The 230152-nt window shown below is 40.3% G+C and overlaps 4 protein-coding genes across 6 annotated transcripts in view; 2 read left to right on the plus strand and 2 right to left on the minus strand.

Moving 5' to 3' along the window:
• Nucleotides 1-3913: 3913 nt before the first annotated feature.
• On the minus strand, nt 3914-149311 carry CFAP91 (cilia and flagella associated protein 91). The gene is made up of 18 exons (XM_082655585.1): nt 149131-149311; nt 135930-136006; nt 135269-135426; nt 134206-134289; nt 133053-133109; nt 118713-118894; nt 100621-100798; nt 97022-97179; nt 94854-95036; nt 93807-93949; nt 53110-53226; nt 51585-51656; nt 50260-50406; nt 47737-47958; nt 43959-44107; nt 43308-43399; nt 23407-23559; nt 3914-4380 (listed from the first exon to the last, which is right to left on the minus strand). Exons 1-17 carry the CDS (start codon nt 149252-149254, stop codon nt 23408-23410), a joined length of 2295 nt encoding a protein of 764 aa, XP_082511711.1. The 5' UTR covers nt 149255-149311; the 3' UTR covers nt 3914-4380; nt 23407.
• A 9568-nt stretch (nt 149312-158879) lies between these two features.
• Nucleotides 158880-166440, plus strand: COX17 (cytochrome c oxidase copper chaperone COX17). The gene is made up of 3 exons (XM_082654571.1): nt 158880-159129; nt 161284-161372; nt 166308-166440. Exons 1-2 carry the CDS (start codon nt 159023-159025, stop codon nt 161366-161368), a joined length of 192 nt encoding a protein of 63 aa, XP_082510697.1. The 5' UTR covers nt 158880-159022; the 3' UTR covers nt 161369-161372; nt 166308-166440.
• Nucleotides 166441-175237: 8797 nt separating this feature from the next.
• Nucleotides 175238-195960, plus strand: POPDC2 (popeye domain cAMP effector 2). 3 transcript variants are annotated; one of them, XM_082654421.1, is made up of 4 exons: nt 175238-176122; nt 180216-180324; nt 185890-186443; nt 191328-195960. In XM_082654421.1, the coding sequence occupies exons 1-3, from the start codon at nt 175632-175634 to the stop codon at nt 186397-186399; spliced, it is 1110 nt and encodes a 369-aa protein (XP_082510547.1). In that variant the 5' UTR covers nt 175238-175631; the 3' UTR covers nt 186400-186443; nt 191328-195960. The 3 variants fall into 3 exon arrangements, with proteins under 3 accessions (XP_082510547.1, XP_082510546.1, XP_082510548.1); XM_082654420.1 differs by having other exon boundaries at nt 185890-186395; XM_082654422.1 differs by having other exon boundaries at nt 185890-186301.
• A 12640-nt stretch (nt 195961-208600) lies between these two features.
• Nucleotides 208601-230152, minus strand: part of PLA1A (phospholipase A1 member A) — a 33282-nt gene continuing 11730 nt past the window's right edge. The window contains exons 5-10 of the mRNA XM_082655192.1: nt 227844-227933; nt 218422-218589; nt 216953-217042; nt 213375-213483; nt 209812-209976; nt 208601-209134 (exon numbers count right to left, since the gene is read on the minus strand). Of these exons, the coding sequence (XP_082511318.1) occupies nt 209050-209134; nt 209812-209976; nt 213375-213483; nt 216953-217042; nt 218422-218589; nt 227844-227933 (707 nt within the window). The 3' untranslated portion in view covers nt 208601-209049. The remainder of the gene's footprint in view (nt 209135-209811; nt 209977-213374; nt 213484-216952; nt 217043-218421; nt 218590-227843; nt 227934-230152) is intronic.

Here is a 230152-nt window from a genome sequence, read left to right on the forward strand (position 1 = left end):
GTCCTGTTAACAGAAAAGCCAGATTCAAGATTTGCACCAGCTTTTAAAAATTCATTTACTCAGTTAAGTTTAATCTCAGCCTGACCATGCATAAAACTCCTTTTACTCAAAACATATTTTGCTCTTTCCTCCTGTATAATGAAATGTTTTATTATTTTCAGTAGCTTTAATTACATATTTAAATTAGAATCCCGACTCTCAAAAAGCTTAATTTCTGGTGAAAACCAAGAGGCAAGTAATAGTTACTAAAATCTGGAGAAGCTATTTTAGATAATTTTCAGAATGTAATTATTCCTATAGAGTTTACCTAGAAGCTCTTATTTACATTTACTTTAAAATTTCATCATGTCAAGTTATTTTTCATGCTGACAAGTTTGCAACAGATATAACAAGGTTTTATTTAACTTCTATTAAACCTAGGTGTAGTAAAAGTATTATACTTGGGGCTTCTCTGGTGGCACAGTGGTTGAGAGTCCGCCTGCCGATGCAGGGGACACGGGTTCGTGCCCTGGTCCGGGAAGATCCCACATGCCGCGGAGCGGCTAGGCCCGTGAGCCATGGCCGCTGAGACTGCGCGTCCCGAGCCTGTGCTCTGCAACGGGAGAGGCCACAACAGTGAGAGGCCCGCGTACCGCAAAAAAAAAAAAGTATTATACTTAATGTTGATGACTCTAAAGATATGTCTGTATTAATTAGATCAACAAACTTAAACATTAATACCAGGTATTAATTTTTTTTAAAGAAGATGTTGGGGGTAGGAGTTTATTAATTAATTAATTTATTTTTGCTGTGTTGGGTCTTCGTTTCTGTGCGAGGACTTTCTCTAGTTGTGGCAAGTGGGGGCCACTCTTCATCGCGGTGCGTGGGCCTCTCACTATCGCAGCCTCTCTTGTTGCGGAGCACAGGCTCCAGACGTGCAGGCTCAGTAGTTGTGGCTCACGGGCCTAGTTGCTCCATGGCATTTGGTATCCTCCCAGACCAGGGCTCGAACCCGTGTTCCCTGCATTAGCACTCAACCACTGCGCCACCAGGGAAGCCCCCGAGGTATTAATTTAATACTAAATATTTCCCAGTTCAAGAGAACCTGAAACTCATTTAGCTTAATTTCTCTTGTATTTAGAATTGTTTAGTTTGTAAGCGCATACTTTTCTTTAAGCCAATTAAATAGAGCTCATTTACAGATTAACCTCAGCAATGTTATCCAAAGACAAAGACATAAACACAAACAACCAGAGAGACCTCATAGTTCTCCTTTCAGAATTTCAGCCCTGAGTCAGGTACAGCAATGTAAAACCCATCAGTTTACAAAAGAGGTTGGATTAAAATTGGGTTTCTGGCAGATGGAACAAATCAAGCTCACTTGTCTAAATGGCTCAACCCTTTTTCCTTATAGTTAGGGAAAACAAGTCAAGTTCTAAATTACTTTACCCTCTTTTCAAAATTTGCATTTCAAAAAGATGGCAGAGATGAGAGTTCTTGAGAAAACCAGATAGGACATTTGAATCTCAAAGATACAGGCAAGTTTCTCCTAGGATGACTTTGTTTCCTTCTCTGGGGTTTCCATGAGTGCCATTTGTAGGCTTAAAGAGTGCTCTGGTGGGGCCCTGATGTCAAGCTGTTCTGGTGAAAAAGTTACTTGAGCATTTAATTTACAAAGAAGACTTGTCCCAAAAAAGGGGGGTTGGATACTCTGGCATATATAAGAAGCTGTGTTTCAGGGTGAGGTTCCCTAGTTGGCATTCTAAGAGGTTGTAAGAATGAATGGTTTTGTACTTCTCCAGAAATTCCTGTGACCGGGATAGACTGAGATGTTTTCTGTGCCACCTTGGTGTTTACCACATAATATGTGGCACTGTATCTATTAGAAAGTCAATCAACTTGTTCCCTACTGTCAGAGTTACCCAGGGCTCCTGTGGGGAAATTAGAATCAGATGCCTCAAGTCTAAAGGAGTCTCCTGGCCTCTTACAGGATATCAGTGCAAGGGAAATTGCCCTGCTGTGGAAGTGGCTCCCAGTCCAAATTGGGTGCCCTGTCGGGTCTTAGATGGTAATACTAAACTACGTCCCTATGCTCCAGGGGTTAATATAGAAACTTCTATTCGATCCCCATGGGTAGGAGAAACAGGAGATGGTGAAAGGAGTGAATATGTTGGTGGCATGGGGGGCAGTTGAAACAACTGCTGGTGCAGCCTGCTCGGCCAGTGGGGGAGCTGGATAGGCCGGAGGGGCTTTAGATTTTGAAGTAACATGTCCCCACTCTCATTTTCTCCCTCTTCTTGTAGAACAGGTTTCCCCTTGGGTTTCCTTTCAGACCACTACACCATAAGGTGGCAGCCCTCTGACTCCTTTTCCTCCTGATGCAGTAGCATAAATGCTCCTACATATGGAATCTCATCTCTTTTCTTTGCCCTTTTGCAAAACACTTCTAATTGTGAGATCGTGTAATAATTGAGTGAGTCATTCAGGGGCCATTGCTCTTCTGAACTTAAATACATTGGGTCCACACCCTATTACAATAGTATATCATGTCTCTCTTAGTCATAGGTTCACATCTATGTTTTGCCCATTTATTTAATATACACCCCCAAAGGGCTCTTCTTCAGGATAGTTGGAGTTATTTCCCATTTTCATAAGTTTGATGACACCAAAACACAAAAGATGCAAACAAATTCCAACACAAAAAGCACAAATTCCAACACTGACGCACACAAAACCAAAACCAATGAACCCGTTCCCAAATCAGGTAGAGTCCAACAATTCCCTTCTCCAACAGGGTACCCCAACCAAACAAATTAGCTTGTCTTATAAAGGAAAAGCCCAAATTGAGGGGGGAATATGGTCCCGGTGTGCACACCTGAGCAACTTACCCTCCAGAATTGAGTCTGTCGACTCATAGAAGTTTTTCAGTTCCTTGCACCAACTGCCAAGTGCTGGGGTAGCTGGTGCCACTTCAGGGAGTTCTGAAGGGAAGATCCACAGGACAAATGGTCCTGGCAGCTGCTAGGGCCTTGCTCCGCTAGCCACGATCAGCAAGGCTCCTGGCTGGCTAAGCCAAATTTGTTACCGAGTCCAAGCTCACTCTGCTCACTGCGCGACAGGCCAATAAATCAGGAGATGAGGTGTTGAGACAAGGAATAGTGACTTTATTCTGAAAGCCAGCAGGCCGAGAAGATAACAGACTAAAGACTCACCATAACCATCTTATCCACGTCTGGATGCCAGTTTCTTTTATAGAACAGAGAGGGGGAGGAGGTGAGGAAGTAAAGTAAAAAGGCCATTTATCTTGCAAAATATCTCCTTGCTTGGCCGCATTGAGGAGGGGATGTGTTAATTTCTTCTTTTCTGCAGCCATTCACAGGTGGACAGGGTCAGAATGTCTCTCTGTGAGCTGAACAAAGGCACTGTAGTTTAACAGGCAGAGGAGCAGGGTTCCCTGTGGCAGGCCATTAAGCTTACAGTTATAGACAGTGACTCTAGTAACAAAAGCAATGAAAAGCAAAGGTTAAAGTAAAAGAAACAGATCCAACATGGAGTCAGAACTAGCTCTTCCCTATTACAGTAAGATATTTCCTAAGATATGCTTTTATTGTTTTCCGATAACATACATTTTCTTTTATAAGTTCTTTACATGGGTCCTATGTTGATTTGTTGTGGATGCTTTTGCTTATTTATTGTTTTTCCTATTTACTGATCTTTAAATGAGGAGAGATCCATTCAGCCCTGACACTTGTCAACATGTAGGATGGGCAAATTGCTCTCCAGCAGCACCCTCTCCATGGGTGTTGCATGAATATACTTCTCAGAGCTAAAGCTCAGTGGTGACTTGATGTGCCATTGTATGGATATACCAAGGTTTACTTTTCTATTCCTATGTAGATAGACATTTGGGGCCAGCATGAATAGTACTGCTACAGCATTCTTGTCATGCCTGTTGGTGTACATAGTCATGCCTTTCTTCCGGAGAATGAAATGTTGTGAGAATAAAATGCTGGGTCATGGGGATTGCATATTTTCAGTCTTAACAGATAATGCCAATGCACTATGAATAGCAAACCAAAACCACTCAAATATCCAGTAACATTTTTTATTTGATTCAACGAGCTGGCATATCTTCATAGTTAACGAAATGTTGAAATGAGACATGAGAAAATTTTCTTTTGAAGTAGAGCCTCTGGGAAACACCAAAGAGAATAAGGCTCCTTCATTTGATTATTATTACTGAAAATCATTTTAAATTATTGGGAGTTTAAAGAAAATAAATCTGTTTTCTCATGCATCACATATTGACAAGCCCATAAGAGCTGCACATCTTAGGAGAAGCACAGAGGACTGGAATGCTCTATGATGATTTGTATAGCTTCTTTTTAAAAAGATCATAGTCTGTAAAAAACAACACAAATATTTATGATTATGTCATCTTTTTAGAAACAATCATTATCAGATCAATACATCCAAAAGATTACTGTGATACAATTACACAGAGTCCTGGTTTTGAAGTCACACAGCCCCAGACATATCCCAGCTCGGCCGCTTACAGGCCCCATGATCCAAACGTTTCCTAACTCACCTCAGTTAGTCTCAGTTTCCAAATTCTACAACTTGAAAAAAGACTTTACATTAACTAGTATAACTTAAAAATTAATATGTGTATATAGTAAAAAAAAATTCAAACTACAAAAGGACAGAAACATGTGGAAAGTAAGCCTCTTTCCCCCCAGTCTGACCTACAGTCCTCAGTTTCCATGCCAACAACTACTTACCAAGTTCACATTGATCTTTCTAGGATTATTCTGTGTATATTGCAAGCATAATGCATGTATGTACATGTTCATATATCTACATAGGTATTTCTAACTTTTAACTACAGAATATGACACACAAAGGAAAGTACAAAAAAAATCATTGTACAGCTTAATGAATTAATGTGTACTACTCATCTCTGTAAATACCACCCAGAGCAAAAAATCCCATAAGCTCTCACTTTGTTCCAATCACAACCCTCTTCTTACCCTCTAAAAGAAATCACTATTCTGATTTTTATTTGATTTTTACAGTAATCAGTTCCTTGCTTTTCTTTATATCATTACCTAAGTGTACATTCCTCAACACACAGTTTAGTGCTGATTTTGAATTTTATATAAATAGACTCATAGTAGATTTTTTTTTTTTTGGATTTGGCTTCTTTCAGTTCTTATTATATTTGTGAGATTCATCCATGTGTTTGTCTTTAGTTCTTTTTCACTCTTTTTATCTGCTGTAGAGTAGGAATTAACAAACTTTTTCTGCAAAGGGCCTGACAGTAAATATTTTAGACTTTGTGGGCCAAAAGACAAAATCAAGCATATTATATAGGTACTAAAATAACAAGAAAGAAAACAAATTTTCACAAATTTTTATTGATGAAATTCAGAAGACAGTAATAATAATTGCCCACAGTTTTTTGTAATACAGGTCTCCTGAAAAAAAGAATGAAACTCTTATTTAGGGGATAACATTTTGCTTAATTGGGGTTCAGGTAGTTTAAAGTGGTTGCAAATGTTCATCTGTTAATGGTGATGTGTAATGAGACTTCCCCCCATTGCAGTTTCGAAAATGTCTTTAAGACAAATATTATATGATATCACTTATATGTGGAATCTAAAAAATAGTACAGAACAGAAACAGACTCACAGACATAGAAAACAAACTTACGGTTACCAAAGGGGAAAGGGGCAGGGAGGGAAAAATTAGGAATATATGATTAATAGATACACACTACCATATATAAAATAGATAAACAATAAGGATTTGCTGTATAGCACAGGGAATTATATTCAATATCTTGTAATAACGTATAATGGAAAAGAATTTTAAAACTGAATCACTTTGCTGTATACCTGAAACCAACAAAATATGTAAATCAACTATACTTCAATTTAAAAAAATGTCTTTCACAGATAGGTGCTGGCAATACTGATCTGAATCCATAAGCATGTGCTTTTAATTGTGCATATTTATTGCTTGGAAGGCATTTATAGAATTCCATTAGATTCTTCTCGATATTTGCCTTTTAGCACATCATTATAATGCAGATTAATCACTTCCATGAAGGTTAGATGGACATGCCTCCGCTGCACAGTTAAATAACTTTGAAATATAGAAATTTCCTTTGCACTTGTTTCAAGGTCCAAAAAATGCTCCTGGAAGTATAGTTTAAGCTCAGAAAATACATTCACTGCAAATATGCATGGGAATGGACACCTTGTGTTTTTAGCTTTGGCAGCACGGGAAGTATATAAAGCAGCTTACTATTACTAGTGATTCAGACAATGTTAGTTGCCATTGAAATGACTTTATCATAATATAAATTCTACATACAGGTTCTGTTTTGCCTTGTAATTTTAGATTGGATTCATTATAAAAATATTACCAAGTCTGCAGCAAGAGCTAATTTCCAAAGTCATTCAGTGTTCCATGATGGTGGTTAAGGGTAGTTTTCTTAGAAAAATCTCAATCTTGTTCTAAGCTCAAAAAATCACACAAAAATGTTACCACTGCTAAGCCATCAAACATCACGGTGGTAGGGAAAGTCAGGATATTCTGCTATTTCTGATAAAAAAAAAAAATTCATGGAACAATGAATTAACAGTGGATAAATCCATGAGGCTGAGTGAGGATCACATTGACACAGCTGGCTAAAGAACACATGATAGATTCAAACATCTTTCTACTAGTAAAGGGGTTATCTACCAGAAACCTAAAGCTGACATTCTAGGGAAATTTGGCCTTACGTCTGGGGCTCCTCCAGATTCCAGTCCATCATGCTTGCTCACACAGTTTTTAGAAGTCTTGCTGGTTTCTGTTTCCCTTAGTAAAGTCTTATAACCAGATTTGGCCATTGCCTCAAGGGAAGAAAATGGCCAGTGATCTTAGATCACTTAGGAAGGACTCTTTCCTCTCTACCATTTTAGTTCATCAAGTTCCCCTTTATTGCCAGAGCTCTTCACTGTCTCTGAAAGGTTACATTTACAATATATCCATAACTTTCTCTATTTCTTGAAGCTACCTACTGTATCTACTTAGAATCAGAAGACATGTCTATTTTGTTTTATTAATTCCTGTTACTTTTGTTTCCTTCCTTTTACTTTTTTTGCATCTAATTTGCCATTCTTTTTCTAAATTCTGGAAAAGGATACTTAGTCTTACTTACACCTTTTCTCTTCTAATAAATGCCTTTAAGCCTACAAATTTCCATCTAAGCACCACATCAGTCCCATTTTACATGTTGGATACATATGTAGCATTTTGGTCATTTTTCAGTTCAAAATATTTTCAAGTTTCTATTCTGGTATTTTCTTTGATGAACAGATTATTTACACCTGAATTTCCTAATTTCCAAACAAATTAGAATTATCTTGTCATTGATTTCTAGTTTCATTACATTTTTATCAGAGAACACACTTTGCCATGATTTCAACTTTGAAATAGTTGACACTTGCTTTATGACACAGTATATAGTCAGTTTTTGCAAATGTTCTCTGTGTGCTTGAAAATAATTTGCATCCTGGAGTTGTTGGGTATAATATTCTATAAATGTCTATCAGGTGAAGTTTCTTAACTATATGTCTCAAATCTTCTATTTTTTAGTTTTTTTCCTCTGCTTGCCATATCAGTTCCTGATAGAGATTAAAATTCCCAGCATTATTACGGATTTTTCTATTTCTCCTTGCAGCTCTCTTAACCTTTGCTTCATATAGGTTGAGGCTATGTTATTAGATATATTCAAATTGTGACTCATTATACCTTCCCAATGAATTAAACCTTTATCTTTATGAAGTGTCCCTCTTTTGCTCTAGTAAGTGCTTTCTGGCTTAAAGTCTTCTTTGTTTGTCATTAATATAGTTAACATCAGCTTTCCTGTGGATGGTGTTTTCATGGTATCTTTTACTTTCCTTTAACTTGTAACCATTCTGCATATTTAGATCTTACACATAAAAGGCATACAATTGAGTTATTTTTTAAATTCAGTCTGACAAATTCTGACTTGACTTTGAGCAGTTAGTCTATTTACATTTAATGTAATTAAATGATGAATCAATGATAAACACCTACCATTTTATTCAGTGCTTTCTATTGGTTCTGTTTCCTTTTTCTCTCCTTCTGTCCTCCTTTTGTATTGAGTGTTTTTTATTTATTTCATTTTCTTTTATTAGTTTAGATGTCATACATCTTTTCACTATCCTTTAGGATTTACCCTAAGGGATACAAAATGTTTCCTGAGTTATCAACTGTAATGTTAGGTGATACTTTTATCCTCTTCCTAGACAATGCAAGTGCCTTGGAACAATTTAACCCATCTATGCCCTTTCTGACTTACATACTATTGTTGTTGTATAACTGTACTGCTGCTATTGTTGCTGTTTCTTCTGATTATGTTATATGCCATCAATAAATATTTATCCACATGTTGATCCTTCATTTATCTCCAACCTTCCAACTGGGATAATTTTCCTTCTGCTTGAAGAACACCCTTTAGTGATTTATTGTAGGGCAAATCTCCTAGTGACTAATTTTCTGTTTCATTTATCTGAAAATGTCTTTTATTGTCATTCTCAAGGATATTTTTGAAAGGTATAGAATCCTGTTTTATTATACTATTTAAGCATATTGAATATATCATTCCAGTATTTTCTGGCTTTGTTTCTGGTAAGAAGTCAACTCTCAGCTTAATTATTGCTCTTACAAAGGTAATTCATCTTTTCTCTCTCAACAGTTTTAAGATTTTTCTTTTCTTTTGTTTTCAGTAGTCATATTAAAATGCATCTAGGTATAGATTTCTTTTTATTTTGTCTACTTGGGGTTAAGAAGCCTTCTTAAACATTGACCCTTTCATTGGTTTTAGAAAATTCATATTTCATATGATTTCCCAACACATTTCTTCTCTTAGAAGTCAGATTTCTTGAATCAATTGTCCATGCCTACTATCCTTTTGTCGCTTCCTAAGGATTAAGTTATACTACATCTATCCTTTTCTTCTGTAGTTTCCAATTCTTTGTCTCTGTGATTCTTTCTAGATAAATTATTCTGATCTTTTAATTTATGAATTTTCTCTTCAGCTGTATATATCCTGTTCTTAAATCTATTCATTGAGTTTCTCATGTTGACTTCTGTATTTTTAAATTCTAGAATTTCTATTTTCTTCAAATCTGCTATATCATTTTTACCATTTCTAGTTCTCTTAAAAATTTCCATATTGACTTTCATTTCTTTGAACATAGTAAGTGTCTTAGCTCAGGATGCCATAACAAAATACCTTAGACTGGGTAGCTTAAGTAACAGAAACATATGACTCTCTATATGGTTATAATTTTATTTTTTCTTTTGTTTTTAGATTTCACATATAAGTGAAATCATACAGTATTTGTCTCTCTGTCTGATTTATTTCACTTAGAATGATATCCTGTAGATCCATTCATGTTATCACAAATGGCAAGGTTTCATTCTTTTTTATGGCTGAGTAATATTCCACTGTGTATACATGTACCACATCTTCTTTACCCATTCATCTACTGATGGGAACTTAGGTTGCTTCCATATCTTGGCAACTGTATATAATGCTGCTATGAACATAGGGGTGCACATATCTTTTTTAAATAGTGTTTTCATTTTCTTTGGATAAATACCCAGGAATGGAATTGCTGGATCACATGGTAGTTCTATTTTTAATTTTTTGAGGAATTTCCATACTGTTTTCCATAGTAGCTGCACCAATTGACATTCCCACCAACAGTGCACAAGGGTTCCCTTTTCTCCACAGCCTTGCCAACACTTGTTTTTTGTGGTCTTTTTGATAATAGTCATTCTGACAGGTGTGAGGTGATATCTTATTGTGGTTTTTTTGGGGGTTTTTTTGCGGTACGCGGGCCTCTCACTGTTGTGGCCTCTCCTGTTGCGGAGCACAGGCTCCAGATGCACAGGCTCAGTGGCCATGGCTCACAGGCCCAGCCACTCTGCGGCATGTGGGATCTTCCAGGACCGGGGCACAAACCCGTATTCCCTGCATTGGCAGGCGGACTCTCAACCACTGCGCCACCAGGGAAGCCCTCATTGTGGTTTTGATTTGCATTTCTCTGATGATTATTGATGTTGAGGATCTTTTCATGTGCCTGTTGGCCATCTGTATGTCTTCTTTGGAAAAAGTCTACTTGGATTCTCTGCCTATTTTTTTAAATTGTTATTATTTATTTGGCTGCATCGGGTCTTAGTTGTGGCATGCGGGATCTTCATTGCAGCATGTGGGATCTTTTATTGCAGTGTGCGGGCTTCTCTTTGGTTGTGGCATGCGGGCTCCAGAGCGCATGAGCTCAGGTGTTGCGGTGCACAGGCTCTCTAGTTGTGGTGCACAGTCTCAGTAGTTGTGGCGCACGTGCTCTAAAGCATGCAGGCTCAGTAATTGCGGCGCGTGGGCTTAGTTGCCCCGTGGCATGTGGGATTTTAGTTCCCTGATCAGGGATCAAACCCGTGTCCCCTGCATTGGAAGGCGGAGTCTCAACCACTGGACCACCAGGGAAGTCCCCCTCTGCCTATTTTTTAATTGAGTTTTTTTTGATGTTGAGTTTTATGAGTTCTTTGTATATTTTGGATATTAACCCCTTACTGTATATATCGTTTGCAAATGTTTTCTCCCATTCAGTATGTGGCCTTTTCATTTTGTTGATAGTTTCCTTAACTGTGCAAAAGTTTTTTAGTTTGATATAGTCCTATTTGTTTATTTCTGCTTTGTTTCCCTTGCCTAAGAAGACGTAGCAAGAAAAAATATACTACTATGGCCAATGTCCAAGAGCATCCTACCTGTGTTTTATTCTAGAAGTTTTATGGTTTCAGGTCTTATATTTAAGTCTTTAATTTACTTTGAATTTACTTTTGTGTGAGAAAGTAGTCCAGTTTGATTCTTTTCCATGTAGCTGTCTAGTTTCCCCAACACCATTTATTATAAAGGCTGCATATCCCCATTGTATATTCTTCCCTCCTTTGTCATAGATAACTGCCCATATAAGTGTGGGTTTATTACTGGGCTCTGTTCTGTTCCATTGATCAAGTTATCTGTTTTTGTGCCAGTATCATACTGTTTTGATTACTGCAGTTTGAAATCAGGGCGTATCGTACCTCCAGCGTTGTTCTTCTTTCTCAAGATTGTTTTGGCTATTAGAAATTTATTTTCTCACAGTTCTGGAGGCTAGAAGTCCAAGTTCAAGGTGCCATCATGGTTAGCTTCTGGGGAGGGCTCTCTTCCAGGCTTGTAGATGGCTGCCTTCTTGCTATGTCCTCACATGACAGGGAAAGAGAGAGAGAGCAAGCTCTCTGGTGTCTCTTCTTATAAGAGCACTATTCCCATCATGAGGGACCCACCCTCATGATATCATCTAATCCTAATTGTATCCCACAGTCCTCATTTCCAAATGCCATCATATTGGAGGTTAGGGCTTCAACATACGAATTTGAGGGGGGACACAGTTCAGAGCATTGCATTCCATCCTAGCCTCCCAAAATTCATGTCCTTCTCACATGCAGAATACATTCATTCCATGCCAACAGCCCCAAAATCTTAAGTCATTCAAGCATCAACTCTAAGGTCTGAAGTCCAAATTCTTATCTAAATCAGACGTGGGTGAGACTCAAGGTACGATTCGTCCTGAGGCAATATTCCTCTCCAGCGGTGAACCAGACACATTATGTACTTCTAAAATACAATGGTGGGACAGGCATAGGACAGATATTCCCATTCCAGAAGGGAGAAATCAGAAGGAAGAAAAGAGTAATCGGTCCCAAGCAAGTCCAAAGCCTAGCTAGACAAATTCTATTGGATCTTAAAGCTCAAGATTAATCCCCTTTGGCTCAGTGTCCTGCCTTCCAGGTCCACTGGGATGGCAGCATTACTCCAATGGCTCTGGGGATGGCCCCACCCCTCCAGCTTTGTTGTTCCCCATCCCCACAGCCTTGGTGGGGATCCTGTCGCTGCACCTCTGCCAGGGTAGGGTGCCATAGGTGGTCCCATCCTTAAGGTTCTGGGCAGAGGCCATCTGACCTGTTGAAACCGAGGAAGTGGTTGATAAGCCTTCAGGATTATTTTTCCCTCTTCTTAAAGAACTGTGCACATTTGAAGCATAATGGCTCTATCATGTCATCCTGTCAAATCCAAGAAGTCTGATGCCTTCCTTCATCTTGTGTCCATTCCTTCATTTCAAACTGGCAGAGTTCCTGCTCTTATAATTCCATAGACTCTTTATCAAATAGCTGTTCAGCCACACCCTTAGTGTTCTTTTTTAGAATGAATTTTCTCATCTTTTGAAATATGGATAGGCTGAGAATTTTCCAAATGTACAAGTTCTTGTTTGTTTTGCTTAACAATTCCTTCTTCAGTTCATCTCTCTCCTTTCAAACCTATAAAAGCAGTCATGAGGAACCAGGCTGCTCCTTCAACTTTGCTTAGAAATCTTCTCAGCTAAATATCCAATTTCATTGCTCAGAAGTTCTACATTCCACAGAACACTAGAACAAAGTTCAGCCAAGTTCTTTGCCACTTTATAATATGGATTGCCATTCCTCCAGTTTCCAGTAACACATTCCACATTTCCATCTGAGACCTTGTCAGAATTGCCCTTAACACCCATATCTCAAAACTCTTCCCACCTCTACACATTATCTAGTTCCAAAGTTGCTTCCACACATTTAGGTATTTGTTACAGCAGCGCTTCACTCTTGGTACCAAAATCTTAGATTGGGCTGCCATAACAAAATACCATAGACCTGGTGGCTTAAACAACAAAAATGTATTTTCTCACAATTCTGGAGGCTAGAAGTACATAGCAGTAAGCATAGTTATTCTAAAACCTGTGTCTAAATAATTCCAATAGCTTAGATCCCTTTAGGTCTGTTTCTATTATCTGTACTTCCTGCTGCTTGTTCAAATTGTCATGTCTCTTCATATACCGGATATCCTTGTTGTGTTCTGGAACTTGTTCATGAAAAATTGTGAAAATAAATTGAGGTCTAGGATGATGCCAACTTTCTCCAAAGGGAATTTAAGTGTTGTCCCTGACAATTTCCTTGAGGCAACAGGAATCAAGGATCTTTTTAAATTTGTTTTATGGGACTGAGGGTTTCTTGGATCATTCAGATGATTAGAAGCTAAACTGTAGCATATTTGAGGGGTGATTTACTTCCAGTGAACACTTTCTACTAGGGCATAACCTTATGGAGTCCCAGCCCAAATGGAGGAGGTTTACTAGGGACTCAACCTTGACGCCACAGTTTTTGTCCCTCTAGTTTTGCAAAGCTTGTGAAAGTATTGCTCAGTTTTTCAGCCACATTTACTAGAATTTGCATATTCCCTAAGGAAAAAAATGGCTCCAAATGCCAGACTCAGCTCAATGGATTTTTCTACTCATAAATTTTCCTCCAGAAATGCCTCACTATTTTATTACCTCTGTTGTCTTTAAGCTGATTTAAAAATTTTGTTTTTAATCAGTAGTCCATGCCTACTGACCCTCTCACTAAATATTATTAAATAACCTCACATCTGTCCTTCCCTCTGAGAGAAGGAAGAGGAAGTGATATATACTAGGGGGGCAACTAAGCATCATGTTCCAACCATTTAATAAAATATTAAGAAGATACTGTATTAATTTATTGGTTAACCTTCCTTGCTGAGTGTCTGTAGCTAGCCTGGAAACTAGGTTTTTTTTGAAACTATATTTTATAACCACAACATGCTTTACATAGTGAAAGTAAAATACATTTCATTAAAACCTAAGTATAGGGCTTCCCTGGTGGCGTGGTGGTTAAGAATCTGCCTGCCAATGCAGGGGACACGGGTTCAAGCCCTGGTCCAGGAAGATCCCACATGCCGTGGAGCAACCAAGCCTGTGTGCCACAACTACTGAGCCTGCGCTCTGGAGCCCGTGAGCCACAACTACTGAACCCACGTGCCACAACTACTGAAGCCCTATAGTGAGAAGCCTGTGCACTGTAATGAAGAGTAGCCCCCACTTGCCACAACTAGAGAAAGCCCACACACAGCAACAAAGACCCAATGCAGCCAAAAATAAATAAATTAAATAAATTTTTAAAAACAAAAAACCTAAGTATAAAAGAAAGAATCATTTTAAAACTCTTATGGCTTGATTTCAAAGATCACTGTAGATGTCATAGAACAGGTGTTATATACTCAGAAGTAAATGCAGATGTATTCAATATTTAATTTGCATGTAAGAAAAATGACTACCCAACATTAAAGATGATTTATTTTTAATTTATATTGGAGTATAGTTGATTAACAATGTTGTGTTAGTTTCAGGTGTACAGCAAAGTGATTGAGTTATACATATACATGTATCTATTCGTTTTCAAATTATTTTCCCATTTACATTATTACAGAGTATTGAGCAGAGTTCCCTGTGCTATACAGTAGATCCTTGTTGGCTATCTATTTTAAATATAGGAGTGTGTTACATGTCAATCCCAAACTCCCCCACACCGTTCCCCATTGGTAACCATAAGTTCATTCTCTAACTCTGTGAGTCTCTGTTTTGTAAATAAGTTCATTTGTATCATCTTTTAAAAAATTCCACATATAAGCAATGTCATATGATATTTGTCTATCTCTGTCTGACTGACTTCACTTAGTATGATAATCTCCAGGTCCATCCATGTTGCTGTAAATGGCATTATTCCGTTCTTTTTTATGGCTGAGTAGTATTCCCTTGTCTATATGAACCATATTTTCTTTATGCATTCATCTATCAATGGACATTTAGCTTGCTTCCATGTCTTGGCTATTGTAAACAGTGCTGCAATGAACATTGGGATGCATGTATCCTTTTGGAGCATGGTTTTCTGCAGATATATGCCCAGAAGTGGGATTGCTGGATCATATGGTAATTCTATTTTTAGTTTTTTAAGGAACCTCCATACTGTTTTCTATGTGGCTGTACCAATTTACATTCCCACCAACAGTGTAGGAGGGTCCCCTTTTCTCCACACCCTCTCCAGCATTTATTTTTTGCAGATTTTTTGATGATGGCCTTTGTGATTGGTATGAGGTGATATATCATTGTAGTTTTGATTTGCATCTCTCTAATTATTAGCATTGTTGAACATCTTTTCATGTGCCTCTTGGCCATCTGTATGTTTTCTTTGGAGAAATGTCTCCTAAGGTCTTCTGCCCATTTTTTGATTGGGTTGTTTGTTTTTTTGATATTGAGCTGCATGAGCTGTTTGTAAATTTTGGAAACTAATCCCTTGTCGGTCGTATCATTTGCAAATATTTTCCCCCAGTCTGTGGGTTGTATTTTCATTTTGTTTATGGTTTCTTTTGCTGTGCAAAAGCCTTTGAGTTTAATTAGGTCCCATTTGTTTACTTTTGTTTTTATTTCCATTACTCTGGAGATGGGTTGAAAAAGGTGTTGCTGCGATTTATGTCAGAGTGTTATATGTTTTTCTCTAAGAGTTTTATAGTATCTGGTCTTACATTTAGGTCTTTAATCCATTTTGAGTTTATTTTTGTGTATGGTGTTAGGGAGTGTTCTAATTTCATTCTTTTACATGCAGTCCAGTTTTCCCAGCACCACTTATTGAAGAGGCTGTCTTTTATCCATTGTAAACTCTTGCCTCCTTTATTGTTGATTAATTGACCATAGGTGCATTTATTTCTGGGCTTTCTATCCTGTTCCATTGATTTATAGTTCTGTTTTTGTGCCAGTACCATACTATCTTGATGACTGTAGCTTTGTAGTATAGTCTGAAGTTTGGGAACCTGATTCCTCCAGCTTCGTTTTTCTTTCTTAGGATTGCTTTGGCTATTTGGGGTCTTTTCTGTTAACATGCAAATTTTAAAATGTTTTATTCTAGTTCTGTGAAAAATGCCATTGGTAATTTGATACGGGTTGTATTGAATCTGTAGATTGCCTTGGGTAGTATAGTCATTTTGACGATATTGATTCTTCCAATCCAAGAACATGGTATAACTTTGCATCTGTTTGTGTCATCTTCGATTTGTTTCATCAGTATCATAATTTTCGGAGTACAGGTCTTTTGCCTCCGTAGGTAGGTTTATTCCTAGGTATTTTACTCTTTTTGATGTGATGGTAAGTGGGATTGTTTCTTTAATTTCTCTTTCTGATCTTTTGTTATTAATGTATAGAAATGCAATAGATTTCTGCATATTTATTTTGTATCCTGAAACTTTATCAAATTAACTGATGAGCTCTGGTAGTTTTCTGGTAGCATCTTTTTTTAAATATGTAAATTTATTTATTTTTGGCTGTTTTGGGTCTTCATTGCTGTGCACAGGCTTTCTCTAGTTGCAGCGAGTGGGGGCTACTCTTCATTGCGGTGTGTGGGTTTCTCATCACGGTGGCTTTTCTTGTTGTGGAGCATGGGCTCTAGGCACGCGGGCTTGTTGTGGCATGCGGGCTTAGTAGTTGTGGCTCGCGGGCTCTAGAGTGCATGCTCAGTAGTTGTGGCACATGGGCTTAGTTGCTTCGTGGCATGTGGGATCTTCCTGGACCAAGGTTCAAACCCGTGTCCCCTGCAGTGGCAGGAAGATTTTTAACCACTGCACCACCAGAGAAGTCCCTTCTGGTAGCATCTTAAAAAGAGCTTCTATGTATAGTATCATGTCGTCTGCAAAGAGTGAGTTTTTCTTCTCCAATTTGGATTCCTGTTATTTCTTTTTCTTCTCTGAATGCCATGGCTAGGACTTCCAAAACTATGTTGAATAAAAGTGGTGAGAGTGGACATCCTTGTTCCTCATCTTAGAGAAAATGCTTTCAGCTTTTCAATTTGTGAGTATGATGTTACCTGTAAATTTGTCTTACATGACCTTTATTCTGTTGAGGTAGGTTCCTCAACTTTCTGGGGAGTTTTTATCATAAATGGGTGTTGAAGTTTGTCAAAAGCTTTTTCTGCATCTATTGAGACGATCATATGGTTTTTATTCTTCAATTTCTTAATATGGTGTATCACATTGATTTGCAAATATTAAAGAATCCTTGATCCCTGGATAAATACCACTTGATCATGGTGTATGATCCTTTTAATGTGTTGTTGGATTCTGTCTGCTAGTATTTTGTTGAGGATTTTTGCATCTGTGTTCATCTGTGATATTGGCCTGTAAATTTATTTTCTTTCTTTCTTTCTTTTCTTGCTTTCTCTTTCTCTCTCTCTCTTTCCTTTCTTTTCTTGCTTTTTTTTTTTTTGGTGTTATCTTTGTTTGGTTTTGGTATTAGGTTGATGTTGGCCTCATAGAATGAGTTTGAGAGTCTTCCTCCCTCCGCTACATTTTGGAAGAGTTTGAAAAGGATAGGTGTTAGCTCTTCTCTAAATGAGAAGGGTAGGTGTTAGTTCTTCTCTAAATGGCTGATAGAATTCACCTGTGACCTGCCATCTAGTCCTGGACTTTTGTTTGTTGTAAGTTTTTAAATCACAGTTTCAATTTCAGTACTTGTGATTGGCCTGTTCATATTTTCTGTTTCTTCTTGGTTCAGTCTTGAGAGATTGTATCTTTCTAAGAATTCGTCCATTTCTACTAGGTTGTCCATTTATTGGCATATAGTTGCCTGTAGTAGTCGCTTATGTTCTTGTGTATTTCTGTGGTGTCCATTGTAACTACTCCCTTTTCATTTCTAATTTTATTGATTTGAGCCTTCTCCCTCTTGATGAGTCTGACTAAAGGCTTATCAATTTTATCTTTTCAAAGAACCAGCTTTTAGTTTCATTGATCTTTTCTATTGTTTTCTTCATTTCTATTTCATTTATTTCTGCTCTGATCTTTACGATTTCGCTCTTTCTACTAACTTTGGGTTTTGTTTGTTCTTCTTTCTCTAGTTGCTTTAGGTGTATGTTAGGTTGTTTATTTGAGATTTTTCTTGTTTCTTGAGGTATGATTGTATTGCTGTAAAATTCCCTCTTAGAACTGCTTTTGCTGCATCCCATAAGTTTTTTTTAATGTATGTGCATACATGTGTGGGTACAGAAGATGCTTTGAGTCAGAGACAAGAACCACTTACTACTCACAGAAAACCTTGTGAGAAATCAGTTCTCACAACGGTGATTTGGTGAGGGCTAGATGGCACATGCATATGTTTTGGGGTACAGTATGGATAAGGAACTCCACAGGGGGAAAGACAGACATTATATAGGGCTGCTGGATTCCTGTTCATATGAGAGAGAGAGAGAGTGACAGAGAGACAGAGAGACAGAGAGAGACAGAGAGAGAGAGAGAAACTTTGCTGTGGAGGTCAAGAGAGTAAATTCCATTCCAGAGAGGGGGACTGATATTTTACTTTCCTGGGAGACATCCTCTATCTGTGCTGTAAAAAAAGCTACCCTCTCTGGATTGAAGTGTTTCATAAGTTTTGGATTGTCATGCTTTTGTTTTGTCTCTAGGTATTTTTTATTTCCTCTTTGATTTCTTCAGTGATCCATTGGTTGTTTAATTGCATACTCTTTAGACTCCATGTGTTTTTTATAGTTTATTTTCTTGTAGTTGATTTTTAATCCCATAGCGTTGTGGTCAGAAAAGATGCTTGATATGATTTCAGTTTTCTTAAATTTACTGAGGCTCACTTTGTGGCCCAGCATGTGATCAATCCTGGAGAAGAATGTGCACTTGAGAAGAATGTGTATTCTGCTGCTTTTGAATGGCATGCTCTATAAATATCAATTAAGCCCACCTGGTCTAATGTGTCATATAAGGCCTGTGGTTCCTTACTGATTTTCTTTCTGGATGATCTGTGCATTGATGAAAGTGGGGTGTTAAAGTCCACCACTATTATTATGTGGGGGATTTCTCCTTTAATGGCTGTTACTATTTGCCTTATATATTGAGGTGCTCCTATGTTGGGTCCATACATATTTACAATTGTTGTATCTTCTTCTTGGATTAATCCCTTGATCATTATGTAGTGTCCTTTGTCTCTTGTAAATAGTCTTTATTTTAAAGTCTATTTTGTTTGATATGAATATTGCTACTCCAGCTTTCTTTTGATTTCCATTTACATGGAATCCCTTTTTCCATTCCCTCACTTTCAGTCTGTATGTGTCCCTATATCTGAAGTGGGTCTTTTGTAGACAGCATATATATGGGTCTTGTTTTCGTATCCATTCAGCCAGTCTGTGTTTTTTGGTTGTGGCATATACTCCATTTATTTTTAAGGTAAATATTGCTATGTATTTTCTTATTGCCATTTTGTTAATTGTTTTGGATTTGTTTTTGTAGGTCTTTTTAATTCCCTTCCTCTTTTGTTCCCTTCTCTTGTGATTTGATGACTGACTTCAGTGTTGTGTTTGGATTTCTTTTCTTTTTTGTGTGTTTATCTATTGTAGATTTTTGGTTTGCCATTCCCATGAGGTTTTGATATAGCTGTCTATATATAAACAAAATTGTTTTGAGTTGCTGGTCTTTTAATTTCAAATGCATTTCCAATAGCCTGCATTTGTGCTCTCCTTTTCTCATGATTGCTGGTTTTGATATACTATTTGTGTGTAGATGATTTCCTACCTTTACCATATGTTTGCCTTTACTGGTGAGTTTTTCCATTCATAATTTTCTTGTTTCTAATTGTGGCCTTTTCTTTTCCACCTAGAAAATTTCATTCAGCATTTGTTGCAAAGCTGGTCTGGTGGTACTAAATTCTCTTATTAGCTTTTGCTTGAGCTTTTGATTTCTCCATCGAATCTGAGAGCCTTGCTGGGTAGCTTATTCTTGGTTATTGGTTCTTCCTTATCATCACTTTAAATATATCATGTGACTCCCCTCCGGCTTGCAGAGAGTTTCTGCTGAGAAATCAGCTGATAACCTTGTGAGAATTGCCTTGTATGTTGCTTTTAAGGTTTTTTTGTTTGTCTTTAATTTTGGTCAATTTCATCACTGTGTGTCTTGGTGTATCCCTTCTTGGGTTTATTCTGCCTGGGACTCTCTGCACTTCCTGGATTTGGGTGACTGTTTCCTTTCCCATGTTAGGGAAGTTTTCAGCTATTATCTCTTCAAATATTTTCTCAGGTCCTTTCTCCTTCTGGGACCCTTATAAAGCAAGTGTTGGTATGTTTAATGTTGTCCCAGAGGTCTCTTATACTGTCCTCATTTCTTCTCGTTCTTTTTTCTTTATTCTGTTCCACAGCAGTGATTTCCACTATTCTGTCTTCCAGCTCACTTATCTGTTCTTCTGCCTCAGTTATTCCTTCTCATATATCTTTCATTTCAGTTATTGTATTGTTCATCTCTGTTTGTTCTTTAAAGCTTCTAGCTCTTTGTTAAACAAAGATCTTCTCAATCTGTGCCTCCATTCTTTTTCTGAGATCTTGGATCGTCTTTACTATCATTACTCTGAATTGTTTTTCAGGTAGACTGCCTGTCTCCCCTTCACTTAGTTGTTCTTCTGGAGTTTTATCTTGTTCCTTCATCTGGGACACATTCCTCTACTGTCTCATTTTGTCTAACTTTCTGTAATTGCAGTTTCTGTTCCGCAGGCTGCAGGGTTGTAGTTCTTCTTGCTTCTGCTGCCTGCCCCCTGGTGGATGAGGCTAAGAGGCTTGTGTAGGCTTCCTGGTGGGAGGGACTGGTTTCTGCCCAGTGGTGGGTGGAGCTGGCTCTTGTCCCTCTGATGGGCAGGGCCATGTCAAGGGGTATGTTTGTCAGGCAACTGTGTGCTCAGGAAGACTTTAAGCAGCCTGTCTGTTGATGGGTGGGGCTGTGTTCCCACCCTGTTGGTTGTTTGGCCTGAGGTGTCCCAGCAGTGGAGCCTACAGGCTGTTGGGTGGGGCCAGGTCTTGGTGAGAAAATGGTGGCCTCCAGGAGGGCTCACGCCAATGAGTACTCCCCAGAACTATTGCCACCAGTGTTCTTGTCCTTGCAGTGAGCCACAGGTGCATAACTCCACAGGAGACCCTCCAATACTAGCAGGTAAGACTACCCAGTCTCTTACGAGGTTACTGCTTTTCTCCCTGGTTCATGGTGCACATGAGATGCTGCGTGCACCCTCCAAGAGTGGAGTTTCCCCCAGTCCCGTGGAATTCCTGTGATCAAAACCTGATGGCCTTCAAAGCCAGACTCTCTGGGGGCTCCTCCTCCCATTGCCAGACCCCCAGGCTGGGGAGCCTGACATGGGGCTCAGAACCTTCATTCCTGTGGGTGAACTTCTGTGGTAAAATTGTTTTCAAGGTTGTGGGTCACCCACCTGGCGTGTATGGGATTTGATTTTATCATGCTCCTCCTACCATCTCGTTGTGGCTTTTTCTTTGTCTTTGGATGTAGGGTATCTTTTTTGGTAAGTTCCAGCATTTTTTTGTCAATTCTTGTTCAGCAGTTAGTTGTGACTTCAGTGTTTCCCTAAGAAGAGGTGAGCTCATGTCCTTCTACTCTGCCATCTTGTCTCAGCTGTGTGTCTAGGCTCATTGTTATTATTTTTATTATTGCCTTAAGTTAGCCCTCATCATCTCCTGTCTTCCACCAGAAAGCTGGGTCTGTTTGTTTATATGTCCAGAGAATGCTGTGATGATATGCTGTCCAGATCACTGTTTCAGGACCAAGGCACTCAATTCTTCATCTGCTTGGAGAATTGGCTAGCAATGGCTTGCACCTGAGCTCTTCCCAGTGCATGCTCTCAGCTTCCTTCCCTCACTCTCCAACATCAACCATATAGGGAGAGACCCAAGGGACCTGACAGAGGAAATGGATTTCTAAGGCTGATTTTTAACAATAATAAGATAGATAGGCAAAAGGCTTTGATCCTTGAGTTTATATTATATAGAATAGTATATAACATTATATGTAAATACATGGCTTATATCTTCAGTGATTTCAGAGGTTATTTCATTATTAATGAAAAACAAAGGATTTTCTGCTGTAATTTACAGCCATAGTTTGTTATTTAAGAATTATCAGTTTTCCCTCTGCTCTCTTTCTTAACTGCCCCCTCATCTGAAACTTCCTACCATGCGCCTCTCTGATACTTAAGGTCCCAGTAGATTTCCCTGCAGAAGGTCTCTTGGTCACATGTTCATGGGTAAACCTCAAGTGAAGCGAAATTATTTGTATAAGATTATATAGTTAGAGGTAGAGCTACCAACACCCAAACCTTCTCAATGCCAGATGCAAATTTCCCCCAAAGCCTTAGTACCTTCCCTAACCTGAGAGCACACCCTCAAGGCCAAAATAGCAGATGACGTGCCTCTACCGTGGGGATGTTAAGGGACAAGGTAGAGGCAAAAGGTTCACTCTGTTTCCCCTTCTCATGAGAATTTTACTTTGAACTGACCCTCTAGCTCTGTTTTCCAGTAATGTGATAAGGTGGTACGTGTCAACTGGGTTACTAAGCAACACTACTTAAGGTAAAAATGACCCCTGATTGGAACTAGCATCTGACTTGGAGGAATTATAAATAAGTTATTAATACCTAACAGGAAACTGTAACTTTCAGGTTTCCTAAGTGTGCTGACTTTTGTAACTGGGCAAATCCATTTGGGGGGGGGGGCGGCCCTGGAAACTATGCTGATGGAATTATTACAAGAGATACTGGTCCAGGAGCATGTAAACTCCTGCACCCACCCAATGCACCTGGTCTCTTTTCCTTGCACCTGAGCTTTGTAACCTGGGGGCTAAAGGAAACAGCTATGTGGTCTTCTGTGTGGATTCAGTGAGAGCTCCCACAGGAAGAGAAACACCTGGTGCTGCCCTGCTGGAAGCTGTGGGTCCTGTATTATATCTGTCTTTCTGAGTAGATTGATACTCAAATCATACCAAATATGGCCTATTAGTCTTGTGAGTATGAATGTTCAGTTGCACCTAAGACCAGGCCCCTGGTTGATACTGCAGAGGGCATCAGGGCTAGAATTGGGCAGGCTGTGCCTCATGCCATGTTTATAGCTAGAACAGTGCGATGTGGAGTTAGACAACGTAACCCCTAAGAACAAGCTTTTTTTTTTTTTTTAGTAACACTGACACATTTTGTAGCTTTATCTGTGATGGCATACAGTCATATGCTAAAAGAACCTATAAAAGTAACTTTGAGTCCTGTTTTCTGGTCACAAGAGTCTAGTTTCTGTCATATCAACTCTGTTCTCTAACAACTTTCAATAGCAGATTCCATAACCCAGATGAAATGCACTGATTTTTTCCCCTGTATTCCCCCATTCAATCTGGGCTGCCACAATCAGACAGAAAGAAAGCATGAGGACACTTTTTTCTTGACCCTGTAGTGGAAACCTTAGCAAACAGTAACTGCTTCAGGCCTGTCAAATAGATGCATGAAATGCACCAATTTAAGTGGGAATGCTTCATTTTCCACATTATGATTGTTAGAGAACAGCGCAAAGCTGAATGAGGCTGCTTGTCCTCCTCTCTACTTCCAGATGAAAAATCAAACTCACCTTAGCTGTTTTGCTCATTTTCAGTTTCTCCCTCAAGTAGCTCAGTGTCTGATGCTTGCTGTTGCTCAACACAATGCTTCTGGAGCATGTCTTCCGTGTGCCTGTGGATGACCTTATGGGCTGCGAGGATGTGCTTCTGCTGTGCGTTCCTCACTGTGCCAAAGGGACAGAAGACTTATTACTCTGGAAGTCGGAACATATCATTCCCAAAGATTCTCAAGAGAGTAGTGACAGAAATGATAACTTTGCAAACCACATATTCTCTTACTTAAGGCTGACTGGATTAAAGAAAAATTACCTGCTGTCTGTTTTGGAAGGATACATTCCAAGGGTAACTCAACCCAAATCTTATTATTGCTGCTCCCCCTGTTCCACTCTCTGCTCAGTCCGGTCATGCTCCTCCCCACCAGGTTTGCCTCCATTCTACTGCTTAGCAGCTTCCCTCACCTGGAGTGCCTGCATTCTAAATCCTGCCCTTCTGCAAAGCCCAGCGCAAGTCCCAGCTCCTCCAGGAAGTCTCCTTTGACTGAGTCAGCCCACATTTACCGTGACCACACTTGAGTTTGTACAGACCTGTTCAGCACTGAAGTACTTCATGTGAGTTACATTTTGTTTACCTAGATTGTAAATGACATAAAGGTAAAGACCTTGTTTCATACTTCTCTTTGAGCCTTAGTCCCTAATATGAAGAGTACTTGTTGAATGATGAGTTTCTGAGCTCACGGATTTAAAAGCTGGTCCTAGTTCCATATTCTAAGAATATTTATTACCAAGACTTAGTACATTAAGCATCCTGTTTGCCTTGGAAAGAGGTAATTGTGATGATGATGATGACAGCAGTTAGCATTTGTCCTTACTTTGTGCCAGGCACTGTTTTAAGCAGTTGGCATATACTTATTCATTTAAGCCACCCACAACCCTAAAAGAGAGTAGTATTAATATCCCCATTTTCAGATGTGGCAACTGAGACACAGAGAGATTAGGTAATTTGCCTAAAGTCATACAGCTAGTAAAGCATAATAAGCAGTACTGTGGATTCTATGCTATTGAGGTGTCAGCTAGTTTATATAGGGTAAATCACATAGCAACTTACAACACTTCAGAGCAGTATGGTTGAAAGAATGGGGACTTTGGAGCCACACAGACCATGGTACAATCTGCATACTGTATAATGTCTCTAAGCACCAACTTCCTTAACTGAACTATGAGAACACATCTATAGATGTTGTAAGAAATTAAAATAAGGTATTTCTAAAAATGCTTAGTACATTGTCTGGAACTTAGTATGCATTTACACCTTGGTAGTTACTATTATTTTCATCTGAATAAAGATCTTCAATGTCATTCCCCTCCATGAACTTTTAGAAAAATGAGAGTTGGTGGATTAGGAAGACTCTGAGCTCACCTCCTCTCACACCAAAATTACTATTTACAGAGAAACTACTGATGAGAAAGACCAAAACCTACCAGAAAAGACCTCTACAACTAAAGATACAAAGAAAGAACCACAATAAGATGGGTAGGATGAGTGGGGTTGTGGTATAGTCAAGAGCCGTACCCCTGGTAGGCAACCTACAAACAGCAAAATAACTAGAATTGAAGAGGTTCTCCCCAAGGAGGAGGGGTCTGAACCCCACATTGGGCTCCACAGCCCAGGGGTCCTGCACTGGAAAGATGAGTACCCACAATATTTGGCTTTGAAGGCTAGTGGGGCTTTCTTTCAGGAAACCCTGTGGGCTGTGGTATATAGAGACTCCACTCTTTTTTTTTTTTTTTGCGGTACGCAGGCCTCTCACTGTTGTGGCCTCTCCCATTGCAGAGCACAGGCTTCGGACACTCAGGCTCGGCGGCCATGGCTCACGGGCCCAGCCGCTCCATGGCATGTGGGATCTTCCTGGACCAGAGCACGAACCCATGTCCCCTGCATCGGCAGGCGGACTCTCAACCACTGCGCCACCAGAGAAGCCCAAGACTCCACTCTTAAAAGGTACACACAAAATCTTACACACTGTGGCACCCAGGGCAGAAGCAGTAATTTGAAAGGACCCTGGGTCAGACCCACCCACTGATCTTGGCGAGTTTCCTGGGGTGGTAGGAGGCAACTGGACCTCACCCTGGGGACACAGACACTCATGGTAACCATTTTGGGGAGCTTTTTCTACCACATGGACACAGGTGCTGGTGAGCACCATTTTGTAAATGGTGCTCTAGCTCATCAGCCTCAGGACCCAGTACCGCCCACACCCACCAGCCTGTAGGCACCGGTACTGGAATGCCTCAGGCCAAGCGACTAGCTGGGCAGGGACACAGCCCCACCCACCAGTGGGCAGGTTACCTTAAAACACCTTGAGCCCACAGCCACTCATGGACATGGCCCTGTCCACCAGAGCACACAAGCACTAGAACTGGGACCCCCCAGGGCCTGCAGCAAGAGACGTTGGGACCTGGCTCAACCTATCAGTAGGCTGGCACCAACCCCAGACCTGCTGGGCCCCAGCCCCACCCACCAGCAGGCCAATACCAGCTCTGAGACACTTTGGGCCCCTCAGCCAGCCTCCGCAGAATCTGGACCCACTCACCAGACATGGAATGGATAAACAAGGTCCTACTGTAAAGCATAGAGAACTTATATTCAATATCCTGTGATAAACCATAATGGAAAAGAATATAAAGAGAATGTATATATATGTATAACTGAATCACTTTGCTGTACAGCAGAAATTAACACAACACTGTAAATCAACTATTCTTCAATAAAAAAATAAGGCAGAACAACAAAAAAAGGAACTCTAGAGGACGGATGAACAGAGTGAGAAGTTAGAAGTTTTAACAGAGTTAGAAAATATAAAGAACCAAACAGATGAAAATATAACTGAAATGAAAAATACACTAGAAGGAATCAACAGTAGATTAAGTAATACAGAGGAATGGATCAGCAAGCTGTAAGGTTAGTGGAAATCATTCAAGCTGAATAGAAAAAAAGGATAGAAATGAGGACAGTTTTTTAAGAGACCTCTGGGAAAACATCACACATACTAACATTTACATTACAGGGGTCCCAGAAGGAGAAGACAGAGAAAGGGACGGAGAACATATTTGAAGCCAAAACAGCTGCAAACTTCCCTAACCTGTGAAATGAAACAAACATGCAAGTCTAGGAAGCACGGAGGGTCCCAAACATGATCAACCCAAAGAGGACCACACCAAAACACTCTGTAATTAAAATGGCAAAAATCAAAGATAAAGGGATATTATTAAAAGTAGCAAGGGAAAAGCAACAAGTTATGTACTAGGGAACTCCCATAAGGCTATCAGATGACTTTTCAGCAGAAACTCTGCAGGCCAGAAAAGAGTGGCAAGATATAGCTGAAGTGATGAAAGGGAAAACCCACAACCAAGAATACTCTACTTGGCAAGTCTTTCATTCAGATTTGATGAAGAGATCAAAAGTTTTACAGACAGGCAAAAGCTAAAAGAGTTCAGTACCACCAAATCAGCTTTACAAGAAATGTTAAAGGGACTTCTCTAAGTGAAAAAGAAAAGGCCACAACTAGAAACATGGAAATTATGAAAAGAAAAAGCTCATTGGTAAAGGTAAGTATAAGGTAGTAAAGTTAAGGTAGTAAATCAACCACATACAAAGCTAGTAGGAAGGTTAAAAGACAAAAGTAGTAAAATCACCTATATCCACAATAAGCCGTTAAGGGATACATAAAACTAGATATAAAATACGATGACAAAAACAGTAATTGCAAAAAGGGAGGGGAGTAAAAATGCAGAGTTGTTAAAATGTGTTTGAAATTAAGAGATGAGCACTTAAAATAATCATATATAGATACAGATAGACAGATACAGATAGACCTATCTATATATACATCTATGTATAAACCTAATGGTAACCATAAACCAAAAATCTATAATAGATACACACAAAAAAAGAGACAGGAAGCCAAACAACACTGAAAACAATCATCAAATCACAAGGGAAGAGGAGGAAAGAAGAAAGGAACAAAAAAGAGTTACAGAAAACAACCCCAAAGCAATTAAAAAATGGAAATACCTACCTGTCCATAATTACTTTAAATGTAAATGGAATAAATTCTCTAATCAAAAGACATAGTGACTGAATGTATACAAAAATAAAAGCCATATATATATACTGCCTACAAGAGACTCAGTTGAGATCTAAAGACACAGACTGAGAGAGAGAGGATGGAAAAAGGTATTACATGCAAAAAGAAATCAACAAGAAGCAGGGGTGCAATACTTAGATAAAATAGACCATTAAAACAAAGACTGTTAGGAGAGCCAAAGAAGGAGACATTACATAATAATCAAGGGATTAATCCAAGAAGAAAATGTAACAGTTGTAAATATATATGCACCCAACATAGGAACACTAAACATATATTAACAGACATAAAGGGCGAAAATCAACAGTAGCACGTAATACTAGGAACTTTGTGTGTGTGTGTGTGTGTGTGTGTGTTAAAGAATTTACTAATTTATTTAACAACAAGATCTATAATATGGGCCCCTCTGTCACAGGCAATGAAAACAGGCAATCCCTACTGAGGAATGAAATTATTCAGAAATTTATCTGCAACGAAATACAAACAGATTTTCTGTAAGAATAGTTTTCATCTAGAAATTTACATGTTTATAGAAAACCCACAGACATTTTAATCTTTGCTCTCTCTTTTGACTCCATCCAGGTTTCCAATACAGTCCCATACATGTGAACCTTCAAGTTGCAAACTTTCAAAGATGCGAAAATGCCCCGTGTGCCAATTGTTGTACTCCTCTACTGTACTTTTTTTTTTTTTTTTTTTGTGGTATGCAGGCCTCTCACTGTTGTGGCCTCTCCCGTTGCGGACCACAGGCTCCGGATGCACAGGCTCAGCGGCCATGGCTCACGGGCCCAGCAACTCCGCAGCACATGGGATCCCCCTGGACTGGGGCACGAACCCACGTCCCCTGCATCAGCAGGCGGACTCTCAACCACTGCGCTACCAGGGAAGCCCTTCTACTGTACTTTTTGAAGTACTGTACTGTAAGATTAAAAATGTTTTCTATATTTTTTGTGTTTTTAATGTATTATTTGTATGAAAAGCATTATAAACCTATTACAATACAGTACTATATACCTGATTGTGTTAGTTGGGTAACTAGGCTAACTTTGTTGGACTTAAGGAACAAATGGGACTTATGAACGTGCTCTCGGAAGGGAACTCGTTTGTATGTAGGAGACTTACTGTACTAGGGACTTTAACACCCCACTTACATCAATGGACAGGTCATCCACACAGAAAATTAATAAGGAAACAATGGCCTAAAGGACACACTAGACCAGATGGACTTAATAGATGTTTATATAGAACACGCATTCCAAAAGCAACAGAATACACATTCTTTGCAAGTGCACATGGAACATTCTCCAGGATAAATTACATGCTAGGCCACAAAACAAGTCTCAGTAAATTTAAGAAAATTGAAATCTTATCAAGCATCTTTTCTGATCACAGCTCTATGAGACTAGAAACCAAGTACAAGAAAGAGCAGCAAAAAAACATGTGGAGGCCAAACAATATGCCACTAAACAACCAATGGATCACTGAAGGGATCACTGAAGAAATCAAAGAAGAAATTTTTTAAAAATACATGGAGACAAATGAAATAAAAAATGCAGTGATCTGAAATCTCTGGGATGCAGCAAAAGCAGCTCTAAGCGGACAGTTTATAGTGTGATACAAGACTACTTCAGGAAAGAAAAGTCTCAAAGAATCTAACCTTAAACCTAAAGCAACTAGAAAAAGAAGAACAAACAAAAGTTAGCTGAAGGAAAGAAATTATAAACATCCATGCAGTAATAAATAAAATAGAGCCTATTTCTAAAAAAGTAGAAAAGATTAATGAAACTAAGAGCTGTTTCTTTGAAAAGATAAAATTGATAAATCCTTTATTCAACTCATCAAGAAAAAAAGAGAAGAGGTCCAAGTAAATAACATCAGAAATGAAAAAGGGAAGCAACTATATGCCAATAAAATGGACAACCTGGAAGAAATGGACAGATTCTTGGAAAGGGATAACCTTCCGAGACCGAACCAGGAAGAAATAGAAAATATAAACAGACCAATCACAAGTAATGAAATTGAAAATTAAGAAACAAAAGTCCAGGACCAGATGGCTTCACAGGTGAATTCTATCAAATATTTAGAGAAGAGATAACACCTATCCTTCTCAAACTCTTCCAAAAATTGCAGAGGGAGAAATACTCCCAAGATTATTCTACAAGGCCACCATCACCCTGATACCAAAACCAGACAAAGATGTCACACACACACACAAAAATTACAGACCAATGTCACTGATGAACAAAGATGCAAAAATTCTCAACAAAATACTAGGAAACAGAATCCAACAACACATTAAAAGGATCATACACAATGATCAAGTGGTATTTATCACAGGGAAACAAGGATTCTTCAATTTTATGAAAATCAGTGTGATATACCATATTAACAAATTAAAGAATAAAAACCGTATGATCATCTCAATAGATGTAGAAAAAGCTTTTGACAAAATCCAACACCATTTATGATAAAAACTCTCCAGAAAATGGGCATAGAGGGAACCTATCTCAACATAATAAAGGCCATATATGACAGACCCACAGCAAACATTCTCAATGGTGAAAAACTGAAAGCATTTCTTCTAAAATCAGGAACAAGGATGTCCACTCTCACCACTATTATTCAACATAGTTTTGGAAGTCCTAGCCATGGCCATCAGAGAAAAAAAATAAAAGCAATATATATTGGAAAAGAAAAAGTAAAACTGTCACTGTTTGCAGTTGACATGATAATATACCTAAAAAATCCTAAAGATGCCACCAGAAAACTGTGAGCTAATCAATGAATTTGGTAAAGTTACAGAATACAAAATTAATACACAGAAATCTCTTGCATTCCTATACATGAACAACGAATGATCAGAAAGAGAAATTAAGGAAACAATTGCATTTACCATTGCAACAAAAAGAATAAAATACCTAGGAATAAACCTACCTAAGGAGGCAAAAGACCTGTACACAGAAAACTATCAAACACTGATGAAAAAAAATCAAAAAGATGACACAAACAGATGGAGAGATATACCATGTTCTTGGATTGGAAGAATCAATACTGTGAAAATGACTGTACTATCGAAAGCAATCTACAGATTCAATGCAATCCTTGTCAAATTACCAATGGCATTTTTCACAGAATTAGAACAAAAAATTTTACAATTTGTATGGAAACACAGACCCTGAATAGCCAAGCAATCCTGAGAACGAAAAACAAAGCTGGAGGAATCAGGCTCCCCAACTTCAGACTATACTACAAAGCTACAGTAATCAAGACAATATGGTACTGGCACAAAAACAGAAATATAGATCAATGGAACAGGATAGAAAGCCCAGAGGTAAACCCAGGCACTCATGGTCAATTAATCAATGACACAGGAGGCAAGGATATACAATGGAGAAAAGGCAGTCTTCAATAAGTGGTGTTGTGAAAACTGGACCAACTACATGTAAAAGAATGAAATTAGAACATTCTCTAACACGATACACAAGAATAAACTCAAAATGGATTAAAGACCTAGAATGTAAGAGCGAATACTATAAAACTCTTAGAGAAAAACAAGCAGAACACTCTTTGACATAAATCACAGCAATATCTTTTTGGATCCACATCCTAGATTAATGAAAATAAAAACAAACATTAAAAAAATGGGACATAATTAAACAAAAGCATTTGCTTTTTGAGCAAAGGAAACCATAAAAAAAAAAAAAGACAACCCACAGACTGGGAGAAAGTATTTGCAAATGAAGCAAGTGACAAGGGATTAATCTCCAAAATATACAAACAGCTCATGCAGCTCAATATTAAAAAAAACAACCCAATCAAAAAATGGGCAGAAGATCTAAATAGACATTTCTCCAAAGAAGAGATATGGATGGCCAAAAGGTAGATTAAAATATGCTCAACATCACTAATTATTAGAGAAATGCAAATCAAACCAACAATGAGAGCTTGGGGAAGACTGCGGAAGAGTAAGATGTGGAGATCACCTTCCTCCCCACAGATACATCAGAAATACATCTACACGTGAAACACCTCCTACAGAACACCTACTGAACGCTGGCAGAAGACCTCAGACCTCCCAAAAGGGAAGAAACTCCCCACGTACCTGGGTAGGGCAAAAGAAAAAAGAAAAAAACAGAGACAAAAGAATAGGGACGGGACCTGCACCAGGGGGAGGGAGCTGTGAAGGCAGAAAGGTTTCCACACACTAGGAAGCCCCTTCGGGGGCGGAGACTGCGGGTGGCAGAGGGGGGAAGCTTTGGAGCCATGGAGGAGAGCGCAGCAACAGGGGTGCGGGGGGCAAAGCGGGGAGATTCCCGCACAGAGGATCGGTACCAACCAGCATTCACCAGCCCGAGAGGCTTGTCAGCTCACCCGCTGGGGCGGACGGGGGCTGGGAGCTGAGGGTCCAGCTTTGGAGCTTAGATCCCAGGGAGAGGACTGGGGTTGGCTGTGTGAACACAGCCTGAAGGGGTTAGTGCACCACAGCTAGCCAGGAGGGAGGCCGGGGAAAAGTCTGGACCTGCCGAAGAGGCAAGAGACTTTCTTCCCTCTTTGTTTCCTGGTGCGTGAGGAGAGGGATTAAGGGTGCTGCTTAAAGGAGCTCCAGAAACGGGCACGAGCTGCGGCGATCAGCTTGGACCCGAGACGGGCATGAGACGCGAAGGCTGCTGCTGCCACCACCAAGAAGCCTGTGTGCAAGCACAGGTCACTATCCACACCACCCCTCCAGGGAGCCTGTGCAGCCTGCCACTGCCAGGGTCCCGGGATCCAGGGACAACTTCCCCGGGAGAACACACGGCGCGCCTGAGCCTGGTGCAACACCACGCTGGCCTCTGCCGCCGCAGGCTCGCCCCACCTCCGTACCCCTCCCTCCCCCGGGCCTGAGTGAGCCAGAGCCCCCGAATCAGCGGCTCCTTTAACCCCATCCTGTCTGAGCGAAGAACAGACGCCCTCCGGCGACCTACACGCAGAGGCAGGGCCAAATCCAAAGCTGAGCCCCTGGGAGCTGTGAGAACAAACAAGAGAAAGGGAAATCTCTCCCAGCAGCCTCAGGAGCAGTGGATTAAATCTCCACAATCAACTTGATGTACCCTGCATCTGTGGAATACCTGAATAGACAATGAATCATCCCAAACTGAGGAGGTGGACTTTGAGAGCAAGATTTATTATTTTTTCCCCTTTTCCTCTTTTGTGAGTGTGTATGTGTACGCTTCTGTGTGAAACTTTGTATAGCTTTGCTTTTACCATTTGTCCTAGAGTTCTGTCCGTCCGTTTTTTTTGTTTTACTTTTTTTAAAAAATTTTTTTAATAATTATTTTTAATTTAATAACTTTATTTTATTTTACCTTACTTCATTTTATTTTATTTTATCCTCTTTCTTTCCACGTTTTCTCCCTCTTACTCTGGGCCGTGTGGATTAAAGGCTCTTGACACTGCAGCCAGGAGTCAGTGCTGTGCCTCTGAGGTGGGAGAGCCAACTTCAGGACACTGGTCCACAAGAGACCTCCCAGCCCCATGTAACATCAAACAGCAAAAATCTTCCAGAGATCTCCATCTCAACACCAACACCCAGCTTCACTCAACGACCAGCAAGCTACAGTGCTGAACAACCTATGCCAAACAACTAGCAAAACAGGAACACAACCTCACCCATTAGCAGAAAGGCTGCCTAAAATCATAATAAGGCCACAGACACCCCAAAACACACCACCAGACTTGGACCTGCCCACCAGAAAGACAAGATCCAGCCTCATCCACCAGAACACAGGCACTAGTCCCCTCCACCAGGAAGCCTACACAACGCACTGAACCAACCTTAGCCACTAGGGACAGACACCAAAAACAACGGGAACTACGAACCTGCAGCCTGCAAAAAGGAGACCCCAAACACAGTAAGATAAGCAAAATGAGAAGACAGAAAAACACACAGCAGATGAAGGAGCAAGATAAAAACCCACCAGACCTAACAAATGAGGAAATAGGCAGTCTACCTGAAAAAGAATTCAGAATAATGATAGTAAAGATGATCCAAAATCTTGGAAATAGAATAGACAAAATGCAAGAAACATTTAACAAGGACCTAGAAGAACTAAAGAGGAAACAAGCAATGATGAACAACACAATAAATGAAATTAAAAATACTCTAGAAGGGATCAATAGCAGAATAACTGAGGCAGAAGAACGGATAAGTGACCTGGAAGATAAAATAGTGGAAATAAATACTGCAGAGCAGAATAAAGAAAAAGAATGAAAAGAGCTGAGGACAGTCTCAGAGACCTCTGGGACAACATTAAACGCACCAACATTCAAATTATAGGGGTCCCAGAAGAAGAAGAGAAAAAGAAAGGGACTGAGAAAATATTTGAAGAGTTATAGTTGAAAACTTCCCTAATATGGGAAAGGAAACAGTCAAGTCCAGGAAGCACAGAGAGTCCCTTACAGGATAAAACCAAGGAGAAACATGCCAAGACACATTAGTCAAACTGTCAAAATTAAATACAAAGAAAACATATTAAAAGCAGCAAGGGAAAAACAACAAATAACACACAAGGGAATCCCCATAAGGTTAACAGCTGATCTTTCAGCAGAAACTCTGCAAGCCAGAGGGACTGGCAGGACATATTTAAAGTGATGAAGGAGAAAAACCTACAACCAAGATTACTCTACTCAGCAAGATTCTCATTCAGATTTGATGGAAAAATTAGAACCTTTACAGACAAGCAAAAGCTGAGAGAGTTCAGCACCACCAAACCAGCTTTACAACAAATGCTAAAGGAACTTCTCTAGGCAAGAAACACAAGAGAAGGAAAAGACCTACAATAAAAAACCGAAAACAACTTAGAAAATGGGAATAGGAACATACATATCGATAATTACCTTAAATGGAAATGGACTAAATGCTCCCACCAAAAGACACAGACTGGCTGAATGGATACAAAAACAACACCCATATATATGCTGTCTACAAGAGACCCACTTCAGACCTAGGGACACAAACAGACTGAAAATGAGGAGAAGGAAAAAGATATTCCATGGAAATAGAAACCAAAAGAAAGATGGAGTAGCAATTCTCATATCAGACAAAATAGACTTTAAAATAAAGAATATTACGAGACAAAGAAGGACACTACATAATGATCAAGGGATTAATCCAAGAAGAAGATACAACAATTGTAAATATTTATGCACCCAACATAGGAGCACCTCAATACATAAGGGAAATACTAACAGCCATAAAAGGGGAAATTGACAGTAACACAATTATAGTAGGGGATTTTATCACCCCACTTTCACCAATGAACAGATCATCCAAGATGAAAATAAATAAGGAAACACAAGCTTTAAATGATACATTAAGCAAGATGGACTTAATTGATATTTATAGAACATTCCATCCAAAAACAACAGAATACACATTTTTCTTAAGTGCTCATGGAACATTCTCCAGGATAGATCATATCTTGGGTCACAAATCAAGCCTTGGTAAATTTAAGAAAATTGAAATTGTATCAAGTATCTTTTCTGACCACAATGTTATGAGACTAGATATCAATTACAGGAAAAGATCTGTAAAAAATACAAACACATGGAGGCTAAACAATACACTATTTAATAACGAAGTGATCACTGAAGGAATCAAAGAGGAAATCAAAAAATACCTCGAAACAAATGACAAAGAAGACACGACAACCAAAAACCTACGGGTTGCAGCAAAAGCAGTTCTAAGAGGGAAGTTTATAGCAATACAATCCTACCTTAAGAAACAGGAAACATCTCGAATAAACAACCTAATCTTGCACCTAAAGCAATTAGAGAAAGAAGAACAAAAATACCCCAAAGTTAGCAGAAGGAAAGAAATCATAAAGATCAGATCAGAAATAAATGAAAAAGAAATGAAGCAAACAATGGCAAAGATCAATAAAACTAAAAGCTGGTTCTTTGAGAAGATAAAATAGATAACCCACTAGCCAGACTCATCAAGAAAAAAAGGGAGAAGACTCAAATCAGTAGAATTAGAAATGAAAAAAGAGAAGTAACAACTGACACTGCAGAAATACAAAAGATCATGAGAGATTACTACAAGCAACTCTATGCCAATAAAATGGACAACCTGAAAGAAATGGACAAATTCTTAGAAATGCACAACTGCCAAGACTGAATCAGGAAGAAATAGAAAATATGAACAGACCAGTCACAAGCACTGAAATTGAAACTGTGATTAAAAACCTTCCAACCAACAAAAGCCCAGGGTCAGATGGCTTCACAGGCAAATTCTATCAAACATTTAGAGAAGAGCTAACACCTATCCTCCTCAAACTCTTCCAAAATATAGCAGAGGGAGGAACACTCCCAAACTCATTCTACAAGGCCACCATCACCCTGATACCAAAACCAGACAAGGATGTCAAAAAGCAAGAAACCTACAGGCCAATGTCACTGATGAACATAGATGCAAAAATCCTCAACAAAATACTAGCAAAGAGAATCCAACAACACATTAAAAGGATCATACACCATGATCAAGTGGGGTTTATTCCAGGAATGCAAGGATTCTTCAATATACAGATATCAATCAATGTGATACACCATATTAACAAATTGAAGGAGAAAACCCATATGGTCATCTCAATAGATGCAGAGAAAGCTTTTGACAAAACTCAACACCCATTTATGATAAAAACCCTGCAGAAAGTAGGCATAGAGGGAACTTTCCTCAACATAATAAAGGCCATATATGACAAACCCACAGTCAACATCGTCCTCAATGGTGAAAACCTGAAAGCATTTCCACTAAGATCAGAAACAAGACAAGGTTGCCCCCTCTCACCACTCTTATTCAACATAGTTTTGGAACTGTTAGCCACAGCAATCAGAGAAGAGAAGGAAATAAAAGGAATCCAAATTGGAAAAGAAAAAATAAAGCTGTCACTGTTTGCAGATGACAAGATACTATACATAGAAAATCCTAAAAATGCTACCAGAAAACTATTAGAGCTAATCAATGAATTTGGTAAAGTTGCAGGATACAAAATTAATGCACAGAAATCTCTTGCATTCCTATACACTAATGATGAAAAATCTGAAAGTGAAATTAAGAAAACACTCCCATTTACCACTGCAACAAAAAGAATAAAATATCTAGGAATAAACCTACCTAGGGAGACAAAAGACCTGTATGCAGAAAAGTATAAGACACTGATGAAAGAAATTAAAGATGATACAAATCAATGGAGAGATATACCATGTTCTTGGATTGGAAGAATCAACATTGTGAAAATGACTCTACAACACAAAGCAATCTACAGATTCAATGCAATCCCTATCAAAGTACCACTGGCATTTTTCACAGAATTAGAACAAAAAACTTCACAATTTGTATGGAAACACAAAAGACCCCAAATAGCCAAAACAATCTTGAGAATGAAAAATGGAGCTGGAGGAATCTGGGTCCCTGACTGCAGACTATACTACAAAGCTACAGTAATCAAGACAGTATGGTACTGGCACAAAAACAGAAATATAGATCAATGGAACAGGATAGCAAGCCCAGAGATAAACCCACACATATATGGTCACCTTATCTTTGATAAAGGAGGCAGGAATGTACAGTGGAGAAAGGACAGCCTCTTCAATAAGTGGTGCTGGGAAAACTGGACAGGTACATATAAAAGTATGAGATTAGAACACTCCCTAACACCATACACAAAAATAAGCCCAAAATGGATTAAAGACCTAAATGTAAGGCCAGAAACTATCAAACTCTTAGAGGAAAACAGGCAGAACACTCTATGATATAAATCACAGCAAGATCTTTTTTGACCCACCTCCTGGAGAAATGGAAGTAAAAGTAAACAATTGGGGCCTAATGAAACTTCAAAGCTTTTGCACAACAAAGGAAACCATAAATAAGACCAAAAGACAACCCTCAGAATGGCAGAAAATATTTGAAAATGAAGTAACTGACAAAGGATTCATCTCCAACATTTATAAGCAGCTCATGCAGCTCAATAACAGAAAAACAACCCAATCCAAAAATGGGCAGAAGACCTAAATAGACATTTCTCCAAAGAAGGTATACAGACTGCCAACAAACACATGAAAGAATGCTCAACATCATTAATCATTAGGGAAATGCAAATCAAAACTACAATAAGATATCATCTCACACCAGTCAGAATGGCCATCATCAAAAATCTATAAACAATAAATGCTGGAGAGGGTGTGGAGAAAAGGGAACACTCTTGCACTGCTGGTGGGAATGTGAGTTGGTACAGGCACTATGGAGAACAGATTGGAGGTTCCTTAAAAAACTACAAATAGAACTACCATATGACCCAGCAATCCCACTACTGGGCATATATCCTGAGAAAACCATAATTCAAAACGAGTCATGTACCAAAATGTTCATTGCAGCTCTATTTACAACAGCCCGGAGATGGAAACAACCTAAGTGTCCATCATCGGATGAACGGATAAAGAAGATGTGGCACATATATACAATGGAATATTACTCAGCCATATAAAGAAACGAAACTGAGCTATTTGTAATGAGGTGGATAGACCTAGAGTCTGTCATACAGAGTGAAGTCAGAAAAAGAAAGACAAATACCGTATGCTAACACATATATATGGAATTTAAGGGGAAAAAATGTCATGAAGAACCTAGTGGTAAGAGGAATAAAGACACAGACCTACTAGAGAATGGACCTGAGGATATGGGGAGGGGGAAGGGTGAGCTGTGACAAAGTGAGAGAGAGGCATGGACATATATACACTACCAAACGTAAAATAGATAGCTAGTGGGAAGCAGCCACATAGCACAGGTAGATCAGCTCGGTGCTTTGTGACAACCTAGAGGGGTGGGATAGGGAGGGTTGGGAGGGAGGGAGACACAAGAGGGAAGAGATATGGGAATATATGTATATGTATAACTGATTCGCTTTGTTATAAAGCAGAAACTAACACACCATTGTAAAGCAATTATACTCCAATAAAGATGTAAAAAAAAAAAAAAAAAAACTACAATGACATACCATCTCACACCAGAATGTCTGTCATCAAAAAGTCTACAAACAGTAAATGCTGCAGAGGGTGTGGAGAAAAGGGAACCCTCCTACACTGTTGGTGGGAATTTAAATTGGTACAACCAGTATGGAGAACAGTATGGAGGTTCCTTAAAAAACTAAAAATAGCACTACCATATGACCCAGCCATCCCACTCCTGGGCATATATCTGGAGACAACCACAATTCAAGAAGATACATGCACCCCAAGTTCATTGCAACACTATTTACAACAGTGAAGACACCGAAGCAACCTAAATGTCCATCAACAGAGGAATGGATAAAGAACATGTGGTACATATATACAGTGGAATACTACTCAGCCGTTAAAAAATAATGCCATATTCAGAAACATGGCATTATCATACTAACTGAAGATTATCATACTAACTGAAGTCAGACAAAAGACAAATATCATATGATATCCCCTATATGTGGAATATAAAAAAAAATGATACAAATGAACTTCTTTACAAAACAGAAACAGGCTCAAACTTCAAAAACAAAGTTATGGTTACCAAAGGGTAAAGATGGTGTGGGGGGGATAAATTAGGAGTTTGGGATTAACACACTACTATGTATAAAACAGCTAACCAACAAGGACCTACTGTATAGCATGGGGAAATGTACTCAATATTCTGTAATAACCTATGTGGGGAAAGAATCTGAAAAAGAATGGGTATATGTATATGTATAACTAAATCACCTTGGTGTACACCTGAAACTAACACAACATTGTAAATCAACTATATTCTAATATAAAATAAAAATTAAATTTAAAAAACAAACAGAAGGATAAAAGCCATATGATCATCACAATAGATGCAGAAAAAGCTTTTGACAAAATTCAACATCCATTTATGATAAAACGTCTCCTCCACAAAGTGGGTGTAGAGGGAACATACATCAACATAAGAAAGGCCATATATGAATTAAATGAAAAATGAATTAAACACCTAAATGTAAGAGCAGAAAGCATAAAACTCCTAGAAGAAAACACAGGCAGAACACACTGACATAAATTGTAGCAATATTTTTTGGCTCTGTCTCCTAAGGCAAAGGAAAGAAAAGCAAAAATAAATAAATGGGACCTAATTGAACTTAAAAGCTTTTGCACAGCAAAGGAAATCATTGACAAAATGAAAAGACAACCTACTGAATGGGAGAAATATTTGCAAATAATAAGACCAGTAAAGGATTATTATCCAAAATATATAAATAGCTCACACAACTCAATATCAGAAAAACAAACCCAATTTAAAATGGGCAGACGACTTGAATAAACATTTTTTTTTGGCCGTGGCATGCGAGATCTTAGTTCACCTGCCAGGGATCAAACCCACACCCCCTGCAGTGGGAGTGCAGAGTCTTAATCACTGGACTGCCAGGGAAGTCCCTTGAATAAACATTTTTTTAAAAAGAAGACATACAGATGGCCAACAGGCACATGTAAAGATGCTCAACATTGCTAATCATCAGAGAAATGCAAATCAAACCCACAGTGAGATATCACCTCACACCTGTCAGAAGGGCTATCATCAAAAAGACCACAAATAACAAATGTTCGAGAGGGTGTGGAGAAAAGGGAACCCTCATGCAATGTCAGTGGGAATTTAAATTGATGCAACCACTTTGGAGAACAGTATGGAGGTTCCTCAAAAAAGTAAAAATAGAACTACCATATGATCCAGCAGTCCCACTCCTGGGTATGTATCTGAAGAAACAAAAATACTAATTGGAAAAGATACATGTACCCCAATGTTCATAGCAGCATTATTTACAATAGCCAAGAAATGGAAGCAACCTAAGTGTCCATTAATAGAGGAATGGATAAAAAGACATGGTGTGTGTGTGTGTGTGTAAACACACACACACACACACACACACACGCACACACACAATGGAATACTACCTAGCCATAAAAAGAATGAAATTTTGCCATTTACAACAACATGGATCAACCTGGAAGGTATTATGCTTCGTGAAGTAAGTCAGACAAATACTGTATGTTTTCACTACATGTGGAATCTAAAAAAATCAAACAAACAAATGAATTTAACAAAACAGAAACAGATCTTCAAATATAGAGAACAAACTAGTGGTTACCAGTGAGGAAAGGGGAAGTTGGGAGGGGCAAGATAGCGGTAGGAGATTAAGAAGTACAAACTACCACATATAAAATAAATAAGCTACAAGGATATATTGTAGAGCACAGGGAATATAGCCAATATTTTATGATAACTTTAAATGGAGTATAATCTATAAAATTTTAAATCGCTGTGTTGTACACCTGAAACTAATATAATGTTATAAATCAACTAGACCTCAATAAAAAATTTTTTTTTAATTCATCCAAATAAAAATTAATAATGAGATATCTCAAACGGTCTGTATGTAATATTACTTAATTTGGGGTAAAGAGTATAACACATGGATGTCTTATTTGGAACGAGAAACAAAAGGCCCTAGTGTGTGCTCCCTGTCCAGGTGGCTTTCTTCGTTTGGGCTACATCCACACAAAGGGAAGAAGTTAGGACTTGCCCAGCTTGCCCACAGACAAGTCCCACTGATTCCTTTACATCTCGTGCCCCCTCCAGCTCCTTCCCCTCAGAGCCAGGAGAATCTGGGGAGGGGGGTCACAAACTAGTAACTATTAAACAGAGGATTTCCCCCCTCCTTCAGTTCCCTCAGGTGGAATTGATCTGAAGCAGGTTGGCCTCACCTTGGACAGAGGAGAAGGAGCAAGGAGTTGCATATTTTCTTAAGGATCTAGAAAACATAAGATCCCTTTTATAACATAAGGTGATAGAAAAATATTATTTGATTTAATTTAACAAAATTAAATTTTGTTGGTAGAGGCACTATCATACACTGTTGATGGGAGTATGAATTAGAACAATCTTTTTGTGGGGGCAGTTTGGTGGTATCTATCAAAATATAAAACACACATACCTTATTTCCAGCACTGTACTGCTAGGAGTTTACTCTCAGAAGCATGACCAGGGTGTTCACTGCTATTTATAGGAAAACACACCGGGAACAAACTAGATGCTTATTGCTGGGGTGGGTACTGGTTTAAAAAAGTACAATCATGTAATGGGAAAACAAGATATTTCTTTGTTCTCCTCCAATGCATTAGAACTACCATTCCTTTCTCACTGGTTACGTGATCTTAAATATTAACACTTCTCTTAAACCTGTCTAGAATTCCCCTGCAAACTCTAAAGCCTCCCAAGCTCTTATTTCACTTAAATATTTTTTTAACATCTTTATTGGGGTATAATTGCTTTACAATGGTGTGTTAGTTTCTGCTTTATAACAAAGTGAATCAGTTATACATATACATATGTTCCCATATCTCTTCCCTCTTGCGTCTCCCTCCCTCCCTATCACTTAAATATTAATCTTCTGGTTGCATCCTTCCCTCTGGGATCAGGACTGTCACCAATAGTCTGAAAGCTCCGGAAGAACACTGTTTTTAAAAACACATATTTTTTCTCCTTCTCTGTCGACTAAAAGCATCAATCTTTAAAAACATGCCACTTTTGGCAAACGATAAGTGAGGATATTTATACTGAGATCAGTCCTGGCAGGAACAGGAGATATTGTGACTCACGCAGAGCTGCAGAGTCAATTTAGGTCTGTCAGGCTTCTCAGCTTTTCAACACCTGCCTTGCACATGCCCTGCCTGCAAAAGGCTACTACAGTTGGAAAACCCTGTATATTCTCAACATTTGCTTTACATTGAAAAGAAATCAAATTACAAAATACAAACTTATGGTTACCAAAGGGGAAAGAGGTGGGGGGGGGGATAAATTAGGAGTATGGGATTAACATATACACGCAAGTATATATAAAACAGATAAACAATTCACTGTATAGCCTGGGGAACAAAATTCAGTATCTTGTAATAACCTACAGTGGAAAAGAATTAGAAGATATATATATAAACTGAATCACTTTGCTGTACACCTGAAACTAACATAATATTGTAAATCAACTTATTTCAATAAAAACCAAACCAAAACAACAACAACCACCAAAATACACCTCTTCTGGGAATTTGGGAACTGCCTCTTTTTTTTTTTTTAATTGGAGTATAGTTGCTTTACAATGGTGTGTTAGTTTCTGCTGTAGACAAAGTGAATCAGCTGTATGTATACATACATCCCCTCCCTCTTGAGCCTCCCCCCCCCACCAACCCTCCATCCCACCCCTCGGGAATTGCCTCTTCAAGAAGGTTTGGATTTTGACGCTCCATCAAACTTAGAACTGCACCTATCCATACTAGAGGTGATTGTATTCTGCAGTCAGACAGCATCGAGGGAACCTGACCTCTGAAATAAGAAAATGCAGTGATACCTCTGCTCAGCTTTAAATCTCTGGAATATTGAAAATAGTTTCTACCTTTAAAAAGATCATCACGGGCTTCCCTGGTGGCGCAGTGGTTGAGAGTCCGCCTGCCGATGCAGGGGACACGGGTTCGTGCCCTAGTCTGGGAAGATCACACATGCCACGGAGCGGCTGGGCCTGTGAGCCATGGCCGCTGAGCCTGCATGTCCAGAGCCTGTGCTCCGCAACGGGAGAGGCCACAACAGTGAGAGGCCCGTGTACCGCAAAAAAAAAAAAAAAAAAAGAATGAATAAATAAATAAATAAAATAAAAAAAACCCAGATCATCACGTGGAACATTTGCATTGGCTTACCTTTTTCTTTGACAAAGTCCTTTTGCAACTCTGGGATCAGGAAACTATAAACCAACTCGGCAACGATCTCCTCTGACTGAAGCTGAGTTCGACTAAAAAGTAAAAAACAAATTAAACGAGTATTTCCTTTGTTGCCTTACTTGAGCTGCCAATTTATACCTGGATCCTCCTTGTTTGTGTAAGGAACTCCACTGCTCAAATCCCACCACTGCCTTTTCCTTAAGTGATCTGAAGTAGCACATTCCTGGTGAGTTTGGTTAACTCCATGGAAAATCCAAATTTGTCCTTTACTTAGCCTGCCTACCAGGACGGGAGTGTTAGAGATACAACTTACAAATGGAAGCCAGAAACCCTGCGGTGATGTCCAAGTAAAATTGGACATACTTAATCACATTGCTTTCATGCTTTGTGATATTCTAAAAGTAAGAAATATGAAAGTGCTCCAGACTGCAGAGGATAACTGAAAATTCTATTCCCAATGCTCTTACCATACAAAGGTACAGGCCTGCTGGCTGCTGCTAAAACAATGCATACTGAAGCATGAGTTATATATTTGTTTTTCCTTGGTGGTAAAATCTTAAGCTCCTGAAGAATACATATGAGTAACAGCAAAAGGCTGTCCATCCCACCATCTGTCCCCTTGGTACACACCGGCTTTCCATTTCATAAGCAATGTCATTGATTTCCTCAGCCATCTTCTCTATTTCTGCCCTGGCTTGTTCTTCTGCAGTATTCTCTTCAGTGTTCAGTATTATATCCTCCAGATAGGAAGTTATAGTACTTTGGTGAACTTTAATTACCTGCAAAACCCCAAAATACTCCAGTTACTCAGAATAGGAATGCTACTACTGTACACAAGAAAAATGCATGAATATTGGTTGACTTTTTTAGCACATCTACTTCATTCATCAGTAGTCCCCTCATTCATTATTCTTTTTTTTTTTAAACTACAGATAGTCTGTTTCTAATCCACCTATCTACCCACTCTGGCTCATTTTAGAATTATGGGGTGGGCGACACAACACTGCAGAAGGATCATGGGCTTGAGTCAATAACCCTGTTTTGGATCGTGGCTTTGTTCTTACCAGCTGTGTAATTTGGTCAAGCTACCTAACTGTGGCAGAGACTAAGATGTATTACACAATGCCCTTTCTTTATTCCTCTTAAAGGATTCTTACAGGGAAAGACATAGCTTTTTTTTTTTTCTCTCTCTTTTCATTTCTCATTTCATGGGGACAAAATGCAGGAGCACCAGTCATCTTAAACTGCCATGAGGGTCACACCCAAGAGACAGAAAAGCAGGAAGCTAGAAGGATCCTGGGTCTCTGGTGAATTTTTTTAACTATCTTCTCAGCCCTGGGCTGCTGCTTTTTAAAGCTTTCTTGGAAGGATATAGACTATACATTTAGAAAAGTGCAGAGCACATAAATGTACAGTGCAATGAATGAGGGTCAAGCCCCTGCTAGGATCCCAGAGGGCACTGTGAGTTCTACCTGACCACAGACCCTTCCCACGCTCATGAGTTTATGGTAAAGACTTCCTATTCTTTAGGGCTGTGCTCCCTAAGTCTGCAACCATAAATAATACAGTTTAGTTTTACCTGTTTTACAGATGGATACCAAGGAAGTATCACAAGCATCGAGGGTGTCATACTTAGTTTTGTATGCATTCTGTCTCAACAGATTTTGAGCTTTGGCGGAAGGGCACTTTTTATTTAATGTGTGTGTATTTCTTTGTGTCTGAGATAATGCTTGGGACTCAGTAACAACTCAGTACCTGCTTCTTGACTGGCACTGCAGCAGGACTCTGAATATGAAATGTTTACTGAATAGCTACCTGTAAAACACCAAGTCCATAACCTTGAATCCCTATGCCTTCCTTATGGGAGAGACCCAATGACCAGTTTAACACAGTTCAACCGAACAACCAACCAACCAACCAAAATATATTTTCTTAAAGTGTGTTATGTACAGAGGGCTATGCTGGTGCTGTGGAAGGCATGTGCCTGCTCCCATGGAGACCACAGACTTATTCAGGAAACAAGTCACACCTAGATGGAACGATTAGACAGTTGAGTCTTGTAATAGTTCAGAGGTGGAAAGTTTAATTTGGTTCACCTCTAGTAATACACGCACTTGTGTGTTTACATATATCTTTATAAATGTGTATGTTTCTGGACACATTTGTGCTTGTAGGTGCGTAAGTGAATAAGGAAACGTATGGGTGGCTATATGTGTGTACCTCCCATCTCTGCTAATATTGTGCATGTGGGCTTATGTTTGTGAGTGTATCTTAACTTATAGATGTGCAAAAGTGTGTATGTGTTTAAAATATGAGTCTATGACTTTCTGTATCTATGTTTCTCAGTATCTACATTTTTTTTCTGGAAATTTACTCGTGTACATTTCTTGGTTTTGGTATATTTATGTGCAAGCATATTTATCTTTAAGAGGGTCATATGATGGGAGATAGGGAATTTAAATGATGCTGGGGTCCAGAGATGGATACATTTTTTACATAAATGTTCCTTAAATCAGGCTGGAAGGGTCATCTTAACCCTTTCTTGCCCCTCCTAGACATGCTGACATTTCCTGGGATCATTCCCACTTAAGAGATACCTTCCTAGAAGCCTCTCACCAGCTTCTTCCTTTCCGTGTTTCTGAGTATAGTGGTTCCTCTGTCTCTTTCCTTTTATTCTCACTCCCAACTGGTTCTTCCCATCCCAGCTGGTTTTTCCTTAGTGATATTAGGTAGAGGATAGTAAATTCTGGTTTGCTAAAAATTTCTACATTTCAGCAACTTTTTTTTTTTGCAGTACGCAGGCCTCTCACTGTTGGGGCCTCTCCCGTTGCGAAGCACAGGCTCCGGACGCGCAGGCTCAGCAGCCATGGCTCACGGGCCTAGCCGCTCCGCGGCATGTGGGATCTTTCCCGACCGGGGCACGAACCCGTGTCCCCTGCATCGGCAGGCGGACTCTCAACCACTGGACCGCCAGGGAAGCCCTCAGTAACTCTTTTTAAGGAAAAATGTGTTAGGATGGTAGGAAGCTAGAATATGAATTATTATTATAGGCTGTATGACACTATAGTTAAAAAGCTTTAACCCAAACTTTTTAAAGCTGTATAGAGGATGGGAAGTCTGTTTAATTTTAATCAATTTCTTATCTGAAAAAACACATACCAAATACTATTCAGGGGTCAATCCTAATTCCATGGGAATTGGGTAAATCCTTTGAATCCCAGATCAAATAAGAAGACCCCAACTTGACATAACATTTTTTTTTTTTTTTTTTACTTGAGGAGCTCAAAACTATCCACATATATTAATACAATTCAGACAGCCTCTTAGATAGGAATTTTTTTAAGTTCCAGGTTGGCTCTTTCTGCCTTTCCCATGTGGCCCGCATCCGCACAAGGGAAACTCACACAGCCTTTGCCTTAGCATATTCTGGGTGTGCTGGCCGCCCATGCAGCCTCTTCTGTGCCCACCTCCCCTCAGCCTGCCCAGCTTCCTCCTCTCCATTCCGGGGGTGAGATGCCTTAACTGAAAGAATACACATCAAGCTCTCCAAGAAAGGGGAAGTACTCGTCGCCACCTCTGGGTGTGATTTTTGGGGGAATTAGTCACAGCACAGCTCCCTTTAAAGAAATCTTCCTCACAAATCCCCTCCCATTTTAACACTTGAGCTTTTGTATACTTGATGAGGGTGAGAGTGCTTTGAGGTATTACTGGTTCCTCAGATTTCCTCTGAGTTTGCATCTTGGTCACTTTGGAATTTCACATCTATTGGGTCTTGGTCAGAATTCGAATTTACCAGCCTGGCATTCCTAATTCCCAAGATTGTATCTTTAGTCAAAATCTCTCTTCGAAACTCTATCTTGTATATCCATCTGCTGAAATGCCACCTCCACTAAGATGTCTCAAACTTAATATAAATCATTCATTCCACTCCTGCCCCTAAACCTATTACACCCTCAGCTTTCCCGCCTCAGTAAATAGAACCGTCACCTCCCCACTCACTGACACCGGAAACTGGACATCATACTTGACTTTACCCCATTTCTCACTCTGGCCTGAGTTACTTCATCAGTCTCCTTCCAGGTCTCCTTGTTTCCACCCTGTCCTCCCCTACAACCTGTTCACACAGCAAAGCAGAGTGACTTCTTCAAAATATGTCACCGGGCCCCATTTGTTTCCTTCATGAAACTTAACACATTTTCTGATCCTACACTTATTCGCATGTTATATAGGATTTAAGCACCAGGAGAGAAGGGGCCACACCTGGTTTTTCCCTCCAAAGTAGCCCCAGTGCCTTTGCACAGTGCTGGGCATACCATAGGAACTCAATACATTATTTGTTGAAGACAATGAAAAACAAAAAACGAAAGTCATTTCATATCATGAGTTTCCTGGCAACGTCCCCACTTGCCTCCTTAAATATCTGGTCCTCCTCCTGCAGGCGCCTCTCTTCCACCTGGCGCCGGCCACTCTCTTCGGCTTCACGCATCCTGCGCTGCCTCTCGGCCAACATGACCAGGGCGTGGACCCTCCTCTCCTCCTGCAGTCTCACCAGCTCTTTGGACAGGAAGTCAAACATGTCTGCCAGCACCCATCCTTCCAGTCCAGCCAAATGGTTTTCAATCAGTGACACCTTAAAAATAATAATGTAACTATGAGGATACAAATTCCACTAAGAATGGTGATTTATGAGGAGGGATGCTGGATTATCCTTGACAGTCACTTCACTTTCAGAATGCACTTAGTTTTTATTAGGAATATTATCTCCAGACTGGCCGCATCCCAAGGGTTTTACTAGGAAAACTTATGATACAAACTTAGACTTGAGAAAGTAGATTGCTCAGTCAGTCACTGACGGATGATCGTCTTCAAATTATAAAGGGGATTTAGCAAAACATTTGTTAGTGTCCACACAGAATTTTTTTTTCCTTTCAATTTTATCCAGAAGGTAAAGTGCTTGGGTCTCCCCAGACGTGAAGGGAAATGTCAAGGTTTTTATTAAAAGATAATGTTGGAGTTCAAAAAAATAGAACCGCTTAAAAATTCACTCATGATACCTTTTAATTTTTCAATGCTTTGTCCTTTAACACAAGTTTGGGGAATTTTAAGATCTTCGGTAACATGAAAGTAGAAAACCTTAGTACTGTTTATTCATTTAAATAATTTCAAAGTCAGTAAGAACTATCTTTGAAACAGAGCAGGAAACAAGCCTACATGTCTGTGTAATCACTGAGGTAAAATAAGGGCTAGGGGCCTAGAGTTCTTGGCCAGGAGTAAGCCACAGTATCTATTTATGGATCTCTCTGTGCTGGCTTTGGCACCGGGGGAACAAAAGTGTTTGAGAAGATTGTACTGTGCTCCTGCTCCTATCCTCAGGGATAAGGGGAAAAGGCTCTTCTCCCAGGCACTTGCTGCTCTCACACTGACGGTTCTCCCTCAATATGAGAGAAGGAGAAAATGAGAGGATCGGCATTGCTGTAGGTACCCGTGGGGTGCCCACTCCACCAGATGCCTGCATCTTACTGGTGTATCCAGGAACAGCTGAAGGCAAGCAGGGTGAGTTTGTGGCTATGTGACAGTTCTTCCCATTAATTCCTCCCTTAGCTCTTAGCTGTCATGATGTCTATCAAGTATTTATCCACTAAATGAGGTAGATGGGTTGAAAATCCTGGATTGTCTTAGCTGTAGCTGCTAAAGTCTATAATCAGAAACCAGAAGGGGCCAAGGAGGGCATTTTTCCGTCCAGGTCCTGGGTATTCTTCTGCCAGGGCATTCTGCTCCCTATCTGAACAGAAGTGCAGCCCGTCTCCATCATTCCCAGGGCTCCAGGATGCCCAGATTTAGAGACTCCAGTGTCTGCATTCTCCTCTTCTTTCTCTGGTTCCTCTGCTGGGTCTCACAGTCTGTGGCTTTCTTCCTCCCTCCCTGCAAACCAGCTCCCATCACTCAGAGACCATCCCCAGTCCTGCTGTCATGTAAAAGGAATAAAGTGGTGCTCGTTTCCAGGCTGCTTAATGTTTGTGCCTAATTCACAGCACAAGAGTTACGTTTGTTACTAAAGGTAACAAACTTTACTGTTTGTTAACTTAACTGTTACTAAAGGTAACAGCTTCGCTGTAAGTTTACTTTCTTTTTGTTTGGCCGTACTGCGCGGCATGTGGGATCTTAGTTCCCCAACCAGGGATCGAACCCACGCCCCCCTGCATTGGAAGTGCGGAGTCTTAACCACTGCACCGCCAGGGAAGTCCCAAGTTTACTTTCTTGTAACACTAAACTCTGTGCAAATTGGTTCTTTTTCATTTTGACTCACAGATAAGTGGGACAGATGGTAAAAGTGTATCTACACTGTAGTCAACAACATTAAATACTATGTGTCTATAGACAAATGCCAGAAGAAAGTAGGAAACACATTTACAGTTGTCAGGTTAGAGCTGCAATTAGCAGCTATTGTCAGTCACACAGAGCTCAGACGACCCGGTGAAAGTCACAGAATATCATATTAACATATTTAATATGCAGTTTAAGGAGTATGAGCTATGTACAGCTCCAAAACTCATAAATGAGTGTGGATAGTTTTTAAAATCTCATTTCTCACTTTTTTCTTATTGCTTTAATTACTTATTCATTCTGCTAAGCTCCCGCTGAAATATATTAGAGTCACCAAATATTTAAGAAAGATAGGAAGAGAAAACCTTTCAAAATTGTGGGGGTTTTTTCTTTTCGTTTTGCAAATGAAAAACTAAGAGCAGACTCAATTCAGGGAGGGCACAGCCCACTCAAATTCTGGACTGCAGCACCATTGATGAAAAATGCTGGGCTTGTGGGGGGGTGTTTCTTTTTCATCACGTCATTTATTGTTACTATAATGTTGCTTGTATAATGATAAAAACCAAGGGCGAAAATGGGACAAGAAAAGGAAAGGAAAGGAAAGAACCTTGTGCTCGTGCAGGTTCCTCTGTCGCTGCAAGGCCAGGGTCACCTGCTTCTCGGCTTTCTTCACCAGCCTGTCCTCTTCTTGCAGTGCGTGGCTGGTGCGCAGCTCCTGGATCAACTCCAGTCGCTTCTCTTTTCCTTCAAACATCTGTGTCAAGTCAGATCAGAGAGCCTTTCAAATCAGCATCCGTTGTGCCAGGCACGAGGCCTCGCAGACAGTGACTTGTGAGGCACTTGTCAACAGAGGGTTCTGTTCTGCCTTTCAGGGCCACACAGCAGGTGTGTGCCACAGAGCTAGCGGTCAGCCCTCTTCTCTGCACCTTCAGCTGCTCAGGCAGAGAAGGAGCTTAGCTACAGGTTAGTTAGTTATCGACTCAGTTTCTTAAAATGCCTCTCAAAGACAAGGTGACAACTATAGGGTCATGTTAAGAAACTAGAGCCTTCTCCTCATTTCCTCTGCTCCTTCCCTAAGAAGCCTGGGGGTGGTATTTTTCATGGTCATATTTTCTTTTCCGAGAGATTTGCCCCTCATCTGGAATACAGGATCTGCTGTCTGAACTTAACTGCTGTGTTTCTCCCGGGGAAGTACTGGCAGGAGAATAGAGAATAATGCTGAACACAGGTTGCTCATCCAGCCTCCCTGAACTTACCATAACTGAGTCTCTTAAGAGTTACAGCTGTCTGGGGAGAAAAACTGTTTCAGCTGAGGCTTTATATCAGTCCATTTTTAAACTGAAGCGTGAGCTTGCTCTAGTGCCACAAATAATCTGGCTAAAGCTTTTAGTCAGGAAGACCGGAGTTGAATTTGGCAGTTAACATAATCCCCCTCAGACTCATATTACTCGCCTGTAAAATGGGTAATTGATACAAAAAAAGAAAAAGAGCTGATATATGTAGAGCAAAGAATATATAATGTGAGCATGTGGTAAGAATTCAAAACTGTAGTTATTACTTAGCTATTTCATTTATTATTCAGGTATTGATAGCTATATACAAACGCAGATAATTGTATTACAACTTTGTGGAAAATTAGAGAATCTGCTTGTGATGTTTAGGGTCAAAATTTAGGTATGAAAATTGCTGGATTTATCAATTCCAAGGAAGACATTAGCTTCACACTGCCTTGGGTACACTACAGCAAACAGCAGGTGGTCCTTTCTTGCCTTGTTACTGTGCCACTCGGGCAAACTATGGCAACTCAAGAGCACAGTACCATAGCACAGCAGGGTGCAAGAGGCAATTCACCCCAAGGAACCAAGCACATATGCGTTCTGTAAATCTATTCTCAAAGGAGAAGAACAGGGCCAGTGGTTGTACCCTACACACCATGTTCTGAACGACTCTGCCCCGGAGTAACTTTTGAAGGTAGATCACAGCCATTTCTATATCTTCTTCTTCCTAAAAGAACAAAGGGAGAACCAAGCAGCTTGAGGACAGTAGCAGTCAGCATCAAATACTTTTTTGAAGATTTATATCAAGCAAAAGATTTATATCGAGCAAAAAGCTAGATGCCAGAAGGATTTAAAGAGAATAAAACATCATCCCTCTTTGAATATATAGAACTTTAAATGTTACTTACTGTATTGTTAAAATGCATTGTTATTTTTCATTATAAATAAGTTATCATTAATAAATTACATCAGAAGCAAAAAATTCACCCACTGTCATGGTATCCTTACAAATTAAGCCATTTTCATTTTTTCTATATTCCTTTCCAGCAAAATCTTTCTTGAAGAAGTATTGCTAATAAATCCCTTTTGCAATAGTATTTTCATGTTTGATCATGCGTAGACAAAGAATACAGCTGGTCTATATCAGAGTCGAAAATGAGGTGCTTTTCACAAGAATTTAGCTAAATTGGTAAAATAAGAATATAATGGATAAGATCAGCTATCTATAAAAATCACCTTAAATAAGTGTATGTCAAAAGCAGAAAGATCAGAGTCTGCAAATTTACTTAAAGCCCCTCTGAATGCAAAAGTAATCAACAGTGGAATCGATGGCATTAACACTCGTGAATGACAACGTGTTAACCACAGGCAGTGGTCGGCACAAAGTCTAGAAAAGGGGACACTGCCCAGAAGCACATCGTGTCCAGTCAGCGGGAGCATTCCAGTCCCTCCAGAGACATCAGAGCCATCAGAGGTGCTAGTGAGATCTCCCATCAACTCCCCTCCCTCTGACAAAGCACAACAACCTTCTGTACAATTTGGCTTCTTGTGAGAACTGCCCTGTATTGGGAGATAACAAGCTGACCTCCCAAGAGCAATATCCTGATATACCAGGCAGTTATATTTCTCTCCGTAAAGTAACAAATTTGCGTTGTGGCATCTCCAGCAGTTTCTTGCAGGTTTAGTCTGAGTCAGTCCTTTAAATCCAAACCAACTATGGAATGTTGACCAAACTGAGTCTGGGGCCCTGCAAAGGTGAGGTACGGCCCTGGTCAGGGTGAACTCTCTGAGTCAGTCTTGATGTCACCTCTGGTATTGCATTCCTCTCTAATTCCAGCTGTCGTCAGCCACTTCCTCATGTGGGAAGACAGTTACAGTAAATGATCATAATTCGATCTTCTATTTTTTTAATTTGATGTACATCAGAATTACCTTCTGATGCCAGTTTTTCTTGGGAAGATTTTCTTCTTTGTGTTTTTATTCTTGAAAAGGATTGACTTTAGATTTCATTTCATTTTGCTTGTTTTTGTGTGTGCATTTGAAACATAAGGATAAAGGCAACGTAAGTCAGATCTTGGGAAATGAACACTTACATTAGGTTTGTTTTTAACCCAAACTATCTGAAGAATAAACAGCAATACTGAATTTAGCTTTTCACATAAAAGAACCTTCAAACTTACATTGGAATTCATCTCCAAAGTTGGAGTTGGAAGTCGAGGTTGAGGTATTGGCTTTCTTTGAAGAAAACGCAATGGTTTCTTTGCTTCGGGGCCCTTATTCTTCTTTTCCAACAGTGCCTGAAATAACACACCAGTGAGTGTCATTTCTTACCTTTGTATTTTTTTCCCACTACCAAATCTAGGCCACAGATCTGAATATCAGTCAGAAAGAATTTTCTCTATGGCCATGCTAGGACGGTTTGAGAAAGTCCAAACCAGGGTGCACCTATGATATTCCCATGCATAAGTTAACCACTGAACAAACATGAAACATATTCTAGGTGTATCCATTTTAATCAAAAGTTTTGGAGACTTTAAACATTTTTTTTTTTGAGTTTTTGAAAGGTTCTGTCATGTGTATATGCAAGCAAAACCCCCAACTCCTACTGTTCCACATGAGCTAATTTGCTGTTTTAAATGACTGCCTGGGCAATAGAAAATTGTCCTGTGTAGTAAACGACTGAAATATTTAGTATGTTTTGTTGTTATAGGGGAACTAAGGGGCATTAAATGGCAATTATCTCAAAGTGAAGAGAGCTTTACTTTGGGCTTGAAATCCTACACATCAAGATTTTTGAATATGGTTCCTTGTGGAAGAGTGTATGTGTTTCTGTTTAAACATGCACTGTATTTTCTTACTTTTGATCATCAAAAATCCTGCCAAAATTATACATAAGATTTTGTTCATCAGTTCCATTTTCAGATATAGCGGGATACTTTTTAACTTAAAAGTATCAAAAATTCTGATCTCTGTGATTTTAAAATCACACTTTCATTACTTTTTCATCACATAATTTTTATATTATTTTTTCCATAAAAACACAAATAAATGATAAAACGCTTAAATAAGTGATAAAGCACTAAGCCAAGACTTGAAATTAATAAAAATATGAAAATTATGAGTAAAATTTGGAACCACATCCAATTATTGTGGTTGTAACAGAGCATCCGAGTTTCCTGAAAATAAATCTGATGGCAAATATATATAATAGCTCTATGAAAATCCAAACTAATGAATCAACAGGAAGTAGCAGCAGTTTAAAAGTACAGTTTGCCCTTGAACAACATAGGTTTGAACTGCATGGATCCACTTATACATAGATTTTTTTTCAATAAATATATTAGAAAAATTTGGGGAGATTTTTGACAATTTTTAAAAACTTGCAGACAAACCACATAGCCCAGAAATATTGAAAAAGTTAGGTATGTCATGAATGCATAAAATATATGTAGATATTAGTCTATTTTATCATTTACTACCATAAAATACACAAAATCTATAAAAACTTAAAATTTATCAAAACTTATGCACATAAACACTTACAGACCAAACATGGTGTTATTCAAAGTCAAAAGAAATGTAAACAAACGTAAAGATCCAGTGTTAAATCATAACTGCATAAAAGTAACTGTAGTAGATACTATACTACTGTAATAATTTCATGACTACCTTTTATTGCTTCTGCTGTGAGCTCAAGTGTTGCTAGTATCCACTTAAAATGTAGGGTGACACTAATCATCTATGAGTTCATCTCTCCAGTAAATTGCATGTCATGGTAACAAGTGGTCTCTAGCAGTTCTTGTATATTCTTCGTTGTGTTTAGTGCAATACTGTAAACACTGAGTAACACTATGGGAGCCATACGAAGTGCCACTAGTGACGGTGGGAGTGCTCCCAAGAAGCAGAGAAAAGTTGTGACATTACAAGAAAAAGTTGAATTGCTTGATATGCACCGTAAATTGAGGTCTGCAGCTGCAGTTGCCCACCATTTCAAGATAAATGAATCCAGCGTAAGGACCATTGTGAAAAAAGACAAAGAAATTCATGAAGCCATCACTGTAGCTACACCAGCAGATGTGAAAACCTTGCAATCTTTGCAAAATACCTTTTTATCGCATGTTGAAAATGCAGCTTTCATGTGGGTGCAGGATGAAAGGCATACCTATAGACTGTAATATGATTCAAGAAAAAGTGAAGTCATTATAGGAGAACTTAAAGTAAAAGGATGGTGAAGGATCTAAAGCTGGAGAATTTAATGCCAGCAAAGGATGGTTTGATAGTTTTAGAAGGAGGTTTGGCTTAAAGCAAGATAACAGGAGAAGCAGCTTCTGCTGACCAAGAGGCAGAAGATACGTTCCCAGACACCACTAAGAAAATCATTGAGGAGAAAGGATATCTGCCTGAACAGGGTTTTTTGTTTTTTTTTTTTCTTTTTTTCAGTACGCGGGCCTCTCACTGTTGTGGCCTCTCCCGTTGCAGAGCACAGGCTCCGGACGCGCATGCTCAGTGGCCATGACTGACGGGCCCAGCCGCTCCACGGCATGTGGGATCCTCCCGGACCGGGGCACGAACCCGTATCACCTGCATCAGCAGGCGGATTCTCAACCACTGCGCCACCAGGGAAGCCCCTGAACAGGTTTTTAATGCAGATAAAAGTACTGTGTTCTGAAGACATGTGGAAGTGTTTCCAATGATCACCTGGGTGACTACAGTGGTTTTGGCTCCACTAGATACACCAGAAATACATCTACACGTGGAACAACTCCTATGGAACACCTACTGAACGCTGGCAGAAGACCTCAGACCTCCCAAAAGGCAAGAAACTCCCCACGTACCTGGATAGGGCAAAAGAAAAAAAGAAAAAACAGAGACAAAAGAATAGGGATGGGACCTGCACCAGGGGGAGGGAGCTGTGAAGGAGGAAAGGTTTCCACACACTAGGAAGCCCCTTCGTGGGTGGAGACTGCGGGTGGCGGAGTGGGGGAGCTTTGGAGCCGCGGAGGAGAGCACAGCAACAGGGGTATGGAGGGCAAAGCGGAGAGATTCCCGCACAGAGGATCGGTGCCGACCAGCACTCACCAGCCCGAGAGGCTTGTCTGCTCACCCGCCGGGGCGGGCGGGGCTGCGAGCTGAGGCTCGGGCTTTGGTCGGAGCGCAGGGAGAGGACTGGGGTTGGCAGCGTGAACACAGCCTGAAGGGGTTAGTGCACCGCGGCTACCCGGGAGGGAGTCCGGGGAAAAGTCTGGACCTGCCGAAGAGGCAAGAGACTTTTTCTTCCCTCTTTGTTTCCTGGTGCGCGAGGAGAGGGGATTAAGAGCCCTGCTTAAAGGAGCTCCAGAGACAGGCGCGAGCCACGGCTAAAAGCGCGGACCCCAGAGACGGGCAAGAGACACTGGGGCTGCTGCTGCCGCCACCAGGAAGCCTGTGTGCAAGCACAGGTCACTATCCACACCTCCCTTCCGGGGAGCCTGTGCAGCCCGCCACTGCCAGGTTCCTGGGATCCAGGGACAACTTCCCCAGGAGAGCGCACAGCGGGCCTCAGGCTGGTGCAACGTCACGCCGGCCTCTGCCGCCACAGGCCCGCCCCGCACTCCGTGGCCCGCCCTCCCCCCCGGCCTGAGTGAGCCAGAACCCCCGAATCAGCAGCTCCTTTAACCCCGTCCTGTCTGAGCGAAAAAACAGACGCCCTCCGGCGACCTACATGCAGAGGCGGGGCCAAAGCCAGAGCTGAGCCCCTGGGAGCTGTGAGGACAAAGAAGAGAAAGGGAAATCTCTCCCAGCAGCCTCAGAAGCAGCGGATTAAAGCTCCACAATCAACTTGATGTACCCTGCATCTGTGGAATACCTGAATAGACAACAAATCATCCCAAATTGAGGAGGTGGACTTTGAGAGCAAGATTTGGGATTTTTTCCCCCTTTTCCTCTTTTTCTGAGTGTGTATGTGTATGCTTCCGGGTGAGATTTTGTCTGTATAGCTTTGCTTCCACCATTTGTCATAGGGTTCTATCCGTCCGTCTTTTTTTTTTTCTTAATAGTTAATTTTAAAAACTTTATTTTATTTTACTTTATCTTCTTTCTTTCTTTCTTCCCCTCCTTTAGACAACGAATCATCCCAAATTGAGGAGGTGGACTTTGAGAGCAAGATTTATGATTTTTTTCCCCTTTTCCTCTTTTTGTGAGTGTGTATGTGTATGCTTCTGTATAAGATTTTGTCTGTATATCTTTGCTTCCACCATTTGTCCTAAGGTTCTATCCGTCCTTTTTTTTTTTTTAGTTTTTTAAAATTATTTTTTAATTTAATAACTATCTTCTTTCTTTCTTTTTTCCTTCCTTCCTTCCTTCCTCCCACCATCCCTCCCTCCCTCCTTTCTTTCCTTCTTTCTTTTTTCTTCCTTCCTTCCTTCCTTTCTTTCTTTCTTCCTACTTCTACTAATTCTTTCTCTCTACTTTTTCTCCCTTTTATTCTGAGCTGTGTGGATGAAAGGCTCTTGGTGCTGCAGCCAGGAGTCAGTGCCTCTGAGGTGGGAGACCCAACTTCAGGACACTGGTCCACAAGAGACCTCCCAGCTCCAAATATCAAATGGCAAAAATCTCCCAGAGATCTCCATCTCAACGCCAGCACCCAGCTTCACTCAACGACCAGCAAGCTACAGTCCTGGACACCCTATACCAAACAACTAGCAAAACAGGAGCACAACCCCACCCATTAGCAGAGAGGCTGCCTAAAATCATAATAAGTCCACAGACACCCCAAAACACACCAACAGACGTGGACCTGCCCACCAGACAGACAAGATATAGCCTCATCCACCAGAACACAGAAACAAGTCCCCTCCACCAGGAAGCCTACACAACCTACTAAACCAACCTTAGCCACTGGGGACAGACACCAAAAACAACAGGAACTACGAACCTGCAGCCTGCAAAAAGGAGACCCCAAACACAGTAAGATAAGCAAAATGAGAAGACAGAAGAACACACCGTAGATGAAGGAGCAAGATAAAAACCCACCAGACCTAACAAATGAAGAGGAAATAGGCAGTCTACCTGAAAAAGAATTCAGAATAATGATAGTAAAGATGATCCAAAATCTTGGAAATAGAATAGAAAAAATGCAAGAAACATTTAACAAGGACCTAGAAGAACTAAAGATGAAATAAACAACGATGAACAACACAATAAATGAAATGAAAAATACTCTAGATGGGATCAATAGCAGAATAACTGAGGCAGAAGAACGGATAAGTGACCTGGAAGATAAAATAGTGGAAATAACTACTACAGAGCAGAATAAAGAGAAAAGAATGCAAAGAACTGAGGACAGTCTCAGAGACCTCTGGGACAACATTAAACCCACCAACATTCAAATTATAGGAGTCCCAGAAGAAGAAGAGAAAAAGAAAGGGACTGAGAAAATATTTGAAGAGATTATAGTTGAAAACTTCCCTAATATGGGAAGGAAATAGTCAATCAAGTCCAGGAAGCACAGAGAGTCCCATACACGATAAATCCAAGGAGAAATACGCCAAGACACATATTAATCAAACTATCAAAAATTAAATACAAAGAAAGCATATTAAAAGCAGCAAGGGAAAAACAACAAATAACACACAAGGGAATCCCCATAAGGTTAACAGCTGATCTTTCAGCAGAAACTCTGCAAGCCAGAGGGACTGGCAGGACATATTTAAAGTGATGAAGGAGAAAAACCTGCAACCAAGATTACTCTACCCAGCAAGGATCTCATTCAGATTTGATGGAGAAATTAAAACCTTTACAGACAAGCAAAAGCTGAGAGAGTCAGCACCACCAAAGCAGCTTTACAACAAATGCTAAAGGAACTTCTCTAGGCAAGAAACACAAGAGAAGGAAAAGACCTACATTAACGACCCCAAAACAACTTAGAAAATGGGAATAGGAACATACGTATCGATAATTACCTTAAATGGAAATGGACTAAATGCTCCCACCAAAAGACACAAATTGGCTGAATGGATACAAAAACAAGACCCATATATATGCTGTCTACAAGAGACCCACTTCAGACCTAGGGACACATACACACTGAAAGTGAGGGGATGGAAAAAGATATTCCATGCAAATGGAAACCAAAAGAAAGCTGGAGTAGCAATTCTCATATCAGACAAAACAGACTTTAAAATAAAGACTATTAGAAGAGACAAAGAAGGACACTACATAATGATCAAGGGATCGATCCAAGAAGAAGATATAACAATTGTAAATATTTATGCACCCAACATAGGAGCACCTCAATACATAAGGCAAATACTAACAGCCATAAAAGGGGAAATCAACAGTAACACATTCATAGTAGGGGACTTTAACACCCCACTTTCACCAATGGACAGATTATCCAAAATGAAAATAAATAAGGAAACACAAGCTTTAAATGATATATTAAACAATATGGACTTAATTGATATTTATAGGACATTCCATCCAAAAACAACAGAATACACTTTTTTCTCAAGTGCTCATGGAACATTCTCCAGGATAGATCATATCTTGGGTCACAAATCAAGCCTTGGTAAATTTAAGAAAATTAAAATTGTATCAAGTATCTTTTCTGACCACAACGCTAGGAGACTAGATATCAATTACAGGAAAAGATCTGTAAAAAATACAAACACATGGAGGCTAAACAATACCCTACTTAATAACCAAGACATCACTGAAGAAATCAAAGAGGAAATAAAAAAATACCTAGAAACAAATGACAATGGAGACACAATGACCCAAAACCTATGGGATGCAGCAAAAGCAGTTCTAAGAGGGAAGTTTATAGCAATACAAGCCCACCTTAAGAAACAGGAAACATGTCGAATAAGCAACCTAACCTTGCACCTAAAGCAATAAAGAAAGAAGAATAAAAAAACCCAAAGTTAGCAGAAGGAAAGAAATCATAAAAATCATATCAGAAATAAATGAAAAAGAAATGAAGGAAACGATAGCAAAGATCAATAAAACTAAAAGCTGGTTCTTTGAGAAGATAAACAAAATAGATCACCCATTAGCCAGACTCATCAAGAAAAAAAGGGAGAAGACTCAAATCAATAGAATTAGAAATGAAAAAGGAGAAGTAACAACTGACACTGCAGAAATACAAAAGATCATGAGAGATTACTACAAGCAACTCTATGCCAATAAAATGGACAACCTGGAAGAAATGGACAAATTCTTAGAAATGCACAACCTGCCAAGACTGAATCAGGAAGAAACAGAAAATATGAACAGACCAATCACAAGCACTGAAATTGAAACTCTGATTAAAAACCTTCCAACAAACAAAAGCCCAGGGTCAGATGGCTTCACAGGCAAATTCTATCAAACATTTAGAGAAGAGCTAACACCTACCCTTCTCAAACACTTCCAAAATATAGCAGAGGGAGGAACACTCCCAAATTCATTCTACGAGGTCACCATCACCTTGATACCAAAACCAGACAAGGATGTCAAAAAGAAAGAAAACTACAGGGCCATATCACTGATGAACATAGATGCAAAAATCCTCAACAAAATACTAGCAAAGAGAATCCAACAACACATTAAAAGGATCATACACCATGATCAAGTGGGGTTTATTCCAGGAATGCAAGGATTCTTCAATATACGGATATCAATCAATGTGATACACCGTATTAACAAATTGAAGGAGAAAAACCATATGGTCATCTCAAAAGATGCAGAGAAAGCTTTTGACAAAACTCAACACCCATTTATGATAAAAACCCTGCAGAAAGTAGGCATAGAAGGAAATTTCCTCAACATAATAAAGGCCATATATGACAAACCCACAGTCAACATCGTCCTCAATGGTGAAAAACTGAAAGCATTTACACTAAGATCAGGAACAAGACAAGTTTGCCCACTCTTACCACTGTTATTCAACATAATTTTGGAAGTTTTAGCCACAGCAATCAGAGACAAAAAGGAAATAAAAGGAATCCAAATTGGAAAAGAAGAAGTAAAGCTGTCACTGTTTGCAGATGACATGATACTATACATAGAGAATCCTAAAGATGCTACCAGAAAACTACTAGAGCTAATCAATGAATTTTGTAAAGTAGCAGGGTACAAAATTAATGCACAGAAATCTCTTGCATTCTTATACACTAATGATGAAAAATCTGAAAGTGAAATCAAGAAAACACTCCCATTTACCATTTCAACAAGAAGAAGAAAATATCTAGGGATAAACCTACCTAAGTAGACAAAAGACCTGTATGCAGAAAATTATAAGACACTGATGAAAAAAATTAAAGATGATACAAATTGATGGAGAGATATACCATGTTCTTGGATTGGAAGAATCAACATCATGAAAATGACTCTACTACACAAAGCAATCTACAGATTCAATGCAATGCCTATGAAACTACCACTGGCATTTTTCACAGAACTAAAACAAAAAATTTCACAATTTGTATGGAAACAGAAAAGACTCCGAATACCCAAAGCAATCTTGAGAACGAAAAACGGAGCTGGAAAGATCAGGCTCCCTGACTTCAGACTATACTACAAAGCTACAGTAATCCAGACAGTATGGTACTGGCATAAAAACAGAAAGATCAATGGAACAGGATAGAAAGCCCAGAGATAAACCCACACACATATGGTCACCTTATCTTTGATAAAGGAGGCAGGAATGTACAGTGGAGAAAGGACAGCCTCTTCAATAAGCAGTGCTGGGAAAACTGGACAGGTACATGTAAAAATATGAGATTAGATCACTCCCTAACACCATACACAAAAATAAGCTCAATATGGATTAAAGACCTAAATTTAAGGCCAGAAACTATGAAACTCTTAGAGGAAACCATAGGCAGAACACTCTATAACATAAATCACAGCAAGATCCTTTATGACCCACCTCCTAGAGAAATGGAAATAAAAACAAAAATAAACAAATGGGACCTAATGAAACTTCAAAGCCTTTGCACAGCAAGGGAAACCATAAACAAGACCAAAAGACAACCCTGAGAATGGGAGAAAATGTTTGCCAATGAAGCAACTGACAAAGGATTCATCTCCAACATTTATAAGCAGCTCATGCAGCTCAATAACAGAAAAACAAACAACCCAATCCAAAAATGGGCAGAAGACCTAAATAGACATTTCTCCAAAGAAGATATACAGACTGCCAACAAACACATGAAAGAATGCTCAACACCGTTAATCATTAGAGAAATGCAAATCAAAACTACAATGAGATATCATCTCACACCAGTTAGAATGGCCATCATCAAAAAATCTAGAAACAATAAATGCTGGAGAGGGTGTGCAGAAAAGGGAACACTCTTGCACTGCTGGTGGGAATGTGAATTGGTACAGCCACTATGGAGAACAGTATGGAGGTTCCTTAAAAAACTACAAATAAAACTACCATATGACCCAACAATCCCACTACTGGGCATATACCCTGAGAAAACCATAATTCAAAACGAGTCATGTACCAAAATGTTCATTGCAGCTCTATTTACTATAGCCCGGAGATGGAAACAACCTAAGTGCCCATCATCGGATGAATGGATAAAGAAGATGTGGCACATATATACAATGGAATATTACTCAGCCATAAAAAGAAACGAAATTGAGCTATTTGTAATGAGGTGGATAGACCTAGAGTCTGTCATACAGAGTGAAGTGAGTCAGAAAGAGAAAGACAAATACCGTATGCTAACACATATATATGGAATCTAAGAAAAAAAAAGAAGTGTCATGAAGAACCTAGGGGTAAGACAGGAATAAAGACACAGACATACTAGAGAATGGACTTGAGGATATGGGGAGGGGGAAGGGTGAGCTGTGACAAAGCAAGAGAGAGGCATGGACATATATACAGTACCAAACGTAAGGTAGATAGCTAGTGGGATGCAGCTGCATAGCACAGGGAGATCAGCTTGGTGCTTTGTGACCGCCTGGAGGGGTGGGATAGGGAGGGTGGGAGGGAGGTAGACGCAAGAGGGAAGAGATATGGGAACGTGTATGTATGTATAGCTGATTCACTTTGTTGTGAGGCAGAAACTAACACACCATTGTAAAGCAATTATACCCCAATAAAGATGTTAAAATAAAAAGTATTCTGTTCTGGAAAACAATGCCACAAAAGGCATTTATTATTAAGGAGGAGAAGCGAGCACCAGGATTCAAGGCAGGAAGGGACAGGCTTACTCCACTGTTCTGTGCAAATGCAGTTGGGTTCTTATCAGAACTGCCCTTATCTACAAAGCTGCTAACCCTCCAGCCTTGAAGGGAAAAGATAATCACCAGCTGCCAATGTTTTGCTTGTAAAAGAAGGCCTGGATGTAAAAGAGGCCCTTTTTCTGGATTGGTTCCATTAATGCGTTGTCCCTGAAGTCAGGAAGTTCCTTGCTGGTAAGGGACTGCCTTTTAAAGTTCTTTTGCTATTGGACAACATCCCTGGCCACCCAGAACCCCGTGAGTTCAACACCAAAGGTGTCAAAGTGATCTACTTGCCCCAAACACAATGGCTGTAATTTAGCCTGTAGATCAGGGGGTGATAACGACCTTTATGGCTCATTACACATGGTACTCTGTGGAAAGGATTGTCAATGCTATGGAAGAGAACCCTGATAGAACACCACAAAAGTCCGGAAGGATTACACCATTGAAGATGCCATCATTGTTACAGAAAAAATCTGTGAGAGCCATTAAGCCCCAAACAATAAATTCCTGCTGGAGAAAACTGTGTCTAGATGTTATGCATGACTTTACAGGATTTATGACAATGTCAATCAAAGAAATCATGAAATAGATTCCGGGCATGACAGAAAAGGTGGTGGGGGGGGGTGAAGGGTTTCAAGACATGGATCTTGGAGAAATTCAAGAGCTAAAAGACAGCACACCAGAGGGATGAACAGAAGATGACTTGATGGAGGTGCATGCTCCCTAACCAGTGACACACACATGCGGATGAGGATGTCGAAGAAGCAGTGCCAGAATACAAGTGACATTAGAGGATCTGGGAGAACAATTTCAATTATTCAAGGCTGCTTTTGACTTCCTTTTATGAAACGGACCCTTCTATGATATGGGCACTGAAACTAAAGCAAATGATGGAAGAAGGACTGGTACCATACAGAAACATTTTTAGAGAAATGAAAAAGCAAAAAAAGTCAGACAGAAATTACAATGTATTTCTGTAAAGTGTGCCTGCCTCTCCTGCCTCCCCTTCCACCTCCTCTACCTCTTCCACCTCTGCCACCCCTGAGACAGCAAGACCAACCCCTCATCTTCCTCCTTCTCTTCAGTCTACTCAACGTGGAGACCACAAAGATGAAGACCATTATGGTGATCCACTTCCACCTAATGAATGGTAAATAATCATCATGCCATACAGTTAATAAACTACTTATCTGTTGTGTATGTGTGTGTCTTTGTATAAAAATCTGAAAACTATACAAGATGTTTTCATGTCATGATGATCATTATCGCCTAAGTATTCACTGTGTAGAACATTGTGTCCAAGACTTGTATTGAGTTCAGTGAAGTAAGATCAAACAAGAGAGCTGTGTTACAGATTTCAACTGAAGAAACTGTTTCAAGAAGGAGAGAGTAACCAGTCAAGTACTGAAGAGAGAAGAGAATTGACCACTGTGTGGTAGTTAGCAATGTGGAGGGCACTGTTGACGACAGCAGATTCATTGGAGAGTCTTTGTTTTATAGTCTGTTTTGTCTGGAGAAGATCAAGATGGTGGAGTAGAACACAGAATTCACCCCCCCACACACAAAGAGTACATCAAAAATACATCTACATGTAGAACAATTCTCATTAAAAACTAACTGGAGACTCACAGAAAGACTCTTGCACAACCAAGGCTGTAAGAAAGATCCACATGAAACTGGGTAAGTAGAGAAGAGAAATGATCAAGTCACAACCTCCCAGGGGATTCAGAAGAGGAGGGAGTTAAACACAGGCAGAGATCCTCCCTAGGGAGTGAGCAGTTTGAGTCACATATTGGGCACCACAGTCCTGGGGTCTGACACAGGGACGACAAATCCCCTTGGCTGGTTAGAGGGACAGCAGGAGTAACAGGAGGACTGTGGGAGCCTGTACTCTGCTTGTAAGGAGCATGTGCATGCTTGCTTGCTCACAAAGCAGGGCAAAGAGGGCAGACTGAAAATTGCATGGGTGGCTGGCTGGTTTCCCATGAATGCCTCAGCGTGTGCACCAGCCTGAGCTAAGAGAATGCTCCAGCCCCGCTTAAAAGCTTGGCTGTGCGACACAGAAGTGGTTCAGACATAAAGCAGCATCTGAGCAGGGTGGGGACAGCCATTGCTGGTGCTTATACAGGCAGGGCATCAGGGACAGTCCAGATCTCTGGCCTCAGCCAGACTACCATGATGTGTGCCAAGGCCCGTGCTCCAATCCATGCCAAGGACTCTATACCAGCCCCTCTTGCTGCAGCATTGCTCTCATCTGGGGTGAGGGTGCCAGTGCTGGGAATGGGGAGAGTGCACACTTGGAAGGAATGGAGCCAGCCCAGACCTGACCCTCAGGGCTTCTGCTACATCAACGTGGTATAGGAAACCACCCTCAATAGGGCGGTGATGGTCACTGAGCAGAGGGGAAGCCCTGCGTTACAACAGGCTTTGGCCCTAGCGCCTCCATCTCCAGCCCCACCTTCTACCAAGGTGAGAGTTGCCAACATGCCCTGAGAAAACGTGACTTGTGTTCATGTCAAATCCAGCTGTCCCACCAAAGCCACTGGGTACAGACAGACTGTATAGGGATGCTCCCCCATAAGATCAAGATCACTATAGGTAACTGTTTCATCTAATTTCATAGAAAGAAACAAAAGCAAAATAAGAAGGCAGAGGAATTTGTCTCAATTGAAAGAGCAAGACAAAACTCCTGAAAAAAACAACCAATTAAACAGAAATAAACAATTTACCAGGTAAAGAATTCAAAGCATTAGTAATAAGTATGATTTCTGAATTAGGAAAAAAGGATAGATGAATACAGAGAGAATTTTAACAAGGAACTAGAAAATATCAAAAAGGACAGGCCAGAACACTGAAGAAGACAATAGCTGAAATGAAAACACATTAGAAAGAATGAATAGGAGATTGGTGATAAGGAAGAACGCATAAGTGATCTGGAAGATAGAATAATGGAAACCACCCAATCAGAACAAGAAAAGAAAAACAAAAAATGAGAACAGTTTAATGGATCTATGGAACAACATCAAGGATATCAACATTTACATTATAAGGGTCCCAGAAGGAGAAAAGAGAGAGAAGGGTGTCAAAATGTATTTGATGAAATTATGGCTGAAACTTTCCGAACTTGAAGAAAGAAACATATCCAGGTACTATACAGGAAGCACAGAGTGTCCCAAACAAGGTGAACCCAAACAGACCCACACCAAGACATATCATAATTAAAATAGCACAAGTTAAAAATAAAGCATGGGGCTTCCCTGGTGGTGCAGTGGTTGAGTCCACCTGCAGATGCAGGGGATACAGGTTCATGCCCCGGTCTGGGAGGATCCTGCATGCCGCGGGGCAACTGGGCCCGTGGGCCATGGCTGCTGGGCCTGCGCGCCCGGATCCTGTGCTCCTCAACAGGAGAAGCCACAGCAGTGAGAGGCCCGCGTGCCGCAAAAAAAAAAAAAAAAAAAAAAAAAAAAAAGATAAAGCATGAATTCTAAAAGCATCAAGAGAAAAATAAAGAGTCATATACAAGGGAACCACCATAAAGCTATCAGCTGATTTTTCTGCAGAAACTTTGCAGGCCAGAGGGAGGGCCATGATATATCCGAAGTGTTCAAAGGGAAAAATCTGTAACCTAGCAAGATTATCATTTAGAATTGAAGGAGAGACAAAGAACTCAGACAAGCAAAAACTAAATAAGAGTTCATCAGTACTAAACCTACACTAAAAGAAATGTTAAAGGGTCTTCTCTGAGTTTAAAAAAAAGCCTATGACAAGGAGTAAGAAACTATGGTAAAGGAAAAATCCCACTAGGAAAGGAAAATATATAGTAAAGGCTGAGGATCAACCACTTAAATAAACGAGTACAAAGGTAAAAGACAAAACCTGTAAAGGCAAATATAACTACACATGTAGTGAAGGTATAAACATGAAGACATAAAATAGGACATCAAAACACAAAATGTGGAGGAAGGGAGCAAAAAAGGTAGATCTTTTACAATGTGTTTGAATTTAAATTACTACCAGTTTAAAAGAAGTAGATTTAGTTATAGATCAACATATATGAATCCCGTGGTAACCACAAATCAAAAACCTACAGTAGTTACACAAAAATGGAGAAGAAAGGAACATAAGCATACTACTAAAGAAAATCATCAAACTAAAAGAGAAGAAGCAAAAAGAAGAAATGAACAGAGAAAAACTACAAAAACCACCAGAAAACAAGTAATAATAATAAGTACAAACCTATCAATAATTACTTTAAATATCAGTGGACTAAATGGTCCAATCAAAAGACATGGGGTGGGTGACTGGATAAGAAAGACAAGACAAGAAAGCAGGGGTAAAGTGTTTTGTTTAGCTAATTGAAACTTTGGCTCTCATACGCCAATGCCCAAGCTCTTGAGCCTAATATTCCTTCCTCAACCAGTAGCCTTGATAAAACTTACAAAACTCTATTTGAAGAGTCTATACTTTATTGCTCCTTTTCTCAAACCAGGGAGAGGGTCCTAAGGTAAAAGGAAATGTCTTGTATCTGGATTGTGTGGAGCTGACTTAGGGATATGTATTTTTGAACTCATCCAACTCTATATGCAACTATGTGTATTTTCTTGTATGTAAATTATACCTCAGTCAAGCTGATTGAAAATATTCAGATAAATGTGTACACATACACACACACACACACACACACACACACACACAGCATGGTATTAAAATATTACCCCTTTAAAAAAAAAAAAAAAGCAGGGGTAGCAAAACTCATATCAGATAAAATAGACTTTAAAAAAGCCTATAACAAAAGATAAAGAAGAGCTTTATGTAATGATAAAGGGATCAATAAAGATGAGGATATTACACTCGTTAACATATACGCACCCATTACAGGAACACCTAAATATATAAATCAAATATTAACAGACATAAAGGGAGAAGTTGATAATAATACAATAATAGTAGGGGACTTTAAATCTGACTTATATCAATGGACAGATCATCCAGACAGAATATCAATTAGGCAACACTGGTCTTAAATGATACAATAAACTAGCTGGGCTTAATAGATATCTACAGGACAAAAACAGCAGAATATACTTTGTTTTCAAGTGCACATGGAACATTATCCAGGATGGATCACATGCTAGGCCACAAGTCTCAACAAATTTAAGAAAATAGAAATTGTGTCAAGCATTTTTTTTCTACCACAATTGTATGAAACTAAAAATCAGTTACAGAAAAAAAAGGGAAAAGCACAAACATGTGGAGACTAAACAACATGTTACTAAAAAAACCCAATAGGTCAGTGAAGATATCAAAGAGGAAATACCTCAAGACAAATGAAAATGGAAACACAACTTTCCAACATTGGTGGAATGCAGCAAAAGCAGTCCTAAGAGGAAAGTTTATAGTGATACAGGCCTACCTCAAGAAACAAACAAAAAATCTCAAACAACCTAATGTTGCATTGAAAGTAATTAGAAAAAGAAGACCAAACAAAGCCCAAAGTCAGTAGAAAACACGAAATAATAAAGATCAGAGAGGACATAAATAAAAAAGACCAAATAAATAATAAAAAAGATCAATGAAACTAAGGGCTGGTTTTTGAAAAGATAAACACAGTTGACAAAACTTTAGCCAGGTTCCTCAAGAGGAAAAGAGAGAGGACCTAAATCAACAAAATGAGAAATGAAAGAGGAGAAATAACAACCAATATCACAGAGATACAAAAAATAAGGAAATACTATGAATAGTTATATGACAACAAATTGGACAATCTAGAAGAAATGGACAAACTTCTAGAAACATATAACCTTCTAAGACTGAATCAGGAAGAAATAGACAATCTGAACAGACAGATCACTATTAGTGTCTTGTATCTGTAAAAAACAAAACAAACAAAAAAACCCTAAACAAAACACAACAAAAACAAACAAAAAACCCTCCCAGCAAACGGAAATCCAGAACAAGACAGCTTCATGAGGGAATTCTACCAAACTAGCCTTAATTTTTCCAAAAAATGGAAGAGGATGGAGCACTCCCAAAATAATTCTATGAGGCCACAATTACCCTGATACCAAAACTAGATAAAGACACTGCAAAAAAAGAAAATAACAGGCCAATATCTTTCATGAATATATATACAAAAATCCTCAACAAAATATCTGCAAACCCAATCTAACAATATATAAAAAGGATCATACACCATGATCAAGTGGGATTTATTTGAGGGATGTGAAGATGGTTCGCATCAATCAATATGATACACCACATTAACAAAAGGAAAGGCAAAAATCATATAATCATCTCAACATAGGCAGAAAAAGCATTTGACAAAATTCAACATCCATTCATGATAAAAATTCTCATCCAAGTGGATATAGAGGGAACATATCTCAACATAATAAAAACCGCTTATGACAGAGCCACAGCTAACATCATACTCAATGCTGAAAAGCTGAAAGCTTTTCCTCCAAAATGAGGAATAAGACAAGAATGCCCACTCTTGCCACGTCTATTTAACATAGAGTTCGAAGTCCTCATCACAGTAATCAGACAACAAAAAACAAAAAGCCACATCCAAATTGGAAGGGAAGAAGTAGAGCTGTCACTATTTGCAAATGACATGATACTATATATAGAAAACCCTAAAATTTCCACAAAAGAAACTATTAGAACCAATAAATTAATTCAGAAAGTTACAGGATATGTGCTTTTCTATATACTAATAATGAACTATTATAAAGTGAAAGCAAGGAAACAATCCCATTTAAAGTCACATCAAAAATAATAAAATACCTAAGGAATAAACTTACCAAGGAGGTCAAAGACCTCTACTCTGAAACTATAAAACATTGATGAAGGAATTTGAAAATGATACAAAGAAATGGAAATATATCCTGTGTTCTTGATTTGGAAGAATATTGTTAACATGTCCATACTACCCAAAGCAATCTACACATTTAATGCAATCCCTGTCAAAATATCCATGACATTTTCAACAGAACCAAAACAAATAACCCTAAAATTTATATGTACCACAAAAGACCCTGAATTACTAAAGCAATCTTAAGAAAAAAGAAAAAAGCTTGAGGTAACATGCTCCCTGGATTTGGACTATACTACAAAGCTACAGTAATCAAACCAGCATGGTACTGCCATAAAAACAGACACATAGATCAATTGAACAGAATAAAGAGCTCAGAAATAAACCCATGCACTTATTTTCAATTATTCTTTGTCAAAGGATGCAAGAATATACAGTGGAGATAAGACAGTCTCTTCAATAAGTGGTGCTGGGAATACTGGACAGCTACATGTAAAAGAATAATATTAGAAACTTTCCTCACACCGTATACAAAAATAAACTCAAATGGATTAAAGACCTACATGTAAGAATGGAGACCATAAAACTCCTAGTAAAGAACATAGGCAGAAAACTCTTGGACATAAATTGTAGCAATATTTTTTATGGATCTGTCTCCTAAGGCAAAAGAAACAAAAGTAAAAATGAACAAATAGGACCTAATTAAACTTGAGCTTTTGCACAGCAAAGGAAACCATCAACAAAATGAAAACACAACCTACTGAATGGAATAAAATATATGCATATAATATGACTGATAAAGGGTTATTATCCACAGTGTACAAACAACTCATACAACTCAGTATCAGAAAAACAAACCCGATTAAAAAATTAAAAACCCGATTAAAATGACCCGATTAAAAAATGGGCAGAAGACTTGAATAGACACTTTTCCAAAGAATACATACAGATGGCCAATAGGCACATGAAAAGATGTTTAAGATAGATAATCATCAGAGAATGCAAATCAAAACCACAATGAGAGAGTGGCTGTCACACTCACACCTGTCAGAGTGGCTATCATCAAAAAGACCACAAATTATAAATGTTGGTGAGTATGTGGAGAAAGGGGAACCCTTGTATGCTGTTGGTAGGAATGTAACTTGGTGCTGCTACTTTGGAAATCAGTATGGAAGTTCCTCAAAAAAAAAAAAAAAGAAAAAGAAAAAATGAAACTACCATGTGATCCAGAAATTCTACTCGTGGATATATATCCAAAGAAAACAAAAATACTAATTTGAAAAGATACGTGTACCTCCATGTTCAAAGGATCATTATTTACATTTGCTAAGACATGGAAGCAACCAAAGTGTCCATCAACAGAAAAATTCATAAAGGAGATGTGGTGTATATATACAATGGAATATTACTCAGCCATAAAAATGAATAAAGTTCTGCCATTTGCAACAACATGGATGGATCTAGAGAGTACTATGCTCAGTGAAGTAAGTCAGACTGCGAAAGACAAAGACTGATGTTATCACTTATATGTAGAATCTAAAAAATTAAACAAACAAATGTATATAACAAAACAGAAACAGATCCGCAGATACTGACAACAAACTAGTGGTAACCAGTGGGGAGAGGGGAGCGGAGAGGGGCAAGATAGGGATGGGGTGAGATTAAGAGATATAAACTACTGTGTATAAAATAGATAAGCAACAAGGATATATTGTATAGCACAGGGAAATATAGCCATTGCTTTGTAACAACTTTACAGTACAATCTATAAAAATCTTGAATCACTGTGTTGTACACTCGAAACTAATAAAATAATGTAAATCAACTGTACTTTAATAAGAAAAAAGATTGTATTGGAGTGGATAGTCTATCTTAACGTAGGTACAAGGTGAGTGATATTTAATATAAAATTAATAATGTGTTAGTTTTATTATTGGTTTATAACTTTGCTTTCAAAGAATTACATTACCATACCGAATGCCTCTCTCTCTCATAATTTGATATGCGTATCACCCTATTACCACAAGTAAGTGACTTTTTACAAAAGTGTAACAGTGTTTCCAAGTTTGTATTATCAATATGACTGTAATACTATATGCTATTAAAATTTTATAATTCATTCATTAGTGTATGGGCTAGGCTATGTGAAGAAACTGTATTGATTACAGTAGGCTACCATTAAGCAATCATATTGCCACTTCTTTGTTATCAATGCATGAATCATTATTCCTGTAAGTAAAAATAAATTTTTTTACCTAAGTTTTTCATTTTTAATGTTGGTGTTAGTAGTACATATAATTTCTACTGTATTTTGTATCATATAATGCAATATTGACAATATTGATATAGGTAGGTACTGACTGACAGAGGATTCATCTTGTCAACAGATGACAAACTTACGGTATCAATAAATACAGTACATTACTGTAAATGTATTTCCTCTTCCTTATGATTTTCTTAAACTTTTCTCTTCTCCTTATTGTAAGAATATAGTATATACTACATGTACAAAATACGTGTTGATTGACTGTTTCTGTTACCAGTAAGGGTTCTTGTCAACAATAGTCTATTAGTAGTTGGATTTAGGGGGAGTCAAAAATTTTAAGCAGGAGTCAAGATGGTGCAGTAGGTGGATGCAAGGTTCGTGTCTCCTCACAAGTAGGGCATCTACTAGGCACTGGTGGGGGACCTTGGACACCTAAGGGGATGGGAGGAATCCCCATGCGACCAGGTAGGATGTGGGAGGGGGAAGAAAAGTGGAGGTGGGATGGGACCGATGCCCCTGAGGGGGAGCTGGGGGAGGGGAGAGATTCCCACACTTGGAGTGGCCCACTCATGGCATGGGGATTGGTGGGGATGGAAAGGGACCTTTGGAGGGTCGGGGGATCAGAAAGGAACATGGCCAGTGTCTCCCCCACCCCCTCAGACCCCGGAAAGCCTGCTGGGGTCCTGGGCCTGAGCCCCCCACCCCCAGGGCCCCTGCAGCTGACTGGGACCTGGGTTTGAGCCCTGCCCCCCCAAACCAAGGTATTTTCTGGCGGTGTGGGTCCTGGGCCTAAGGGCCCCACACACACACACTAAGGCCTCTCTGGCTCTTTTTTTTTTTTTTTTTAACTTTTAATTTTTTTAATTTTATTTTTTCATTTAATCTTTATTTTTTTGCTGTGCTGGTTCTGTTTTGCTTTGTTGTTGTGGTTTAATTTTAATTTTTCTAATTTTATTTTCTTTTTTATTCTTTGTTATTTTTCTATTCTTTTTTATTCGTTGCCCTTTTATTTCTTTTGCCATGCCACATGGCTTGTGGGGTCTTGGTTCCCAGGCTGGGGTTGGGCCTGAGCTCCTGTGGAGGGAGTGCTAAGTCCAAACCACTGGACTAACAGAGAACCTCAGGCCCCAGAGACTATTAATAGGTGTGAGTTCTCCCAGAGGTCCTCATCTTGGCACTTAGACCTTAATAGGTGTGAGTTCTCCCAGAGGTCCTCATCTTGGCACTTAGACCTGTCTCCAACCAACTGCCTGCAAACCCCAGTGCTGGACACCTCAGGCCAAACAGCCAGTAAGACAGGAACACAGCCCCACCCATTAAAAAAAATGAGATGACAAAAAAATACATTAGAGATGAAGGAGGAAGGTAAAAACCTACAAGACCAAATAAATGAAGAGGAAATAGGCAACATACCTGAAAAAGAATTAAGAGTAATGACAGTAAAGATGATCCAGAATCTCAGAAGTAGAATGGAGGCATGGATCAAGAAAATACAAGAAATGTTTAACAAGGATACAAAAGAACTAAAAAAAAAACAGTGATGAACAACACAATACATGAAATTAAAAATACACTAGAAGGAATCAACAACCCAATAACTGAGGCAGAAGACCGAATAAGTGAGCTGGAAGATAGAATGGTAGAAATAACTGCCAAGGAGCAGAAAAAAGAAAAAAGAATGAAAAGAAGGGAGGACACTCTCAGAGACCTCTGGGACAATATTAAATGCACAAACATTCAAATTATAGGTGTCCTAGAGGAAGAAGAGAAAGAGAAAGGGTCTGAGAAAATATTTGAAGAGATTATAGTCAAAAACTTCCCTAAAATGGGAAAGGAAATAGCCACACAAGTCCAAGAAGCACAGAGAGTTCCATGCAGGATAAACCCAAGGAGAAACATGCCAAGACACATATTAATCAAACTAACAAAGATTGAATTCAAAGAAAAAATATTAAAAACAGCAAGAGAAAAGCAACAAATAACATACAAGGGAATCCCCAAAAGGTTAAGAGATGATCTTTCAGCAGAAACTCTGCAGGCCAGAAGGGAGTGGCAAGGATATATTTAAAGTGATGAAACAGTAAAACCTACAACCAAGATTACTGTATCCAGCAAGGATCTCATTTAGATTTGACGGAGAAATCAAAAGCTTTACAGACAAGCAAAAGCTATGAGAATTCAGCACCACCAAACCAGCTTTACAACAAATGCTAAAGGAACTTCTCTAGGCGGGAAACACAAGACAAGGAGAAGACCCACAATAACAAACCCAAAACAATTAAGAAAACGGTAATAGGAAGACACACATTGATAACTACATTAAATGCAAATGGTTCTAATCTGCTACCAAAAGACACACACTGACTGAATGGATACAAGAACAAGACCTGTATATATTCTGTCTACAAAAGACCCACTTCAGACCTAGGGACACATACAGACTGAAAGTGAGGGGATGGAAAAAGATGTTCCATGCAAATGGAAATCAAAAGAAAGCTGGAGTAGCAATTCTCATATCAGACAAAATAGACTTTACAATAAAGACTATTAGAAGAGACAAAGAAGGACACTATATAATGATCAAGGGATCAATCCAAGAAGAAGGTATAACAATTCTAAGTATTTATGCACTCAACATAGGAGCACCTCAATACTTAAGGCAAATGCTAACAGCCATAAAAGGGGAAATCAACAGTAACACAATCATAGTAGGGGACTTTAACACCCCACTTTCACCAATGGACAGATCATCCAAAATGAAAATAAACAAGGAAACACAAGCTTTAAATGATATATTAAACAAGATGGACTTAATTGATATTTATAGGACATTCCATCCAAAAACACCAGAATACACTATCTTCTCCAGTGTTCATGAAACATTCTCCAGGATAGATCATATCTTTGATCACAAATCAAGGCTTGGTAAATTTAAGAAAATTGAAATCATATCAAGTATCTTTTCTGACCACAACGCTATGAGACTAGATATCAATTACAGGAAACAAATCTGTAAAAAATACAAACACATGGAGGCTAAACAATACACTACTGAATAACCAAGAGATCACTGAAGAAATCAGAGGAACCTAGAAAACCTACCTAGAAACAAAAGACAATGAAAACACGATGACCCAAAATCTAGGGGTTGTAGCAAAAGCACTTCTAAGGGGGAAGTTTATAGCAATACAATCCTACCTCAAGAAACAAGAAACATCTCAAATAAACAACCTAAATTTACACCTAAAGCAATTAGAGAAAGGAAAACAAAAAAACCCCAAAGTTAGCAGAAGGAAAGAAATCATAAAAATCAGATCAGAAATAAATGAAAAAGAAATGAATATGATAGCAAAGATCAATAAAACTAAAAGCTGGTTCTTTGAGAAGTTAAACAAAATTGATAAACCACTAGCCAGACTCATCAAGAAAAAAAGGGAGAACATTCAAATCAATAGAAATAGAAATGGAAAAGGAGAAGTAACAACTGACACTGCAGAAATACAAAGCATCATGAGAGATTACTACAAGCAACTGTATGGCAATAAAACAGACAACCTGGAAGAAACAGACAAATTCTTAGAAAAGCACAACTTTCCGAGACTGAACCAGGAAGAAATAGAAAATATAAACAGACCAATCACAAGCACTGAAATTGAAACTGTGATTTAAAATCTTCCAACAAACAAAACCCCAGGACTAGATGGCTTCACAGGCACATCCTATCAAACATTTAGACAAGAGCTAACACGTATCCTTCTCAAACTCTTCCAAAATATAGCAGAGGAACACTCCCAAACTCCTTCTATGAGGCCACCATCACCCTGATACCAAATCCAAACAAAGATGTCACAAAAAAAGAAAACTACAGACCAATATCACTGATGAACATAGATGCAAAAATACTAGCAAATGGAATCCAGCAGCACATTAAAAGGGATCATACACCATGATCAAGTGGGGTTTACCCCAGAATGCAAAGATTCTTCAATATATGCAAATTAATCAATGTGATAAACCATGTTAACACATTGAAGAAGAAAAATCATATGATCATCTCAATAGATGCAGAAAAAGCTTTCGACAAAATTCAACACCGATTTATGATAAAAACTCTCCCGGAAGTAGGCAGAAAAGGGAACTTACCTCAACATAATAAATGCCATATATGACAAACCCACAGCCAAACTTATCACATAGGTGATTCATTTCGTTGTGCAGCAGAAAGTAACACAACATTATAAAGCAACTATACTCCAATTTTTTTAAAAAGTTTTAAACAGGTGTGGTCAGCAGGGTGGTCAGCATCCCCAAGCCCATACGTTTTTCAAGGGCCAATTATAATTGACAATTCTTAACTCTGACAGTTCTTAACTTGGGCATCTCTCGAGTGAAATGCCCTGAATAATACCACATGAAACCATTTTAAAACCAAGCATTCATAATAGATTATGTTGGTAAGGATTTGGGAAAACAGGCACTTTCACACATTGCAGAAATTAGTACATCATTTATCTAAGAAAATTTGGCAATATCCGTTAAAATTATAAATGCACATATATTGTGGGTTAGCAATTCCATGTCTAGGAACTTTCTTCTAGGTATTATTATATGTACTAAATTATGTGCAAACAAGGTTACCCACTGCAGCGTTGTTCCCTAAAAATTTGGGAACAATATAAATATCCATCAAATGTGGACTGGTTCAATATATTATGGGACACTTATACAATGACATATCATGCAAAAATAGTATGAAATCTTTTTTGGTAATACTGATATGGAATGATCTGTAACATATATTAAGTTAAAAAAGCACAGGTAGAACAGTATGTATTATATACCAACATTTGTGTGAAAAAAGTTTCAAAAGAGACTTATATGCCTTTACACATATTTGTTTACGTATATTTGTAAATATATACACATATCCATATATATATTTACACATACACATAATAAAAAGATTTAATTTACATCAACAGAGTAAAAAGACATCCCACAGAATGGGAGAAAATTTTTATAAATCATATATCTGATAAGGGTCTAGTTTCCAAAATATATAAAGAATTCTTACAACTCAACAATAAAAACATTAGGACATGGAACCAAGATGGCGGAGTAGAAGGACGTGTTCTCACTCCCTCTTGTGAAAACACCAGAATCACAACTAACTGCTGAACAATCATCGAGAGGAAGACACTGGAATTCACCAAAAAGATACCCCACATCCAAAGACAGAGAAGAAGCCACAATGAGATGGTAGGAGGGGCGCAATCACAATAAAATCAACTCCCATAACTGCTGGGTGGGTGACTCACAAACTGGAGAACACTTATACCACAGAAGTCCACCCACTGGAGTGAAGGTTCTGAGCCCCACGTCAGGCTTCCGAACCTAGGGGTCCAGCAACGGGAGGAGGAATTCCTAGAGAATCAGACTTTGAAGGCTAGTGGGATTTGATTGTAGGACTCTGACAGGACTGGGGGAAACTGAGACTCCACTCTTGGAGGGCACACACAAAGTAGTGTGCACATCAGGACCAGGGGAAGGAGCAGTGACCCCAAGGGAAACTGAACCAGACCTACCTGCTAGTGTTGGAGGGTCTCCTGCAGAGGTGGAGGGGTGGCTGTGGCCACCGTGGGGACAAGGACACTGGCAGCAGAAGTTCTGGGAAGCCACCCAAGTCCAGGAAGTACTCCTTGGTGTGAGCCCTCCCAGAGTCAGCCATTAGCCCCACCAGAGAGCCCAGGTAGGCTGCAGTGTTGGGCTGCCTCAGGTCAAACAACCAACAGGGAGGGAACCCAGCCCCACCTATCAGCAGTCAAGCAGATTAAAGTTTTACTGAGCTCTGCCCACCAGAGCAACAGCCAGCTCTACCCACCACCAGTCCCTCCCATCAGGAAACTTGCACAAGCCTCTTACATAGCCTCATCCACCAGAGGGCAGACAGCAGAAGCAAGAACTATAATCCTGCAGCCTGTGGAACAAAAACCACATTCACAGAAAGACAGACAAGATGAAAAGGCAGAGGGCTATGTACCAGATGAAGGAACAAGATAAAACCCCAGAAAAAACAACTAAATGAAGTGGAGATAGGCAACCTTCCAGAAAAAGAATTCAGAATAATGACAGTGAAGATGATCCAGGACCACAGAAAGAGAATGGAGGCAAAGATTGAGAAGATGCAAGAAATGTTTAACAAAGACCTAGATGAATTAAACAACAAACGGACAGAGATGAACAATACAATAACTGAAATAAAAACTATACTAGAAGGAATCAATAGCAGAAAAACTGAGGCAGAAGAACGCATAGTGACCTGGAAGACAGAATGGTGGAATTCACTGCTGTGGAACAGAATAAAGACAAAAGAATGAAAAGAAATGAAGACAGCCTAAGAGACCTCTGGGACAACACTAAAGGCAACAACATTCACATTGTAGGGGTCCCAGAAGGAGAAGAGAGAGAGAAAGGACCAGAGAAAATATTTGAAGAGATTATAGTCAAAAAGTTCCCTAACATGGGAAAGGAAACAGTCACCCAAGTCCAGGAAGTGCAGAGAGTTCCATACAGGATAAACCCAAGGAGAAACATGCCGAGACATAGTAATCAAATTGGCAAAAATTAAAGACAAAGAAAAATTATTGAAAGCAGCAAGGGAAAAACGACAAATAACATACAAGGGAACTCCCATAAGGTTAACAGCTGCTTTCTCAGCAGAAACTCTACAAGCCAGAGGGAGTGGCATGATATACTTAAAGTGATGAAAGGGAAGAACCGATCTCCATCAGGAAGATTACGGAAGAGTAAGACGCGGAGATCACCTTCCTCCCCACAGATACATCAGAAATACATCTATACGTGGAACAACTCCTACAGAACACCTACTGAATGCTGGCAGAAGACCTCAGACCTCCCAAAAGGCAAGAAACTCCCCATGTACCTGGGTAGGGCAAAAGAAAAAAGAATAAACAGAGACAAAAGAATAGGGATGGGACCTGGACCAGTGGGAGGGAGCTGTGGAGGAAAGGTTTCCACACACTAGGAAGCCCTTTTGGGGGCGAGACTGCGGGTGGCGGAGGGGGGAAGCTTCAGAGCCGCGGAGGAGAGCACAGCAACAGGGGTTTGGAGGGCAAAGCGGAGAGATTCCTGCACAGAGGATCGGTGCCGACTGGGACTCACTAGCTTGAGAGGCTTGTCTGCTCACCCACCGGGGTGGGCGGGGCTGGGAGCTGAGGCTCGGGCTTCAGTGCAGGGAGATGACTGGCTGCGTGGACACAGCCTGAAGGGGTTAGTGCACGGCTAGCCGGGAGGGAGTCCAGGGAAAAGTCTGGACCTGCTGAAGAGGCAAGGGACTTTTTCTTCCCTCTTTGTTTCCTGGTGCGCGAGGAGAGGGGATTGAGGAGAGGGGATTAAGAGCGCTGCTTAAAGGAGCTCCAGAGAGGGGAACGAGCCGCGGCTAACAGTGCGGACCTGAGATGGGCATGAGACGCTAAGGCTTCTGCTGCCACCACCAAGAAGCCTGTGTGCGAGCGCAGGTCATTATCCATACCTCCCTTCCGGGGAGCCTGTGCAGCCTGCCACTGCCAGGGTCCCTGGATCCAGGGACAACTTCACCGGGAGAATGCACAGCGCACCTCACGCTGGTGCAACGTCACACCAGCCTCTGCCGCTGCAGGCTTGCCCCGCATCGGGCCCCTCCCTCCCCACGGCCTTAGTGAGCCAGAGCCCCCGAATCAGCGGCTCCTTTAACGCCGTCCAGTCTGAGTGAAGAACAGATGCCCTCTGGTGACCTACATGCAGAGGCGGGGCCAAATGCAAAGCTGCACCCTGGGAGCTGTGAGAACAAAGAAGAGAAAGGAAAATCTCTCCCAGCAGCCTCAGGAGAAGCGGATTAAATCTCCACATTCAACTTGATGTACCCAGCATCTGTGGAATACCCGAATAGACAACGAATCATCCCAAATTGAGGAGGTGGACTTTGAGAGCAACATTTATGATTTTTTTCCCTTTCCTCTTTTTGTGAGTGTGTATGTGTATGCTTCTGTGTGAGACTGTCTGTATAGCTTTGCTTTCACCATTTGTCCTAGGGTTCTATCTGTCCTTTTTTTTTCTTTTTTTGTTAATAGCTATTTTTTACTTTAATTATTTTATTTTATCTTACTTTATTTTCTTTTCCTTTATCCTCTTTCTTTCTTTCCTTCTACTTTCTTTCACTTTTATTCTGAGCTATGTGGATAAAAGGCACTTGGTGCTACAGCCAGGAGTCAGTGCTGTGCCTCTGAGGTGGGAGAACCAACTTCAGGACATTGGTCCACAAGAGACCTCCCAGCTCCACGTAATATCAAATGGAAAAAATCTCCCAGAGATCTCCATCTCACCACCAATACCCAGCTTCACTCAACGACCAGCAAGCTACAGTCCTGGACACCCTATGCCAAACAAATAGCAAGACAGGAACACAACCCCACTCATTAGCAGAGAGGCTGCCTAAAATCATAATAAGTCCACAGACACCCCAAAACACACCACCAGACGTGGACCTGCCCACCAGAAAGACAAGATCCAGCCTCATCCACCAGAACACACACACCAGTCCCCTCCACCAGGAAGCCTCCACAACCCACTACACCAACCTTCCCAGTGGGGGCACACACCAACAACAACAGGAACTACAAACATGCAGCTTGCAGAAAGGAGACCCCAAGCACAATAAGTTAAGCAAAATGGGAAGACAGAGAAATACACAGCAGAAGGAGCAACGTAAAAACCCACCAGACAAAACAAATGAGGAAATAGGCAGTCTACCTGAAAAAGAATTCAGAGTAATGATAGTAAAGATGATCCAAAATCTTGGAAATAGAATAGAGAAAATGCAAGAAACATTTAACAAGGACCTAGAAGAACTAAACATGAAACAAGCAATCATGAACAACACAATAAATGAAATTAAAAATACTCTAGAAGGGATCAATAGCAGAATAACTGAGGGAGAAGAATGGATAAGTGACCTGGAAGATAAAATAGTGGAAATAACTACTGCAGAGCAGAATAAAGAAAAAAGAACAAAAAGAACTGAGGACAGTCTCAGAGACCTCTGGGACAACATTAAACCCACCAACATTCAAATTACAGGAGTCCCAGAAGAGGAAGAGAAAAAGAAAGGGACTGAGAAAATACTTGAAGAGATTATAGTTGAAAACTTCCCTAATATGGGACAGGAAATAGTCAATCAAGTCCAGGAAGCACAGAGAGTTCCATACAGGATAAATTCAAGGAGAAACATGCCAAGACACATTAATCAAACTGTCAAAAATTAAATACAAAGAAAACATATTAAAAGTAGCAAGGGAAAAACAACAAATAACAAACAAGGGAATCCCCATAAGGTTAAGAGATGATCTTTCAGCAGAAACTCTGCAAACCAGAAGGGACTGGCAGGACATATTTAAAGTGATAAAGGAGAAAAACCGACAACCAAGATTACTCTACCCAGCAAGGATCTCACTCAGTTTTGATGGAGAAATTAAAACCTTTACAGAGAAGTAAAAGCTGAGAGAGTTCAGAACCACCAAACGATCTTTACAACAAATGCTAAAGGAACTTCTCTAGGTAGGAAACACAAGAGAAGGAAAAGACCTACAATAACAAACCCAAAACAATTAAGAAAATGGGAATAGGAACATACATATCGATAATTACCTTAAATGTAAATGGATTAAATGCTCCCACCAAAAGACACAGACTGGCTGATTGGATACAAAAACAAGACCCATATATATGCTGTCTACAAGAGACCCACTTCAGACCTAGGGACACATACAGACTGATAGTGAGGGGATGGAAAAAGATATTCCATGCAAATGGAAATCAAAAGAAAGCTGGAGTAGCAATTCTCATATCAGACAAAATAGACTTTAAAATAAAGACTATTAGAAGAGACAAAGAAGGACACTACATAATGATCAAGGGATCGATCCAAGAAGAAGATATAACCATTGTAAATATTTATGACCCAACATAGGAGCACCTCAATACATAAGGCAAATACTAACAGCCATAAAAGGGGAAATTGACAGTAACACATTCATAGTAGGGGACTTTAACACCCCACTTTCACCAATGGACAGATTATCCAAAATGAAAATAAATAAGGAAACACAAGCTTTAAATGATACATTAAACAAGATGGACTTAATTGATATTTATAGGACATTCTATCCAAAAACAACAGAATACACATTTTTCTCAAGGGCTCATGGAGCATTCTCCAGGAGAGATCGTATCTTGGGTCACAAATTAAGCCTTGGTAAATTTAAGAAAATTGAAATTGTATCAAGTATCTTTTCTGACCACAACGCTATGAGACTAGATATCAATTACAGGAAAAGATCTGTAAAAAATACAAACACATGGAGGCAAAGCAATACACTACTTAATAACGAAGTGATCACTGAAGAAATCAAAGAGGAAATCAAAAAATACCTGGAAACAAATGACAATGGAGACACAACAACCCAAAACCTATGGGTTGCAGCAAAAGCAGTTCTAAGAGGGAAGTTTATAGCAATACAAGCCCACCTTAAGAAACAGGAAACATCTCGAATAAGCAACCTAATCTTGCACCTAAAGCAATTAGAGAAAGAAGAACAAAAACACCTCAAAGTTAGCAGAAGGAAAGCAATCATAAACATCAGATCAGAAATAAATGAAAAAGAAATGAAGGGAACGATAGCAAAGATCAATAAAACTAAAAGCTGGTTCTTTGAGAAGATAAACAAAATTGATAAACCATTAGCCAGACTCATCAAGAAAAAAGGGGAGAAGACTCAAATCAATAGAATTAGAAATGAAAAGAGAAAAGTAACAACTGACACTGCAGAAATACAAAAGATCATGAGAGATTACTACAAGCAATTCTATGCCAATGAAACGGACAACCTGGAAGAAATGGACAAATTCTTAGAAATGCACAACCTGCCAAGACTGAATCAGGAAGAAATAGAAAATATGAACAGACCAATCACAAGCACTGAAATTGAAACTCTGATTAAAAACCTTCCAACAAACAAAAGCCCAGGACCAGATGGCTTCACAGGCACATTCTATCAAACATTTAGAGAAGAGCTAACACCTACCCTTCTCAAACTCTTCCAAAATACAGCAGAGGGAGGAACACTCCCAAACACATTCTACGAGGCCACCATCACCCTGATACCAAAACCAGACAAGGATGTCACAAACTACAGACCAATATCACTGATGAACACAGATGCAAAAATCCTCAACAAAATACTAGCAAAGAGAATCCAACAGCACATTAAGAGGATCATACACCATGATCAAGTGGGGTTTATTCCAGGAATGCAAGGATTCTTCAATATACACAAATCAATCAATGTGATACACCATATTAACAAATTGAAGGAGAAAAACCATATGGTCATCTCAATAGATGCAGAGAAAGCTTTCGACAAAATTCAACAGACATTTATGATAAAAACCCTGCAGAAAGTAGGCATAGAGGGAACTTTCCTCAATATAATAAAGGCCATATATGACAAACCCACAGCCAACATCATCCTCAATGGTGAAAAACTGAAAGCATTTCCACTAAGATCAGGAACAAGACAAGTTTGCCCACTCTCACCACTCTTATTCAACATAATTTTGGAAGTTTTAGCCACAGCAATCAGAGACAAAAAGGAAATAAAAGGAATCCTAATCGGAAAAGAAGAAGTAAAGCTGTCACTGTTTGCAGATGACATGATACTATACATAGAGAATCCTAAAAATGCTGCCAGAAAACTACTAGAGCTAATCAATGAATTTGGTAAAGTTGCAGGATACAAAATTAACACACAGAAATCTCTTGCATTCCTATACACTAATGATGAAAAATCTGAAAGTGAAATCAAGAAAACACTCCCATTTACCATTTCAACAACAAGAATAAAATATCTAGGGATAAACCTACCTAAGGAGACAAAAGACCTGTATGCAGAAAATTATAAGACACTGATGAAAGGAATTAAAGATGATACAAATAGATGGAGAGATATACCATGTTCTTGGATTGGAAGAATCAACATTGTGAAAATGACTCTACTACCCAAAGCAATCTACAGATTCAATGCAATGCCTATCAAACTACCACTGGCGTTTTTCACATAAATAGAACCAAAAATTTCACAATTTGTATGGAAACACAAAAGACCCCGAATAGCCAAAGGAACCTTGAGAACGGAAAATGGAGCTGGAGGGATCAGGCTCCCTGACTTCAGACTATACTACAAAACTACAGTAAACAAGACAGTATGGTACTGGCACAAAAACAGAAATATAGATCAATGGAACAGGATAGAAAGCCCAGAGATAAACCCACGCACTTATGGTCACCTTATCTTTGATAAAGGAGGCAGGAATGTACAGTGGAGAAAGGACAGCCGCTTCAATAAGTGATGCTGGGAAAACTGGACGGCTACCTGTAAAAGTATGAGATTAGAACACTCCCTAACACCATACACAAAAATAAACTCAAAATGGATTAAAGACCTAAATGTAAGGCCAGAAACTATCAAACTCTTAGAGGAAAACATAGGCAGAACACTCTATGACATAAATCACAGGAAGATCCTTTCTGACCCACCTCCCAGAGAAATGGAAATAAAAACAAACAATTGGGGCCTAATGAAACTTAAAAGGTTTTGCACAGCAAAGGAAACCATAAATAAGACCAAAAGACAACCCTCAGAATGGGAGAAAATATTTGCAAATGAAGCAAGTGACAAAGGATCCATCTCCAAAATTTTTAAGCAGCTCATGCAGCTCAATAACAAAAAAACAAACAACCCAAGCCAAAAATGGTCAGAAGACCTACATAGGCATTTCTCCAAAGAAAATATACAGATTGCCAACAAACACATGAAAGAATGCTCAAAATCATTAATCATTAGAGAAATTCAAATCAAAACTACAATGAGATATCATCTCACACCAGTCAGAATGGCCATCATCAAAAAAATCTATAAACAATAAATGCTGGAGCAGATGTGCAGAAAAGGGAACACTCTTGCACTGCTGGTGGGAATGTGAATTGGTACAGCCACTATGGAGAACAGTATGGAGGTTCCTTAAAAAACTACAAATAGAACTACCATATGACCCAGCTATCCCACTACTGGACATATACCCTAAGAAAACCATAATTCAAAAAGAGTCATGTACCAAAATGTTCACTGCAGCTCTATTTACAATAGCCCGGAGATGGAAACAACCTAAGTGCCCATCATCGGATGAATGGATAAAGAAGATGTGGCATATATATACAATATAATATTACTCAGCCATATAAAGAAACGAAACTGAGCTATTTGTAATGAGGTGGATGGACCTAGAGTCTGTCATACAGATTGAAGTAAGTCAGAAAGAGAAAGACAAATACTGTATGCTAACACATATATATGGAATCTAAGAAAAAAAAATGTCATGAAGAACCTAGGGGTAAGACAGGAATAAGACACAGACCTACTAGAGAATGGACTTGAGTATATGGGGAGGGGGGAAGGGTAAGCTGTGACAAAGTGAGAGAGTGGCATGGACATACATGCACTACCAAACATAAAATAGATAGCTAGTGGGAAGCAGCTGCATAGCACAGGTAGATCAGCTCGGTGCTTTGTGACGAACTAGAGGGGTGTGATAAGGAGGGTGGGAGGGAGGGAGAGGCAAGAGGGAAGAGATATGGGAACATATGTATATGTATAACTGATTCACTTTGTTGTAAAGCAGAAACTAACACACCATTATAAAGCAATTGTACTTCAATAAAGATGAAAAAGAAAAAAAAAAGAAAGGGAAGAACCTACAACCAAGATTACTCTACCCAGCAAGGATCTCATTCAGATTCGTTGGAGAAATCAAAAGCTTTACAGACAAGCAAAAGCTTACCAAACCAGCTCTACAACAAATGCTAAAGGAACTTCTCTAAGTGGGAAAAACAAGAGGAGAAAAGGACCTACAAAAACAAACCCAAAACAATTAAGAAAATGATCATAGGAACAAACATATCGATTATTACCTTAAACATGAATGGATTAAATGCTCCAACCAAAAGACACAGGCTTGCTGAAGGGATACAAAAAGAAGACCCTTATATATGTTGTCTACAAGAGACCCACTTCAGACCTAGGGACACAAACAGACTGAAATTGAGGGGATGGAAAAAGATATTCCATGCAAATGGAAATCAAAAGAAAGCTGGAGTAGCAATACTCATATAAGATAAAATAGACTTTAGAATAAAGAATGTTATAAGAGATAAGGAGTGACACTACGTAATGATCAAGGGATCAATCCAAGAAGATGATATAACAATTATAAATATATATGCACCCAACATCAGAGCACCTCAATACATAAGGCAACTGCTAACAGCTATAAAAGAAGAAATCAACAGTAACACAATAATAGTGGGGGAGTTTAACACCTCACTTACACCAATGGACAGATCATCTAAAGTGAAAATAAGGAAACAGAAGCTTTAAATGACACAATAGACCAGATAGATTTAATTGATATTTAAAGGCCATTCCATCCAAAAACAGCAGATTACTGTTTCTTCTCAAGTGTGCACGGAACATTCTCCAGGATAGATCACATCTTGGGTCACAGATCAAGCCTCAGTAAATTTCAGAAAATTGAAATCATATCAAGCATCTTTTGTGACAACAATGCTATGAGATTAGAAATGAATTACGGAAAAAAACGCAAAAAACACAAACACATGCAGGCTAAACAATACACTACTAAATAGTCAAGAGATCACTGAAGAAATCAAAGAGGAAATCAAAAATTACCTGGAGACAAATGACAATGAAAACATGACGATCCAAATCCTATGGGATGAAGCAAAAGCAGTTCTAAGAAGGAAGTTTATAGCTATACACACCTACCTCAAGAAACAAGAAAAATCTCAAATAAACAATCTAACCTTACAGCTAAAGGAACTAGAGAAAGAACAAACAAAACCCAAAGTTAGCAGAAGGAAAGAAATCATAAACATCAGAGCAGAAATGAATGAAATAGAAACAAAGAAAATAGCAAAGTTCAATAAAACTAAAAGCTGGTTCTTTGAGAAGATAAACAAACCTGATAAACCGTTAGCCAGACTCATGAAGAAAAAGAGGGAGAGGACTCTAATCAATACAAATAGAAATGAAAAAGGAAAAGTTAAAACAGACACTGCAGAAATACAAAGCATTCTAAGAAACTACTACAAGCAACTCTATGCCAATAAACAGGACAACCTGGAAGAAATGGACAAATTCTTAGAAAGGTATAACCTCCCAAGACTGAACCAGGAAGAAATAGAAAATATGAACAGACCAATCACAAGTAATGAAATTGAAACTGTGATTAAAAGTCTTCCAACAAACAAAAGTCCAGGACCAGATGGCTTCACAGGTGAATTCTATCAAACATTTAGAGAAGAGCTAACACCCATCCTTCTCAAACTCTTCCAAAAAATTGCAGAGGAAGGAACACTCCCAAACTCATTCTAGGAGGCCACCATTACCCTGATACCAAAACCAGAAAAAGATACTACAAAAGAAGAAAATTACAGACCAATATCACTGATGAATATAGATGCAAAACTCAACAAAATACTAGCAAACAGAATCCAGCAACACATTAAAAGGATCATACACCATGATCAAGTGGGATTTATCCCAGGGATGCAAGGATTCTTCAATATACGCACATCAATCAATGTGATAAACCATGTTAATGAATTAAAGGAGAAAAACCATATGGTCATCTCAATAGATGCAGAAAAAGCTTTCGACAAAATTCAACACCTATTTATGATAAAAACTCTCCGGAAAATAGGCATAGAGGGCACTTACCTCAACATAATAAAGGCCATATATGACAAACCCACCCCCAACATTGTTCTCAATGGTGAAAAACTGAAAGCATTTCCACTAGGATCAGGAACAAAATAAGGTTGTCCATTCTCACCACTATTATTCAACATAGTTTTGGAAGTTTCAGCCACAGCAATCAGAGAAGAAAAAGAAATAAAAGGAATCCAAGTTGGAAAAGAAGAAGTAAAACTGTCACTGTTTGCAGATGACATGATACTATACATAGAGAATCCTAAAGATGCCACCAGAAAACTACTAGAGCTAATCAATGAATTTGGTAAAGTTGCAGGATACAAAATTAACGCACAGAAATCTCTTGCATTCCTATATACTAATGATGAAAAATCTGAAAGAGAAATTAAGGAAACACTGCCATTGACCACTGTGACAAAAAGAACAAAATACCTAGGAATAAACCTACCTAGGGAGACAAAAGACCTGTATGCAGAGAAGTATAAGACACTGTTGAAAGAAATTAAAGATGATATTAACAGATGGAGAGATATATCATGTTTTTGGACTGGAAGAATCAATATTGTGAAAATGACTATACTACCCCAAATAATCTACAGATTCAATGCAATCCTTACCAAATTATCTATGGCATTTTTTACAGAACTAGAACAAAAAAATCTTAAAATTTGTATGGAGACACAAAAGACCCCAAATAGCCAAAGCAGTCTTGAGGGAAAAAAGCAGAGCTGGACGAATCAGACTCCCTGACTTCAGACTATACTACAAAGCTACAGTAATCAAGACAGTATGGTACTGGCACAAAAACAGAAATATAGATCAATGGAACAAGATAGAAAGCCCAGAGATCAACCCATGCACCTATGGTCAACTAATCTATGATAAAGGAGGCAAGGATATACAATGGAGAAAAGACAGTGTCTTCAATAAGTGGTGCTGGGAAAACTGGACGGCTACATGTGAAAGAATGAAATTAGAACACTCCCTAACACCATACTCAAAAATAAACTCAAAATGGATTAGAGACGTAAATGTAAGACCCGACACTATAAAACTCTTAGAGGAAAACAGAGGAAGAACACTCTCACATAAATCACAGCAAGATCTTTTTTGATCCACCTCCTAGAGTAATGGAAATAAAAACAAAAATAAAGAAATGGGACCTAATGAAACTTCAAAACTTTTGCACAGCAAAGGTAACCATAAACAAGATGAAAAGAAAACCCTCAGAATGGGAGAAAATATTTGCAAACGAATCAACGGACAAAGGATTAATCTCCAAAATATATAAACAGCTCATGCAGCTCAATATTAAAGAAACAAACAACCCAATCCAAAAATAGGCAGAAGACCTAAATAGACATTTCTCCAAAGAAGACATACAGATGGCCAAGAACATTAAAAGCTGCTCAACATCACTAATTATTAGAGAAATGCAAATCAAAACTACAATGAAGTATCACCTCACACCAGTTAGAATGGGCATCATCAGAAAATCTACAAACAACAAATGCTGGAGAGGGTGTGGAGAAACGGGATCCCTCTTGCACTGTTGGTGGGAATGTAAATTGATACAGCCACTATGGAGAACAGTATGGACGTTCCTTAAAAAACTAAAAATAGAATTACCATATGACCCAGCCATCGCACTACTGTGCATACACCCAGAGAAAACCGTAATTCAAAAAGACACATGCACCCCAGTGTTCATTGCAGCACTGTTTACAATAGCCAGGTCATGGAGGCAACCTAAATATCCATCAACAGATGAATGGATAAAGAAGATGTGGTACATATGTACAATGGAATATTACTCAGCCATAAAAAGGAACGAAATTGGGTCATTTGTAGAGATGTGGATGAATCTAGAGACTGTCATAATGAAGTAAGTCAGAAAGAGAAAAACAAATATCGCATATTAACACATATATGTGGAACCTAGAAAAATGGTACAGATGAACTGGTTTGCAGGACAGAAATTGAGACACAGATGTAGAGAACAAACGTATGGACACCAAGAGGGGAAAGTGGCCGGGGGTTGGGGTGGTGGTGGGATGAATTGGGAGATTGGGTCTGACATGTACACTGATGTGTATAAAATTGATGACTAATAAGAACCTGCTGTATAAAAAAATATATACAATTAAAATTTTTTAAAAACCAATACAAACATTAAAAATAATGTTTATGATAAACAATAAAAAGAAACCCAATTAAAAAATAAGCAGAGTATCTGAATAGACATTTCTCCAAAAAAGATATACAAATAACATGAAAAGGTGACAAAATTCATTAATTATTAGACAAATACAAATCAAATCCACAGTGATATATCCCCTCACACACTCTAGGATGGCTACAATAAGAAAGATGGAAAATAACAAGAGATGGAAAAGATGTACAAAAATTGGAACACTCATACATTGCTGGTAGGAATGTAAAATAGTGCAGCCACTTTTAACAGTCTGGCAGTTCCTCAAAAAGTATAATATAGTTACCATGTGACGCAGAAATTACTCCTAGGTATACACCCAAGAAAACTAAAAAACATGTACATGAATGTGCACATCAGCATTATTTATACAAAAATAGACAAAAAGTAGAAACAACTCAAATTTCCATCAACTGATACGTAGATTAACAAAATGTGGTATATCCACACAATGGAATATTATGCAAGCATAAAAAGTAAGTAAATACTGAGACATGCTCCAACATGGATGAACTTTGAAGACATTATGCTACATGAAAGAAGCCAAACACAAAAGGCCATATGTTGTATCGTTCTATTTATATGAAATGTACAGAATAGGCAAATCCATAAAAAGAAAGTAAATTAGTGGTTGCCAGGTGGTACGGGGAAGAGGGTAATTGCGTGTGACTGCTAATGGGTATGGGGTTTCTTTTGAGGATGATGAGAATGTTCTGGAATTAGACAGTGTTGATGGTAGAACAATCTTATAAGTATGCTACAAATAACTGAATTGTATACAAGGGTTAACTTTATGGTATGTGAATTATATCTCAAAGAAAGTAAATGATTCATACAGACTTCCTGAGACAAATAAAAACCGAAGGAGTTCATTTCCAGCAGACCTGCCCTGTAATAAATGGTAAAACAAGTTCTTCAGGCAGGAACAAAATGACATACGTCAGAAACTTGGATCTATATAAGAAAGGAAGAGTGGAAAAGATGGAATAAATAAAGGTAAAATGAAATATTTTTTCTTATTTTTAATTGATCTAAAGTATAACTGTTAAATCATAGTGATAGTAAAAATGTATTGATAGTAAATGATATGATAGTAAAAATGTATTGGGTGATTATAGCATATGGATCAATGAAATGAATGAGCAATGTCACAGGGACAGTAGGGAGGAATTGGGAATAATCTACTATAAGGTATCTGCATGACACGTGTAGTTATAGTATTATTTGAAGGTGGATTTAGATTATTTTATATGTAAAATCACATATACTATACTAGTTCACAAAGCAAGCCTCACTAAATTTCAAAGAATAGGTATCACACAGGCTAAGATCTCTGACGATAGAGCAATTGAGAAATTCATTAGAAAATTAGTTACAATTCCTGCATATTTGGAAATTTTAAACACATTGTTAAATACTCACAGGTCCAAAAATCACAATGGATGTTTTAAAAAATTAGATATTAATGATAATGCCAAACTATATGTCAAAACTAATGGGATGTACCAAAATCAGTGTTTTGAAGGAAATGGTTAGCTTTAAATATTATATAAAACTGATGAGTGCCTGAAAATTAATGAGCTACATGTCTATTTTAAGTTAGGAAAAGAACCACAAAACTAACCCAAAGAAAGGAGAAAGAAAGATAAAATAAATATGAGTGGGAATTAATGTAATTGAAAAAAATTTACATAGAGAAAATCAACAAAATCAAAAGTTCAAATGTTTGAAAAAAATACCAAGAAAATAAACAAGCCTCCAGTAAAATTGATTAAGGAAAAAGAGTTAAAGCACAAATAAATAATATTATGAATGAAAAGAGTGGGCATGATTATAGATAAACACTAAAAAGATTTTAAAGTATTGATAATACTATCAACAACCATATGCAAAAAAATCTGAAAAGTTAGGTGAAACAGAATTTGTAAAGAAAATATAATTTACCAAAATGCTGCAGAAAGTTCTGTAAGTTGTAAGGAAATTGAAGGAGTGCTTACAATTTTTCCCATGAAGAAAACATCCGTCTCAGATAATTTTATATGAATATTCTACCAAACTGAAGAAAAAGATCATCTCAAACTTATTTAAACTCTTTTCAAAGTAGGAAAGAAGGAATACCCCCCAATTCATTTCAGAAGACCTGTATAACTCTGACACCGATGCCACATATAGTCAAACTGAGAAAGAAAAATAAGGCCATTTCACTCATGAATATAGAATAAAAATTCTGAACAAAATATCAGTAAATCAAATCCAATAACGTATAAAAATAATACATCCTGACCAAGTTATGTTCCTAATAAGTATGTGAGGACAGATTAATATCTGTAAAAAACTATAAATATTCCCCATTACAATAATTTTTTAAAGAAAAAATATATAATTATCTCAATAGATACAGACAAAACATTTGATAAAAATCAACATAAACACATGATTAAAAAGCTTCAGTGAATTAGGAATAAAAGGGAACTTCCATACTCTAATAAAGAATATCTACCAAAAATCTTACAGAAAGTGAGAAAATGATAAACATAGAATTCAGAATCGGTAAATGGAGATGGGGATAATGTGGGAAAGAACCACACAGATATAAGTAAATGATTATCAAGGTCCTAATTTTTATCTTGAGTGTGGGCTCCCATGGATCTTTTATGCTATTACTAACTGAACAAACAAACATACATGGACCAGTGATGAGGGTATGTCTTAAATCAGTGAGTCTCAAAGTGTGGTTCCTGCAGCATCAGCATCCCCTAGAAACTTGCAAAAAAATGCAAGTAATCCAGCCCCACCCCTACTGAATCAGAAACTTTGGGGGTGAGGCCCAGGAACATGTGTTTTAACAAGCCCTCCAGGTGATTCTGTTGCAGGCTAAAGATAGAGCACCATTGTCATATACTAAGGATTCAAATGTATCCAAGTGTGAACACCTATAGTCCAATTAACAAAAGAGAAAGCGAAGCTGACGGATGAAGCTATACAGCTGGCTCATGGGAGATGACCGTCAAACTTTCTCATTTAGTTGAGTTTAAACTAGATGAGTGGGATGCTGAACATGACTCCCTTTCTTCATGATGCCCTGGTAACAAATCTAAAAGGGAGAAAATGAGGCCTATTACACTATTAAAATCAACAGTAATCCTGAACCCTAGAAACTTGTTACACCTCAGTGTTGTGTCACATTTTATTGTGTAGCTCCAAAGTCAGAACAACTTTTAGAAAGTAGCGTGACTTCTGCAAATGGGGAGAATAACCTCTAAGAGGTTTCCCTACAGTTTGAAATGAGGGGGAAAAGCACTGATCGGCACAGCACAGGTAACTGGTAGAAAAGTCTAGAGAGGAGAAAGAATGTAGGCTTGTGTGTTGAGAACTACTGGACATTGCTGCCCAAGACAAAGTACAATTTTTGGAGTGTAGTATATCTCTGTAAAAGTCACACTAGAAGCATCTTGTCTTCCAGATAAGAATTATACCTTATGAAACTCTGCCAACTCATGGTCCATCCTTGCAGCCCTCTTTAGAAAACCATCTTTGGTGGTAGTGACTTTTGGTTTTGGAGATCTGATTCGGGGTTGTGTCACAAAATCTGGGAGACATGACTCAAGTTCGACTAATCCTGTAGGAAAGAAGTACATGTTTAGTATCCGGTACTTAAATACATCATTTGAAAGCATGCTGTTAATTTTAGTAGCTGTTTGCCAAGTGGTTTCATTTAGAATTATTGATAAGGTGTACCTCATATAATTGAATTGTCCCTGAAATATAAAGGAAATTTCTATATAATTAACTTATATTCTTGATGACTTAGATTATAAAATAAGAAATGCATTCTAAAATGAAAACATTGCCCTTCAAAAATGTAACATTCCACAATAATAGACAGAAAATTATTGATCATATGAAACATGGCACCACCATTCTAAAGTGGATGTACACCAGGTTATCATATTCAGCTCTGGAGATGGTCAGCCAGAGGTACAAGTTCAATTGTGTGAGCATCAACTCATGATCTTGGCCATGTGATACTCCAACCTCTCAACTGAAATTTAAATAATTTTAAAAAGCCTCTCTTGGACTTTATAACAGGTATAACCCTCTCCACTAATTTATCCCCTACTTATCCATCCCCTTGCCCACTAGTTTTCTGGCATTTCTTCATAAAGAGCCGATTTTATTATATATTTCTTGTTTGCTTCACAAACCTGGTATAAAATTTTTTCTATTTCATTTTTGCAAAACTTTGATTTTACTGACATTAAACATGTTTAAATGTTTAGTAGTTTACTGACTTTACTCCTTAACAAATTGTTGCATAGTGTATCCATTTATTTATTTGGGTCTTAGAAGTTTTTATTGGTTTCTATGAACTCATATTATTAATAATACTAAACATGTAATTGCTATTTCTTGCAAATATTTTAATTTTTGATTAGCTTTTAATCTAAACTGCTATATTTTATATATTTATATTTCTAAGATAATCCTCTTATACTAGACTTGTAATTATGTGAATTGCTTACCTTCATAGGTGTTGAGATAGTGGTTTTTTACTACAAAGTCCTCTGAGTTGTTGTCTGTGAAACGACCAAGGCGAGATAGAGGTCCATAGACCTGTGATGCATAATCAGAATAATCCTTGATGATATTTCTTCTCTCCAACTTCCCTTCTATATTCTTTCCCTTTCCCAAAAGTTTTCTGATTGCTAAAATAAAACATACCTCCATGACTATCTCCAAAATATTGTTCTGAATGGTCCAAATGCAGACTAGTAAACCATAGTTTTATTCACAGGAAGGCTACTGAACTGAATGAATTTCATTATGATCACTCACTGCAGCCAGAACACTTAAAACATATATCTGACATCTGTGTGATCCAGATTGTCATGAGACAGGTGGCCGTGACAGAAGGTGAATCAGCTAGTGTTCTCAATTGGTACTCATCAAAAATCTTTTATAACTGCATTCTAAGCTCTGGGCCAGAAAGAGGTATTCAATGAAAGTTTGTCAAATGAATGAAAGAAACTCAAAGTAACTGAAAACTACATGTTTTCAGTAGAGACTGAGGGAATTATTCTCTCCTAAGAGAATAATTAAAAGGGAAGGAAGACTACAGGTTCTTCAAAAATTTCTGTCCATCTTGGCTAACACCAGAATAAATCAGAATATATCCAAGCTTATAGATTTCAGAATTGTTTGGCAGTCTCAGCTGTACACTGTAGGAGTTTACTCATCTAAGGAGTCAGGCTTACTACTTCCACCTGTTCCTTTTCTTTCAATCCCATCACAGACCCATCCCCTTTTGAAGGCTCTACATCATGCACTCTCAATGGGTGTAAAACAATATGAGATTTTGAAGTCACAATTGAAAGAGGTGGTTGCACTTGCCACTGCTGCCTTTTGGATGTTATTTATATTTGATCCTCAGTGCTTCTGTGTGTGACTTGGGATTTCATAATTACATAAAAATAGTTTACATTTTAATAGTTATTTATAAAAATTAGTCAACCCATCATTGGTTATATCTAGTACTGAAAAGAAAAAACTGTTGACCATATCTAAATGCATACCTAGCACCAAGTTAAGTAAAAAGTCATTTTCTCACACACACACAAAAATTCAGGGGCATATAACAGTGAGAACAGATAACAGGGACCTGACTTATCTGGGGGTGGGGGTCCTTGAAGGTCTCCCCTGAGGAAGTGACATTTGAGTTGTGCCTTAGCCTGGGTTCCCCCACAGGCAGAACCTGAGACGAAGGCATGCGTACAGGTAGTTTATTTGGGAAGGTGATCCCAGAGGGCAAGAGAGAGGGACAGGAGGAGTAAAAAAAAAAGAAAGTCAACCCATCACTAGTTATGTCAACTACTGAAAAGAAAAAATGTTGACAGTATCTAAATGCATAGGTGCAGCTAGTTAAGTTAAAAGTTATTTTCTCACATCAAGAAAAAGTTTAAAAGTTCACTAAAAATAATTTTTAAGGGATTAACTTAATTTTTTGTAATTGTTTTGCTAGGAAAAATATTTTGAATAATTTTTAATGTGATTACATTGCTATTATGTGTATAAACTGCTAATTTGCATATATAAGCGATGCATTACAATTTTTATAAGTAAATTAATTATATTAAAAGTCACTCAGCAAATATAGCAAATAAAGCTAAATGCTAATAAGTTAAATTTTCTTAATTTAAATTTTTTATTTAGTTATTCTTAATCCTCCACTGACTCCTCTTTTTATGTATAAAGTACAGATATATTTATAGTACATAAACAGATATACAGTATACCTGTGGTATTAAAATTTCATGGCAGGGGGATGAATTGGAAAAAAGATGTCTGAATGTCTTTTTTAGTGGAAACAATGAAAAAAAGTTGAGAAACAGGGCTCTCTATCCAGGGCCTCAGCCCATGAATATGGGGAGCCCAACACCTACACACACAAACACACACACGCCCCATAATGTCAGTAACTTGACTACCTGTTAGAACATAATTACTTGATTTTCTTAGTAAGGAATTTTCCTCCACCCTTCTACTTTTGAGAAATAACTCATCTCCTGTTCCTTATCTATTAACTAACAATAGGACCAAAAAAGAATTATATCACAGTTAAATCAGGTTTGGTCAAAGACCCAAAGCAGAGCCAACTTTTCCATTCTCTTCACGGTTCATACTGCACCATCACCTGATACGTGTGTGTGGTGAATCTGTGCCAACTTTGCCTCCTTCACCTCCTGCAGTTTAGACCACTGGGCATTCAAGCACGCCATGTTTACTTCATTTTGATTCTCATCACGCTTCTTCAGCAGCTCTTTTAGAACTTCCAGGCGAATCTCCTGCAGTCTTCAAGTAAATCACAAAACATAAAGAAGTCTACAATCTCTCAGATAGGGTGCTCTACTACAGAGAAAGGGAACACTTGCCATAAACAGAAGCTTCTCTTTGGGCTGGTATCATATTCATGTATCTTAAAAAGACCACTCTGGCAAAAGTGTGACAAATGAATTGGGGGTTTGGGGTGGCAACTCAATAGTGAGTCTCTGTATAAGAGGAATATGTATGGGTGTAGTTCTGAAGGACAAAAAAGAGTTTGCTAGGTAGATGGAGTAAAAAAGTGTTCTCCAGGCAGATGGGCCTAAGTGAACAGCGAATGCTTATGCATAGTTCCAGGTCGACTGGTATTGCTGGAGGGTTAAGTAATAGGAGGAGTGACAGAAAATGAGGTTGTGGCATGCAGCCTTAAGTGGTGAATGTGAAAATGCCAGCAGCTGACACATATAGATAATTATTCTTCGCTTCCCTTCCCTTCACCTTCACCTTGTTCTCCCAGGACTACCTTGCTTATGTGTACATATGACTTCAAAATTTGTACTTCAGACCAGGTATTTCTGAACTAGAACTTCTATCTACTTGAATCTCCAGCTATATCCCCTGACAACCTCAAAAAAACCTCACTCATTCTATTCCCCCGGAAATCTACCCCTTCTCTTAACCTTCTTCCCTCCTCTAATGATTCCTTCTCTAAAACACTTCTTACATCTGTTCCCTAGCCCACGTCTTTGTCATCTCTCTCCTGACTTGGACTCTGGTTGTTAGTCTAGTCTTTCCCCTTTCCAATCTTTGTTCCACATAGTGGTCAAGATTTTCCTTTCTAAAATGGAGATTTGAATATTTTACTCTTACTTAAAAATTTACACAGTAATTTATTCAGTCATTCATTTGTCAAATATTTATGCCAGGCAGGGAATAAACAATGGTGAACAAGATAAAATACGTTGTCTCAAGAAGCACTGTTCTAGTGGAGTAGACATATAAACCAACATTTACAACACAGGGAGATACATACCAGGCCAAAAGAATGAAAAGACTCCTGTGGGAGAAGAAATGGCAGAGCGCCTCTTCTAGCACTATTCCCAGTTGATCAAAGGGAAGGAGGGGGATGGTGGGGAAGCCTTCCTTCAGGAGCCATTAACTCAGCACTTGAGGATAAACAAGGGTTGAGATTTGCCACATTGACAAGGGAGAAGTGCGGCCTCAGCAGAGAGAGCTGAATATTCTACTCAAAAGGACTAGAGACAGGGCTTCCCTGGTGGCGCAGTGGTTGAGAGTCCGCCTGCCAATGCAGGGGACACGGGTTCGTGCCCCGGTCTGGGAGGATCCCACATGCCGCGGAGCAGCTGGGCCTGTGGACCATGGCCACTGAGCCTGCGTGTCTGGAGCCTGTGCTCCGCGACGGGAGAGGCCACAGCAGTGAGAGGCCCGCGTACCGCAAAAAAAAAAAAAAAAAAAAAAGGACTAGAGACAGAGCAAACACGTTATACTGGTGGAGGTTCTCAAAGTGAATATACATGGGAGGGTAGGGAAACAGTGACAAGTAAATACAGGGAGGTAGGCGTTTTTAAAAATAAGCACACACCAACAGTCCCCTTTCTTTCTAGAGTTGGAAATCCTAGGTTCAATTCTCAACTTCATCACTTACCTCAGCCTCTTCAATCATAAAATGAACATAATAATAGTATCCATCCCCTAAGGTTGTTGTGAACGTTAAATGAGTGAATGTACACAGCATGCTAGAACAGTAGTTCTCAAACTTGAGCATATATCAGATAACCTGGAGGACTTGCTATGACACAAATTGCTGTGTCCCGCCCCCTGATTCAGTAGGTCTGGGATGGAACCTGAGAATTTGCATTTCTAACAAGTTCTCAGGTAAGTGCTGATGCTACTCATCTGTGGACCACACTCTGAGCACTACTGGCTTAGAACTTAGCTCAAGCATGAAATAAGCCCTCTGTAAGTGTTGAATGCTTTATGAATATCATCATTATCATCTCCATCACCATCATCATCAATATTATCATCTACCTGATAGCTTTTTACTCATCCTTCTACATACAGCTCAGAAGCTACCTCATCTCAGTAATTTTCCAAAATATCTACTAAATATCTGTTAGTTCTCAAACAGAACTAACTGTTCTCCTGCCTGGGTTCCCCTAGCTCTTTGTGTATAGAGCAGCACATCACCTGAAGATACTGCCTGTGAGTTATTGGTTTTAAGGTCTTTCACTCCATCCCCACCCACCTGCCCCCCTTCCACCCCTCACCCCCTGTTCCAATGGTCCATAAGGAGCTCTGTCAGGGTAAAGCAGTTTCCTGTTTCCAGTCCTGAGGAGGGACTCAAAATATATTTATTAAAATTAACCTCAGTTTAACCAAAGTACTCATGTTCTCAGGTGATATCTTCATTCTGGCCAGATACATTTTTAATATTCTTAATGTCCTTCTGACAAGAATATTCCTCTTCAAATTGCAGCAATAAATTTAAATTTCTGCAGACAGGATTGAGTATGTGACACCTACTCTTCCCCAAACATTATTTTCTATTAAATTGCAAGCTTTTAACCAAACATCACAGTCTGCATTCAGGGTTAATCAGAAGGTGTTGCAAAAAGATAAACATATTTTGAATTCAGAACCACACTGAATCCCTAACTCTATTGGTCCCTAGCTTGCTTGCGTGTAAGCACACTGTCAGGGGCTTGGTAGTACTTCTGTGAGCAATGAAGTACCTCAGCACAGCCTGGAACAAATGGCACCCTCAAACTTCCTTTCCTTTCCTTCTTGCTAGGGAGCTGTAATTTTTTGGTCCTCATCATTTCTACATATTCCAGAGACAACCTCAGTACTGAAAATACATCAGTTAAAATGACTGAAAATTCAACGAGAAATACCTTAGCATATTATTACTCATGTACTATGAGCTCATCTCTTAATTGAAAAGTTCCACTGTTTGTCTTTTAAACAGAAAAATGCCTCATTGGCTATAGTTAGAACCCAAGGTGTACTGACGGTGAATCCAGTACCAGGGGGAAAGAGATGGGGTCAGCCAAGAGGCTGTTGGATGGATAGGAAGAGGGCCAAAGTCTAGGGACCATGGCACTGGGAATGAACAGAAAAGGACAGTTTGAAAGACATTTTTCAGAAATCAGTGGGATTCTAGGTAAGACCCTAAAGAGAAAAGGGAAGAGAAGAATCAGAGATGCCTTGAGGAATTGTTTAAATTTGGGTTCCACACTGAACTACACACACAAAGAAGGCATTATATATTTTTATATTATTGGAGAGAAAATTATAGAGCTATTGCTCCTGAAGCCCAATTTCCTAACTCTACAGATTAAGGATTGCTTTTAAACCCATACATTTGGGTAAACTCTCTATATGTTAAAAGTATTAACATTAATCCCATCTGTGCAGAAGCAATTATCTGGGTGATTAAGAACCTACTTTTCGATCTCCTGCTCTCTGAAGGCCCACTCCTTCCTCTCCATGGCATTCATCATCCTCCTCCTCTTCTCAAACTGGGAGGTGTCACTCAGAGTGGGGAGAGTGGCTTCCCAAGCACGCTTCTCCCGGGCACGTTCTATCATCTCTACCTCAGCTTGTCCTGCCGGGAGACCTCGACCTGGAAGATGAAGCAGAACACTTTAGAAACACACAGACAAACTCATGTACCTACCAGTATTTAATTTACTCCCTTTCAGTTCCTGTCCTCTTTAAATTCAAGGGTTATGACAGGATGAAATGATATCAGGATACATCTCCAGATGTGCCTCAGAGTTTATTATCTGCCCTGCACTGTCTCTTGTTAACAATTCAGCCAGAAGACATTTTAGTTACATGTAAGATGCTAGAAAGTATTTGAAGATATTAGGTGATTATGAAATAATCACACCTTGGAATGTCCTCTATTGGAAAAATCCATATTTTGAAATACAAAGAAATATCAAAATAACTTGCAGAAAGGTCATAGTTAGTATGTGGTGAAACTCAGAATTTGCAAATGGCAATCTGACCCTTATGGTCTTATGTATTACACTATACTCTCTCTCTAATAAAAACAAACATGAACTATACAGACAAGCCCACAGCTAATATCACACTCAACAGTGAAAGGCTAAAAGCTTTTCCTCTAAGATCAGGAAAAAGAAAATGGTGCACTCTCTCACCACTCCTTTTTACATAATACTGGAAGCCCTAGCCAGAGAAATCAAGCAAAAAAAAAAAAAAGAAAGAAAGAAAAAGGCATGCAAATCAGAAAGGAAGAAGTAAAATCATCTCCATTTGCAGATGACATGATCTTATGTAGAGAAAACTCTAAAGACTCTATCAAAAAACTGTTAGAACTAATAAATAAAGTTGCAGGATACAAAATCAATACATGAAAATCAGTTGTATTTATACACACTAACAATATCTATAAAAGAAATAAAACTATTCCATTTACAATAGTATCAAAAACAATAAAATTCTTAGGAGTAAATTTAACCAAGGAGGTGAAAAATCTATACGGTGAAAACTATTAAAACATTGATGAAAAAAATTGAAGAAGACACAAGTAAAAAATACATATATATCCCATGTTCATGGATTGGAAGAACTAATATTTTTAAAATGCTCCTACTAGGCAAAGCCATCCATAGATACATCCCTATCAAGATTCTAGTGGTGTTTTTCACAGAAATAGAAAAAACAATCCTAAAATTTATACGTAACCATAAAAGACCCATATAGCCAAAGCAATGTTAAGAAAGAACAAAATTGTAAGAAACACACTTCCTGATTTCAAACTATATTACAAAGCTACAGTAATCAGAACAGTATAGTACTGGCATAAAAACAGACACACAGAGCAATGGAACAGAATAAAGAGCCAGAAGTAAACCCATGCATGAAGAGTCAACTAATATTTGACAAGGGAGTCAAAAATAGTCAATAGGGAAAAGACAGTCTCTTCAATAAGTGGTGCTAGGAAAACTGGGTATTCACGTGCAGAAGAATGAAACTGGATCCTTATCTTACATTTTTCACAAAAATTAACTTGAAATGGATTAAAGACTTAAATGTAAAACGCTTAGAAGAAAAGATAAGGGAAAAGCTCCTTGATATTAGTCTTGGCAATGATATTTTGGATATGACACCAAAAGCACAAGCAACAAAAAAATAAATAAACAAATTGGACTACATCAAACCAAAAATCTTCTACACAGCAAAAGAAACAATCAACAAAATGAAAAAGCAACCTATGAATTGGGCAAAAACATTTGCAAACCATATATCTGATAAGGGGTTATATTCTAAATATATTAGGAACAGATATTACTCAAAACAAAAAACAATGTGATTTTAAAATGGGCGAAAGACCTGAATAGACATTTTCCCAAAAAAGATACAGAGATGGCTAACAGGTACATGAAAAGGTGTTCAACATCACTAATCATCAGGGAATTGCAAATCAAAACTACAGTGAGATATCACCTCATGCCTGTTAGAATGGCTATTATCAAATAGAAGAGCGAGGACGCTCTCCTCTTCCAAGATGGACTGCATTCTGCCTATGGAATGTGTATCTCTGCTTTCATTTTACTATGGTTTAATTCTTTCTTGTGAGAAGCCACAGACCCTCACTTGGTGGCCTGTCCCAGGAACTCACCCGAGACCTGGGACATGACCACCCTCTTCAAGCCCCATTTTCTTGTAACCTCTTTACAAAGGATATTAATAAATCTACTTCTTACCCCCCCCCAAAAAAAAGACAAGCAATAACAAGTGCTGGCAAGGATGTGGAAAAAAGGAAACCCTTGTGCACTGTTGGGGGGAATGTAAATTGGTACAGTCATTATGGCAAATAGTTCCATAAGAATTCCATAGAGGTTCCTCAAAAAATTAAAAATAGAACTACCATATGATCTAGCAATTTCCCTTCTGGGTATATAGCTGAAGGAAATGAAATCACTACATCAAAGAGGTATCTGCACCCCATGTTCATTGCAGCATTATTTACAATAGTCAAGACATGGAAACAGCTGAAGTGTCTATCAGCAGATTAATGGATAAATAAAGTGATATATATAAGGCAATATATATATATATATATATATAGTGATATATATATATTCATTCACAAAAAAAGAAGAGAATCCTGCCATTTGTGATAACATGGATGAAACCTGAGGGCATTATGCTAAGCAAAATAAGTCAGTCAGAAACAGTTAAATACTGTATAATCTCATTATATCTAGAATCTAAAAAACTGAATTCATAGAAACAAAGTACACTGGTGGTTGCCAGGGGCAAAGTGGTGGGAGAAATGGGTGAAAGTGGTCAAAGGGTACAAACTTTCAGTTATAAGATGAATAAATTCTGGAGAGCTAATGTACAGCATGCTGACTACACTTAACAAAACTGTATTGTATACTTGAACGTTGCTAAGACTGAATCTTAAATGCTCTCACCACACACACACACACACACACAGTAAATATGTGGGGTGATAGATGTGTTAACTACCCTTATTGTGGTAATCATTTTGCAATATATATGTGTACCAAATCATCATGTAGTACATCTTAAACTTACACAATGTTACATGTCAATTATGTCTAAATGAAGCTAGGAAAAAGAACTACACATAAAGAAAATATAGTATTATTTTTAATTTAATATTTACATATGTGGTATTTTACTATAAATATTCTGTCACTTGCTTTTTTTATTCAGCTTTGTTTTGGGAATCTGGCCACGCTGATATATAGAGACGTAATTTCATTCTTCCATTGTAGGACTCTACCACAATTTAAGCTATCTGCTCAAACTGACATTTAGATTGGTTCTAATTTTTTTTTTTTTTTGTGGTACGCGGGCCTCTTACTGTTGCGGCCTCTCCCGCTGCGGAGCACAGGCCCCGGACGCGCAGGCTCAGCGGCCATGGCTCACGGGCCCAGCCACTCCACGGCATGTGGGATCTTCCCGGACCGGGGCACGAACCCGTGTCCCCTGCATCGGCAGGCGGACTCTCAACCATTGCGCCACCAGGGAAGCCCTGGTTCTAATTTTTTGATTACACATAACAATGCTGCAACAAACATCTAATGCTGGTCTCATTATGCCCATGTATGAATTTCTCTAGGAACCTTAGAAGGATCTAGAGCCTAGCAACTAATCACAAAATACAATCATTTAAAATATTTCTGAATATTGCCAAATTTGCCTCCACAAAGCATATTTTTTCTCAAGCTTTCTGAGATTCTCCTGACCCTCTTCCACAGTCCATGCTACCTAGTCTCAGCTGCTTTTCACAGTCCTTACAAGTATTTAGTGGTTCAAAGACTCATATATATGTGAGTTTCACTGAGAATGGAATTTGTTCTTGGGAGTTGTTCTTTTAGAGTTGTGCTTGTTGCTTTTATATAATTTCTGGGAAGAGAAAAGATGCTGATTTACATACATGGTTACACTGCGTGTAGAGATTTGGATTAGAATTGCTTGAAGATATAAAATACTTGTGAGAGAAATAATAACCTATTCAAGCATGAGTCTTCCCATTTATAAACACGATGTTCCTTTTTTTTTTTGTCAAATCTTTGTGTATGTGCTTAAGGAACAATTTATATTTTTCTCCATAAATGCCTTGTGCATGTTTTATTAAGTGCTTTCCTGGGACTTTGTTATTTGTTGCTATTAAAAATATGATTTCCCAATAATATTTCTTTCTTTTTTTTTTTTTTTTTTGCGGTACACGGGCCTCTCACTGTTGTGGCCTCTCCCGTTGCGGAGCACAGGCTTTGGATGTGCAGGCTCAGCGGCCATGGCTCATGGGCCCAGCCGCTCCATGGCAGGTGGGATCCTCCTGGACCGGGGCACGAACCCGTGTCCCCTGCATCGGCAGGCAGACTCTCAACCACTGCACCACCAGGGAAGCCCTCAATAATATTTCTAATTACATATTGCTCATACATACAAAAATTACTGATATTTGTATGTTGGTTTCATAATAGGATACCTTATTAAACTGAGGTTCTTAGTTCTGATAACTTATTTCATTTGATTTTTCTATATGAGTACATTGTCTGCAAATATAGTTTTGCTTTTTCTTTCTAATCCTCCTACCTAATTCTTCTTCTCTTATCTTACTACACTGACTCAATTATTTCTCTATCAGGATGCTATTACTGTCATATTGGGCAAACAATTAATTGTTGGATGAAACTGCCCCATGCAGGGCAGGATGTTTAGTATCCATGCCAGCCTACCTCCCCCAAACCCAACCCATTTGTCTCATCATTATTACATACAAAAATGCCACCCAGGTTTCCAAATGTCCCTGGGGTGGTGGGTCATAGCCTAGTTTAATAAGCTCTGGGCTAGGATCTTCTCTGCATTGCTAAATAATAATGGTGATAAAGGAATCACTGTCTTTTTCTTTATTTTAAGGGTAAAGCTTCTCAAGTCTCACCTTTAGTATATGTTTATCGAAGATAACCTTTATTAAGTTACCAAAATTCCCTTCTGATCTCAGCTTACTTAGAGTTTATAACATGAATGCATGTTGAATGTTATCAAACAGTACTTTTCCTGCACCTATAAAAGCATTTTTCTGACATTTTCTGTTAAAATGGTAAAATGCATTGGTTAGTTTTCTGATATTGTACTAAACTTGAATTTGTACAATTAACCCATTTGGTTATGATAAGTCATCTTTTTAAAATACTACAAGAGGGCTTCCCTGGTGGCAAAGTGGTTAAGAATCCACCTGCCAATGCAGGGGACACAGGTTCGAGCCCTGGTCCGGGAATATCCCACATGCCATGGAGCAACTAAGCCTGTGTGCCACAACTACTGAGCCTGCACTCTAGAGCCCGCAAGCCACAACTACTGAGCCCACGTGCCACAACTACTGAAGCCTGTGCACCTAGAGCCCGTGCTCCACCACAAGAGAAGCCATGACAATGAGAAGCCTGCACACGGCAACAAACTGTAGCCCCCGCTCACTGCAACTAGAGAAAGCCTGCACACAGCAACGAAGACCCAATGCAGCCATAAATAAATAAATAAATAAATAATAAAGCGTACAATTCAATGGTGTTTATAAAGAAAGAAAGAAAGAAAGAAAGAAAGAAAGAAAATACTACAAGATTTGATTGCTGAACCTAGGGTTTCTGCTCCAGCAACTTGGGAGATGACCCTGCCCCAATAGGGCAGTGATGGACACTGAGCAGAGAGGAAGGCCTGCCTCACACCTGGCTATGGCCCTACCCCCTCCATCTCCAACCCTACCTCCTACCAAGTTGATAGCTGACAGCACACCCTGAGTAAACAAATGACTTCTGTTCACGTCAAATCTAGCTCTCCCACCAAAAGCACTGGGCACATGCAGACTATATAGGGACACTTGTACATAAGCCCACCCATTAAAGATTGCTGTAGGTAACTGTTTCACCTAAATTCACAGAGACAGAGAAAGTTAAGCAAAATGAAAAGAGACAGAAATGCATCTCAGTTGAAAGAGCAAGAAAAAAACCCTGGTAAAAATAATGAAACAGAAATAATTTATAAGATAAAAAATTCAAAGCATTAGTAATAAGAATGCGAGCTGAATTAGGGAAAGAATAGATAAGCAGAGTGAGAATTTTAACAAGGAACTAGAAAATATAAAAAAGAACCAGTCAGAACTGAAGAATACAATAACTGACATCAAAAACACCCTAGAAGGGGTACTTCCCTGGTGGCTCAGTGGTTAAGAATCTGCCTGCCAATGCAGGGGACATGGGTTCAAGCCCTGGTCTGGGAAGATCCCACATGCCGTGGAGCAACTAAGCCTGTGCGCCACAACTACTGAGCCTGCGCTCTAGAGCCCACAAGCCACAACTACTGAGCCCACGTGCCACAACTACTGAAGCCTGTGTGCCTAGAGCCTGTGCTCCACAACGAGAAGCCACTGCAATGAGAAGACTGCACCGCAACTAAGAGTAGCCCCCACTCACCACAACTAGAGAAAGCCCGCATGCAGCAACAAAGACCCAACACAGCCAAAAATAAATAAATAAAAATTAATTAATTAATTAATTTAAAAGATGATGAATAAAAGCTTGTCTTAAAAAAAAACACACACTAGAAGGAATGAATAGCAACTAAGTGATAAAGAAGAATGCATATGTGATCTGGAAGATGGAATAATGGAAATCACCCAATCAATGCAGTAAAAAGAAAAACAAACTTTAAAAAATGAGAATAGTTTAAGAGATCTCTGGGATAACATCAAGTGTATCAACATTCCCATTATAGGGGTTTCAGAAGGAGAAGAGTGAGAAAGGTTGTGAAATGCATTTGAAGAAATTATGACTGAAAACTTCTGGAACCTGAAGAAGGAAGCAAATATCCAAGTACAGGAAGCAAAGAAAGTTCCAAACAAGATGAACCAAAACAGACCCACATCAAGATAAATCATAATGAAATTGGTAAAAATTAAAGAGAGAATTCTGAAGGCAGCAAGAAAAAAACAAAGAGTCATTTACAAAGGGATACTCATAAGGCTATCAGCCGATGTCTCTGCAGAGACTCTGAAGGCCAGAGAGAGTGACATGATATATTCAAAGTGCTAAAAGAGAAAAATCTGCAACCTAGGATACTCTATCCAGCAGGATTATCATTTAGAATTGAAGGGGAGATAAAGAACTTCTCAGACAAGCAAAAAACTAATAGAGCTCATCAATACTAAACCTATCGTAAAAGAAATGTTAAAGGGTCTTCTGTAAGTGGAAAGAAAAGGCTATAATAAAAGGTAAGAATCTATGTGGAGGAGGGGAGTAAAAAGGTAGATATTTTGAATGGGTGTGAACTTAAATTACTACCATTTAAAACAAGTAGATGTAGTTATAGGTCATAATATAGGAATTCCACGGTAACCACAAATCAAAAACCTACAACAGATACACAAAAATGGAGAGGAAAGGAACATAAGCATACTAGTAAAGAAAATCATCAAACCACAAAGGAAGAAAAAGAAACTAAAAGAAGAAGAAAAGAACAGGAAAGACCTACAAAAACAACCAGAAAACAAGTAACAAAATGGCAATAAGTACATAACTATCAACAATTAATTTAAGAAAAAAAAATGTCATGAAGAACCTAGGGGTAAGACAGGAATAAAGACACAGACCTACTAGAGAATGGACTTGAGGATATGAGGAGGGGGAAGGGTAAGCTGTGACAAAGCGCGAGAGAGGCATGGACATATATACACTACCAAACTTCCTGCTATGCGGGAAGCAGCTGCATAGCACAGGGAGATCAGCTCGGTGCTTTGTGACCACCTGGAGGGGTGGGATAGGGAGGGTGGGAGGGAGGGAGATGCAAGAGGGAAGAGATATGGGAACATATGTATATGTATAACTGATTCACTTTGTTATAAAGCAGAAACTAACACACCATTGTAAAGCAATTATACTCCAATAAAGATGTAAAAAAAAAAATGTCAATGAACTAAATGCTCCAATCAAAAGACATAGGGTGGCTGAATGGATAAAAATGCAAGACCCATCTCTAGGCTGCTTACAAAAGATGCACTTCAGAACTAAAGACACACAGAGACAAAGTGAGAGGATGGAAAAAGATATTTCATGAAACAGAAATGACAAGAAAACGAGGGTAGCAATACTCGTATCAGACAAAATATACTTTAAAACAAAGGCTATAAAGAAAGACAAAGAAGGGCATTATATAATGATAAAGAGATCAATAGAAGAGAGGATATTATACTCGTTAACATATATGCACCCAGTACTGGAGCACCTAAATATATAAATCAAATATTAACAGACAAAAGGGAGAAATCGACAGTAATATAACAATAGTAGAGGACTTTAACACCCTACTTATATCTGTGGACAGATCATCCAGATAGAAAATCAATAAAGCATTAGTGGTCTTAAATGATACAATAGACCATACGTTGGACTTAATAGATATCTACAGGACATCTATCCAAAAACAGCAGAATACACATTCTTTTCAAGTGCATATGGAATATTCTCCAGGATCACATACTAGGCCATAAAACAAGTCTCAACAAATCTAAGAGAACAGAAATTATATCAAGCATTTTTTCTGACCACAACAGTATGAAACTAAAAATCAATTATGGCAAGAAAAACGGGAAAAGCACACACATGTAGAGATTAAACAACATGCTACTAAAAACCAGAGGATCGATGAAGAAATCAAAGAGAAAATCAGAAAATATCTTGACAAATGAAAACGGAAACACAACCTTCCAAAAATTTATGGGATGCAGCAAAAGCAGTTCTAGAAGGGAATTTTGTAGCAATACAGGCCTTCCTCAAGAAACAAGAAAAATCTCAAATAAACAACCTAACCTACCACCTAAAGGAATTAGAAAAAGAAGAGTGAAGCCCAAAGTCAGCAGAAGGAAGGAAATAATAAAAATCAGAGAGGAAATAAATAGAGCAAAAAAAAATTAGAAAAGATCAATGAAACCAAGAACTAGTTCTTTGAAAAGATAAACAAAATTGATAAAACTTTAGCCAGGCTAACAAGAAAAGAGAGAGGACCCAGGTAAACAAAATAAGAATCAAAAGAGGAGAAGTAACAACCAATAACACAGAGATTTACAAACTCATAACAAAGTATTACTAACAGTTATAAGCCAACTAATTGGACAACCTAGAAGAAATGGAGAAATTTCTAGAAACATACAAATTTCCAAGACTGAATGAGGAAGAAAAAGATCATCTCAACAGACAGATCACTAGTAGTGAAATTGAATTTGTAATTTAAAAAACTCCTAACAAACAAAAATCCGTGACCAGTCATCTTCACAGGGGAATTTTACCAAACATATAAAGAAGAGCTAATAATATCCTTCTCTAATCCAAACACTTGAAGAGAATGAAACACTCCCAAATTCATTCTATGTGGCTACCACTGCCCTGATATCAAAACCAGACAAAGACACTGCAAAAAAAATTATAGGCTGGGCTTCCATGGTGGCTCAGTAGTTGAGAGTCCACCTGCCGAAGCAGGGGACACGGGTTCGTGCTTCGGTCTGGGAAGATCCCACATGCCGCAGAGCAGCTGGGCCCATGAGCCATGGCCACTGAGCCTGCATGTCCGGAGCCTGTGCTCCGCAACGGGAGAGGCCGCAACAGTGAGAGGCCCGCGTACTGCAAAAAAAAAAGATTACAGGCAAATATCTTTGATGAATATAGATACAAAAATCCTCAACAAAATATTAGCAAACTGAATCCAACAATATATAGAAAGGATCATACACCATGATCAAGTGAGATTTATTTGAGGGATGCAAGAATGGTTCAATATTTGCAAATCAATCAATGCGATACACCACAGTAACAAAAGGAAGGAGAAGAATCACACAATCATTTCAATAGATACAGAAAAAGCATTTGACAAAATTCAAAATCCAGTCATGATAAAAACTATCATCAACATTGGTATAGAGAGAACATATCTCAGCATAATAAAGGCCATTTATGACAAACTCACAGCTAACATCATACTAAAAGGTGAAAAGCTTTCAGTCTTTACTCTAAAATAAGAAAAAGACAAGGATGTCCACTCTCACCACTTCTATTTAATGTAGTATTGGAAGTTCTAGTCACAGCAATCAGACAAGAAAAAAAATGTATCCAAATTAGAAGGGAAGAAGTAAAACTATCACTCTTTGTGTATGACATGATACTATATATAGAAAACCCAAAGTTGTGACATGATACTATATATAGAAAACCCAAAGTCTAATACCCAAAAAGGTATTAGAACTAAAAATGAATTCAGCAAAGTTGTAGGATACAAGATTAATATACAGAAATATTTTACTTTTCTATATACTAACAATGAACTATCAGAAACAGAAAGCAAAACAGAAAAAAATCCCATTTAAAATCCCATCAAAAAGAGTAAAATACTAAGAATAAACTTAACCAAGGAGGTGAGAGACCTATAGTCTAAAAACTATAAAACATTGATGAAGGAATTTAGAAATGATACCAAGAAATGGAAAAATATCCTGTGTTTTGGATTGGAAGAATTAATATTGTTAAAATGTCCATACCACCCAAAGCAATCTACAGATTTAATTCAATCCCTAACAAAATACCCATGACATTTCAACAGAACTAGAGTAATCCTAAAATCCATATGAAACCACAAAAGACTCCAAATTGCTAAAGTAATTTGAGAAAAAAAACAAAGCTGGATGTATCATGCTCCCTGACTTCAGACTATACTACAAAGCTACAGTAATGAAAACAGCATGGTACTGGCACAAAAACAGATATAGAGATCAATGGAACAGAATAGAGAACTCAGAAACTCATACTCCTATGATCAATTAATCTATGACAAAGGAGGCAAGAATATACAATGGAGAAAATACAGTCTCTTCAATAAATGGTACTGGGAAAACGGGACAGATACATGTAAAAGAATGAAATTAGAACATTCACTCACAACATAGACAAAATAAACTCAAAATGGACTAAAGACCTAAGTATAAGACCTGAAACCATAAAATTCCTAGAAGAAAACATAGGCAGAACGCTCTGACATAAATCATAGCCATATTCTTCTGGATCTGTCTCCTAAGGCAAAGGAAACAAAAGCAAAAATAAACAAATGAGACCTAATTAAACTCAAAAGGTTTTGCACAACAAATCATTGACAAAATGAAAAGACAACCTACTGAAAGGGAGGAAATATTTGCAAGTGATGTAACTGACAAGTGGTTAATATCAAAATATATAAACAGCTCATACAACTCAATGTCTAAAAAACCAAACAACCCAATTAAAAAATGGACAAAAGAGCTGAAGAGACATTTTTCCAAATAAGACATACAGATGGCCAACAGGCACATGAAAAGATGCTCAACATCACTAATCATCAGAGAAATGTAAACCACAATCAGATGTCACCTCACACCTGTCAGAATGGCTATCACCGAAAAGTCTACAAATAACAAACATTGGGAAGGATGTAGAGAAATGGGAACCCTTGTACACTGCTGGTAGAAATTAAAATTGATGCAGCCACTATGGAAAACAGGAGGTCCCTCAAAAAACTAAAAATAGAACCACCATATGATGCAGCAATTCCACTCCTAGGTATATATCCCCCCCACAAAAAAAAACGACCCCAAAACACTAACTTGAAAAGATACATGCACCCCAATGTTCATAGCAGCATTACTTACAGTAGCCAAGAAATGTAAGCAACCCAAGAATCCATCAACAGGTGAATGGATTAAGAAGATGTGGTGTATATATACAATGGAATTTACTCAGCCATAAAAAAGGAATAAATTTCTGCCACTTGCAACAACGTAGATGGACCTAGAGCATATTATCCTCAGTGAAATAAGCCAGACAGAGAAAGACATAGTGTATGTTATCACTTACATGTGGAATCTAAAAAATAAAACAAAGGAGCGTATATAACAAAACAGAAACAACCTCACAGATATAGAAAACAAACTAGTGGATACCAATGAGGAGAGGGAAGGGGTGGGAGGGTGAGACAGGGGTATGGGATTAAGAGATACAAACTACTATGTATAAAATAGATAAGCAATGATGATATATTATACAGCACATGGACATACAGCCATTATTTTGTAATAACTTTAAATGGAGTATAATCTATTAAAAAATCACTATGCTGTATACCTGAAACTAATATAATCTTAGTTTTTAAATGTAGGGCAATAGTGATGCATAGTGTTCTCTTATAGTCCCTAAATCGTTTAGTCTATAGTATGTCCCTCTTCCAATTCTAATACTCTTTATTTGCAACTTCTGTCTTTGGTCTTGATGTTTCCCACAAGAAGTTTCAGTATATTATTAATCTTTATCCAAAAAATTTATGATCGTAATGACCAATTCTTTTGCCTTTTTAAGGTTTCTTGTTGGTTTCTGATTTAAAATTTATTATTTACTTAACTTGTGAAGATTAAATAAGTTAAAAACATAAAGCACTTTGAACAGTTCTTGGCACATAGCACTTGATTTTTTTCTTAGTGCTTTCAGTGTCAACCTTTTACTGTGTCATTATTTTTCACTTATTTTTATGCAAACATTCTACTAATGTATAATATATACACAGAAAGGTACACAAAGGAACATCCCAAATAACCAGCACTCAGATCAAGGAACAGAATTTACCAGAACCCTAGCCTGCCCATCATACTCCCTCCCAGTCTCTACTTGCCTCAAGGATAGCCACCAGCCTGATTCCTAACATATTAATTTAGTTCTGATAGGTTTTGAGCTTTATATAAATGAAATCAAAATGTAGGTATTCTTTAGTGTCTTACTTCTTTTGCTCAGCAATATCTATGTGAGATTCACCCATGTGGTTATGTGTAGCTGTACTTTCATTCTCGTTACTATATAGTACTTCACTGTGTGAACATACTACAGGTTATTCATCCATTCTATGGTTGATGGACATCTGGGTTGTTTTCAGTTCAGTGTTACTATGAATAATGCTGCTATGAACATTCTTGCACTTGTCTCTTGGTGAAAGTCATACATGCATTTCTTACAGTAGAGCTAAGTACTCACTTTTCTTGGGTATATAGTGAGGGATGACGTTCCTGGGTTGTAGGTATTGTGTCAGCTTTAGAAGATACTATCAGTTTCCAAAGAATGGTTGCAATATATACATGCAGTATATGAAATTCTCTTTGCTTCAAATCCTTATCATCACTTAGTAATATCAATCTTTTTAACATTAGCTATTCTGGTATATCTGTAGTATCAAACTGAGATTTTAATTTGCATTTCCCTGATGACTAATCAGGTTGAACACTATTTCATATGTTGATTGGCCATTTGAAAACCCGTTTTATCAAGTGACGGCTCACATCATTTGCTAACTTTTCTATTGGGTCGTCTTTTTCTTGTTGATTTGTAGGATTTCTTTACGTGTTCTAGATATGAGTCTTCTGTCATATGTAGGTATTGCAAATATCTTCTCCCAATATGTGGCTTGCCTTTTCACTATCTTAATGTATTTTGGTGAACAGAGGTTCTTAATTTTAATGTGATCTAATTTCTTAATTTTCCCTTTATGGTTAGCAATTTTGTTCTATTTAATAAAATGTGTGCCTACCCAAGATCATGAAAATATTCTCTTATGTTTCCTTCTAAATTTTTGTTTCACCTTTCACATTTAGACATCTGGGATTGGTTCAGTTTACGGTGTGAACTAGGAATCGAGTCACTGTTTTCAAGATGACTATCTAATTGATTCAGCACTATTTATTGAAAAGATCATTTTTTTTCTAGTGTACTGTAGTATCATCTTTGTCTTAAGTCAGATGATATCTACTTGTGGGTTAATTCTGGACTCCCTATTCTGTAACAATGATCTACTTGTGTATCTTTGAGAATATACCACACTGTGTAATTACTGCAGCTTTAAAGTAAGTCTTTGTATCTCATAGTGTATACTGTTCTGTTTCTTCACATTTGCCTTGGCTACTTTTGACCGTTTCACATTTCCATATTAATTTTAGAATCAGGTTATCAATTTACACACACACACACACACACACACACACACACACACACATGTTGTTTTTTTTGTTTGTTTGTTTTTCCCAGTACTGCCTGGAGGTAGAAATCAGAATCAAAGTTCACTTTTGCACATGGATATCTAATTGTTTCATCAACATTTATTAAAAGACCTCCTTTTTCCCACTGAATATAGTGGCATCTTTCTCGTAAATCAAATGACTATAAATGTGGAGTGAGAAATCTGCCAGTTCAAAGGAGCCCAGAACCATAATTATTTCCTTGAAATGCTACAGCCAAGTTATTTCCACATTTTCTTAATGCATAATCAGATCTATAGCAGGTGTCGCCATGGCTTACCACATGCAAAGTCTTTCATGTGAAATACATTAATCATCTTGTTCAAATCACCTAAATCCTAACTTTTGATAGCTTAATCTGAAAGAGGAGCATTAAAAAATCTTCCACTGTGAATAGGAATTTGTCCATTTCTCCTTGTGATTCAATCAGTTTTGCTTTATATTTTGAGTCTATGCAGAGTAAATTCAAATTCATAACAGATATAACTTCTGGTGGGTTTTTCGTTTTATACTATTTCATGTTCTTCATTATCCCTTTTACTGTTTTCTGATTAACTTTGGTCTAATATTAACATTGTTACACCAGCTTTCTTTGGGTCAGCTTTCAGTATATTTTCCACTCCTTTATTTTCAAAGTTATAATGCTATTTTATAAATAGCAAGCTGTTTTTGCTGGGTTTTAATGAATTCAATCCCAGAATTTTTTAATAGGCAAGTTTAAGTCACTTTTATTATATATTTTGATTATTAAAATATTTGAACATTTTCCCTACACTTTACTATGCATTTTCTATTTATCGTGTTTTTTCTTTGCGTTTTCCCCCATTTCTACTGTTATTTCCTCCTTTTCCCCTTTACCAATTGTGAAATGATATATTTCTTCTCTATTTTCCAGAGGTTACACATAAATTTTTTAACCTAGAAATTTCCACTCATAGTTTTCTAATAAAGTCTAAAGCTAATTAATATTGCTCTCTCTCCAAAAGAAAATAGAATTTTTGCATGCTTTATTCTTATTTCTTCTTAACTCCAGTACTCAGTGTGGTTCTTAAACAAGCAGTAGCAGCAGCATCTGAGAGCTTGGTAGAAATGCAAATTCCCCACCCTTTCTCAGACCTAGTAAATCAGAATCTCTGGGATGGGGCCAGGAATCAGTGTTTTAACAAGCTCACCAGATGATTCTTACTCATGCAAAAGTCTGAAAAGGACTGATCTAGAGCAGAGGTCATCAAACTTTCTCTGTGAAAGGCCAGTGAGTAAATATATGAGGCTTTGTGGGCCGCACAGTCTCTTTCAGTTACTCAATTCTGCATGGCAGTGCAAAAGCAGGCAAGGACACTACGTAACAAATAAGTTTGGCTGTATTCCAATAAAACCTTTTTAGGGTCACTGGAATTTTAATTTCATATTATTTTTACAAGTCACAAAATAGTACAAATAATTTTCACATGTCGCATAATAGGTTTTTTTCATCCATTTTTAAATGTAAAAATTCTTAACTTGCAGGCCATATAAAAAGGCAATAGGCCAAACTGGCCTATGGACCATAGTTTGCTAATCCTGATCTAGAGTTTTAGTACTTGCTTCATTCTTTTTTTTAAGTATCATTTTTAAAAACTCAACACTTTAAATTTTTAATTACATATTTTTCTCTTTTTTTGCTCATCATATTCTTAAACACTGCTTCTTCTTTTTGGGCTTATTTTTCCTCTTGTTGAAGTATGTCCTTTTGTTCTTCCTTTTCAGATTAATAGCTAACATGTATAGAAAGCTTATTTACATACTAAGCACTGGTCTAAGCACATTACATAAATGAATTTAAATTAATCTTTACAATATCCTATGAGATAGGCCTATGAAATATCCTATCCTGTGAAAGTGTCCTTATTTCACCTTCACTGAATAACAGGTTGGCTGGTATAAGAATTCTAGATTTGAAATTATTTTCCCACAGCACTTTAAAGATAATACTACAAAATGCCCACCTGGAGTACTCCTGCTCTTAGAGGGCCTCGAATTCCATGCATAAATTGCCCCAAGCCCACTTCCAAAACCTACATGGGCCTCTTCCCGGGATTCAGACTCCTGAGGGCAGACTATATGCTGCTGTTTGTTCATCCTTAAGCCCAAGGCATAGCCAAGTGGCAGCTGTTTGCAAGGATGTGTAAACAGAAAATGGAGAAGCAAGGTGGGGCAATCATATACATGCATGACAGGCCCCTTGGGATGTTGAACAGAGCCAGAGAAAAGGGCAGGCCACTAGGCAGCCTCTCCCATTGCTGCCACATTCCAGCATGCAATCCCAAAGAGTCTAAGAATTTTAAATGTACATTTGTCCTTTCAACTTTTTAGAAAGATTTGTGAAAAATATAGAACGTATTTTATCTAACAGATAGTGGCTTGATTTATAATTTTTAAACATCTATGCATATATCAATAGTATATGGGCCTCTATTTGAATCTCTGCCCGGGGCCTCACCAATGAGGAGGTAGACCTAAACTCATAGAGGGTTTTATTGATACTTCAACCCCAGAGCTGCCAGTGGCAGGACTCCAGATTAGGCCTTTTACCAAGTGAAGCATTCTGAGCCCCTGCCCAGATTTCTTGTTTTAGATGTCCTGGTTCTGGTCCTCCTGCAGCTCAACGCTAAGCCCTTGTCACACCAAGAGGTAAAGCCCAAGGCCCCAGATAGCAGCACTTGGCTTAGACTGGCAGGCACTGGGCTTCAATCCTATCTGTGGGCAGGAGAAAAGTTTCTGTCTCCTTTAGTTTAAGCAGGTAACTCAGATCTGCTCCCCACCATTCAGAGTCCCTGCTTACCATCACAGGTTCCCAGCTATTTCTTTCTTTTAGGAAGAAGTCTCCACTTCCAGACTATGGAAATTTTCTTCCTTGCTTTTAAGTGTGGTTATTAATCTTTATAATATGTCTTTTATGTGCTCAGGGCAGAGGGAAAGATTTCAGCATACTTTTAACCTGTCATCTAGGCCTGAAATTAGAGCCTCTGGTTTAAAGTGTGGGTGTCAAGAATGCTTAATCTGGATTCATAAAGTGGGCCAGGAAACAAGAATCAAAACTAGAACTCAGATATGAACATCTTCTTTGCCTGTGACGCAGAATTGATCACAGCAATTAATTACATTGGGGAAACAGAAGTAATCTCATTTTAATAAAAATCATTACAGTGTACCAACTATCTCCATGACCTTAGAGGAGTCAGCCTCTCTTGTTCTCAGTTTCCCAGCTACAATCAAGTGAGTTCAATGAGCTAATGCCTAATAGTTTCTAAAGGTTCCTTCTCTTATTAATTTTTATAGTTTCACATAATAAGGGCCTAGACTGGAGTGAATTTCTATACTCTGAGAGTGAATTTCTGAGCCTGGAAGATATTAGCATTTCAGAGATAATATCAAAAGAAATCATCCAAATCATCAAATAAAGTATATAAGAGAGCCTTGATAAATTGCAAGATATTTTAGCAAAGAAAGATAATATTATTACATACGTTGGAATAGGCATTCAGTATTATACACTCAAGAAAGGTTTATGTGTAAAGAAGGAGTATGAATGCCTCAGTGAAAAAGAACTGATTCACTGGGAGAAACAGTGAGAAGAGGGAGGGGAGTCGTCAGTAAAGTAACCACAAAATTAAGCCGAAATATAACTTCAGCTTCAGGGGAAAAGAACAATAAGCCTCCTTACAGTGAAAAGGGTGTAAATACCTTTGAACAAATTTATCAGAAAATGTATAAGTCTATGAAGTAGCTCTACTGAACAAGACGCTTTAAATAGCAATACTTTAAACCACAGTTGCCTCTATGTGTGTCATTTCCAAGAACTCAATTAGCACGTGTGGTTATCAGGACTGTCATCTGCAAATATTCAAAAGAATTACCAACTCACCCCAAGTGAGAGTAGCCAGGGTCAGCAGTTCAGGGATGGAATTCTGACATACTATGTATTCTGGAGAATACGGGTCTGTCTGAACTTCGGCATCGCGATAATCAGTCTGAGTGCCCACAGTATACTTTGAAGGAATGGGGAGGCACTTAGTGGAAGGAGGAGGAAAAGTATATGGCTCTGCCCTAAAAGAGGAAATCATTTTAAAAATTAAAACCTGATACAATCACTTTATACCTATCAATAGGTTTTGAAACATATGTGATAAAGAGTTAAACAGTCTTTCTATATAAAATGCCCTTTTGAATCAATAAGACAGTTAAATAGCCACAGAGAAATGGGTAAAGGACAGTCCAGAAGACAAAAAGTAAAACTTCTAACAATCATATGAAAAGATAATGAACATAACTAGTAATCTCAGAAAAGTAAATTAAAACAGCAAGATGCTATTTTATTATATAACATAAGCAATGATTTAAAAGTGTGTAAGTACCTAGCATCAATGAAGTTGTAAAGAAACAGACATTCTCATAAACTGTTGATGGAAATACAAATAGGTGCAACCTAACTAACAGGTAACTTATCAATATATTTCAAACCCTTAAAATACCCTTTTGCCCCAGCAACTGTACTCCTAGGAATTTATTGTAGGAAATAATTCAATGAGTGTGCAAAGATATATGCAGACGTGTTTATAAAGTCTCATAAGAGTAAAAAACTTTTTTTAATGGCCAATTTTATTTTTAAAACATGGTTATACCTGGAGTCATTAGGCATCAACCTTGGACCCATTATTTTCACCCTTGTTTTTTTATTCTATTTTTAAATACAAAAAAACTTTTTTAATTCACTTAAACATATGCTCACCCTTACACATAATTTCTTAAACAATAAGTATGACAGCACATATGGTTTAATGTTTTAGTGCAGTGTTTTCTTGTGCTTTTGAGTTTGCATCCCTCAATCCCTTTTTCTTCCTTATCCACTTGTAGCAGTACCTTCTCTATATACCCAATATCTAGGGTATGTATCTCAGTTGTATCCTTGAATTATATCTTCCATATTTTTTGGCACACTTATTTTCTACACTGACACAAGTATACACAAATATAGTGTTATTTTATCATTTGACTAACATGAAATCATACTATAAATATGTTTTTGCGTCTTGCTTTTTTGACTAAACAACACTCCATGGAAACCCTTCCCAATCTACTCATGTGACACTTTAAAAAAAAAATTACAAACTTAATCACCATCAGTAGAAAAATTGTTTTTTAAACAATGGCACATCCATAATGGAATTTATCCAGCTATTAAAAGTTACAATGTAATCTACATTTATGAATGAACAAAAATGTCTATGATCCAAAGTAAAGTAGAAAAAAGAACACTATAAAGCAGTATGTACATTAGGAATACATTTTTATGTTTTTAAAGACTGTGTTATTAGGCACATAAAAATGCCTAGATGGATACACAATAATAAAAGCAATTATTTCTGGGTAGTAGGGTTATAGAGAGAATTTTTTTCATGTTTATAGTCTTCCGAATTTTCTAACTTTTTTTTAACCTGTATATAGACTACTTATAAAATAAGAAAAAAATATATAACCATTTCCATTTAAAATATATCATTTTGAAGAATTGGTTAAATTACACAAACAATAAATAATGGAAAAAAAGAGAGAGATTTCCATTATGAAAAAGTCAAAGGCAAGGGGAGGTGCTTATACATGAGCACAGCATGTAAAGCTTAACTCAAAGAAAAATGCATTTCAAGCCAATTAGAAAGAAGTGTCTATTTGGCATTTTGACCTGTGATGGAACAGTACTTTAAATTGTTTTTAATGCTGAATTCTAACAGGCATTGAAATCATTTTTCAGCAGTTGCTATTAATTTCTAACACATGTAGACAATATAAGTACGTACATATAGTTTCTTAAGTTTTCAGCAGAAAGTATGCTACTATAAAAATTCTACTTGAGGAAATAACTTCAAATTAGCTTTATCATCACAGATCATGTGAATATTATAACACCGTAAGCTTGAATCAAGAGAATAAATTATTGTTTTCTAAATTAAATAATTTCACATTTGACCCATCTGATCAAATGTTCTAGGATTATGGTAAAGCCTGAGGAATCCCCCTGACTAAGCTTTCTGCTGACTTGGGACCCTTCTAGGTGGGTCTGAGGATAGGATGCAAAGGAGGAATGCTACTTTGACAAAAGTCCTATGCAACTTAATAGTACAACCAACTTGTTGGTTATTTTTCCCAACCAACTTGTTATTTTTCTCCAACCTATTCTTTTTCTCTCCATTTCAGTTGGTTTTAGAGGAGAGCAAAATGTGAATAAGAAAGAGTAAAAATCTCTTTCCCACCTCCGCCCAACCTCGATCGGGACCCAATGCCAGAAAGACTCCATATCTGCTTCCTACTTGGCTTGAGCCCTGCCTTGTCCTGGATCCCATCCTCAGCCTTACTTAGTCTGGCTTTGGTATCTTTACAGCAGCCACTGCTGCTCTATTCCCTCCATCCAGGCCCCTCCTCCTCTACTATGGGCCACTACCAGGAACATGTACTGTCTGCCAAACCTACAGTCTTCTAGATTTTCCCTTCCAGCCCCAACTGAACTGCACACAAAGAGGAGCTTCATAAAGCTAGCAAATCTTGTTTTGTTATTATGAACTCTATTGAATGTCTGCATTTTTTAAAGGCAATATTTTAGAGCAATCTTAGGTTCATAGCAAAATTGAGAAGGAGGTACAGAAACTTCCCATATACCCCCTGCCCCACACATGCATAGCCCAACACATTATCAACATGACTCACCAGAGTGGTAGCTTTGTTACAATTGATGAACCTCCATTGACAATTCACAGTCTCCCAAAGTCCACAGTTTACATTAAGGTTCACTCTTGGTGTTGTACATTATATGGGTATGGACAAATCCTTATATGTCTATGTATACATGTATAATAACGTGTATCCATCATTATAGTAACATACAGAGTATTTCCCCTACCCTTAAAATCCTCTGTGCTCCTATTCATCCTTTCCCCATTCCCCCCAACCCCCTGGCAACCAATGATCTTCTTATAACCTCCATAGTTTTGCCTTTTCCAGAATGTCATATAGCTGGAATCATACAGTATGTAACCTTTTCAGATTGGCTTCCTTCTCTTAACTATATGCATTTAAGATTCTTCCATGTCTTTTCATGACTTGATAAGCTCATTTCTTTTTAGTGCTGAATAATATTATATTGTCTCAATGTACCATAGTTTATTTATCCATTCACCTACTGAAGGACATCTTGGTTACTTCCAAGTTTTGGCAATTATGAATAAAACTGCTATAAACATCTGTGAGCAGGTTCTTCTGTAGAGATAAGTTTTCAACCTCTTTGGGTAAATACCAAGGAGCAGGATTGCCAAATCATATGGTAAGAGTATGTTTAGTCTTGTAAGAAACTGCCAGACTGTCTTCTGAAGTGGCTATAGCATTCTGAATTCCCACCAAAAATGAAAGGTCCTGCTGCTCCACACTTGGTGGTGTTAGTGTTCCAGATTTTGTCCATTCTAACAGGTGTATAGCGGAATTTCATTTTAATTTGCATTTCCCTGATGACATCATGTGGAGCATCTTTTCATATCCTTATTTGCCATCTGTATATCTTCTTTGGTGAGGTATCTGTTAAGGTCTTTGACCTTTTTTAAAATCAGGTTTTTTGTTTTCTTACTGTTGAGTTTCAGACTTCTTTGATTATTTTGGATAACAGTCCTTTATCAGATATGTCTTTTGCAAATATTTTCTCCTAGTCTGTGACTTGTCTTCTCATTCTACTGACATTGTCTTCTGTAGAGCAGAAGTTTTAAATTTCAATGAAGTCCAGATTTTCCATTATTTCTTTAATGGATCATGACTTTGGTGTTGTATCTAAAAAGTCATCAGCATACCCAAGGTCATCTAGGTTTTTTTCCTATGTAATCTTTTAAGAGTTTTATGTTTTTGTATTCTACATTTAAGTCTGTGATCATTTTGAGTTAATTTTGTGAAGGGTGTAAGGCTTATGCCTAAATTCATTTTTTTGCATGTAGATGTTCAGTTGTTCCAGCATCATTTGTTTAAAAAGACTCCACTGTATTATCTGTTCTTTTTGTCAAAGATTAGTTGATTATATTTATGTGGGTCTATTTCTGGGCTCTCTATTCTATTTCATTCATCTATTTGTCTATTCTTTCCATAATACCACACTTTCATGATTATAAAAGTTTTACAGCAGGTCTTGAAGTCAGGCCGTGTCAGTCCTCCAACTTTGTTCTTCTCCTTCAATATTGTGCTGCTTATTCTGAGTTTTTTGCCTCTTCATATAAGCTTTAGAATTACTTTGTCAATATCCACAAAATAACTTGCAGGGATTTTGATTGAGATTACATGGACTCTGTAAATCAAATTGGGAAGAACTGACATATTGACACTATTGAGTCTTCCTATCCATGAACATGGAATATTTCTTCATTTATTTAGTTGTTCTTTGATTTCTTTCATCAAAGTTTTGCAGTTTTCCTCAAATAGATCTTGTGTATATTTTATTAAATTTATATTTAAGTATTTCATTTGTTGATGCTAATGTAAATGGCACTGTGTTTTATATTTCAAATTCCCCTTGTTCTATGTACGTATATAGGAAAGCAGCTGACTTTTGTATACTAACCTTATATCCTACAACCTTGCTATAATCACTTATTAGTTCCAGGAGAGGTTTTCTTTTTTTTTCAGTAATTTCTTTTAGATTTTCTACATAGATGAATATGTCTCCTGCTAAAAGACAGTTTTATTTCTTCCTTTCCAAATTGTATACCTTTTTTTTTTTTTTTTTTTTGCGGTATGCAGGCCTCTCACTGTTGTGGCCACTCCCGTTGCGGAGCACAGGCTCCAGACGCGCAGGCTCAGCAGCCATGGCTCATGGGCCCAGCCGCTCTGCGGCATGTGGGATCTTCCCGGACCAGGGCACGAACCTGCGTCCCCTGCAACTGCAGGCGGACTCTCAACCACGGCGCCACCAGGGAAGCCAAACTGGATACCTTTTATTTCTTCTTCTTGTCTTATTGAATTAGCTAGGACTTCCAGTATGATATTGAAAGGGAGTGATGAGAGGCGACATCCTTGCCTTTTTCCTGATCTTAGTGGAAAAGCTTTGAGTTTCTCACCATTAAGTGTGATGTAAGTTTTTGGTACACATTCTTTATAAAGTTGAGGACATTCCTTTCTAATCCAAGTTAACTGAGAGTTTTAATCATGAATGAGTATTGGATATTGTCAAATACTTTTTCTGGCCTCTAGTAATATGATCATGTGATTTTTCTTTTTCAGCCTGTTGATGTGATGCATATTAACTGATTTTCAAATGCAGAATCAGCCTTGCATACCTGGGATAAATCCCACTTCGTTGCGGTGTATAACTCTTTTCATACATTGTTGGATTTGATTTGCTAATATTTTGTTGAGGATTTTCATGCCTACATTCATGAGAGATGTTGGTTTGTAGCTTTCTTTTAATGTCTTTGCCTGGTTTTGGTATTAGAGTAATGCTGGCCTCAAAGAATGAGTTAGCTTCTATTATCTGAAAGAGACTGCAGAGAATGGTATAACTTCTTCCTTAAATATTTGGTAGAATTCACCAGCAGACCCATCTGGGCCTGGTGCTTTATGTTTTAGAAAGTTATTAATTACTGATTCAAAAATTTGTTAATAATAATATAGGCCTTTTCAGATTTTCTGTTTCTTCTTGTGTGAGTTCTGGCAAATTGCCTTTCAAGTAACTAGTCCTTTTCATCTAGAATATCCAATTTGTAGGCATAGAGTTATTCACAATATTCCTTAATTATCTTTTTAATGCCATGGGATCTGCAGTGATCCTTTTTCATTTCTGAAAAGGGGATTCTTTTTCATATCTGATATTAATAATTTGTGTCCTCTCTTTTTTCTTAGTTAGCCTCACTTGAGGCTTATCAGTTTTAGTGATCTTTTCAAGGAACTTTGTGGTTTCACTTATTTTCTCTATCAATTTCCTTGATCAATTCTGTTGATTTATGGGACTTCCCTGGTGGCACAGTGGTTGAGAATCCACCTCCCAATGCAGGGGATGTAGGTCCGATCCCTGGTCAGGGAACTAGATTCCACATGCATGCCGCAACTAAGAGTTCGCATGCCATAACTAAGGATCCTGCAAGAAGCAACTAAGGAGCACACATGCCGCAACTAAAGGAGCCCATGAGCCGCAACTAAGGAGCCCACAAGCTGCAACTAAGACCCGGCACAACCAAAATAAATAAATAAAAATTTTTAAGAAAGTACATGGCGCACACTCTCCATACACTTGAAAAAAAAATTCCATTGATTTATGCTCTAATTCTTATTACTGCTTTTCTTCTGCTTGCTTTGGATATAATTTGCTCTTCTTTTTCTAGTTTCTCAAGGTGGAAGCTTAGATGATTGATTTAGATCTTTCTTCTTTTGTAATACATGCATTCAATGCTATAAATTTCCCACTAAGCACTGCTTCCATTGCATTGCACAAATTTTTATAATTTATATTGTCATTTTCATTTAGTTTAAAATATTTTAAAATTTCCCATATCTTTTTTTATCCATATGTTATTTAGAAATATATTGTTTAATATCCATATATTTGGGGATTTTCAGTTCTCTCTCTGTTCTTAATTTCCAGTTTAATACCACTATGGTCTGAGAGCAGACATTGTATTATTTCTATGCTTTTACATTTATTAAAGTGTGTTTTATGGCCCAGAATGTGGCTATCTTGGTGAATGTTTCATGTGAACTTGAGAAGAATGTGTATTCTGCTGTTGCTGAATAAATAGTCTATAGATACCAATTATATACAACTGATTAATGGTATTGTTAAGTTCAACTAGGGCCTTACTGATTTTCTGTCTGCTAAATGTATCCATTTCCAACAGGAGGTGATAGTGGATTCATCTACTTCTTGTAATTCTATTACTTTTTGCCACATGTAGTTTCACACTGTCATCAGGCACATATACATTAAGGATTATTATGTCTTCTTGGAGAACTGACTTCTGTATCATTATGTAATGCCTCTCTTTATCCCTGATAATTTTCCTTGCTTTGAAGTCTGCTCTGTCTGAAATTATTATAGCTACTGTTGCTTTCTTTCAGTGTTAGCATGCTATAGTTTTCTCTATCCATTTACTTTTGTTCTTTTTTTTTACATTTTTTAATTGAAGCGTAGTTGATGTGTAATATTATATGTTACAGGTGTACTATACAGTATTTCACAAATTTTAAAGGTTATACTCCATTTATAGTTATTATAAAATCTTGGCTATATTCCGTGTTGTACAATATATACTTGTAGCTTATTTTATACATAATGGTTTATACCTCTTAATCCCTTATTCCTATATTGCCCCTCCCCCTTTCCTTCTCCCCACTGGTAACCACTAGCTTGGTCTCTATATCTGTGAGTCTGTTTCTTTTTTCTTATGTTGACTAGTTTGTTGTACTTTTTAGATTCCGCACATAAGTGATATAATACAGTATTTCTCTTTCTCTGTCTGACTAACTTCACTTAGGATAATACCCTCCAAGTCCATGCATGTTGTTGCAAGTGGTAATTTTCATTCTTTTTTATGGCTGAGTAGTATTCCATTGTGTGTGTGTGTATATATATATATATATATATATATATATATATATATATATATATATACCACATTTTCTTTATCCATTCATCTGTTGATGGATGCTTGAATTGCTTCCATATTTTGGCAATTGTAAGCAATGCTGCTATGAACATTGGGGTGCATGTATCTTTTCAAAATAGTGATTTTGTTTTTTCTGGATATATATCCAGGAATGGAATTGCTGGGTCATAAGGTGGTTCTATTTTTAGTTTTCTGAGAAACCTCCCTACTGTTTTCCACAGTGGCTGCACCAATGCACATTCCCACTAACAGCGTAGGAGGGTTCCCTTTTCTCCACCTTGCTAACGTTTGTTATTTGTGTTCTTTTTGATAATAGCCATTCTGACAGGTATGAGATAATATCTCATCATGGTTTTGATGTGCATTTTCCTGATGATTAGCAATGTTGAACATCTTTTCACGTTCATGTTGACCATCTGCATGTCCTCTTTGGAGAAATAGACATTCAGGTCTTTTGCACATTTTTAATTGTGTTGCTTGGGTTTTTTTGATGTTGAGTTGTATGGGCTGTTTATATATTTTGGATATTAACCCCTTATCAGTCATATCATTTGCAAACATTTTCTCCCATTCAGTAGGCTATCTTTTCATTTTGTTGATGGTCTTCCTTGCTGTGCAAAAGCTTTTAAGTTTAATTAGGTCCCATTTGTTTATTTTTGCTTTTATTTCCTTTGCTTTAGGAGACTGCTCCAAAAAAATATTGCTACAATTTATGTCAAAGAGTGTTCTTCCTATGTTTTCTTCTAGGAGTTTTATGGCTTCAGGTCTTATATTTAGGTCTATGAGTTTATTTTCGTATATGGTGTTGGAGAATGTTCTGATTTCATTCTTTTACATGTAGCTGTCCAGTATTCCCAGCAACACTTATTGAAGAGGCTGTCTTTTCTACATTGTATATTCTTGCCTCCTTTGTCATAGATTAACTGACCATAAACACATGAGTTTTTTTCTGGGCTCTCTATTCTGTTCTAATCTATCCATTTACTTTTAATCTATATGTGTCTTTATACTTAAAGTAGGTTTTTTATTGACAACATATAATTGGTTCTTGTTTTTTTGATCCACTTTAACAATATCTGTCTTTTAATTGTTCATTTAGACCCCTGATGGCCAAAGTGATTATTGATAGTTGGATTAATATCTACCATATCTATTTGTTGCACTTGTTCTTTGTTCCTATTTTATCTTCCACCCTTTTTCTGTCTTTTTGTAGTTTTAACCACGTTTTATATGATTCCATTTTCACTTCTTTATTAACATATCAGTTATACTTCCCTTTATTTTTTACTTTTTTAGTGATTGTCCCAGAGTTTACAATATACATTTACAACTAATCCAAGTCCACTTTTAAATAACACTATATCACTTCTCAAGCAGTGTAAGTACCTTATAATAACAAAATAATCCTCATTCCTCCCTTTCATCTTTTATTATTGTTGTCATTCATTTCACTTATATATAAGCATACATGATATATTCATGAGCATACATAATCAAATACATTGTTGCTCTTATTATTAATTTTTTTTCCAAATAGGCTCCTTTAATAATTAGTCAAAGAGGAAAAACAAACTGCCCACCATTTGTCTTCCATTGTCTTCCTTTTTTTTTTAATTGGAGTATAATTGCTTTACAATGTTGTGTTAGTTTCTGCTGTACAACAAAGTGAATCAGCTATGTGTATACATATATCCCCTCCCTCTTGGACCTCCCTCCTGGACCTCCCTCCCACCTCCCCCCATGCTGCCCATCTAGGTCATCACAGAGCACTGAGCTGAGCTCCCTGTACTTTACTGCAGGTTCCCACTAGCTATCTGTTTTACATATGGCAGTATATTTATGTCAAACCTAATCTCCCAATTCATCCTACCCTCCCCTTCCCCCCTGTGTCCACACATCCATTTTCTACATCTGTGTCTCTATTTCTGCCCTGGTGGTCTTATTATTTTGAATAAACTTAAAAAATAAAAGTTTTTATTTCACCTTCATTTATTCTGTCTTTGATGCCCTTGTTTTCTTTATGTAGATCCAAGTTTCTGACCTATATTATTTCCCTTCTCTCTAAAGAACTTCTAACATTTCTTGCAACAAATGGCAAGATTCCCTCAATTTTTGTTTGTCTGAGAAGGTCTTTATTTTGCTTTCATTTCTGAAGGATAATTTTGCAGGATACAGAATTCTAGGTTGATTTTTTTTCTCTCAACACTTTAAATTTTCACTTCTCTCTCTTCTTGCTTGCATGGTTTCTGAGAAGTCAGATGTAATTCTTATTTTTGCTCCTCTATAGGTGAGGTAATTTTGTACTCTGGCTTCTGTCAGAATTTATTCTTTATCTCTGATTTTCTTTAGTTTGAATATAATATGCCTTGGTGTAGTTATTTTGACATTTATCCTGCTTGATGTTCTGAGCTTCCTGACTCTGTAGTTTGAGATCTGACATTAATTTGGAGAAATTTTCAGTCATTATTGTTTCAAATATTTCTTCTGTTTCTTTCTTCTCCTTTTGGTACTCCCATTATACGTATGCTATACCTTTGTATTTGTCCACAGGTTTTGGATATTCTGTTTTTTTCAGTCTTTGTTCTCTCTGCTTTTCAATTTTAGAAGTTTGTATGGATATCCTCTAGATCACAAATTCTTTCCTCAGCTATGTCCAGTCTATTAACAAGCCTATCAAAGGAATTCTTCATTTCTGTTTCAGTGTTTTTGATCTCTAGAATTTTATTTTTTTAGTTCTTTCTCAGAATTTCCATCTCTTTGCTTACATTGCCTATTTGATCTTGCTTGAAGTCTACTTCACTCATCAGAGCCCTTAGCATGTTCATCACAGTTGTTCTAAATTCCTTTTCTGATAATTCCAACATCCCTGTCATGTCTGGTTCTGATGCTTATGCTGTCTCTTCAAATTGTGGTTTTGCCTTTCAGTGTGCCTTGTAATTTTTTTTCTTACAGCTACACATGATGTACTGAGTAAGAAAAACTGTAAATAGGTCTTTAGTAATTTGGTGGTAAGGTGTGGGGGGAGGGGAAAGCATTCTATTTTCATATATTAGGTCTTTCTTTCAGTGAGCCTATGCATCTGGACTATGAGCTTCATAAGTGTTTTTCAGTTTTCCTTCCCCCTTAGGTGGGGCAGGATGGCAAAAGGGGACTGAAGCTGGGTATTTCCTTCCCCTCTCAGTTAGGCTCTGATAATACCCCAGCATGTTAGGCTCTGGTTCACTAGTTTCTCCTGACAGCTGGCCTTGTTAAGAACAGAGTGCTCTAGCATATTTCAAAGTGGTTCCTTTTTCCCTCCTCCTGCCAGAAGCATGGGGGGATTTTTCTCCAATATTTACTGTGAGAACCTGGTTGAGTTCCTGGAGGTAAATCACAAAATTGTGGGAGCCCCCATGACTGGGTCCTCCTGGAGTTTTTCATTCTCAGAGTTTTCCACACTGAATCTCCAGCAACTTGTCAATTATAGTTCAGGTTTTCCTACCTAGGAATGGTTCTCAGGGCAGTTTCTACTCATGAATCTCTGTTCTGGGTAGCTATTACTCCCTGTATTTGCCTGTTTTTAAAATCTTCAGTTAATAGCAACTTCCAAGCACCTTATATGTGGAACTGGAGACCACTATTGAACATTTTAAAAATATTACTTTTTATCCTCTTCACCAAGATGCTTACATAGAGTCCAAAGTAAAGGCTCCAACAGCTAGCCATGGAAAGGGTGTGGCTGGAGAAGGCCAGCTGTCCCCAGACAAGTCCATACTTGCTAACATAAGTCAGAATTATCCTCACCACTCAGAAACTCAACGCTGTCAGAATTCCAGAGTTGACTTCACAGACGGTTACTGATTCATTCTTTAAAACTTCTGAGAGAGAAAGAAACTTTCTAGAATGTCAACTGTCATGCTTTAACTCTCAAAGGAAATCTTTATCCCTTACGTCACAATTAGTTAGGAAGGAGTGGAGGGGCCCAGTGTTCATCACTGTAGACCTGAGAACTCCCCACAATCAACTGAACAATTTTTAGACCTAATGTGATTATGACCTCCAGAGCAGGAGATCCAGTGAGCCTGCTTTTAAAGAATTACCAAAGGTATCTATAGGGAGATACCTGTCTTACAGCTTCTCTTTTGCTCATACAAAGCATTTCATAGAAAACAAGCCTGCAGTTGTCCCCAGGTAAAGTGACAATACACAAAGTTGCTCTGTCTAGAAGGACAGCAGAGGATCTTTCCTCCATCCATGTAAGAGCCAAAGGTATCCATACACAGTCTTAAAAAATTAGAGGGGAACTGGGATCATAATTGGCACTTATGTCATAGAGTGTTCTGCCTATGTTCTCCTCTAAGAGTTTGATAGTTTCTTAGAGGAAAACATAGGCAGAACACTCTATGACATAAATCACAGTAAGATCCTTTCTGACCCACCTCCTAGAGAAATGGAAATAAAAACAAAAATAAACAAATGGGACCTAATGAAACTTCAAAGCTTTTGCACAGCAAAGGAAACCATAAACAAGACCGAAAGACAACCCTCAGAATGGGAGGAAATATTTGCAAATGAAGCAACTGACAAAGGATTAATCTCCCAAATTTACAAGCAGCTCATGCAGCTCAATAACAAAAAAACAAACAACCCAATCCAAAAATGGGCAGAAGACCTAAATAGACATTTCTCCAAAGAAGATATACAGACTGCCAACAAACACATGAAAGAATGCTCAACATCATTAATCATTAGAGAAATGCAAATCAAAACTACATTGAGGTATCATCTCACACCAGTCAGAATGGCCATCATCAAAAAATCTAGAAACAATAAATGCTGGAGAGGGTGTGGAGAAAAGGGAACACTCTTACACTGCTGGTGGGAATGTGAATTGGTTCAGCCACTATGGAGAACAGTATGGAGGTTCCTTAAAAAACTACAAATAGAACTACCATATGACCCAGCAATCCCACTACTGGGCATATACCCTGAGAAAACCAAAATTCAAAAAGAGTCATGTACCAAAATGTTCATTGCAGCTCTATTTACAATAGCCCGGAGATGGACACAACCTAAGTGCCCATCATCGGATGAATGGATAAAGAAGATGTGGCACATATATACAATGGAATATTACTCAGCCATAAAAAGAAACGAAATTGAGCTATTTGTAATGAGGTAGACAGACCTAGAGTCTGTCATACAGAGTGAAGTAAGTCATAAAGAGAAAGACAAATACCGTATGCTAACACATATATATGGAATTTAAGAAAAAAAAATGTCATGAAGAACCTAGGGGTAAGACAGGAATAAAGACACAGACCTACTGGAGAACGGACTTGAGGATATGGGGAGGGGGAAGGGTGAGTTGTGACAAAGTGAGAGAGAGGCATGGACATATATACACTAACAAATGTAAGGTAGATAGCTAGTGGGAAGCAGCCGCATGGCACAGGGAAATCGGCTCGGTGCTTTGTGACCGCCTGGAGGGGTGGGATAGGGAGGGTGGGAGGGAGGGAGACGCAAGAGGGAAGAGATATGGGAACATATGTATATGTATAACTGATTCACTTTGTTATAAAGCAGAAACTAACACACCATTGTAAAGCAATTATACCCCAATAAAGATGTTAAAAAAATAATAATTGGCACTTATATTGAGGATTACAGACCTTTGATAACATATATCCTATTCATAAGATGCTATATCATTAAGAGTAACCATATCCTTTAAATGCATGTTTGAAAGTCAAGCCCTATCTAACTTTCTATTCAGAAATCTGAGACCTTAAAAAAGGTTTCTTTTCCGTTTCATTTCAAGAATACCTTGGATTTTTTTCTCCTATAGAAATTTTAAGTTATATTGACATGGGAAAGTGTATAGCAAAAATCAGATGAGCATATGTATGTATCTATTCAAAACAAAAGTTATAAGCAGGGCTTCCCTGGTGGCGCAGTGGTTGAGAGTCCGCCTGCCGATGCAGGGGACACGGGTTCGTGCCCCGGTCCGGGAAGATCCCACATGCCGCGTAGCGGCTGGGCCCGTGAGCCATGGCCGCTGAGCCTGCGCGTCTGGAGCCTGTGCTCCACAACGGGAGAGGCCACAACAGTGAGAGGCCCACGTACCGCAAAAAAAAAAAAAAAAAAAAAAAAAAAAGTTATAAGCAAAAAACAACTACCCTCAGGCTTCCCTGGTGGCGCAGTGGTTGAGAGTCCGCCTGCCGATGCAGGGGACACCGGTTCGTGTCCCAGTCCGGGTAGATCCCACATGCCGCGGAGCGGCTGGGCCCGTGAGCCATGGCCACTGGGCCTGCGCGTCCGGAGCCTGTGCTCCGCAACGGGAGAGGCCACAACAGCGAGAGGCCTGCGTACCGGAAAAAAAAAAAAAAAAAAAACCTACCCTCAATATGTCTGATGCTCTTGGTTATTTTCTATTCTATTTTGTTTTTTAAAATGCTGCTCATGACCCACTAGAAGACCTTCTAATGGTTAGTGATCCGAAGTTTAAAAAATTGATTTAGTCAAGTATCCTCTGGAAACAAATATGGAAGCAAATAATAAATAAAATAAACTGGAAAAAAAGTTTTAAAATAATGGTTACTTACCTGGTTGATGCAAAAACAACATTGAATGGCAACTGTTGATAAAATGGAAGGAAAGGCCTGGGGGAGAAAGGAAAACACAAATGTGTGGTACTTTTGCATTGTGTGCTCTCTGAGCTTTCTTCCATTGTTAATATTTGTCCCTTGAAATCAGTGAGTTTGAATACTTCATATATCAGTAATTCTCAAACTTTGGCATACACAAAAATCACTGGGGAGTGGGAAGATTCTTGTTTAAAATTCAAATTCTCAGGTCTAGCCCAGGAGATTCAGTAGATACAAGGTAGAGCCAGTGAATCTGCATTTTTAATAAACATCCCAGTGTGTTCTCTGAAGATGGGAAACAAGCCATACTCTGAGAAACTGCCCTATACTTGGGCTTCAGCTGGTCATTAGTCCCCAGCAACTTCTCAAGTTCCCTGAGATATTCTGAAATTCCCAATGATTTACTTTAAAAAGTTTCCCCCCAAAAGTCTAGGAATTGAGTATAGTATGTTAAGAATTTAACATTTCTCTGAAAAAATCAGCATAATGTGGACTGCAAGTTTACTTTTCTCAAATGAGCTTATGTAGATATAACATCAAGACTATTTTGCTAACTCAGATAGGACCTATAGGGAAATCCTCATCTTATTTTAATCTGATCTGAGTGTATGATTATCACATGAGTATTACTCACAAATGAAACAAAGTCAATCTTTTGACCATGTTGGTTTTGGCAACATTCACACAAAGAGAGCAAATTTCACCTATCTGCCCTCTTTTAACACTTTCCCCTGCACTATGGCTGTCATGGTGTCTTTGCTCTATCTCACTTCATTTGATAACTTCATTTTGTTCTCAAATATACATTCTCATTTGCAATTAGGACCTCTAATGCCAGGCAGACTTAGTTGGAACCCCAACTCTACCACTTGCTAATTTATGTGACCTTGAGCAATTTACTTCTCCTCTCTTGGTCTCAGCTTCCTTACTGGTAAAATGGGGATAATATATCTTACCCTATATTTCTGTTCTGAAAATTGATATTATATGTAAAGCACTTATAAAGTGATGCCTGGCACACTGCATGCACTTAAAAATAAGAGCTGCTATCATTATTACAAAGTGGTCTCTAACAATACTAGGGCTCATATTCACAGTAACTATTTTCTACCTTTCAAAATATTTATAGTGATTCTTTCCAGTAACATCAGGATCTTCATAAACTTCTTTAGGCATCGGAAAAGAAGTGTCAGTTCTAAAACGAAGCAGGAAAACATTATTCAAGTCTAACATATAATTTCCAATTCATATTTATATGTCTATAAAGTAGAGGATACACAGGGTAGCTCAGACTGAGAGCAAAGTCTTCTATAACATGCATCTTACTGTTCTACATCTCAGACTAGAATAGTTACTTTCCCTGAGCCAGGAAACCAGGAGCCAACAAGTGGAACTGAAAGCTAATAAATGAGTAGACTTATGAAATCTCACATACGAAACTACTCACTTTTAGTTAATAGCACATGAGAATTACAAAATTTTAAAAAATGAAGTTTTATGTCTAGGCTGTAAGGGAGCATTTTAAAAGAAATTTACTAGGTATGAATTTGTAAATATTCCTTAAAAGAATAAGCAATTCAAGAGATCTGTCTCTGAAGGTGCCTTGGCTGCAAGTGTCCAAAAAGCGTATTTGGATACTAGCAGAAAAGTACACTTGCAATTTCTAAGATGAATCAAAGAAACAACAAACGCGTTCACTTCTATTTTTGGTGGTAAGTTATCACTTAATATACATATGCACTCCAACCTTTGGAGAACATCTACTAACCAATAAACCTATAACCATTGCTCCTGAATCAGGCTTGTTTTGGTCAAAGGGCTTAAGAATGTGAATTTGAGCTCAACTGGTCTAGGTATAACATCACAACTGTACATTTTTTTTTAAGATTTTTTTTTTTTGATGTGGACCATTTTTAAAGTCTTTATTGAATTTGTTACAATATTGCTTCTGTTTTATGTTTTGGTTTTTTAGCCACGAAGCATGTGGGATCTTAGTTCCCTGACCAGGGATTGAACCTGCACCCCCTGCATTGGAAGGCGAAGTCTTAACCACTGGACCACCAGGGAAGTCCCTGTGTATTTTAAAATAATACAGAATGAATAAATAAAATTTTTAAGAAGAAAAATGCATTCATTAAAAACATGAGTAGCAGCTGAAGCTACCTGACACTTACACAGCAAGTTTCCGGAGGGCTTCTTTGTGTCTCTCCTCATGTCCCTTCCAGTCCCGACTGATGAATGATGGAACAGGATCTGCCTTGCTCCAATATACAGAATATCTTGGATAATGAAACAGGCTACTGAACATGGTTCTATACCTGGGAACCCTTCTCTAATGTTAGGACAGGAAGGCAGGGGGAAAAAGGACAAAATTATATCATCAGATTTTCTGAAGTATTTTACTACTGCAAACTTTTTAAAGGCACAAAACAGTGTATATGACATTTGCTATTGGTATATGCATAGACTGTCTCTAGAAGGGTACTCAAGAAACTGATGCTAATGGATGATTATGTGAAGAGGGCTAAGGGTAGCACTTATTTTATACCATATAAGCTTTTGTACTATTTGAACTCTTTCAACACAGGCATATATTACTTTTCTCATTGAAATAACTTAGGTTATAATGGGTCCTTTATTCACTATTAGTTAGTTAATCCTCACACTGGGCCACAAGTATTAAGATACTTTGTCCCCTGGTAATCGTGGCAAAGTAATTTCTGCAGAATACAAAATCCAGTGGAGATTTGGTGATTAGTCAATCTGATCAGCGCAGTTAGCCAAACTAGATGGTTCAGGTCCATTAGGCTACCTTAGTGGATGAATAAGACCTACCAGTCTGCTTCGAATCAGGGTGGCCTGAATGTTTGCCTGGTTGTGTTCTTTCTCACTTGACACGATAAACAATGGATCTGTGAAATAAACAATAAGGTAGTGTAAGGAATAGAACATATCTACTCCTAGGCAGAGAATAATAGTAAAGAAATATAATTTCTTAATTGGAAAACAAATTAGAAAACTTAGATATTGCCTAGCTCTGCAGCAGCTCATAGCCTTATTACTCTACCACCAGTGAGGGTCTATGAGATGCATTTATTTTCTGTGTATTCCAAAGTCAGTTAATAGAATCAGAATGCAAAAAGAAGGCTGAACATGTTTTCAAGCACCATAGCCTAAATAGGCTCTCTTCTCTCCTATGAACAAACCACCTTCTGGGTCTGGATAGTCCTGGAAATACTGCAAGAAGAAAGACCATGTATATACACACAACACCCATTTCCGAGGGAAAGAAACAATAACTTTGGGCACTATCTCCTATATTCAGTTCACAGGAGAGATACAAACTCTTAACAGTGTATCACCCATAACTGGTAAACAGGCTAAGAAAATGTCATTCTCTAATCAGAGATAAAGAAGATCAGCTATTTTTAGAATTCACCTCTTAAGATGGGACTAAGTTATTTCTCCCAGTTCAAAAAAGATTGCCCTGCTGCTATAAGTATGGGTTTGTTAGATATATCTCTAAAGTGACAAAGAATATTCATGACTGATTATACTACCCCTTAAAATCAAACAATTTGACATTAAGTTCACAAGCGATCTTCAGATACAGACTTGATTTATCAAGTAGACATCTCTTGAGAAACAAATACCCTGACCAACTAGTCTAGACATCTTGGTAACATATATTTCTCCACAGAAATTATTAAATTGGTATTGTGATTTAGAAATAAATCTCTTTTGAATTTAGATGATGTAAGTCAATTTCCAGAACCTAATGACTCCTCAGTTACCCAGCTGCAGACGAACAGCACAACTGCAACCACTGACCCAGTGATTTCTTTTAAATCATTTAAAATAAGAGTATGTAGAAATTTCACTTTGTCCTATACTATTTCCAGTGTATCAGAGATGTTGAAGCTATAGTCATTCTTCTGTTTAAACAGGTGCATTCATTCTGTCTTCAAATTCAGTAGCCTATAATTTGAGGCCATAAAATGTGGTCTCTTCATTCCTAATCAGCCCAGTTTCCATCACTTCTCAACTCGATATCACTGGGTCAGTGGTTGCAATTGTGCTGGTCAACTGAAATTAATTTAACCCACATTTCTCCTAAGTCTGAATAATAAATAATAAACCATTCTCCTCTTATTTCCATAAGGAGTGTGAAGACATGATATCTACAGGAACATTTTTACATCTATAAAAGATAATGACACAGTACTCTATGATTTGTGACTACACATTCTACAACATAGCCTAAAACGGTGCTCAAATGGCAGTGGAGAGGCCTCTGAGATGCCCAAGTAACAGCAGTCACCAGGTCATTACTTGCTTACTCCTAGACAGTTATTAAGTGCTTTATGTGCAATATTCCGTTTAATCCTCAAAAAACCCAATGAGGTCGGCACTAGGCCTCCATTTTATAGAAAAGGATACCAAGGCTTCAAGAAGTCAGCAACTGAGGGGATCAAAATGGTGGAGTAGGAGGACATGGAGCTCATCTCCCCCCATAAACACATCAATAATATATCTACATGTGGGACAGTTCTCAATGAAAACTAACTGGAAACTGGCAGAAGAACTGCTATACAACCAAAGCTGCAATAAAGATCTCCATGTAACTGGGTATGATGGGAAAAAAAGGTACCAGATCAGGACCTGCATCCCTGGGAGGGATCTGAAAGGAAGAAAAGGTCCACATGGTTGGACCTTCACTCTGGGGAGTGAGTAGATCAAGCCACAGTTTGGGCATCCAATTCCTGGGATTCCTGCACAGAGGAGTAAAGCCCCCTTGCCTGCTGGGAAATTCACTGAGACAGACAGAAAGACTGAAGAAGTCTAGACTCTACTTGATAGGACTGCATGTGTGCTGGCTTGCTAACAATCAGGGATGAGACAGCCTTGCACTGGTGGCTGCAACCTCACTGCACTTCCCAATCCAAATGGGCGGATGCCCTAGCCCCACTCAGTCCACATCACAGCTTGGCATGAGATCTGGGCAGAGACCTGGCCTAGCTATGCAGCGACAGACCAGAGGGCCTGGGAGGTTATCGGGGTTGGGGGGCCCTGCAGAGCCCATTATAAGTGCACGCACAGGGGCAGTGGGTCTAGCTGGGCAGAAATTGTCAGCCTGTGTACCTGGTGGCACCACAAGAGTGTGAAGGGGCTAAGTACTGAATCTCGGGCAGACAGGCCCCGGGCAGGGGTATGCAGCAGTTCATTTCCCAGCAAGAGAGCCCAGGCTCTGCCCATTCCACACCACAGCTTAGCACTACGTCTGGGGAATAACGGTCCTGGGAAAAGACTGCCACAGAGGCAGCCCAGATCTCAGGCGGCAAAGCAGCCAGCTCAACTCCTGCAACCACAACCTGACCGCCAGCCCCAGCCTAGCAAATGCCCCAGCCCCACCCACTCCACACCACAGCCCTGCACTAGATCTGGGATGAACACCAGAGAAAGGGACGTGAACTTAGACTGCTTCTGAGTGGCACCACGGATGCCCACACAACTGGTGTACAGATCTTCTGTGACCACACGGGCCTCATTTGCTTCAGGATTTACCTCCCTTGGCACAGGGTGCACACTCAAGGGCTACGGAGCTTGATCGAACCCAATCCTCAGGCCATCTATTCCAACAACTGGGGAGCAGGCCCCACCCCCAAAAGTACGGTGACAGCCACGGAGCAGAGAGGAAGCCCTGCCTCACATCCAGCACAGGCTCTAGATATGACAACACCAAGCACACCCCCTATCAAGGGGGTAACGACCAGCACACCCTGAGGAAAAATGTGGCTGGCATCCATACCAAAACCAGCCCTTGCACCAAAAATACTGGAGACATACCGTCTTTGCAGGGTCAATCCCACATAAAAACACCCCTTCAAGACCACAGTAGATAGCTGTTTCTCCTAAATTCATAGACAGAGAAAGTTAAGTAAAATTAAAAAGCATAGGAACTATTTCCAATCAACAGAACAAGAGAAATCCCCTGAAAGAACAAATAATGAAACAGACCTCACCAGTCTACTAGACCTTGAGTTCAAAAAGAAGGTAATAAAAATGCTAAAGGAATTAGGAAAGATTATCAATAGAAATGCAGATTGCTGTAACAAGGAACTAGAAACTATAAAGATGAACCAATCAAAATTAGACAATTCAATTGCTGAGATAAAAACCAATCTAGAAGCAACGAATAGCAGACTAAATGACACAGAAGAATGAGTAAGTGATCTGGAAGATAGAATAATGCAAATTATTCAATCAGAACAGCAGACAGAAAGACAAATGAAAAAAATAAAGGCAACATACGAGATCTATGGGATAATATGAAGTATGCCAACCTACACATAATAGGGGTTCTAGAAGGAGAAGAGAGAGAGAGAGAAGGGAATCAAGAATGTATTTGAAGAAATTATGGCTGAAAAGTTCCCAAACATAAATAAGGAAATAGATATCCAGGTACAGGAAGCAAAGAGGGTCCCAAACAAGATGAACACAAACAGACCCACACCAAGACATATCATAATTAAAACAGCAAAAGTTAAAGATAAACAGAGAATTCTAAAGGCAGCAAAAAAACAAAGAGTTAGTTACAAGGAAAACCTCATAAGGCTATCAGCTGATTTCTCTACAGAAACTTTGCAGGCCAGAAGGGAGGGCCATGGTATATTCAAAGTCCTGAAAGGGAAAAAACTGCAACCCAGGATACTCTACCCAGCAAGATTATCATTTAGAATAGAAGGAGAGGTTTAAAAATATCTCAGGGGCTCAACCACTCTCAGTGGTTGAGAGTCCACGTGCCAATGCAGGGGACACGGGTTTGAGCCCTGGTCCAGGAAGACCCCACATGCCATGGGGCAACTAAGCCCATACGCCACAACTACTGAGCCTGCGCTCTACAGCCCGCAAGCCACAACTACCGAGCCCACATGCCATAACTACTGAAGCCCGTGAGCCTAGAGCCTGTGCTCCACAACAAGAGAAGTCACCACAGTGAGAAACCCAAGCACTGCAATGAAGAGTAGCCCCCACTCGCCTCAACTAGAGAAAGCCTGCACGCAGCAATGAAAATAAAAATAAATAAATAAAAAGAATAAAATAAATAAATTAAAAAACAAAAGATAACTAGCAAACTGATTCCAACAATACATTAAAAGGATCATACACCATGATCAAGTAGGATTTATCCCAGAGATGCCAGGATTTTTCAATATCCACAAATCAATCAGCGTGATACACCTTTAACAAACTGAAGAATAAAAACCATATGAACATCTCAATAGGTACAGAAAAAGCTTTTGATAAAATTCAACATCCATTTATGATAAAAACTCTTCAGGAAGTGGACACAGAGGGAACCAACCTCAACATAATAAAGGCCATATATGACAAACCCACAGCTAATATCATACTCAGTGATGAAAAGCAGAAAGTATTTCCTCTAAGATCAGGAAGAAGACAAGGATGCCCACTGTCACCACTTTTATTGAACAGAGTTTTGGAAGTCCTAGACACAGTAATCAGAGAAGAAAAATAAATAAAAGGAATCCAACTTAAAAAGAATAAGTAAAACTGTCATTGTTTGCACATGACATGATGCTATACATAGAAAATCCTAAAGACGCTATCAGAAAACTACTAGAGCTCATCAGTGAATTTGGTAAAGTTGCTAGATACAAAATTAATGTACAGAAAACTGTTGCATTTCTATACACTAACAAAGCAATATCAGAAAGAGAAATTAAGGAAACAATCCTGTTTACATTATATCAAAAAGAATAAAACACCTAGAAATAAACCTACCTAAGGAGGCAAAAGACCTCTACTCTGAAAACTATAAGACACTGATGAAAGAAACTGAAGATGACACAAACAGATGGAAAGAATGAAACAGATGGAAACAGATGGAAAAACCATGTTCTTGAATTGGAAGAATCCATATTGTTAAAATGACCATACTACCCAAGGCAATCTACAGATTCAATGCAATCCCTATCAAATTACCAATGGCATTTTCACAGAACTAGAAAAAAATTTTTTTTAATTTGGATGGAAACACAAAAGACCCCGAATAGCCAAAACAATCTTGAGAAAGAAGAACAGAGCTGGAGGAATCACATTCTCTGACTTCACACTATACTACAAAGCTACAATAATCAAAACAGTATGGTACTGGCACAAAGACAGACATACAGATCAATGGAACAGAATAGAGAGCCCAGAAATAAACCCATACACCTACAGGCAATTAATCTACGACAAAGGAGGCAAGAATATACAATGGAGAAGAGACAATCTCTTCAATAAGTAGTGCTGGGAAAACTGGACAGCTACATGTAAAAGAATGAAATTAGAACATTCTCTAACACCATATACAAAAATAAACTCAAGATGGATTAAAGACCTAAGTGTAAGACCAGATACTATAAAACTCCTAGAGGAAAACATAGGCAGAAGACTCTGACATAAATCATAGCAATAATTTTTTTGGATCCATCTCCTAGAGTAATGGAAACAAAACCAAAAATAAACAAATGGGACCTAATTAAACTTAAAAGCTTTTGCATAGCAAAGGAAACCATAAACAAAACAAAAAGACAACCTACAAAGTGGGAAAAAATATTTGCAAATGATGCTACCAACAAGGGATTAATTTCCAAAATACACCAACAGCTCATACACTTTAATACCAAAAAAAACAAACAGCCCAATAAAAAGTGACCAGAATACCTAAATAGATATTTCTCCAAGAAGGCATATAGATGCCTAACAGGCACATGAAAAGATGTTCAATATCGCTAATTATTAGAGAAATGCAAATCAAAACTACAATGAGGTATCACCTCACATCAGAATGGCCATCATTAACAAGTCTACAAATAATAAATACTGGAGAGAGTGTGGAGAAGAAGGAACCCTCCTACACTGTTGGTGGGAATGTAAATTGGTGCAGCCACTATGGAGAACAGCATGGAGGTTCTTTAAAAACCTAAAAATAGAGTTACCGTATGATCCTTAAATCCCACTCCTGGGCATTTATCTGGAGAAAACTCTAATTTGAAGATACATGCACCCCAAAGTTCATAGCAGCACTATTTACAATAGCCAAGACTTGGAAGCAACCTAAATGAACATCAACAGATGAACGGATAAAGAAGATGTTGTGTGTGTATGTATGTATGTGTATATATATATATGTATATATATATATATATATACCCCACATATATATATGTATATACAATGGACTATTACTCAGCCATAAAAAAGAATGAAATAATGACATTTGCAGCAACATGGACAGGGTTTCCCTGGTGGCGCAGTGGTTGAGAGTCCTCCTGCCAATGCAAGGGACACGGGTTTGTGCCCTGGTCTGGGAAGATCCCACATGCTGCGGAGCGGCTGGGCCCGTGAGCCATGGCCGCTGAGCCTGCGCGTCCGGAGCCTGTGCTCCGCAACGGGAGAGGCCACGACAGTGAGAGGCCCGTGTACTGCAAAAAAAAAAAAAAAAAAAGATACAAATGAACTTATTTACAAAACAGAAACAGACTCACAGACATAGAAAACAAACTTATTGGTTACCAAAGGGGGTAATGAGGGGGGAGAGATAAATTAGGAGTTTGGGATTAACATATACGCACTACTATATGTAAAACAGATAAACAAAAAAGACCTACTGTATTGCACAGGAAACTATATCCAATAATAACCTATAAAAGAAAAGAATCTGAAAAAGTATATACGTGTGTGTATATATATATATATGTATCTGAATCACTTTGTTGTACATCTGAAACTAACACAACATTGTAAATTAATTCTACTTAAATTTTTTAAATGGTTAAAAATTTTAATTAAAAAAATTTTTTTAAGAAAAGATGAAAAGAATATTTTACTAAATACGAGAAGAAAGAGCTAAAAAGAATTGAAAGTTTTCCCTCTGGGAGGTAATAATCAAAAGGGCAGGAGAGTGTGGGGAAGATAAGTGCTGTTTTGTTTGGTTCTGGTTTTGGTATGTTTGGATCAGCCACTTCATTTACATGATTTCATAAACTTATAATTTGCAGATGTCTGGAGCTCTTGCCAACTTGTTTCCTACCAACTAACCAGAGCAACAATTTCTGTTTTGGCTCAACCAAGTTGCAGTCCAAGCAGCAGGCACAGCCCAGTGTCTCTTTACCTCATGTCTGCACCAAGTGTCCCTCACCTTCCCCTTAGTTTTTCTCTGTGACCTGGAGACGTGAAAATCCATGGGAAATTCATATCACCTTCACATGTCTCTTACTGAGGATACATAAAGCAAAGTTTTAACCAAAGAGAAACAGAAGCCAGCAGGTAAATTCTCCTTCCACTCCAGGGCTGGATTATCGATAGGCAAAGTAACACATACTGCTTCTCAGAAAAATGGTTTTACTTTTACTTGATACAAACTTTGTGGTAATCACCTTGGTAACACATGGTTTTATTTTCTCTGACATTCCCTTCTCAGTCACATTTCCCTATCTCTGGTTTCTTTTGGATTGTACTTCTTAATAAAGCAGTATCCTATGAACGTTTACCTCAAGGTCTGCTTTTGGAAAAGCCCACAGGAAAACAGCTGACATCGGGGGAAAAAAAACAGAAAAAGAAGAACAAACAAAACCCAAAGTCAGAAGAAGGAAGGAAATAATAAAGATCAGCGAGGAAATAAGATAGAGATAAAATAATCATAGAAAAGATCAATAAAACCAAGTGCTGTTTTTTTGGTTTTGTTTTTTAAAGAGGAACAAAATTGACAAACCTCTAGCCAGGCTCACCAAGAAGAAAAGGGAGAGGACCCAAATAAATAAAATAAGAAATGAAAGAGGCGAAATAACAACTGACACCACATAAATACAAAAACTCATAAGACAATACTGTGAACAGTTATATGCCAACAAATTGGACAACCTAGAAGAAATGAACAAGTTTCTAGCAACATACAGCCTGCCAAAACTGAGCCAAGAAGAAACAGATAATTCGAACAGACCAATCATTGAGGTGAAATAGAATCTGTAATTAGAAAAAAAAAAAAACTCCCTCCACATTGTAAATTAACTCTATTTAAAAAACAAAACGAAACAAAACTCCCTCCAAAGAAAAGTCCAGGTCAGCATGACTTCACTCGGGAATTTACCAAACTTACAAAGAAGAATTTATACCTATCCTGCTCAAACTATTCCAAAAAATTAAGAGGAGGGAACACTCCCAAAGTCATTCTGTGAAGCTACCATCACCCTGATAGCAAAACCAGACAAAGCCACTAGCAAAAAAGAAAATTACAGGCCAATATCTTTGATGAATATAGATACAAAAATCCTCAACAAAATATTAGCAAACCAAATCCAACAATACATAAAAAGGATCGTACACCACGATCAAGTTGGATTCATTCCAGGGTAGCAAGGATGGTTCAACATACACAAATCAACCAATGTGATACACCACATTAACAGAAGGAAAGACAAAAACCAAATGACCATCTCAATACACACAGAAAAAGCATTTGACCAAATTCAACATCCATTCATGATAAAAACTCTCACCAAAGTGGGTATAGAGGGAACATAACTGAACATAATAAACCACAAACCCACAGCCAACATAAAAGTCAATGGTGTAAAGCTGAAAGCCTTCTAGCTAAATTCAGGAACAAGAAAAGGATGTCCACTCTCACCACCTCTATTCAACATAGTATTGGAAGCCCTAGCCATAGCAATGAGACAAGGAAAAGAAATAAAAAAGTATCCAAATTGGAAGGGAAGAAGTAAACCTGTCACTATTTGCAGATGGCATGCGACTCTATATAGAAGACACTAAAGTATCCATACAAAAACTATTAGAACTAATAAATGAATTCAGCAAGGTAGCAGGATACAAGATTAATATACAGAAATTTGTTGCATTTTTTATACTAACAATTAAATATCAGAAAGTTTAAAAAAAAATCCCATTTAAAATTGCATCAATAAAAAAATATCTAGGAATAAACCTAACCAAGAAGTAAAAGACCTGTATGCTGGAAACTATAAAACATTGATAAAGGAAACTGAAGATGATTCAAAGAAATGGAAAGATATCCCATGCTCTTGGAGTCGAACAATCAGTATTGTTAAAATGGACATACTACCCAAAGCAATCTACAGATTTAATATAATCCCTACCAAAATACCCATAACATTTTCCACACAACTAGAACAAATAATCCTAAAATTTATATGGAAGCACAAAAGACCCAGAATTGTCAAAGCAATCCTGAGGAAAAAGAACAAAACTGGAGACATAACCCTTCCAGATCTCAAACTATTCTACAAAGCTATAGTAATCAAAACAGCATGGTATTGGCACAAAAACAGACATATAGATCAACAGAACAGAGAGCCCAGCAATAAACCCATGTACCTATGGTCAATTAATCTATAACAAAGGAGGCAAGAATATACAATGGAGGAAAGACAGTCTCTTCAACAAGTGGTACTGGGAAAGCTGGACAGCTAGCTACATGTAAATTAATGCAATTAGAACACTCCCTCAAACCATTTACAAAAATAAACTCAAAATGATTTAAAGACCTAAATATAGGACATGAAACCATAAAATTCCTAGAAGAGAACATAGGAAAAACATCCTCTGACATAAATTGTAGCAATATTTTCTTAGATCAGTCTCCCAAGGCAAAAGAAATAAAAGCAAAAATAAACAAATGGCACTAATCCAACTTAAAAGATTTTGCACAGTAAAGCAAACCATCAACAAACTGAAAAAACCTACGGAATGGGAGAAAATATTTGCAAACAATGTGACCAACAAAGGGTTAATAACCAAAATATACAAACAGCTCACACAACTCAATATCAAAAACACACAGGGACTTCCCTGGTGGTGCAGTGGTTAAGAATCCACCTGCCAATGCAGGGGACACGGGTTTGATCCCTGGTCCAGGGAAGATCCCACATGCCGCGGAGCAACTAAGCCCGTGTGCCACAACTACTGAGCCTGCACTCTAGAGCCCACGAGCCACAACTACAAAGCCCGCGTGCCACAGCCACTGAAGCCCACATGCCCTAAAGCCTGCGTGCCACAACTACTGAGCCCACGTGCTGCAACTACTGAAGTCCGCACACTCTAGGGCCCATGTGCCACAACCTCTGAGCCCACATTCTGCAACTACTGAAGCCCGCATGCAAAGAGCCCATGTTCCGCAACAAGAGAAGCCAACGCAACGAGAAGCCTGTGCACCGCAACAAAGAGTAGCCCCTGTTCGCTGCAAAGAGAGAAAGCCCGCACGCAGCAACAAAGACCCAACGTGGCAATAAATAAATAGATAGATAGATAAATACCCAATCAAAAAATGGGCAGAAGACCTAAATAGACATTTTCCAAAGAAGACATACAGATGGCCAAGAAGCATATGAGAAATTGCTCAACATGACTAATTATTAAAGAAATGCAAATCAAAACCACCATGAGGTAACACCACACAGTGGTCAAAATGGCTATCATGAAAAAGTCTATAAATAATAAATTCCTAAGAGGGTGTGGAAAAGAGGGAACCCTCCTACACTGTTGGTGGGAATGTATAAATTGGTGCAGCCACTATGGAAAACAGTATGGAGGTTCCTTAAAAAAAACTAGAGCTAACATATGATCCACTAATCCCACTCCTGGGTATATATCTGTAAAAAAATGAAAACTCTAATTTGAAAAGATACCTGTACCCCAATGTTCATAGCAGCAGTATTTACAATAGCCAAAATATGGAAGCAACCCAGTGCCCATTAGCAGATGATTGGCTTAAGAAGATGTGATATATATATATATATATATATATATACACACACACACACACACACACATATATATATATATATATACACACACACACAATGGACTATTACTCATCCATAGAAAAAGAATGAAATATTGCCATTTGCAGCAACATGTATGAACCTAGAGAATATTATACTTGGCAAAGTAAGTCAGACAAAGACAAATATTACACAATATCACTTATGTGGGGAATCTGAAAAATAATACAAATGAATCTACATACAAAACAGACTCACAGACATAGAGAATAAACTTATGGTTACCAAAGGGGAAAGGGAGGTGGGAGGGATAAATTAGGAGTATGGGATTAACAGATACAAACTACTACACATAAAATAGAAAAGCAACAAGGATTTACTGTAAATTAAATATAATAACCCACAATGGAAAATAATCTGAACTATATATATAAATAACTGAATTACTTTGCTGTATACCTGAAACTAACACAGTATTGTAAATCAACCATACTTCAAAAAAATTTATTAAAAAATAAAGAAGTTGGCAACTTATTGATTGGCAGTTGATTCGAACACCAATCCTTTCAGCTCCCAGGCCTAATGTTATCAAAAGCCCATGAATTTAATGGGGGAAATTTTTCCATGGAAATCATGAAAGAGCCCCTCAGCCAATTTACCCATATTGTAAAAATAATTCTAAGAAGCACAGGAAGTTGTCACAACCAAGTAATGGTGACGATGAGGAAGTGTTTCAAACCCCAAATATGATGATTACTTTTTGGGAAAACTATAATAAATTGCAGATTCTGGGGGGAAAAAAAGGAGGAAAGAGCTCTTGATAAACCCAGGAAGTATTATAAAATATTTTTGGAAGCTGGGAAAAATATATCATATTTAAAAGACTTTAATTAGCAGGGCATTAGTGTAGCTACTAATCCATCAACAAATGTAGATTCAGGGAAGTGACAAAGTATTGTGGGCACTTCGAGTGAGGCACCTGAGAGATACAAAGGATTAAAGTCAAGTTAAATGCAAAATGGTATATAAATGAGGTAAGATTTATAAAAGAATGGTGTTAACTGTAAAGTACTATACAAAGGTAAGCAATCATTACACATTCCCAACACCAAGAAATGGCTACCCTAAAGATTCTCATCCAAAGGAGACCCTGGGATTCCCAGAGGAGATACCACGTGGTTAAAAGTAGGGTGACAGGGCAAAACTGGAAAAAATCATGCTTTACTGATTATAATTATTGTAGTAGTAAATTCAATTCAATAATTCAAATAATTCATAATAAATTACATAGCACCTAACATATGTACCAGCACTGGAAAAAGTGCTGAGAAGCCTACAAAAATGTATAGAACAAGAACTTAAAGAACTCAGGGAACTTATGGTCCAGTAGAAGAGACAGAACATAAATGAACAATCAGGTCATTAAAATAAACTGGGGCTTTTACTGGCCCAAAGGCCCTAGTGCACCTAGTTTATAAGCAACACTTTGATGGATAAGAATAAGCTTAAATAAAAAGAGAAACCTGGGGCTTCCCTGGTGGCGCAGTGATTGGGGGTCCGCCTGCCGATGCAGGGGACACGGGTTCGTGCTCCGGTCCGGGGGTATCCCGCATGCCGCGGAGCGGCTGGGCCCGTGAGCCGTGGCCGCTGAGCCTGCGCGTCCAGAGCCTGTGCTCCGCAACGGGAGAGGCCACAACAGTGGGAGGCCCGCGTACCGCAAAAACAAAAGAGAAACCTGAAAACAAAGATGAGATAAACTGGCCCTTCTTTACCTAGAATGCCAAATTTGGAGTTGCCCAGGGAATGGGAGCAGGAAGGTCATTCTCTTTGGGCATTTTACGCAGTTTGCATGCGGGAGTGTTGAGTGAATCTCCAAGTCAGAACGCCAGGAACAGGATTCAGGACGATTGCTTAAGGCTGTGCAAATTATCAGAACAAGAGGGTGGAGAAGAGTCAGGTGTTCCCGCTCAGTGCTCTGAGATGCAGAGCGCACCTGTGGTCTCCGAGACACCTCCCCCACCCCCGCGAAAGCGCCACCACCTCGGGGGCTTGGAGCTGCCCCCACCCAACAGAAGAGGACCGCGGGCAAAGGATCCGTCCTGAGGCTCGTCTTTTGTCCGCCGCGCCCCCGGCCAGGTCCCACCGTCTCAAAGCCCACCTGGCCCAGGAGTCGGCAACTCAGGAGGGAGGTCTGGAGCCGCCCTTACCGTATAGGAAATCATATGTTCGATTGGCAGAGACTTTGCCCCAGGGCCCCGACCTCCCTCTGCACCGGGTTTGAGACACCGGCGGCTTGGCCTGGGGCTCTTCGATGGTCACTACGTGACTCATGGTGCCGGCTCTTCCCTGCGGCCAGCCAGGACCGACTAGGGAGACCGAGATGCGGTGTGCAAGGTAGCTATGGTAACCCCCGCGAGGAGCGAGGGCTGAGCGAGGACACACAGCTAATCCAGAAGAGAGGGGCGGGACTCGCGTGTGAGAGGAGGAGCCGAGTGACGACAAGGAAGGGGCGGGGCGAGGAGCAGGAGAGGCGGGGCTGAGCGAAGATACGGGGCGGGGCTCGTGAAGGGAGGGGCGGGGCTGGCTGGGGGAGGAGGAGCCGAGTGATGACAAGGGAGGGGTGGGGCGAGGCGCAGGAGCGGAAGGTGCGGAAAGTGCGCAGAGGAGAGGAGCGTGAGGGGTGGAGGGAGAAGGGGGAAGAAAGGAGGAAAGAAGGGCAGGCCTGGGGAGGGGAGGAGGGAAGGGAGAGGGACGGCCTCGCTTTCCACTTCACTCCGGTGACCAAGCCACGAGCATTTAGCCGCCCACCAGGGTCAAGGCCAGGGGGCCGCAGGCTGGGGAAAAGGCTGCTGCTTAAATCCTGCAGCCATCGGCCAGTTACACTACGTTAGCCTCTTTCGGAAATGCCTGGGAAATCTCAGCACCTTCTAGAATAGTTGGGGGCTTTCATTTCGGACATCCCCTCTCCGCGGGGCTTGTTCGAGCTGAGGAATCCAAGCTCCTGAACGTCAGCCTTTGGCACACTGAGCTCTGGCCGTGGGTTATCAGCGTTTGAGGTGGGCTGGGTAACTGTTGATTCGCATTCTGCTACCCTTTTCTGAGCCCTGCGCATTAAATCAGCTGAAGATGATGTGGTGTAGTAGGCACTGGCTCTGCTTTTTAAAAACTATTATGGAAAATTTTTTAACATAGGCAAAAGTGAATCCACTTTTAGTAATGAACCCTCACTAGCCATCACCAAGATTCAACAATTATCAACATTTTGCCAATCTAGTTTCATCTATCGCCTGCCTCCCCTTTTCGCTTTTACCCTTAAATTAATCTGCAGCTCCAACTGATAAGGATTTTTAATTTAATCGCCATTGTCAACATCTAACAAAATTAATAATTCCTATGTATCTAATATTCAGTATGTATTCACATGTCGTTGGTTGAGTCCAAGATGTCATTCAATAGTTGTTTTTTTCTGATCAAAAGATCCAAAAAAAAAGTCTTCACATTGCATTTTGGTATCTCTTAAGTCTTTTATGCTAGAACAGTGAATTTCTGATACCTTCAATAGTTTTCTTTATTACCTGGAATTCCTCTGTAAAAAGAACTTTCCCTCACCAACTCATTGGTTATCCTGAAATACAGGGGTCGTAGAGAAAAGTCTGCATGAATGCTGGATTCTTTCACTTTAGTTATCAAATTTCACAGAAATGAGTTGGTGCCCTAGCAACCTCAAATGTTAACCAATAAGATTTTCTTTGATTAGTACCATTATGAATGCATGCATTTTAACATATCAGATTCTTTTAATCCATTATGATCATTATACTTTATGATGCTCAAATTATCCCATTTGGCTAGTGTTGCACGTTAGAGTTAGCGTCTTTGTCTTTTTGATATAATCCACAGACACTTCAATGAGCCTCCTGGCCTGCTATCCCTCTTTCCACACATACTCCTGGTTTTATTTTCTCTACTCCTGAACTTCTTGGGTTTTTTGCAAACCAGCCGGGTTTTTTGCAAACCAGCCAGTTATTTTGCCACTCAAACTGATTCCTTTGCCTAAAATGCCTTTTTCCTGTTTATGCCCCTCAACTAATTTCGGTATTCTTAAAGACTCAGTGCTACTTTTGCCACCTTTATGTAGTCTCCCAAATCACCCAAATAGACCAAGGCTTCTTTCTTTCTTCCAGTGCTGTAGGAGCACCAATGGCATTGACCACCTTGTATTAGTAATTGTTAGCAACTTTGCTCTCCACACCTGTGAGTTCATTGAGGGCACAGGCCTTTACATGTCATTTTGTATCTCTGAAGTACCTGGTATCTGAAAGCTTAACAAAATGATTCTTAAGTGAATAAATCCATCCATTTATAATATAAATTTACTGTCTACTATGAAATAGGTATTGAAGATCTAAGATAATTTGTACAGCTCACTGTATGATGGAGAAAACACTCAAAAACATGTAAAATACAATGTTATAATGGCATGATAATATTTTTCTGTCTTCGGGTATAACTACATTTCCCACTTTCTGTTCCTTCTTCCCAGAATGCTCTTCACCCCTACCTGCATCTTATCCCTGCTGACTCCTCATCGTCTGAAGTCTCAGCTAGAATGTCACCTCCTTAGAAAGACTTTTCCTCACTCTATCAGATAAATTATCTGAAGTAGCCAACAGCCAGCCCCCTTGATAAGCATAATGGAAGACACTAACCAATAGAATATGTCAAATGTAGTGGTTTATATATGACGTTGATTGTTTTACATAGACTGTAGTTAACTCCATTTTGCTGGAGTTGCTCACTCTCTCCCTTGCTGGCTTTAAGGAAGCAAGTGGCCATGTTTGGAAACCCCAAGCGGCAAGGAACTACAGGTAGCCTCTCGGAGATGAGGGTGGCCTCTGACCACAGCAAGTGAAAAACCAAATCCTTCAGTCCTACAACTTCAAGAAACTGAATTCTGCCAACAACCTAAATGAGATTGAAAGCATGTTTTTCCCCAGTAGAACCTCAGATGAGACCACAGTCTCAGCCAAAATCCTGATTGCGTCTTGAGACCCTAATCAGAGGAGCCACTTAAGCCATTCCCAGATGCCTAAGTACAGAAGTGCGATAATAACAAATAAATGTGTATTACCACTAGGTTTGTGAAAATGCTGTTGTGCAGCAAGAAATGACTAATATGCAATCTTTATGAAATGAAGTTGGAGAGGGGTGCTAGTCAATAATACAGGTTCGTTAAAATCAAAGTTACACTTTGCAGGTTTGGGAGACAGTTCTCCATGGGTCTCTCATGTGTCTGCTTGTCTTGTAAGGGGGTAGCTGTCTGCCCTTTCCTTTGTGTAGGAAACAACCTTGGACAATAGATATAATGTCTGTCTCTGGAGCAAGGGGCAGGTTTGCTTACAGCCTTAGAAGTCGGAGATCCTGTCTCCTTTTGAGCAAAGGGCAATATTTCTTACTGCCCATTATTAAAGGTTTGGGTTTCCTAAGCTTCCTTTTCTGTGTTGAAATATCTGTGATGTCACCTGGCCTTCTTCACATCACCCTGTGGGAATTGGGGCTCAGGGAAGTGGTGCAAAACTTCTGATACTTGGTTGCTTCTGCTATAAGTAATAAATGATCCTTCATCTTTGACTCAGCAGTTTGCTGGCTTCTACCAGCATTCATGGAACTGTGGCAGGCAAACAGGGTAAATCTCAGACACTTCAGGGTTCTTGAAAAACTATAGAGAATTTATGTACAGCACATATTTATCTGCGGCAATTGGAAAGCATATATTTTGCAGCGGCAGAAATGTAAATACTACACAGAGTTTCTGCTGAACCTACTAAGTGAGACAAGTGAGAATTCAAGCCTTGTAATTCTTCTCTCTCAGCATATGGTGGCACTCCTTCTCTACCAACTTCAACTATCCACCCTTACTTGATAAAGTCTCCATACCTGGGGTTAGTTAGGCATGAAAAATGGCTAAGAATACCTTTATCATGGAAAGATTTTAGAAAGTATTTCCTTAGTTGTTTCTTGTTACATCACCAGGCCTGTCATCCCATCCACAGAATGCCTGCTTGGTACCACCTATAGCTATGGTACTATGGTATGTGTCCCCATAGTACCATACAATAACAGATTCACTATACTATGAAAAAGTCCATTACAGTCACCACTGCAACTCTTGCTGCCTACAAATTTAGCAATTATAGCAACAGCAAAGAGTGCCAGAGGCTTAAAAGTAAAGTATTGCTGGTTAAAATTGGAATTGGAAGTGAGAACTTGATACAAACTAACCTCCGAGTTGCCTCCGTAAACAGCAGGTTGAATCCAATCTTTCATTATTGAGTCTCCACATGCTACCTACTCTAAATTTAATCCTAATTACAGGTCTCTCAAACTGCTGTGTTTTTCTTGGGGGAAGTGAGTTATTGAGATTTTTTCCTGGGGTAGAATGGAAAACATTAAATTACAATATTTTATACTCCTCCTTTTTTTTTAACTAAGGCCATCCCATAAGTCTAAAGGCATTTAGGCTGGGTAAGAAAAGTAAAGCATGATGTTAATGTAAAGATCAATAATTGATCTGAACACTTACTTATTCATAAATTAAAAGGCAGAAGAAAAAATAACCCGTGTGTGTGGGCTAGCTGTACCATTCTGAAACAAGAGGAGAGTTAAGTAGCTGGATATAAATGACTATTTCACTTTGGAAAGGAGTATCCTTTGGTCTTTTATTCAAGGGCAGGAGAATATTACGTCCCAAAGAAGTGCTTGTTGAAAAGAGTTTAAGACCCACAGTGCTCAGGGAGGAAAATAAGGGCTTGTTTATATCTTGAACACAGCAAGTTAAAGGAAGTGTGGGTGGGGCAAGGCCTGCCAATACTAGCTTACTCTGAGAAAGTCACAGAGTGTGCTCACTGCAAGTATCCTGTCTTCACTGAAGCAGGGAAGGACAACGGGCAAGAAAAATCTTTTCTCAGTTGCAGAAAGGCTGTTTCAGTTGTTGGGTCTATAATCTGTGTCTACAGTTTATCAATACTCTTAACTCCATAAACTCTCTTGGATATTTCTCATTTCTTCCTTGTTCATTTCGTAGACACAGAAGTTCAGTTGCCCAATTAAATACAATGATTAATTTTAAAATAATATTCACCTTTCATTTAGACAAATTAAGTGAGATAGTAGATAGACCATAGACCTTAGAGGGAGACGATGTGGAGACTCAGGACTGTCACTTACAAGTTATGTGACCTTGAACAAATCATGTCCATCTATGAACCTCAATATTCTCAGCTATAAATGTAGATAACACATTCAACTGTTATTGAACCCAAGTTCACGTGTCAGATGCACAGTGAGGCCAAACAAACTGAAACATTGGAGTTTGGAGCAGAGAAATGTTTATTACAAGGGCCAAGCAAAGAGAATGAGCAGCTCATGCTCAAAAGACCTGAACTGCCCCATGGGTTTCAGGGAAGAGTTTTTAAAGGCAAATTTGCGGGGAGAGCCACAGGGTGTGTGACTGACTCTCTTCAGATTGGTTGGTGGTGAGGTAACAGGGTGGTGTTCCAAGAATCTTAATCATCAGCCTTCTGGTTCCAACCAGTCTGGGGTCCCCTGTGCTTGTGCTCAGGCTGAAGTTACCATCCTCCACCTGGGTGGGGGCCTTAGTTCCTGTAATGGGACTCAGATCTGTATCAGGTTCTTATGTATATCCTTTTAGGAGGAACTAGGAGTCTTGTGCCCCTATTGTTCTAATCACTAACTATCTGAATCTGTACTTTGGGACACAGGGAAAGTCTAGGAAGCTGAAGCCTTTTTCCTATAAACAAGAAACAAGGGAACTAGAAAGGCTTTTGTACCTGGGCGGGCCCCAAAGGGTCCCTGCTTGTTTTCACAACTACTGTGAAGATTAAATAATGGTTCACAAACTCAACAGTCCTACATATATGGAAGGTATTGTAGTTGAAGACTATGTTGTCATTTCAACTGATTATTCATTCTAAGTGTTCTAAAAAATCTGGGTTCTCTGTGAAGAATTATCAGTGCCAGGGACTTCCCTCGTGGTCCAGTGGGTAAGACTCCACGTTCCCAACGCAGGGGGCCCGGGGTTCGATCCCTGGTTGGGGAACTAGATCCCGCATGCATGCCGCAACTGAAGATCCTGCATGCCGCAACGAAGATCCCACATGCTGCAGCTAAGACCCAGCACAGCCAAAATAAATAAATAAATAAATATTTTTAAAAGTGATGAAAAAAAGAATTATTAGTGCCAGTATGAGTTACTGGACAGTACTAAAAGGGAAAATCAGTCCAAAACATTTTAATTTTGTATTTGTTTTTGTTTGTTTCTCTGCTTATTTAAGGGAGATCTTTCTGAGGAAAAAAGTGCTTCTAGATTCTTGGCAGCAACAGGGCAAAATAAAGCTTTGGGGGAATAATTTGAGTAAAAAGCAGTTATGCTGTGTCTCATGTGCTAACTACTGTTGGGGGCCCAAAATGAGTATGACAAGATGACCACACATCTTCTAGAAAGTCACAATACCTCTTTATGACAAAATGATTGTTTTTACTTAGAAGCAAGGAAGTGGCTTAACCCTTAGAATAAAATTTTCCACACCACCTCAGCGTGTAGTCTCTTTGTTCCACACCACCTAAAAGTGTAGTGAAAGAGGACATTAAAATAATTAAATTCCATTTCTACCCCATAAAGCAGTGTTTTCAAAACTGCATAGAGCAGGATGCAACCAGCATAGTTGTCCTTGGTCTTCAGGTGCAGGACTTAATTGTCCTCTGTGCATGACACATGATCATCATTGGTCCCTGCAAGGGTACTTTAGTTGCATTTATCTTTATTCTCTGCCCCCACTTGCCTCTCCTTATAGGCAACCATTCTGTTTAAATAAGCAAATCATTTCACACATGTGTTCATACACGTATTTTTGTTTTTGCACACCTTCTTTAAATATATGCAAATAGTACTGGACTATGTATCTATTCTCTTTCTGACTTTTTTCCACTACCCATGCTATTTTTAAAATGTGTGCATTTTACTATGTGGGTACGTTGTCAATTTCTTCTAGTTCGGACCCTGTACTCCACATTTCCCTATCTACCTCCCCAGTGATGAATGCCCAGATTGCCTCCAGTTCCCTGCTACATAAATATGCTGTGACAATGATCCCCATAACATGTTCCCTTAAGGACTTGCTGGGAAGTTCTTTGGAATATAGATCCAGGAATAGAACTGCTGAGTCATAGGATATGCACCTATTCTTAAATTAACTGGACACTGCCTAACTGCCTTCCAAAATGGCAGGACCAGTCTCCATTCCCAAGGATTCCTGCATACTCATCAGTACTTGGCATTATCCAAGTACTAATCTAATTTCAGTCTAATGGGTGTAAAGTGATACCTCATTGTTGTTTTATTTTCCATTTTTATGATTAGTACTCTTGGAACAGCCCTTTTTGTGAGTGCTGACCTTGGATTTTCTCTTCTACATATTCTACATATTCTCCAGTGTTAAATAGGCAGAGAAACAAACAAAAAAATTTGCTTGAGTATTTTTGCTTCTATATATTGTCTGTTCATATCTCTTCTCCATTTTTCTATTGAGGTTGCTGTTCTCTTATTGTTACTAAGTTCCATAAGTATTCTAGACATTAATCCCATGTTGGATTTAGATATTTCAAATATCTTTTACCAGTTCGTCATCTATTTGTTAACTTTGTCTACAGTGTCTGTTAAAAGACACTGAGGCATATTAAAATTTTTAAGAGTTTAATTGAGGAAAAATTGATTCCAATCAGGAAGCGCCAAACCAGAAGTGGTTAGGAAAGCTTCACCAACAGGAGCTCTGGGAGAGGCTTTTATAGAAAAAAGGTGGAAGAAAAGTAAGGAAATTGTTGACTGGCTACAGCTTAAAGCCTAGTTAGCTGCTTGTGATTGGTTGCCTTCAGCATTTTGATTTTTTAACCTTGAGGCATTTATAGGCTTAAATTTTGGTTTGCTTATGTAGGTCGCCATGGCATTAGCGCCACATCAGTCTAATGGCCTCCTTATTTTGTTACAGATCCCCAACAGGTCGGTGACCCCTCAGTCCTTTGCCTGGAGTTGCAAACGCCAATCAAATGAACCCGGGTTTGGCATAGCAGAGCAGAAACTTTATTCATTGATCAAGGAATGGTGGAGAGCTTGTGCTCTAAATATACCTTCTCCCCCGGGGGAGAGGAGTAAAAGAATTTTAAGTGGTTAGGAGGCAGGGACATAATCAAGCCTCTAGGAAATGGGAGGAGATTTTCAGGGGCAACTGGGGCACGTGCAGTCTTCCACACTTCTTTGCACACTGCATGGATTGTGCCTAGCAAAGTGCAAGTTTCCCCCCGGGTGGAGATTTTAGCATAGTAATGAAGCAAAGGTAACTTTTGGACACTGCCAGGTTTCACCTGCGCAGAAACATTTCTGTGGTGAAGTCAGAGCCGGTTCAGGTTGGTTGACCACTGCACGTTCCTGGAAGCACAGCTGTAAAACATCTTTGACAAATACCAGGTGCTTTGAAATAAGCAAAGAGATAAATCAAGGTAAGGATCCTTTAGCTCTTAGGGGCAGGTATGGGTAACAGTTTAAATAATTTAGCATGTCCTTTGTAAATCCTCAAACCTTTATTTTCATGTAATTAACTTCATCAGTTTTTTTACTTAAAATTTGTTCTTTTGAAATGTCGTCTAACCGGTTGTTCCGCACTCTTTGGTATAAAGATAATCTCCTCTAGTATCTTCTATTAATTTCTTAGTTTGTCCTTTCACATCTAGATGTGGAATTTAATTTTTTCCAGTTTATTTTCTTTTCCCCATTGATTTGTTGAACTGTGTTTATAGTATACTACATTTCCAAGCGATATCGATGTTGCCAGTTCAAGAAGCACTCTGAGTAGCAAGATAAGTGAACAGCTGGTTGAAAGAATAGTGGTTAAGGGTGACTTCAGGAGAATGTAAGGGCAGGATGTTGTATTATTAAACATATCAATGCAGAATGAAGTAAAATTCATGCTAATTAGTAGTTTTTAGATGACGAAATGGGGATGGTCTTAGTATCTTCGAAAATACACACATAGAAGTTACTCCTACGTGGCACCAGTTCACAGACACACCTCAGGATTCCCTGAGCTAAATCTCTGAAATACAGAAACAAACCTCGGTTAGGTGATACTGAAAGTTTTATTACCCAAAATATCTATCCCTAGGCAGCTGTTTTACGAACGCCCGGAAGTCCTGCTTTAAAAAATAAGTTCATTCTTTCTCCAACAATTCTCTGCAGAAAAAAAACGCAATGGTTATGGGCATTATATTGCAAATAACGTAGGCACCAGTTTACTTATCTACTTAGGTAGATAGGTGTTAACTGAATTTGAGAAATGACGAGGAAAAAGCATTTTTCTAACTGGTATATTTGCCTTGTGACTGGACAATTCATACTGAAATCAAATCAGTTGGAGAGGGAGCTATGAATACCAACTAGCTGAGGATTTAAAGCGTGTGGGGTGAGGTATGAGTAGCAGAGGAATTTTTTTTTTCTTCAAAACTTGTGAATTGGATTGTTCAAACTGAAGGGGGGTGGAGAGGACAATAAAAAGGCAGAGAATGTTGAGCGTAAAATACTGGGAACTAATCTGATATTCAAGAGGAACTGGCTTTCGCTAGTGGTTTCTCTTGTTTGGCTTGGACAAGTCATTTCACCTTCTCAGGCTTCGGTTTTCGACATTCGTGGTGGGTGTAGGGTTGAGATATCTCTGAGTAGCCTTACTACTTTCATCCTTTGTGGGTCCTCCCCAAGTCGATTTACAAACTCAGCACTTTCATCTCGCCTCTCTGCGCCTGCGCCGAAGAGGCGCTCTCGCGTTAATGGCTTTATTTTGCCTCTTCTGCGCACGCGCCTTTTTTTCCCTTTTAATCCCTTCTCCTTCCCCTCACCCCCAATTGTCAGAGGGAGGTAGGACTTCCTGTTCTTTTCACAGCGACTGCCGGAAGTGATTGCGGGCTAATCGGCGGCGTTTGCGGAGGCTGAAGAGTTTAGGGCGTCTGTACTAGTTGCTGCTTTTGGCGCGAAAAATGCCGGGTCTGGCGGCCGCAAGCCCTGCCCCATCTGAGTCGCAGGAGAAGAAGCCTCTGAAGCCCTGTTGCGCCTGCCCGGAGACCAAGAAGGCGCGCGATGCGTGGTCAGTGCGCAGTCAGGGAGGGGGCGGCCGGCAGGCTTCGCACGCTGCGTTCGGGCGCCTCTGCGCCGCGTGGAGCTGGTCGTGGCCCTCGCTTTGTCGTGCGGCGCTCTTGAGGGTTGTAGAGCCCTGTAGGGTTCGCAGTCAGCTGTCTGCAGACTGATCCTATAGCTCAGGCTGGGGAAACATGAGGGGATTGGAGAGAGATCGGGCTCGCTTCGTCCGTTCATTCTTTACTGCAAAGGGTTTCTCAGCATCTGTTATAGGTCAAGCACTGCCTTAGGTCCGAAGACGTAGAAACGGGTAAAGATGCTGCTTGATTTAAAGGAGCTTAAAGTTAATGGAGCATTAAAGTTAATGATTGCTGTACCAGGTTTGGCAGTATCAAAGAGTAAGTTTTCTGGTAATTTCTCCCAAAATTTAGACATAGTAGGACACAGGACAGGGTACGTTTCTTAACAGTAGGGAAGATCCCCTTAACCCCACCCCTTTTAGATGATTTAAAAATCAACCAGGCTATGACATAGATGACATTATAGTGTTGAGAATAGTACATCTACAGTACCATTAACCCGCAAAAGGTTTTGTTTGTTCTTATTGTATACAGCAAGGGCCCCCAACCGGGCTGCACAGCGAGGCATGAGCTACGGGCCATGAGCTACAGGCCATGAGCTGCGAGTGAAGCTTCATCTGCCGCTCCCCAGCTCCCCATTGCTCTCATTACAGCCTGAATCATTCCCCTATCACTCACATTACAGCTTGACCTAACACCTATCTCCCCCCGCCCCAACCCTGTGGAAAAACTGTCTTCCACAAAACTGGTCCCTGGTGCCAAAAATGTTGGGGACCGCTGGTATACAGCCTCTATTGTGGAACAAATCTCAGAAGAAATCTTCAGATAACGTGAATGTACACCTCTCCCTCCAGCCCCTTTTTGTCCTCACATAGAAAGTAAAGAGATCATAAGTGGCATAGAGGGGGAATAAAGTTGTAGTAGCTCAGTGCTTTTTATTAATACTCAGTACTTTGCAAATAATACTGTGAAGGGAGAATTGAAAGACTACTATGATCGGTAACAATACTTACACACTTTAAGTACTTATTGAACTTTCAGATATTATTTTATCATGATTAAGAGTCTGGGATCCAGTGTCAGGGTTTGAATTCTGGTCCACCAAACCAGCTTTGTGACCTTGAGCAAATTTTTTAACATATCTGCCTCATATCTGTAAAATGGGCCTAATAAAAGTATCTGCCTCCAGGATTACTGTGCTATAAGCCACATCAAGTGCCTAGCACAGTATTTACAGCATTCAGTAAACGATCAGGGAGGGCTAGCTATTAGTTTCACAAGGAGCTTGCTATCCCAAGCAGACAGCCCTTAAAGTTACTGAAGGATATGTAGGATTTAGAAGGAAGGAGAACCTTTCTTTAAATTACCTTTCTTTAAATTACTTCTGCATCAGTTATCTCTGACCACTATGGCTTCTCCCAAAATATCTAGAGTCAGGAGTCAATTTTTTTTTGTAGTTGAATTTGGCTTAACTTGATTCTGTGCTAAAATTACATTTTCAGGCCCTTAGAAATAAAGCTGTGTGGTCCTAGTCTTTCCTTTGTGAATTTTATAAGTAAAAAGTTCTTTGATCATCATGAGTGGGGCTCATCAGGCTGCTCTTGGCAGCCAAATGTTTTTTGCTCTTTGTGTTGGGTGTCTTGTGGTTAGAAGTAGATTTACTTAGGTGTATTTGAATGTAGAGCAGAATCAAAATTTAATTCCTCTGCGATAGGCAAAAAATAAAGCTCTTCTTTCTGTCCATTTAACATTAACTTTTTATTCAGTTTATTTCATTATAGAGCGGTATTATTCCTTGGATATTGTCTAGAGGCAATATTTAATATGCATAATTATTTCTTCTAATCAGATTCCTCCGTGCCCCCCCCAAAACTAGTTATCTGTGGGACATTTTCATGGGCAAGGAGGTATCACAGGAGCCAATAAAACAAAGCCATTTGGTATAATAGCATTTTTTAAAACTCCAGTTGTATTCAGTGAGATCCGTGTTTGGCCTCACTCCCCATCACTGTCTTGCATGCTTTTTTACCACTAATGTGCTTAGTGCCTACTTTGTTAGATAACAAGTACATTTTGTTTTATAGCATCATTGAGAAAGGAGAAGAGAACTGTGGACCCCTAATTGAGGCCCACAAGGAATGCATGAGAGCCCTGGGATTTAAGATATGAAATGGTGAGCATGCTACTCTCTTATTGGGAAGGTAATACATAGGCTGACTGCTTCAAATTTGTGTATTGCTTTACAGATTTAGTGATCATTGGGCAGCATTCTGTCTGAAAGGTAGTTCACCTGGTTAACCTAATATGCCTAAGTATCACTGGAAAGATAACGTCTCAGTTTCTAGTGTACGGAATAAATGATGCTAATAAATTAAGAGGGGTGGGACTTCCCTGGCTGTCTGGTGGTTAAGATTCCACGCTTCCACTGCAGGGGACCTGGATTTGATCTCTGGTTGGTAGGGATCCTGCATGATGCATGGTGCAGACGAAAAAAAAAAAAAAAAATTAGAGGTGTTTGGTGGATTTGGGAAGGGGAGAATTAAGCTTTCAAGAAAGGGCTTGGCAAAGCCTTTAGAGTTATGTTAGAGACAGAGGAATCACGACTTAGGAAGTTCAAAATATTCAGTTGTCTGACTTAAAAGGGAAATGTTCTCTACTTTTTGTTTCTAATCTTGTGAGTTTTTAGGAAGTGTTTTTAAATACGGAGTAGGCAGCACATGGAAGCATTGCTTTCTGCAAAACAGAAATGGAATTGTTACAGTTTCTTTTGTACCATGCTTTATTCTAATAAAACTAAAACCTCAGACCATTGTTTGAAGAACTTTGAATTCAAATTTTAATGCTGAAAGGGACCTTAAGTGATGTGTATACAATACCACAAATAAATTATCTCCTTTTGTTTGGAACCTCTTCCTTCAGATAGCAACTTGACTTATTCCCTCATTTCAGATCTCTTTTCAGATGTTTTCTCCCTCACTTCAGATCTCTTTTCAGATCTGTTTTCAAGCCTCCTAATTGGAGAGGCTTTCCCTCAACATTCCATCTAAAATAGCATCCGTTCCCCATCTATCCCCACTCTATCCTGGCACTGTCCAGTAGAACTTTCTGTGATAATGAAACGTTCTGTGCCTGCACTCTACAATATGGTAGCCACTAGCCATATGTGGCTGTGGAGCCCTTGAAATGTGGCTAGTAAAGCTGAGGAACTAAATTTTTTGTATGTTTGTTTTTTTATTTTAATAGCCACATATGGCTAGTGGCTGGGCTACACCATTGCCTGCATATTTTGTATTTATTTATCATCCGAATTGCTTTACTTCAATTAGAATGTAAGTTCTGAGACAGAAGGTTTCTGTTTACTCACTGGCATACCTCCAGGATCAGTAACAGTGCCTGGCACATAGTAGGTGCTCAATAGAGGAGTGTTAAATCAATAAATGAGGAAACTAAGGCCTATAGATATGAAGTGACTTCTTTTTTTTTTTTTTTTTTTTTGCGGTACGTGGGCCTCTCACTGTTGTGGCCTCTCCCGTTGCGGAGCACAGGCTCTGGACGCGCAGGCTCAGTGGCCATGGCTTACAGGCCCAGCCGCTCCGCGGCATGTGGGACCTTCCCGGACCGGGGCACGAACCCGTGTCCCCTGCATCGGCAGGCAGACTCTCAACCACTGCGCCACCAGGGAAGCTCTGAAGTGACTTCTTATAGGCAGGGTCAGAACTGGAACCTCTGTCTCCAGAGGCTCCCTCTGCTTGGTGCTATTACTCCCCTGTAAGATCCACACCACACCACCACTTATAATAATAGCTGAGAGATAATGCGAAAGCTACATACCAATGTAGGAGTAATAGAGAGCCTGGCTTCTTTCCCTTTCACCTCTTTCCTGCCTCTTTGGAATTTTACATGTGGCCAGTCTTCCTCACTGAGCTGTGAAAAAGGAGGGATAAGGAACCTGTCCCCAGCTGATAAGAAGTATCACTGTGTAGTGGAGAACAGTCTAGGCTGGAAGTCCTGAGGCTTAACTTTGCTTCTCCTGTTCTCTAGCTTAGCATGTGTTTCACTTTAGCTACATCTATATTCATCAAGACATTAATCCTGTCTGGATTTCACTTTTTTCATTTATAAAAAGAGAACCATAATATATTTTGTGATTTTACACATGGTATGATATCTGTGTATACAAGATATACTTAAGTGCCTTTAAGATTAGATGGTTATTTAAAGAAATCCCATGGTGAATCATTTTGTAAAATAAGTAAATATGGTTGTGGGGAGCTGTTCTTAAAAAGTTTAACTATTGATTATTTCAAAGACATGAAATCTCAACATTTGTACATGATTTCCTTGTTCCTAATCTAACTTTCTTCCTAGTCAGTTTTGTTAGCTGTTGCTTAGGGTTAAGCCTGCCTTGACAAAAAGGGTGATTTTTAAAAATGCTAATTTTTAGGAGCATCAGAAGTCTCTTGGACTTCATGTGGACCTCACAGGTGATACAATTATTGCTATAACTAGCATATATTCACGAGGACCAGAAGATATCATGGTTTTCTATGTTATTGGGACAGAGAGTAAGAGTGATTCCTGTGTACTTCATTTGTGTATAAAAGAAAATGCAAGAGCTTTGGACTTAGAAGACCTGATGTTTAACTGATTGTACGATCTTGGGCAAGTCCTTAACTTTCTGAACCTTAGTTTTCTCATGTGTAAAGGAGAGAGAACAGTACATGACCAAACTACTTCATTAGAGTCATTATGATGATTAAATGATATATGTGTGAATAGGCTTTGTAAACTGTCAAAGAGAAACCAGAACAGAAGCCATATCTTGGGAGTCATGGATAGCAGACATTCTACTGAGGTCTGTTTAATATATGTCCTGATTATTTTTGAATCCTGGTTACAAAAAGAAGAATCTGAATCCACATAGGGCCTTTCCAAGAACTGAATAATCATTTTAAAATTTTCAGCATAATACTACTTTTGGAGGAAGAACATGTGGTTGGATCTACATTGGTCCCAGGTGTCCTATTTCCCTGGCCCCCATGGGGAAATGGAAGGACAGTGAAGTCAAAAAAAGACTCTCAAGTTAAGAGTGGATAGGTGGTGGCATTCAAACTAGAATCTAGGTCTTTTTTACTCTCCAAATCTCAAGCACTTTATACTTCACTCCTTGCACTTAATGAGATTTTATTCCAACATATTCATTTTTAGGATTACACATAGTCTTGAACTTCAATCCTAAAACTTTATTTTGAATGCTAATTACAAAGACCTGTTGTTGAAATGCATAGGTGTATATAACTCAGAAACCAGGTCAGTGACTGTAGGGTAAAATCCAGTGCTACTGTCTGCACTGTTATTTGGTATCTCTTAGACTATTAGACCACATTTTTCCGAGGATAGCTTCAAAGGAAAAATATTTTGCAATCTTAGATCTTCCCAGTAATGATCATGAAACTTCCTTAATTCAAAAACCTTTGTAGATTTTAATGTTATTTTCTAAATAAGATAGATCTTAATTGTACCTTGAATCCAGTAAATTGGACTTAGTATGAAAGCAAGTGTACCTTTATAATCACCCGAGGAATGTTTTCCAAAATTCACAAGCCTGAGCCCTGAACTGTACCGGTTGACTCAGAAGCTCCTAGATAACTTTCAAGTGTCCCCCTCTTTAGAACCACTGGCTTAAGCTGAAGATGTAGTAGGGATGGTATAAATAAATATAAATTGTCTAAAGATTTAATAGCGGCAAAGGCAGAGACTTGAAAATTACTCGTAAGGAATAACAGGGTGTGATGGTGGTGATTCTAGTCACTTCTATCTTTTGACTGCTTCTTTTACTGAAAGAGAAACTAGAGGAACCTAAAACCTGCTTAGAAATGTAAAGAGGAAATGGCTGCTGGTATCTTTCTGCCTTTAGGAGCCAGGAGGAACCTAGAGAATCCAGCTCGGGGGCTAAAATCATTGAAAGAAATTAAAGGACCGGCACTGAGTGGTGGTGATACTCAGTATTTATTAAGCTTAACAGAACTTAATAGTTCACACACACAAAACGCACAGAGAGACAACTGATGATGTATGAAAATATGATCCTGAGAGTCAAGAAAAAGGGTCATTTCTGCTATTTGAACATTTATTCATTCAATAGATATCTATTGTTTAAAACTCTAGAAAATGCCAAGATGAGAAGACACAGGGTCTCTTCTGTCAAGGACTTTGTACCCAGAGGCTTTCAGTGGGTAGCCCCTCCTGATGTATAGTAGCCAGTAACAAAAGCGGTAGCAATGCTATATAGACTGCTATCTCTTGAAATGTTGAGTGGCTTCATTTTTGCTTATCTTTAAGTGTATTCTTCCTTTGAGCCTTAGAAAAGAGAGAGTTTATATATTTATATTGTTGTTAAGGCTTATCTTCTTTTCTAAACCAAATGCAGGGAATAGCTAGGTGAGGGAAGCGCTTGAATTAGACTTGAAGAGTTGGCTAGCCCAAATTACTCAGTTACCTTTATAGCATTGTTCCTGTCTTCTGGGATGGGGGATGGGGGTGGGGGTGGCGTGGCTGCCAGCTGTCTGGAGAGAAGCCTGGTACACCAGCAACCCCATCCTCTGCTGCTCTCCCTTTTTGATCTTTCCAAATTCATTTCAGAAGTGTTACCCTTACTTTGCCCTTGGGATTGAGTAACTTTCCACAGGAGATGCTTGTGTACAGAGCTGACCTTCTGCCTTCCACTTCATGGATCTTTGCCAAACACTTGAGTTAGAACGGAGGAGGCTACAGGTCTCTTCTCTTTAGTATCTGCAAAAGTAAACTCCCTTAGTCTTTTGTGGAAGATGTTTTTGAGAAAATAAATAAATGTATAGTTTTTACTTCAACAAAGCCTTTAAAGGTTAAACCTTGTAATGGATTGAACAGTTTCCGTGATGTTTTTATTTAAACAGAACTAGAATTTTAAAATGTGGATCTTTTATTTCATGACTGGTTTAGAATAATTGTGGCAGTTAGTTAATAGTCCTCAGCTGAGGCATTCATTTCTAGCATCTTAATTCCCTGACTTCATAGGTCTGACATGATGCTTGAAACCTGACTTTCTAAAATACATCTTTTTCTGCAGGTGGTCTGCTCTGGGAATTAATAATTCCTGAAAAATGAAGAAGATTTAATAACTTTGGGAGCTCTTTGATGAACATTGATAAATTTAAAAGTATTTATAACTTATTAAAAAAAAAGAATATCCCTGGTCAAAAGTCTTCAGGTGTGTTTCTTTTTGTGTTCCTCACATGGCGTTTATGTATTTATTTTTCTTAAAGAATACCTGTGGCCATAATTCAAAAAGAGTTATGTACCACAATGTTCATTGCAGTTCTATTTACAATAGCCAGGACATGGAAGCAGCCTAAGTGTCCACCGACAGATGAATGGATAAAGAAGATGTGGCACATATATACAATGGAATATTACTCAGCCATAAAAAGAAACTAAATTGAGTTATTTGTAGTGAGGTAGATGGACCTACAGACTGTCATACAGAATGAAGTAAGTCAGAAAGAGAAAAATAAATACCGTATGCTAACATATATGGAATCTTAAAAAAAAAAAAGTTTATGAAGAACCTAGGGACAGGACGGGAATAAAGATGTAGATGTAGAGAATGGACTTGGGGACACGGGGAGGGGGAAGGGTAAGCTGGGACAAAGTGAGAGTGGCGTGGACTTATATATACTACCAAAATAGATAGCTAGTGGGAAGCAGCCGCATAGCACAGGGAGATCAGCTTGGTGCTTTGTGACCACCTAGAGGGGTGGGATAGGGTGGGAGGGAGACGCAAGAGCGAGGAGATATGGGGATATATGTATATGTATAGCTGATTCACTTTGTTATAAAGCAGAAACTAACACACCATGGTAAAGCAATTATACTCCAATAAAGACATTAAAAAAAAAAAGAATACCTGTGGGTTCCTCATCTGTGGATTCAACCAACCTTAGATCAAAAATATTGGGGGGTGGGGGTGGGTGAATTCCAGTAAGACTTGAGTTTGCTGCTTTTTCAACTATTTACATAGTGTTTACAGCTGTTTACATTGTATTTACAAGTATTTGCATAACATTTACATTTTATGTATTGTAAGTGATCAGGAGATGATTTAAAGTATATAGGAGGATATGCTTAAGTTATAGAAAAACAACACCATTTTATCAATATATAAGGGACTTGAGCAAATGCAGATTTCAGTATCCACAGGGGTCCTGGAACCAATCGCCCAGGATCCTGAGGGATGACTGTGGTATAAACAAATCTTGTAATACAAGCCCTGTGGTCCTATTAGCTGCTTATGAGCTAATGAGACAATTGGTCATATTCTGTCCAAGTAAATGGAGTTTTAGATCTCAACAATAAAAGACACTGAGAAGCATAAATAAATGAATGTGTAGGGTTCATGTATCACGATTGGAAAATTGCCTCTTACAAAAGAGCTGAACTAAAATGTTCCCTAAGATTCCTTCCTAGTTAATTAAGAGCATGGCTTCAAAGTGACAGACTTAAGTTCAACAGCTGGCTATGTGACCTCAAGCAAGTCAACTGTTTGTGTCTGTTTTTCTCATCTGAAAGAAAACAGAGCAGCAATACCTAAGTTACAAGATTGTGCTTACACATTGAAATGGTGTACATAAAGCATTTGGCACGGTAACATTCAGTGTTACTAACACTCTCTAATTCTTTGTATTCGTATTTTTCACTTTAATATTCGTTTGGATGTAGAGTTTTTATTTTATTGATAGTAAGCACTTTATAGTTTTCAGAGCATTCTTTTAGGGTGAAGAATAGAATCTTGGACTCCTAAGGCAGATGATGTGAACCAACTTCCCACCCAATACAGATCCTTGGCAGATGGCTATCCAGATTCTGCTTGAATATGTCCTGGGACTACAAAAGGAAAAAAAAAAATCCCTAACCGTATCATCTCCCAATGTTAATTTTTGCTGTTCCAAACTTTTCTTATACATTTTTCTAAAACAAAAAATTAGATCATTTTTCTATACTACATATTTTTAATGCAATCACAATATTAATTACCTTCTCCCCTTAATATTTTTTACCACCTGTGAGTTCAGTTCTACAATATGAGTTGTAGTAGCTATGTATAAATCTACTGTATGGCTTACCAATTCCCTATCTACATACATTCAACAATCAAATGTTCTATAGAATGCCTGCTGTGTGTCAGATACCCTTCTAGGAATTGGGTCTCAGAATTGAACAGGATACATAACAGATACCTAAATTATTTCTGATTTTAAAATACATTGTTTTGCTGGCTGGTTTTATGGAAACATGTAAGGAAGAAAGAAAGAAGTCACCTGAAATCCCACCAGTCTACAATAGGGCCACTTTTTGGTGACCTTCTTGCCATTTATCTCTTTCTGCATGTATGTTCGCTTTTTATTTTTTTTCTACTCCATTATAATACTGCGATGGAAGTTTCCATAGGAAAGTCTTTACAAGTATCTTTACTAATCATTTAACTAAGGATGGGCCAGAGTTTTCAAAGCTTTGAATGAGTACTGCCTGACTGATCTCTAGAAAGGGGGTGCCCATTTATAATACCTTAGTACCTGTGGGTGCCTGTTTCCCTAAGCTCTTAGCAAGGTTAATTTTTTTCAGCCTTTGCCAGTTTGATACGCTCACCTGATTTGTAAAGAATTAACACACCCTCCTTGACATCTGCCATAGTTAAAAGTACATCTCACAAGACCCTCTGCCTACCCTTCCCTAGTGCTTAAGCCTTCCCAGAAATCATGTGCAGCATTTTGATACTATCAGTAATAGATGTCACCACAATAATTTGAAAAATGAAGAACTTAGCTTCCAAATAGGTGATCACCACATTCTGACCACCACATACCTCTTTGCTAAGCCCCTGCTATTCACAATACATCCCAAAATCTCAATACAGATACATTCACACTATCCTCTATAATTAGTTCCCTTCGTCTAACGTGAAACATTTGCCTTGAAGGTTGATAAGAACAGGACCATGTCCCTAAGCAAGGTCTCCATTAGGTTAACTATACCTTCTGCAGGTCTGATGTGAGGGTGATGGAGAAACTATAATCCCCATTTTACAGGTGAGTACAGGCACTCAGGTTAAGGAAGTTGCTCTGGTTAAATATCTGGTGACCTGGGATGTGAGTCTTGGTCATTAGAGTTCAAGCCCAAAAGCCCAATGTTCTTTCCTGTACCAGGTGTCTAATATAAACATCATATATTCATAGTTGTAAATTCATTTATTCACTCAGTACATATTTAGTGAAGGCTTATTGTGTGCAAAGAACTGCCCTAAGTGTTGAGTATTTATGTGTGAATCAGACATATCCCCTGTCCTCAAGAATAGAGGCTGCTTGACTCAACATTTACTGAGGACATACTAAATGCCAACTATGTGCTAAGTAGTGAACAAAGATTAGTAAGACATGGCCTGCTCTCAAAGAGCTTATATTCTGGTGGATATATGTATATAAGCTAAAAAATATAAAGTTGAATATTCAGTGCTATGATAAATATTTTCCTTAAAAGAGTGCATGTGTGACTATACCCAGTGTTTCTTTCTTAAGCTATTATAAACTGCTAGATGGTAGTTCTATCTGTGTTAATTATGGTGCTTTTGACAGCTAAGTAATACAAAATCCTCATCAAGGGAAACACATAACTGGCAGTCCAGGGTTAGGGCAAGCTCTAGATGCAGTGATATCAAGGCTCAGTGGTGCCATCCAAGACTCAAGTTATTTTCATCTCAGAGCTCTCTCCTAGGACTAATGAAGCTAATAATGTACTTTCTTGTTCAAGTGCAGCAGAGGAAAGAGAAATCATTCCTAAGGCATGAAGTGCCCACACCCACCCCCCCTTTTTTTGGTCTGATTGAACCAAATTAGGTTATGTGTATTTTTATGGACCAATAATAATTGTCAACAGAATGCCCTTTGCTGACTGGCTTAAACAGGATTTCCTCCTTGGATCCATGTGTAGGTGAGATATCAGAACAAAACTGGAATTCTGTTACAAGGAGGAAGTGGTAAATGGTAAATGGGTATTGAGTAGACAACCAACTTTGCACTAAATCATCGTGTTCACTTAACAACCAAGTCATCCTGAATGGTCAAATTGAGTTTAGAGGAGCAATTCCTATCAGTTTACTCAGACTTTTGAGAGAAAATTATTGGTAGCACATAACAAGTCATATGACGTTCAGTTTTCATAGAATAAAACAATCAGCAGATGTTCGGGGAACTGTTGGTTGAAGAGTAGTCCTTACGGAGATCCTTAGGGAGATGGGAATCTGAATGCCTTCAGCTGTGAGTACCAGAATACCCAACTACAGAGACTTAAGCAATAAATGTAATTTATCTCCTGTCATAAAGTCTGAAGGTTGAAAGTTTCGGATTTGAGACAATGGCTCAGTGATACTTTGAAGAACCAAGGCTTGTTCTATTTTTCTCTTTAACCTTCTCATCCTTAGGCCTATCCTATCTCATGGGTACAGTGGCTTCAAACATTACATCATCATACAGCTGTATTCAAGCCAGGATGAAAGGTAGTAGGCTTCCTTACTGTCTCTATCAGGGAGTATACTTTTTCCCAGATACTCCCACACACGTGTCCTCTTATGTCTCATTGGTCACATGTCCACTCTTAAACTAGTTGCCATTGTGGGGAATGGGATATCGTGCTTAGATTTGACCAGTCTTTTTTTTTTTTTAACTTGGAAGTCTTTTTGATACCAGTTCTTATTGTTTTTTTAAAAAATATTTATTTATTTATTTGGTTGTACCGGGTCTTAGTTGCAGCAGGTGGGCTCCTTAGTTGTGGCATGGGAACTCTTAGTTGCAGCATGCATGTGGGATCTATTTCGCTGACCAGGAATCAAATGCGGGCCCCCCGCATTGGGAGCTCAGCGTCTTATCCATTGCGCCACCAGGGAAGTCCCTTGACCAGTCTTATTTCAGGCCCTGGCAACTGGGAGAGAAGCCCACCCTCCTTTACATATCACCCAAGCAAAATCAGAGTTCCATAAACTGGGGGAAAAAGGGGAAATGGATAAGGAACCAGTAGTGTCTGCCCAATATCAACTCAGCAGTATGTGTCCAATGCCTAGAATCATGCCTGTGTTCGATTTTAATAACTATATTAGGAAAGCATTAAAAGCATCAAGCCCAATGTTTCTCAAACTACCTGTGGTGAAACTACATGTAGTTTCTCAAACTACAAGTAGTAAACTACTACTACTTTAATTTTTTCCAATTCACAGATTAATACGTTTCCTGTCAAACTGTATAAAGATGTCTTAAGTTCTCTCAGTTTCTGTCCATATGTCATCATGGACCAGTAACAGCTCTCGGACCAGCCATGGTCTGTGACCACTCTTGGAGAGATGGTGTACCCGGCTGACTTCATAATCTGGCCCTGGCCTGCCTCTCCTGCCTCGTGTCCTGCTGCTCCCTTTGATTCACTGATGACAAACTGTTCTCTGTTACCAGAATATGCCATGTATTTTCGTTTTACTTCTGGACTTGACTTCACATTCTGTTCTCCCTTCCTGGAATGCCCTCCCCTAGCTGGGGAACACCTACTTGGCTTTTTAAACCAGCTTAAATGTCATCCTCCCTTGTGATGTTTTTCCTGTATTCTTTGCTCCCCTATCAGTGCTTCCTTTGAACCCCTTCCTATCTCATGGTTGTGATAGCTTCAAGCATTATATCATCACACAACTGTATTCAAGCCAGGATGAAAGGTAGCAGGCCTCCTTACTGTCTCCACCAGGGAGTATACTTCTTCCAGAAGCTCCCTGACACGTCCTCTTATGTCTCATTGGTCACATGCCCAATAAGTGTATTTTTTGGGTTGTAGTTCTTTCTGGGTCAGTCTCCCTCACTCATTGTCTTCCTCATCTTCTATCCCCAGTTCCTGGCACACATACTTTGTCCTAAGTAAATGTTTATTCAATAGAATTGACTCAACAAATGATGTGACTTCTGTGTCTTTCCTTTTATTCTCCCCAAATATTTTCTACCGTGCTTCTGCCTGCATATTTGTGGCTTTCCTTATAAGAACATACCATTTTGACACACAATTTTTCTTTCTTCTTCTATCAAACCTGGTTTTAAAAACAAAGATACAGCTTTTCACTGTATTTCTGTCATAGGTCCCACTCCACAGGCATCACTGTCACTGTCACTACAGGCAGCATGTGGTGTTTATGCCACCCCAGCGGCATACACAAATCCCTGGTAGCAATGAATGAGCCTGCATGTGGACACATATTGACTCCCCAAAGTACCTGGCAAGGTGGTACAGCACAGAGAACCTACAATTTAGAGTCACAATGACCTAGGCTTTAGCCCCTATTCACATACTATCTCTTTCACCTTGGGGATGTTCCTTAACCTCTCTGAGCTTGTTTCTTCCATTAAAAACAAAGTATCATAGGGAGACATGAGGAAACAATAACTGCTTGACAAATGTTAGTACCTTCTGCTCAGATGAGCACATTTGTGGATTGACAAAAAAGGCAGGCTGAGAGCCAGCAGTCAGCTGGTCCGCCTGGCTCTTTAAGGAATCAGGACCAGCCCATTGGTCAGGCTTGCTGAGAAAGATGACCTGTTTTGAAATTCTATCTTGGGCAGAGCCTTGGTTGTTTCTCTGTTCCTGTGCTTCTCATTTCCTTGCTCACAGCTGGCAGAGACAGCCACTCTGACAGCTCAGGGGGTGCATGACTAAGGTGGAGGGATGAGCAGCTGCTGCTTGCTAAAGGGGGTGGCTTGGCCAGGAGGCAGGCAGGTGACCGAAAAGCAGCATATGGAAATTCCCAAACTCCACTGCTGAAATGACATCAAGGACCCAAATGGTTGCTGTGGGAAAGGCTGGGGGCGAGGGCAGCGGGGAGGGGCATGGGGCCTTCTCCAGGAGCTCTCTAGCTCTTTTCCTTTGCCACTGATTTTCCCCCTCAACGTTAGAAAAAAGGGAATAAGATGCACATTTGTTGGTTAGGTGATTGTAATTAAAGAAGAAAAAACCCAGCTTCTTTCAACACGCCGTACATTTTCACACCTCCATGCCTATGCTTCTTCTGCTGTTCTCACCACTAGAAATCCTCTTCTCCCTCTACCTGGCTAATTCAACCTCTGCACCCCAAATTCCTTGTTAGCACCTGTGTCTTCCTTCTTCAATGCCACCTTCCTTCTAGGCTGCCACGTCTCCTAAACTCAACTCAGTTACTATGCTTCCCACACTGAACTGAGGTTGTTTTTTGAGGTATCTCTCCCTTGATAGAGTGAAAGCTCTTGGGAATCTTTGATTCTCTAAGTGCTTGGCTCATAGCAGGCACTCAATGTGTGTTGAGTTGAAAACTTCTACTCCTCTGCATATTTGACAATTCCTAATCTCTCACTAATTTTACTTAGGTTACTAGCAGTATAATAAAGGTCCCTATGGATCGAGCACTTGAATAGCTCTGGAAGGTTACTGGGTGCCTCCACCCCCTGTCCCCGCCCCCATACCTCAGGGGCTGTAGGAGTAATGGTAGTAAGGAAACAAAATCAAGGAGTCATGTGGAAGCCAGAGGGACATTTCTTAGTTTAGTGTTTGCATATTCCCAGATTTGAAATTGATGACCCAAGGTAGACCCCAGGTTCATCCAGAAGTTCCTGAATGTCCTCAGACTTTCTGGGGGGAGTGGAGTTAGGAGTCATGGATCTCGTCCTGTATTTCCACTAACTGTGCAAACTACTTGGGACACAGCAATAAGATAGATGAGAACAAATCTTGCCTCTGGGACTTCCCTGGTGGCGCAGTGTTTAAGAATCCGCCTGCCAATACAGGCGACACGGGTTCGAGCCCTGGTCTGGGAAGATCCCACATGCCGCGGAGCAACTAAGCCCGTGCACCACAACTACTGAAGCCCGCACGCCTAGAGCCCGTGAGCCACAACTACTGAGCCCAAGTGCCACAACTACTGAGCCTGCGCTCTAGAGCCCACGTGCCACAATTACTGAAGCCCGCGTGCCTAGAAGCCCGTGCTCCGCAACAAGAGAAGCCACTGCAATGAGAGCCCATGCACCGCAACAGAGTAGTCCCTGCTTACCGCAACTAGAGAAAGCCTGCACGCAGCAACAAAGACCCAACGCAGCCAAAAATAAATAAATAAGTAAATTTAAAAAAAAAAAATCCTACCTCTGTCACTTACTACCTGTGGGAACTTGTTACCTCTCTAAACCTCAGTTTCTTTCAGATGTAGAAGGATAATATTTATTTGGAATGGTTGTGTGATGATTAAATCATGTGTATGTAAAATACCTAATCTACGTCTGCCATTTTGTAGGTGTTCAATAGGTGATGGTTATTATAATTTGCCAGTATTGGGGTGGGTGGGGTGATGGTCTGAGCAATGTATTACCATTGTATTAACTATTACTAGATCCAGATACACACAGGAGAAAGTCAGAATTCAAAAAGCTGCTTTGCATGGCTAATTTTGTTTAATGGTTGTCAAATAAATGCCTATTTCAAATAAAGTCATATTTCCAACGTGACTTCATAAAGGCTTTCAAGGGGTTTTCCACTTCTCACTGTTAGGATTTTTTCTGATAATAGTCCCATACTTTCCGACCTTGAAGTGTCCTCCTACCTCAGGAGAGCCCCCAGCCCTCCCAGAGCGGGCTCTGGACAGTGTCCTGCCTGAGGTGTGACAGTAAATTCTGTGCACACTTTCCCTTTGTCCACCCCCTCACTCACACTCACACACACACACACACTTGCCTCTTTTGCCCCAGGTCTTATCTTGTCCTCTGGGGAGGTATGTTAAGTGCTCTTCCAGCCTGCCTGTGTGCCTGGCCTGTTTTTTCTCACTGCCAGTACCACTTGGATTCCAATTCCAAACATGGTATCCGTCTGGGGTCACCCTTTCTTCCGGTGCCAAGAGAGATGCATTCCAAATGGTGCACAAATGTGCCTCCCGTGCTGGACTCTCCTCATTCTGTTTGGGGACAACACAAAGCAGGATGTGGCTTCTTTTTTATCACTCACTGCTGAAGTTTTCAGCCCCATAGTCCTATCTTTTCCTCAGGACAATTTAGGTTTCCTGCCAAGAGCCAAATGTGAAGACTGTCCTAAGAAACTTTGAGCCGTGGACGCTCGTCAGAGCTCTGCGGGGAGGGCCAGAGCCTTGCTGAGGGAAAGAGAAAGAAAGGTTTTCAGTTCTCCATGAAGTGTATTATGTTCTGCCATTCATTCCCCAAGCTAATGCAAGCATTCCTCCCAGGAAAGGTGGAGCTGGTGGGGAGAAGCCAATGGTGAGATGACATCTGAGAGGACAGGCTAACCCATTTCCTGAATTTCCCACGTGGGGACAGTCTTAGAGCCCGACAGGCTTTGAGGCCCGAAGATGAGCAGCAACGGCAGCGCAGTGGGCCAGCTCCTCTGGAGCAGGCCGCTGTGCGTCGGCTGGAGGCGGGACCAGGAAGGGGCTGTCTACCACCTGGCCACCTGCCTCCTGCTCCTGGGCTTCATGGGGGGCAGCGGGGTGTATGGGTGCTTCTACCTCTTTGGCTTCCTGGGCACGGGCTACCTGTGCTGTGTGCTGTGGGGCTGGTTCGACGCCTGCGGCCTAGACATCGTCCTCTGGAGCGTGCTGCTGGCGACTGCCTGCGTGCTCCAGCTGGCACACCTGGTGTACCGCCTGCGCGAGGACACCCTCCCCGAGGAGTTCGAGCTCCTCTACAAGACGCTGTGCCTGCCCCTGCAGGTACCCCTGCCAGCGTACAAGGAGATCGTTCGCTGCTGCGAGGAGCAAGTTTTGACTCTGGCCACGGAGCAGACCTACGCCGTGGAGGGCGAGACGCCCATCGACCGCCTGTCCCTGCTGCTTTCTGGCCGGTAAGCCGCTGGGTCAATGCCCAGCATTTCTTCCCCACACCCACGCTTCTCATTTCCCAGTGCCTCCCTTTCCATTTCATGTCCCTTCCACTGAGGAAGGATGTGGCAAGTCAAACCAACCAAAATAGATTTTTCTAAGCATGCGCTTTGCTTCCCCTTTCTTAGCATTTTCCATGAGGAAACTAGCTCATGAGGCACCTTGGTTGGCAGGAAGGATTGTATGTGCACTTGTGCTGGGAGGTGTGGGGTGAGTGTTTCTTGAGCCTGGGTGTGAAATGACCACACCACACACACACGCCAGCATGTCATGTCTAAACTGCAGCAATATCTCTGTAAGCTTTGGAAAACTGGACATTTCAGTAAGATTAATTCATTCCTTCCATATGCATTCAACATTTGCTAAGTGCCAAGTATGTACAAGAAACAGTGCCAAAACAGAGGGGGTTTCCTGTAACCCTGTTCCCTCCAGGGCATCAAAGATCTTGGGGAATATCCCATACAGATTCTATGGTAAAGCCATTCTTTTTTGCGGTACGCAGGCCTCTCACTGTTGTGGCCTCTCCCGTTGCGGAGCACAGGCTCCGGATGCGCAGGCTCAGCAGCCATGGCTCATAGGCCTAGCCGCTTCACGGCATGTGGGGTCCGTGGGATCCTCCTAGACCGGGGCACGAACCCGTGTCCCCTGCATCGGCAGGCAGACTCTCAACCACTGCGCCACCAGGGAAGCCCTGGTAAAGCCATTCTGTATATACCCAGGTATGGAGCAGGAATACCTCTTGTCCACTTTTCCACTTCCAATTGTTCTACTGAGATTCTTACAGACGAAGAAGTAAAGTGCTATAAACCTGCGGGCCAGACGGTGAGGGAGGAGTAGTGATGCCCACGTGTGTCTCTTTGAGTATATGGTGGAGACAACTGGTTGACACCTTTTAAGGAGGCTGACAGTCAGACCTTAGCAGAAATGGGCTTTGTCAGGATTACTGTATGCCTGGTCAGGCTGCATGCGAGCATTGGCCATTGACTGATCTCTTCTGAACAAATATACCATGGAGCTCTGTGCTGCACAGTTGGTAGGAAATTGTGAATTCTTTGAAATATTGCCCTAGTGGGACTTGTATGTGGAGCTAAGCATCTGACAGTAAGCATCTTAACCTGGTATGTACTTGGGCTGGCTCTGTGGAAAGCAAGTAGAGTATTTCAAAAGTTTTGTCCTTAATTTCCTTTTTCCTGCTTTCTTGAGACCAGGAGAATGTGGTAGAAAGACAAGAAAGTAATCAGAAGGGTCTGATTCCAAAAAAATAAGAAAGAAACCAGATAAGACCACCAGCCATAGTGGGGAAAAAAAGGAGTTTGACATTGATGATGATGGTACTACAACAACTACTGCTACTAGTAATAATATGCATTTATGTATTAATGTATAGAATCAAAGTGTGATGGATACATGTTTTTATTTTGTTTGGAGTCTGAGGTCCTGGGTTGAATGAGCTATGAGGTTTTGTGATGTTTCATTTCATTTATGGGTGAACTGAAGTGTAAATAAACCATACATCAGGATTATTGTATGGTTCAGGTATCTTTTATATAATGGATTTACCATGAACTTGTAGAAGACCACATCCCTGTGAAGAGGAGAGGGGGCCTTGCCCTCTCAGTGTGGCTTTTCCTATTATACTTAGCATCCAAAACCTGAGTCAAAAATTAGACAATTTTGATATTTTTCTTGCCTTACAAGGTTTGGAGTAAGAGTTTTGTTTTGATATCTTTCAACGTCATCCTGTCTCAACTTTGCTAAGTTGGAGCTGGGGAAAGGGGCTTCTAGTCTATATGACCAGCCTCCAGCTTTAAAGGAGAATCATCGTACCTTTGGCTGGTGAGGTACCAAACACCTCAAAGCAGCAGACAAGAACTCCATGCCAGGAAATGGAGGCTTCTTGTGGAGACCTCCCCAGTTCACGTGCAGACTCTCATCTGGAGCGCTTTGCTGAAATCTCAGACATCCTTTTCGTTTTATTTTCATAAGGCAATCAATCCCTTTCAAGACTCAGAAAGGCAAAGTGACTTCCTCAAAGTTCATCACCCTGTTAAGCTGTGCTTACTGTTGGAGATTTTCTCTCGTATACAATCCCAAGCATGAACTCCTGAAGAGGCAACTAACTGTCTAAGCTCTTCTTGGAGGATGAAATTACCTGATGTCCAGGAGATCAAGAAGGAAGAGGAGACTCAAACTACAAAGGATACAATATACAATGTGAATGGTTTCAGGGAGTCATGCAGGCTCATTAGATGCTACTCACACTGTAAAATCTTGTCCCTCCTCAGTGGCTTGCTTGGGTGTCCAGATTCCTTGCCTGGGGAGAGGACAGGAGGATCTGATGTGTGTGGCAGCAGCCTCATTTCTTTCCTGTTGTCTTTCTTCCTTTGTTAGAGAAGTTTTCTTTGAGGTTTTGGTCCCATTTATGGTGACACAGTGAGTTCATTTGTTTGATCGTTCCTTCCTTCTTCCTTTCCTTTCTCCCTTCCTTCTTCCCTCCCCCTTTCCAAAAATATTTATGAAGAGGGCTAGGGACTAGGGATCTTGTGTTAAAAAATGAAAAATAGGGCTTCCCTGGTGGCGCAGTGGTTGAGAGTCCGCCTGCCAATGCAGGGGACACGGGTTCATGCCCCGGTCCGGGAAGATCCCACATGTCACGGAGCGGCTGGGCCCGGGAGCCATGGCTGCTGAGCCTGCGCATCCGAAGCCTGTGCTCCGCAACGGGAGAGGCCACGACAGTGAGAGGCCTGCGTACCGCAAAAAAAAAAAAAAAGAAAAGAAAAATATTTTCCTTGTACTCAGGAAGCTTACAGTGTATGAAGAGAGGTACTAATTCATGTTTGACATAGTGGTGAATAACAGACATAGTATTTCCAAAGAGAAAGGCAAAGTGCAATGAGAGCATTTAAGCAGTGGACGTAACTTTCCTGGGGCAGCCAGACAAGACTTCCTGGAGAAAGGAATGTTTAAGCTGAGGCCTGAGGAGAAGGTGGGGATTGGGAGGAGAGGCAGCTGGAGGGGACAGAATATGTGAAGACTGTGAGGTAGGAGAACACGGCACATCATCTTTCCTTGTATCCTTTCATTACTCAGGGAAGTTCTGATGGCCATCTACACATATTGATAGGTCTTGTAGGAGCAGGTGCATTTCTGCCATCAGAGAGTGTAGGTTGACACCACATCTTGGGCTTGGTTTGAGACCTACGTCCCCTTCTGTCTTCCATCTTTAGGTTGTCAGATAATACGCAATAATTTATTAATTGATGGTGGTCTCTGGTAATTTGCACACATACATATATATCTAGGCATTCACTAGGAGTAAGGTGTGGAGTGCTAATATCCCCTTGGCCAAAACGTAATCACATGGCTCTACCTCATGGCAAGGGGGGTAGGGAAATGTAGTTTAGCTGGGCAGCCATGAACCCAGCTAAAATTCCAAATATGGAGGAAGCGAAAAAAAGCTATTGGAAAACAATTCCACACTGGATTTCTCAGATCTCCATCCCCATTCTGATCTGCTTCTCAATATCCTATTCATCCTTCAAAACTCAGCTCAAATATCATCTTTGAGAAGTCTGCCACTTGGAGAGAACTAAGATCTCTCCATCGTCTAGTCTCCTGTCCCACAGTAGCACACGCTGACTTACAGCCAGTTATTTATGTACCTGTGGCTTCCACTAAATTGTGACATCTTTAAAGGCAAGAATCAGATCATCTCCATATTCCCAGATTTCCAGGAACACAGAAGGTGCTCCACACATAACTGTTTAGCCAATAAAGCTCCAGAAAAAGTGGAACAGTAGCTCCTTTCAAATGGACAGGATGTACCTTAGAGATCTTTTTGATCTGCCCCCTCTGCCTGATAGAGGAACCTTCTTTCCCAGTATAACTCACTTTAGAGGAGAGGTTGAGGCTGAGACTCTGAGTTTTCGGGGAAAAGAAGAAAAAGTCCACACTGGACCCTAATAATTTTCCACTTTTTAACATGTAACTTAGACTTCGGAGAGGATTCGGGTAGCCACTTCCCTTTTCCCACAGTCTCTTCTCTCCCTTTGCCAGGGTTCGTGTGAGCCAGGACGGGCAGTTTCTGCACTACGTCTTTCCTTACCAGTTCATGGACTCTCCCGAGTGGGAATCGCTGCATCCCTCTACGGAGGGGGTCTTCCAGGTAATAGGGAGCCCCATGGCAGCACCGCCCCAGACCATCCCACTGTAACCCAGCAATATCCCTGCCTCCATCTTTCCCCTCTTACATCTGTCATTTGAACCACTGCCAATATGATGCTCGGGGTGGGAGCACTCTCCTCCTGTGGGAAAAGTGCCTGGCAGAGGAAGGGTGGGGTAGGGAGGTGCAGACCCCTGAAAGGGGGGCTATGTCACTCCTATGCCTAAAACTCTTCCAGAAGACCCCAGTGACCACAAGATAAAAGCCCACACTCCTTAGGGAGTAACTTAAGACCTTTAGTGACATCCAGCCACATCTCCAGCCCCTTCCTTCCTCACAGTTCCTGCTCATACCAGCCCTACCGAACTACTAGTTCTTCCCTAAACACACCACATTGTTTTGCAATGGCCATGCCTTGGCTCCTACTGTCGCTTCTATCTGAAATGCACTTTCCTCACCCAGAGGAGGCTATGGCATCTCACTTCCTCTGAGGCCTGCCCAGGCTGACCTCACCAGCTTCCCCCCCCACCGCCCCCCACACACACCGCCTACATGCCTCTTCTATTCCTTTTACCATGCTGACTGCGCACATGTCTCTAATGATTTGGTTTCCCTTCTGTCTTTCGCATAGTAAACTCCCTGAGGTAGAAATCTGGGCTCTCCTCTCCATCTTCAGGCTCCAAAGGGCAATACCTTGTGCACAGTAGTAGGTGTTCAGTAAAGGTTCACTGAACTGGCTCGGCAGTGGGCAGTTGGTGTCTCAGAGGGCTCCAGAGGACATCATATACACACTCCAAGTTCAGGGCCTGGGTGCTAGAGCCCTCCTCTCTTCTCTGCCAGTCCTTCAGATTTCAGTTACCTTCTCTGTAGTTCTCACTTACTGAATGGCTAGCACGTGGCAGGCACTACCTATTTTATTGCCTTATTGATTCTCACAACTGTCCTCTGGGCGGAATGTTGTTATTAACATGTTTAACAGATGAGGGAACTAAGGCTTAGAAACCTCAAGTAATTTGCCCAAGGTCATCTAGAAAGTGGCAAAGCCAAGTGGCCTGACACCACTATTTCTATTCTTTTTTAAAATGGGAGGTTTACCAGGAGAGTGGAGTTTACCCATACCCACCATTATAGGTACTCCTCTGTCCAGACAGTTTGCCAGTACTGGGTTCCCTGTGTCTCCTACCAGTTCTATCAGGGAGCCCCTCAGGCGAGCATTTGAGCCAACCCCAGAATAGACACATGCCAGGCAGTGCCACCTGGCTGGGCCTGCTTCCGCCCCACCCTGACTCTTGGCTCTGTGAGGACAGAGCCTGAGAAGGAATCCTGATCCCACTGCCTAGACCACCAGCCACAGATCCCCTCTGAACGTGCTTCATCCACCACACACTCACGTCCTCTCCAAGCCGCCCAGCAGTCTCCTTTGAGAACCCTCCCAGGACCATAAGAACCCTCAGGAGGCCTGAGTCAGGTCCTGAGCCAGCCAGGCCAGGCTCTGTTTCTGACACTGAAACTGAGAAACAGGTGGTGGATAAGCCGGGCGTCCTCCCCTAAGTTATGCTTGAAAGGAAGGGCTGTGACCCCAGATGGCCTCTCAGTCATCTGAGAGGGATGTAGGGACTGTTATATTTCTCCCATTTGTATTTTTAGCATGCATCCCCATTGGGAGCAATGAGATCCACATATTTGCTCTTGGCTCTGTGAAGTCCCATTTCCTCTTTGCAAATGTCAAGTGTTGTCTCGGGTTGTAGTTCATCTTGTCCTTGCCTTTGCAATTGCATAGTCTTTGTTGACTAATAGGGAATCCACAGTGACTGAATCATAATTCTTACTGAGTTTACCACAAGGGAATCAACATTCCATCACACCTCTCAAGAATTCAATTAAGAATTTATTGACTGTTAAGCACTGTGACCCTTTCATTAGTCACCAAGAACATAGCATGGGAGGGATCACACAAAAATCAGCATTATTTCTCCCACTTGCATCATGTTTTACTGGACCCAAGGTCTCTTTACGTACGTCAGCTTATTTAATCCATTCAACCAGCTTCGAAGGTGAGGATTAAAGAAAGAGCTGGTCAAAACTTTATTACAGACATGTGCATGTGTATGTGGGAATCAGTCAAACCACTGGTTTCCTGAAGACCTTTAGGAAGGATTTTACATAGGACATGAGAAAATGACATCAGGATGTTTTGCAACATACAAGATTGGTAGTCTTCACCTGATTTCATTCATTCACTTCAGTAGTATTTATTGAGCAGTTATTGTAACCTGGGCACTATCTTTGTTTTTTCTTTTTGGCCATGCCATGTGGCATGTGGGATCTTAGTTCCCCAACCAGGGATTGAACCTGTGCCCCCTGCAGTGGAAGCGCAGAGTCCTAACCACTGGACCGCCAGGGAATTCTCATCTGGGCACTATTAAATGTGCTTGGAATATATCAGTCAACAGAACAGATGAAGGTCCCTGCCTTCATGCAGTTTACATTCTAGTACGGGAGACAAAAAATAAGCCATCGACATAATGAATAAGTAAATTATGTAATATGTTAAAAGATAATAACTTCTAGTAAAAAAAAAATAGAGTAGTGTAATTAAGGGAGAGATATAGTTGACCCTTGAACAACACAGGAGGTAGCGGCGCCAACCCTTCACGCAGTAGAAAATCCACATATAATTTATAGTCCAACCGCCAAATATATGTTCCCCCATATCTGGGGTTCCACATCCTCAGATTCAACCAACTGGCCGATTGTGTAGTACTTTAGTATTTACTATTAAAAAAAAATCCCCATTTAAATTGACACAGACAGTTCAAACCCGTGTTGCTCAAGGGTCAACTGTAGTTGCAATTTTAAATGGGGTGTTCATGGAAGTCTTTGTTGAATGGGTGACATTTGAGCAAAGACCTGAAGTGATTGGTAGTGTGAGCTCTGAGAATATCAGGGGGAACAGCATATTAGACAGAGGGAAGAGCCAGTGCAAAAGCTGGGTGGTGGGAAGGACTAGCATGTTTGAGGTTCAGAAAGGAGGCCAATGTGTCTGGAACAGAGAGAGGGAGGGGAGAGAATAGTAGGAGAAGAAGTCAGAGAGGTGATATGGAGCCATATCGTCTAGGGCCAGAGCATATATTTTCTAGATAGAGCCAAAAGGATTTCCTAACGCATTGGATGTAGTGCATGAGAGAAAGAGGATTAAGAAAACCTCTAAGACTTTTGACCTGAGCAACTGGAAGGATGGAGCTGCTATCAACTGAGATAAGGAAGCCTACGATAGTATCGTCTTTGTGAGAAGAGAGGAAGTCTAGTTTGGGGAGTGCTAGATTTGTGTCATCTATGGACATTTAAATTGGAGACACTGCATAGGCAGTTGCATAATTGAGTCTGAAATTAAGGAACAAGGTCTGAACTTCAGACATAAGTCTGGAAGTCGTAGCACACAGATGATATTTAAAGCCATTGGATCAGACAAGATCACCAAGTGAGTGCGTGTAGACAGAAAGGGGGTTCAAGAATCCATTAACTCTGGGAAACTCTAGTGTTTAGAATTTGGAGGGGAAAAGAGGAAGCAGCAAAGGAAGCTGAAAGGGACCAATCAGGAGATTATACCAGGAGAGTATGGCATCCTGGGAACCAAGTAAGGAGTATCAAAGAGGAGAGACTGAATGCTATGAAAACTGATTGTCAGACTCAGCAATGTAGAGGTCATTGGTGACCTTGCCAGGAACAGTTTGTGGACCACTGGGGCAAAGCCTTGCTGGCTGAAGAGGGAGTGCAAGAGGAATTGGTAACAGCAAATATAGACAACTTTTTCATGGAGCTTTGCTGAAAAGGAGAGCAAATCAATGGAGTGTTAGATAGCGAAGGAAGTGAAGTGAAGAAAAAGGATTTTAATTTTAAAATTTTGATTTATTTTAAGATGGAAGAAGTAACAACATGTTCACAAGAATGCCCACGGTCTTTGTGTTCAGCTTTGAGGACGCTATTTGCGTCCAGATTAGCTCTTACGCACACCCACTTCATGTGCAGCACACTTATTTCTTGTTTGGGAATTGTTACTAAGTACATCGAAAGTACAGGTTATGGCAGATGTGACAATTACTTGCTGAACCAAATTAGTAATGGATGGATTGTGAGTAATAATTCTTTCCCATGAGGCAACAAACCCAGAGAGATTAAGCAATTCATCTGATGTCACACAGCTAGTAAAGCGGTAAAGCCAGAACTTGAAACTTGTTTCTGGTCTTGATGAGTTAATTTAGAGCCCTGACTTCAGTGCTGATGATTGAGGGGAGGGGAGGGGGAGTTCTGGAGGCAAAGAAATAAAAGGATTATATACGATCTCTAACAAAGAATGTTTGGAAAGCCAACCCTACCTTTAATGAGACGACCCACATAAAGGATTTAACACAATGCCAACATGTGGTTGCCTCTCAGTAAATGTCAGCTGCTGTCCTCCCTCATTTCCACTGTCTCGATTCACAAATCTTCATCTTGAGCTCTGCCAACCTGCTCACGTTTAAAGTATTATGGCCAGAGTATAAAGAATCGTGTGATTCCACACCCTTTTCCTTTACTATCCTAAGCATGTTTTCATTTGAAACCTACCTTTACCATCATTGTTTTAACAAGGTTTATCAAGCACCTACTCTGTGCTGGGCACACGTTATTGACCCTGCAAGTGTAACTTAGCTTTGTATCACGGGCACATAGCTAGTGCCCAGAAATTTCTAGATGTCTAAATAAATGGAGAGTGGGGTGTCCTTCTACTTTGTGCTCTTAAGAGTTCCTGTTGGGACTTCCCTGGAGGTCCAGTGGTTAAGACTCTGTGCTTCCAATGCAAGGCGCACGGGTTTGATCCCTGGTCGGGGAACTAAGATCCCGCATGCCGCAAGGTGGTGGCCCCCCAACCCCAAAAAAAGAGTTCCTCTTCCTCTGTGCCCTTTTTCTGACTTCAGTCATCAGATCCATTTGGTTACTTGTAGGGCCCAAGTCAAGGGCAGCTCATGGGCCTGAATCCCAAGCCAGCATCCTGTCCAATGGATGCAGCCTGGCTCTTCTCTCACTGAAATTCTTTCCAACTCTTTTTTGTGTCCCCACTCCAATATATTATTTCTTTTTATCCTTAAAAAAAAACTGTCATCAGCATCCTGAACTTTCTTCTGAGCACTAGGAGGCCCTTTTTCTCTCCTGTAATTACAGCAGGCTCAGAACCTTCTGTAGCCATTAGTGAGATCAGCCATGGGACACAGAGTAGGAGAGCTAGGAGACCGGAGGTGGACACTGAGACTCTAGGAGGTGAAGGCCCAGCAAGTGAAGGGCTGATCTCAGGGCTCCTGACAAGAGCACCCTCCACACACACACAACCACCCCCCACCCCCTGTTGTGTCAGTGCACGCAGTAAACGTCGGTCATAGGACCTCTTCCAGGCAAGGCCATGGAGAGCTACTTCCACAGCTTCTTCAGAAAAGTGCAGCAGTTTGCGAAGTAAACGCTATATTTCTCTGTGCTAAGCATGGACACATTTTCTAGTTTCAACCTTTACTCTCTGCTCCTGACCCCTCTCAGGTCACTCTGACAGCCGAGACTGAATGTAGCTACATTTCCTGGCCCCGGAAAAGTCTCCACCTCCTTCTGGCCAAAGAGCGATACATCTCTCGCCTCTTCTCAGCCCTGCTGGGCTATGACATCTCGGAGAAGCTCTACGCTCTCAATGACAAGCTCTTTGCTAAGTTCAGGCTGCGCTTCGACATCCGTCTCCCCAGCCTCTACCATGTCCTAGGTCCTGCTGCCCCAGATGCAGGACCAGAGTCTCAGAAGGATGACAAGGACGTCTGTGAGCCTGCCGCATCCCCCTCTCCTCAGGCCCTGCCCACATCTGTCCAGCAAACACCCCCTAGCTCCCCACCTCCAGCGTCTACCAACCCTCCTGCACCTCCTCCCTGGGTCAGGATGTCCAGGCCCGACAGCAGCGGCCTGGGTGAGGACTCTACCAGTCTGGTGCTGGAGGATTTTGAGGAGGTGTCAGGATCAGAATCGTTCATGGATTATCAGAGTGATGGGGAGTACATGAGGTGAGGGGAGAACTAACATGGGCACAGCTGCCGGGCTCAGGATCCTGTGTAAGTACTCAGAAGGCAGCTGTCACTTTCTTGCCAACAGCTGGCCTTAACTGGGTTTGTAAGGGCAAAAAATCGTTTCATGGAGCCTGTCCTCCTGAGGATTCCCAGAAAGTGGCATTAACCCAACCCTGCAGATAGCAACTCACTCTTGGTGCATGCAAAGCATGAGAGGTTTTTTTTAATTTTTTTTTAACTCATCCCTTATTAAGTGTGATTGCAGTTTTGAAAGTGGGCTGGCTTGGTCAACATTTTGAGCAAGCAGATAGGTTGCTAATTTTTCTTTGCAAGGTTGTGCTAATAACTAAGGCCACAGCTAAGACTAAAGGGGATTTTATTTGTGGCATGCATTTTAAAGGATTTTTTACAAAGCTGACATGGTTCTAATTTCTAATGGTTCTTCTTGGCATACAGTCAGCTCTGGAAAGCAGTCATTACTTAGCCTGGATTGGACAGGTACCTCTGCTAACATCGAGTATTTCCAAGAGGCTTGTGATTAGACGCTAATGACTCTGGGAGGAAAATGTCCCCACCTTGCTCTCCTCTGGGCCAGTGGAAAGCGTGTTATTTGCTCAGGCACAGGACTGGACGCTGCTGTGACTGAATATTACTATGATAGGGTGACTTTCCCAGAAAACCACACCTTGCAGGAGGTAGAGTGGGCGTAATCTGGGTGGGACTAACGTGCAGGATTTCCCTCACACCTTAGGAGAGTGTACAAGAAAGTGTGTGCTGAGCAGTAACTGTTCCCCCTGGCTGCTCTCACAATACTGTGTGACTTATCCCTCTAGGACTCCAGCCAACCATGGTGCAGGCCTGGCTTTTCCTGAGGAAAATCCCACTGTTCCCAATTTGGAATGCATTTCCAAGGTGGGGGAGGGCTAGCTAAGAGATTAATCATTCTTTAGGAAACACTGACTATTTTCCCAAGAAACTAGTTCAGTGAGGAAGGCATTTAGGGTACTTGAGGTAAGTAAGTGAATGTTTGTATATTTTGAAAAGCAAGTCATATAAATGATGAAAGAGACAGAGAGGCAAATGATAAAAGTTAGCTATTTGGTTTCATAGGTGTGGAATTGATAATCTATGGAAGCAGAGTCCTTACAACCAGCGTCTAGCACCCGAGATCACTTTCTTGACCTCCTCCATTTGTGTTGTCCTCTCCTGTTGCCTCCTTCCCACTGTGCCCTACTCGCCCACCCCCACCAGTGCATATGGATTCTGTCCTGTGGGTCCCTCTCTTTGTCCAACACACCTACCCACCTGCACACACTCTGAACTCACAGCAGCTCCCTGTGTCCTCATGTCCTTCCTGGCTTTCTTCTCTTTTCCCGGCTCTATTTATTCTCCTCATTCTCCCTTCCTTCTGACTTCTGCTCAGTCCTTGGTTCCCTCAGTTTGCTGCTCTTAAGAAGAAAAAGGCCTGTTTCTTCTTCTCGGTTAATTTCCCCTCTCCATATTTGTCCTCCACGTCTTCCCCATTTTACTGTTGCTGTATTTCTCTCTCTGTTGCCTTCTTCCCATTTGCCCCACTTCCTATTTTGCTCTGTCTCTTCTTCTTCCTAAGCTGCCCTGTATCCCCAACTTAGTTTTTAATCCTGACTCTTCCAAGATCAGTACCTCCCCCTCTGCCTATACAGAAAACCATTCAAGTGAAGGTGTGAAAATTCCCACCTTTGATGGCTACACATCTTACGCATGAGTTACCCCAAACGTTAAGAGGCAGGTGGGGTTGTAAAGAAGAAAGAGACCCACACTGGGAGCCCGAAGTCCTGGCTGCTATGTCTGGCTCTGCTACTGATTGAAAACCACACAACCTCACTGAACCTTGCTTGCTTCATGTGGCCCCCAAAGGCCCTCCTGGGTTTATGTGAGAAGGCAAAGGATGTGCTGTTCAGAGGAGGAAAGAGAAGCAGCCAGTCAACAGTATAATGGACACGAGCCCCAGGACATCAGCGTGTCTTCCAGCAAGAACTCGCTGCTGTATTTCACTATGATTTCTCTTGTGACTTGGGACTGTCCTCCGCCCTGCTGGGTGGTAGGTCCTGCTTGACTAGGAGTTCTCTCCATTCTGTACCTGTGAAGAGTCTATCACCTACCACGTGATGACAGTGCAGGGCGGTCACGACTCCATCTCCCAGGTCCTCCATCCTTAATACTATTGCATAAAAGGCCTCTTTCCAAATTCAGCCTTTTCTGAGGCTCAAGATGAGAAAACTGCTAACATAACTCACTTTCTAAAGTACTAGTATTTGTAGTATAAAGAGAGTAGTTTCTAAATGTTCTTTGGCTTAAGTAATAGAAAGGGAAAAACACATTGTTTACTTCCACAGAGTTTTCAGAACAACTTGAAAACGTGATCAAATCGGCCAAATTTTAGACAGCTTTCAATTTAGTCTGTGATAATGGGATAATTTAACCCGGAGACCTTTTCCTCGAATTGTGTTTTAGGGTGTTTGGTTTGACTTATTTGCCATCAAACTCCTTTTAGTGTTATTACTGTAATGAATAAGCATAGTCCCTCGTGATTGGTAGCAATTTACTCTTGTTTCCTTTCTAAAGCAGGGCACAATTCACCATCTAGTCCCTGGCTCTTCAATGACCAAAATTGTAAGCTCATTGCTATTCATCCCCGCCCAGCACTTACATAAGAGGCATGAAGCTGACTGGATTCTGCATTGTCAGGACACAGCTTCATCACACTGACGCCAGCGCTTGTCCCTCACAACTAAAAATAGTCAGAGGTTCTACTGGAGCTTATTTTTGAAGAGAGCACATTTTTCAGTTTGGTGGTGCCCAGAATTATCCACAATTGGGTGCTACTTTTTCTAATATGCAAAGCAGTGCTGTTGGATAATGTATTCATGCAGGGTCTTACAGTTAGACCTCAAATTAACCCTGCCTTCACTAGAATCTTTCCAGTTAATTCTATGAACACACTCCACAATGCTCCATTTGATGTCTTACTTAAGGAGATGCTCAATGAATGCATCTCTGAAGTGGTCAGTTAAGTCAGATAATGAGTCCATTATCACAAATTAACTGAAAGCTGTCTGAAATTTGGGCAATTTTGCTTATGTTTTCAAGTTGTTCTGAAGACTTTGTGGTTTGAAAGTAAATACTATATGTTGTTTCCTTTCTATTATTTAAATAAACAAACAAATGAGAAACAGATTACAACATGGAGGCTAATTGTGGTCAAGGAAAGAGGCCAGGACCAGGACATAGTACCAAGGCCACAGAACCAATTCAACAAACATTCACTGAGTATCCACTGTGTATTTCAGGCACTGTGCCAGGTAATCACATTATGAGTAATCATGAGTAACAGTTGGAAGAATGTAAGATGCTTAATCTGCAAGAGGTGGACAAGAGTAATACCTTCGAATTTTGAAAAGAAGAGGAATTACAATTTCCCTTAATTTGGTGAAGTTCTTGAGGACAGAAATGAATTAAGGGCTGAAAGCTATAAGGTGAGCATTTTAGCTCAGTATTAATAATGGATTTGCCTCAAGGAGCAGTGAGTTACTCGTCACTGGAAGAATTCAAATAGGGATCAGAAGAAATCTTCTCAGAGGTTTTTTTAAGGTGATTCAAGCTCTGAGAGAAGGATGCCTTAGGTTATTGCTATTAAGGTGCCTTCTAACTCCGTGATGCTATGATTCTGTGATTCTAAGATGTGACTCTAGTCCTGCCAGTTAACCACCTTCAAGAGAAGTTCCTCATCTGCGAAACAGGGCTAGTAGTCTCATAGATAATTAATACCTACTGATAAGTAGATAGGTAGCCTCTGTCTACCTTACCAGGTTGCTGTGAGGAGTAATTGAGATAAAGTACACAAAGGCAATTTGTAAGCTATAAAGCACTAGTTTAATGTATAAAGTATTTTAAAATTCTGTCTGTATAGATTTATTTAACAAACTCCTCCCCACGCTGCCCCTGCTTCTCTCTTCCACTCCCTACCCCTTCTCCTCTGAGACACATGATTTCCCATCTTAGTTCCTCCAGTCTGGTATTCCAAGGAAGGTAGCAGCTGAAAGGATCCCCTGACAACAAAAGGAACAGCAAAAAGGTGGTGATCCAAAGAAAGCACACACTAGCTCCTTGGCCCCTGAATAACCAAGCTATAGCCAGACCTTCACCTGTTTTATTTGCTCAGGAGAGACTGATCACCGTCACACTATATTCAGGCTCTTTCCCTCGGAAGTGGCCGTAAGGTGCTTAGTTAGCTGTCAGTGTTGTTAAATAGCATGTTTCTCCCAGAACCACTAGAAAGCCTCCTGGGGCAGAAGACTTGCCCTTGAAGGTGGCATGGCAGGAGCTGCCTGGGGCCTCAGGGTCTGGGTCTCTAGATGGTAGCTCTACTCGACCTGCCAAGGCTCCGTGTTCAGGCAGGTAAGTTAGAGGCAGCAGTTCCCTCCCTGCCCTCGGGATCCCAGCAGCCTACAACCAGGGCCCACCCCCAGCTTATTCTTCTACTTCTGTTTTACAGGCCTCATTTACCTATCCCTCTCTTTGTAAAAATAAAAGACAGCGTTTTATAAAACTCACCAATTTTCTATGCAGATTTTTGAGAACTCATTCCGTAATGTTAGGTAGGATTCTTCATAGGAAGCGTATAGATTCTTCATAGGAAGCAACTGAAGTTGATCTCTTGGTCTCTTCTATAAAATGAGAGGACTGGACTATATAACTTCAAAGCTGACTCACCCTAATATTCTAGAAGGAAATGATTCAAAGATACATCTGCCCCTATTATGTTAGGCATTGGGTACAGTTAAAATATTGGGAACTGGTAGAGGAAAAAAAGACGTGAAAAGAACCCTGTGAAGTTATGCGAGCTATCTGGAGCCACAGTGCTGAAATCCTTCCTCTGTCTTTCCACAGCTTCTAGAACTCCTCTCCAGAGCTACTCTCAAGTTATGTCCAGGGGACAGGCCCCCTTGGCTCCAACTCTGACTCCTGAACTGTAAGGATCAATGGACCATCCTTTTCTCTGGCCACATTAATCCTCACAGGAAGGTGACTCGTGTGCACACCCCTCTTCTCACCCACTGGAAGGCTCTCAGGCAAGGTCGGAGCAGACACAGAAGATGCTAAAGTGCTGCAGCCACACCAAGGCCCCCGAGTGACTTTTAGAACTTTGCCTTCACCAGGCTTCCTTCCCAGAGAAGGCATCCCAAAGTGCAAAAGCACAGATTCTATCCTTTACTAACTGCAGAATCTCAGGCAAGTCACATAGCCTCTCTGAGTGTCTGTAAAGTGGGGATTATAAAACCCAGTTCACAGGGTTGTGAGGATTCAATGAGTTGATTCAGGTAAAGCACCTAGGACATGGCGTGGCACCTAGTAAGCACTCAATAAATCACTCATTTCCTTTCCTTATGTTGTTTCTTTCAGCGTTCTGAAAATATCAATGAAGTCAGCTATCCAAGAAGTTTTCACTGTTTTTATCTTGTTTTATTTAAAAATTTTTTTCATTAAGGTTCAACATAGGGAAGTAGAAATTTTAGAACCTAGTTTGCCATTAAGCTTTTAAGTTCAACTTACAAATCTTTCCCTCTATTTATGACCCTAATATTAAACAGTAGTTTTTAGAGGGATTTTTACAAATCTATTTAATTAAATTTCCTTAAACATTTTAAAGTAGACTTACAAATTTAACATATTCTATTTTATTTTTTTCCCCAAAATACTGCCACATGTATTCTGGTTACCTATTGCTGTGTAACATTCATCCCTAAAGCAGTGAGTTAAAATCATCACGATACTTTGTTTTGCTCACAAAAGTGGGGCTTGGCTGGGCTCAGCTGGGCTGTTTGCACTCAGGGTTTCTTGTGTTGTTGCATTCAGACAGTGACTACAGCCAGAATCACCTCAAAGGCTTCTTCATGCATGTGTCTGGGGCCCAGGCTGGGAAGACTCAAACTAGCTGAGGGCTGAAACAGCTGGGAATCCTTGGGCAACCCTTGCTCTCTCAAGAGTTTGTTCATTTTATTGCTGTATAGTACTCTGTTGTGTGAATATACCACAATCTACTTATCCATTCCACTACTGATAGGTGTTTGGGTAGTTTCTAGCTTGGGGCAATTACGAATAGTGCTACTATGAACATTCTTGAACTTATCTTTTGGTACACATATGTACACATTTGGGGGGTATATGCTGGAATTACTGAGGCATTGGGTATGTATATGTTCAACTATAGTAAATACTGCCAAACACTTTTCCTAGGTGATTATACCGATTAATATTCCCACTGTGTATGAGTGTTCCGGTTGCTTCTCATCTTCTCCAATAGTTGGCATTGTCTTTTTTTTTTTTTTTTTTTTTCATTTTAGCCATTTGGGTGTATGTAGCAGCATATCATTGTGGTTCTTTTTTTAAAATTTATTTATTTTTTGGCTGCATTGGGTCTTAGTTGCTGCACGCGGGCTTTCTCTAGTTGTGGCTAGCAGGGGCTACTCTTCATTGCGGTGCGCGGGCTTCTCATTGCGGTGGCTTCTCTTGTTGCAGAGCATGGGCTCTAGGTGGGCAGGCTTCAGTAGTTGTGGCACACAGGCTCAGTAGTTGTGGCTCGAGGGCTCTAGAGCACAGGCTCAGTAGTTGTGGCACATGGGCTTAGTTGCTCTGTGGCATGTGGGATCTTCCCTGACTAGGGCTCGAACCTGTGCCCCCTGCATTGGCCACTGGATTCTTAACCACTGAGCCACCAGGGAAGCCCTGATTTATAGAGTTTAAGAATAGTTTAGGGGCTTCCCTGGTGGCGCAGTGGTTGAGGGTCCGCCTGCTGTTGCGGGGGACACGGGTTCGTGCCCCGGTGCAGGAGGATCCCGCATGCCGCCGAGTGGCTGGGCCCGTGAGCCATGGCCGCTGAGCCTGCGCTCCGCGGCAGGAGGGGCCATGACAGTGAGGCCCGCGTACCGCAAAAAAAAAGAAAAAAAATAGTTTAGGAGGTAGTAGCATATTGAGTAAGAGCTTGGGCTCTAGGACAAGTCAGTTCTTTTATTCAGATTCAAATGATTTTTCTGCACTAATTGAGTTTATTTTTCTGCTTTATTCTGTTAATGAACTACATTAATAGATATGTGAATGTTAAAACAAACTTGTATCCCTGGAACAACTCCAGTCTTATTATGATGTATTTTCCTCTTTATGTATTTATGAACTTGGTTTGTAAATATTTTGTTTAGTAGTTTTGAATCTATGTACCTTGTCATATCATTGTCAGGTTTTAATATCAAGGTTATGCTGACTTTGTGAAAGCAGCTGGGAAGTTTCTCTCTCTCTCTCTTTCCCCCTGTCCTATGAAAGAGATCTTTAAACCAAAAAAGTTTTATAACTCTTCATTCTCATTCCACTCAGTTGCCCAGGCCCAAAACCTTAGAGTCTTTCCATCAGTCTTGTTAGTTCTATCTTCAAAATATATCCCCAATTCAACTCAGCATGTCCATTGCCACCACTAATTTCAAGCCACCATTATTTCATAGCTAGATTAACTTTAATAGATTTATAACTGGCTCCTTATTTCTCCTGTCCCTCCTCCCCATAATCTATTCTACACAAAGTTGTCATTTCAAAATGTGTATGATGTCTTCACTCTCTTGCTCAAAATTTCAAATGACTTCTTATTCCACTTAGAATAAAATCCAAATTTCTTACCATGTGATAATAGTCAGAATCAGCTTTTATGACTTAATGGCACACAGATTTATTGCTCTTAAAGTCTACTGAGAATCTGCTATGACTCATCAGGGCAACTGTCTTCATGTTGCAACTCAATGAATGATTCAACCTACTTTGACCTTCTGGCTTTTTTACCTTAAGAAAGAGACAGCTTGACGTTCTTGTACTGGCTCTTTGATGCTTTGGCCCAGAAGTGACACGAATCCCTTCTACTAGTCACATGGACCTACTTAATAATCAGCTCTGTGTTCTGTTGATTACAGGGACTGGGCAATGTGGGAGAGTAAAAGGAATGCTGATGAATGCTACTCTTTTAGCTACTTAGGACCCACAAGACCCCACCTGCCTGTCTCTCCAGCCATACATCATTCTGCTCTTATTCTCACTCATCATGTTTCAGCCACGCTAGACTTTTGGGTGCTCCTCATACACACCCAGCTCCTATCTATATCAGGGCTTTTGCAGTTTTTCTTTCTCTCTGCAGTGCTTTTCAATCATACCTTCTCCTGGCTGACTTCTTCTGGTCACTCAGTTCTCAGCTCAATGTCACCAACCCAGCTAAGACACCCACCTCACCTCACCATCACCGTCTGTCCTCTTGTCCTCTTGCCCTGTCTTCAGAGCCCTATGTTCTCTTTCCTCACCTTTTAGGATTCCGATTATGAGCTTTGTAGAACTTTGCAGTGTGTTCTATATTGCTCTTCTGTTCTTTTCTCATTTATTTCCCTAAAGTTATACTATGTATTTATTTTCTTTCTTGTTGGAATTCTGTCTCTTCCATGTACATTTCACTATAGAAGCCCTTTGTCAGTCTTGACAAATCCAACAGCTCTCTTGTCAATCCTTGAGGGCTGTTTTAGGGAGTGAATGAAGCAATAAACAACAAAAAAGCTCCTTGTACATTGTAAACTGAGACTCAAAAATGTTACCTGGGGTGCGGGGCCACCCCCCAAGCTGGAGGACTGCCCAGGCAGGGCTGTTGTTACACACATGTGGTATATAACAGAGGTTCCGCAGGATGTGAAACGCTTTTAACGTGTGTGTGTTTGTTTTCAAAAGGATCAGACCTTATCGCTTTTACGTGGAATCTAAAAATATGGTACAAATGAACTTATTTACAAAACAGAAATAGAGTCACAGATATAGAAAACAAACTTATGGTTACCAGAGGGGAAATAGTGGGGAGGGACAGATTGGTAGTTTGGGATTGACATGTATATACTACAATATTTAAAATAGTTAAGCAACAAGGACCTACTGTATAGCACAGGGAACTCACTCAACATTCTGTAATGGCCTATAAGGGAAAAGAATCTAAAAAAGAGTGGATATATGTATATGTATAATAACTGATTAACTTTGCTGTACAGTAGAAACTAACACAAAATTTTAAATCAACTATACACCAATAAAAATTTTTAAAAAATAAAAATTATGGATTGAAATCCTAAAAAAAGAAAGAAAGAACGAACTTGAGAAGTCATTTAGCCCATTATCCTTCCTCCCAGGCAGGATAGCATTTAAGCTAACTTTGGAAAGTGATATGTATTCCTTTCTTTAAAAAATAAAACTATCCGCAAGGACTGCCACAAAAATAAATAAATAAATAAATAAATGACAAATAAATAAACAAACAAATAAATGACATTATATGGATTTGTGAACCTCTTACAAAATCCCATACTAGAGGTCCACACATGTGAAAATAAAATCTTTGGGTTACAACTTCATGTATTCTGGAATAAAGCTTGACATATAGTCAGATTTGCTCTAAGGAGAGGACAATAAATATTCTTTTATCTCATGAAGACTTACTAAATATCCACTGCTGTCAAACACTATTCTGGACACCACATGCTTTGCTGGGTGAATCATGGTCTCTGCCCTGAAGGAGCTCCAGATCTAGAAAAGAAGATACATGAGTTATAGGCACCCTCCCACATCTCCACCAAGGCCTTATTAAGTCAAGCTCCCTGGGCCTGACTCCTCTGAAGATTAACAGGCTTCTTGTGGCTCATAACCACTTTAAGGTGAAGCTGGATCCCTGATACATATACAAATAAGCACTACTCCAGTCCATTGTGGAAAGCCTTACATGAGTAGTTGAAACCACTACAAGAGCTACAGAAGTTCAGCAGGTGTCACTTCCCATTTCTGGGATCAGGAGGTGTTCGTGAAGAAGCTGACTTTGAGCTGTGCCTTAAAATACAGAGAAAGGTAGGCAAAGCAGAAAAAAATCCAGGTAAAAGATGCACGTGAGTCTGTGGGCTGGAGGTACAAGTAAGGCATGCTTGCAGAAGAGAAGCAACAGCTCTCAGTGACCAGCTGTGGAATCTGAGCTCCAGTGACAACGCAGTGGGACGTGAGCCGGGAAATGGTGCTCTCAAAGCAGCACGGAGGGAGATTGTGTTCAGTGCACACCACAGCGCCTGGCAGAGCATAGCTGTTTCCCAAATATTCAAGTTCTGAGGGACTTGAGTAGAGAGAACAAAGCCAGGAGAATAATCAAGGCTGTTGAAATGGTCAGTGGGTTGTGAGATACTGTTATCGAATGCAAGTCTGTGTGCCCAACACACAGTGAGGACAAACAATACCAAAATGTCGTAGTTTGGAGCAGAGAAAATTTTATTGCAGGTCCATGCAAGGAGATGGGTGACTCATGCCTTAAAAATCCAAAACTCCACGAAGGCTTTCAGCAAAGCCCTTTTATAGGAAAGGTGAGGGAGGGGCGTGGTTAGTTGTTGCAAACTTCTTGGTGTCAGATCCTTTGTCCTTGAGGTCAGGTCACGATGTTCCTGTAAACCTCCACCAAAACAAATGTTATTCTCTGTTCTGACGAGAAAGGGCAAGGTCCCAAGGCTCAACCTTCACCCTCCGAGGTCCAGGTCCTGGCTAAGAGGACGGGGTCCCTGCGGGGGCCGGCGACCCTGCCCGGGAGCATTCATCCAGCACCCAGGCTGGGTCCTCCCACCAGTGCCCAGGCCCGGCCGAAGAGGCAGATCTCAGCTGGTGGCACCCTCAGGGCCAGGTCCCCAGACCCTGCCCAGCCATCACCACTGAGGACGCCGGGCGCCCAGGACCCAGCCGGCCCTCAGGCTTTTCATTTACAATGGAGAGAATCATTTGTGTAGGATCATTTGTGATCCTACACAAAATCATTTGTGAAGGAGTACATGTTGTGGCGAATACCAATCAGGCGAATTCACAGCTCACAGTCGCCCTTCTTTGAGAACAGCCCACCACAGAGACGGACCTGAAGAAACGACGGCTGACGTCCTTGCAGCCTAACCCTGACCTCTGGCCGCCTCCTAGGGGTAGACAACCGGTCTCAGCGTATCAATTTTTGAAACTTGAACGGAAAGACTGAAGCTGGTTGAAGCTGTTACCTTAATGGCAGTGTCCATATACTGGAAGTTGCTGAGGCCTCCATGGACTGTGACCCATGGAGACTGTCACCGCTATCAGGTCGCAGAGCTGGGTCCTGGGCCCGGCCAGTGGTCGGCCGTGGCAAGGGCTCTGGAGCTCTGCGGGACACAGCCCTCAGCCTGTCCCCGGGCTCCCCAGCTCACCCACCGGCCCCGAGGCCAAGGGCCCTGGAGGGTCCCAGGGAGAAGGCCGGGATTCGCCTCTCACCGCACTCTCTGCTGGGAAAGCCGGGAGAGGCTGACGGCTGGCGGAACCTGACCTCTAACTACTGAGCTAACGTCTCGCGATAACAGTCTCAGGCTAAGAGCCGCGCGCCTGCCCCGCCCCTACCAGAGGCCAGAGCGTGTGATGGCGAAGGGAAGAGAGAGGCAGGCACCTGTGCGGGACCCTGGGAGAACTGCCTGGGCGGGGAGTAGAGTCCACCTTAGAGGCTCTGTGCCTTCTTCCCTGTATGTTCTGGACACCCTGGTTTCCTGTTGACTGAAGAAGTGTGAGCAATGCCCTCAGCAGTTTCACTTCTAATCGTCATTGAATTTATACACGGACTCCTACTCAGAAATTCCCTGGAGGTCATGGGATTTTATTTCACTTTTGGTTCACTTATCTGACGTGAGGCTTCCCAGGAGTCCTCCTCTGCATAGCACATGATTGCAATTGCCAACTGCTCAATGGCCTGGAATTGCCCTCTGCCCCTCCCACCAGCCCTGAACGCTATTCGTCCCTCAAGACTAGTGCCAACGTCCCCTCCCTTCCTACACTCTCGCCATTTCCCTCCAGCTCTGTCAGTATCACCAGTCCCCACAGGACCCTAGACCCTCTGGGGCTACCTTGCCCAGCCCTCCTCTCACCCTAGACTCCCTCTGGAGGCACCAGAGGGCTGGGTGGACTCTGACTTGTGGCCGTGGTCCCGGCACCTCACACGGGGCTACAGGTCTGGCGTTTAGGTGGTAACGGTTAGAGCTTTGCTAAACTCAGCTGCTACCCATTTCACCTTGGGTCAGATTAACACGTGGGATTTTAGAGACGTCTAGTTCTGCTTTGCAGTTTTCTTTGGCTTCTGTCTACTATTCAAGCCAGAACTCTTTGACTCATGTGTGACTGAGGAAGGAGGTCCTTTCTGTCTGGTGTCTCCAGGCTCAGGCCTGGTGCCCCCCATCTCCTGCCCCTGGACAGCTTGGCCTTCATGCCTGCTCCCCCATGAAGTGTCTGAGAGGAAAACACTGGCTTTCTCCTTCTCCTTTCTCCGATTTGGTTTCTTCTCTTTTCCCTGTTTCTTGCAGTTGTTACTGAGGACAAATCCGTGTGCCTGACGCACAGTGAGCCCAAACAATACCAAAACATCAGGAGTTTGGAACAGAGTTTTATGGCAAGGCCCTGCGAGGAAACACGTGGCTCATGCGTTAAATACCCCGAACTCTCTGAAAGCTTTCAGCAAAGCCCTTTTATAGGAAAGGTGAGGGAGGGGCGTGGTTAGTTGTTGCAAACTTCTTGGTGTCAGATCCTTTGTCCTTGAGGTCAGGTCACAGTCAGGTCATGATGTTCCTGTAAACCTCCACCAAAACAAATGTTATTCTCTGTTCTGACGAGAAAGGGCAAGGTCCCAAGGCTCAACCTTCACCCTCCGAGGTCCAGGTCCTGGCTAAGAGGACGGGGTCCCTGCGGGGGCCGGCTACCCTGCCCGGGAGCATTCATCCAGCACCCAGGTTGGGTCCTCCCACCAGTGCCCAGGCCCGGCCCACGAGGCAGATCTCAGCTGGTGGCGCCCTCAAGGCCAGGTCCCCAGACCCTGCCCAGCCATCACTGAGGACGCCGGGCGCCCAGGACCCAACCCGTCCTCAGGCTCCTCAGGCTGCCGAAACAGCGGTAGGAGGCCAGGCCCCACAGACTGCAACCCATGCAGACTGCGGCTGTCATCAGGTCACAGAGGCGGGGATGGGGGAGAGGTTCACCGCCACGTTGAGGCCTGGGCCGGGCCAGTGGATGGCCGTGGTGAGGGCTCTGGAGCCCTGCAGGACACAGCCCCCAGCCTGTTCCCTGGGCCCCTCAGCTCACCTGCCCAAGGCCGGGTGAGCTGGAGGGCCCCGGGGAGAAGGCCGGATCCGCCTCTTACCTCACTCTCCTTTGGAGGACCACCACTCTGCCGACCGTTGGCCGAGCGGGGCCACTAACGGTGGCTCATTGACAGTTGCTCGTTGGGGGAGGGGCCCACTGCGGCGCCAAGCAGTGGCCGAGCGGGACTTGCAACTGCCGCTCTAACCGTCTGGCGTTAGTGGTCTCCCGGTAACCGTTGCCTGGTAACGGGTTGCAGGGTAACAGAGTGCTGCAACATCCGCGTGCTAAGGGCTGCGCCCTGCCCCACTCTGTCACATAGCCCGATTCCTCACTATTCACGGCTTCCCTTCTGTTTCTTTCCATTTCCCCCTTCCAATAACTTCTAAATGATTTTAACATCTGTTTTCCTTGTCACAAACATAAGCATATTTTTAAAAAACTCTCACGTTTATACTGTGTTGCTTTAACCTAGTAAGCCCCACTTTAATGCAACTAAATATATATATATTTGAGAAGGCCTTCATTTTGTGGGTGTGTGGGCATGTGATTCCACCTTCCAGCCTGGGATCCTCGGGCCAAGCTAAAGAAGCACCTCTGGCGGGTTCACAGACATCAGAGCTGCCAAGGGATGGTTTAGCCCTGGAGACCCTGAGATCCAGAGAGGAGTCATGGAAACCCTACCCCTTTTCCCTACGTGGTCAGAGTTCATCATCCCCCTCCCTGCTTCCACTATGTCTGATGCATACTTCTTTGTTTGAAACGATCCCATTGAAATTATTTATTTAGAGCAGTGATTCTCAATCCTGGCTGCATATTAAAATAAACTGGGAAGTTTTTTAAAAAATACATATGCCATACATAAAACAAGACAGCCACAAGAGTTGATAGTTGTTGAAGCTGGATAATGGGTACATGGAGATTCATTATGCTATATTTCTAATTTTGTATGTGTTTGAAATGTCCCATAATAAAAAGTTTAAAACTAAATATATAATATATATTATATAAATATATAAAATAATATAAAACTGGACCTATAGCAAACCAGTTAAAATTGAATTTCTGGGGCCCCTAGGCTTAGAATCTGTAGTTGTAAAAGCTTCCCAGGGATTCTGAGGGTTGAGAGGGGGACATGGGGACATGAAGAGGATTGAAGCGATTACCGCCTCTGGACTGTGAGCGCTTTTTTTTTTTTTTTTTTTGGACTGTGAGCTTTTGATGAAATGTCAGATGACTGCCCCTAAAGTATTACTCCTGATTTGGATAAATGATCAAACATTCCATGAATGGTGACTAAAGACAACTCATTTATCACACTGTCTAGCTGAAGTATTTTAAAGTAAATTATAAGACCACCAACATTGGCACATGATGGCTTACTTATGTGTGAGCTTCTGAAGAGAACAGTCCTTTCTGTCTTCTTTGTATTTTCATTCTCAGCATGTAGCACATGGCCACTTTGTCATTGCCAGTAAATGTTTGTTAAATTAAGTTTTCTTTAAAAAGGAGATGGGGGTGACACAAGTAGACATTGGGTTAGGATGCCCTATCAACATAATGTTAAGAATACGAAGCTCTGGAGCTGGACTGCCTGGGTTCGAATTTCAGCTCTGCCACTTAGCCTTGTGTCATTCACAGTCCAGTAACTTAACTGCTCTGCACCTCAGCTTGTTCATATGTAAAATGGCAATAAAAAAGAACCTATCTCATATGTTTGTTATGAGTTCTCTGTCTCTGTCTCTGTCTCTCTCTGTCTCTGTCTCTGTCTCTCTCTCTCTCTCTCTCTCTCTCTCTCTCTATATATATATATATATATATGTATATACTTAAAACCATGCCTGACACATAGTAAGCATTCAGTATGTTGCATTGTTAAGAAGACTGCCCTCAGAACGGTGCCTGGTACACAGTACATCACTGGCTTATAGTAAAGGTTTGCTGAATGAATGAATGAACATTCTGCTTTTGTGATTACTTGCCTCCAGTTTTACCCATTTCATTGTATTCTCCAGATAAGGAATATAGCAGAGGGTAACTTCTGAATGGAAGGTTAGGTTGAGAGTCAAAGGGAGTGATCTTGAGGTTGGAGTGGATTCAGTTTCAAGCCCAAACCAGGAGGGCTGAGTGAACACTGGGAGTTTTAAAGTTGAGAGTCCTGGTGACTGCAAGAAAGAACGGGCATTTTTAGTTGACTCAGTCTGACCCCAGTGCCATGAAGAGTGGTGCCCACAAATTGGGCTGACCTTCCCAGGATCTAAACCTAGATTTCTTTCCACCTCTCTACCCTCCAGCTCTGTCTAAAATAAGAATCTGTACTGGCTTAGGCCTGGATTGATGTTAGAGATCCAGAGCTTCAAGGCAGCAGCAGGAATTTACTTCCAGATAAACACTGTCCTTTGTTTATCTTCAAAACATTATTAAAGCTCATACTTATGTGTAATGAAGGTCATTTAGAGTTATTAAAAGCCAATAGAAGTGCAGGCCAGGTTTGGAAGTGCAATATAAATGGGAGAGGGGTTATGTTTTCCTCTACTGGCTGACAACCTTGGGCAATTCCCCTAATCTTTCTGGGCCTTGGTTTCCTCCTCTGACACTCTGTGGCTTGATGACTAATATAAAAGGTTATTTAAAGAACACAATAATAATAATTATAGTGGATCAACCCAGCAGGGGCTAAGGGTTTCTTCTGGTAAAAAGTAAGAAAGAAATAAAGGAAAAAAGATAAGGATTTAGCCACAACGAAAGTTCCTGAATTCTAGGTTAAGAAGTTAATGAAGCCCGTAAGCTAAGGACATCAGTGAAAATTTTGGAGCAGGAGAATGATAAGTTTAAAGAGTTTATAGAAGGAATTATCTGCACAGGTAAATAGAATGGACTAGAGGAGAATGAAGCTGAAGGAAAAGAGACTAGTGCGAGGGTGGTACCAGATCCAGGGTCTTACCACATGTCTGAGGGAATAGGCAGGAAGGGACATATACCAGGCAAATTTTGAAGAAAGTGACAGTGTCTGAGTGTAAGTCAAGTATTAGGAGGAAGGAGGGAAATGAGCTTTTTTTTCTTTTTTTGAGCACTGTGATGTTCTGAGTCAAAGATGACTCAGGCTTCAAGCCTGGTTGGCAGATGGTGGTGGAGGCTATTACAGTAAGGAGAGGAGGAACAACTTTAGGGGAGATGTTGATTTGATTTTGCATGGATTGAGTTTGGGCTGCTGTCAAGACACTGAATGGGCACATAAATCAAACAGTATGGTTTCATAAATGAGAGGGTGAATACTGAGGATCAGGGAGGATTTCAGGCCTTTCAAAGGGGCATGGAAGGACTCAGGCATGGCAATAGTCCTATCACCTCAAAGCTCTCCTCTAAGGGGAAGGAGCCACCTCTGCTGGGGTAGAGGCAGGGCTATGATGGTCACCCCTGGGCCTGGGTGTGCTCAAGAGTGAGGTCAGAGGTGTGTTTAAGGCTGGGGAAAGCAGTATGTCACTTTCAGAATGTCACTTAGGACCACTCAACAAGGAGATCAAGGACTGGATAAGAATGCAGCAATTTGGGAAGATTTATGTTTCAATATAATTTCCTTTACACGTACAACCAGAGCTTCCTCCTGTAGAGATATTAAAGGTTAAAGTGTAACAACGGCAGGTGAAATTTTACAACAAGTTGCATAAATGAAGGCCATTCCTGAAACTTATGAAAAGATCTTTAGGGTTAAGCCAGTCTTCTCTGTGCCTGATCTTCTCTCGTTGCCTTTGTCTACATAATTAGAGTCTTGTCTTTAATTCAATTCAAGGAGCTTTTATTGCATGCTTACAACGTGGAAGACACAGAGAATGAGAAAATATAGTCCTTGCCTTTAAGGACCTTACAATCCCATCATAGAAACCTGACCAACATGGAATAAGCTATAAACCACCACTGCAAGGCTGCACGGGTACCAACTGCAATGACATGTGGGTGGCAGGCTTCCCGGGGGAGGTAGAACTGGAAGTGGACCCAGTATGACTGGCAGAATCTGAATGGAGGTAGTGGGGGCAGCAGGTGCAAAGGCTTGGAGATGGCATTGTCCACAGTATTTGTTAGGGGATCCTGGCTTAAGCACATTGAGGGAAATGGCAGGTAACTTTAGTTAGATTGAGTGGGGCCAGACTGAGGAGATCTCTCTTTAGATATGTTGGTTAAGACATCTAAATACAAGAAACCAACCTGAGCACGTTTACTTGTCTAACTATAATGTGGCGGTTAGAGCCCAGATGATGGAGTCAGATGGCTTGGTGTGAATCCTGATTTCACTCATTGCTAGTTGTCTAACCATGGGGAAGTTGTTTAATTTTCCTGTCCCTCAGTTTTCTTGTATGTAAAATGAAGTAATACACAGAATTGTTGGGAAGATTACATAAGATAATTTCTATAAAGAGATTAGAATGCTACCTGGTACATACTAAATGCTCAGGAAGTTTTAGCTTTTCACTTTCTCTTACATAGCATTCTGTATTGACTGAAAATTTTTGAATTAGTTGAATTTTATAATCATAAAAAAAAACTTTATTTTAAAAAGTTCATCATAGTTCACCCATAGGAAGTTTCACTGCTCTGAAGACTACTCTGTCTGAATGAATGTCGTTTCAAAAAGGTAGTAAAATCTCAGGCCCCTATACTTCTGTAGGAGAGCCCATCATTCCAATTTCACAGATGCGTAACTGGTCGGCCAACTTGGGAAGTGTTGAACAGCACATAGTAACTCCACAGGAGAAATTTGGTGATTTGGGCTACTTATCTTAGGGAGGCAATTCTTTGAATAAGTAATTGCAAGGAAACTATTTCTTTCAACCACTGTTAGAGTGTATGTGAATTCTTATGACATTTTTGGAAAAGTAATCCAGCACTGCTAATATTTTGATATATCTGTTGACCTAGCTATTCTCACCAAAGAAATCTATCATATAGAAATGAAGCCACCAGTATGAGAATAGATGTACAAAAGTACTTATTGCAGCATCATTTGTAGTTGAAGAAAACTAGAAACAACTTTAATATTCATCACCAAGAAAACGGTTGGCTAAATTATGACATGCCCATGCTGTGGAATGTATACATCCAGGGAATAAATTAAGTCTATGTATAGCCCAGGAGGAATATTCATGATATATTGTGAATAACAAAGGAAAATTGCAGAATGCTGTGTGTGCTATGATTTCATTTTTGTTTAGAAAAAAACAAAACAAGAAACAACAATCATGTGTGTATATATTTGTATTAATGTGGAGAGATGTGTAGGACATACACCTAGCTATTAACATTTATTACCTCGGGGCCACGGAAACTATGTGTCTACAGTCTGACTTGTTAAAATGCACATGTATTGCTTTTGTAATTAAAAAATATATATATATATAGTAAGGTGGGGTGGATTTTGGAGGGAAATTAACATGAAGACCAAGATTGAAATCACTCAACTGCTTTAAATCAATCCTGGTACTCAGACCCTGAATTATAATGTTGTTTTAGGAAGACCTTGTGGGGTAACTGGGGTCTTTATTCAGTCATCACTAGATAATCCCAAAGAGAAGACGTAGAAGACGGTGGATGAATATATTTGCTCCAGTAATCAGAAAGCAGAGACTCTTAAAAATCAGAGATCAGGAAGTTTGATGTTGATTCCCAGCAAAGTCCAGGAACAAATCACTAAAAAGTTTGCTTGCATGTATTTAGGAAATAAAGTAGCAATTATTAGGAGCCTGCATTTCTGGGAATTAAGTCATGCTAAAGTTAAATTAATCATATTTTAATCATATTTTAATCATTTAAATCATAAAATCATGTAAATATAAAGAATTGGAACTTTTCTCATAATATGTAAGTAGCCAAGATAAACATGAGTTAGAAATATACGTGAAGGTTCAGAGTATTGACTGATCTTAAAGATGCTTCTAGAGGTAGGTGTCTACCCTTGACCTTCTCCTTTCAAGTTATTAGCTATAGTTATGAAAAAGGAGTCTACAAAAAATGTCATATATCTGCATATAGATATAGATATAAATGACATAAAGCTTGGAGGGAGAGCTAAGTATTCTTAAGGATAAGATTAGGATGTGAAAAATTCCCGACAGGTTGGAGAAACTACAATAATAATATGTAAAGGAACTGGGTTACATGAAAAGTTCATTCAGGTTCAAAAAGTCAACTCCACAAGAAAGCAAGCAAGCTGGATCCATAAGAATACAGACCTTTAAAAGCTGAAGTATTGTGGGTAACCCTAAAGCGACTCTTGGGTGAAGCAATGGAGGATTACAACAAAGACCAAATGAACGTGTGCCTCTGGTGTACACTGGGGAGAAGGCCTGGTATATGGAGCCCAGTCCTGGGACTGCAGTACAAACTGAACAAACTCAGAGCAGAGTGACCAGAGAGAGGAAGCCTCTGGAATTCATGTGTATAGTGCCATGTAAGGGCAGGGGTTGACTCTTGAATTACTTGCGTGGTAGTCTCTGTTCAAGAAACTTCTCGGCAGGGGTTGGGAGCGACAATGGTGTGGAGGGAAAACCCATGCTCTGCCTTTGCCCTGCCATCAAGCAAGTTCTGTTACCGCTCCCTTTTTCCTAACCCCACACACATTCCACCTACGTAAAGCCAGGTTTTCTAGAGTGTGGGCGAGACGGTTTAAGGTAGCACATAGACCCAGCATTAAATAACATCAAATCTCGGTGAAATTGCTAGTCCGGCTCTAAATTTCTTTCAGTCCACTGATTACATATATAGAAGAAAGTCTCTGGTGTTGATAAGTTTTTGACATCTCCCTTATACTTGTTAATCTTTTCTTTTTAATAAGGAAAAAACAGGCCTGGGGCATAGAGCTTGCAGCAAGCCATGGTATCTAGCTGGAATTTTAAACCTTGTTATGCTCTCATTGTATTTATTTTTAGGATTAATTTATGATAAGGAACACTGGTTTTCCATTTAAGGTAATGATCTGAAGTTTCTGATGGGGAGCAACATAAAATGTGAGGGAGTCTAACAGTGACTTAAAGTAAGAGAACAGGAAGTACAGCCTCATACAGCCCAGGGTAGGTCTGTCTCTAGGGAGGTTCTTGCTGGGAACCTGGGTGGAGTAAAGGGAGGGATAAAACAAAAGAGGGGGGCTTCCCTGGTGGCGCAGTAGTTGAGAGTCCGCCTGCTGATGCAGGGGACACGGGTTCGTGCCCCGGTCCGGGAAGATCCCACATGCCGCGGAGCGGCTGGGCCCGTGAGCCATGGCTGCTGAGCCTGTGCGTCCGGAGCCTGTGCTTCACAACGGGAGAGGCCACAGCAGTGAGAGACCTGCGTACCGCCAAAAAAAGGAGGGGTTTGGGTTTTAGAAAAAAAGAAAGAACTCCAATCCTGCATATTGAAGAAGGTTCTCCAAACACGTTGTTCTCCTACTGACTGGGATGGACGGTGCAGAAAACAAAGTGTGTCTGTGAGCCTTCACAATGCATCACCTGTCCTTCGGACAAAGGCTCCCTCTCTCTCCTGGTGACCTAGGTGACTTGGACCAGATGGAGCAGTTGCAGCCTGTTGCTTGCATCATTCACCCAGCCTTTACTGTGGAGAGTGAATCGGCAAGTCAGCAGTTTCCTTTCAAAGCCCGTTTACTTAGGTTTTTTTAAAAAAGTCTCAAGCATTGTATGTATCCCCGTGTTCATAGCAGCATTATTCACGATAGCCCAAAGGTGGAAGCAATCCAAGTGTCCGCTGATGGATGAATCAATAAGCAAAATGTGATTTATACACACAATGGAACATTATTCACCTTTAAAAAGGAAGGGAATTCTGACACATGCTGCAACATGGATGAACCTTGAAAACATTATGTTAAGTAAAACAAGCCAGATACGAAAGTAAATACTGTATGGTTGTATCAGGTGCTCTAGAAGAGTAGAATTCATAGAGACAGAAATTAGGATGGTGGTCACCAGGGGCTGGGGGGAGGGGCCGTGGGAGTTATTGTTTAATGGGGACAGAGTTTCAGTTCGGGATGATGAAAAAGTTCTGGAGACGGATAGTGGTAATGGCTGCACAACAATGTGAATGTAGTGAATACTACTGAATTATACACTTAAAAATGGTTAAAATGGTTTTTAAGAGTTAAACAAAATCATTAAGTATAGAGGAATCCAGGAATACCTAGCTATGGAGAAAGCAGTGAAGGTATGTGTCATGTCTCTCTGTCTGTTCCCACGGCCATCGCAGCCATTCTCACCCTTTTCTGCCCTGCTCTATACCCCAGGGCCACATCAACGTGCCTCTTGTCTTCTGGCTTCTAGTTGCAATCACTCAGTGGGAGCACCAGCAGAATGGGGGAGGAAAGAAGAGTGAGGGTGGAGAATCTTTTCCCCTGGTTCTCTCCCTGCAGGATTGCTGCCCGATGACTGTTCCTTGACCAAAGGTCCCGCAGACCTCTCTGTCTCCAGACCCTGGTGCTCCTTCCTCTGGCCTCTTCAGACATAAGACAGTAGTAGCTCCCACTGGCCCCAGTCCCAGGGAACTGCACTGTCCCTTGTGGTTTCCTCACTTCCTATGAACACCTTTATAAATAGTTCTTCTATTAAATTCTCAAATTACACAATTTGGGCACACCATCTGTTTCTTGTTGGACTGTGGCTTGATACAAGGTTATTTATAAAGATCAAAGTTTGGGAAACACTGACCCAAAGAAAATCCACCTATATTCCCAAAAGATCTCTCTGATCCCCCAAACCTTCCAGTTACCCAGAGAAGGCAATGGTAAGGGATGGTGAGTGGTACCATCTTCCTCCCCACCCTCCACCCCCTCTCTTATACCAAGCACTTCTTTCCAATTGCTATTTTTTAAAAAACATTTATTTATTTGTTTGGCTGCCTTGGCTCTTAGTTGCGGTGCGCGGGGCTTAGTTGCCCTGCGGCATGTGGGATCTTAGTTCCCTAATGAGGGATCGAACCCACATCCCCTGCATTGGAAGGCAGATTCTTAACCCCTGGTCCACCAGGAAAGTCCCACAATTGCTATTTTAATATAGAGAATTCAGCATCTACTGTTTTCTCCAATCCCACAGACTGTAAATCACCTTTTCTGTACATAACAGAATTCCATACCAATAAAACAAACGATTCAGACATTCCATGGAGTTTTATTTGAAAAAAAAAAAAGAGCCTTTTTCCTGTATATGTTTCTGTTGAATCCTAGGTACAGATGTCCAAGGATATGGGGCAATTGCAGTTAAGTATGAACAGGAAAGTTGAAATGGTATCTCTGTAAGCTTCTTTAAATTCACAATGGAGATAAAGCTCTGTAAAATGAGCTCTCTCTCCTCTCTAAGGTAGCTAATTATGCGGAAAATAACCAAGACTTTTGTGTTCTTTCTTAGTAGTAATGGCTTAGAATAAGTTGAACCACCACCCCCAATCCAGGGAGATGTATCCTGCCCTTGTATAACTATATACAGGTTATTTTCAGGTCATGAGAAACAGTCTCACTTGCTTGTAAGTTCACTGGCTCAGGTAAGCAGACGGTCCTTCTACTGCAAGAGAAGAGCAACAAGAAGGTGTGTCCTCAGGGCAGGTTCCTGATTGGTCGGGAGAGAGGGCTCAGAGTTGCGTGCGCCTGTGTTTCCGTGATGTCAGGTGAAAGAATTCTACAGTCGTCTATGGGATGATTACTCTTGGATTACCAGGAGCCCACTCCTGTCCTCCGAGGGCCAGGTGTGGAAAGACTAATACTCTAAATGCCTACTAGAGGTGGGGTAAAGGGGACAGGGATTCTGGATCCACACCCATGACTGTGACCAGTGGAGGCTAAAGAAGAGGAAATATGCAATGAGCAATGTTTGTTCCAATAAAATCTTACGGAGAAACTAAGTATAGCAGGTAATAAAACATATATGTATATATATAAATATATATTTTATATATATTGTATATTATAATTATCTATACATATTTAATATATATATTTCAGATAAAATGGAGTTTCTTATATTAAAGTGGGGATGGGGAATTAAAGTCCAACCTCTTTGTCTTCTTAGCATCCCAACCCAAGATGGCCCTGCAGGAGGTTCAGGAAAACCCTGGGTCTTCTGTCACCTCCGCATCAAGGAAGCTCATACCCGTGATGAGATTGCACCTCAACAAGTGTCACATCTAAGGTCAGGATTGATCCTTGTGGGTGTGTCTGGGGCGGGGTGGATATGGGGCTTACTTGTCATGGACAGGCAAAGGAGCAGTGCAGAACATCCCGATAACGATAGTCCGGTCTTTTTTCCAAACTCGGTTGGAAGGCTGAAACTTGAGTTTCACCTGGTTTATCTGGCACTGAGGGCTGGGGTGAGCTATGATTCCTTTCCCGTGGCGTTGCTGTCTAGGTCTGTAAGGGAAAGGCAAAGTAACTTACTGCCGCACACGTTTGGCCTTTGCCTCCCCTTGGCTCCTAGGGGCTCCGCGGGTAGCCTGGTGAGTTAGTTCCTGGAAGGTGGGCTCCACGGTCCTCTGCATCACCCTCACCAGCCCCTCGGCCCACACCCTCACAGCTTTGAATGTGATGCAGAAAATAGGTGTTGCTTTTTGAAAGTGAATAAGTGCACCCTGCAGCGAAATAGTAGCCCTTGGATTTTCACATCTGGGAAAGGGTCCTAGTTAGTGAAGAACTGAATTCAGGTTAGGGAAGATCTGAATTCTGATTAGTGAATATCTTCAGTCTCAGGTCCATCTACCTGGAAGTGGAGGCCTCTTCCAGGATGTTCAGTTCCAAGAAGTTTGTGTGAGGACTACTCTATTTTAGACTGAGTATGAAAGTGTAGATGGAAACAAATGAACAAACAAACAACGGGCCTCGAAGCCAGACAGAGCTGCGGTGGAGTCCAGGTGTGGTCTCCTCCCAGCTGTGGCTTTGGAGTCACACAGCCCTAGGTCTAAGCCCCAGCCACCCCCCCATGCCCCGCCCCCCTGTGCCCTGCTCTGGCCTGTTCCAGTCCCCTCTGGGCTCAGAAAGAGGGACTGTGAGAAAGAGGGAGAGCCCGGAAGGCGCTGCTTTCCCCTCCGCGGTGGCACTGGGTGTTGTCTAAAGTGAGCATGGTTTCCCTTTCCTTTCTGGCCTCTTCATACTGATGAAATGTCTTCTTTGTGTACTTTCTAACCCAGGATTAGTCATATAGTTTGTTTTGTCCTTTTGAGGAAGATTTGGTAAAACTTTGTTTAAAAGCTGTCCCGTTTTCTTCCCTTCTCTCTCTCTCTTTCTTTCTTATTTTTTTTTTTTTTTTTTTTTTTAGATTTCAAAAGTGTTTTGAAGTATTTCAGAGGAAAAAATAAGAAGATTATTCACTTTAAGAGTCTGCTTGGATGGAGAGCTTGCAAACTAGAAGGGCTACAAAGGACACTGTGAGTGAGTGGCCTGGGGACTTGGCCCAGGTAAATTTTCTAATTGGAAGGAAATCTTGGGGTTTCACAAAGTTATAGAAAGTAGGGGAAAGACCACACATAAACCCCCTCCCTTCTTTTAAATTTCTGTTCTGCAAGAGGAAACAAGAACCAAGGAATTGAAGATAATCATGTTCTGATAGCCTTCTTCAAAACAATAATGCAAATCTCTTTGGGGAGAAAAAAGAAGGAATCTGTGGATGTCCATTCCGATCACTCAGGGAGCTTCTAACAGTGTAGTGGTTGAAGCCATACCTGGAGATTCTACTGCTACTGGTCTGGAGTGGGGCTTGCTGTCAGTATTCTTTAAAGCTCTCCAGGTGGTTCTAACAAGCAGCCAGAGTTGTGTGTCATTGTCATGATTCCTGCCAGTGTCGGCTCATCTACCAGTGGGCTGGAAAGGTGATAAAAACACCCTTGCAGAAGTAACGTGACCTTGAACTGATCTAATGAAAATTACTCAGCTATAATCTGCAAGGTTCACGTGGGCACCCCAAGATCTGTGTGGGTGTCCTGACTGCCTGCTGTCCTGTGCTGTGCGGCCTGGGTGAGTTGGAGCACTGCCTGGTGGAAGAGTGTCTGGGAGCCCAGACGGGAGCTCCTCCCAGCAGAAACTTGTCTTTCCCTGACAGCAGTTAATATCCATCACTGCAGCCTGAGAAATGTTTCCAAACCCAAATCTGATCCCATCACTCTCTTGTTTAAAATTCCCAGCAGCTCTCCAAACTGCTCTCAGGATAAAACCCCAAATCCCTACCCTGTCCTTCCAGGCGTGGCATGGTCTGACCCTGACTTGCCCCTCCAGCCTCCTCTCCCCATGCCTGGTCCCACTGCTGTCTGCTCCCCATGTCATATCTCACTAACCCCTGGTCTGGGGGGAAGGATCCTCCAAATCCTTCAGATCTCAACTCAAACATTGTTTCTTCACACTTGGTCAGGCTCTATCTTATTTGTTCTCGTAGCCCCTGCCACTGCTGACAATTGTGCATTTCTGTGTATGGGCACTGGTCACGTCCCTGTTTGTGCTCCATCTATCCCCCTGCAAACCACACTTCTCAGGCTCCCCTGCACAGGCGGGACGCTGCTTCAGGCAGTGATTTGGAGGAGCTGCATTTCCTCCCTGCTTCCCACTCCTGCCAATCATTCCCACCCTGCACCGCCCATCCCATTCCTTGTTCTACCAACACCACCTGGCTTTGTCCCTCGAGCTCTGGGGTGGAGTGACTCCTTTTGCTGATCTCTGCATTGCCTCCCCATCCTCCTTTCGGGTTTTCAGTTCTCCCCACACTTTTGTAATTAGCTCTTTGTGTTAATTTCCTTCTATGGGACTGCCTGGCTTGGGCTCTGGTTTCCAGGCTGAGCCCTGACTGAGACAGTGATTTATCTGATTAGTCTGTCTCCTGCTGGCTTGTGAGTAACTAACCAATGACTTTTTTTTTTTTTTTTTGCAGTACGTGGGCCTCTCACTGCTGTGGCCTCTCCCATAGCGGAGCACAGGCTCCGGACACGCAGGCTCAGCGGCCATGGCTCACGGGCCCAGCCGCTCCGCGGCATGTGGGATCTTCCCGGACCGGGGCACGAACCCGTGCCCCCTGCATCAGCAGGCGGACTCTCAACCACTGCGCCACCAGGGAAGCCCCCAATGACTTTTTAAAGAAACATGCACCACTGCTGCTGAGTTCCTGTCCCCTGCCAGGCTTGCGGCTCCCTGCAGTTGAGGCTCTCTGCCTGCTTACCTCAAGCCTGGTCTCACCAGCTGCGAGGCCCAAGTGTGACCCAACAAAGAAAGGAAATCAGCCCCAGTTCTAGGGATTGGCACCACTCAGCATCAACCCTGCTGGTCCTCACCTTGCACTCATTTGCTAACTGACCCTCTGCCTGAGAGTCTGTTCTAGAAACCCATCTAGTACTGCCCCCCTCTCCTCCCATCCCTCCGCCCAGGAGTAGGTGCTTCCCAGGCTCTGGCCAGCCCTCCCTGGGCCAATGGCTGAGGCCTTCCTACTTGCTGACATCCCTAATGACCCCTGCCTGGATTCCTGATGCTGTTTCCTATCAGGGACCCAATCCCCAAACTCTCCCCACCTGTTGGGACGTTCCATTACTGCTGTCTGCCTGCTTGTCTGCTATTGTCTGAATACACTATACTTGGACCCAGTACTGATCCTGAACCTGGAACAGTTGCCCAGCCTGTATCTGTGGGTCCATCTGTGGAAGGTGCCACCCTCACCCCCCTCCCCAGCTCAGCTGGCTCCACCCACCCATCAGTGATCACACAGTGCCTGTCCTGGCATATATGTGCATGTATGTAAATGGAAGGAGAGAAGCCAGCCATGTGGGACACTTACGTACATGGTGATCGTGACCGAGGAGGTGACACTGCTGCTAAGGAAGGTGACCGTGATGCAGGTGTCCTGGTTTCTCAGCTTCAGCAAGTAAAACTCCACAAGGCTGTGATGCACTAGGAAACCAAAGCAGAGCAGATAACTGGGCCAGAGGTCAGTGGGTGCAATGCACAAAATGTCCCAGAGAGCAGCAGGGCAGTTGGGAAATCTCGCTCTCGCTCTTAGCAGCTGTGTGACCTGGAGCAGATTACCTGTTGTCGCAGGTTCTCAGCTTCCTCTAGTGTAAATTGGGATAATAAATTACATACCCCACAGGTCTGAATGAGAATTAAATGCGTTAATGCATATAAAGTCCTTAGACAGTGCCTGTGCCTAGGAATCATTCAATACATGAGAGTTTTTATTATTACTTGTAATCCTAGAATGTGCCACTCTTTGGCACTGTGGCACTCTTTGTTACCAACGAGTGACATTATCCTGATGGTGTGATTTTGAAAGAACCAAAAAGGGTCTATCTTATACTAAACAATTAACTCATAAAATAGAGCAACGCCCCTCCCCCCCTTAGCATACCCCCTGTGTCAGGGAACCCACCATGTGTGCAGGAGATGACTACTGCCCTCCCTGTGGTGGCTGGGTGCCTGTGTGGCATCTCCACCTGCTTGGGCAGCACAGACACCGAGGCTCTCAAAGCCGGTATTTTCGACACAGACTGGCTGAGCAGCCTGGTTCACGGTGATGTCCCCAGACCTGCTGCCCCTTTGGCAAGAGAGGTTAAGAAGGGTTACAGCTTCCCCAGCACCCCATCCTTTCCTCACTAAGGGGTAAGCCCATCTGGTGGCACCATGCAGTGACTTCGGTCTCCGAACATTTTCACAGACTCCTTTGGTGGTTGGGACATAGCTAGAGCTCTGCCCTACCTGTACTTTTTCGTTTGTCATGTTTTATGGGTGAACATTGGGAGGAGGGACTAAGTGAATTTAAAGAGAGTCAGCTCTAAGTTGGAGGAGTGATGTGGTCCATCGGGGCTCATGGGGTTAGTAACAGGACTCACTGCCAAGAACCCACAAGAAGACAAGGGAGCGCTACGTGCTCCCCGCTCCACAGAGCGAAACGTCAGATGCCACGTCCCTTCTGTCTCTCTTTCTCAGTTGTTTATTACGGATGCAGATTGTTATGTTGATGGGCAAGGGCTGAACTGGAGTGGATATTTGCAATGTGGAAAAACGGCTAACTTACATAGCTTTAGGAATTTAATTCTCTGGGCTGAGTTTGATATATTATATCGCTTCTTCCTTTATCAGCATGTATCACTGATTAAGAAAGTTTCCTGAGGTTCTGCTTCTCTCTTCTCTGATTACCCTGAAAGCCCTAGGAGGGCCAGGTCTGCTAACATTTGGTGGGTAGGAGCTGGTAGTGAAATCCGACCTGCTTGGGGACATGACATGGGAAACAGCCCATGAGCCCTGGATGGTTTGCCAGGGGAAATGGGTCCAAGGCCAGGCCTGCTGCTTACTAGTTGTATCGCCTTGCCTAAGTCACTGAACCTCTCTGTGCCTCAGTTCCTTCATCTATAATCAATAACCCCCAACATCATCTCACAGAACATGATGAGGATTAAATGAGGTGATGGGGAGAAAACATTTCGGGTGAAACATTGCTCTACAAGAGAAAAGTAATATTGTGAGAAAAATGATTTTTTGGAGAAGATTCTCTGTCCATTCTGGTGCCTGCCTGGCAGAGGCCAACGGTGACTGCAGGCCAAGAGTGCTGGGTGATGGGAGCTCAGTGCCATGATGGCTTGGGAGTGGGTGAGAGCGGGAGCTGCCAGGTGGGCTACCCGGTGGGTGCCCCGTACCTCCCACCCCCAGGAGAGGATGGGTCCAGCTCTGATGCTCAGAATGGAAGGCTCAGAAGAGGCAGGTCCGCTGAGGTTTTTGAACAGACACAGCCATACTTCTGGGGGAATGGGGAGGGAGTCTCACAACAAAAATGAAACAGTCAGAAAATGTATGGCCTGGTGAATCACCCTTAGCAGGGACCTAAAAATGCCTTTAACTTCCAGGTGTTCCTCAGGCTCCCTGGCTATGCGGACAGAGAGGAGCTGTCGCGAAGCTGCCCTGGAGCTGGAAGTAGAAACGGGATGTCTGGTTCCTGCAGCCCCACCTCCGACCCGGACAAAGTCCTCCCTCAGGCTGACCTAACTGAGAAATACAGCTGAAAAGAGCAGGTTCTTGGAAGAGGGGACAGAGACACAAGTATGGAGGCAGATGATGACCTGGAAAAGGTAAAGGTTTTGGAGTCAGAAGACCTGGAGTTGAATGCTGACCTCTTCACCCACCCACGCAGCCTTGGGCACATCACCGCTCGGGGCTGGGTTCTCAGATGAGCTGATACATGTGGAAAGCCCACAGGTGACTCTTGTAACCCACTTTATTCCTAAGAAGTAGCCACGTATTCTCTCTGGCATGAAGTTAGAAACACCCCCACCTCATCTCCCAAATTCTCCCGTTGACAGAGGGAAGGGTGTTATTACTTACTGAGTTCCAGTCACTGTGCTGGTGATTGTGTACTATGTATTTTATTTTATCCTCACAATTGATTCTTTGAAATAGGTACTGTTATTTTTCCCATTTTCCACATAAGTCTATAGAGGTTCAGAAAGGTTAAAAAAAACTTGTTCCTGATGACACAGCTGGTAAATGGAGAAGCCGAGATTCAGATCCAGGTCTGGGTGACCACAGAGCCTGAGCTTCGAGCTCTGTCTCACACTTCACCAGGCCCTCTAGTACCAGGAAGGTATAGCCACAAAGACCCCTCCACCAACCAACCAGACACCAGCTGATCAGAAAATCATTGAGAATTAGGTGATCATATAATGTCCCCTCCAAACCAGCATACTTCTATTCTGAACACACAATGAACCAGGATAACAGGATAACAAAATCAGGAAGTATAGTCAACCTAGTTAAGATGCAAATAGCATAGGGAAGGAGGATGGTTCAGCCTGTAATGTATGTCATAGATACTAAGAAGCCCATTTCTCTCACATTAAACATCTCTCACAATCGCTGGCATCTTAGCTTCAATGAAATGCAGTGGTTAGGAGCCATAGTAAACAGCTGGAATATGTATATGAAGGTTCAGTATTCCTCGTGGACCCCGACCTAGGAGGGCTGCCAGAGTGGGAGACACATAGGATGGGCAATAAGGAGGGGGAAATGCATGCAGGAAGGAGAAATCCAAAAGGTACTCCCAAATACCACTCCAGAGAGAAACTACACTGGAAGGCAGGTTTCCATGGTGGGGTGGGGAGGAATGAAGACCAGTGTACTGACAGTAAGGCAAGATACCGCCAAGTTTTCATCCACAGAGCAGTGGTTTGGGCTAGCTCTGAAAAGTTTTGGTTCTATCTAAGACCAGTAGCTGCTGTCCCCCACCTCTCCCTTCCCATGACATTTTTGCCCCAGGTCTTCACCTCCCACTTCAGCTACCATGCTGGGCTGGACACAGCCCAAGACAGAGCCCTGGACTCAGCTGGACAGCACACTGGCAGAGCTGAGCAGCTCATTTGCCCGCACTCACCGCAATATGGAGCCGTGGAAGTGGTCAGGAGGTAGACCTTCACTTCCTTGGGAAGTGGCTCTATCTTAACACCACCTTGTTCCACCAGTCCTAGAGATAGAGAAGCAAAGACAGCAGAGCCCTGAGGAGGCCATTCCAGGGCTCCACGGCACCCAGCCATGTATCGATTAATTCATGCACCCATTTATTCCACAGACAACTCCACTGTATACTCATGATGCGCCGTGCCCTGCGGTGAGTCCTGGGATACAAGTGACCCCATCCAGATGGGAATAAACATACAGGTAGACAACAAATACATTCTGCAGATTGTCTGGCCCATTCCCAGGGAGTATTTATAAGAAATTTGAAATGATGTCTTCAACTTGCAAAACAATCTATATGACAGTTGTTTTAGTGGCGTTTGTATCCTGTGCACTGGAGCACAGGGAGGTGCTTGAGCTGAAGAATAGTGGTTGGCAAGTCAGAGAAGGGCATTCCAGGCAGAAAGTACAGTCTGGGCAAAGGGACACAGGGTGAGGAAACATGAAATACTCTTGGCGGTATAAGTAGTTAGCATCCCTGTGGTGTTTGGAAAAAAGGGAAAGGCTAGCGAGAGATGAGGCGGGGCAGTGTGAAGTGGTTGTTAAACCGTCTGGTCCATCACATCTGTGGGAAACAGTGACATATGCCCGATGAGTAGGAAGTAATATTGATTCGCTTTATTATGGGAAACCACCCCTGCTTTAACATTTTGCCAAGCTGATATTAATTTCATTTCTATAAGCAATGGCAGGCTGCTGCGGTTCTGAGTGGCAGCCAGGAGTGGGAAGTGGGAGAGTGAGGGAGGGGGAAGACCCATTTACACTACCCAGGCGTTTTCCTGGAGCCCTCCACACTGGATGACCCCAGGATTTTCACAGCCATGATCTGCACAGGGTGAGTTGAGGCTGGAACCTCAGCCTTCCTGAGCCCTTCTCTCCAGACTGGCCTGGATCATCCACGAGTGTGCCCAGGCCACTCGGCAGTTAGGAACCCCTCCAGCCGGCATGAGGTCTCACACCTCTAAGGTGGGCACAGTGTGCCAGCCTTGGGGATTTACAGCCTATCAGGAATTGGAGAATGGCTGGCCTAGCGAGGAAGACCTATGGTGAGCATCGGGTCTGAGAGTGGGTACAGACAATCTGGACTATACCAGTGCTTCTGGAGAGCATCCTGAGGCTGGACTTACCTGCCAGTGCCTGTGTGTGTGTGGGGGGGGTTGTGTGCAGAGCCAGTATGGCATGAGGCAGTGGTATAGAGGGTGAGGGGTGGGACGCAGAGAGCTAAACACCACCTTCCAGGTGAGGACAGGCTGAACGACTCATTGCTTAAGTTTTCTTTACCCTGCTCGGGTAGACCTCTTGACCATAGGAGATCAGGACTTAAAGAGGTGACAAGATTTGAACTTTCTCCAAACTGTCAAAGGAAGCCAAAGGGGTAGCGTTTACCGATCCTTGGACAGGAAAGCAGAAAAGGGTTGAAACAATCCAGACAGTGTCCAGCAAGGAAGACCTTGTAGCTGGTACAAGGAAAGGCCATCAATGGACAGGAACTCTCCAGGGCACTGATGTAGATGTGCACAGCCCTCATGTGATCACAGATCAGATAACTGTAGCCTGAACAGGGCAAAAAGAACACAACGAAGGTTTCAGTTCAAGACAAATGGAAACTCCCTCCATGCTACTTACTGTAATTTTATTGAATTTTATACTCCAACAGGCTATAAATACGTGGGATGTCCCTGGAGCCACATTTTAAAAACATTAATGAACATGGTTACTACACTCTCACTTTTCTTTTTAACTTTCCTGGGTAACTTAGTTAATTTACCAAGAAAATTGTTTACATACACACCCATTCTTCCACGATCATAAAAACTCTCTTTAAGAAAATGGGAACATACAGAGAGCTGGCGATCCCAACCCTCCCTCTCAAAACGGATATCTGTCTGCACATTTTTACCTTCTTCAGCATCATCCACACAACCAATTTTTTACAACCTCATTATACACAACCCAGCAACAAGACAATCAAGGGAGTCCCCCGCAGTTCACAGTCCATCAATGAAAGCCAATGCGTTAGACCTTCAAGATGGCAGAGTAAGACACGGAGATCAACTTCCTCCCCACAAATACATCAAAAATACATCTACATGTGGAACAACTCCTGTAGAACACCTACTGAACGCTGGCAGAAGACCTCAGACTTCCCAAAAGGCAAGAAACTCCCCACGTACCTGGGTAGGGCAAAAGAAAAAAGAAAAAACAGAGACAAAAGAAGATAGGACCTGCCCCTTGGGAATGGATCTGTGAAGGAGGAAAGGTTTCCACACACTAGGAAGCCCCTTCACTGGAGGAGACAGAGGGTGGTGGGAGGGGAAGCTTTGGAGCCACAGAGGAGAGCACAGCCACAGGGGTGCAGAGGGAAGAGTGGAGAGATTCCTGCACAGAGGATCGGTGCTGACCAGCACTCACCAGCCCGAGAGGCTTGTCTGCTCACCCGTCAGGACGGGTCAGGGCTGGGAGCTGAGGCTCAGGCTTAGGTCAGATCCCAGGGAGAGGACTGGGGTTGGCTGCGTGAACACAGCCTGAAGGGGCTAGTGCACCACAGCTAGCCGGGAGGGAGTCCGGGAAGAAGTCTGGAACTGCCTAAGAGGCAAGAGACCATTGTTTCGGGGTGCACGAGGAGAGGGAATTCAGACCACCACCTAAACGAGCTCCAGAGACGGGCGCGAGCCTCGGCTATCAGCACAGACCCCAGAGACGGGCATGAGACGCTAAGGCTGCTGCTGCAGCCACCAAAAAGCCTGTGTGCAAGCACACGTCACTATCCACACCTCCCCTCCCGGGAGCCTGTGCAGCCCACCACTGCCAGGGTCCCGTGATCCAGGGACAAATTCCCTGGGAGAACACATGGTGCACCTCAGGCTGTTGCAATGTCACACTGGCCTCTGCTGCTACAGGCTCACCCTGCATTCCAATTATAACTACTGTACCCCTCCCTCCCCACAGCATGAGACAGCCAGAGCCCCCTAATCAGCCGCTGCTTCATCCCCTCCTGTCTGGGCAGGGAACAGATGCCTGAGGGCGACCTACATGCAGGGCCAAAACCAAAGCTGAACCCCAGGAGCTGTGCAAACAGAAAGGGAAATTTCTCTGTGCAGCCTCAGCAGCAGAAGATTAAATCCCCACAATCAACTTGAGGTTCCCTACATCTGTGGAATACCTGAATAGACAACGAATCAACAAAAAATTGAGGCGGTGGACTTTGGGAGCAACTGTAGACTTGGGGTTTGCTGTCTGTGACTGATTTGTTTCTGATTTTTATATTTATCTTAGTATAGATTTTAGCACTTGTTATCATTGGTGGATTTGTTTATTGGTTTTGTTGCTCTCTTGTTTTTATTATTATTTTATTATTACTTTTTAAAAATATATTTTTTTATTTTATTATTATTTCTTTCTTTCTTTTTTTCTCCCTTTTCTTCTGAGGTGTGTGGCTGACAGGGTCTTGGTGCTCTGGCCTGGTGTCAGGCCTGAGCCTCTGAGGTGGGAGAGCTGAGTTCAGGACATTGGACCACCAGAGACCTCCTGACCCCACGTAATATCAATCGGGGAGAACTCTCCAAGAAATCTCCATCTCAATGCTAAGACCCAGTTCCACCCAACAGAGCTGGGCATGGCATAGGGCATCCAGCAAGCTCCAGTGCTGGACGCCCCATGCCAAACAACTAGCAAGACAGGAACAAAACCCAACCCATTAGCAGAGAGGCTGCCTAAAATCATACTAAGTTCACAGACACCCCAAAACACACCACCGTACACAGCCTTGCCCACCAGAAAGACAAGATCCAGCCCCACTCACCAGAACACAGGCACCAGTCCCCTCCACCAGGAAGCCTACACAAGCCACTGGACCAACCTCACCCACTGACCATAGACACCAAAAACAACAGGAATTATGTACCTGCAGCCTGCAAAAAGGAGACCCCAAACACAGTAAGTTAAACAAAATGAGAAAACAGGTATATGCAGCAGATGAAGGAGCAAGGTAAAAACCCTCCAGACCAAACAAATGAAGAGGAAACAGGCAGTCTACCTGAAAAAGAATTCAGAGTAATGATAGTAAAGATGATCCAATATCTTGGAAATAGAATGCAGAAAATACAAGAAACATTTAACAAGGAACAAGAAGAACTAAAGAGCAAACAAACAATAATGAACAACACAATAAATGAAATTTAAAATTCCCTAGAAGGAATCAATAGCAGAATAACTGAGGCAGAAGAACGGATAAGGGACCTGGAAGATAAAATAGTGGAAATAACTACTGTAGAGCAGAATAAAGAAAAAAGAATGAAAAGAATTGAGGACAGTCTCAGAGACCTCTGGGACAACATTAAATGTGCCAACATTCGAATTACAGGGGTCCCAGAAGAAGACAAAAAAAAAAAAGGTCTGAGAAAATATATGAAGAGATTATAGTTGAAAACTTCCCTAATATGGGAAAGGAAATAGTTAAGTCCAGGAAGTGCAGAGAGTCCCATACAGGATAAATCCAAGGAGAAACATGCCAAGACACATATGAATCAAATTATCAAAAATTAAATACAAAGAAAAAATATTAAAAGCAGCAAAGGAAAAGCAACAAATAACATACAAGGGAATCGCCATAAGGTTAACAGCTGATCTGTCAGTAGAAATTCTGCAAGTCAGAAGGGAGTGGCAGGACATATTTAAAGTGATGAAAGGGAAAAACCTACAACCAAGATTACTCTACCCAGCAAGGATCTCATTCAGATTTGATGGAGAATTAAAATCTTTACAAACAAACAAAAGTTAAGAGAATTCAGCACCACCAAACCAGCTCTACAACAAATGTTAAAGGAACTTCTCTAGGTAGGAAACACAAGAGAAGGAAAAGACCTACAATAACAAACCCAAAGCAATTAAGAAAATGGTAATGGGAACATATGTATCGATAATTACCTTAAATGTAAATGGATTAATTGCTCCAACCAAAAGACATAGACTGGCTGAATGGATACAAAAACAAGACCTGTATATATGCTGTCTACAAGAGACCCACTTCAGACCTACAGACACATACAGACTGAAAGTGAGGGGTTGGAAAAAGATATTCCATGCAAATGGAAATCAAAAGAAAGCTGGAGTAGCCATTCTCATATCAGACAAAATAGACTTTAAAATAAAGCCTATTACAAAAGACAAAGAAAGACACTACATAATGATCAAGGGATCAATCCAAGAAGAAGATATAACAATTGTAAATATTTATGCACCCAACATAGGAGCACCTCAATACATAATGCAAATGCTAACAGCCATAAAAGGGGAAACAGACAGTAACACAATTGTAGTAGGGGACTTTAACACCCCACTTTCACCAATGGACAGATCATCCAAAATAAAAATAAATAAGGAAACACAAGCTTTAAATGACACATTAAACAAGATGGACTTAATTGATATTCATAGGATATTCCATCCAAATACAACAGAATACACTTTCTTCACATGTGCTCATGGAACATTCTCCATGATAGATCACATCTTGGGTCACAAATCAAGCCTTGGTAAATTTAAGAAAATTGAAATTGTATCAAGTATCTTTTCCAATCACAATGTTATGAGACCAGATATCAATTACAGGGAAAAAAATGTAAAAAAGACAAACACATGTAGGCTAAACAATATGCTACTGACTAACCAAGAGATCACAGAATAAATCAAAGAGGAAATCAAAAAATACCTAGAAACGAATGACAATGAAAGCACGATGATCCAAAACCTATGGGATGCAGCAAAAGCAGTTCTAAGAGGGAAGTTTATAGCAATACAATCCTACCTCAGGAAACAAGAAAAATCTCAAATTAACATCCTAACCTTACACCTAAAGCAATTAGAGAAAGAAGAGCAAAAAAACCCCAAAGTTAGCAGAAGCAAAAAAATCATAAAGATCAGATCAGAAATAAATGAAAAAGAAATGAAGGAAACAATGGCAAAGATCAATAAAACTAAAAGCTGGTTCTTTGAGAAGATAAACAAAATTGATAAACCATTAACCAGATTCATCAAGAAAAACAGGGTCAAGACTCAAATCAACAGAATTAGAAATGAAATAGGAGAGGTAACAACTGACACTGCAGAAATACAAAGAATCATGAGGGATTACTACACGCAACGCTATGCCAATAAAATGGACAACCTGGAAGAAATGGACAAATTCTTAGAAAAGCACAACCTTCCGAGACTGAACGAGGAAGAAATAGAAAGTATAAACAGACCAATCACAAGCACTGAAATTGAAACTGTGATAAAAAATCTTCCAACAAACAAAAGCCCAGGACCGGATAACTTCACAGGTGAATTCTATCAAACATTTAGAGAAGAACTAAGACCTATCCTTCTCAAACTCTCCCAAAATATAGCAGAGGGAGGAACACTCCCAAACTCATTCTACAAGGCCACCATCACCCTTATACCTAAACCAGACAAAGATGTCACAAAAAAAGAAAACTACAGACCAATATGACTGATGAACATAGATGCAAAAATCCTCAATGAAATACTTGCAAACAGAATCTAACAGCACATTAAAAGGATCATACACCATGATCAAGTGGGATTTATCCCAGGAATGCAAGGATTCTTCAGTATATGCAAATCAACCAATGTGATACACGATATTAACAAATTGAAGGATAAAAACCTATAATAATCTCAATAGATGCAGAAAAAGCTTTCCACAAAATTCAACACCCATTTATGATAAAAACTCTCCAGAAAGTAGGCACAGAGGGAACTTACTTCAACATAATAAAGGCCATATATGACAAACCCACAGCCAACATCATTCTCAATGGTGAAAAACTGAAACCATTTCCTCTAAGATCAGGAACAAGACAAGTTTGCCTACTCTTACCACTCTTATTCAACATAATTTTGGAAGTTTTAGCCACAGCAATAAGAGAAGAAAAAGAAATAAAAGGAATCCGTATTGGAAAAGAAGAAATAAAACTGTCACTATTTGTAGATGACATGATACTATACATAGAGAGCCCTAAAGATGCTACCAGAAAACTACTAGAGCTAATCAATGAATTTGGTAAAATAGCAGGATACAAAATTAATGCACAGAAATCTCTGGCATTCCTATACACTAATGATGAAAAATCTGAAAGAGAATTTAAGGAAACACTCCCATTTACCACTGCAACAAAAAGAATAAAATACCTAGGAATAAACCTAACTAAGGAGACAAAAGACCTGTATGCAGAAAACTATAAGACACTGATGAAAGAAATTAAAGATGATACAAACAGATGGGAGACATACCATGTTCTTGGATTGGAAGAATCACCATTGTGTAAATGACTATACTTCCCAAAGCAATCTACAGATTCAAAGCAATCCCTATCAAACTATCAATGGCATTTTACACAGAACTAGAACAAAAAAAATCACAATTTGTATGGAAACACAAAAGACCCCAAATAGCCAAAGCAATCTTGAGAAAGAAAAACAGAGCTGGAGGAATCAGGCTCCCTGACTTCAGACTATACTACAAAGCTACAGTAATCAAGACAGTATGGTAGTGGTACAAAAACAGAAATATGGATCAATGGTACAGGATAGAAAGCCCAGAGATAAACTCACACACATATGGTCACCTTTTTTTGATAAAGGAGGCAGGAGTATACAATGGAGAAAAGACAGCCTCTTCAATAAGTGATGTTGGGAAAACTGGACACCTACATGTAAAAGAATGAAATTAGAACACTCCCGAACACCATACACAAAAATAAACTCAAAATGGATTAAAGACCTAAATATAAGGGCAGACACTATAAAACACTTTGGGGAAAACATAGGCAGAACACTCTATGACAAAAATCACAGCAAGATCCTTTTTGACCCATCTCCTAGAGAAATGGAAATATAAACAAATGGGACCTAATGAAACAAAAGCTTTTGCACAGCAAAGGAAACCATAAACAAGACGAAAAGAGAACCCTCAGAATGGGAGAAAATATTTGCAAACAAAGCGACTGACAAAGGATTAATCTCCCAAATATACAAGCAGCTCATGCAGCTCAATATCAAAAAAACAAACAACCCAATCCAAAAATGGGTAGAAGACCTAAGTAGATATTTCTCCAAAGTAGATATACAGATTGCCAACAAACACATGAAAGGATGCGCAACATCATTAATCATTAGAGAAATGCAATCAAAACTACAATGAGGTATCACCTCACACTGGTCAGACTGGCCATCATCAAAAAATCTACAAACAATAAATGCTGGAGAGGGTGTGGAGAAAAGAGAACCCTCTTGCACTTCTGTTGGGAATGTAAATTGATACAGCCACTGTGGAGAACAGTATGGAGGTTCCTTAAAAAACTAAAAGTATAACTACCATATGACCCAGGAATCCACTACTGGGCATATACCCTGAGAAAACCATAATTCAAAAAGAGTCGTGTACCACAATGTTCATTGCAGCTCTATTTACAATAGCCAGGACATGGAAGCAACCTACTTGTCCATCGACAGATGAATGGATAAAGAAGATGTGGCACATATATACAATGGAATATTACTCAGCCATTAAAAGAAACAAAAATTGAGTTATTTGTAGTGAGGTGGATGGACCTGGAGTCTGTCATACAGAGTGAAGTAAGTCAGAAAGAGAAAAACAAATATCGTATGCTAACATATATATATGGACTCTAAAAAAAAAAAAAAGGTTCTAATGAACCTAGGGCAGGACAGGAATAAAGACGCAGACGTAGAGAATGGACTCAAGGACACAGGGAGGGGAAAGGGTAAGCCTGGACGAAGTGAGAGAGTGGCATGGACATATATACACTACCAAATGTAAAATAGATAGCTAGTGGGAAGCAGCTACATCGCACAGGGAGATCAGCTCGGTGCTTTGTGACCACCTAGAGGGGTGGGATAGGGAGTGTGGGAGTTAAACGCAAGAAGAAGGAGGGGATATGGGGATATATGTGTACATATAGGTGATTCACTTTGTTATATAGCAGAAACTAACACAACATTTTAAAGCAATTATACTCCAATAAAGATGTTAAAAAAAAAAGAAAGGGGAAGGGTTGGTGTGTAAGCACATTCATTGTATTATTATTAACAACAATAATAAAAATTGGAACCCACCTTAAAAAAAAAAAAAAAAAGCCAGGGTGTTGAGGTTCACCTCACCAAGTGACTGATACACTGAATTTGCCAAATGTCCCAATATAACAGACACTTGGTTTTCTGGTTATTGTTGTTGTTGACTATTTTATTTTATTTTATTTTTATACAGCAGGTTCTTATTAGTTATCTATTTTATACATATTAGTCTATATATGTCAATCCCAGTCTCCCAGTTCATCACACCACCACCACCACCACCCACCCCCACTTTCCCCCTTTTGTTGACTATTTTAAAATTTGTAATAATTCACACTGAATGAATTTGCTGGGGCTAAGAGGTCTATAATGAGCCATAACTCCAGGGTTTAGGGTCTTCAGACTCTTCTTTCACCTTGGGACCCCCTCTCTGGGACCAGAACCAAGTCTGAGCTGCTTGCTGACTTTCCTTTCCCCCAGAGTTGGAACACTGTCTATGGCCGACCTCCTTCTAGCTATAACAGGGAGCTGGGAGACACAGATTGTGTCTTCCCTTCTCAGATTGTGTTATGAAGAAAAAAAAGTGGCCAATTAAAATGCCAAAGAAATTTTCAAAAGCCATTAAAATCAAACCATCCCATCTGATCGGAATTGCTGAAAAATTTTATGAATTGTTAAAAGAAACATGTTTTTGGAAAATCAGTAAAGTTGGTAAGTTTGGATTAGTGGTTACTCAACACAGTGGTCAAAAGAATCCTTAAAATGTTAAAATTTTGGTAAAGCAGGAAAAGGTTAAAAACATAGTAATCAAAAATCAAAATGAAATTCCCATATGAAATGTTGATAGGTTGGCTATATTCATAAGAATATAAGAAGACTACACAATCCTTAACGCTTAGCTGCTTTTTTTTTTTTTTTTTTTTTTTTTGCGGTACGTGGGCCTCTCACTGCTGTGGCCTCTCCCATAGCGGAGCACAGGCTCCGGACGCGCAGGCTCAGTGGCCATGGTTCACGGACCCAGCCGCTCCACAGCATGTGGGATCTTCCCGGACCGGGGCAGGAACCCACGTTCCCTGCATCGGCAGGCGGACTCTCAACCACTGTGCCACCAGGGAAGCCCCAACGCTTAGCTTTTGATAAATTTAAAATTATGCTAAGAATATATTCAATTAATATTTCCAAAAAGAACATTCCAGAAGAATACATTTAGAAGAGAAGAAATGCATATTCACTGAATGTATTCAAGAAGATTATCTTGAAAGCAATTTTAGAGAACTTAAATTTAGTTAGTTTGGGGAAATGGTCATGCACTGAATTGATCCTTCAGCTAGCTAGCTTTGGGCACATCAGTCTGTTTCTGCCACAGCGAGGTTCTGCAGAGGATGTAGCTACTGTGGACTCTGCCACAAAGTGGGGCCCAGGAAGAAGAGAAGTTATTGGCTTGAGTGACGTTGGATCACAGCAGGGCCTAAGAAGTGGGGAGGGAGCCTAAATATGGAGCAGGCTTTTAATTTCAGGCACCCCTCCCCTAGAATACCTGGGCTCCAAAGACATCCATTTAATAAGTGCTGAGTAAGCTTGATGGGACACAGCAAAGGATACTGTAAGGAAGACCCCCTACGGCCCATACTGGCTGACTCAACACGAAGCCTGTTGGTAAATTCCAGTCTCTGGGGCAGCCATACATCAACTCTCTCTGGCTTTCTGACCTGCAGAAATGGAGGTGGGACAGCCGGGTTGGTCTTGGCCTCCGTTGACGTAGTAGTCCACATGTCCAACAGGAATCCGAATACCCAAATCTGCAAGGAGGCAGAACCCTGTTACCCTCTTACTGCAGGGGCCTATTTTCCAGGTCCCATAGCAGGGTCCACCGGCAGCAGAGCCTGAGGTCTGACCTTGGGGGCCCACCCCCTCTCTGTGCTGAATGGGTGCCCACTTCATTCCTAAGTGCTGGGAGACTACCGAACTAGCCCTCAGATGGTTTTCTAAACAGGTTTTGCCATGCTGAAACGAAGCTAAGAATACATTTATAAGAAGATACTCATATTTGCCTAATAAAATCAAGAAAAATATCCCTTAATATAAGTTTTTATGAATCAGTAAATGTTATAATAAGTTCGGTAAATTTCCTTGTTGAATAGTTTCTATTTTGCTTCAAGTGATAGTTCAGATATGTGTGTGTGGGACCACATTTCCAGTCTCCCACATATTTTTGTGCTTTCATGACTGAGCAGAAATATAATCTGGCTACAAAGAGATGAGTTTGAGAGGCTGTAGCCTGCATCTCATCATTGTGACTGTATTTGATCCCTCAGACTTGGTCAGATTCAGCTGCCAAAGACCCTGATTTTCTTGTTCATATTATCGATCACAGTTGTAAGCAACTGAGCGTGTATTACTTGCTTAACGTCATCTATCCAGGGGTTAAGTGATGACCTAGAATTCATCCTCTCCCATCATCTGTCGGGTCAGCTCTACCTCCAAAATATATTTTGAGTCTTTCTACTTCTCTCCATCTCTACTGCCACCACCTTCGCCCATGCCACTATTGTGCCCCTCACCCAGGCCAGCACTGCAAACACCCTCCAGTGAGCCTTCCCTTACTGCCCACTGGCAGTCCATTCTCTGCCCAGCAGCCAGAGTATTCTTTTAAGGAAATCCAAATCGCCGCCCTCTCCTCACTGATCATAGAATAAAATTTAAACTCCTCGCCATGTCCAGCCTGGTCCTGCTCCCTTTTCTGAGCACATCACTCACTGCGCTCTAACCACGTGGCTCTTCTGCCTGTCCCCACCCACAAGGCTTTCATTTTGGCTGTCCTCTCCCCCTAGAGTGTTCTTCTCCCCGTTCTTTCCAGTACTGGCTCATTCTCATCCAAAAAGTCTCACCTCAAATATCACCTCCTTGGCCAGATTTCCCTCAATAATCCTATTTGAAGTAGACCCTGAACCTGCTGCTGAGTCACACTTCTCCCATATCCTCATTATCATAATCACAGGGTGGAATTATCTTGAATCCTCGCTTGTATGTAAGCTCCACCACGGCAGGGCCTTTACCCGTCTTTTTTCCTGCTGTATCCCCAACACCAGCACAGTACCTGGCACACGTTAGTGCCAAATACTTATTTATTGAACAAATTAGTGAACGAATGCTTGCCGACTAGCTTGTAAGTTCCATGTGGGCAGGGATCTTATTTGGTGCCTTGTGCATTGTAGTATCCTCAGTGCCTGCTACATAGATCATAAAGACCGACTGAACAAATGGAATGCCTTTTTTTTTAATCACATTAGGAAGTGGCTCCAACTTTGAAGGGGACTGAGAGGCCTAGCACAGGTAATCAGGGACCCATGAATCACCTATTTAGCAAATTTAGGAATATAAGGCGTTAACCTTGTTAATTGACATGTTTAATTAACTTAATAGCTAAGCAGAGGGCTATGGGCTTTGGTTTCCTATCTGTGAAATGGAGGTGGCAAAGAGGGTTGAATAATATGATTGCATGAGTTTCTTCCAGAATCCTGAATCCGTGAGTCTTGAATGCCAAAAGAAGGCTTCTAGCCAAATGGAATGACACATGGCCATCTCTCAGTTGAACTGCAAACTCTTCTGGTCAGAGACAAATGTAATTTCTTCTTGTATCCAACACACTGAGCATGGGGCCTGGCACCAGACTCTGTGGGTGTTTGACGTCGAGTAGAAATGAGGAGGAGTGGCCGCTGGTCAGAAGAGCTTAATTTGGTCACGATGGATTCAGAGCTGGGGGTTCTTGACTGTGCCACTCATTACTGGAGGGGGCAATTCTCATTCTTCACTAGACTGAGGGCTGGCCTTATCCTCTGGGGAGGAGGGAAGTCCTGATAGGTCTGAGTACCTGCCCCAGGAGTGGAATGCCCCAATTTCCTGGGGCCAGGCATGTTCACCCTGAAAAAGCAGAAAGACTTTCCCAGGCAGGAGTGCCCTCTGAGTACTACCTCAGACAAAGCTTAGTGTTGAATCAGAGTGAGACTCATGACCAAAC

The sequence above is a fragment of the Grampus griseus genome (assembly GCF_964374135.1).
Source record: "Grampus griseus genome assembly, chromosome: 5".
Taxonomy (NCBI): domain Eukaryota; kingdom Metazoa; phylum Chordata; class Mammalia; order Artiodactyla; family Delphinidae; genus Grampus; species Grampus griseus.

Excerpts from the sequence above, each read along its gene's own strand:
- CFAP91 (XM_082655585.1), bottom strand. The coding sequence starts at position 149,254 with ATGAGTCACGTAGTGACCATCGAAGAGCCCCAGGCCAAGCCGCCGGTG. Across the intron at positions 136,007-149,130 it reads AACATATGATTTCCTATACG|ATCCATTGTTTATCGTGTCA; the intron begins GTAAGGGCGGCT and ends TTTATTTCACAG. Across the intron at positions 47,959-50,259 it reads GGAACCTGCACGAGCACAAG|GTGTCACTGATTGAAAACCA; the intron begins GTTCTTTCCTTT and ends ATTATTTTTAAG.
- COX17 (XM_082654571.1), top strand. The coding sequence starts at position 159,023 with ATGCCGGGTCTGGCGGCCGCAAGCCCTGCCCCATCTGAGTCGCAGGAG. Across the intron at positions 159,130-161,283 it reads AAGAAGGCGCGCGATGCGTG|CATCATTGAGAAAGGAGAAG; the intron begins GTCAGTGCGCAG and ends TTTGTTTTATAG.
- POPDC2 (XM_082654420.1), top strand. The coding sequence starts at position 175,632 with ATGAGCAGCAACGGCAGCGCAGTGGGCCAGCTCCTCTGGAGCAGGCCG. Across the intron at positions 176,123-180,215 it reads TCCCTGCTGCTTTCTGGCCG|GGTTCGTGTGAGCCAGGACG; the intron begins GTAAGCCGCTGG and ends TCCCTTTGCCAG. Across the intron at positions 180,325-185,889 it reads CTACGGAGGGGGTCTTCCAG|GTCACTCTGACAGCCGAGAC; the intron begins GTAATAGGGAGC and ends GACCCCTCTCAG.